Here is a 288,358-nt window from a genome sequence, read left to right as displayed (position 1 = left end):
ACCACTCAACGCCACAGCACTACTCAAAACCACAGCACAACTCAACGCCACAGCACCACTCAATGCCACAGCACCACTCAATGCCACAGCACCACTCAGCACCACTGAACAACGCAGCACCCCTCAACGCCACGGCACCCCTCAATGCCACAGCACCCCTCAATGCCACAGCACCCCTCAGCACCACTCAACGCCACAGCACCACTGAACGCCACAGCATCACTCAGCATCACTGAAAGCCACAGCATCACTAAGCACCACTGAACGCCACAGCATCATTCAGCACCACTGAACGCAACAGAATCACTCTGTGCAACCATTCAACAACAACCAGTTCAAATATGTTCTCTCAATGTTTCAAGCTTTATTACAAATGTCACAAAAAGGTGTTAATATTTCACTTCTGTTCTTGGATTTTCGTCACAATAAAATACACTGAACATAATCTTCACAAAAGTTATTTACAAAAGTTTAAGCTATTGCCATTATAAATTAAATTAACTTTCATTTAAGAATTAATTATTAAAAAAATTAAAAGCCATTGTTTTTTGTAATATCAATACATCTAAGACACGTAAATACAACACATATTGCATTACAAATGCTATAGGTGTCACTTTTGCGAAAGTTAACACTATTGGCATTGTAAATGACAAAGCTATTAATTTTGCTATTTTCAAAACCAACACATAAATACTAAATTTGTCATTTACAATACCAATAGCTCAAACTTTCCTAATGCGAGACCTATTGCATTGCAAATGCTTGTTTCCTCTGTCTCCAGATGGTATTCGCATAGAAAAGGTAGTATTATTATTCATGCAGTGGGATAGGGCTTAGGTGCTAAGCCAATATGATGTTCAGTAAGAATTGTGCTCTGATTTGCTGTAGAAGTACATTTTTCCTTCATTTCATGGTGATCCTGCGGCTATGTTAATTTAATATGCATAAATAATGTATTAAACACTTTTTACTTCTCACTTGGGTCTTTTTGACTTTGTATTTCTTTGTAGAACTCTATTTGCAGAATACCTTCATGGCATTGACTCTGTATACCTTCTTATAAAGTTATTGTAATAAAACCCTTTAACTGTTCCACTGATCTGGAACTCAGTTATTGAGTGGGCCTGTTTATTTAATTAAGTGTATTGCTGATTGTTATGTGTTGGGAGGTGCCTTAAAACAGGGGCACAATGCCTCATGAAATTGAGGATAAACACTGTATCAGATTTATCGACTTGTGGGCATTCTGTTGAGTTACATTTTTGGGGCGTCTAAATTCGGGGTCCCCTTAGTGCCCACAAATTTGTGGTAGAAGAGAATGGTTGCGAGTTAAAGAGCATCTACTTTCTGCTTTAGAGATTTTCCTTTCTTTTGTCTTAAATTGCAAGTCCTTACTTAAGTGCTTTTTCTAGGATAGATTTTCCTAGTGGAGTTTTCTGAGATCCTGACATGCAATGTTGCTCTTACTCCTCAATGATTTTGAGTGTAAGTATTAATAGGGATTAATGGGATATTAATGGGATGTTGATTCTGGGTTCAATTGGTGGTTTGGTTTCTGTGATTTTGATCTACTATTCTTAGTTGTGATTTGTGTCTGAAAAGTATTTGGGTTTATATTGGTTCATTTGGTTATTGGATTTGTCGAAATCCAAGATCTCGAGATATTGTTGTTTAACTTGTCAGCATAAAGGTGCGTGCTTGAGAGGCATCACATACACATGGATAAGGTATTCTGAATGAATGAGTTTTCCTTTTCAGGAATTTGCATGCCTAATTTGGGTTGTGGCTTCTGCTCCTTATTACATGGGAGTAGATACACTAGCCAGAAGTGGATTGCCGCTGGGCGGGAGTCTGCTTTAGTGTGAATTGAGATTACCAAGTGCCACAGAAGTGCTAGTCTTGTTTTTGTTAATTGAGTGATTTGTTTTACTTTAACTTGCTGATTTTCTCTTATTTCGGTTGAGCAGCCAAGCTTGTGAGGGTTTATTTAGTGTGTGTTCATATAGAAAGTCTGTGCAATTGTTTTCTCTTTCACTGAGAAGCTATGCTGTGATTGGTTAGTCAGCCGTGGAGACGCTCTGGGATTTCTGAGATGTCACCAAAGCATCATGCAGTCATTGGTTGGTTGCTGACAAAGCAGCTCTGTGATTGATTGACCTTTGACAAAGTCCCACTACGATTGGTCGTTGTTCGCTAACTTGTTTTGTCTGGGTTTTGGATTGTTTTGAGTGAAAATAATGGTTTTCTGAATTGAATAGGCATAAAGCTCCTAGCGTACCTGCTGCAGAAGGTGAGTAATGACCTGCTGAGGGAACACCTGAGTATGAAATGATGATGGACATTAGGTTTTTTACATGTATTTGGAATTCTGAATGTCATGAATATACCACATCTGACTAATATTAGCAGTTTTATTTAGAGGGTACCATTAACCCCTTCGCTGCGGGGGATAATTCCCCCGCTGTGCTGGGGGGCGGGGGCGCGCACAGCGCCCCCAGGCTCATGACGAGCTCAGCTCGTAATGAGGCACGGTGCTCATGACGAGCTCAGCTCGTCACAGCTGCACCCGTTCTCGTGGAACGCTCAGCACAGCAGGGGAATTATCTCCGCATGTGAGGGTTCCACGGCTCATGACGAGCTGAGCTCTCCTCAGGCAGACTATGAACGATAGAAAGCTGTCACCTAGACCTTCACAATTTTAAGCTTTGAATACATGGGACTGGATGGCTACAGAGAAGAGAAGGAAAAATAAAGACGCTGGGGAAGGGTTCTTTTAAACAGTGATTGTAAGGCAAATGCGATTGACGAGAGATATTTTGGAGTGAGGATATGATGGAGGGAGTAAGAGCTGCTGTAGTCAAAGAGACTATAGACAGAAGGAGAGCTGATGAGGGAGACAGAGAGAAGCAGAGACATGTACATGAGTCAGATGAGGAGGATAACTTTTTAGATGATCTTTTGAATTCTAGACCTCCTCCACACACTGATGGGATACAGAGACAGGCACAGAGTTCCATTGTACCTGATACAGGTGCAGTGGGATAGTGGTACGGGTGTACAATCACAGGGATTGACTGCTCTTACAGTTGCAGGTGCATCAGCGAGTGCCCCACTCGAGAATCAATGGCAGCTTTGCTGAGTACTACCAGAGATACTTCTGTTGTCTCTCTAGTTTCATATGCCATGCCTGCATCTGTCATTCTTTAGTCACCTAAAGAAAGAGAGATTTTAAAGTTGGTCTTTCAAAATTGAATTTGAGGAGTTTTGCAAACAACCATTGACACAAACACTGACATACTATGTGGATTAAATGAGATACCTGGTCGAAGAAGCATCAGGATATGCAAATGAAGCACTTTTGATGGTGTAGTGGCCTACCCTTGCTGACATTAAATAGGACCAACCCCTAGTTAGTTAATTAACTTTTAGAAAGTTGACATTTTCTTGTCCTAACCATTTGTTGCCCACAGCCTGTGTCCTGGGTTACATGACTGGGAACAGATGACAGTTGACCTTTGTGTATTCCTTCCAGATGGTGAGGCAAAGAGGGACCAAGAGGTGGCAGGCTGGATGGGCGGACCTATTGCCTTTCCCACTTACATTTAAAGTAGCTGCATCCTGCAATCTCACAAAGGAACTTGATACCAGCCTTTTCTCACCCTAGACCACTTGGAGCCAGGACAGGGTAAGTAAGGAATGTTCCAGAACCTGATTTGGGGGTATTCTAGAAGTTTCCCCCACTTTAAAGGCTGGCACCAGGTACAATTATTGGACCCTCAGACCAACTCTTCAGTATAATCCTGGACTTACAGAGAACATGCAGAATGACTGGATTGTAATTACCGCCCGATCAGTCTTATAGACTCCATGCAAAAACTCATCGCTCGCATGGTTCTGGGTAGGGTCCAAGGCTGGATCGAAATGGAGGACATTCTATCTCCAATGCAGGCGGGCTTCAGATCAGGAACCAGTACCATCGATCAGGTGTTCAGATTCTGCCTGATCTACTGGAAGGTGGTACAGCTTGGCGGCGGTACCATCTTCGCAGCGTTCATTGATCTGAAGTCCGCCTTCGATCGAGTCCCGAGGGACAAACTGTGGGCAGTATTGAGGAGTTTGGGAATGCCCGTAGAACTGCTTGATTTGATAATCAAATTGCATGAGGAGAACTTTGCGAGGGTAAGGTGGGGAGGACAGGGTCAAGTGACAGAACCTTTCCCAGTTACCCGTGGTGTCCGCCAGGGGTGTGTACTGGCACCCACCCTTTTCTTATTGTTCATCGACCAAGTGGTCAAATTCTTCGAATCGACCCCGACTGATGCCCCAATGCTGGCAGGACAGCGTTTCCCAATGCTCATCTTTGCTGATGACACTTTACTTCTCTCCAGAACTCGTGGCGGACTACAGCGGGCTTTGGACCGCTTTGAGGAGTTCTGTGCCATCAGCGGCCTCAAGGTGAACGTGGGAAAAACCAAATTTATGGTGTTAACAAAGAACTGCCCTGTCCAGAGTTCAGTTAGTATGGGAGGTGTCAATTTGGACCAAGTAGAGAATATGATATATCTGGGGGTGACACTAGATAGTTGTTTGAAATGGAAAGCCCAAGTTGGTGCTCAAAATCTCAAGCTTGCCCGACTGACCGGCTGCCTCCTTAGTGAGCAAAGGAAATCTATCACTAAGCGGGTCACCCCAGCACTCAAAATCTATGATGCAAAAATCAATCCCGCGATTTTATATGGTGCAGATTTGTGGGGCCATATGGATCTTACGGGTCTGTTTAAAATACAATGTAAATTTCTCCGAAATTTGGTGGGTTTGCCACAGTCGTCCCCCTCTATTCCCCTCTGCCTGGATTTGGGCTGTCCTCCGATTAATGAGATGGCCAGATTTAGACTGGTTGCCTTCTGGAGGCGCCTATGGACCTCCCCTGACCTTACCTTATTTGCAAATGGGGTAGCAGAAGTTAGGTCAATCATGGGATCGGGGAAAATCCCCTGGTTCCAAATGGTAAAATCCATCCTGATGGACATGGGTTTAGAGCAGCTCTGGTTATCCCCTGCCACCAGTACCTTTCCATCTAAACTGGCACTTAAAGAATTGTATTGGGCTACGCTCCGTCTGAATAGAATCAATGCCTCAAGCTCCACCAATCTCACGGGTAGGTTCCTTACTTTTAAACTGGACCCTTCTCGCGAAAAATATTGGGACATGGTTTCTAAATCCTTAGATAGGAAACTATATCACCAGTTCCGGGTGGGAACATTACCATTGAACACCTTTACGAAAAACTGGCCATCAAGCACCACGGACCATTGTAAATGGTGCCCAGGCCAAAAGGAAACTGTGGGTCATTTTCTGTTTGCTTGCCCCAGATATCAGGCACCAAGGGCCAAATGGTTAAAACCACTGTTCCAGCGCCTGCCCATTAGGAAATCTGAAGAGGCCATTCATGTATTAAAAACTAATACACTAGAAATTATCACAGTGTGTACGGTCAAATACCTGGGCTGGGCCTGGATACTCAGGGCAAAACAATAGATCAACCTTGGATTGCTATTAATGCCTTGATGGTCAGAGCATTCTTTTCGTAAAGTTTGTCTATCTGCTCCTGTTAATGATTTCTTCCTATTGTGATCTATATTGTCCCTTTTTTTTTCTTTTTCTTACAAATTATTGCTTGATATTTATTTGTAAACCCTTCTCCCTATAAGGAGAACTTGTTTTAGGACTGTCTTTAAACTGTTTAATGCTCATTTTATGGTCAATGAATATATATTTATCGTCAATTAATGTTTGTTATTATTTGTCTTTTATGATTATTTTAATCGAAATAAAGACTCTAAAACCTGAAACCTGACTGGATTGTACTTCAGCGGTCTGCTAATTGAGGCCTGCTTTGTACCTCAGAAAATTGCCCTGCTACTTGAAGCCTGCCTTGTACCCTCAGAGGACTACTTCTCTGCTTGAGACCTACCTTGGTGCTTGATCCCTGCACCCTGAGAGTGATTCCAAGGGCTAGTTGGCTGGTCTCCTGTGTGGGCTACAGGGACATAAGCTCCAGAGACTTTGAACCCTATCCCTGAGCTCTGCTTGGATTGAGTTCTGACCCCCCCCCCCCCCGCCCAAGTGGTGCCCAACTGGTTCTAGGCCCTCTGTAGTGGTCTAAAGGTGCTTCTCCAGCCAAAACCTGAAACTTGGGAACTAGAACATTTTTTACCATAAAATGGCTTGAGAACCGACAAGGTGCATCACCTGGTCTGCATGACTTTGCAGTAGCTCCTGCTATGTTCTTCTCCACAGAAGCAAAGCCTGTTTAGCGGATACGCTGGGAAAGGGTATCCGGCCTTGTAGAGCCCTCATTGGCTACCGTCTGCAGCTTTGTCCTGCTGGGGATTTTCAACTTCCAAAAAAGTGACATAGTCCGAACATAGAAATTGTCTCTCCAACTTCATCCAATGGCTCCCAGACAATGATGTCTCCTCCTCGGACACTGCCAGCTGCCTTGCCTTGCTGAACTTTACCTTCTCAGTAACGTTTCTTCAAAATTTCTTGCAAGTCTGATGGTAAGCCGAGACTGGGCCCAAGCCACCTCGTGTAACCGAACCACCCTACAACGCGGTTGACCACAACTTTTGACTCTCCCTTGGTTGAGACTATATGCCCGCAGTTGGTCTTTTGATCTTTTAGGTGCTGTTTTGCACTAAAAACTTAAAAATGTTATAACTCTGATTCTACTGATTGGATTTAATTTGTTTTGGTGTCATTTGATTTATTACATTTTACTCTATTTTTCCAAATTGATGTGGGATTTTTCTTCTGTGTTTTTTTCACTTTATTACTGTTTGTGTGTTGCAGTAATAATAAACACAGTGCCTCTAAGTTAAGTCCGGCCGCTTTTGTGACAAGCTACCAGAGGATTAAGCGCAGGTTAATTTAGCGTCTTTGGTGGTTCGCCCTGACAAGGTTTGTGGTTGTAGCTTGAGAAGGGTTTCCAGCCTCTCAACCGATAACTCAGTTTCTTACGGGAAAGGACAAGTTCTGTTTTTAGGAGGCATTTAACATGTGCCACTTGGAGGCGTACAATACCATTCTGGGTTGAAGTATTAGTTAGTATTATCCAGTTAGTAAGCCAGACTTAGCATAGGTCTTTAGTTAATGCTGATGGCATACGATCATCAGAAATGTGTGAGAGCTGCGTAACAAAATAATGTTGTTAATTTTCTAAAGCTGTTGCAAAAAAGCTTCAGGTTGTAAAATTTTAGTAGGACACTGAGATGTAAGATTTCTAAAGAGCTCATTTTTATTTTATTTTTTTAAAACTTTTATTTCTTTTATGCCCAATACACAGCGTCCGCCTATAACCCATCGGGCCGGCCGCTATGACAGTCAGCAATATAACAGTACACATCAGAGCTTCCATCTTGCATGTAGGTTAACCAATTCTCAGTGTATCTGTGCGCACAACGTAGAATCAAAAGAAGGGCGGAATAGGTTTCATTTTTAAATTTTGGTGAATGAACGTACAACAGACAAACTACACAAACACATGGCACAAGGCAATTGCAGGTACTCTAGAGGAGAGGGCAAGGAATCCAATTTTCATAGAATAATGAGGCATATGACTCGGGTTGAAGGGTGGCGAGCAGCTCAATAAATACAGATTATGACAGACAAACGTCCGGAACGTCAACTAAGGGGACAGTGAAACATCAATGGTGTAGTCCAGTGGGGGGGTGCAAATATTCCCACGGTAAGCATTCCATTGGGACCAAATCCTGCCCCATTTCTTAGGTCGGCCCGAGCCACATAGACCGTCTTTTCCCTGAACATACACCAGTCCATGTTCTCCTTTCAAGCAGTTATCGTGGGTGGTCTATGGGAACCCCAGAGTTGTGCAATATCCCTCTTGGCAACCATGTTACCAAGAGTCACCCAAAAAGTCTGGGCCGTAGCATAATACGTCAGTTCCCAAACATTAAGAAGGCATTGTCGGGCCTCAGGCAATAGAGAGACCCCGGTGACCCTTTCCATAATCGCATGAACTCTAGACCAGAAGGCAGACACCTCAGGACACTCCCAAATGATATGCAAGAAGGTACCACTCATACCGTAGCCGTGCTTGTATAATCCATCAAGGGAGTAACCCATTCCCACCAGACGCGTACCAGTCATATATACTCGATGGAGGATCTTCAACTGTACGAAACGGAGGCGAGCTGGTATGGCCACCTCCTTAGGGGAGGAGACGGCCATTTGCCAATCCTTGTCATCGAATTCCAAGCCGTCAGCGGTCCACGAAGCCCTGAGTCGCACAAGAAGATCAGCCCTGTTATTGATGAGTTTTTTGTAAATCAGGGATATAGTACTGTCCGGCACGTGGCCATCAAGAATACGATCCTCTAGCGGCGAGGACTGGGGAATCTCCGTCCCCGGGGGGAAAACGGAGGTCAAGGCATGCCGCACTTGAAGGTACCTGAAGTGCTCCCTGTCACCAAGCTCATATTCTACTTTAAGCGCCTCAAAAGTCTTAACACTACCTTTGGACCAGAGATCCTCCACCTTGCTAATACCAATCATATCCCATTTATCGAATCCTTTCGTTCTCCACAAATTGCCCAATCTATCAGAATCATACAACGGCGTCAAAAAGGGGGTGGGGTCGCACACCACTCACTCACCAGCGGGATCGCCCCTAAGGACTATGGTCAGTGTAGTTCTGTATTCCGCGATGTATCTTTCTTCGCCATCCCTGGACACGTGTTTCGGGGTATTTACCCCTCATCAGCAGGGAATAGGCCATCTTCTTATCTTCTGGGGTTGCCGGTGGCTGCCAAATATTGCCAGGTCTAGTACCACACAGGCGCGCGGGTGCGGGGTCCCAGGCTCGTCAGCCCGCTTAAATATTTCCAAAAGGGGGTGGGGTCGCACACCACTCACTCACCAGCGGGATCGCCCCTAAGGACTATGGTCAGTGTAGTTCTGTATTCCGCGATGTATCTTTCTTCGCCATCCCTGGACACGTGTTTCGGGGTATTTACCCCTCATCAGCAGGGAATAGGCCATCTTCTTATCTTCTGGGGTTGCCGGTGGCTGCCAAATATTGCCAGGTCTAATACCACACAGGCGCGCGGGTGCGGGGTCCCAGGCTCGTCAGCCCGCTTAAATATTTCCAAAAGGGGGTGGGGTCGCACACCACTCACTCACCAGCGGGATCGCCCCTAAGGACTATGGTCAGTGTAGTTCTGTATTCCGCGATGTATCTTTCTTCGCCATCCCTGGACACGTGTTTCGGGGTATTTACCCCTCATCAGCAGGGAATAGGCCATCTTCTTATCTTCTGGGGTTGCCGGTGGCTGCCAAATATTGCCAGGTCTGAGCTGACGAGCTCTTGGAGACGCACCTGCGCGCCGGAGAGGCATCAGGGCCTGTGAGGGTTACTTGGCGGCCTTCTCATCCACCCCAAACACTGCTCTGCTGACGAGGGAATTTGTCCCGAAACCCGGGCCATGTCTCGGGTCCAGAGAACTTGGGGATAATGAGTAACTACTCGCACCAACTGTGGTGAACTACTTTTTACTCGTCCATCTACATGTACTACATGTACCAGAGTGCTAAGGGGCGACCCGGAGGAGAGGCTAGTGGTGTGCGATCCATCTTGGTTGTACTTAAACGGCTCCCGTGAGCCCTGAGCTGACGAGCTCTTGGAGACGCACCTGCGCGCCGGAGAGGCATCAGGGCCTGTGACGGTTACTTGGCGGCCTTCTCATCCACCCCAAACACTGCTCTGCTGACGAGGGAATTTGTCCCGAAACCCGGGCCATGTCTCGGGTCCAGAGAACTTGGGGATAGTGAGTAACTACTCGCACCAACTGTGGTGAACTACTTTTTACTCATCCATCTACATGTACTACATGTACCAGAGTGCTAAGGGGCGACCCGGAGGAGAGGCTAGTGGTGTGCGATCCATCTTGGTTGTACTTAAACGGCTCCCGTGAGCCCTGAGCTGACGAGCTCTTGGAGACGCACCTGCGCGCCGGAGAGGCATCAGGGCCTGTGACGGTTACTTGGCGGCCTTCTCATCCACCCCAAACACTGCTCTGCTGACGAGGGAATTTGTCCCGAAACCCGGGCCATGTCTCGGGTCCAGAGAACTTGGGGATAATGAGTAACTACTCGCACCAACTGTGGTGAACTACTTTTTACTCGTCCATCTACATGTCCTACATGTACCAGAGTGCTAAGGGGCGACCCGGAGGAGAGGCTAGTGGTGTGCGATCCATCTTGGTTGGACATACAACGGCGTCACTCGTGTCAACCTGTCGCTCCATCCCATAGCAGCACTCGCGTCTCGCCACACTCGTACAGCACTTTTTGTAGGACCAGTCAGGGCGCGAAATGGCTCCTTAGAATACAGTGCCCTGTTAAAGTTCCCACCTGGCAGGAGAAGTTTGTCCATCGCAAAGGCGGGAGCAGGACCAGGGGCGTAGGTTACATGGTTAACCGCGCACAACTTCGTGGCCCAGTAGTAGCGCCTAATATCGGGGAGGGCAATTCTACCGTCATACCACGGCAAAGTGAGTTTGGGTAAGGAGATACGAGCACGCCGTCCCAAATCAATTGTCTCTGAAGGCTCTCAACCTCACGAAAATACCCGGAAGGTATGGGATAAAAAAAAATTTGAAGTGCATACAGGAACCTAGGAAGCGACATCATCTTAAAAAGAGTTGCACGCCCTAATGGGGATAGGGGCAAGCGACGCCATCGCGAGACATCAAGTTTAAGTCGCCGGAAAGGAGCATGCAGATTACGGTCATAACGGACGGTGGAATCCAAGAAGACATGAATCCCCAGGTACTGAAAACCAGTCTCGACCACCTGAATCGGGAATCTACGAGGCAACGGAGGGAGATCCCCAGCCAGAACATAAACACAGGATTTGGTCCAGTTAATAACGAGACCCGAGTTCTTCCCGAAGGAGGTGAGAACATCAAAAAGCACATTAAGAGACTTCCGGGGTGAGGTGAGATAAAGAAGAATGTCATCTGCATACAGCGAGACACGATCTTCAAAGTCTTAAGGCCCACTGGATGCCCCTGATCGAGGGCTCCCAGCGAAGCCACACGGCTAACGGCTCCAGTGCGAGGGCAAAAAGCAATGGAGACAGCGGACAACCCTGTCGGGTGCCACGCCCAAGTGCAAATGAACCAGATACCCTGCCATTCACCACCACCTGGGCTAGTAGTTGTTCGTAAAGGAGCTTGACCCAGGCAATAAAATTAGAGCTGAAACCAAACTTAAAGAGAGCTGCCCAGAGATTAGGCCATTCGATGGTATCAAAAGCCATGGTGGCATCAAGGGAGGCCAAAATGGCCGGTTCAGTCAGAGTTCCAGCTCTCGCGAGAACTCCATGAAGTCTCCTAAGGTTAAGGGCGGTGTTTCGATGCGAATGAAACCGGATTGATCCGGATGGATCAGGTTGCCGATCACCGTAAGCAGACGAGTAGCCAGAAATTTGGCCAGTATCTTGGGTTCAGCGTTAAGCAGTGAAATGGGTCGATAGGAAGCACATCGGTCACGAGGTTTACCTTCCTTGTGGATGACAACGATAGTGGCCAGGCGCTGATCAAGAGGAAGGAGGCCAGTTTCGAAGGCCTCGATAAACATATCTCGCAAATATGCCGCCATTTTGTCAGGCCGCAACTTGTAGAGCTCAATAGGCAATCCGCTGGGCCCCATAGCCTTCCCATATCGGAGGGCACGAATGGCACCAGCGACCTCATCCACTGTTATGGGCACATCCATAAAGGCCCTGTCCTCATCAGAGAGGCAGGGTAGCACAATATCACACAGGAGCAAACGGGAATCGCACTCATCTCTATCACTCACCGATCAATAGACCGTCTGAAAGTGGTCCACAAAGCAATCAACAATCCCAATTGGGTCAGACACACAATCCCCATTCAACTTTTCAATCACCGGAACAACTCGATTCGCTCTCTCAGACTTGTCCAACCACACAATAAGCTTACTCGCCTTATCACCCACATCATAGAGTCTGCCCAGCTGGTTTCGATTCATAACTTTGGCCGCGTCCGTCACCAGGGCTCTATAATCTGCCTGCTTCAAAGTTAGGGAATGTAAAATAGCAGGAGTATCATTACCACCCAATTCACTTTCAAGTACAGTTATTTCATCCTCGAGGCGCAATAATTCTTCCTGCTTAGTCTTCTTAGTAGCAGCAATCAACGACAATGCATAACCCCGTATAACAGTTTTGAAAGCCTCCCATAAGGAAACAGAAGAGGAAACAGACCCCACATTTTCATCAAAATAGCAATCAATGGCCTTGATAAGCTCAGAGCGCGTCTTGGGATTTCGCAAGTACCAAGGATTAGTAGGGGCGATTCTGCCCTCACTACCTATACCCCCCGTTACCCTGAGCAACAAGGGGGAATGATCAGAAATGCCCCTGGGGAGGTGACGGACCTCCCGCACAGAAGGAGAGTGGGCAGACGGCATTAGGAAATAATCGATTCTAGAAAGGCTGCCGTGGGCTCCAGAATGGAACGTATATTGCAAGTGCGAGGGGTGCAGCAGCCTCCAAACATCCACCAATCCAAAGGTTTCCAACAATTCAGAAAGCCATATCTGGGAATTCGGTAAAACTCTGGGGGGGTATCGATCAGAGTCACCAGAGACCACAGAATTAAAATCCCCTCCAAGAATAAGGAGACCATCGGGAAGCCCCAGCAAAATCCGACCGAGGTTGGCATAGGTAGTGGCCTGGAGACCCGGGGGGACGTACACATTAACTATTGAGAGCACCTTTCCCTCCCACCTCCCCGAAATAGCAGCATATCGACCCCTATCATCAAGTATGATATCATCTAGTTCAAGGGGCAGAGAGGATCTAAGCAGTATGCCCACTCCTCTGGAACCGGATATAAATCCAGCATGAGCAACCAGTCTCTAACCACGTCTATCCAGGGCCCGGCACGCATTCCCTATCAGATGGGTCTCTTGTAACAAAACAATGTCAGGGGACTGGCGTCGGAGAAACTGGGAAACAACGCCACATTTTATCTTATCCCCCAGACCATTAACGTTCCAGGACAGCAACTTCAACTCACCACCCCCCATCCCGGTAAAGGACCGCAACCCTCCCTCCTCGGAGCCCAACCACAGTAGGATAAAAGCAAAGCATACAGTGCCATGTAAAAAAAACAAATGCAATAACAAAAACAAACCCTTCCCCCACCCCCAACAACCTCCCGTTACAACACCCCCCACCCTGCACCCCTGCGTACGACTAAAAAGCCACCCCAATCTGCAGTGTGCCTGTCGCCCTCTCATAACTACACTACACAAAGAACCCCGGAGGAGGAAAAGAGTCTACCCACACCCGAACCATCCTCGGGCCCAACCCCACCAATAAAGAAGCAAGTGGCATAACTCAGCTGATAAATAATAACAAGAAACCAGGCGTCGAGAACCACAGTGTCACTCCTGGGCCGATGCAACCCCTCTGCTCCACCGGGGCTTCCGCTCAGATCGTCTCTTTTCGGCAACGAGTCAAGCCAGTCACTGGCGCAGTCTGGTCGATCAAAGAAAAATGTTCGTTCCTGATATTCGATGCGCAGTCGAGCTGGAAACAACATCGCATACTTGAGTCCCAAGTCCCGCAAGTGCCTTTTCACTCCCTGGAACCCCATCCTTTGTCGCTGGACTTGAGGAGTAAAATCCGGGTAGATGTTAACAGTACTATTGTCGAACTTCAATGGGCCATGACCACGAGAGGCCTGGAGGATAGCGTCCCTGTCCCGAAAATGGAAAAGCCTCACAATAATAGGCCTCGGGGAGGGCTCCCAGTTTAGTCTTCCCACCCGGGAAGCGATAAGCACGTTCAACCGCAAAGAATTTGCTGAGACCGGCGGGAGCAAGATGGTTGATGATCAGATCCTCCACAAGAAGGTCAACAGTGGTGTCGTCTTGGTTTTCGGGAACTCCCACCAAGCGAATGTTGTTCCGCCGGGCCCTATTTTCATATTCGTCCAGTCGTCTGGCCATCAGGTCATGTGATGATCGCAGGTTACCAATCTCCGACTGTGCGTCCGCCATATCAGTGACGAGACTGGAGGCCTTCAAATCCAAAGCCTTGACCCTCTGATTAGTCTTGGCCAGGTCCGCTCTAATAAGTGTGACATCAACAGCCACAGTATCAATCTTGGAGACAATAGCCTCATATTGTAGCCCCATATCAGCCTTCATCCCAGTGATGGCACTCATTAGGTCCTGGAGCGAAACCTCCGATGGCGCTGTAGAGTCCGTCTTGGGGTCCGCAAGAGTACGGCCGGCACCGCCGCGGGAACCCTTCGGTTGCGTGTAACGATCCATAACATTAGTCTGGATAGGACCCCCACGGGTCGGCGTCTTCGTCTTGTGCCTCTCGAACTCGGGTTTGGAAGCCATATTGGAAGCCGCGCCCCGAAGGGGCCCTCTGGACCTGGTGAAAATGGCCGATGCTATTGAGATACCAAAGCAGAATTTCAGGCCAATACTGTAGAATGCGAGACGAGGGATGAAGCAAGGTAGAGGGATATGGCAGGACAACACAGCGGGTCGAAGCTACACCAACTTGGGAGCCGAATCGCTCTTAGAACAGTCAATCGAGGGGTCGAGGAGAAATCGAAACTGAAAGCGACAATGCGGCCGGCTGGGAGGATGTCCCTAAGGCCGTTGTTGTTGACTTACTCCTCGGCCCACCAGAGCAGCAGAGTCCCCGGTCCCGATCGGGGGCAGGCCAGAAAGTTGAAGTTGATGTAAAAATCGGTTCCCGACATCCGATTTCGATTCTTGAAAGAATATTGAAGTCAGCAAGAGTAGATCTTCAAAAGCCCATAATAAAAAACAGGATATTTCAAGGATAGTTGCAGGAGGGCGGCGCGGGTCCCGGGAGCCCTCTGCTTACGTGACCATCTTGGATGCCCGCGTAGCTCCTCCCCCCCCCCAAGAGCTTATTTTTAATTCTGTGTATTTTATTTGAGAAGAGTGAGGCTAATTCATTGCAACTAGTTATTAGGTTCAGGCTGGGTTGCTATTTTGAAGCAAGCTGGTTCAGGAGTATTCTAATGATTTCAATTAGCGTTTTGTATCTACCTTTTACAGAATTGGTTTGAGAAGTAAGGCATATCTGGTTAGCAATAAAAAATGGACGTCGTATCTCTTTTTCTTTTAGTTTTAGTTTAAAACAGAGATAAGGGATTTATCTGTTCTCCGGATTCTTCCTACTCTTCTGAGAGAACATCTTTTATGACTGAGACAATGCAGGAACCATCTCTGTGACTTTGTGTTGCTAAGGCCCCATCTAATGGGAGGGGCATTGGCACTGATGATGTTTTTGCTGATGATATTGTAGGTCAGGAAGGGCAGATGTGTATGCACTCAAGTCATTGTGTGTCCATTTTTTTCTTTTAAATGTGTGAATGTGTATTCTGCTCACTGCATTGCTCTGTTATAAAAGTTTATCCATGGGTGTAATTTGGTCTTGTAAAAGTAAAAAAAAAGACCTGCCAAGATCCAAGATGCTCTTTGGAGGCAGGCACTACTTCTTCAGAAAGAGCTGGCAGACTCTCTAAGATTAGAATTCATTAATTATTTGAGCTCCTATTTCCTCATCCCTCTTTCAAAATTGCAGATGCTCTCCATGCTTCACAGTCATTCACAGCCATACATAGAATACATGAATATATTCACCATGCTCTTGCTAGGTGTGTCTCAGCAAAACATATTTGTAGTTTGTATCAGGCTCATGTTTGTTCAGGTGTTGTGCCTGGCAGTGTTATAAATACTTGCATATCGAGCACCAACCAGAAGTTTAACCCCACCAAACCAGAATTCCTACTATTCGCCAAAGGTAACAAGCAACATCTATTCCAAACCTGGCTCAATAATATATACCTAGGTGGATTTGAATGTCAACTTTTGCCTGATGCCAACTCACCCCGGACAATAATTTCAGCCTCACAACATACATCTACAACAAAATCATGACAGCCTAGCATCAGCTCTCTCTACTTAGGAAGGGATGGAAGGAAGGATGGATGGCTAAGTGAAAGGGTTGATGGAGAGAGAAAGGGAGAATGGATGGCTGAAAGGGTGAATAGGTGGAAGGATTGTTGCGTGTTTATCTAGGGTCCTGATCGATACTGTGACCTTATGCCCCTATTCGGCTATAAATCCATTTTATTCCCTATATTGGCATAACCGTTCAAGTGCGATATTCAGAAAGTCATCTCTGACCTCACACGAACAGAGCTACGTTCAAGGATATCTCTCTCTGCCACTTCCTTTGCGACCAATTAGTGCAATGACAGAGCAGAAGTCACTATCTGATATTCCTAGATTAACACTCCGAGTTCTTCAACAAGATAAAAACTCAGCAAACTGGGAAATCCCCCTTGCTTTGTTTTGATTAGTAATAGAACTCTAATGAGCAACTGATAGCTATCACTTCCTAGTGATATCTTTAATTGACGTCTTATGTCCAGCAAACTTGCGTCAAACCCGGCACCTGTCAGGTATAAATACTACCAACGTTGCCTTAAGCAAAGAGAGCTGTTGTGCACCCTGTTGTGCATACCGTTGCTGTTGCTGAGCACTGTAGCACTCTGTCGCTGCAGCCTGCTGTCCCTGTGGTGGTGAAGCTACTGATACCATTATTGCTGCTAAAGCGCGAACGATGGTGCAGTACGCTTAGGAGCCGAACAGACGTCCCTCTGCGAAGAGCCTAGCAGATCCAGCTGTCCGCGGACGCTGTCCCCCGCCTCCTCCTCTCGACGCGCTGAAGAAGAGCCGCTGCCTTTCTCGTGCAGAGAAATCCAGCTCCGGCGTTTCCGGTTTACCCTCGCGGGTGACAGGGATATCGAGCTTCCCCTGAAGGAGATACCAAACCTCCATCATTCTATTCAGAGGTATGGTGCTGACTAAACCCTTAAATGAGAATTCTTGAAACAAACCTTGGCAAAACCAACTTAACTTAAGCTACTTACTTACTCCCCTTCCACGTGTTAGGCTTAGGTCAGGCACACTGGGGTAGGCTTAGTTAGAAGCATCAGTTGAGTATTTTAGCCTAATGTATATATGACTGTATATATGTTTTATTACTTTTAACCATTGTATGGCTAAGAAACCATATCAATGATTTTACAGTATTATTTCGCAATACTTATCTTACTGTACGTACTTTTTATCATAACAAGCTTTGCAATTGTGGTAATACATTTCTCTTGTACGAGAAGAAAGACTGTGCAATAAATGTTAACCTTTATTGACAAACGCCCGTCTCTCTATTCTCTACATCTTGTGAAAGTAAACTGCACTAGACTGACTGAGTGAAATACATGTCTATTGTTTCACACGACCCTAGAGATTGACTCTTGATCTGAGGAGCAAAGTTGTCATGTTGCACGGTTGTTGGAAAACTGAATCCCTTCTTGTCTGTGCCAAGGAAGCTGATCACTTCCTATGCAGAGAAGAAAGTTTCCAGTGACCTCTGAGCTAGTTGGTAACACACCCAATTAAGTTTAACATAGTCAGTGGAGGCCTGGAATATAAGCAGTTCCACATCGATACTACTGTTTATGTTATTCCAATGCGCAGGGCCTAGTGGGAAACTAGGAACTACACTACATGGCGCCCAAACGTTTGTTAAGGCGATAAACTAACGCAAGACAGTTAGAGTAACTCAGTCGTGCATATTTCACACCCTTTTCTCCCGTAAATACTCCAATAGACCTCTGGAGTGGGTGAAAGGTTAAAATCCGCCCGACATTAGTAGGAAGAGATTCCTATGTAAAGCTCTGGTTTATTCAACGTTGAAGGATACAGTGTTCCAAAATATTGTGCACCTAATCTTTGTCTCCTTGGAGACCTACTCTGCAAACCTTGCATTTTAACAAATGTCGGTAGAAAATAACGGAACCTCTGGGGCCGCAGTAGATGCGACTCAGCAAGGTCCCGAACACACAGACCCGGATGCTATAATCATCCCGGTCCACTTAAGAAGATCTATAACTTTAAAACTTATAGAAAACGGACTGACACCTCAAGGTGGTACAGTAATTTTCGTGATAGAGGCTCACGAGTATCGGCAGACAGAGGTATTCTATTCATGGATAAACTTTCCAGCGGTAAACGCTAGAACAAAAGAGTTTCACTATTACAAAATAGAGAAACCTCCGGAAGAGTACGCTCCTTTCGAGGAGATTGAAATTCCACTTAAATTTCAAGAGCACCTGCTCTGGTTTAATGGCGCCCTAAAACACAATGATCACATAACTAGGCTCGGTCCACTAGGTAGACCAGGAGCCACGTGGCCGGTTCTAGCCAGCTACACACCACATCCTGACATTGTAAGAATGTCAAGAGAAGAGCTGTTAGTACAGCTAAACACATTAATAAAAATACATAGGCAATTAGTCCAATATGTAATGCGGACTGCAACAGTCCAGCCAGCTGTTAATACACCACAGCTGACCCCTCATCAGGGGAACACAAATAAAATTACACCACAGAACATACAGTCATGTCTTGGTAAAACACCCGTAAAACGGGAACCAATTCCTTTCTGGTTAGCACAGAAAATCACTCAAATAGAGGCAGTATTTCCTGATACTACCCCTATTGAGAAACACAGAATCTTGACCATCTGCCTTCCTATGGGAATCGCACCACACGTGGAGGACTGTGACACTTGGGGTACGGTCTTTGCTTCCATTTACACAAAAACACACGGTGTTCCGTCTATGGCGGTAATACCAGAAGTGCTAAAACAGATTCAAAATGAATTTGGTCCAGAGCCCGCTTTAAATCTAGGTATGAAATTACTGAAAGACTTCAAGCAGGTCTCGGCTATATTATTAGCCAACATAAAGGGAGAAGCAGCATCTGTGGCGATTCGCCAGAAGTTGAGGGAAACAGATATAAAAGATCCTGTTGAGCTTGCAAAAATCATAGAAAAATGCTATGAAGAATTAGGTAGAGACAGCTTGGGTGGGAAACCAGTAAAGCCCCAACTGCTCGAAAGTCCTGAAAAATTATTTATTAAAAATTATTCAAATACTCCTAAAAAGAGCTGGGATGGAAATAAACAATCCACTCCCAAGGAAAAAGTTTTCCAGTCCAGAGGAAGGTCTCCTCGACGGAGGGAAAGAACTCCGACTCGAGAACGCCAGTCTCCCCAGAGGGAGCCCTCTGAGAAAAGATATAACCTTAGAAATAGGGATAATCTGAAAAAACCTGATAGATATCAAAGTATTGATACACGTCCCTCTCGATCTTCTCCACAGAATTCGGAAAGAAGAGGACGGTCAGACCCAGGAGAGCACACCAAGTCCAAAGACAAGGAACCTGCTCAGAGTAAAAAATCTCAGTTTCAGAAAAAGAAGGTAGCCAGTATTAGAGTGATCAACCATGCCGAGAATACTGAGGACACAGTTGAAAAACGGGGAGTGGGCATTGACAATGTTGGACAGTGCAGCAGAAATCAGTATAGCACGGAAGATCTTGATGAGTCATCTGAAGACAGTGGACACGAATGAATACATTCAGGTTGAAACTGCCGACACCAGACTTAGCGAGCCCCATAAAATATACGAAATAACATTGCGTATGGAGGGTGATAAGACTAGGAAAATTAAGGGTCTATTTTGGGATAAGCTCTCAAAAGGCTATGATATTCTGTTAGCTGAAAAAGATTGGCCCCCAGAGTTTGTCAGGGAGTGCCCTCGTGGCGAAGAAGTGATTATGCCTGCCTTCTCGAATCACATTCCGATTCATAAAAAATATACATATGCAAGGAAATGGGCAGTAGCCCAGGCACCTGCATTGTATAAAAATCATGTAGGATGGGATGAGGACTCTCCTCCTCACAAAATCCAGTTAAAAAGTGAACCAACTGCCCAACGGCAGTATCCCATAAAGCAAGAAGCTAAAAAACAGGTCAGGGAGATCTTAGATCAACTTGAGTACCAGGGGGTGATTGAAACATGCACCTCTCAAATGAACAATCCTTTGTTTCCTGTCTCCAAGCCAGACAATTCATATCGTCTAGTTTTGGACTACAGACATCTTAATACATGTTGTAAAACTTTTGCAGTACAAAACTCGCATAGTGCAGCCCTAATGAATAATATAGTTAGGAAAAAATATAAAACGACATTAGACATATCTAATGGTTTCTTTTGTCAAAACATTGCTCCAGAAAGCAGATATTTGACCGCTTTCTCTGCATTTGGGTCGCAGAAAAAATTCTGTCGACTCCCACAGGGGTTCAAGAACAGCCCAGGACTATTCTCAGCTAGAGTAACAGAGTTACTACAAATCTATGATGATGAGGCATTATCTTACGTAGATGATATCTATCTCACAGACCACGACTTGGATACTCACTTGAAAAGAGTGAACACCATCATACTTGGGTTCGCAGCAGAGGATTACAAATTCAACTTTAAGAAGTCCCGAATTGCCCATCTGACAGTACTATTCTTAGGGTACGAATTATCAAGTGAAGGGAAAAGCCTAGCGGACAACTTCTTAGAGAAGTGCGCTGTACTCCAGGCTCCAAAAACGCTGAAGAATTTACAATCCATATTAGGTTTTCTGAATTTCGGAAGAACTTACATCCTAAATTACGCAGAGAGGGTTAAACCTCTCTACGAACGAATTAAACCTGATTTTAAACAAATCAATTGGACTCAAAAACACACAGAAATTTTGAGATCACTGCAAACAGACATGTTAGCAAAAACAAAATTAGATACACGTGACAACACACGTGAGCTTGTAATCCGAGTCATCCCAGGAAGATGCGGATTCACATACCTAACCTCTAATGAGGGAGAAAAGGTTCCAATAGCTTACAAATCACATTTGTACACAAAGGCTGAAATAAAATTCAGTTCAACGGAGAAAATTCTAACTGCGGTTCAGACTGCTGTAGCGAAAGAAAGGCCCCTAGCACAAGGTAAACGAATAATAATCGTAACACCTATACCGGCTTTAGAAGCGGTAACTAAAGCCTGCATTTCTAATGCTAAGGCTTTGCATCCGAGATGGATCCAGTGGGTTAATTCTCTTGCTGCAACAGACGTAGTTTACGAATTTGATCCTAACTTAAAGACACAGGAATTTTTACAATATGAATATGAATGTCCTCTGCCAATTGAAATCCTGCCTCTTGAAGAATACGGAAGTATTATATATACTGACGGATCAGCACAACCCGCAGTTGGGGGTAAGCAAGCTTACAGTGCTGCGTGCGCGATCGTTAAAGGTCGCTGGCACAAAGGTAAATTTAGACCAATGGTCACCAAAACACAATCTCTAGGAGATTGCTCGGCTCAACGAGCTGAATTAGTAGCATTCAAGATGGCGCTAGAAAATACCGATCGCGAATTCCCCACACTAATAGTGTGCGATTCTTTTTATTGCGTACAATCTTATAATGAATACTTGCAGAATTGGGTGGAAAATGGTTTCAAAGATGCAAAAGGTGGCACAATAAAGCATAAAATGCTTTGGGAACAGGTAGTTCTTTTACAGAAAGAACTACAAAAGACTCACGTGATACATACACTGAGTCATCAACGTGATGGCGTTCACGTTGCAGGGAATTCATTGGCTGATGAAGCCGCGAAGGCAGCTGTGCAAACGGCTTCCGTAGCTGCGATAACTCGGTCACAAACAAAAATAGACAGCGATATTCTACAAGCTGTCAGTGCGTCAGTAAAAAATGATAAGAAAACACTCCCAAAAGGCTTTCCTGAAAAGTACTTGTACTTAACGGATACAAATAATGTTCCTTTTGCTCGAATCCCTGGAGTGGGGGATAGAGTAATTCCAAACAGGGAACACAGATTAGGACTAATCAAAGCGGCACACGAAGGGATTGCTTCTGCACACGCTGGCGTTTCCGCAACAATATCACTATTAAAACAGAGATATTGGTGGCCTCGCTTGAGAATACAAACTAAAAAGTATGTATTAGAATGCGACATATGCCAAAGGATAAAAGTATCAACAGTAAAACGACCAGCGCAGACACCCCTTCTCATCTCGGATAAACCATTTGCATGCGTTTACCTGGACCACTGTGGTCCCCTACAAAGGGACGGCAACTATAGATATATCATGGTAGCAGTGGATTCCTGTACGAGGTTCATATGGATGTGGCCCCAGCGCTCGGCTGACGCTAGAACGGTTATAAAAGATTTGCGAGTCTTTATCGGCACATACGCAATTACCACGTTCCATTCTGACCAGGGTCCTGCTTTCAGCTCTCGAACCTATAAGGAGGCCATGGCCAGCATGGGAATTGGGTTGCGGTATTCTTGTCCGTCGCACCCCGAAGGGAACAGTGTGGTAGAAAGAAAAAACCGTGACATAAAGCAATCTATAACAGCGAAGGTATTAGGTTCAGGCGCTGGGTGGGTCAAACATTTAATAAGTGTCCAGACTAGTCTTAACAACATGCCAAGAAATTCTCTAAAAGGTTTCAGCCCATACGAACTATTGTTCGGAATTAGAATGCGAGTTCAGGACCTCGATAGTCAGATGTCAGTGGTACAAGAAGAAACAACGCACTTTGATGTAAAGGATCGTTTGGCTGTTTTACAGGAACTGAACGAAACAAGAAAATCCTTAAGCAACACAAAGATAAAGCAACAGCCACCTACCACTGACGAGGCACCACCAGCAACAGCCCCCGCAAGGCCTGTCTGGATTCCAAAGATTGGGGATCTAGTCAGAACAAAGATCGCGGTTAAGAAGGAATTTGGGCCTTCTTACAGAAAAGCAGTACCTGTCTTAGCAGTCACCGGAACAAGATCAGTTGTGCTACCGCCCCTTGCTGGTAAAAAGGAGAACAGAGTCGTGTCTATCGATCTGGTAAAACCACAAGCATGTGGCCTATAATCAACAGTAGGCCCAGTGGACTCCCAAGAAACAACAGAATACCCAAACTTGCGACAATCCAAGAGGTTCAAACTGAAAGACTAATCACATTCGATCAGCCTGCAGTGCACAATGAAGGACTATGCAATAATGCCATGGAACTCGTGCCTCTTGAAACACAGATTGAAACAGTTCGTCAAGAAACAACACCAGTCTACACTAATGTGGCATCAGAAAGTGCTACGGAAAGACAGATTGAAAGAACAATCCCATCAATTGACAGAACTGCCTCTGGTTATTTCATCAACTTCGACAACTTCTCTGAAGATTTAAATGACCCCGAAGTGATGCCAGAAATAAAAAAGTCTTCTAAAGAAAAAGCAACAGAACTCTTTCATCAACTGAAGGAAATCTACCTTGTTTCCCCTTGGCTAGAGTTCTGGTTCGGTCTAGGTGTATTTTTCCTCCTGCTTTGGCTCATCATGGTACTGTGTTTGGGAAAATTCATTGAAGGAAAATATATTACAATGGACACAGCAAGTCAGAACATCAACCTAGTCCTGAAACCACACAGATCATCCCACGTGAAGAAAAGAGAACTGTCAACAGTAAATGTCACAGCAATTCCAATACCTGGTGGGGTAGTATGGGAGAAAACAGACTATGAAATCTATGGTCCGGTCGAAATCCTGAAGTATCCTATTCAACTGAAGGTTTCCTTAAGTGACTTTGTGACACCAAGTACATTCTCTGATGATTGGGACTTTAACAGTATTAATGACATGATGTCTGATTTAGTAATGTCAGCTAGATTCACAGATCATGATTATTTACCAGGTTCATCTAGTTATGAGCAGTTATTATGTTACACCCACTATGGGGATCATTACTTGCATAAATCTGCACAGCCTAGAAATGTTTTTATGTATAATCAATGGGAACATTGTGCAACACCACCTAAAAGCAGTTCTAAAGCATTTTTTGAGAAATTCAAATACTTCTCAGGGTTTAACACCAGTGATGCAGAAACGTTTTATTATAAACTGTTAGAGAAAACAGGAAGGAAAACAATGCTGACAAATTCTAAATTGATATATTCAGAAGCATTTTATGACAAAATGATGACATTTGGTTTTGATTATTGGAAAAATAATATTGAAACGAAAACAATCTGGGGTACAAAAGATTGGCAGGTGCAAGGCGTTGAAGCACTATTTAGAACCTGCATGATACCAGAACAAATGTTGTTTTTAAATGACACAATACACCAAACATCTTGTCTTGGCCTAGCTAAGATCAAAGACCTTAAAACACCGTCTATACCAAAGCCAATACCTGAAAATGCAACTGCAGATATTGAGTTAGACGTAACACAAATTTTAAATTTGAACAGAACTCATCCTGATTGGAAAAAGTGGTTAATCTGGCCTACTGACACAAACAGCTGTCAAGATAGATTCCTGAATAAAACACAGGGGTTAAAAATGACCAGATTAGACTCGAGATATTCCCAGAGACAACATCCAGGGATTATAACAACATACAGTGTAGGGAAACTCTGCCTCGAATGGCTAACAACATCCACACTGGCTGAAATTAAGCAACACTTGTCTTTACTAAAAGATGGTGCTGATTTGCGCGATTTCATTCTTGGACCACGCAAACAGCGTCAAAAGCGTTTCATAGCGACCAGTAGTGGAAAGTCAAACAAATTGAAACTGCTGAAAAAATACGAGAAATTGATCGTATTAATTTGGAGAAATAACTTTCTGTAGTAGACAATGGGTTAATGACTCTGTCTTCCAGAATATATTCGTTGGACAATATTGTATCCTCTGCCTTTGATGTGATAGACAGAGATTTGCTAATTTTACAACATGGCCAGTCTCAATTACGTTCTATTATAGAATTAGGCTGGACGCTGCAAAATCTTCGTTCAGGCTATGTGCCTTGGCGTTTAATCAACACAACGTCATTATTTTCCAGTTTTAACCTTACTGATAAACAGATCAGTTTGGCACAGAAAGGAGCAGACTATACAATCCTGAGCATCGAAAAACTCGAGAGATTACCATTGACAATGTCAGAAAGTCCTGTCATTGAATGGATAATACACGGAATTATCACAATTCCGATAACAACTTTCCGATTTAAAAAGTGCCTTGAGTACATACCTGCTGGCCAGTATGAACAATTGGGTAAAGGATATGTAAAATCTGAGTGGAAATTACCATACACTCATTCTTGCTATAGTGACAGCGACAAAAATGTATTTCTTAGTGGTAATAACTGTAAACATTCACTAAGCGGTATACTTTTGTGTCAGGGTATTAATTTACACGGAGCTTGTGATGGAAATTCTAACAACCTTTCATGCCACCAGCTAGTCACACCTGCAACTCAGATAGAGCCCTTCTTTATGCAACTCGCAAACGGGAGTTACATTCTTAGAACGGATCACAGATGTTGTGGCCTCGTGCCAGGGAAAAGTTATCTAGTAGAAGTAACATCCATGGTCAAATGCTGTATGCAAGCATTGTTTCCGAGTGGGGCTGCAGACTCAGTGACTCCCATCTGGCCTCGTCTGAATCTCTATTCTATACGAATTGATACTTTAAGCAAAGTTAAATCTGTACTTTTACAGACAACAATGCCTATAACGTCATCAAAAGAGACGTATGATCTTCTAGTTGCAAGGACAGCTTCTGAAGTTCATGACCTTTTATCAACAAATTGCCCCGTGCATTTCGTACAAATGCTAAGCCAACTCCTTAACATGTCTAGTGCCACAAGCATCCCAGGCATATTCAAGACAGTCTTTACGGGACTGCTAACGCCCTTTCAAGCAATTTTGGGAATCGTTCCTAATTTTGTGCATTCTGTTTTTGGCGGCATACCATTATTTTTGGGACTTGTAGCAGGGATTTTATTTTTGACCCTCCTACTTCGTTATGGCAAGCCTCAGCTCAGACATAGCTCCCACGGGAATGGAAGAGACAATCCTAGCAATGCGCTACCGGGACAGGATAACTAACGTCCTCGGATTGGCCAGGCTGAGAGATCTAAACATGACCTGGTTCCTTTCATTCAGACCTGTATGGCAAAATTGCATTTTACCTGTGCTACGATGTATGCTTTGCGGCGATGAATGCGTGTTGGACATCTGTCTTTCACTTCCATCAGCAGTACCAATGGACGTCGATACTTTGCTCAGTCCAATAACGGCTCACGCATTGTGTTGTCCCCAGCGGCTACCAATCCTGATGACGGCATTTGTGGAGACTCCCGTGCTACAACCAAGTGGTAACAGTGGAGCGAGTGACAAAAGCAACATCATCCAGGTACAACGTTCAGTGAGCATTGCTGATCCTGCCTTCGATGACAGCAATCATTCTCACACCTGCCAAGTTACAGCGCTATCAAATTTGGTTGAACTGTCACCTGAATTTGTAGACCAATCCTTTGCGAGCCTGTCTGATATGATGTTCCCACCCATACAGAAACAATAACTTTGAGAAGCTTTCCGACACACAGCGTTCCCATGAAACTCTGAATTCGGCCTTCACTTCTAGTCAACAAAGACTGCTAGCAGCGTTGGAACTCTGTTTCCCCGTTCAAGCATTAATTCTCTTTGGATTGGATATTTTTCAAATATTGACCTTTTTTTGGCACGAACAAATCTTTGCTTGAGGTCAAATCTATTCTTAAAGAACAGAAGTTCATACTTCTATTTTTTACACACACCTAGAGACATAACAACTTACATTAGCCTCTAGCACACATTTTGCAAATGCATTTATATGTGATGATTTATCTCGCCCTTCTTCTGTCAGAGATACTTCATGTGTAATTTTTTATGCATAATCGTTCATTGATTTCACATGCCATAATTTTTGAATGATTTCTATGCTTCAAAAACGTACAGTACCTAAATTCCATGTATTACAAGTACGCCTATTTCGAATGCATTTATGTATTTTGGGGTGGGCAATGTTATACATGCATCCTATTGCTTTAGTTTTAGTAATTTGATGGACATGTAAACGTGGAGTGGGTGTTGCGTGTTTATCTAGGGTCCTGATCGATACTGTGACCTTATGCCCCTATTCGGCTATAAATCCATTTTATTCCCTATATTGGCATAACCGTTCAAGTGCGATATTCAGAAAGTCATCTCTGACCTCACACGAACAGAGCCACGTTCAAGGATATCTCTCTCTGCCACTTCCTTTGCGACCAATTAGTGCAATGACAGAGCAGAAGTCACTATCTGATATTCCTAGATTAACACTCCGAGTTCTTCAACAAGATAAAAACTCAGCAAACTGGGAAATCCCCCTTGCTTTGTTTTGATTAGTAATAGAACTCTAATGAGCAACTGATAGCTATCACTTCCTAGTGATATCTTTAATTGACGTCTTATGTCCAGCAAACTTGCGTCAAACCCGGCACCTGTCAGGTATAAATACTACCAACGTTGCCTTAAGCAAAGAGAGCTGTTGTGCACCCTGTTGTGCATACCGTTGCTGTTGCTGAGCACTGTAGCACTCTGTCGCTTCCGCCTGCTGTCCCTGTGGTGGTGAAGCTACTGATACCATTATCGCTGCTAAAGCGCGAACGATGGTGCAGTACGCTTAGGAGCCGAACAGACGTCCCTCTGCGAAGAGCCTAGCAGATCCAGCTGCCCGCGGACGCTGTCCCCCGCCTCCTCCTCTCGACGCGCTGAAGAAGAGCCGCTGCCTTTCTCGTGCAGAGAAATCCAGCTCCGGCGTTTCCGGTTTACCCTCGCGGGTGACAGGGATATCGAGCTTCCCCTGAAGGAGATACCAAACCTCCATCATTCTATTCAGAGGTATGGTGCTGACTAAACCCTTAAATGAGAATTCTTGAAACAAACCTTGGCAAAACCAACTTAACTTAAGCTACTTACTTACTCCCCTTCCACGTGTTAGGCTTAGGTCAGGCACACTGGGGTAGGCTTAGTTAGAAGCATCAGTTGAATATTTTAGCCTAATGTATATATGACTGTATATATGTTTTATTACTTTTAACCATTGTATGGCTAAGAAACCATATCAATGATTTTACAGTATTATTTCGCAATACTTATCTTACTGTACGTACTTTTTATCATAACAAGCTTTGCAATTGTGGTAATACATTTCTCTTGTACGAGAAGAAAGACTGTGCAATAAATGTTAACCTTTATTGACAAACGCCCGTCTCTCTATTCTCTACATCTTGTGAAAGTAAACTGCACTAGACTGACTGAGTGAAATACATGTCTATTGTTTCACACGACCCTAGAGATTGACTCTTGATCTGAGGAGCAAAGTTGTCATGTTGCACGGTTGTTGGAAAACTGAATCCCTTCTTGTCTGTGCCAAGGAAGCTGATCACTTCCTATGCAGAGAAGAAAGTTTCCAGTGACCTCTGAGCTAGTTGGTAACACACCCAATTAAGTTTAACATAGTCAGTGGAGGCCTGGAATATAAGCAGTTCCACGTCGGTACTACTGTTTATGTTATTCCAATGCGCAGGGCCTAGTGGGAAACTAGGAACTACACTACAGGATGAGTGACTGGGTGGATGGATAAGAAAGTGAAAGGATGGCTGGATGGGTGAGAGGGCAAATGGCTAGATGGATGAGTGAAGAGATGGATTGGGTGAAAGGGTGGATGGAGAGAAAAAGTGAGGATGGATGTGTGGATGACTGAAAGGGTGAATGTTTCTAAGGGTGAGTGACTGGGTGAATGGATGAGTAAGTGAAAGGGTGGCTGGATGGGTGAAAGGGTAAATGGATGGATGAGTGAATGGATGGATGGGTGGAAGAGTGGATAAATGGGTGGATAATGAGTGGATGAGTAAAAGGGTGGATGGAGGGATGGATGAGTTAAATGATGGATGGAAGAATACATGATGGATAGGTTTGCAAATGGTTGAATATGTTTGGATCTGGATTAGTGGCATCTTATGTTTGCCACTTTACATCTCACAATGACTATCCAAGCAGATCTTCCCGACCATTTCTCTCACCAAACATGCCTGCTCAGAACCATGAATTGTAAACAAAATATCAGACTGGACAACACAGTGCTGTAACCATATATATAGATTATTATCATATGAAATATCACAAAAAGACCTGCACAGTTGATCAAAGCTGCGTGCATACTGAAAAACCGTGAAGTACACGATTGGTTCAACCTGATATGAACTTATTTTGACTAGTGCTTAAATGGTTGTCTATTTACTTACTTACATAATAATGCGCAACCTCCTCTGATGGGTCTGTAAAACGTACCTTTTGTCCAGAATGTTTGTTCTGAATTTTAACCCTTTGTCCTGAATTTTTACACTCCCCATCCTGAATTTGCACCCATGCCAGTTGGTCACCCTAGTCCTGACACTCCCATACAGAACTACAGAGTGTTCACCCTGCCTTTTCTATTTGGTTACTCTTTTAACCAGATGCACCACACTGCCAAGCTCTAACTCAAGAGGGGCCATCTAATCCCCTTGGCATCCCACTCTCCACAGGGCTGACCAAAGTAGGCTGAGTAAAGCAGTACTCAAAGCTACATCGAGTGTGCCTCAATTGTCATCCCACCGAATCCAGAAAATACTGCACTAGACTCAGTGCAGTAGGTCTTCCTCAAAGGTTTACTTGACTTGCCACATCCAGCACCCAGAAATGCAATGTGTTGCTAGCCGATCCCATCCTCTGAAGCAAGAAGGAACCGGTAGGAACCATTTTGTTTACCATTTCTTTGCACAATTTACTGATCATTTGTGTGCCAGTTAATAATGTAACTTTATTTTAAAGGCCTCATCTAAAATGCAGACAAGGGGCATATTTCTCTATATGCCAAAAATATTAATTAGTAAGTTTTGGTTAGTTTTTGTTTGTAGTGTGTAGGTCTGACTGCACTCTGTTTTAGGTCCTAGGCCAGAATGTGGCAACATGTTTGTGTGTTGATTTCAGGACATGTCTAAGACTTTGTGTAAAGTGATTTCTCAAAAGAGAGCTGTTTAGCCTCATTCTATGCTAGGCCTTGTTCGAGGCCTAAGCAAAATTTGCAAACTTGGCACTTCTTTCTCTGTGCAGAAGAATTAACTTTTCTAGCATGTTCAGGTTAGAATTCCTTTTTGCAGATTTTATATCATTTTCATGGTTAATTGAGTAATCCTCAGTCTCCTCATGGCCCAGACTTGAAGGCAGCAACAGATGTGAATAAAACTGTGTTTTTTGTATATAGACATCACTTGCTGGCTGTGAAATAAATGTATGACTAGATTGTACAGATACATTTGTTCAGCATTTTTTACACCCCAGACTGCCTTTTCCTCATTTGTGAATTCTTACTTTTGTTATTACATGTTCTGTTCCCAGAAATTCCAGTCTTACCTTTTCTCCTTGACTTTGTACTAGATTTCTGATTTATGTGATGATTAGCTGGTTGGGAAAGAGTATCTAACGACCTTGTGCAGGGCGTTAAGACTGCATGTAAGTATTCAGTTATCAGACCTGCAGTGCTCCTAGTCTTTACCAATGTTACTTGCTCTGTAAGCTTTAAAAGGCTTAATTTACTAAATATTTCTCTACGAATTAGACCTCAAAGAGTAACCAAATAGTGTTTCATGAAAGGGCACGCCCCTTGAATGTGGGCCACGCCCCTTAACTGTAGGCCACGCCCCTTAAATGTATGCCAAGCCCCTTGAACGTGAGCCACTTTTTTCGTCAGTGCCCGGGCCAAATTGTGATCCCAATCCGACCCTGAGTGTAGATACAGGTTAGTACACGACTTATAACTCAAAGTGCACACAGTATTGTCAATATATCAAGGCCCAGTCAGAGGCGTAGCTAGGGGGGCAGTCCGCCCCAGGCAGCACTATTTTGGGGGCGGTGGCGCGAACCTGGTGGCACATGGCTGCGGCGTTTATGATATGGGGACACAGACACCTCCCCCACACGTGCGGCTGTGAATCTGTCCCTGAGTTTGGAGCCCTGTCTGCACACGTGACATGCAGTTATGTTAGTGAAAGCGCACCGGCTGCAGTGCACCACGCACCACCTAGCAAGTGGTGGTGGTGCGTTGCAAGGCGTACCCTGTATGTGGTACCCAGGGCCGTCTATCTTGTAGCGCGCGAAAGCACTACGAATGACGGCCCTGGGCATCATTTTTATCCAGCCCCTGCAAGTGCTGCTAAAATGCAGCAGTGACGCACGCCACCACCACGCGCTCTTTTTACAAAGTGGAGTCTCGGCAGAGGACTGCTGGGCAATTTGCAGAACCCCTCCGGTAGGGGCCCTGCCATCACTATGGAGTCTGTAGGAGAGGTAAGCACAGTATTATGTTATTTGTTTTCAATTTCTTGCAACAAGAGTTCAGACTGATAACAATTCCTTGCAGTCGTAAATCAATGCATTTTCTGTTTTAAGACAGACACACCTGCAAATGACTGGGTAAATGAAGCTCAAGCAGTTAAGAGACATTCACAGCTGAAGGCATGGCTCAGTTAGGATACCACCAGTTGCACGAGGAAGTAATCTCAGAAGTAGAGCTTTTATGCTTTATAGCACAATACATTAGAAAAATGTCGCACAAATGTCGCATACAAGAATTGAGGAAAAACAAACAACTTTGAATTAATTTGGCCTAAAGTAGATGTGCTGCAATACATAATCGTGTCCGTGTCACAGAATTTCCAGTACATTATTTTACCATCTTAATAAGCTGCAGCTTTATGCACCTCACACAAATTCAATGAAGTTAGTTCTTGCTGGGTTTGTTGGTGAGAGACACACTGTCAATGTTTAGGTCAGTGCTCTAGACATCATAATTCAACAGGCAGGTACACTGTGCCTTCTTTCACAGGGATACCATCAGTAATACTGAACACATTAAGTACATTTAAATAATTGTTATCTTCAAGAATGTGTTCACAAACAAACTCCATTCTAAGCAAAATGAGTTTTATTAGATCACCAACTATTAATTCTATTTTTCTATCTAGAAGCAAGTTATGCCTTGAGAGTGAAGCACTTTATATCGTTGTACTATGTCTTATTGAAAATACACCATTATAAATAAAAATACAGAAATAGAAATTGTTTTGCAAAATCATGAATTCAAATACGTATTGCAATGTGTGCACATGCATCCTCTAAAAGATAGCAGGGGCATATTATTCTATCTTTTTAGGAACATCAATTTTTCATCCTCGGGTGACAGGGCCTTGATCTGCATAAAACGTTTCCAACCATTCGGAATAACATTTGATCTTTGACACCAGAGGCGTAGCTGGTGGGGGTGGTCCACCCCAGGCAGCACTATTTTGGGGATGGTGGCGCGACCCTGGTGGCACATGGTGGAGGTGTTTATGATTTGGGTACACTGATACCTCCCCCATACGAGCGGCTGTGAATCTGTAGCTGAGGTTGGAGCACTATCTGCACATGTGATGTGCAGTTATGTTTGTGAAAGCGCATCGGCTGCAGTGCACGCATGCACCACCTAGCAAGTGGTGGTGGTGCGCTGCGCGGCGTACCGTGTATGTTGTTCCCAGGGCCGTCAATCTTATAGCTCGCGAAAGTGCTACAAATGACGTCTGTGGGCACCATTTTTATCCAGCCCCTGCGCAGTGCTTCTAAAATGCAGCAGTGACGCGCGCCACCACAATGTGCTCTTTTTAGGTCTTGGCCTGATCCAGCGCAAGCGCTTGTCTGGCCGAGACATTTAGTAGCTGCTTTTAAAAGTGCGGCGACCAGCTTGCTAGAACGCGCACTAGAGCGCGCGCCTATGTGCGTAATAGCAAGCTGGTGGCTGGCAAGGTGGCACTTGCGGTGACACGCGTTAGCTGCATTAGCCGCGCGCGCACACAACTCCCGTTTCTCCCCCTCCCCCTACTCGTTATAAAAGTGCTGTCTCAACTCATTGGGCCTTAAATCTCTGCAGAAGGAACTTTAACCTCCACATCAATCTTACTGGGACTGTAAACTGTATTCTCGATCTCTGCAGCAGAAACCTTAACCCAGTGGCGTGTATTACTAGAATACGAATGTGCAGTTTATGCATTCATATTCTCACTGTCTGCCTTCTCTATACAATCATCTCCGGCCCCTCACCTGCACCCCTCCCTACCCTGTCACTCTTCCCCTCAGTAACGCCAAGTCCTCTGACCTCATCTTGTTTGAAGAAGGCATCGGGTTCAAGGACTGGGGTTTAACATGTCCTCACCAGTGAGAGTCTGAACACATCCTGAGGAACCTTGACATCAAAGACACACAAATGAGTGTGTAGCTCTTGAACTGCCTCTGTGAGCAGGAGAAGAAGTCCTATGCCCAGAGCTTGCCGATACATATGATCTTTGCCGAAGCAGGCGCATTCATCTGCTGAGTTATCCTTTACTCTCCCCATGTCGAGCCCTAACATCTTTTCAGAGGGGTGAGTTGTTGGGTAAGCAGCTCCCTTGAAAGGGGGAGCAGGAGCCTGCAGGCACACATGATCTCTGCCACAGCAGCTCAATAACCTGCCGAATTATCCTTAATTCACCATGTTTCGAGCCCTAGCATTCTTCCAAGAGTGTGGGATGTACGGTCAGCAGTTCCTGTAAATGGGCAAATCTGTGGAGGCACGCTGACAATTCGGGCACATGCCTGTCCAGTCAGCAGTCCCTTGGGAAGAGCTCATCAGTGGCAGGTGAATGCAGAATATGAGCAGGGCGTGTGAGGAAATCCCAACGCAAAGCTGGCAGACAGAGCTCCGACAGTGCTCCTCAGTCCTGCCTGCAGCGGCACCGCGACGAATGTAGGACTAAATCGCAAGCTGCAGCATCACCCTAATGTAACACTGACTCATACACCGCTATAACTGTGCACCTCAGTGCTAACAAGCAGCAGCATCCGCCCTCCCCCAAATGCAACACAGAAACTCACACACAGCTCGACCTGCACACCTCAGTCCTGGCAAGCAACAGCATCCCCTCCTAATGTATCACTGACACTCACACATTGCTCCACCAGTGCACCTCAATCCTGGCAAGGAGCAGCACCCCTGCTAAGGTTACAATGAAACTCACACACCGCTCAACCTGTGGTAAATAAAAAAACTAATTATTTACGCCGTTCGGAATTTCTATAATTACCCAAGAGAATGGTAATGCATAAAATGAGGAGCAGAGTCCGTGGTCTTCGAGTTGAAAGGGTTTTATTCCAGAACTCGAGTTAAGGGAGAGCTCCTTCACCAAGCGTGTTCAGGAGTAGTCTGCTTTACTTGGAACATAACAGCACTTATATACAGTACGAGTACAATCAAAAAGAAGGAGTTCCCTTAGACTTGATTCAATCATTCATGATGTAATCATACGGAAGACATAGCATGCTTGTTCTCGTTTAAAGAATAACCTGAATAGCATTTACACATAGACAAACATATTGCATCAGGGTGATTGTGGTGACAAGTTACAGAGTTGCTAGTGTCTGAGGACAGAGAATCGAGGCATTGTTACAGGGTCATTTCTGTCGGAAAGGTAAAGAGGATGAGGCATTGTGCGTTCTTTACTTCTTACACAAGGGCGGTGATGTCTCACAATTGTATGTGTGTGCAGCTGGGAAGAAGGAGAATGGGCTGTAGTAAACTATTCTTCTTCGTGGCTGTCTCGTGTGCTTGATTAGGTTTTCCCTTGGTTGTTAACCCAACCCATGGCTGTCCTCGCAAACTGGGAGATCATTGACGAATGAGAGCTGCTCGTTCGGTGACAGACTTAGGGAGGGGGGGGTTTTCGAGTCAACCATCTGACTGACTCCGTTCTGGTCTAAAGGAAAATATCGAACGGGACGGAAACCCGTAGGATACATGGTAGCTGGTCATTATTCTTTGCATGTGCCAGTATTATGAGGAAAAGAGCAGGCAAGAGGGGGTATAACAGGATTTGCGCTTGAAGTAGGAGAATCGGCTTGCCTGGTCGATGTTTAGGGTGGATAGGGTGCATGATGGGACACCAGGCGAAAAAGGGAGTTTTTTAGTCAAATTCCACATTCCCTCCTTGTCCCATAGAAACCCTATTTACAGAAATTCTTAATCAATTTCTATATTCATCAGGTCGTATACTTGTTCCTGTAACATGATCATTTCATTTCTCTTTCCTCTGTTTCGTGGACGAGGAGAACACGAAGTGGCACACAGTCCACAAAGGGCGGGGCCACACTGGACACAGAGGCAACAGGTGAAGATAGTGGCAAAATCGAGGCCCAGGACTGTTAGTGCCTTCCACCCCCAGGTGGACAGGAGATCCCACAAACAGCCGATCAGGGACCATGTGCCAGTGTCCATATCCAATTTGTCAGATAGTACATGGAGGCGGGAAATAGCAGAATAAACTGATGGGGTGTTGTCTGGAATAAACACACAACAACTGGACCCTATTACCTTACACACACCACCACGGTCGGCTAACAGGACATCTAAAACTATACAGTGCTGCAGTGTCATGAGTCTATCTGCAGCTACTTCAGCTGTAATGTTATTTAAGGCGCCAGTTGTTTCATCTATGGCGGCCTGGACTACACGGGTTAGTTGCCGGATGTGGCGACTATTTGCCATAGGTCCCCAGAAAGGGAGGAAACCTTTAAAGAAGTCTCCAGCTTCTTGTCCTGCAGTATCTTCTGCATCTATGACCCCCCTTCGTTGTCTTCTAACTTGGGTCAGAGGGTCAATCAGGTGGTAATTGGCAGGGGCTGTGTAAGTCGGTGGTAAAAGGAATGCGATGTAGCACTTTCCAGACCAGCCTTGAGGCAACCAAGTGCGCGCATGGGGTCCACAAATGAAATAAGTGTTTGGGGCAGTTACTATGGTCGGAAAATCGGGAGCGGGCAGTGTGTATGTCCTATCACACTCGCTGTTCCCCATTACTTCCCCTTTTCCTTTCCCCCTTATGCAAAACCGGCCGTTTTGCGGTACTACCCAACCTCCTTGATCTGTCCGTCTTTGATCGACGGAAAACATTTCCCTGAAGGAAGCAATGTCATGGAACTGAGAGTAACTAATATTTTCGTGATCTTCAGCCCTCCCCCAGGTCACAGTGAGATCCACCATTTTGGAAAAAGCCTTTACTATTTTAGTCTTTACTTCGTTCCAATTACTCTCGTTTTCCAATTTGGTCGGGGGAATGTTTCTGACTATCATGGCTAAGGCATAGGCGGACCCTGAATAACCAAACGGGAGGGAGAAAAAGGGCATTCCCTTATGTACGGAATGTGGCATCAAGCCACAAACCCAACAGTTTGTCTTGTTGACTATGAGTTGGTGTTTATGGAGAGTGGAAATGAATGTATTATTTATAAATTCCTTTCTTCTGTCCTCGAGGTGTGGGGGAAGATCAACATGGGAATGCATAGTGGTATTCTTTACAAGTGTGGAAGGATGCGGAGGGAAAACTGTACATAAGATACATCCCAGACAGGCTGCTACACAGCAAACAAGTAACATTGTAAATAGAAAAACCGAGAACCTGCTATGCAGTAATTTTACATAATTAGTCTTTTTCCATTGGCACAATGCGTCATTTCTCCTCATAATGGAGAAGGTGACTATCCTACATAGATCTCGCTAGCGCTAGTAGCGCTTTTCAGCCTGCTGTACTGGTTTTAAAACTATTATCCCGTTTTTGTATTTTAGTTAATTTTGTTATTGTACCTTGTTTTTAATTGTAGCGACCTCCTGGCCCCATTTCTTGCACTTTAAAAAGCTCCCCCTGAGGACATCTCCACTGCCTTTGGCGGGTCCGGGATCACGGGGTACCGGGGATTAACTTGAGCGCCATCTTGGATCGGGCTGGGGCACTCTCGCGCATTCTCGCGAGATTTCGGCCTGCAGAGGTTATTTGAGGCAGCGAGTGACGGTAGGCTAGGCTGGAGAAGGTGACTATCCTACATAGATCTCGCTAGCGCTAGTAGCGCTTTTCAGCCTGCTGTACTGGTTTTAAAACTATTATCCCGTTTTTGTATTTTAGTTAATTTTGTTATTGTACCTTGTTTTTAATTGTAGCGACCTCCTGGCCCCATTTCTTGCACTTTAAAAAGCTCCCCCTGAGGACATCTCCACTGCCTTTGGCGGGTCCGGGATCACGGGGTACCGGGGATTAACTTGAGCGCCATCTTGGATCGGGCTGGGGCACTCTCGCGCATTCTCGCGAGATTTCGGCCTGCAGAGGCTATTTGAGCCTTTCATCGGTCGCGCAGCGGTGACGCGCAGCGGGAGCGCCATCATCGCGCCTGAGTCCAGCCAGAGTCCTGCCCGTCTGCGCTCATCCGGGCCAAGGACGTGCGGGCTGCGGCCGGATCCTGTGTTCGGTCATTATGAGTATTCGGTACTCTAGTCAGGATCTCCTCAGGATTAGACTTGGTCTGCCCCCTTGCCCACACTCACATAAGCATCCCTTGTGTGGTCCCCACTCCTGTCCATGTGGCCGGTGGGAACTATCAGTACCACTGTTAGCCCCCAGTCAGGTACTACTACATCGGAAGAAGGCTCCTCCTCCTCCCAGTACCTTCAAACTCTGGCACCATAATGTCAGGTCTCTGCCGAAGCACCATCGAGACATATACGAGCTGATCTCGCTAGAAGGCCCTGACGCCTTCTTCATGACGGAGACCTGGCTAGGTGATGAGGATGTGGCTATTATCAACTTGGCCCTTCCTCCGGGCTATGCAATCCACACTCTAAATCGTAAGGGAAGAGGAGGTGGTATAGCCGTGGCTTTTAAAAACTGCCACACTTGTACATGGAAGCCCATGGACTTGATTGGGGCTGAGTGCGCCCATTTTTCCATCTGCGTCGGGCAGACACAAACCTTATCAGGTCTTTTGATATATCGGCCCCCAGGGAGCGACTGTGCCTTTAGGAAAGCTCTTCCAGAGCTGGTTAGCTCTTTGTCTTTGTCCTCTTCCAATATAACCATCATCGGCGACCTCAACATACATTTTGATGCCACTGACATGCCAGCGGTTAGCAGTCTGCTGGATGATCTCGAAGCAGTGCAGTTATCTCAACTGGTCCGTCTTCCGACCCATGAGGGTGGTCATATCCTTGACCCAGTTTTCACCAACCTCCAACTGGTCGAGGTCTCTCCTCCTAGACCCATGGGATGGAGCGATCACCATCTCATTGAGCTCTGTGTTACTATGATAACACGATACACCGGGAAGCCTGCCAAAACATCTTTCAGGCGCCCCTGGAAAAAGCTCAAACTGGAGGACTTCCACCGCTTTTTGGCCACCTCTCCTCTGGTTCTTAAGGAGGACGTTGCAACTGGTTACAACATCTTTTGCGCCTGGATTGTCCAAGCGCTTGATGCACTCATTCCAGCTAAATGGAGCAGAAATCGCTCTTCTCAACCTAACCCCTGGTACACAGAGGCACTTAGACGGATTAAAACCACCTGCCGTCAAGCCGAAAGAGCGTGGAGGAAAAACTATGACAGAGATCTAAAGGTACACTACCTGGCGAGGGTTAAGCTATATCATAGAGCTGTCTGCCAGGCTCGGGCCGACTACTATGCTGGAGAGTTTCAGGCTAGTTCCAATCCATCCAAGCTGGTCTTTAAGGTCTTGAAGGAGCTCACTGCGAACAGACTTCCTAACACGGAAATTTGTTCCCTTGCGCACTGTGAATTGTTAGCTAACTTTTTTGTGGAGAAGGTAAATACCATCTACCGTTCTTTTCCCAAAGCTGATCCTGACAGTACGACTTTTACATTGCGTACATCACAGTGCCTGGCTATCCTTCCCACACCATCGGAATTGGAGTTTAATCTCCTAGCAGCCAAGGTTAAGTCTGGTTCGCCGGATGACCCTTTGAGACCGGCCCAGTTTTTGGACTCGGCATCTATCTGCCTCCCACCGATTCGAAAATTGGTGGATCAATCCCTCACCATCGGGTCAGTGCCACCTAGTTGGAAGGCGGCCTGTGTTATGCCCATCATAAAAAAGCCGGGACTGGATCCAGTGAAGCCGGAGAGTTATCGACCCATTTCCCTCCTTCCATGGGTGACAAAGATCACAGAGGCCCATGTGAACAACATCTTAACGAAATATCTGAACTCCGCTCACCTTTTGGATCCCACACAGAATGGTTTTAGATCTGGCCATAGTACAGAGACGGCACTCCTATATATGGTGGAACACCTCCGCTCTGTACTAGATGCAGGTCAAACGGTGGCACTGGTCTTATTAGACCTAAGTGCCGCCTTTGACACTGTATCCCACACCATTCTTATCCGCAGGCTTGGTGAGGCGGGCATATCTGGCAAGGCGTTGGATTGGTTCCAATCGTTTCTCTCGGAACGATCATTTCAGGTAGTAGTGCCACCCTTCAGATCAAAACCTCACGCCATTACTCAAGGAGTTCCGCAAGGTTCGGCGCTGAGCCCCACTCTTTTCAACTTATACGTCCAACCTTTGGCGGCGGTTGCGAAGAGTTGGGGTCTCACTTTGGTATCTTACGCCGATGATACCCAGCTGGCAGTGGCTCTCAATGGGGACTCTGACCAGCTGGCATCTAACTTTGTGGATGGTTTGAGGGCTGTTGCTGGCTGGCTTACCACCAATTGTCTTCAGCTCAACGCCCTCAAAACCGAGGTGATGGTGTTAGGGAGACATCCAGATCTGTGGGACGCGAGCTGGTGGCCAAACGAGCTGGGTCCCCCGCCTAAACCGGTCTCCGAACTTAAAAACCTTGGCGTGTGGCTGGATTCCAAACTTTCCTTCTCGTGGCATACTAAGAAGGTGGCATCTACATGCTTTGGCATCTTGCGTGGATTGAGGCCTATCCTCAAATTTTTTGATGCCCCCACTCGCCAGTTGGTGATTCAAGCCAGCATTGCATCAAGGCTTGATTACGCAAGTTCACTGTTCTTAGGTGCCAATCAGGCGGAGGTCCTGCGACTCCAACGGGTGCAGAACGCGGCTGCCAGAGCTCTGGTAGGCCTGCCACGGTTCTGTTCAGCTCACAGTACAATTTGTAAACTACATTGGCTGCCAGTAATCAGGCGTATAGAGTTTAAGACGCTATGCTTCGCATTCAAAATTCTTAAAACCGACACCCCTACTATCCTCCAGCATCTTCTGACCTTATACACGCCATCTCGCAGCCTTCGCTCCGCTAGTCAAAATCTAGCACTTGTTCCGAGATTTAAAAAAAGTAGACTAGGTGGTCGTTCTTTTTCTGTGTTGGCTGCCAAGCTTTGGAATGCGCTCCCTCTGCACATTCGAGCCTTGGAAGACCTCTTGGTTTTTAGGAAGGCGGTTAAAACGCATCTCTTCCCCCTATCTTATTAGTACTTTCTGACCTCCTTTATTCTGTTAGTTATGTTGCCTCTTCAGTTATAGCGCCGGGACGCCCCTTCGCTGAGGCAGCTGTGCGCTCAAAAAACTAAGTAACATAACAAGTAACATAACATAACATAATGTCTATGGATTTAATATCAAAATGTCTCTGGACACGAGATCAAAACGTCTCCCAGCAGCCACTTCACCAAGAGCTTGTTCCTGGGCTTAATTAGCCACCGGTGCATTACGATCAGGTGTAATGTCTTTAGTCTGTTTTTTATGAGATCGCAGCCGCGATCGGTATTCCTGTTGAGGAGTGTGTTCTGGAAGTGGTGAAATTATATCCGGGGCATTTATAGCCGTTGAACAGGGCACAGTGTCTGTAGGTGTAGGTCCAAAAAATTTCCGACAGTGGCTAGCGTGGAGCCATCCTTTGCATCCTTCTACTTTGACGGCCGTCCTTGTAGTCAGGAGGACCAGCTTGGGAGCTGTCCACCTCTTCTCCAGGGGGCTGGTACGATCGACGTTCCGCACTAGGATCCAGTCGCCGGGCCTGATTGTATGTTCTCCAGGCGTGGTGTGGTCTGGAAATACTGCTGTAACCTGTGAACGACAAGATTGGAGTGCAGACATCAAGGAAGCCAGGTAATCTGTCAACATATTAGAATCAATGTCAGTCAGTTTCCTAGGAGAAGGAACACCCCAGATGTTAGGAGGTCTCCCGAATGTTATTTCAAAAGGGGACAGTCCCGTCCGGGAATGTGCCACCATCCGCATGTAAAAGAGAGCGACCGGGAGGGCAGTGACCCAGTCTATCCCTTTTTCTGCACATACTTTGGCTAGTTTTGTTTTCAAGGTCTGGTTGTGCCGCTCGACCAGGCCGGCTGCTTGTGGGTGTCGGACACAATGAAATCTCCAGGAATATCCCAATAGTAGAGAAACAGCCTCCATTAGTTTGGAGGAGAAGGGCTGTCCATTGTCTGAATAGACGACCCTTGGTAACCCATACCTGGGGAAGATTTCTCTCACTAATTGCTTAGCGGTTGTCCGGGCACCATAGTCTGGGACGGGGTATGCTTCAGTCCATCGTGTCAGTGTACACACTACCACTAGTACATATTTGTACCCTCTGCACCTGTCCATCTGGATATAATCCATTTGGAGGACTTCGAAAGGATGATCAGGAGGCTGGAATCCACCCTGTTCTACTGGTACTCCTTTACCAGGATTAAATTGGCAACATATCATGCAAGTTTTTACTTTTTGTTTGGCTACAGCTCTTAGATGTTTGTTAAACCAGATATTCCGTAAACTGTCCAGCATACCTTTCTCGCCTAGGTGAGCGGGGCTATGGACCGTGTCAATTATGACTTGCACCATGGAATCAGGGAGAAACCATACTGTTCGGTCTTTGGTCATCCAACCCTGATCAGTCTGGACCCCTCCTTGTTCAGTCCATTTCTTTATTTCATCTGTGGTGGCATGTGTCGGTATGTCTAGTACATCTTTCAAGGGGTCCCTCACTATCATAGTGACAGTCTGTGTTGGTACCTGAGAGTCTTGGCATTTTAAATCCACATTTTACGGACTGTTGGTTCCTGCATCCTGATCCACGAGGACCTTGGGACACACGCGGACGCTGCCGGGGCCGGGACTGCGAGACCCAGGGTGCCTAGCGCTTTAACACCTCAGCGCACCTGGTGTCTCTTCCCGCCCCCAACTCTATTTAAACGCATTGGTGATCGCGCACGCGGGACGCGCGCGGGACATAGCCCGGGGCAAAGAGCGGGCCCTCTGTGGCCCTCTGAGGCCAGAAGAGGCCGGGCCAGAACCCCTGGTCGAATATTGGACCGTTCTGGACTATTGGAGTAAGTTTACGGGGGTGTAATTTCATCAGCTACTATGTCTATTGAAATCTTAACTCCGGAACTTGTTGGTCCTGATAAACCAGTGAGCTTGATCAATGGGAAATTAGACAATTATTTCAAGAAAACTGTTATGGACACCCCCACTACTCCTACCCTAGCGGAACGTCGGGCTGAGCGTCGACGCTCGGTAGAAAGCCTGAAAAATAGATTATTCACTGATTCACCTGTTCTGATCACTTCTACTATGGAGGGTACCTTAACTGAGAATGCTTGTACTTTTTCTCAGGATAGCGTTCCATTAATATTCAGAGAGGGTACGTCCACGATTGATACTGATCCCCAGGATATTGTCAATACCCCCATTAATCCTATTAATCCCAGAATCACAACTGAGGCATTGATAACCCCTACTCCTAGGCAAAGTAGACCGGCAAGGAATAGGGCAAAGAAAGTTACGCCTATTAAAATTTATGGCCCCCCACCTAATAAAAAAAGGCGGAAAAGGACCGACTTATCGAAGCGAAAAATTAATCATGCTGAATTTGGGATTAAAACCAATGCTAGCACAGGGGGAGAGCGGGTACTAGCATCAGATCAGGGAACCATAGCTAGATCACTTATACATTCAAGCTCCACGTCTAAAGTAGTGGAGGTCAGCTCTATATCTGATAATTCTTCCGCTGTTGTGACACCACAGGAATCCCCAAATCGTGTCCTAATCGATAGTATAGAGTCCATAATAAGGACCTACACTCTTGCTATCGTAGAAAGACTTAATAAAATGGACGATAGGCTCGGGAAGATAGAGCGCGATTTGGGTAGCAAGTTAGCAACCACTAAGGTACTATCTAACCCTGCTTTACAAACTTCCGTTATACCAACCCCTTCAAGTACTCCAGTTATAACCTCTACATCTGCCCCTGCTCAGACCATGGCCGTGTCACAAACATCACATACCCCTAGAGAAATTATACCTAAAGCTAATCCTGTATTGCCAAAAAGTAAACTCACACTGCCCCCTGCTGTAACGGCTAGTGGACCGACGAAGAGCATAGGTCAAGCCTCTGGGAATCAGAAGAGGGATGGGGGAGTGGGCGGCCTACACGGGGTAACTACAGCAAGGGCCCCCTTCCAGAACTTCCACCGGAAGCAGTGCCTTTCGTGGTGGTCCTTACCGGGGTGCCAGAGCTAGAGGCGAACAAACGTGAGGGTTTTGCCCAATTGAAGAATAAAATAATGCATTGGTTGAGTATGTATAGACCCATTGCAAATAACATCAATGGCGAAATCGTCCATGTTCGTCGTCTCCCCTGGTTGGGGGGAAGACCAAAGGATATTGAGGGCGACATAGTGGTCATAAATTTCAGAGACCAGAATGCTGTTCATTTTATACTTAACTGGTCTTCTGATCACGATAGTAACCATATCACCCATCCCCCTCTCACATACTTCTACCCACGTTCAGTGGTGTTCCCGCCCCACCACCAATTTCCGCCAGCCCCTCCCCCACCTTTACCCAGGCAAATGCATCCAAACCCATATTTTCCACCCGTCTACAATAACGGATTTCCATTAATTGGTCATTATCCTACAATAACAGCTGACCCGTATGGGTGGAACATTGTGGCCCCAAGGTATAATTCCTCCTCCCACAGGACAATGGACCATCTCAAACCTTTCACGCCCCTAGAGACCACCAATAGGTTTGACCTGGAGGATTGTGATTGAAGCCAACTGGCTACGGGGGAGGTGGGTGAGGGAACACGTGGAGATGAAGGTGGGTATGTGGACATGGGTATGGTGGAGAGAGGTTCTATTATGGACAACTTGTTTATGGGGTATAATTCTGCCCGTAATACCAGCTGCAATAAAGACAGTATTGGGCAGTTTCAATGTAACCTGGATCCCTTTACCTTGGCAGATGTCATTATAACCCCTATGGTCTCATCGACGAGTGGTAGTATCCTGCGGTTATCTGATGACCCCATGATCAGGAATGTATCCCCTCCCTACACGGGCCCTCCGTCCAACGAGGCTGTAAGATCAATAGTGAGAGGGTATAAGCTGGGGAGTTGGAACATTGCCGGATGGAATAATAAGGCGGATCGTTTAGGGTGGCTAGAATTTTTAACCCAATTCGATATCTTATGTCTCCAGGAGATCTGGGCGACTGAAGATGTCCGCCTTGATGGTTACGTTGCCTATAATTGTCCAGCCCAGCCCTCCAACATGGGTAGAGCTAGTGGAGGGTTGGCGATACTGCTGTCTGTGAGGCTGCCGGTGCAAGTGAAAACCCATCTGACTGTTGGCCTGCACTCGCAGTTGTTATGGTTGCAACATAGGAATGTCCTAGTAATAAATCATTATAACAATGTTTTTAACCATTCAAATACTGTTATGGTTGATGAACTTGATGTGGAGGTTGATAAGCTGTGTGGCCGTAATAGAGTGTCTTTTGAAATTCTGTGGGGAGGCGATTTTAACATTCATATGTGTCCCTTTGCCGGCATGAGGGTGTGCGGGTATGGTGGGGAGGATGGGGAAGATCAGGCCCACTTCCTACATTCGACCTATGGCGACTCTCTAAACACACTCATGCTTAAACTGGATCTATGTATTATGTTACCTGGTGTAGACAGAGAGGGCAACCCGGTACCAACCTTTATAGGTAGGAACTGTGCGACGGTTATTGATTACCTCATTGTCTCCACCAGTATTACTGCTATGTGTACCACCCCCGAAATAGTAGACTTAGCCCTTAGCGACCACAACTGCTTAACAATGTACCTATCCTTGTGGGGGGATAAGTTAAAGGCGTCGCATGGTACAGTGACAGACGTAATTCCACACAGATCAAACGGCCCCAGAATTAAATGGGGTAGGCACAATGAGGAACGCCTATTAAGTACCATAGTGTCAGCCTGTTTAGATGAGGTAGAGTGCTGTCTTGAACCTGATATAGGTAGTGCTGACATATTAGCTAGCTTTGACACCATTAATAAAAATATTGCCAAAATGTTAACCGGTACAAAACCTAAGGGCACCAGGACCACCTGTGGGTGGTTCAATAAGGAATGTACTAAATCCCTACAAAAATTAAAAGCCGCTCTCAATTGTAAACCTAGGGATAGGGAAGCAGTCAGTGCCCTGGGGAGGAACTATATAACTCACCTGAAGGCTAGAAAACAGGAATTAAGGGGAGAAGCCTGGAACAACCTGACTAAGGCCATGGATCTTAGGGATACTAAGCTATTCTGGTCCACGGTCAATAGTCCTTTTCTTCAGAAGGATGAATTCCCGGTATTGTCTGCCCAGGTCAGCGAGGATCAGTGGGTAGCTCATTTTTCTAGAATTTTTAACCCCGATAGACTAGATGTAGGGAGCGATAAGGATGCTGTGGCTGCCACCCCCCTACCCCTTAATATTACAGTCACCGAGGTGGACGTAGCCATTCGGTGTAGTAAGGGGGGGAAGGCACCGGGCCCCGATGGGGTACCCGTGGATCTTTATAAAGCTGAGGTATCCCTTTGGAGTCCACTGCTGACCAAGGTGTTTAATGCAGCAGCAATGACCTCGGCCCCACAGGTCTGGGGGGAGTCCATCATTATCCCTATCTACAAAAAAGGAGCGAGAGGAGAGGCAAAAAACTATTGCCCGATCTCATTCCTTACTGCCTCCCTTAAAATCATGAGTAGGGTGTTATTGAGCCGTTTGGAGGACTGGGTTGAAGAAAAGGGTGTCCTTGCAGACTCCTAGTTTGGATTCCGCAAGGGGTTAGGCACAATAGAACAGTGCATAAACCTGGACCTTATCATAGGCAAATATACACGTGCTAAGCAAGTCACGCTGTTCCTTTGCTTTGCGGACCTCTCCAGTGCCTTTGACTTGGTCGACCATGGTCTTTTGTGGACAACTCTACTGGATATGGGCGCCCCACGGGAAATCATTTATTTTCCGGCACAACTGTATAGGAAGTTATTGGCAAAGATGCGTTATGGGCAACTGGGTGAGTGTTCTCCTAATATCCCTGTAGGCTCTGGTATTAGGCAGGGATGTGTCCTTGCCCCCCTTCTTTTCTCCCTTTTAATCAACGCCATTGAGTCTGAACTACGTGCTGTCAGTGCTGATGCACCGACTGCCGACGGCATACCCATTCCGGTATTGCTTTATGCTGATGACACGGTCCTACTCTCGAGAACCCCTCTCGGGCTGCAGAAACTCATGGATAAATTTGTGGATTTTATCAATGGGAGAAAATTAAAAATTAACAATTCAAAAACTTTTATTATGGCCTGTGGCAAGAAAGTTAAAAACTTAAGACCTTTTACAGTTATGGATCAAATAATACAAGTGGTTTACACATTTTGCTACTTAGGTATCACTTTTAATAGTGGGGGGATATGGGCGTCTGAAATGACTAATGTAAGAGCTAAAATGGGCAAGTGTGCCTTTGGCATTTTTAAGTTTGCATCCAAGCTAGGCTCTAGGCGGATATCCGACATGTTGTATTTATATCGCCATAAATGTGTTGCCTTGGCCCTCTATGGTTCAGGGGTATGGGGCCACTGTAATCACAATATGCTTCAGGTGGAGGAAAACAAATTTGTTAAAAAGCTTCTTTGTTTACCACCCTCTGCCTCAACCAAACTGATCCACCAGGAGGTTGGTCTGGAACATCTCTCTGATCTGATAAGTCTTAGACCACTTTTAGTATGGAGATCTATTTGGGTCAAGGAGCAGACAGGGTTCACAAAAAAGATCATTCTAGATTGTCTCCACATGGACAAATGTTCCCGTATCCCCTGGCTCAATTATATTATCTGTGTATTTAAGGATGTCTTCAAATTACATGTTTGTGATAACCCACTTAGCGTTATAGACATCCCCAAGAAAGAACTTAAACATGTTTTTATGAGGGCTAGTATTCTAAAGCGTAATGCTGTCACTTCTCAGTATTCTACTCATGTTTTCTACGATAAGTATAACATGTTAGAACCGGGCTTCGCAGGATACCTTAAAATGGTTACCATTCGTTCTCACCAATATGTATTGACAAGACTGCGGATGGGGACCGTTCACTTGCTTGTTGCGTGTCCACATATTAAGACTCACACTATTGCCCCCTGCCCATGTGATGGGACTTCAAAGCAAAGCACGGAGCATTTTTTATTGTTATGCCCTTTTTATCTTCATCTCCGTAAAACTTATCTGAAACCACTTTTAAAAAAATATAATGTATCCACTATTGAATCTGCTATGAGGCTTTTATTTGGACTTGATTCGCAGGACATTTGTTTTTTTACTGCTGTATTTATTTTAAAGTCGGTACACTTGAGGAAAAATATGTCCTTTGCTACATGAGTATTTATAAATCAGATGTATTTTATATGTATTTTATCGTTTCATGTATGTATGTACTTTTATGATTATTGTCAACAAATGATCGAATAAAGTTTTTGAATTGAATTGAGTGGCTGCTTCCACTGTGGTTAACGGTATGAGTGGCTTGACTATGTGGGCATACTGAGGGATCCATTGTCTGCAATATGAAGTGAGACCAATGAATGCACGAACTTCTTTCTGTGACTTTGGCTGTGAAATTGTCGAAATCAGTTGGATTCGTTCTTGTGTCAGTTGCCTACACTCTTTGGACAACAAATGTCCTAAGTAAGCCACTTGCTGTGCGCAGAACTGCAATTTTGAGGGAGACACCTTGTGACCTTTGTCTGTCAGGAAATGTAGAACTGTGAGAGATGCTTTTTCACAGTCAGGTTCTGTCCTTGCTGTGATGAGGATGTCATCTACATACTGTATCAATGCTGTGTTGGTAGGCATATTGATACTGTCAAGTTGTCTTTTTAGTGCTTGGCTGTAGATGCTTGGACTTTCTGTATAGCCTTGGGGAGCTCTAGTGAACCTGAAACTTCGTCCCTTTAAACTGAATCCAAAAAGATATTGACTGTCGGGATGTATAGGAATGCTGAAAAACGCATTCTTCAAGTCGATGACTGTAAAAAATGCAGCTTCGGGATCTATGGCAGTCAATAGTGAAGAAATATCTGGGACCACTGGATATTGTGGGATCACACATTTGTTCAGTTCTCGGAGATCAACCACCAGTCGGTAGACCGGGGGTGCCTGAGGGTCAGTCCTTTTGAGGACTGGAAGAACTGGAGAATTGCAAACATTTGAATCCGTCTCTATCACCACTCCATGTTCTATGAGTTCTTGGATTATTTTTAGTAAGGCTTGTTCAGCCTCGGGTGGAATCTTATATTGTCGTATACGGGGTAGGACTACACCCTCCTTGAGCGTGACTTGATGTGGGGTGATGTCCATGTATCCGACATCAGTCGAGCTTTTTGCCCACAAATGTTGTGGGATGTCATTTAGTCTGGGGTCGAATTCTTTGACTGTGAAATGTCCTTTGAAATCTCGTAGGAACAATTTTACTCCTTCCGGTGAACAGCATATTACTGCTCCTAGTTCTTTGAGTGTCTTGATTCCTAGTAAATTCTCTGGGCACGTTTCTGTAAGGACCAGATCAGTAGTACGTGTAAGAGGACCCACTCCTAAAGAGACTTGTTCAGATACTTTGTTTATGATCGGTTTTCCTGAAAAGCCCAGAGATATATTATGTGAGCCAGAGAGAGGAACCTCTGGGACTTTCTTATGACTTATGGTAGTCCTACTCGCCCCCGTGTCTATGAGGAATTTTCTGTCTTGTCCCAGTAAGTGAGCTTGTACATATGGACCTTTCTGATCCACTGGAACTGGGATAAGGGGCAAGTCACTTTCTCTCTCAAGGCTGTCTCATGCGTATGGTTCAAACTCGGGGTAATCTGACTGTGCGTACTGGTACATCTGTGTGGCAGCAGCAGGTGTCTGAACCTGTGGCGGCGTAATGGTTTGAGGCTGTTGAGTGTTACCTGGTCTAGGAGTGTGAGGGCGTTCTTTCGTCTTTCCTGTCGCTATGTTATGTTTCAGGACTGGACATTCCCTCACAAAATGGCCCTGTTGCTTGCAGTAGTTGCAAGTACCTTTATTGGCCCCCACATTACCTTTGGGGCCCGTATTTACTGGTGCAGTCTTTGCAACCAGTACCTTCATTTTTGTGTCTTTTTCTCTTTTCTTTTCCTGTTCCTGTTCTTCCCTTATTCTGTTGTGGTGGTACTGTAACATTTGTAACATTTGTGAAGGACTATTTGCTTGCCAGGTACTCTTAATTTTCAACACTCTATTTCTGATGGGGGGAAGGCGTTGTCCACCAATTTGGACACAAAAAGATGAGGATATGCCTCGCTACTATGTGCGAGTCCACTATTTATAGAGAAATATTTCTCTAATCTGGTGTAGTAATCACCTGTATCCTCGTCTGGCTTTTGTTTACAGGCAGAAATGGCATCCCAATCTTCCTTTTTCATTGTCAATAACAGAGGCAAGACCTGTATGAGGAGACTGGGCAGCTCTTTTACGCGTTCACCTAGACCTTCACCTGGTTTTCTGTCTGTCTCTTCTTGTTCTAGGGCAGCCCACGTAATCTTTTTACCACCCACCTCCCAGTCCTTTTCCTTCAGTTTGTCAAATATGCCGGTAGGTAGAATTACCTTAAGGAGTATTATTATATCTAGATATGTAAAACTACCCATTTGGAGGATATCTTTCAACTCTCTATGGAATCCTCCGGGATCTTTTTCGTGAGAGGGCACCATCTTTTTCATTTCCAATATTTCTAACTTGGTTAGGGGAGTGTACACATGTATTCGTTGCAGTGTACCATCTGGCTGGGGTATGGGGTGGACTTCTCGTAAAGGATATTGACCTATACTGTAAGGCAAATGCTTCGTTATATCAGGGACCTTTTGGAGTTGACCCAGGGCTAGTCTTAATCTCTCTGATATCGTGGTCATTGGGCCACTACCGGGTTCGGGGTCGTAAGGACACTCAAGAGGTGGGACATCGTCTTTATCCTCAGCCCCTTTCCCGGACACTCCTAAATCAGAGGTAGAACCACCGGCTACTAGTTCAGGAGCACATGTAGACGGGCGTGTTCTAGGCATGTTTACATAAGCGGGGGTGGTTTGGACTGATAGGCAGGGAGGAAAATTTCGGGAGCAGTGGGAATTACTTTTACTGGGGACTTGGGGTGTTCTTCTACAATTTCTTCCGACAAAACGGGATAAATACCAGTAACAAGGGCACTTCTCTCTCTCTCTACCTGTTCGGCTAGGACTTTCTCACCTTCTTCCTGTAATTGCTTTTCTTTAGCCTGCTCCGACATTCTCTTACTTTTCTCGACTTTCCCTAGTTCTTTCTGGGCCCTCCTATGCGCTTCCTTACACCATAACTCAATGGCTTCTGTCTGTGAGGGCCTCGCCTTTCTTTTCCATAACTCTTCCTCCACTCTCATAATACATTCTATATCCCATGTACCTGTGGCAGGCCACCTATACACCATTTCTAATTTCGCGGTATAGTCTACACAAAGGTCTAAAAATAATATGGCACTCAATCCATGTTTGTTGTACATGAAATATCCAGGCGTATCTCTAGGCGGGACTTTAACTGGTTTCTCTAACAGATTCTTTTTGGTGCCTATTGTACGTAATTTGGAAAACAGAGGCATTCTTAAACTCAACAAATTACGGTTTTAAAAGACTTGGAATATACAAAAACAAAACAACCACTTTATACACTAGTGTATAGTGTAACCTTACCGGGTCTCACGAATGAGACTCGTCTTTACCGTTTTCCAAAAATGGAACCTGTCTTTATACTATCCCAGTGGTACTCACCAGGAAGCAAAACTTGAAGACCTGGTCATCGGACTCTTGACGCTTGCGCAGGAATTCGGGGCTCCAAAGACCTCGGACTCGGCGCTCTCACTGGTCGGGCTCTGGGTTGGGACGCTCCGCTATCTTCTTCACCGCCTCGTGTGGATGATCAGTCGCAGTCTGCCTCCTCCTCGTCTCGAAGGAGTTAGCGGGAACACCCCGCTGTTGTGCACTTGAAGTCCGTCGAAAGTGATTACCTTCCCAAAATTTCTGTACGTATTTAGAGCAATACCACTTTTTTTTGAACACGTTTGGTTTAATAAAATAGAAGCTATTTTAAATAAATTTATATGGGCACAAGGCAAAACCAGAAGAGCATACCGCCACCTAACACTTTCAAGAGAAAAGGGAGGATGGGGAGCACCGGATTTTCGCTTGTATTATTGGGCCACAGCGATCCAATATTTTCAAGGTTTAATTGGTGGAGGGGGCATAGAGACAGGAGAAACTCCGCAGGGATACACTAATGTCTATGTAGCCCTCATGGGAGAAGGGGCAGTAAATGGATTCCTAAATACAATTGACTTCAGCTACTATAAACATACTAGGTTTAAAACCTTGAAAGCCGCCTATAGTATCTGGAGGACGCTACAAAAGAAGTTGGGATTAGGAAGGCATAACAACTATACACGAATGTATACAAATAGCTCTCTACCTGTTGATATTTTTAGAGACTCTGTGATGAGGGTATGGGATAATAAAGGGATTAAGAAAGTTGGGAATCTTATGAACTCACAAGGAGAAATTTTACAGTTTCGAGAAATACAAAGTAAATTCAAAGTAGGTAGTAACAGCTTCTATAAATATTTACAGATTAGAAGTTACCTGGCAAACAAAAAAGGAGGATCGCTAGGTTTCGGGACCTGTCGCATAATGGATTACTTAGAGACCAGCCCTCAATGTACGATCCGCTTCTTATATGCAGAATTATGCTCATATAAAACTGATGACAGAGAGAAATATGCCAGGAAGTGGCTGGATAAATTAGAGGTACAGTTAGAAGATTTCCAACTATCCCTGGATATGGGGAGAACAATTTTATGTTCTGCTACCCTTCAGTCGCAACATTATAAAACTATATACTCGTTATACCATACTCCTGCGAGACTCGCACAATGGGGATGTAATGCAGGAATTACTTGCCCACGGTGCGACTCCGCAGAGGCAGATATTTTACATATGTTTTCACGGTGCCCACAACTGTTTTCCCTGAAGAAAGAGATTGAGAAATTCTCGGATGAGTCATTGGGATGCAAAATTAAGCTCACAGATGAGCTATTATTAATGGGGGTTTCGGGGAGTACCGAGATTGTATATCCTGAATTTATGTTTATGTTAGCCGCAGTTTTTCGAATATGTATAGCGATATCATGGCTTGATAGAGTCCCACCAACTTTCCAGATGTGGATAGCTCGGCTATTATCAACTTATAATTTAGAAAAAGCGATATATGACAGAAAGGGAAAAAAAAGTAGGGCTTTGGGAAAGAAGATCTGGTACCCAGTGACAAAGTGGAAGAAGGGAGGGATAAATGGGGTAGGGTTGTCTGAGGGTACTGAGCAGGTAACTTGAAACTCTGTTATTGGGACAAATTATAATTAATGCCATATGTTGTTAGGAATATTGTAATGTAGTGATCATGGTCGTCAAATTGTATACAATGTGCTGTAACATTTATTGGTTTATGGAAAATTGGCAAAAATTTTTAATAAAAAAAAAAAAAAAAAAAATGAAGTCCGTCGAAAGTATGGAAGGGACAAGGACCCGATTTACATCGCCGGCGCGTAGGGAAGAGGGAGCGTCCCTGTTCAGGCGCCAATTAATGTGGTAAATAAAAAAACTAATTATTTACGCTGTTCGGAATTTCTATAATTACCCAAGAGAATGGTAATGCATAAAATGAGGAGCAGAGTCCGTGGTCTTCGAGTTGAAAGGGTTTTATTCCAGAACTCGAGTTAAGGGAGAGCTTCTTCACCAAGCGGGTTCAGGAGTAGTCTGCTTTACTTGGAACATAACAGCACTTATATACAGTACGAGTACAATCAAAAAGAAGGAGTTCCCTTAGACTTGATTCAATCATTCATGATGTAATCATACGGAAGACATAGCATGCTTGTTCTCGTTTAAAGAATAACCTGAATAGCATTTACACATAGACAAACATATTGCATCGGGGTGATTGTGGTGACAAGTTACAGAGTTGCTAGTGTCTGAGGACAGAGAATCGAGGCATTGTTACAGGGTCATTTCTGTCGGAAAGGTAAAGAGGATGAGGCATTGTGCGTTCTTTACTTCTTACACAAGGGTGGTGATGTCTCACAATGGTATGTGTGTGCAGCTGGGAAGAAGGAGAATGGGCTGTAGTAAACTATTCTTCTTCGTGGCTGTCTCGTGTGCTTGATTAGGTTTTCCCTTGGTTGTTAACCCAACCCATGGCTGTCCTCGCAAACTGGGAGATCATTGACGAGTGAGAGCTGCTCGTTCGGTGACAGACTTAGGGAGGGGGGGTTTTCGAGTCAACCATCTGACTGACTCCGTTCTGGTCTAAAGGAAAATATCGAACAGGACGGAAACCCGTAGGATACATGGTAGCTGGTCATTATTCTTTGCATGTGCCAGTATTGTGAGGAAAAGAGCAGGCAAGAGGGGGTATAACAGGATTTGCACTTGAAGTAGGAGAATCGGCTTGCCTGGTCGATGTTTAGGGTGGATAGGGTGCATGATGGGACACCAGGCGAAAAAGGGATTTTTTTAGTCAAATTCATGTCCTCACTAGTGCGAGTCTGAACACATCCTGAGGAACCTTGACATCAAAGACACAAAAATGAGTGTGTAGCTCTTGAACTGCCTCTGTGAGCAGGAGAAGAAGTCCTATGCCCAGAGCTTGCAGATACATATGATCTCTGCCGAAGCAGGCGCATTCATCTGCTGAGTTATCCTTTACTCTCCCCATGTCGAGTCCTAACATCCTTTCAGAGGGGTGAGTTGTTGGGTAAGCAGCTCCCTTGAAAGGGGGAGCAAGAGCCTGCAGGCACACATGATCTCTGCCACAGCAGCTCATTAACCTGCCGAGTTATCCTTAATTCACCATGTTTCGAGCCCTAGCATTCTTCCAAGAGTGTGGGATGTAGGGTCAGCAGTTCCTGTGAATGGGCAAATCTGTGGAAGCACGCTGACAATTCGGGCACATGCCTGTCCAGTCAGCAGTCCCTTGGGAAGAGCTCATCAGTGGCAGGTGAATGCAGAATATGAGCAGGGCGTGTGAGGAAATCCCAACGCAAAGCTGGCAGACAGAGCTCCGACAGTGCTCCTCAGTCCTGCCTGCAGCGGCACCGCGGCGAATGTAGGACTAAATCGCAAGCCGCAGCATCACCCTAATGTAACACTGACTCATACACCGCTATAACTGTGCACCTTAGTGCTAACAAGCAGCAGCATCCGCCCTCTCCCAAATGCAACACAGAAACTCACACACAGCTCGACCGGCACACCTCAGTCCTGGCAAGCAACAGCATCCCCTCCTAATGTATCACTGACACTCACGAATTGCTCCACCAGTGCACCTCAATCCTGGCAAGGAGCAGCACCCCCTGCTAAGGTAACAATGAAACTCACACACCGCTCAACCAGCGCACCACTGCCTCGGCTGCTAAAACAGCAGTGAACGACACACAGCTCCACTAGTGCACCTCGGTCCTGACGGCTAATGCAGCAGAAAACTCCCCACACAGCTCCACCAGTACACCTCAGTCCTGACTGCTAATGCAGCAGAAAACTCCAAACACAGCTCCACCAGTGCACCTTAATCCTGACTGCTAATGCAGCAGAGAACTCCCCACACAGCTCCACCAGTGCACCTCATTCTGCTAATGCAACAGAGAACTCCCCACACAGCTCCACCAGTGCACCTCAGTCCTGGCAAGGAGCAGCACCCCCTGCTAAGGTTTGAATGAAACTCACACATCGCTCCACCAGTGCACCTCAGTCCTGGCTGCTAATGCAGCAGTGAACCCCCACACAGTTCCACCAGTACACCTCAATCCAGACTGATAATACATCAGTTAACTCCCTACACAGCTCCGCTAGTGCACCTCAGTTCTGCCTGCTAATGCAGCAAAGAACTCCCCACACAGCTCCACCAGGGCACCTCAGTCCTGGCAAGGAGCAGCACCCCCTGCTAAGGTAACAATGAAACTTACACACTGCTCCACCAGTGCACCACAGTCTCAGCTTCTAAAACAGCAGTGAACACCCACACATCTCCACCAGTGCACCTCAATCCATACTGATACTACAGCAGTGAACTCCCCACACAGCTCCACCAGTGCACCTCAGTCCTGACTGCTACTGCAGCAGAGAACTACCCACACAGGTGCACCAGTGCACCTCAGTCCTGGCAAGGAGCAGCACCCCTGCTAATGTAAGAATGAAACTCACACACCGCTCCACCAGTGCACCACAGTCTTAACTGCTAAAACATCAGTGAACCCCCACACAGCTCCACCAGTGCACCTCAATCCAGACTGATAATACAGCAGTGAACTCTCCACATAGGTCCACCAGTGCACCTCAGTCCTGACTGCTAATGCAGCAGAAAACTCCCCACACAGCTCCACCAGTGCACCTCAGTCTGCTAATGCAGGAGAGAACTCCCCACACAGCTCCACTAGTGCACCTCAGTCTTGGCAAGGAGCAGCACCCCCTGCTAAGGTTGCAATGAAACTCACACGCCGCTCCACCAGTGCACCTCAGTCCTGGCTGCTAATGCAGCAGTGAACCCCCACACAGTTCCACCAGTACACCTCAATCCAGACTGATAATACATCAGTTAACTCCCTACACAGCTCCACCAGTGCACCTCAGTCCTGCCTGCTAATGCAGCAAAGAACTCCCCACACAGCTCCACTAGGGCACCTCAGTCCTGGCAAGGAGCAGCACCCCCTGCTAAGGTAACAATGAAACTTACACACTGCTCCACCAGTGCACCACAGTCTCAGCTGCTAAAACAGCAGTGAACACCCACACAGCTCCACCACTGCACCTCAGTCCTGACTGCTACTGCAGCAGAGAACTACCCACACAGGTGCACCAGTGCACCTCAATCCTGACTGCTAATGCAGCAGAGAACTCTCCACACTGCTCCAGCAGTGCACCTCAGTCCTGGCTGCTAATGTAGCAGAAAACTCCCCAAACAGCTCCACCACTGCACCTCAGTCCTGGCAAGGAGCAGCACCCCCTGCTAATGTAAGAATGAAACTCACACACCGCTCCACCAGTGCACCACAGTCATAACTGCTAAAACATCAGTGAACCCCCACACAGCTCCACCAGTGCACCTCAATCCTGACTGCTAATGCAGCAGAAAACTCCCCACACAGCTCCACCAGTGCACCTCAGTCTGCTAATGCAGGAGAGAACTCCCCACACAGCTCCACTAGTGCACCTCAGTCTTGGCAAGGAGCAGCACCCCCTGCTAAGGTTGCAATGAAACTCACACGCCACTCCACCAGCGCACCACAGTCTCAGCCGCTAAAACAGAAGTGAACCACCACACAGCTCCACCAGTGCACATCAGTCCCAGCAAGGAGCAGCACCTCTTGTTAAGGTAACAATGAAACTCACACACCGTTCCACCAGCGCACCACAATCCTGACAAGCAGCAGCAGCCTCTTAAAGCAAAACAAACCATACAATACGATTCCACATAATTGCACTCCATGATACATAATCCCATTCCACATAATTTCAGTACACTCAATGCCACATGATTACTATCTACATAATTCCACTGCACACCATGCAGCATAATTCCACTACACATAGCTCCATTCAACACCACGCAGTTCCATGCCATGCATGCGCATTCACGTGCAGACGTCCTGTTGTATTTAGTGCATTTTGGAGCCAGCGCTAAAACCTTTACAGGTTTTAACATTAGCATTTTCTTATGTTACTTAATACGTGCGTGGAGATATCTTAACATCAGCATATTATCACATTAGCCTATTTTCACATCGGCATACCTTAATATTGTGTGTATTCACATCACCATATCTTCACATTATTAGTGTTTATCAGTGCCTACACATCCTAATATATATTTTGTACCGCTCTCCCCATCTATCCATCATGCCACATAATTCTACTACACAAATCCATTCCACACCACACATAGTTCTGCAACGAATAATTCCAATACAACCCACATAATTCCACCACAAACAGCCACTCCAAACCAAAACACATGGGTAAAAGACTTGCAATTGAAAACGGAGACCTATTGGCATTGCCAATGCTTGTTTAGGTTGAGCCTTGCGCAGCATGCAGGTGCTGCTCTGCGAAGCATGCTGTATCTGGTATGTGTGGTGGAAGAAACTCCCCTCTTTTCTATTGGCTTCTGTTAGTGCCCATGTTGAATGCCTGCTTTTGCTTGGTGGATAGGGTAAATTAGTCCCGCCTTTAGGCATTTTGGACCCCCCTTTTAGTTTGGCATTATTCTATTTTTAATATATGTTGGTTCCTGCACACTCTTTTTTTTTCTTTGTCCGCTCATCAGCATGCCTTCATGAATGCCGCATTTTATGTTTTGGACATATCACTTCCATCGCTGCCTGTTTGTTTGCGGCTTCCCTCCTCATGCTCAGAGCCCTCCCCTACCCACCAAGCACACACACAGCAGCGAGTTTCTCAAGGCAAAGCTACCTCTCACTGCAAATCTCCCCTCCCCCCGGCGTGCCCCTACTACTTTAATTTAATGTAATCCGTTCCCCTACTTGTTTATTTTAGAAATATGTCCTTGGATGGCAGAAATAGCCAAGTCCTAGAGATAAGAGTCAGCCGTTAGGGAACCGGCATGGAGGGCAGAGGAGGAAAAGGACTCTGTCTTTCCCTTCTAGCCCAGAGAAGACGAGTACAGTCAATGTTCACTTCTCCTGCTCTGCCGCTGCCCCATCTCTGTTGCTCTTCCTCTTAGGCCCTCTCTTTCTGTCTGTCTCGCTCCTCCTCACTTGTTGAAAACCGTGACTTTAGGAAAGGGCTCTTACTCGCTCTTCATCTCCTTTTCTTTATTTGTTCTCCTGTGAAAGAGACGAGACCTATTGGCTATGCCAATGCTTGTTACAAAGTGGAGTCTCGGCAGGGGACTGAGGGAGAAACTGCGTTTGGCATTTGAGACGTGAAATAGGTGAATAGCTTGCTCTGCCAAAACATGTTTCCGTTTTTGATACCTGTTAAGGTCACCCTTGCATTCTCATGCTCATAATTATTTGTGAGAAAAATGATCATGTGATCAATAGTAGAAACCTCTGTATAGTAAAGTATGAATATGGGACTTGCCTGCACTTGTCCGGGTTGCCTACAGGTGGACCCTTCATTCTGTGATTCAGAATATTACTTTTGTCAACAAGCCTTTTCAGACTCAGATTAGCATGTAAGGAAATGTCTTTGACACGTTAAAGGCGAACCTTGGTACAAGAGCATTCAAGTAAGGAGTCTACCCCATTCCACGATTAGTAATAAAGGGTCAGGACCTGAAAGCACCAGGTCAGGTGGTTCAGGGCCAGCATTGGACCCCACCCTGGAAGTGGAGTGCAGTAATCCCCCCTGCCGATGTACAGAAACCAGGCTCACTGAGGGAAGGCTTCTAGTTGCAGCTCTGTGCTTTGTGCTTTGTGCTCACTTGTACCACCTACAAAGTTTCCTTTAGAACTTTGTTCGACTTACCCATTTTGACACACCAAGTCCAAATTCGGCTAATGAAACAAACTTGAGATATGGAATCAGATTTTTTGCCACCTTCATTCAAAAATTATAGGCCCCACTAGACATCTTTATTGTTGGCAGAAATGTTAACGCTAAAAGACGCACCCAGCCATCCATGACCTAAGTCTCTTAACAGAGCATTAAAACTGGAATTAAACTATTTAATAGTTGCCCTTTAGGGGGATATACTAGCCAATTAGATGAAATTTAAATCCAAGGATTTCCAATGACCTGCAGAGACAAGATACTCATGGATCATCCTGAATTCATGTAGGTTTTGCTGCTGCATGACTCCTTCTCAATGGAACTGACAATCATGTTCATCAGGATTTTTTACCTGTAGTTCAATTCCACTTTAGGTACAAATCACCCACACCATTAGTGATTGCTCTAGCGCTGCAACTATAAAAGGAGAAACCAGCTAATCCTCATTTGGTTTAGTTTATGGAGCTGGTAATTAGGATGTTTAATAATTTCTTAATTAGACAGAGAGCTATATGTTAATGAAATATTTGTATTATTATGGACATCAGCAATTGTGAATCTTTTGATTTGTTTGTTAGAGATGTAAACAACTATTCAGCAGCTTTTCCTTTGATTAATATTTCATAGTTTAATTTGGAAGATCCAGATAAGCACCACATTGCGGAAATTGTTTGAAGTTGTCCCTTAAACTTGGAATAGGGATTTCAATTTCATAGGATTTAAACATATTGTTAACAAAGACTATTTGAAGAAATCACTGGAGACCCTGTTTAAAAGATCAGACAGAATATCAAATCTGCATCCAGGTAAAGGACATAAAGCAGACTTTTAAGGCAAACTTTCATCTTTTAGTTCATATACACTATTTTAAGTTTAATTCCTCAATCTGCTAGAAGACAGCAGGCAATACCTGTCCAGGACTAAATGAGTATGTGATTAACATACTGCGATGCAACAGGCGTTGGTCCGTGAAAGTACTTCAACCCCAAATCCTTTCCCCATTTCTTTTGCAAATGGGTCCCACATTAGGGCAAAAATGAAAGGGGAGCAGGCACAACCCAAAATGGCCCCTCTCCGTAGTGGCAAATTGGGAAGACATCAGAGACTGTTCGAGCACAATTCAGAAACTGCATTTAGTAGACCCTTTAGAATCAGTACAGTAGTACTACTCTCATACTACAAAATGCAATTCACAAACCTACGTGTGGAGACCCCTACCTCTACTACTACTCTGTTTTATGTGGTGAGATCTCCACCCAAGGAGGTATACGTTTAAGATGTAATAACATCTATTCAGACCAACACATTGCCACCGCATATAGGACTCTGGTCATATTTTTGGTTAAATATGCTAGAGGTTGCAAACAAGTCAACCTTGGCACCTCTGTACTTATATATTATTATTGCAAAAAGAACAATTGATGGACAGAATACAAAACCATGTCATACATTCACCCCAGTACAGAGATCTGGGCCTAAATCCTTTGTTATTCGGCTCCCTATGCCATTCCAGCTTGAACCCAGCCATATGCAAATCAGTCTTGATTTGCATATGACCAAGTCTAAACGGGGGTGGCATGGTGAGCAAAAGAATGATGGATTTAATCCAGATCCATGGACTGGGGGTGAATGTTTTGATTTGTTCTTCATTCCATCCACCAATTGTATGTCTCTGTACTGCCGGTGTATTCAACTGTGTAGCCTTGGCCCGTGTCATGTATGTGAATGTAACTTGCATGATCAAGGTAACTATTAGCGGTTATACCACGTGTCTCTTGGACTTCTTTCAAGTGCTTGCTGTTCTTTTAACCCAGAATCCCCCCACCCCCGCTACCTGCCATAGGCGGCTATCTGAGGGATAGCCTGGGCGCCAGAAGCTCTAGCTACCCCACTGGGCCCAGTCAAATACTTGCTTTCATAAGAAAAAAAGTATTTTATTCCTAACTCTACAAATGCAAAGAAAAAATGACATTCATTAACAACCCAATCCCCTTGAGTTAGGGGGCTCTAGCGTTTGTCAAGCAAATCATTGTCCCACCCTGTTCCTTGTAATGTGATCAGTGTTATTCCCCATTCACTTGTGCCTGCCTCTAGGTAATCCTTACTCCATCATACTCAAGAATTACCCTTTTTTTTTTCAAAAACAATTTTATTGATACAAAAATAAACAAAAACAAACAATGGGCATTTTAGAAGACATTCAAGGCATACAGTAATAGGGCAAATCAAAAAGACGAGTAAAATCAAATACAGCGATACATTTTAAAGAAAACAATACAGTTGTGGCAACAAATCAGCCCCTCCACCCCGCTCCTGGAACCCCTCATCTCCCCCCCCTCTACTCGAAGTCGCTATCACTATCTAACTACGGTGGTTCGCAAATGAGTCCTCTATACTCATTCCACGCTCCCCAAATATTGGCCCACTTCCGCAGACATTTCCGATTCAGATACACCGCTCTTTCCGCTACCATCGCAGAGTCCAGATCAGCACACCAGTCCCTGAGCGCCGGCACTGAGGGGGGACCCCCAAACTTTGGCTATATTACGTTTAGCATACATAATGGGGTGATTAAGATCGTTAGGCTCCCAAATGTTCAACAACAACAGGTGATGGACCGAATGAGGATCAATGTCACACATTCAACCCAGTCAAAAGATCTGGGTCCTAATCCATCGTTTTTTTGCACTCCACACCACCCTGGGTTAGACAATGGCGATATGCAAATCAGCTCTGACCCTGTGCCCCATGGGAACAGTCCAGTCCGAACTACAAAAGCCATGTCCTTCCCAGAACGGAATCAAGCATCCGAGGACCGGACCGGTTTCGAGGTAACACCTCTCATCAGCCCGGCTAGCTTGACTCCAGTGGTGTGGAGTGCCTGGGACCCACGTCTGGGCATCCCCAGTACACTTATAGTTCAACAAGCAGCAGCGTGGTTCCGGAACAAGCGAGGCCTTAACTACTTGTGATATGGTCCGCATAACCGTGGCCCAAAAACAGGCAATCAAGGGGCAGTCCCAAATAGTATGAAAAAAGGTTCCCTGCTCCCCGCATCCCCGCAAACAATACTGATGTGCAAATCTCCCTATCTTGTGAAGAGTGACCCTGGTATAATAAACTTGGTGTAAAATTTTCAGCTGTATCAACCGGAGCCGGGATGGCACAGCAACCTCCTGAGGAGAGGAAAATGTGGCCTGCCAGTCTGACTCGTCAAAATCACCTATCTCCGCAGTCCAGGCTGTCCTTAGCCTCAGAGTGGGGTCAGGCAGGTTATTGACAAGCTTACGGTAAACCAACGAGGTCGCCTTTTTGGGCATATGCTCCGTAAGCAGTCTATCTTCTAATGGGGTAGATTCAGGCAGCTCTTCACCAGATGGAATCACTGACCTGAGGGCATGGCTAACCTGCAAGTACCGGAATAGTTCCGTATGCACTAAATCGAAGTGGTCCACTAGTTGGTCAAATGTAAGGACGGCACTCTGCCTCCATAGGTCTCCAACCGTTGGGATGCCAATTAAGTCCCAGGCCTCAAATCCCCTACTGTTGCAGAGTCGGCCGAGTCGGCGCGATGACCAGAGTGGCGTCATCTGCATGATCTTATCTTTACATTTAAGGAGAGCCGAAGCCAAGTACCACAACCTCACCGTATGGGCCGTGGGGCCCAGTAAGGCCACTGCACTTTTTGGGTCATAGAGCGCGGCCAGCACCCCTCCCCCACCTAGGTCATACCTGTCCACTTTATACACCGGTTCAGTCTGTGGAGTGTGAAGCCAGTGGTTTATGGTCTTTAACTGGGCCGCCCAATAATATAATTGAATGTCCGGAAGTGCTATGCCTCCATCAAACCAGCCCCTAACTAACTTTTGCCGGGAAATGTGCGCTGGTTTGTCCCCCCCAAAGGAGACCCGAGACCAGTGCGTTTATAGACGTAAAATATTTTAGAGGCACAAGAAACGGAGTATTTTCAAGGATATACAATAGCCGCGGTAAAGTCATCATTTTGAATAACGCCGCTTTCCCCAGAAGGGTCAGTGGTAGGGTGTGCCAATGCTTCACATCCGTACGGAATCACTCCAGCTGAGGCGACAAATTATGGCAAAAAAAGGCCTCCTGGTTAGGCGTCACCCAGACCCCTAGATATTTAAAGGGCCCATCAGTGATCACCAATTGGCAATCAGCCGGAAGCAGCGGTGGGGGACCCTTAAGGACAAATAAGACCGACTTGGACCAATTGATAGTGTATCCTGAAGCCCTTCCAAAAATTTCACAGATGTTAAGGAGTACTATGATTGATCGCCTGGGCAGGGTCAAATAGAGAAGGATATCATCAGCATACAATGATATGCACTCTTCCCACGACTCGGTCCCGCTAAGTCCTTTAATCATTGGGTCTCACCGGATCCATGCCGCCAGAGTTTCCAGGATCAGTGCGAAGAGCAGGGGCGACAAAGGACATCCCTGACGCGTGCCACAACCAAGTTGAAAGTCCCTGGAGATATGGCCATTAGACACTACATGCGCGAGGGGTTTTGTATACAATAACTTCACCCAAGCACAAAACTTGGGCCGAAGCCCCGAAGTCGAAGAACCGCGAAGAGATAAGGCCATTCGACCATGTCGAAAAGAATTACCCTTTTGAGTCCTTTGAAATGAGTCATCGCATCTATGGTATTCCATGGTATTGAAGCACCGTCAGCAGTGAGTCCCCTGGTGCCCCACAGACCCAGTTCAAGTCTTACCCGCACCTGCAGCAGGGAAGCGTTCAGCGTTGCGGCAAGTGCCCTGACCGCAATCACTCAAGAGTTCTTATCCTGGTTGGAGGAGTCGGGCTGTGTGTGGTACACGCGACACTACTCAGCAGGGGCAAACTTTATTTCCTAGCGGCGCTGCCAGATTCAGAAATGCCCCCAGCCTGCGAAGACGTGGTAAGTCAATTTTCCTCAATCTGGGGCAGTCCTTCAGCTCCCGACTGGAGCGTAGCAAGGGTGTATTGTTATCTGCGGCATCCTCCACAGTTGTAGGAGTTCAGTCAGGGTCAGTTGTCTCGCTGTGTGGGCTCGACCCGCTGAAAGCAACCTCTGTCTTTCCAAGGACAAAAACCCACACTTCTTGGCAATGTCAAGATCCGCAGTCACTTCTGGCATATGGGGTTGTCGAGGTAACAAGTAATCAAGAGTGGTAATGGACACTTGTAACTACGTGAACGTAGGTTGGATTGAATCACCCTCATAAACGCTATGTTGTTTGTCCGGTGTATATCTGTTCTCCGCCCCGCATACGGGTTATGGCATAGTCATTGGGTGTCCAATTGTGATGTATGCCTACCTCAGCCTGAGGTGACCTCTGGTTTATATAGCAGTGTCCAGAGAAATGGAGAACCCCCGTGAAAAGTAGAAATAAGTAGAGGTGATTGATTAAAATACAAAAATTCACCTTATCAATCCCATCTCCTTCCTGAGATGTGTCCAGTCCCCTTCCTTGTAATCTATCACTGAATCAACAAGCCTTTGCAAAGCAATAGGCCTCGCATTAGTAAAGTTTGAGATATTGGTATTGTAAATGACATATTTTTTATTCATGTGTTGGTTTTGAAAATTGCTAAATGAATAGCTTTGTCATTTACAATGCCAATAGTTATAACTTTTGCAAATGTGACACCTACAGCATTTGTAATGCAATATGTGTTGTATTTACGTGACTTTGATGTATTGATATTACAAATAACAATGTTTTTTATTTTTTTTATATTTAATGCTTAAATAAAAGTCCACGCCATCTTAGGGGTCAGAAAGGGACGCTTGAGGCCAGTGCAGGTTAGCGCTCCAGCAGTCAGGTTGACTGGTCTGAGGCAAGCGTGAAGTGCATTTAAGGGCAGAACAGTGGTAAGGTCAGCCTTGACAAGGCAACCCATCGCTGCGTGTAACCTCTCTGCTCAAAGCGCTGTTATTTTTAAACTTCCTGTTTTTGTATTTGATTTGATATTATTTAATAGTAACCCCGTTTTTAAAACGTCTTTCCACATACTTGCACTTTAAATTGGGTCCTCACCGCGATTTAGCGGGTCTCCTGCGCGCTCCTCGTTACCCTCCACGCCATCTTAGGGGTCAGAAAGGGACGCTTGAGGCCAGTGCAGGTTAGCGCTCCAGCAGTCAGGTTGACTGGTCTGAGGCAAGCGCGAAGTGCATTTAAGGGCAGAACAGAGGTAAGGTCAGCCTTGACAAGGCAACCCATCGCTGCGTGTAACCGCTCTGCTCAAAGCGCTGGTATTTTTAAACTTCCCGTTTTTGTGTTTGATTTGATATTATTTAATAGTAACCTCGTTTTTAAAACGTCTTTCCACATACTTGCACTTTAAATTGGGTCCTCACCGCGATTTAGGGGGTCTCCTGCGCGCTCCTCGTTACCCTCCACGCCATCTTAGGGGTCAGAAAGGGACGCTTGAGGCCAGTGCAGGTTAGCGCTCCAGCAGTCAGGTTGACTAGCCTGAGCCCTATTTTAATACGAGGATGCAAGCGCACGGAGCATGCGCACGGCGTATGTGCCGCAGTAACGCCGGAGTTACGCCAGAGTCCAGCCCATCTGCGCCCGTCCGCGCTAAGGACGAGCTGGACGCCTAACGGTATCGTGAGTGGAGCCAGTCGATTCTGGTATCCTTATCAGGTATTGTTAGATTTGAAACCTGCTCGACTACCTTGCCATTACACGCTCCCTCCTGAGGCTGTACATTCGTCTTCCACCTGTGGATGCTTTAGGTCCCGCTGCTCTGTCGCTGTGTCTTCTCGCCGGCCTTCTAACGTAATTCCTTTGGCGGACCTTCCTCTAGACACAAGCAGAGAGCATGGTTATTTGATTAATGCTAGATCTCTAATCAAGAATAACGTTCCTTTTAAATACTTTGTCGTGGTAAACAAACCCTCCTGGGTCTTTATAACGGAAACATGGGCCAAAGACTCCTCGGGACTGATCTCGTCGAGCCAGTCCCAGAGGGTTACACCTTGGTTAGGTTAGACAGAATGGGTCGTATTGGTGGAGGGCTTGGTATCCTGCACAGGGACTCCCATTCGTGTCATACGACACCTCTATCAGCTCCACATGAAGTCATCCAGGCTCTGCATTTCTCCATTAATGCATACTACACCATTCCGTTCAAGGGCGTGCTTATATACAGACCTCCAGGGCCCAGAGTGGATTTCACTCAGCATATGCTTAGTATTTTGGAACCTTATTTTGGCTATGAGTCCGTTACAGTTCTGGGAGACATGAATTTCCATTTAGAAAATTCAGAGATAAAAGATACTCTCTGCCTCCTAGATACTCTATCTGCATGCGGCTTGCAGCAATTAGTTAAGGGTGCCACCCATCAGGCGGACCATACTTTAGATTGGGTTTTTACAAACGATAGGCGTTTGTCAGTCGAAGTACCTGTGCCGCTCTCCTGGTCAGATCATTTTGCCATCCCGCTGCTACTGGATACTACACCTATTAATAATATCCCGAAGGGTCCCAGCAAAATGGAACTCAGGCGGAATTTGAGGAAGGTCACCAATGATTTACTGGCTCCACTAATCTCCACTTTATCAATTTCGAGGGACAAGGACGTAGATTCTGCGGTACGGAGGTTTGAAGATGTCACCTCTGCAGCTGTAGATGAGCTTGCACCTCCTTCTTTGCGCTATAGTACTAGAAAAATGCCGTCGGCTCCTTGGTATGCTGAGTCCTTAAGGCTATTAAGACAAGCCTGTAGAAAGCAGGAACGTTGTTGGAGATCTAGTGGGAACATGCAGGACAGGGTGACTCATAAAATTCTTTTGAGGGAATACAGGGCGGAGGTTATAAGAACTAAGCAGGAATACTTCTCAAACCTCACTGGGGCTCTTACCTCACCGAAAGAGCTCTTTAACATCGTCGACTCTTTAATTACCTTGAAGACCCCTGATCCTGTTATCAATTCACAACAGCTGTGTGACAACATAGCAACATTTTTTCAGGACAAAATTTATGGTATTGTCTCGGCTCTCGAGCTCCAAAGGATTCCTGCATCTTCACCTACCCTTTCTACTTCTCAGATCCCTCCCCTCATGGGGCCGGCTGGACCAGCAAACTCGACCTTGCTGTCTAGCTTTCCCCTGCTTTCCTTACAGGAATTAGAAGTCCTGCTGACCAAGACCAAGTCCGGCTCACCTCTCGATCCCTGTCCTCTCCATCTTCTTAAACAATGCAAGGAAACTCTTCTGCCCCCGTTACTTCAGATTATGAATAAGGCCCTGAGTGAAGGCATCTTCCCCTCCCAATGGAAGAAAGCGGTGGTGAAGCCGCTCTTGAAGAAGCCGTCGTTGGACCCAGAAGTGCTGAAAATTTTGCGCCCCATCTCGCTGCTCCCAGCCCCGGCAAAGATGCTGGAAATCCACCTACACCAGCATCTTTCCTCCTTTCTGGAATCCTCTGGTCTTTTGGATCATTCGCAGCACGGTCTCCGAAAGGGTCATAGCACGGAATCCGCCCTGACTGTGGTGCTTGATAACATCCGCACCACGGTTGACAAGGGTGGAAGTACGTTACTGATCCTTCTGGATCTTACAGCTGCGTTTGACACCCTGTCTCCCCTCGTTTTAACATCTCGTTTGAGGGAAATAGGGGTGGAGGGGCACGCTTTACGCCTGTTGGCTTCTTTCCTGGACCAGAGGGAACAGAGAGTGAAGCTGGGAGAGTTCCTATCTCCATCCCGGCCGCTGAAGTGGGGGGTTCCACAGGGGTCGGCGCTAAGCCCGACCCTGTTCAATATCTATGTGACCCCCCTGGCCAGGCTCATTAGATCTTTTGGGATGGAGGCAGTGTCCTACACAGATGACACGCAGAGCTTGCTGTCCCTCGCCCAGCCTGTCAGCTCTTCTGCCTCCAAGTTCAGACTCTGTATGGAGGCAGTTGCCCTTTGGATGATTAACAATTCACTGCGGCTAAATGGCGAAAAGACGGAGATCCTCGTGTTTGGCGAGAAGGAAGACATCTGGTCGGCGGAATGGTGGCCCGAATCCTTGGGGACATGTCCGGCTCCAACTCGGGCAGCACGAAATCTGGGGGTTATGATTGACCCTTCCCTAGACATGGCCCTTCAAGTAAGGCGGACTATTTCCACCTGCTGGGGCATCATTTCAATCCTGCGTAAAATCAAGCACTACCTGTCTGTGCAAGCTCGGAAACAAACTGTCGTAGGTTTGATAACATCCCGGCTCGACTATTGCAATGCTTTATATGCCGGAGCCAATAAAGGTCTATTGCAAGGTCTTCAATCGGTGCAAAATGCAGTGGCGAAGTTTGTTCTGGACCTTCCGAAAAGGTCGTCAGCGACCGCCGCCAGGAAATCTTTGCATTGGCTTCCTATTGACGCCAGGATTTCATTTAAAGTGTTATGCCTGGTGTTTGGTGCCTTAAACAGGAAAGAGATTGGAGGTGTAAAAGATCTCCTGATTTCTTATTCTCCTGCTAGGAACCTTCGTTCCTCTGCGAAATTGCTCCTCACCGCTCCTCGAGTGCGAAGAGCTAAATGGGGAGGCAGAGCCTTCTCCAATCTGGCTCCAAGATGGTGGAACACTGTTCCCTTAGAGATCAGGACCTTACCTTCAATACAATCATTCAGAAAGGCTCTGAAAACATGGCTTTTTGGGAAAGCATACCCTTAGCTTTTGGTTTTGCCTTTTCTTTTCTGATTTCCTTTTGTAGGCGCCTTGATGCCTCTGGGCAAAGTTGCGCGTTTATAAGTTTAATTTCATTCATTCATTCATTCATTCATTCATTCATTCATTCATTCATTCATTCATTCATTTTCATTCATTGTAATTTATAATGTCAATAGCTTAAACTTTTGTAAATAACTTTTGTGAAGATTATGTTCAGTGTATTTTTTTATTTGTGACGAAAATCCAAGAACAGAAGTGAAATATTAACATCTTTTTGTGACATTTGTAATAAAGCTTGAAACATTAAGAGAACATATTTGAACCCGTTGTTGTTGAATGGTTGCACAGATTGATGCTGTGGTGTCGCTGAGTGATGTTGTGGTGGCGACGAGTGATGCTGTTGCATTCAGTCATGCTGTGGTAGCGCATAGTGATGTTGTGGTGCCCCTGAGTGATGGTGTGGTGGTGCTGAGTGATGCTGTGGTGATGCGATAGATAGATAGAGTGAGTGCGATAGATAGAGTGAGGACAATAGATAGATAGAGGGAGGGCGATAGATAAGAGTGAGGGCGATAGATAGATAGAGAGTGAGGGTGATAGATATATAGATAGATAGATAGATAGATAGATAGATAGATAGATAGATAGATAGATAGATAGAGGGCGATAGATAGAGTGATGGCGATAGATACAGATTCTGTCAGGATTGCACTCCGCAGGATCCGTATGCAGCAACAATACTCCACCTCCGGACCCTCCGAACACCCTGAAGTTTACACACAGGGTGTTCAGACGATACGGCGAGGGAAAAACCCCAAAAGGGGAAAAAACCCAAAAGAATAAAGGGAAGAAGGAAAGGGGCAGCAGGGAAAAAGAAGCTGTAAGAAAAATAAGCAATGGTTAATACAATTCTTAACCCTACACTCAGTAATTTCTCACTAGACAAACATCTCCTTAATTCACCTGTATAACCACATGTGTATACACCACACTGCTGTTCCTCTGCCTTCTTTGTTATCCTGCATGAACATAAGAACACGTGTAAGAACACCGGGGACATATACACTACCTGCCTAAAGTATTAGCACTCAATGGTAACATACCCTATGACCAGTCACTGGGAAGCTCTGAAGAAATAGGCAATCCGAAATGAGTATAAAAAGTGCAAGTAACTGAATGTAGCAAGCCAGTGTTTGTTGAATAACCAAATTAGTTCCCAACCAAAAAACAGATGAACTGAATCCTCTTTGCCATCATAGCGCGAAAGTATCCCTTATAATGGCAAGACAAGAAAGTACACCAAACACGGCATGGCGTAGTTTCTTCACTACTGCCATCCGCTTTGGTAAAGAAATCCAACAACCAAATAACTGATTTAAATCATCAAGAGTTCATGCCGGTAGTGCGGAGGTCCTCATCCCCCCCTGCACTCCGGCACTTGAATTCCAAGTCTGAGAAATCCTTTCTCACAAACACAGTAGAAAAGCCTTTCCCCAAAACCAAGTACTCCAGGGAACAAGTGCCCAGTTCTGATACCGCTACTCGCAGCCGCGAGAAGCTATCGCAATGTCAAATGAAAGAAATGAGCCAAAAAATAACATAGAACATACGCGCTAGCCAGCGCGATCTCAATACCGTGCAGAAAGTCCAATCCTCGGCGGAGGAAAGCACAGATTCCGATGCAGGAACTCCGAGGCACCGGAGAGCAGCCGCTCTCGCTAAACAAACAGGAATCACGAGCACCGAATACCTGGCTCCGCCCTCTGATATCCTGTTGCACCACCGGGAATCATGGGAAATGTAGTTTTTCCCCTAAGGCTGCTGGGAACTGTATTTTAGGTAGGCGCACGCTGTCCTAAACCCTGACAGATAGATTGAGGGCGATAGATAGATAGATAGATAGATAGATAGATAGATAGATAGATAGATAGATAGATAGATAGATAGATAGAGTGAGGGCGATAGATAGATAGATAGATAGAGTGAGGGCGATAGATAGAGTGATGGCGATAGATACAGATAGAGTAAGGGCAATAGATAGATAGATAAATAGATAGATAGATAGATAGATAGATAGATAGATAGATAGATAGATAGATAGATAGATAGATAGATAGAGTGAGGGCGATAGATAGATAGAGAGTGAGGGCGATAGATAGAGTGAGGGCGATAGATAGATAGATAGATAGAGTGATGGCGATAGATAGAGAGAGGGAGGGCGATAGATAGAGTGAGGGCGATAGATAGATAGATAGATAGATAGATAGATAGATAGATAGATAGATAGATAGATAGATAGATAGAGTGAGGGAGATAGATAGATAGATAGATAGATAGATAGATAGATAGATAGATAGATAGATAGATAGATAGATAGAGAGTGAGGGCGATAGATAGACAGATAGAGTGAGGGTGATAGATAGATAGATAGAGTGATGGCGATAGATACAGATAGAGTGAGGGCGATAGATCGATAGGCAGATAGATAGAGTGAGGGCGATGGATAGATAGAGGGCGATAGGTAGATAGAAAGATAGAGTGAGGGCGATAGATAGATAGATAGAGTGAGGGCGATAGATAGAGTGAGGGGATAGATAGATAGAGGCGATAGATAGATAGAGGCCTATTTTAAAATATGTTTTTGGTCTCACTGACAGAATAATGAGCGGGGTCTAATACTCAGTGAAACCCCTTCTTGTAACAGATGTTCTGCAAAACATTAGCACCCTTAGAATGGCGACAAGCGTGTTGGACCTGAGTGCATCAGCAGCCCTGATGTTTGCGAGGGGGGAGAGTGAAGCCCGCGTTGAGGGCACCCCCTGCCAGCAGTCGTAAGCAGTGACCAGTTACCCGCTGGGCATGAGGTGAGCCCTGGGTAGACTGATGTACAGCAGGCATGGCAAAAAAGCTAGGCACGCTGACCAGCAGGGCGAGGGAGAGCACTGGCCACAGGTGAGCACGTAGGGGATCGTCTCTGCAGTAGCTGACATGAGGGACACCGCCTGCGGCCTGGTGACAGTGGATGGTCCACAACGTTAGGCAGTCTGCGGTGGGCCCTCCAGCAGCAAGCAGCACAGGGAAATCTGCAGGTGATGGCCCCAATGTAAGAGAAGGAGGGGTGTGGAAGAAGAGCACCTTCCCAGCATGGTGCGTGAATACGGACCTGCATCTGTATTAAAGGAAGCCTCCACCAGCACCCTCAGCCTGCACATCAGGTTTCCCCATGTGAAGAGGGATTGGAAACTAGCCTGCCTCCCACGCTGCTTCCACAGTGCCAGAGGTACTCCCGAGTCGTGAGGGGCACACAGACACCAACTGAACCCCCCCCGTGCACCTGAAGGGCCTCTGTGGGCAACAACCCTGCACCCAACGAGGAAACAGCTCCTGCCGTCCTTAGGGTCACTGGAACGAGAGCAGAGCTGCTGTTCGGTGGGGGACATCCTGCAAAGCGAGCCTGCTGCCGACGGCTGCTTTCCCTGAATGTGGGAAGTGCAGGGCTGGTCTACGCGGTACAAGCACAATGGGAGGCCGATTGTGCTTGAAAGAGAGGCTGCTGCCGGGGCAGAGGCACAGTAGTAATCGACATGACAAAATGCGAAACGGAAGGGGCATAGTTGCCAACCTATCGTCGGCTATTCAAAACTAATTTTCGTTCCCACACCTAAAACCTTTTGGTTTGATTGCAAAAGTGACTCCCAGCAAGGGAGTGTAGGGCTAGCAACTGAAAAGTATTAATCTCACCCACACAAACAGGTATACCGAAGAAACAATATAAAAACTTCCTTACTAAGTTTGATCACTACCTGTCCAGAAATTCACCGGGCAGTCGGTTACTTAAAGAAATCCGGTGTCCATTTATACTTCTACACCGGACGTCTTCTGCCCCGCACTTTACGAGGAGCAACATCGGAGATTTGCACACCCAAACCGGAAGTTCGGGAACGTCACACCTCGTGGGGCGGGACTTCCGCCTTCTGCGGGAAGCCCGCGCCACGGAGTGGCTGGCTGTCTTGACGGGTTTTTTGGCTCTATTTCGGAGTGATGAAGACTTTAAACTTGCTCACATCTAGGATCTGTATATTCTTAACTTGTGTTGGCCCTTTTAAGCCCTTTTTCCAGACCTACAAGAGGATAGCTGCTTTATATGATGATAGATCCCTTATTCTTGACTCTAATCCATCTATTGCCTATTGGCTTTGACATAATTATGTGTCCTTTCATTATCCTGCCTATAGTAGAGGGTGGATCCTGTGGTCCTGACTTTATATTACACATTGGTATGGTTTGTGTAGGTACTCTGACAGAGCTAAGGGTTATTTCATCCTTCTCAGGCCTACAAGGCCCAGAACTAGAGAGACTCCATTTTGCTTTCTGTCTCTGCAGAGCTGAGATGCTTGAAGGCGAACGGTAATGTTTATAGTTAAGCCTGTTGTCTGCTAGGGAAAAACCAGCCAGGACTGGTTCTTATCGGAAGAATGTGTTTGTCTCTTGGGCCCAGACGTAACATGCAGATGGCCACTGCGGTTGCGCAGAGAGCCCTGGAGCTAGCACAGGAATTCGGTGGGAGGCAGCCCTCTGTTGGAAATTTCCATGAGGGGAGAGGAATCCATATTAGCGAATTGCAGGAGAGGAGGAGTGGTCAGTTTGGTTCTTGAAGAGTGGAGAGTAGGATGTTTGCTGGAGCTGCAGAGTACAGTTCAGTTCTATTGGTTTTCTGGAATGGAGAAAGAAGGCAGATGATTGCTGAAGCTGGAGAGAGCAGTCATATGAACAAAGCTGGAACTATCAGCTGGGGCTGCCAGTTTATCAGAATGCATTAAAGTAGATGGAGGAGTTGAGGCTGTCAGCTGAAGCAGTTGAGCCAGAGGCGTGAAGCTGTGGTGACGGAGGGAGAGACAGAGAGCCCTAATCCTACCAGAGAGAGGGAGAAACATTCCTTCTAATAGGTGAGGTAGTCTAAACTAGTCCGCTTTACACTTACATCTTAATCTTGTCTTTATTCCCTAGGCTATTGTATGTCTAATCCCTTTTCTTTCAGCGGTGTGTTACAGTTCCTGTTAGTTACAGAGACCCCGCAGATAACCTTGTCCCTGTTATATGTCTAATGCTTTTCTTTCAGCGGTGTGCAGTCTATTTATAGTTCCTGTTAGTTACAGAGACCCCGCAGATCTGTGTATGAATCCTTTTCTATTGTTATTGTAATAAAGATAACCCAGTTCTTAGTGAACCAGTGTGCATGTGTTGTTCTTATGATAGAAAGCGTTTAAATCAGGTAATAACTCTTGCATACAGTGTGTGTCTCTTGTTCTTAAAGCACAGGTAACCTTTCCTTCTAGTCAGGTGTTACAGCCAGAACAGATGCTGCCCCTGATCAGGTAAGTAGCCACTGAATAATTAGGGAGAGAGAGGAGCCCTTGGGCTAACGGAACATTCAGACACTAAGTGAATCGGCCATCCCATAATATTATTGTAGTAGCGAACCTTTAGTGAATAGTGAGAGAGACTTCCCAACATAGAGAGAGAGAGAGAGCTGAAGGTATTCATAGGAAAGTGATCGTCGTTGTGTAGCGGCGTTAGTGAGAGCACTGATTGTGGTCAGTGTGTATACCCACAAGATTGTGGCTTGAGAGAGCACCGGGGGGATACGGTGTGTAATGAGATCGCCTCTAGGGAAAGCGGCGTTAAAGAGAGCATCAGGTGGAAGCCTGATGTGTAGGTCCGCCGGATTGTGGACCGGATTGTGAGGAAGAGAGCACTAGGGCTGCAGCCTAGTGTGTAGACACGCCGGATTGCGTGTCGAGTGAGCACTGATGGTGATCAGTGTGTAATGGTAAATAATCAGAACTGCCCCAGGGTAGATTAGTCTGGACCCATGTGGTCGCGAGACTATGAGGTATGAGTGTGGTGTAGGGCATGGACGTCCTTAGTAATCAGTGAGTATTCCTAGTAATCCCTATAGATTTAGTGGTGTTTCTGATGATATGAGCTTGTATATTGCGAGTTCCCCATCCTCAGGTAGGTACCCAGGTGCCTGGATAGATGGGTCCTGAGGAGGGAGGTGGTTACGTTTTGGCCAGGTTGGTGTTGCTCTGGTGAGCTGGTTCTATCTGGTCTGAGAATCTGGTCATAACATCTGGCGTCACGAATTGTTTACGTTGCCTGTGTCCGCTGTATTCTTTTTCTAATGTTGGTTGGCACTCGGCACGAAAATTGGCCTATGGGCTTGAACAGTTGGAGTGTAAGGAGATTGCAGTACATCATGGCATTTGACTTATGCAGGGTGGAAGAAATGCTTTTCATCTTGGTGTTTGAACTGTCAGGCTTGAAGGGTGACATTACATGAGGGAGCCAATTCCATCTTTGTGATGATGCAATTGTACAAATGTGTGTGAAAAATGCTTTTAAATTGCCTATTGAATTGCTTGCTGCATTTGCTTATGCTGTGCAATGTGAAATATATTCAATGTAATATGACTTGTGGTGTTCCTTGTAAATAGCGCCATGTAAATGTGGCTTGTGAGGAGCATGTTCTCATTTTGACTTGCTGTGTTCCTTGTGAATTGCGCCTTGAATATATTCCTTGTGAAGAGCGTGTCATATTTTGGACTTGTTGAGTTTCTTGTAAATATGGCTTATAAATTGCGCCATGTAAATGTGGCTTTTGAGGGGCATGTTCTCATTTTGACTTGCTGTGTTCCTTGTGAATTGCGCCTTGAATATATTCCTTGTGTAGAGCATGTCATTTTTTGGACTTGTTGACTTTCTTGTAAATATGGCTTGTGAATAGCGCCATGTGGATATGACTTGTACAGAAGCATGCTATTGTTGCGTTAGGCAGGAGAGAGCTGGATCTCTTTCAAATGCTTGGAGGAAATTGTTTTTGTAGATGTGCGCGCGTGTTATTTGAAAATGTGGTGTGATAAGTTCTCGAATTTCCCCTGTACTGCAGACATTGGGGAATGATTGTGTTTGAGCTGCCAAAGGGTTAATATCTTGGATTGAGACGGCAGTATTTATTTTAACATGCTGTTTAACATGCATGATTATGTGAGCTGACACTAAAAGTCAGTGAGTGTTTAGATGTATGATGGTTTGATTTGACTTTTTCATTGGTTCCTGAGTCTGCCTATGTGCTTTGTCAGCTTGCTGACAGAATGGTAACATCTTGCATGGAGGGATAAGCAGTGTTCATTTAACATTCTATTTGAAATGCGTCCACGAATTTGTGTGGGTTTGCCTTGGAACACATGATTTAATGTGTTTGACTCGGGGGTCGGGAAGTTATAAAGCAACCAGTCGGATTGAGATAAGGGTTTGCACGGAGGGTGCTTTAATTGATGCTTTCGCGGTTGAGAACAAAATATAACAGACCCATCATAGAATGTGCTTTTAATTAGTGACATGCAACCGTGTGCTTTTACAAAAATAAAATGTGTTCTAGAAAATATACATTATTATTTTTCCAATGCAAGCTGCCCTTTAGAATAGCGTGTGAAAGTTAACCCACTCAGTTAGAAAAAATGGCTTTTTAAACAAAAAATGAATCTGGCCCTTTTTATAGGTAGAATAGGAAAGCTTGCACACTATATTATGAATTCTTGGTTATGCAATGTAAATTTACATGTTGCCCCTTGTTTAATTTGTAAAAATTGAATGTGTTTGCATGCAATGTTGGTCTAATATTTTTCCCTTTCAGCCAGTAGCAGTATTTTATATTAGAATTATTTTAAAATGCTAGCATGTGTGACTTAGTTACAAAAAATATGTCTTTATTAATTTGCTTTTTACCACGTTTAAATCTGCTTCAGTTAGTTAGAAAATAATGGTCAGTGCTTCTGCCCTGGGAAAGGCTGTAATGTTTTCAGTTTCGAGGCATCTGCTTTGACCTTGACTGATATGAGCCCTGCATCTGTTCGCGCTCTGAATTTTGAAAGGGTGGAGGCCGGGTAACTTCTGAGAGCTTAGAGAGCCAGCTTGTTATTCTTGGCTATACTACAATTTCTTTCCGCGGAGAAATGTTTATGTAAGGGGGCGGGGTCAAGTCGCTCTTCCTTGCTGTCGGCGCAGACAGCTTCTTGACTTCAGATAAGGGATCCTTGCACATGCAGAATAATTGGCAGACGCTTGGCCCTTGGAGTTAGATAAATACAGTAGGCCTAGTAAGCTTTCCTGACTAGAGATTAGAGATGCTTGGACAGAATGGTTGACAGTAGCCTTGCTCCTGCACTGAGATCAGCATTTGGCAGTGATTCAAAATTACATCGCACTGTAGCCCGGCTCCTGCTTATTTTGATTGGAGCGGATTCAAAACTCTGAGCGCGAACATCTTTCTGAAGGGAGGGGCTGTTTCTCAGATGAGTAAGGAGTAGCTAGGCCCCAGCCCTTCTGGCTGTGTATGACAAAATTGGATTTTGCCCAAACTAATTTAAAGAATATGATTTATATAGAATGTTTAAATTATTCCTTGGATTTAGAAGAATTCCTTTTATAAATTAGGAGGTTTCTTTCGAAAATAAAAAGCACTTGGGGTGCTTTTTAAATGGAAAATGTATTTTTGCTAGATTAATGATACTTGTTTTTTCGTTTCAGGTTGTTGGGATGTGGTGTTTGGTGTGTGCTCGGCCCACCCCCCTCCCACTACCTTTGTTATTTTACTTTATTGTTTTTATTTTTATGTTAGTTTGTTGTTTTTGGAATATGGAACCAGACCAGACCGGATGGTGGCGGATGAACGGCGGAAGCTGGTGACTAATGACCAGATCGGAGGAAGTGCTTCCTTGGCACAGGATACAGATTAAGAGGGAGGGTGGTGACCTACACTGAGGAATCAACAGACTGTCTTTCCACAGTTGACTGCCTTGACAGAATTTCGATGATCTGGATTTCCTTAACTTTTTTGACAAAGCCAAAAGTTATATCTTTTAAAAAGTGAACTGAATTTTTGAAAAAAAAATATATATTTTTGAACCCTAAATTACAGTATTGCACAAGTCATGTGCTATGATCCCTAATGATGACATACTGATCTAAAAGAACCCATTTTTCAATGTAATTCCTTGGCCTGCATTCTTGAGCCTTGCATTTTTCCCATGTTTCTATTTCAGATGGACATTATGCCACTTTTGCAGTTACCATATACAGGCCCCACTTAAAAAAAAAAGAGTCTCACAGTCCTGGTCATGGTTTTGATGTTTATGCAGTGCCACATGAATGAAATAGTTCATATATATTGTGCTTTTAGTATGCTATGCCATTTCGTTATTGATACACTTGTTTATCTTTCACCTATTTCATAGTTTTCCTGTTTTCTGCAAAACAGTCTTGCCAATGGAATAGAAAAAAATGATGGTGCACACATGTGTTCCACAGTGTGATACAGTGAGGAACTAGGTGCTAACTGTTTTATGATTTGTGACCTTTACCTATTGCCTTTGGCATGGTTCAAATTTATCTTTTAGACAATATATGCACCACACTTAGATAATTTTCTTTGACTTATTGCTTGATATGCATAGTGCTACACCAGCTATTTTGTAGGAATGGGGTTATCCTTATTTTCCTGTTATTACACTTTCACTTTGATTCATCAACTCTTAATTAGAACAGTGGGATAAGTTTCAAGGGTGGTCACCCTAAACTTTAAGTTGTCCTGGGAGGTGTGTCTTTTAGTCAGGTTATGTCCTACATCTATTAGTAATGTTTGCCCAGACCTTGAGGACCCTTTGTCATGTTTATTTGTCAGATTTCACCACATTCTTTCTTAGTTGACCGGAGTAGGTAGGCCTCATTTAGGCCCATTGTTATTTTTATTCCACACACATGGCCCTACACCAATAGATTTCATGAGTTATCATTAGAAGTTGAGGCACATTTAGTTCTTAAGTTGACCGAAGTAGGTAGGCCCCATTTAGGCCCCTTGTTATTTTCATTCCACAAACATGTCCCTACATCAATAGATTTCATCAGTTATCACTAGAAGTTGAGGCACATTTAGTTCAAGGGTGCTTTGGTTGGTTTCTGTTGTTATCAGATCAATCTTAGTTACATTTCAGCATTCAGGTCAAGGGTGCTTTGATTTGTTTTCAGTTGGTTGTTAGATTTGTATTCCCTACATTAAGTTTCAGGTGGAATTTCCTTCAGTTGTCATTTATTTTAGAGAGTCTTTTGGTTTTTGGTTTTGTTGATAGATTATGTTGATGTGTGTTTATTAGTTTGTTGTTGTTTATAGATGTTCGCAAGATAAAGTCTAGGGTGGAATGTCTTGACGGGTTTTTTGGCTCTATTTCGGAGTGATGAAGACTTTAAACTTGCTCACATCTAGGATCTGTATTCTTACCTTGTGTTGGCCCTTTTAAGCCCTTTTTCCAGACCTAGAAGAGGATAGCTGCTTTATATGATGATAGATCCCTTATTCTTGACTCTAATCCATCTATTGCCTATTGGCTTTGACATAATTATGTGTCCTTTCATTATCCTGCCTATAGTAGAGGGTGGATCCTGTGGTCCTGACTTTATATTACACATTGGTATGGTTTGTGTAGGTACTCTGACAGAGCTAAGGGTTATTTCATCCTTCTCAGGCCTACAAGGCCCAGAACTAGAGAGACTCCATTTTGCTTTCTGTCCCTGCAGAGCTGAGATGCTTGAAGGGGAACGGTAATGTTTATAGTTAAGCCTGTTGTCTGCTAGGGGAAAACCAGCCAGGACTGGTTCTTATCTGAAGAATGTGTTTGTCTCTTGGGCCCAGACGTAACATGCAGATGGCCACTGCGGTTGCGCAGAGAGCCCTGGAGCTAGCACAGGAATTCGGTGGGAGGCAGCCCTCTGTTGGAAATTTCCATGAGGGGAGAGGAATCCATATTAGCGAATTGCAGGAGAGGAGGAGTGGTCAGTTTGGTTCTTGAAGAGTGGAGAGTAGGATGTTTGCTGGAGCTGCAGAGTACAGTTCAGTTCTATTGGTTTTCTGGAATGGAGAAAGAAGGCAGATGATTGCTGAAGCTGGAGAGAGCAGTCATATGAACAAAGCTGGAACTATCAGCTGGGGCTGCCAGTTTATCAGAATGCATTAAAGCAGATGGAGGAGTTGAGGCTGTCAGCTGACGCAGTTGAGCCAGAGGCGTGAAGCTGTGGTGACGGAGGGAGAGACAGAGAGCCCTGATCCTACCAGAGAGAGGGAGAAACATTCCTTCTAATAGGTGAGGTAGTCTAAACTAGTCCGCTTTACACTTACATCTTAATCTTGTCTTTATTCCCTAGGCTATTGTATGTCTAATCCCTTTTCTTTCAGCGGTGTGTTACAGTTCCTGTTAGTTACAGAGACCCCGCAGATAACCTTGTCCCTGTTATATGTCTAATGCTTTTCTTTCAGCGGTGTGCAGTCTATTTATAGTTCCTGTTAGTTACAGAGACCCCGCAGATCTGTGTATGAATCCTTTTCTATTGTTATTGTAATAAAGATACCCCAGTTCTTAGTGAACCAGTGTGCATGTGTTGTTCTTATGATAGAGAGCGTTTAAATCAGGTAATAACTCTTGCATACAGTGTGTGTCTCTTGTTCTTAAATCACAGGTAACCTTTCCTTCTAGTCAGGTGTTACAGCCAGAACAGATGCTGCCCCTGATCAGGTAAGTAGCCACTGAATAATTAGGGAGAGAGAGGAGCCCTTGGGCTAACGGAACATTCAGACACTAAGTGATTCGGCCATCCCATAATATTATTGTAGTAGCGAACCTTTAGTGAATAGTGAGAGAGACTTCCCAACATAGAGAGAGAGAGAGAGCTGAAGGTATTCATAGGAAAGTGATCGTCGTTGTGTAGCGGCGTTAGTGAGAGCACTGATTGTGGTCAGTGTGTATACCCACAAGATTGTGGCTTGAGGGAGCACCAGGGGCATACGGTGTGTAATGAGATCGCCTCTAGGGAAAGCGGCGTTAAAGAGAGCATCAGGTGGAAGCCTGATGTGTAGGTCCGCCGGATTGTGGACCGGATTGTGAGGAAGAGAGCACTAGGGCTGCAGCCTAGTGTGTAGACACGCCGGATTGCGTGTCGAGTGAGCACTGATGGTGATCAGTGTATAATGGTAAATAATCAGAACTGCCCCAGGGTAGATTAGTCTGGACCCATGTGGTCGCGAGACTATGAGGTATGAGTGTGGTGTAGGGCATGGACGTCCTTAGTAATCAGTAAGTATTCCTAGTAATCCCTATAGATTTAGTGGTGTTTCTGATGATATGAGCTTGTATATTGCGAGTTCCCCATCCTCAGGTAGGTACCTAGGTGCATGGATAGATGGGTCCTGAGGAGGGAGGTGGTTACGTTTTGGCCAGGTTGGTGTTGCTCTGGTGAGCTGGTTCTACCTGGTCTGAGAATCTGGTCATAACACTGGCCCAGAGGAGCAGTGGTGACGCGGGCTCCCATGCCTGAGGGAGAGCCCCGCGTGTGCCAGGAGACGAACAGAAGGAGCAGAAGTGGTGGTTGAGGCTGCCGATGCAAGTGCGGGGCTCCCATGAGTGAGGGAAGCCCAGCGTGTGCCAGGTGATGCGGCGGAGTGACGGAGCCTGTAGCAGCACAGCGACGAAAGAGCCTGGTGAGTGGGATGGGGGGGTGTGTGTGTGCGCGCGCGTGTGTGTCTGTGTATGTGTGTGTGCATGCGTGTGAGTCTGTGTGTGCATGTGCGATTGATTGCAGGAGGCTGACTTGCTCTGGAAGTGGGACAGGAGATGTGCACGGCGTGTTGGTGAACGTGCGCTCACACATGCTGAAATCGCCGACGGCCCTGCGCATGCCTATCCCTTGTCCCAGATTCCCAGCAAGTGGATAACAATAGAGGCTTCGCTGGATGCAGCGCTTCGCGCTGCTTACACCAGCTCACCCTAAAAAGCACCCTTTAGAAGTGTAAAAGGGTAGTCTTTTCCTCCCTTTCTTAAGTGTGTGTCCCATGCAGCTCACGGGGAAGCAGCAATACGCAAATCTGTCTGGATGAATTCCTCTACTACTCATGTCGTCACAAGGCAGGCCTGGTCTTGTCAAAATGACCTTGGGGCCTTCCATGTAATGTACCATTGCAGGCACACTTAAACTCAGTGTGCTTTCACAGCACATATACTGTCCAGCTGTGTTACCTCCAGGCATTGTGTCACTACAGACACACATACATTCAGAACACACATTCAATCTGTGCACATTGTTCAGTACTGTAGCTTTTCTGAATTGCACTGTGGTGTGCTATTTGTAAACACACACACAACAAACAGACACACTCGCCATGTACGCGCTGCACAACACTTCATCCTTCATGTATTGTACTTCTCGGAAGCACACACAAACCCAGCACATGCTTTCAGTGTGTATACACTACCCTAAATCTCTCATGTAATGTATTCCTCACAGGCCTACCTACAATCAGTACATGCACTAACTTCTCCTGCACTGCATAGTACCGCTCTACCCTTGTACTGTAACCTTCCCAGGCACACAGATCCAGTCCCTAGTCACTACCCCTGCACTGCGCAGCACTCCACATACAACTGATGTAGGCCAAGAGTCATTTAAGCACACAGCAGTGGAACTTAAAAAATGGTAAGTAACCCTGTAGGTTTCACTCCTAATGACACAGGTTAACAAGCATAGGCAAAGCGAATAGGTCACTCCTACGCAAGACCTATTGGCTTTGTCAATATGTTTTGTTGAGTCATGTAGTACAGTCATAGCTGAAAGTAAAAAAAAAGCGCTATGATTTTTTTTAATTTTGAACCATGCTGCACAGCAGCATGGCAAAAAAGAAACAGCCAAATAGCTGTATTTTATGGCTTAGTCAATGTTTGTAAGCCATCTTGTTAGGCATGTCTGGTGGTTTAGTGGACTAATGCATCCACAGTAGGGGCCTGTGTTAGACCTCCTGGTCACAGGTTCAAATCTTGAAAGGTCCACTCAGAGTTTTCATCCTTCTGAGTCGATAAAATGATTACCAGTGCGTTGGGTAAAAATAAACACCTGTTGTTCAGCACCAAAATACCCTTCTGGGTAAATGTACGTTATGTTATGTTGTGCAGCAGCATGGCTGCTGTGCAGTGTCATTGAAAGTAAAGTTTGTTTCAATAGTGGACGAATTAAAGAACATTGCCAAGAAACAGTTATACAGTCATGATCAAATGGTATATGTACATTGTGGCCCAAATGTTTCCCACAGAAAACTGGAGAGAACTTCAAAAAGTCCATATGCAGGTTTGCAATTTTGTAAATTATGATCTGACAGAAGAGCCCCATCATCCACATCATTGATGGTGAGAAAAGGTTCAATGGCACGTCTTTTTTTATTATTTATTGCATATAGTTAATTAAAACAGTTACAAATTGTGTTAAAAAACTTTGATTTGTCAAAAACAATGAGTAATTAAAATAATTGGGAAAAGCCCTTTTTACAAAATCCAACGTCATTCAGCAATACTCTATGTATAAGTTAGTTCTCTGTTTAGTCCATCTTTTTACATATGTCTTAAACCGTGTGCTAAAATCATAGGAAGTATTGTGACGTCACAATGCGGTGCTGTCGCTCGTTTTTGGTTGTGATCCACTTTGTGAAGACGGTGTGCAAAAAGTGCCAATGTGCGCGGATCCTCTATAGCGTTGCTCGAATCATATATTTTTCAGAGGTGATAAGTGTGCCTAAGTCATCGAATATTCAACTGAAATTATGTGAAAAGCGCAAATTAAACCTGAATGTTACAACCTCCAGTTATTGGTCATCCGTTACAGGGTTTGAAGGTTTTGTGCAAAAAGCTGGTATAGTTAATAGACGTATACGAGTGACAGGTAAACTTGTTGTTACTTGACGTTATGCTACTGCGATGTACCTGTGAGCACTATGTATATGGTTTTAATAAAAGTTGGGTGACTTTCTGCAGAAATCTGGCTGCTCTGCATGACATTTGCAATGAGTGGCTGTTTAGTAGTAGCATTAAGGCCAGTCGACAAGATCTTACTTGGGAGGAGCGGAGAACGTGAAGTAGGTAATGCCTTTTCAAATGGTTCACAGCTGGGCAGATGCACACTAGGTGTAAAAGAGTTTCTTCCGCCTGTCCACAAAGTCTGCAAAGCATGACTGGACATGATTGTTTCCACGTGGGAACCTGGTCTTTTGATGTAAATGCTCCCAGTCTGACCAAGAGTAGCTGGTTTTGGATTGATGGAGTTTTATGCTGGACAAGATATGGCTGGGGCGATTGAGTCTGATATGTCGATACAACCATCCAGCCAGTGGCACATTATGATCTACTGTATCAAAGCAAATACATTTTCAATAATAAATGTGGCACAATCCGTAAAAGTGTGTAAAATGCCAGGCACTTCCTCGCCGCACATTGATGAACCGTGGGACCAAATAACAGGTTAAGTTTAAATTAATACTATGCAACCCACCCACCAGAAACCACGGTTCATGTAGCTTGTGATTGCCGAGTGTGTGAAAAAGAGAATACTGTGCATGTTTTAAGGAAGAGAAAAGTCAATTTGATTTCAAACAAGATGCTCTGAAAAAAGCACAACCAAAGCAGCTACTGTGCAAAAGCTAAGATGACAATCCAACTGAATTAAAGCATATCCCAAGAAAATAAGTGGTTAAACTAAAGAAAAGACAAATGTGCCAGCTGATCAATAAACCTTGAGAATCACTATGCCACACAAATGACGGCTTTGTCAAGTATCATAACTGTGCCAGCAGCCCTGTGCACATGAGATAACTGGGGCGCGTTGGCACCACAGATATGCTTCCAGTTACACTCACCCATGCGCTTTCTCAAATTTAACAACAGCAAAAAGAGAAGTCCAGAGAGCACACCTGCTAGCAATTTCAGTTTGCACTACCAAGCATCAAATGAGCAGCTGTTTGCTCTCAGACTCTGTGTCACAGAAGAAATGAGAAAGGACAACGGGAAGCAGATGGATGAGGAAAAATACCTGATTCAAATACCAACATCATGTTGTTAAAAGAAAAAAAATATGTTCATGCACCCACCTTGTTCGATGGATGCACATCCAACATTTCAAATAAAACATCACACTTACAGCTACTCTAAATACAATCCTAATATCATACCGTATAATAAATGAGAGAGGATGTGGTGTAATGACCAGAGTTGAAAACTTTGGAACTGGGGAACCAGGTTTGAGTCCCAGCATTGACTCAACATCCTGTGATTCTGGGAAAATCTCTTAATCTCCCTGTGCCTAAAAAGAGGAATGTGACCTTGAGTAATATAACTGGTGCTAATGTAGAGCGTTCCAATACCTTCATTGTCGAGTTGATGCTATACAAGCTTGAAAACAAAAAGAAACTAAAAAAGACAGGGACAAGAGGAGGAGGAGTAATACGGAAAGGGGTAAGGGAAAAAGCAATATGGGTGTGGGTTGCTCTGAAGCCCTAAAGCACATGCACTCTCACACACAAACAAAAATAAAAAGAGTACAATCTAAAAAAAGCACTAGCAAACTTTAAAGGCAAGACTTATTGACATGCAGTTACAAAGACTGCTTTAATAGTTGGTGCCATTTAAAAAAGTGACATCCAACAAAGTGAAAGGTTGAACAAAAAATCGATCAGAAAAAATTGTTGATCTGAAAAACATAGAAAAACAAACACTGCAGTCACATCGACTGACTTAATAATCTGTGCCTTTGAAAAAAGTCACATACATCAAAGTGAAAGTTTGAAGAAAAAAAATGCCGATCTGAAAAAATGCTAATCAGGAAAAAAAATGGACCAAAAAATCAATATGTAGATAAAATAAAAATAGCGATCTGAAATAAATCTTGTAAAAAAAAATAATCTCGGAAGCGCTGTGCAAATAGCACAAGAACACAAATTAAACTAAGGTAATTTGTACTGTGTCCATGTGCCGGAAAAATAAAAGGAAGTAATGACAGGAATATGGTAGCCAATTAGGAGGCAGCTATAAAGAGTGACTATCAAGCCTGCAAATAGTAAGTGATGGCAGGCTCCAAGCCTCTTACTGCATACAATACCCCTTGCAGCAACAACGCATGGGAGCTGTAGGTGAGACCTTAAAAGGACCTGGTCACTCCTACCAATCACTACATGGTCTGCTATCACCAGCGCACTCCTGCTGCTTAACTCTTGGTGAAGGCGGTAGCCTTTCATCACTATGAGGATATCGATTTTGGGAACCCTCCCAGTCCAACAAGACCACAATCTGTGAGACAGGACCAGTGCTTTTAATGGGCCGGTACTCACCGGTACCGAGTACCGGCACTTCTTATTTTTAGCACTCTGAGTACCGGCACTTCTCTACTGTCGAGGAGAGTACCGGTACTCTTAAACGGTAGGCGCATTCGCTGCTTGTGCTGGTGACCTGTCTCTGACAGCCAAGGCACTTCTGTAGCCGTGACTGGTGAGCTGAGCCCCCGCTGAACTATTCAGCGGGGCTCATTTGCATAATGTCCGGTGTTCACCATCCTGCTGTGTTGCAAACGCAGGATCGAGGCAGCCCGGTGACAGCGCTATTCAGAAAGCAAAGGAAGGTGACGAGGTTAAAATGACTTTAATCCTTTTGCGTGAGTGGCTTATGTTTGTCTGTTTGCCAGTGCTTTTTGTGTGAGGAAAAAAGCGAGAGAAAGGGAGAGATTCGATACACTGTTGGGAGGTATATTAAAGGAAATGTGTGGAATGTTTGGGCCCATTACCTGTCCCCAAGGATCAAGTTAAGAACCTGGGCCTGTGGCTGGATTCCAGAATGTCTTATGATTACCATACTCGGCGTGTCGCAGGGACATGCTTTGGAATCCTCCGCAGTCTAAGAAAGACAATTGACCTTCTCCCAGCGTCTGCCAGAGGGGCCCTGGTCCATGCCTTGGTTACCTCCAGGCTGGACTATGGAAATGTCCTCTACCTGGGAGCTAACGCAAGCTGTACCTTAAGACTACAGCGTAACCAGAACGCAGCCGCGTGATTGGTGCTACAGCTTCCCAGGAGAGCCTCCTCAAAAAGAGCCTTGGAGACACTGCATTGGCTCCCTGTCAGGGAACGCATAGAATTCAAAGCACTTTGTATCAGTCACAGGATTGCCCATGGAAAGGGGCCCGGTTTTTTGCGCAATTTGCTTCTTCCTTACAAGCCTACCCGTCTCCTGCGTTCCATGGGTCCCATGGGCGCAGGCCTGTTCTTGGTCCCTAGAATTAACAGGGCAAGAATGGGAGGACGCTCACAGAAGCTTTGTGCGGAGCCCTCTGAGGTGTTGTTCCGGAAAGAGCTGAAAACTCTCCTGTACCCAAAGTCCTAATGTACCGGCGCATGTCTTGCACCACCTTTCTTAGCTGCTGCTCAGTCCTTGATAGCGCGGGGACACACCGGCAGGTGTAACCAGGCGCTTTAAAAACTCAGACTTATTATTCTTATTATTATTTGGAATGGGTGTATGTGTGTGTGTGTATATTGTGTTGTGTCAAGCAACAGCAAATAACAGTATGGAAGCTGTAAATATTATATAACAAGGAAATGTTAAAACATCACCACGTTTGACTGTCGTTATTGTGTAATGAATTAACCTGTTTCATTTATAGAAACGCATTTTACAAGTGTTTTGGTATGTGCTGCAACTAGTATTAAAGTCAATAGGTACCAGCATGTCTTGTTCTTAGCCCCGCTCCTAGCCCCGCCCACTCACACCATTTAAATCAGTACCTGCACTATTTTTTCCCATTTAAAGCACTGGACAGGACTATCTCATGGCACACATGCATGTACTGTGTTGGACTATGATAACAGACCTGTATTACAAGTGTCAACGTGATCACTTGACCCTCCCTGTGATAGAGCGCGCAGTTCACCCGGGTCACCAATTTCTTACATGCACTGGGCCCCGGCATGCATTTGATTTCAATCAGTGATTCTCGTGAACCGGGGTGAGATCCTGGCACGCTACTATGAGTAATCAATGGTTCAGAATTACCTCTGCTTACCATGCACCTGACTTACCACAGGCACAAACTTTCGATGGACCTAGAGCTAAAAGGGAAAATAGTAGACAGGACCTTAAAACATTTCTTTACGTCCATATATTTTATCCACTTTTCTGTAAAATGACCACAGACACCTGATGAAGTTTGACACTTTATATGAAAATTCAAAAAGAAGATGCCAAGACAATAAGCGATATGCAGAACACTATGTCAAACATTAATATCAACACCAATAGGTAACTTTGCACGAAGAAAATCACGACCATTAAGATATATGGGAAAACTAGAGGTGGGGTTTGGCATAGAACTAATCACTGCAATTTTATACTAAGACAAGAGTTGTGGAGGGACCTAAAACATGTACTTATCCTTATCACTTAAGACTATTCTTACTATGTTCACTGCAAACCACTAAAGGAAAGGGAAAAATGGGAACAAGCTATTATTTATGACAAAGTCAATGAGCTCCTAAAGGAAGGGGGGGAGAGAAGGAACCCAACTAAATCAGACACATATACTGGATGTTTCAACGGCAATAGAGCAATATCACAGGTAGAATGCTTTAATAGATTATACAAAGAGAGATGGGAGAGAGAGAGAGAAAACAGGCTACAGAGAATACGCAAACCCACAAACGATATTTACCTAATTCAGATTTGAGACCAACCCTGGCCACGGGTCAGTTGGGAAGACGGGGGCAAGGACCCTCAGAAAAGGCACTCCAGAATGCGAACAGGTACAACCCACAGACAGATCAGGACAGGATACCCCTCAGGTTCGGGTCAAAGGACTGGGCCTCCCAGGGAAACGACCAACACCCGCAGCTTCGGACAGCAACGCCTGCGTTACCCCTTTCTGCAAGTAATCCGCCAGAAACCCCGATTGGATTTTCGAATCTCCCAGCAAAGTGCTTCGCCAGCACTTAGAAATTTCCACCCCTTAGGAGCTTGTGGAAAGTATGGACAAAGTGCTCCGCAGCACTTTCAGATTGAGCACCTATTGAGATCGTAGGGTCAGTGACAGGTCTGCTACTCGGACAAGTCGGACAATTTTCATAAGCTAAACTAGGGCAATTATACAGTTCTGGGGTCCCTCAGACCACCCACTAATGTTGCAAGTGACAGTTTCCCATATTTTGATTGGTCAGGAGAGGTGGTGCGATCATTACCACCTCCTAAAATTCAGCTTTCCCAGATTTAATATTCAGGTTTGCATACCCGCCCCCCGGGTTCACGTTCCCATCCATAGAGTACAACAGAAAGTATGAGCGCATAAGACAGTTGCAACAAAGTCTGTTAAATTCAAGGTGATTGTCCACATTGTGTGCTGGGTTCTCAGGCGCATTTTGCTTCAGGAGCCAGCTGGCTTGGTTTAGCTTCTGCGCAGTCGAGTTTCTCCCAGGTCACATGGCAAACCCCAGAGGAGTGTCAAAGATGGCGTAGCTTAAGAACTCCCAGCCCCAAAAGACGCGGTACATGAAAAGTAAGCGAAAACAAATTAATATCACATCCAGAATGATCACACTGTATACCATGAAAAATCTTATCCAACCCTTACTTTATAATGACTATAGCATTAAGGTTTAGTGCGAAAGGATAGATAGGCTAAAGCAGCAGCAAACAGCAGAGAGCGTGGTGAGAGTCAAGCGGCCATATTAGCAACAATGCGCATGTGCACAGAACTCCCTCCAGAATGCGAGTGCGTCACATCACATGGGTATGACCGACGCATGCGCAGACTGAATTTCAGCGAAGCAGCCATTTTCCTTAGTGCAAGCTTCGTTAATATGTAAAAGACATACAGGCAAGCATCCGGGGACACCCGCGTGTTTGGAAAAACGTGTAATAAACGACAACAATGATTTTTAGTAATGTTATACATTTGGCGAGGTTCTTGTACGGGGCAAGGCGCTTCACGTGCAAATCCTTGCTCCATCAATCCCCTCTTTGATGATATTTACTATCATCACTACATAATGGAAACAGATGCCAACTTTTTCTCACTCATCCACATCACTCATTTCAATTTCAATAAATTTATTGTTCAGTTTTCTTTCAGCTTCTCTATGAGAGTGGTGATTTTTCGCCTTTTTATAGATTGTATTCTTTACCTCTTCTAATTCCAGTTCATCAATATTTCTTTTCACCCCTCTCTGATTTACTGTGTATTTCCTTTTGCACTTCTGACATTTGCAGCAGATAAAAATAATCAATATAATTATACCTATCACAACTATTGGCATCAATATTTTCCACAACAGGTTTCTACCTAGGTTAGCAAACCAACTACCTATAGAGGAGAGACCTCCAGTCAGTCTTGTCCAGGCACTGTCAACCTCCAATGGTTTGAGTTCCTTTTCCAAATTAGTTATGTTCTTCACATATTGTTTTAATTCGATACTTTTATCTGGAATGTAAGTGCAACAATGTTGCGCCTTCAGCATTCTACAGACTCCGCCCTCTTTTGCTAATAGGGTGTCAAGGGCAAGACGGTTTTGTAAAACCATTGATCTGATCGCAACCATTTCAGTATTGACCAGCAGGAATCCAGCAGCAGTGTCCGTTGATAACCGGTCCACTACTGTAGACAATTTGCAGATTCTATGGGTGTTCAGAACTACCCCCATTCCAGGTATCAGTGCACTGAAAATATCACCTATAACTTCACCTACACTTTCGCGCTTACTACGCACTAAGCCATTAGTTTCTTCATCGCTTCCAGCTGCATTATTCACATGGTATATTTTCGGGAAAACAATGCCAAAGTAGCAGCTTCCATACCAGTGATCCGGCAATTTGAAATAAGCCTTGTTCCCACATATATAATATATTCCGGGAAACACAGGTTCTGACCCATTTTTGAAACCCCAACCTCCAATTACCTTGTAATTATGTTCACACTCGCTGGAACCGATGAATTCATTGTTATAGTACTCTGTCTTTTCCCTATGGATACAAAGTTTCCCCTTTCGTTCAAAATCCAGCAACAAGGCAGGATTAGCTTCGCCTTGCGAGGTGTTATCCATGTGTTCAGCCCACCTAGGGACTCTATCTTTCTCGTCATTTGCTTTCTTTTGAAACTTTTCTCTCCTTCTGTCTGCCATCTTTATGAACATCTTTTCCTGCTCTTGCAGAGAGCAGGTCAGATTAGATTCTCTTGCTTCATTTAAATCTATATTACCTATAGTCAGAAAATATTCTCCCATATAACGGGTCACGTCACTTGTAGTATGTACACGGTTCAAGTGTTTTCTAACAGGAAGTTCAGAAAAAACTACGTCATCATTTGAATAATAGTATTGCAAGGTGCTTCTATAGAACAAGCTAGCTAAAATACTACAGGAAATTCCATAGGTTAACGGTAGGTGATGATATGTCACACCTTCAGCTACTGAGGTAGGTAGCTTCATGCAGACATAACAGTCTTCTATTTCCATAGCTTCTACGTAATGCACTAACAAGTTAGCAAAGACATTTAGATGTGTCCTGTTTCTCATTTTGTGAAAATGTAGTCCATCCTCATCTGATGCTTCTAAGCTAGGTCGTGTGTGTGTCAAGCCTACTAGTTTGTCGCGTCTTTCTAAGCTTCGTGGTGTTTCTGCAGTCGGGTCAGCCCCTACGTCTACTGCCTCAGGTTCAGTAGGGGAAAGGTTAGGATTCTTACTTATCATAAACGGTAAGAAGATTGTTAGTCCTATCCATATTACTATTAGCACAGCTACGCTACATAAGCATACTTTACAGCAAGTTTTTAGACACCCACATCTGGATCTCCCAGAGACACTCGGATCAGACATTTTAGCTTACAGGTGGCTTTCGCTGCCCCTCTTCGTTTCTTTGCACCAAAGGCTCACTTCTGGGCTTTATCAAGGAGGGTCTTCGTCAGAGCTCCGATCAGCAATGGACTCGTCTTCACTGTTGCCACTGTGGTGTGGTTCGTCTATTTCTTCCAACACAAAATAAGTCCACTCAGGGCTTCGATACCATTTGCTCTGTTTCTTTATTCTATCGCTCTTTCTCAGCGATTTTCCTTGGGCTGTCCTTCTTTCACTTTGAGCCCTTTTTCGGTCTTTGTCGTTTTCTGCGGCTGTCTTTAGTCTGAGCCTCAGTCTTTTTACGTATCGAGGTGCACTTCTGCCTCCTTTCCTCCCAGTAGTTGAGGAAACTTGCCCTTCTTCGTGCACTCTTTTTACTTTTTGTTGTGGCACTTCTGTTTCCCTACCTGACTGGCTAGTTCCAGGTCTTTCATCTATCTCTTCTGCCTGGTCCCTAGTCTGACCCTGCTCAGATTCAAACCGCACTTTCTTTTTCTGTTTAGTTGGTTTTATTTCTGGTGTCTGAGCACATTGATCTATTTCTATCTGTTCCTGTTCATGCGCTTCGATCTCTTCGTTTTCTTCTGCATGAACGTCAGCTCTAATTACTATTTGTCCCTTTCCAGACTCCGGAGTTCCAGGAGGAGTCTCGATGCCTTGATCTGACCCTACTTGGCCTACGTCCTGATCAGGTGTGACGTGATTCTCGGAGACCTGATCTGCTTCGTCTATTTCTAGCTCACCTGGACTATCCCACTCACTGTCTAAGTAGGAATACTTCCTGGTTCGTATTGGATCATGAACCGGGTCGTCGGCGGGATACCATTCAACGTCTCGACTGGTGCTCGGCAGTTCGATGTCAGCTAGTTCTGGACTCTCCTCATCGGAAGCCTCATCAGCTGAGCTGCCTTCAGCTACAGTCGCGTCTTCTCCAGCTACCCGCTTCGTGTGGCTGGCGTGGATCCACTTCGGTACACCAGCACACTTTACAGCAGTGGTAGTGACGAGGATCACTTGTCGTGGCTTTCCCCACCTGGGTTTCAGGCAACTGCTCCGGGTGTGTTTCTTTAACGCCACCCAATCTCCTGGTCGCAAGTTGTGTGCTGGAGTCTTTGGCCACTCGTCTTCTGTCTCTCCAATCTGCTGAGAGAGAGAACGCACTTGGTCACCCAGCTGCTTGCAGTATTCTAGCACCATATCATCAGAAATGCTTAGCAGTTTGTGTCCGGGTACCCATGCCTGCCGCATCACTCTTCCCATCAACACTTCATGGGGACTCAGGCCAGTCTTTCGGTTCGGGATACTTCTCAAACTCATCAGCACAAGGGGTAAAGCCTCTATCCAGTTCATTTTTGTGGAATCACACATTTTTCCCAACCTGGACTTCAGGGTGCCGTTTATTTGTTCCACTACTCCAGAAGCCTCTGGATGGTAGGCACAATGTAGTCTTTTCTTCATTTTGAATGCTTTACAGAGTTCTTCTAGCACATCGTTGGCAAAATGCCCACCTTGGTCCGTTTCGATAGTCTCTGGGATTCCATACCTAGGTATCAACTCCCTGAGCAACAGCTTAGCTGTAGTTAGGGCATCAATTTTCTTTGCTGGGTAAGCCTCCACCCACCTGGAGAACAGACAAACTATGACTAGGATATATCTATATCCCTTGCAATTTGGCATGGTTACAAAGTCTGCCTGCATTCTTACAAAGGGACCTACTGCCTTCCCAATTGTACTCTGTTTTACTACAGTCTTTTTTCCTGCATTAAATTGCTGACACACTAGGCACCTCTGGCAAAACCTTTCCGCCTGGTTCCTGAACTTTGAGTTACAGAACACCTGTTCAAACACCCGACACATAGCGTCTCTTCCCATATGTGTTGGTTCATGTATCATTCTGACCATGGGGTCTACCAAGCTATCAGGCAGTACAGGCACCCCAGCCGGATTTACCACCACACCATCCTCTCTCAACTTGCATTCATTTGCTGCCCACCTGCCTTTCTCTTGCCTGTCTGTTGCCTGTTGCAACTCCTTTAGTTCTTCCCACGTTGACACATTCTCAAACAACATAAGTTGGCAGCTGTTTCCACTCCACAATGCAATTTGGAGAGACATTTGATGTCGGGCACAAAACTGTGCCATTTGGTCAGCGTATCTATTACCGGCGGTCACATCATCATTTCCTGATCTGTGAGCCGCACACTTGACCACAGCCAATTCTTTGGGCAATTGGATAGCTTCCAGTAAGTTATGCACCACTTTTCCATTTCTGATAGGGGTGCCGGAGGAAGTCATGAATTCTCTTTGCAACCACAACTGGCCGAAGTCATGAACAACCCCGTAACAATACTGGCTGTCGGTGTATACAGTCATTCTTTTGTTCTTTCCCCTCTTACAGGCTCTGGTTAACGCGATGAGCTCCACAGCATAGGCAGCACTCAGGCCCCCATTCTCATGTCTTAAACATGAGCCATCCACGAACATTGTCTCATCCCCATCAAGTAATGCTATTTCACGAATGTCTGGACGGGGCTTTGTACTGAACTCAGTCAGATCAATGCAATTATGGTCCCCTTCTTCTTCTGATTCTACATCCAGGGGGACAGGTAACAGTGTCGCTGGGTTTAGGACATTGCACCGGGAGATGGTGACGTTTTCAGCACCAATCAGGATTCTTTCATACTTAGTCAGCCGACTAGGTGTGAGGTACTGGGTCTTAGTTCTAGTTAGCAGGATTACAACAGAATGAGGAACATATACAGTGACGTGATGTCCCATGACAATGTTCTCACTCTGTTCCAGACTGACACAAGTAGCAGCAACTGCCTTCAGACACCCCGGTAATCCAGCAGCCACCGGATCTAGGGTGGCCGAAAAATAGGCCACTGGGCGTCTAACTAATCCGTGCTCCTGAGTCAGAACTGAAAGAGCACAATTTTCTCTGGTGTCACAGAATAGTTCAAAAGATTTAGAGTAGTCCGGCATACCTAATGCAGGAGCGGTACATAGGCAATTTCTCAATGTTACCCACGCATTCATGCTTTCACTGTCCCAGCTGACGGGGTCTTCTACTCCCTTCTTGGTCATGTTTATCAGGGGCCTGGCCAGTGCAGCAAATCCTACAATCCATTGTCTACAGTAACCCACAACTCCTAGAAACATTCTCACTTCTTTCTGAGTTTTGGGCAGTTCCATTGCTCTAATTATTTTGATTCTTTCAGTAGTTACTTTCCTGATTCCTTTTTCTATCTGGTGCCCCAGATACTTCACTGAGTTTTTACAAAACTGCAATTTGTCAGGCGACACTTTATGTCCTCCCTTTCCTAGGTGATTCAGCAAGGCAATGGTGTCAGTGACACAGTCAGTTTGGGTTTTAGATGCCACTAACAGGTCATCTATGTACTGCACCAGAACAGACTCTCTTGGTAGCACTAGGGATTCAAGGCACTTTTTCAATATCTGGTTGAAAATCGATGGACTCTCGGTGTACCCCTGAGGGACACGATTCCAGACATAGATATGGCTGTCGAATTCAAAACTGAAAAGGAATTTGCTTTCTGGATGCAATGGGATGGAAAAGAATGCGTGGCACAGATCAATGACAGTGAACCATTCTGCATTCCAGGGAATCTGATAGAGAATTACTGCAGGGTTGGGTACAATAGGACAGCAAGGTACAACAATTTGGTTTACCTTGCGCAGATCCTGCACTACCCTGTACTTCCCACTAGGCTTTTTGATCCCAATGATAGGCGAGTTACAGGGGCTGCTCATCACTTCTTCTATGATTTCGGCTTCGAGCAGCCGGGTAATTTCAGTCGCCACTCCTGCTTTCACTTCTGCACTCATCTTATACTGTCTGGTTTTGGGGTATATAGCATTCGTTTTTATTGCTATTTTAACTGGGTCCACATTTGCCATCAGGCCTACATCTTTTCCTGTGAAATCCCACACTTCTGGTACTACTCTTAACTGAAGCTCTTCAGGCAAATCTTCAATTGTCAAAGTCTTAATATCAGCATCTTGTCTAACTAACATCAGTTTGTATAGGCCATCTTCATCGGGGGTCTGAATTTCGACACCATTTGGTGTGCAGTAGATGGTACAACGCATCTTGCACAACAAATCACGTCCTAGCAGGTTTACGGGACTGGAATCACAGACCACAAATCTGTGCATTTCCTTGAAATTTCCTATAGAAATTTCCATTGGTTCGGTTACTGGAGTACTTATTATTTGATTTGAGACTCCCACTACTTGGATTGCTTCTCCCGAGAGGGGTAGGTTAGGAACATCCACTGTTCTTACAGTAGATCTGGTAGCACCAGTGTCCAACAGAAAGGTGACATCTTTTCCTTCAACCTTTCCTTCAATGTATGGTCCAGTCTGGTCTACCGGTAAGGAGGCGCCAAGCACACACTCCTCATCCTCCCCTCTCAGGCCCCGTCAATCTTGATCTTCACAAAGGAAGGTATCATTTAACAAATACTGTGGAATGACTGCGTTTCTTTCATTCTCGACTTCCCATACTTCCGCCCTTTCATTCTGCTGACCCTGATTCTTAAAATTCTGTCTAGGAGCGCGAGGCACTGGGGGTAGCTTTACCTGTTGCTGGTTCTTTCTCGTCCCCTCTTTCGGCACCTGTGGATTTAAACCATTTACAGGGGCATTACCGGCCTGCAGGTGTGGACACTCGTCTCTCCAATGCCCTATCTGGCCGCACCCATGGCACGGGAATTTCTTCATGGCTTCTTCTCTACTCATTTTAGTGCGGGGCTTCCCTCCTCCCCCAGCAGTGGCATTCTGAGCATTATTATCAGAAGTCAATCTACTTAACTGCTTTTCCTGCTGTTCGGCTAATTTCACCTGTGCCCACATTACCTTCTCCTTGAGGGCCTTCCTTTTGTTTTCGATTTCATCTTCACAATATTTTGCATATTTCAGGACAGCATCTATTGGTTCTCCCTGCCAACTGATTTTATTGTCTCTAATCCATTGGGAAATTTCAGGCCTTAATCCTAGCACAAACCTGTAACTGAAATGTGTCATGTCTTTCAGGTCCACATTGTCGATACCGCTGTATGTTTTAAACACTTGCAGTAGCCTTTCATAATAGGAGTGAACAGTTTCATCACGTTCTTGGGTGGTTCTATCTATTCGGGTCCAATCTGTTTCCTTTGCGGGAACCTTTTTCTTAAGGTACTGTATGACCTGGTCATATTTCCTCATTACATCAGGTGAGGGAGCTCCGGTTTTCTCATCTCTGGGATATTCATCATTAGGCCAATCAATTTCTATTTTACATTCGGTCCATAGATCTACAGGGACCACAATGTCGAAAAACCCATCCAGGTCTTTCAGCAGACATTTCTGAACTTTTATGAAGCGTTCTACCTGCCTGTACCAGTCAACTGGCTTCTCCCGTAATTTCGGGAAGTCATTGGTAAAGGACACAATATCCTGTCGGGACCAAGGGACATGAACATATTTTCCTCCCGGGACCTCCCTCATGGGGCACAATTTTTCGGCTGGTGTTACTTCCTTTAATAAGAATTCCGAAGTCACTGATCCAGCCCTGCTGCTTTCCTTTTTCTTTGCCCACCGGGTTCTCCACTTCCCCACCTCGCCCCACTTCTGCAGGAGTTTCAACAATTCTTTTACTTGGATCTGTTTTCCCATTACATTCAGGCTTTCTAAATCTTTGTCTGAAAAATCCACTCTGTAAGGTTTCTGAAGGATTTTGGAGCGACTAACATCTATTCCCATTTCTTCTGCTGTATCCATTATCTTTTCATGGAGCGACCTAGCGTTCCGGGTCAGATATTTACTGATAAACAGCAACTCTTCTTCGTTATACGAGCTTAGGCGCTCAACTCCTACGTTTCCAGCCATCATTTCTTCTATTTCTATTCTTAATTTATATATTTCCAATGCTTTAGGTTGGGGAGTGGCCTCCTTCTCTAGCTCCTTTGTCCATCTGTCCAATTCTTCAGGGGAAACTAAAGTGGCACTCCTAATTCCCGTTGCACTTTCAATTCCCACCTCCTTTGGTCTGGGCTGACTTCTGGTCCCTATTACACTGGCCCTTGATTCCCTTATGGGCAGATCCATCAAACTCCCAGATTCACACTCACTCTCTTGATCTTCATCTATGAATATCTCTTTTTTCGAGGTCAGAATGCTAGAAGTAGGCAGCATCGAGGGGAGAACAGGAGGCTGGGGACCGGTCATGTCATTTCTATACAGAGGAATAGCTGGACCAATGGTTACTGGAATAGTCAAGGAATCAGGATGGGGCTGCATTTGGGTAATGGTTCGAATTAACTCATCTCGCTGTTTAGTCAGGACCTCTCTCTCTTTTTCTCCTAATACCTTTCCAGTAGATTTGTCATGCAATACCTGGGGTACTAAGGACGGATAAATATTCGGAGCGGTCGGAGTGACCAGTCGCGGAGGATCTTCTCCGAACGGCTGATAATTCGGGACTGTGGGTTTGGGTCTGCAAAACCCGTCCCTTTCACTGGTTTTACTGTCTGTCCCGGTTCCATCTGTATCACTATCCCTCCTACATCTGGGATACTTTGCAAAGGGATTTCGAGAGGGCACAGGTTCTGAGTCTGCATCATAGGGAGGTGGATTTTTCATTAGCAAATCTTCCAAGTGGTCATCATCCAAGTCCCCCATAGGAGCTAGGTGATGGGTCTTTTCTTTGCATTTTCCTTTCCTTTCCTCAACCACCCCCATCATCGGGAACAGCCCTTCAGTTATCATAGACTGCCTCCACTGTTTCATTTTCTGCTCTTTAGTTGGCGTTGGAAGCTTAGGATACCATTTACTCACTCCCTTATCCATCCTTGGTTTATCTCGCTCTGCAGCCTCAATCTCCCATTCCTCCAGAGCTTCGTACTGGGTCAACCTAGGTCTAGGGTGCAATTCATTCATGCGGGTCCTTAAGTTAAACAGGATCCGACCATTAAAAGTACCTTCAACAGGGAATGCTAGAACTCCGTCATCTACTGTATATTTTGCCCAATTTTCTAACCAGACACAAGTGTGATACCCTTTTTCAAACATCATGAAAGAAGCAGGGGTATTCGGCGGGGGAATGAGCACACCTTCCCTCGTTCTAATGGGCTTGTCGGCTTTGAAAAAATTCTTTATTTTGTCAGAAAAAGACAATTTCCTCTTTATTCCGTACATCATGTGTGGTCTACCTCGCATAAGCTGATCCTTATAAAATCCTAGGTACTTTGGATTCGGTATAAAATCTGGATACCACATATAATCTTCGGGACTCTCTTCGAACTCGGCTTGATTAATTTTGTTTACCTTTGTGCTTCCAATGCTAGCGCGACTTTTATTTCGCACTACCCAATCAGGTCAGAGAATACAAAAATTCTTAGCCAATGGGTGCGCGGCCTTTTCGCGAGACAGAGTCTCACTCTGCGGCACTCACCCCTCCTTCACAAATTCAGCTTCACTACACGCCCGCTGTCTTGACCAATACCAGCGCGGCACGGAGTGACGTCAGAGCAGCTCTCCGACTGACTCCCTCCTTTACAAGGTAACGGAAACTTTTAACTCTTCCTAAAGTGCTACTGCAAAACTTAGTTACTAACACACAACGTCTGCCACTATGTCTGAGTGTTCTAAAAAGATAGAAAAACTTCCTCTCACTGCAAGTAAACCACTTCTGTCTACTTCTCATTCACTCTGGGTAGACTTCTTTGCCTAACCTCACACTCGAGTAATATAGAACCCGTTATTCTTCCGACTCATCCACTGTCGTCAGGGATATGTACTGAGCCGGGATTTCACCAGTGAACTATTTTACTTACCAGACAAGCCTCGGAGACCCTACTACTCCTTCCGTATGCGACCCTTACTAGGTGATATCGCAATGAAAGTTTTATACCGGACTCGTAGCTATCAATTATTCGGATATAACAAAAGATCCTAATTAGTGCTTCCAGTTATTCATTTAACCCTGCACTAATGATTCAGACCCTAGTGACTTCAACAGCTAACCGGATTCTGCTCACCGTTAGCTAAAATACTTCCCCGGGGATTCGGACTACACTGAACATCCACAAACAATTCTGGGTTAATTCAACATTTATAGCAGCAATGAAAAATCATATACATTTACATATAAAATTTTAAAACATTTCAAAAAAATTTCAACCAATATAATAAAAGTCAGCAGCACATTATATTTTCACGGTTTGTTTCTTAACTTTCCCTGTCTACCTAATCTAACTAGTCCAAACCATCCTCTGGCTGCCAGAAAATTACTGATAGAGCGCGCAGTTCACCCGGGTCACCAATTTCTTACATGCACTGGGCCCCGGCATGCATTTGATTTCAATCAGTGATTCTCGTGAACCGGGTGAGATCCTGGCACGCTACTATGAGTAATCAATGGTTCAGAATTACCTCTGCTTACCATGCACCTGACTTACCACAGGCACAAACTTTCGATGGACCTAGAGCTAAAAGGGAAAATAGTAGACAGGACCTTAAAACATTTCTTTACGTCCATATATTTTATCCACTTTTCTGTAAAATGACCACAGACACCTGATGAAGTTTGACACTTTATATGAAAATTCAAAAAGAAGATGCCAAGACAATAAGCGATATGCAGAACACTATGTCAAACATTAATATCAACACCAATAGGTAACTTTGCACGAAGAAAATCACGACCATTAAGATATATGGGAAAACTAGAGGTGGGGTTTGGCATAGAACTAATCACTGCAATTTTATACTAAGACAAGAGTTGTGGAGGGACCTAAAACATGTACTTATCCTTATCACTTAAGACTATTCTTACTATGTTCACTGCAAACCACTAAAGGAAAGGGAAAAATGGGAACAAGCTATTATTTATGACAAAGTCAATGAGCTCCTAAAGGAAGGGGGGGAGAGAAGGAACCCAACTAAATCAGACACATATACTGGATGTTTCAACGGCAATAGAGCAATATCACAGGTAGAATGCTTTAATAGATTATACAAAGAGAGATGGGAGAGAGAGAGAGAAAACAGGCTACAGAGAATACGCAAACCCACAAACGATATTTACCTAATTCAGATTTGAGACCAACCCTGGCCACGGGTCAGTTGGGAAGACGGGGGCAAGGACCCTCAGAAAAGGCACTCCAGAATGCGAACAGGTACAACCCACAGACAGATCAGGACAGGATACCCCTCAGGTTCGGGTCAAAGGACTGGGCCTCCCAGGGAAACGACCAACACCCGCAGCTTCGGACAGCAACGCCTGCGTTACCCCTTTCTGCAAGTAATCCGCCAGAAACCCCGATTGGATTTTCGAATCTCCCAGCAAAGTGCTTCGCCAGCACTTAGAAATTTCCACCCCTTAGGAGCTTGTGGAAAGTATGGACAAAGTGCTCCGCAGCACTTTCAGATTGAGCACCTATTGAGATCGTAGGGTCAGTGACAGGTCTGCTACTCGGACAAGTCGGACAATTTTCATAAGCTAAACTAGGGCAATTATACAGTTCTGGGGTCCCTCAGACCACCCACTAATGTTGCAAGTGACAGTTTCCCATATTTTGATTGGTCAGGAGAGGTGGTGCGATCATTACCACCTCCTAAAATTCAGCTTTCCCAGATTTAATATTCAGGTTTGCATACCCGCCCCCCGGGTTCACGTTCCCATCCATAGAGTACAACAGAAAGTATGAGCGCATAAGACAGTTGCAACAAAGTCTGTTAAATTCAAGGTGATTGTCCACATTGTGTGCTGGGTTCTCAGGCGCATTTTGCTTCAGGAGCCAGCTGGCTTGGTTTAGCTTCTGCGCAGTCGAGTTTCTCCCAGGTCACATGGCAAACCCCAGAGGAGTGTCAAAGATGGCGTAGCTTAAGAACTCCCAGCCCCAAAAGACGCGGTACATGAAAAGTAAGCGAAAACAAATTAATATCACATCCAGAATGATCACACTGTATACCATGAAAAATCTTATCCAACCCTTACTTTATAATGACTATAGCATTAAGGTTTAGTGCGAAAGGATAGATAGGCTAAAGCAGCAGCAAACAGCAGAGAGCGTGGTGAGAGTCAAGCGGCCATATTAGCAACAATGCGCATGTGCACAGAACTCCCTCCAGAATGCGAGTGCGTCACATCACATGGGTATGACCGACGCATGCGCAGACTGAATTTCAGCGAAGCAGCCATTTTCCTTAGTGCAAGCTTCGTTAATATGTAAAAGACATACAGGCAAGCATCCGGGGACACCCGCGTGTTTGGAAAAACGTGTAATAAACGACAACAATGATTTTTAGTAATGTTATACATTTGGCGAGGTTCTTGTACGGGGCAAGGCGCTTCACGTGCAAATCCTTGCTCCATCACCTGCACAGCACTTTCAAACCTATGGTTTGCTATTTTTAATAACACTGTTTTTTAATCTTTAAACCTTTATGCCCAATTTTTGGAGTGATATTTATCAAAACCTTATCCCACCTAGCACCCCCCCCCCGTTTAAACAGTGTCCAAAAACAATATCAGGAGTAAATAAGCTACCTAACTACAAAGTGAGTGCACAGTACAACCCACCATTTCTGACTATGATACCAAGCATCAGGATTACAGACAACAGTACAGTTGGCTGGGCACTCAGGGCAGTGATACATGTCATTCACCATGCAGAGGACTTTTCCGTCCCAACAGTGAGTTTGACATGGGCTCTGTCAAAACCCAGACCCAAAAAGTTGAATCATCAGAAATCACACAAAAGTAAAAATATAATACAACTGGATCATTACACCCGTTGTATAAAATAATAGAAATGGTAGACATAGCACGTTTTTAGGGGTTCCGGGTGTCAAAATGTTTCGAACTAAATAATGCAACCTTAAACTGTCGTAGATCCCTCAGGGCCAAGAGGCCGTCAAGCGGGTGAACTGAAAGAGGATAAACTGCCACTCATCCCGCCCTCCCCGCTCAGCCAGTCTCCTCCTCCACAGACGATGGTGACTCGGGTGATGATGAGGAGAAGGAGGGGCAGGAGCCGGGGCGATCATGGTGGTTGCCGGCCAGCTGTCCCACCGTGGCAGCTGTACGTCCCTTGCCGGATGCAGCAGCAGCCCCCACGGGAGACGTCGACCCTAGCCCGCTCTGGAGCGGGGGTCTGACCTCCAGGAAGTGCAGGTGGGCGAGACCCGGAGGCGGCGCAGCAGCCCGGCGGCTCCGCATCCTCAATGTATCCCTTCTGCCTCGGCCGTTTCTACGTCGCCGCCCGGCCGAGGCTGAGCCCCCAAGGCCTGCTCCACGGCCGCTGCAGCATCGGCCCCGAGCTCCGCCTCTACCGCAGAGCCCCGAGCCAGCAACCCGGCCGCCGAGAGAACATGAAAGCGGGGCAGGAGGACGGCAGCTCCATGATCAACCTGTCTGTGCAGCAAGTGCTGAGCCTCTGGGCCCACGGCACCGTGCTGAGGAGCCTGACCGGTAAGTGCTGGAAGGGTTAACGCGGCCAGTGGGCACAGAGCACCGTTGGGCCACGGAGAAAACATTCTGGTGTGGGAAGGCGTAACTGCGCCATTCCAGATATAAATAATGTGGTCCAAACACCCTTAGAAACAAGGCACATGGCAATATGCGGCGTGCAGTAACTAAGGAGAGACATGGAAAGACCATAGAAGAGACAGGCTTACAAGGTGCACCACACAGGTCTTGAAATTGTATAGTGCCCATACTCTCCCATTAAAAGCATTGCACGCACCCATACTGAGAAATGTCAATAATCTCCATTTTAAATTAAAGCAATTGCAGGGGCACATTACTTAACAGTCCCTGACAATTTAAACCACCAGCACCTGGTTTAAAAAAAAAAAGTAACATAATAGGCACACTGTGAGCGCTAGACTCGCGAGCGTTCTATTGACCGTGAGCATAACCGAACTGGACAATGTACTAACTTTTTGCAAAATAGAATTTGGCATAGTTTGCTCAATACAGACCACATAGAAGAACCATGGGGTGAGACGTGACAAAGCAAAACCGAGCTTAGAGTCGTTTTGTGAAACAGACAAAGGGGAAGTCTACATAGTGCAAACCCATTGTATAATATCAATGGTAGTGACCACGTATGAGAAGATATGAGCATGCTAGAAACAGATCGCATAACAGACAGAGGATGATATAGACCGTTGGCATGATGGAGGCCTGGGTCATCATTATGCCGTTGGGTGTGATAGAGAAATTTGGTGCAATAGAAATTGGAAAAAGTACAGACAGTGGGCATTATATCAACATGTGGGATAGTATGGTTCTGTAGCGTTTACTGGGCCCAAAACAACGGATGGGAATTTCAATAATGAATGTTCATACCACTCTCTTGGTCCACCCATGTACCTTGTTGTGTGCTGAAAGGGGGCGGATATAAAGAGTTTCAACAGTCATCCAATGAGGACCAGGAATTGGACAACTGAACTATAAATTTGATGTCAAGCTCTTGTAAATTACTCTCAGGATAATACTGTAAAGGATAATCACTGCAAGCCCAAATCTCCAAAAGAAATGTAGGCAATTAAAATCATACACACCCAGGGTTCAGTTAAGGCTATACAGAATAATAAGATTAGAATTTTGTGCGCTGAGATCTCTCTAATATGATCTCCTCCAGTCATTAGTAAACCCAAATGCAGAATATACACTTATTCATGACAGGTGAATCCAATTTACTAAATTTAGTTTTATCAAAATAGAAAGGTAAGTGCATCAATAGATTGCATTAGGTAATAAGACAAATTAACAAATGTCAAATAAGTACCAAAGGGCTTAAAAATTCAGAAAGGGACATGGATTTGCCAGTTCGAGTCAGCGAAGAAAGAGACCGCTAAGCGCATATAGCATATGCGTCAGTTCAGGAAAGAAGCCAGATGAGACCACCAGGAAAGGTCTGCAAATCTCCTTCAGTAGTTCGTAGTCAGCATGCAGAATAGCAATCAACCGTCACCATTGCAATCACAATCCGCTAACTGCTCCAAATCTGTTAAATCGGGCAATATTATATTCTTAGCGTTTTCGGGGGTGACACCTCGTGGAAGCACCTTATTTGATCAGACCACTCAGCCCATTGGTCCGTTTGTATTCAGTGTATGTAGGCAACATAAATAAGACCCAAAATGCTGAAAAATAGGTGGGACAATTAACCGCATCGCTGCTGCGGCGATTTTTGCGCTGTGCGGCTGTTTTCCGCGTTACATGACGAGCTCAGCTGGTCATCAGCACACGCCACCCGTGGCTGATGACGAGCTGAGCTCGTCATCAGCAGCGAAGGGGTTAAGCAATCCTTTAGCATTCCAGTATGCGAAATGTTTAGAACAATGCTTCTTTAGCTAGAGCATTTGAGTGGATTCAAGAGTACAGTTTCCCAGGCAGATGTCCTGAAATGGTAACAAAGATGTAGCAAATCTTGCAAACAGTACATGAAATGTCAGAAAGAAAAACGCTATTGCTCATGATTTGCTATCCTCAGGAATTCTCTCACAAACTGGGAGGCAGAAACTTCATGTGTGCTTTCAGGCCCATATTAATTTAGGCTAATATAACACAGAATACGTAGAATTATAAGCATACATTCACAAGAGAATATGAAGAGGTCATGATTTTAGTATAACTTCAGATGCATTTAGGACCATTTAATATATTTACAAATAATGCGTGTCATTATGGGGTATGTTTAAATTCTGCAAGTACCAACTTGTAAAACATTTCATACTATACATTTAAGATTTCGTTTCAAACAAATAAGATTGATATATGTGTTAAGTACATTTTCTATAAGTTTCACAGAATGATCATAAAATAGACATGTATTGCACCTACTTTTCTTTTGTCATATACGGAGCTGACGGTTACTCTTACAAATGAAATTTAGAAATGATTGGAGGTAAAGTTTATGACGTGAGCTTTCACCATTTGCACGTTTTTCTAACACAAGTTAATAATATATAATACTTTGTCAATTTATAAATCACAATCTATATTAGTCATTACATTATATCTCCTAGTCTAAATCTTTTACTGCATGCTTTTACGATGCAGTACTTTAAGAATTCTCTTTTCTGATCTTTTTGTGAACTTGTAGTCGGTGCACGTTTATTATTTTCCTCACAGAAAGTGTTGTATTCGGTTTCTCTTGTCATTAAATGTAAAGGTGATTTCCTCTCTAACAATGGTATGGGTATTTATATAGCACTTACTACACCTGATATGCCTGAACTGCATCATACCAATTTTAGAGATTAAGGAAGTATAAATGTTGTAGCTAGTTATGGGGTTTTATTTCTGGTGCTTGGCATTTGAAAATATTTGCTCATGCAGATTAGTGCAAGACTGTGGAGGTTCCCTATGTGATACTTGTTTCACACTGTTAGTAAGAATGGTCATGTATATGGATAGTAGATTGTCATGCCATTTGTGTACAGTTTTTTCACTCCCATAGACATTTGTTATGTAGAGTAATGCAGGAACCATTTAATCGGATGAGTAAGAACATGTAAAGTTGTAGAATAGAGTTGTTTGAATGGACAGCAAAAAATTAGATATAGGGAGGGAAAAATGCATGATGTTTTGAAGTTCCAGCTTATTCTAGCAAAGGTGTTCTCGCAAACATTTTCCCAGAGGCCACAAAGTTTGGTCTGTGATGTGACTGAGAGCGCATTGATGCTAGTAGAGTGGCAGTCGGGATTGGGGGCAAAAGGGGGTTTGTGGCAAGGTGGGTGTAGGAGAAGCAACTCCTATATATGCAAAGATTCTGAAGATTAAATTGTGAAACCAAAAGCTTGAGATTAATCCCAGCTTCCCCACTTAAAACAATTGCCTAGGATCACACAATTTGGTTATTTCACTTACCTCCTTTTTCTTCATTATCACATATTTTACTTCAGGATGTGTTTCAAAACTTTCTGTGTTAGTTTTAATAAACTATAATGTTAATTTATAATAGAAACCCAGGAGACCCAAAGAGTTCACGTAACAACTGACTTGCCTCTTCGTTCACTATTGGCATTGTTGTCGAGGTGGGGGGGAAGCGAGCATATTTCTGAATTCATGTTCGAATGTTATCACTTTTGCCAAAATACTTCTCTGTGCCCTGTTATAACCTGATGTACTAAGGTGAAATGCTTCTGCATGTTAATGAAATACACTTTTTGAATTTTGAAAATACTTTATCCTACTTTTACACTTTTGCTGTAAGATGTCTTTAAGAATGAAGGTGTTTCTAAAGTTTAGCGGTGCAGGACACCCTAGATACTTCCTTTCTATAACTTCATTTAACCTTTAAACACATTCTTGCCCGCTATTTAACATTTTTTGAAAAATATTAGTGCTGAGTCAAGTAAACAGCAGCCCAGTGCAGCTGTTTGGCAGAGGTGCGCATGTAAAGGTCAGGGGATCCACATGTGGCCCCAGGGCCGTACTTTGCTTTGAGTATCAGTGTTCTAGCAGGACCACATTTACCACTGATTGACAGGTTGTAAAATTATGCAGCCAGTAAGACTTTTTTATTGGAATCAAATTTGTGTGCACTCCATTTGTTATTAATTCGTGCATATAGTTTTGTGCTTAGAGGTTTTTCAATTGTTTGAACCTTGGTTGGGTTTGTGTTTGAGAATGAGGTTCTAGTAGTCTTTTCCGTCTTGTCCATTTGATGTTAGAGTGTTGTCATTGGACTCAGTTGTGGGTGTCGTTGTAGGAACCTAGGTTTTTGTTGTAGTACTCCTCCCTTTTTTGCCATGTATCTGGTGCAATTCTTACTGAAAGTGTGCTGGGTTCCTGCCAACAAGATCCCCAGTCCAGTGTTCTTTCCCTAAACTGTACGATTGTTCTACAATTTGCAAACCCTTTAGGATCCAATGTAAGACCCTAGTGATTGGTACCCCTGTTCCCTTGAGCATTGGACCTGAAGAGGGTCCCTAAGGGCTGCAGCACAAATTGTGCCACCCTAAGGGACCGCTCACCAAGCTCATGCAAACTGCAATTGCAGCCTGCGTGTCTTAGTGCAGAGAAAACTGAAGCGTAGACATGGCACATATCCTTGTGTTCCATGCCTGCGAGCACTACATGTGGTATAGGTAGGTCACCCCTATGGCAGGTCTTTACAGCCCTAAGGCAGGGTGCATTATACACATGTGAGAGCATATCTGCCAGAGTAGATAGTGGATATGCCCCGGTGATATCTAAGTTTACCTGTAGATATTACCAGTGCACAGGGAATCCATAATGAATACATGGTCTGGACACTTGTCATTACGAGTTCTCCAGCTACATCATTGCTTCACTGTACCAAACACCTGCGTCTTAATAAACCCACACTGATGCCAGTGCTGGATTAATTAAGAAATACACACAGAGGGCACCTTAGAGGTGCCCCCTGAAAACCTACTGACTACTAGTGTGTTGACTGACTGGTCTCGACCATAGGCATGTTTCTGACCTCATGAGGTTGAGAGCCTTTGTTCTCGGAGACTAGACCAAAGCTTGCTTTGGGCAGAGGGGTTCATACCTCCTCCAAGCAGGATGGACATTCCAGGGTGGGAAGCTTTAAAGGCACGGCTGCCTTTGATATGTGACCCTATGCATCTCCAGGTAGTGGAGGCGCCCACCCACTGTCCTGCCCCCACTTTTTAGCTGCAAAACAGGGTGGAAAATTAGTTAGATTAGGAGGTGTGCCCACATTCAGCTAGCACCACCCCTGGGGCGGGCCAGCTGATGTAGACCCCACTTTTCATAATCCTCCATCTTGTGTTGGTGAGAATTGGCCTATTTGGGTCAGGGTTAAGAAAGTGATCATATAGGGGGCGTAGTCGCCCTACAGGTAAGCTGCCTCTTGGCCACCACCCAGTACTCTTCATAATGCCCCTAAATTGAGTATTTAGGTGGCAACACTCGACCCTGAACTTTAGATTCGACGGACCTAAAGACGAAGAGGACAAAGATGAGCTGCTAAACCCGAGAAGTGAGTGCCTGCCGCTGAGTTTTGGCACAAACCCCTGCCTTCTGCTTTAAGAATCGACCATCGGTAATAGCGGGCGCAACTTACCTGAAATTGTTCTGAAGGGTCCAAAGGTCGTGAATGTACTTATTTTATATGACTATCTGGCTGTACTGTATGTGAACCTTTGAAGAGCACACCTGTAATGAGTTTTATTCAAAATGAATAAATAAAGTTAATAAAAATAAAAAAAACTTGACAATCGAGGTGAACTGTCTCGTCCTGCTGCTGTGTGGCCTCTAAGATCACCAGAGGACTAATAGCTTGGAGTAGAGAAGCTACTCCCCTGCAAACCGCAGGCATCGAAACCGCAGAGTCTGAGTCCACCGGTTCGAAGCTCCTTGGCCTGACTGCTGCAGCAACTGACCAGGAAGAGGCACTTCTGCTCTGGAAGGTCAGATCTGTCTCCCCACTGACTGGAATAATCAGGACAGACCAGAGCCCTGCAGTTGATTGTCCGGGCTGCTGCTTGAGCTCACCCAACCCACCCTTGTCCGGGCTGCTGCTTGAGACCACCCAACCCGCCCTTGTACGGGCTGCTACTTGACAATTGTACCGGCTGCTGCTTGAGTGTCCGACCAGCTGCTGGAGCCCACCCATCCGCCCTTGTCCGGGCTGCTGCTTGAATGCAATTGTCCGGGCTGCTGTTGGAACCCACCCATCCACTCACGTCCAAGCTGCTGCTTGACTGTCAGGGTTGCTGCTTGAAATTGTCCGGGCTGCTACTTGACCCCACCCACCTGGCCTTGTCCGGGATGCTGCTTGAAATTCAGTGTGTTGCTTAACCCCCCTCACCCTTGTCCTGGCTCTGCCTTGACAGTTGTTCAGGCTGCTGCTTGAGAATTGTCCAGGCTGCTGCTTGAATGTCTGGGCTGCTGCTTGAACCCACCCACCAGCCCTTGTCCGGGCTGCTGCTTGAACCCCGTACAACAGCCCTTGTCCGGGCTGCACCTTGAATTGTCCAGGCTGCTGCTTGAATTGTCCAGGCTGCTTACGATCCGGGCTACTGCTTGACCCCACCCACCTGCCCTTGTCCGGGCTGCTGCTTGAAAGCAGGGGTGCTGCTTGACCCCACTAACCCGCCTTTGTACTGGCTGCTGCTTGACAAATGTTCAGGATGCTGCTTTAGAATTGTCCAGTCTGCTAAATGAGGCATCCCACCCACCCTCGTCTGGGCTGCTGCTTGAGGCAACCCACCTGCCCTTGTCCGGGCTGCAGCTTGAGACCACCCATCCGCCCTTGTCTGGGCTGCTGCTTGAGAATGCCCGGGCTCTGCTTGAGCCCGCCGACCCGCCATTGTCCGTGCTGCTGCTTGACCCCACCCGCCCTTATCCAGGCTGCTGCTTGACCCCACCCACCCTGGTCCAGGCTGCTGCTTGACATTGGCCCTGCTGCTGCTTGACTGCACTGTGCTGATGCTTGACCCACACCACCCGCCCTTGTCTGTGCTGATGCTTGAATCCATCCTCCTGTCCTTGACGGGGCTAATGCTTGACACCACCCTCCCAGCCTTTTCCGGGTTGACCCCCCACACCCCGGCCTTGTCCAAGCTGATGCTTGACACAACTCTCCCGCCCTTGTCCTGGCTACTGCTTGACCCCACCCTCCTGCCCGTGTCGTGTCCGGGTTGTGCTCTGCCCCAGACATCCGCCTCTGTCCCGCCTGCTGCTTGGCCCCACACAGGGCCTTCTCTGGGCTGCTGCTTGACACTACCCACCCGCCGTTGTCCGAGCAGCTGTTTGGCCCCACCCACCCGCCCTTGTCCGGGCAGCTGCTTGGCCCCACCCACCCGCCCTTGTCCGGGCAGCTGCTTGGCCCCAACCATCCGCCCCTAGTCCAGACAGCTGCTTGGTATGTCCAGGCAGCTGCTTGGCCCCACCCACCCGCCCTAGTCCAGGCAGCTTCTTGGCCCCACCCACCCGCCCTAGTCCAGGCAGCTTCTTGGCCCCACCCACCCGCCCTAGTCCAGGCAGCTGCTTGGCCCCACCCACCCACCCGCCCTAGTCCAGGCAGCTGCTTGGCACCAACCACCTGCCCTAGTCCAGGCAGCGGCTTGGCCCCACCCACCTGCTCTAGTCCAGGCAGAGCTTGATGACCCATTGTCTAGGCTGCTGTATGATGGCCCATCCACCTGCCCTTGTCCGGCTGCTGCTTGATGCAGATTGTCCTGGCTCCTGCTTGATGCACCACCCACCTGCCCTCTCCGGGCTGCTGCTTGACCCCCACCCACCCGTTCTTGTCCGGGCTGCTGCTTGATGTGTCACCCATCTGCCCTTGTCTGTGCTGCTCGACACCCCTCCAATCGCCCTTGTCTGTGCAGTAGCTTGATATTTGTCCGTGCTGCTGTTAGACCCCACCCATGCGCCCTAATCCAGGCTGCTGCTTGACCCCACCCACCCAGGTCGAGGCTGCTGCTTCACATTGTCCCTGCTGCTGCTTGACTGCAGCCACCCACCCATGTCCGTGTTGCTGCTTGACCTCACCCACCCCCTCTAGTCTGTGCTGCTGCTTGACCCCAGCATCCCGTCCTTGCCGAGGCTAATGCTTGACACCACCCTCCCGCCCTTGTCCGGACTGACACCCCTGCCCTTGTCAAAGCTGCTGCTTGACCCCACCCTCTCGCCCTTGTCCGGGCTACTGCTTGACCCCACCTTCCTGCCAGTGTCCGGGCTGCTGCTTGGCTCAACACACCGCCCTTGTCTGGACTGCTGCTTGGGCCTGCCCTTGTCCGGGCAGCTGCTTGGCCCCACCTACCCGCCCTTGTCCGGGCAGCTGCTTGGCCCCACCCACCCGTCCTTATTCGGGCAGCTGCTTGGTCCCACCCTCCCGCCCTTATCCGGGCAGCTGCTTGGTAGTCCAGGCAGCTACTTGGCAGAGTCCAACCCGCCCTAGTCCAGGCAGCTGCTTGGCCCCACCCACCTGCCCTACAGCTGCTTGGCCCCACCCACTGAGTCCTAGCAGCTGCTTGGCCCCACCCGCCGCCCTAGTCCTGGCAGCTGCTTGGCCCCACCCACCCGAGTCCTGGCAGCTGCTTGGCCCCACCCACCCGCCCTGTAGCTGCTTGGCCTCACCCACCCGAGTGCTGGCAGCTGCTTATGACCCATTGTCCAGGCTGCTGCTTGATGGCCCACCCACCTGCCCTTGTTCGGTTGCTGCTCGATGCAGATTGTCCAGGCTCCTGCTTGAGGCACCACCCACCCGCCCTTGTCTGGGCTGCTGCTTGACCCTCACCCACCCGCCCTTGCCTGTGCTGGTGTTTGACCCCACCCACCCGCCCTTGTCTGTGTTGCTGATTGACCCCTCCCACCCACCTTTGTCTGTGCTGCTGCTTGGCCCCACCGTCCGCCCTGGTCTGTGCTGCTGCTTGACATGTCCGGGCAGCTGCTTGGCTCCACCCACCCAACCTAGTCTAGCCAGCTGCTTGGCCCCACCCACCCGCCCTAGTTCAGGCAGCTGCTTGATGACCCATTGTCTGGTGGGCTGATGCTTGATGGCCCACCAACCTGCCCTTATCCGGCTGCTGCTTGATGCAGATTGTCCAGGCTCCTGCTTGATGCACCACCCACCCGCCCTTGTCTGTGCTGGTGCTTGATCCCACCCAGCAGCCCTTGTCTGTGCTGGTGCTTGACCCCACCCACCCGCCCTTGTCTGTGCTGGTGCTTGACCCCACCCACCCACCCTTGTCTGTGCTGCTGCTTGACCCCACCCACCCGCTCTTGTCTGTGCTGCTGCTTGGCATTTCTGTGCTGCTGCTTGACACCACCCACCCGCCCTTGTTCATGCTGCTGCTTGACCGCACAAACCCGCCCTTGTCAATGCTGCTGCTGGACCACACCCACCTGCCCTTGTCCGTGCTTCTGCTTGACCTTGTCCGTGCTGCTGCTGGACCCATTTCATCCCCAAATTCTCCAGGCTGATGCTTGAAAACCCTTGCACCCGGCTGCCCTTGTCAGGACTGATGCTTGAAACCTAATTGTCTGGGCTGATACTTGAAAATTGTCCCAGCTGCTGCCTGAAACTCCCCCACCCGCCCTTGTCCGGGCTGCTGCTTGAAACACCCCCATCCACCTTCGTCCAGGTTGCAGCTTCACACCACCCTTATTCATCTGGACTGCTGCTTGGCCCTATCCTCCTTCTGGGCTGCTGCTTGGTCCCACCCTCCCTCTCTTGTCAATGTTGCTCCATGACCCCATCGTTCGTGTTGGTGCTTTGACCCATGTCTGTTTTGGTGCTTGACTCCGTAGTCCGTGTTGGTGCTTGACCCTATTGTCTGTGTTTGTTCTTTACCCCTCCCTCCCTCCTTCTTTGTGTTGCTTGCCCCACCCAGCCACTCACCATAACAAAATTAAGGGCTATGATGCGAACCTCCTCTGGACGCATCATATTGGGTTTTTTCACCCAACACCTTCCGTTGTCCATGTTGCCTCTCTCCCGCCATCTGTGTTGCCTCCCATCCGACTTCCCACCTGCCAGCAGTTAAAAAAACAAACCGTTCTATGACCCAGTCATCACATACCGCATCACAGCGCTTATTTTTATTATCTTTGAGCCATGCTGCATGGTAGCTGTACTGTTGTACAACATAGCTAAACCCTGGCATAACCAATCAATCTTGTCTCGTAGGGAAGACCTAGTGGCTGTGCCAATGCCCTCTCTCACCTTTGTTGTTTGGCCCCATCCACCCTCCGTCACCTGTGTTGCTGGCTCCGCTTTCTCTGTTGTTTGTCAGTTATTTGTCCCTCCCAACCACTATGACGTGGACAATGCTGGTCGTGGCATAGCACTTATCCCCTTCAAACACCCTCTCTCATTTAAAAAAATATATATATTATTTTTTTTGTTTGAGCTTTCAGCCATACTACACGGCAGCCATGTTGGTGTACAACATGGCTAAAAAACATTGAAAAAGCCAATAGCTCTCGCCTCCTAGGCAAGACCTATTGACTTTGCCAAGGCTTGTTGTAAATCTGCTGTCTGCAAAGATCATTGCTTAGCTACCATATGTTGCGGTGAATTTTGAATGGAATTTAAAGTTTGTGATATTTATTATTAAATGCAGAGAACAAAACTGCATGATTAGTTTGCCAGCAACCAATGTTCAATTGTCGTACACAGTTACTGTCAGAGGTGATATCTGTGAGTTAGCCAACTTAGGCCCTATTGCGAGTTTAGGTGCTACTTATCCCTCCTGATAAATAACGACCAGATAGTATGTTACTTATCAGCGCTTTAAATAACACATGTTACAAGTTGGTAGGGAATAACATGCTGATTTTGGTGTTTAACGCACCAAAGTCCGTATGATACGGTATTTACCAGCTGCTTCCCCCCATTAGATTTATGGTTTGACCTGCCGAAATTTAACGGAGGTTGAGGTAATTAATGCATCCGATTACTACACTTAGGAAATCGTAATTCCAGTCTATTCTAATACAGGTGTTTACGCACGTTTTACTCGCGTTTTACGCATAGTTCACACTCCTGATCAGGCCCCTAGTGTTTGAGGTTGCTTTCTGTTTCTCAGGTTAATTTCTCAGACTACATTTTAGTTATGAGCTCACCTTCCTTTCCTTGACCCTCTCATTTTTGAGCTTTCGATTTCTGTTTCTTAAACAAATTAGCATGGTGATCAACTCACCTGTCTGTCTGCCTAAGAAGCATACTATTCTTTTGGTATTTGTCCAGGTGTAGCACCTGTGATTCTTTTGCATAAGTTTGTCGTTGTGTATGTGAGTCTCATTTCTCTATACATGTCTATTGTTATTTATATATGGACCTTTAATAAGAACATGTTTCCTCTCTTCTGTAATACATTTTTACCGGCGTCTGGTTACCTTACAATCCCCTGTGTTAATCGCGAAATGCGTTTGGCAGCGAGATGATAGTCATTCTACCCTAGCTGCCACTGGCTTGGCTCAGGCTCCTAAGTGACATGTCTTGCTATGACTGTCGGAAGATGGTTGCCTTCTTTGCCATAGGCACAGCACTACGCTGCTGGCAATGCTAAGAACAACAACTATATAGGGAATTTTGAAAAGAAATAATTTGGAATAAAGTTAGGGGATTGCATGAGGCGACTCAATTTTTTAAAAGTTTATTTAGAATCAGCGAGGGAATTCAGAAAATAGAATATTTAATCACGGAACGTAGAAGTGGGGGGAGTGGGATACTGTTTAACAATGGAACAACAGCGTTGGAAAAACTACGACAATTTTGATAGGATATTGAGAACTTTATGCATTTGGGAAAAAAAGGTGGTGTGGCCGCAGAAGAAAGGTAGGAGAATGAGCATATTCGCAAGAAGGGATTTCTTACCTTCAGTTAGAGTTGCAAATCAGTAGTGCTGTTGGTGTCCTGTGAACTTCTAAAAGGTACTCGCAATGTGCCCTTGGTGTTGGATGAGTGAGGGCAAGAGCCATGTGAGAATTTCGAGCTTTGAATGCGAATCCATTTGTATTGTCAGGGGGCCTCCTGAAAACGTGGCATATAGCAAAGAATAAGTTATCTTGAAGCTTTGACTACTACTGTCACAGCCCTCTTTCCTAAGATCTTGGGTGTAAAAAAAATAAACATTTTGGGAGATGTACTTTCATAATCTATCCAAAGATCTTTGTCTACTTGGGGCTCCTGGGTTACTGCATCTCAACTCACCTAGTATTGTTTGAATTAAGTGAAGTAAATGTTTGCCGTGTTAGGTATGAAAATTTAGTTGTGTTTCACACTGATTTGGTTCTGTTTATTATGCTGATCCAGATAGGTGGACATAAAAACGCCTCAAATGTATTCGCTGCATACACAAAATTTTCAACCACCTCCGTAATAAAGTAAATTGGTCCAGAAAAATATCAAAAGCCTTAACACCCCCCACACAATTACCAAGTCAATCAAAGTTGAATCAATAATGTGTATGAAGCTGTCTCATGCAGGTTTGACAAAGGGCCTGATTTTAGATTTTTGCGGATGGATTACTCAGTTTATGGGATTTTATATTTTGGCGGGTGGGATAATCCTCACCGTTGTGATGGAGTATGGGATTTATGTAATCCTCACCGTTGTGATGGAGTATGGGATTTATCACCTTGGGCGCTCATGACTTGATCAGCTCGTTATGAGGCACAGTGGCGCTGTGCTCATGAGGAGTTGAGCTCGTCAAGACTGTCACGGACGGCCCACGCGGGGATAATTCCCCTGCTGTGCTGGGCGTTCTGTTAAATGGGCTTGTTCATGGCGAGCTCAGCTCATCATGAGCACAGCGCCACTGTGCTGCATGACGAGCCGAGCTCGTCACGAGCACCGCGGCGCCACGAATGGCCCCCATCACACCGTGGGGGAATTAGCCCCGCAGGGAAGGGGTTAAATTTCAGCTGACAAGATATCTGTCACCATTGTGGCAGAGTATGGGGTTTATATTTTGGCTGACAGGATATCTCTCACCGTTGTGGCAAAGTATGGGATTTATATTTTGGCTGAACTGGTGTGACTGAGTTACCACCTGCCGAAATCTAACTCAGGCCTTTGGAGACAAGCATTCCAACCAATCCATACTGTGCTCGAATTTCCATCTGCTGCCTCTTTTCATCTAATTTCCGTCAGCTTTCCATAGCTTTTAGCAGTTCATCTGTTTTTGTAGCGTTTTTCCCTATTCCCGGTCCTATAGGGCCGAAAACTCCCTCCAGATACCTGTTTTCTGGAAACGTAGCAGCAATATTCAAGACCAGCATTTGAAACATGAAACATTTGGACCTGCTCTGCCTTTTTTGGAGGATCGTATACTGGAGGACTGTAGTTGATTTGTGCAATGCATTGCATTGGCTGTGGCGTGTCATGTTCAGTAAATTTCTGTGCAGTTTGAGTACGGTCTGAGGTATGTGTAGACCTTTGAATGGACCCATTAGAGTGCCTTCCTCCAGCCGTTGTTTTGGTCAGAAAGGTCTTGCCTGGGACGGGAAGTGAAGCTCAGTCGCATTCTCAACATCCCTACTTATATCCCAGGTAGAAGGCGGGTGAGGGAATAACAGGGTTTACATTTTACTACTACCTGCCCTCTTAAATCCTTGTTAATCCCTCCACAAACCTCGATGTATGCGCAAAACAGAGTTTACGTCAAAATTGGTATTGTGTTGGCTGCACAGGTCGGCACAGCCTGTGGTATTTGCACGATTTTCACTAGGTATAACCATCTTGCGCAGTCACATGGGCAATCTGCACACATTAAACGTTTGTACTCTTTGTGACAGCCCATACACGTCCTATTAGCGCTTTACCACGTACTATTATCCCCCATTCAGAGGTCCAAAACTTGAATTAGAGAACTAATTGCTCATTAGAAAAAATACCGGACCTTGCTAAATTGACATTTAGCAGGAGTACAGTTTCCAATATACGTTGCACACAGTTCAGAGTTCACAGGCAGGCTGAAAAGAAGTGTTAGATAACCAGTGGTCGAAGTGCAGAAAAAAAGTATGGGAACTCTGATGCTTCGTGAAAGGAGGGGCGGGGCAAGGGGTGGGGTGAGTGCATGTGGGCGTGGCTAAAAACCTAAAATATTCTCTACGTTTTTTCAGTCTTTCACCTTCTGGTAACTACATATAAAATAAAACACAGCTTACATGACAATTAATATGATAATAAGTGGGAAATAACTATCTTACAGAAACCTCTATTAGTTAATGCACTTCACCAAATCCTGGTTGATGCAATGGAGAATAGTGACTTGTGTATGTTTAGTGCTACAGGGTCCCAATCTGTGACAGAAAGCACTGCGAACATGCAAGACATTATTTCAAACGTGCAATACGCACAGTATAAGATATAGGCTGCTACAGAATGTGCATAAAGGTTTAAGATAGCAAGTGTTTCCAATATATAGATATTTTGCAGGGTGTACATAGTGCATTTTTGTTATTTTTTTTATAACTCTCTATTAAAAGTACACAATTCACAGCTTAGAATGCAACTCCCTTACCATGCACCTCAAAAAGAATAAATGTGTGTCAGGAAGCAATTTTTCATGGTTACTGTCTTTCAAGAAAACACACTTCACATCTTAGCAGGGAGCTCCCTTACAGTACAGCTCAAAATGAATAAATGTGTATCACCAGGAAGTTTCAAGGGATTACCTCAGTTAAAGCCAATACCAACTTCCAGGCGCCTTTTACATTTACAGATTCAGCATTTGGCACATTATCTGAAAGAAGTGTAAATCAGGAACCCAGCCAAGAAGACTTGTTTTTTCTGTCTTCCCCTCCCTCGATTTCACAGCTCAGGAGGCTACATGAATGACACTTTAGCTGAAGTTTTTCAGCTCCTGGAATTACCCGTCCAAGGTCAGCTGAGTTTTGACAAGAAGTAAGGGAACTGTTCTCCTAAAATTGGAAAAGTAAGGGCACTCCGTGCCCCTCAGACCCCCACTTCGACCACTGTATATAACCTTGGCATTAGCTTTGGCCAGGGTTTTAAGTGGGATGAAAAAACTGGGGGGTCTCTCAAAGAGGCGTGGCCAGTGTAATTAGGGGCGTGGCTTTTAAAACACGCTAAAAATCTGTTTTAGGATAGTGTTCCGCCCGACTTGCATTTTGCTGTTTCTGTCATTGCATCCAGATATGTGATACAAGTAACATCATACCTACAATAAGTAAGGACTATTGGCTTTGTCAATGGTTATTAGTTGCATAGATAAATAAGCTGCAACTACGGCTTGTTACATATATTATTGAAAAAGCTTACTATTAAAGCCCTGGTGACCCTACCACAATGTTGCTGCTCGTGAGTTACAGAAAGAAAAGGGAAATCCAGAAAGAAAATGACTCTTTAAAGGATTTCCCTTCCCCCCCACAACGCTCACCTGGCATGACGTCTCCACTAGTGAGAAGTGAGCAGTGTCGGCAGCGCACATCGAAGTGCTTGCTGTCTTGAAATGGGTCTATCGTGTTGTTTTGCACTGTGGCACTTTTTTTCCAGACAGCAGCAGCAAACTGCTGTAACTGCAGTCAGGAAAAAACACAGACCGCCTGTGCCAGGGCTCAAAACAGAGCCCTATAGAGACCCGTTTCGAGGCCCCCTTTAAAAAAACTGCCGGTGCTCAGACCCCTTGAGACCCGGCCCACTTAAAGCCCTGGCTTGGGCTGCGGCTCCCCCTCAGAAGCCGCCTTTACTGTTAATGAGCTCCGGTGTGTAATCGCACCCCACGCTATCCGCTGTCCTGTCTAGGCCCCATTGAGTCAAAACTGCACGCAGTAGTTGGCTGCCGAGCTGTGGCAAACCAATTCTGTGCACTTACGTCAGCCAGGCGATCAGTTAATTAATTAGGGTAACTAACTATATGACATCATGTCAACCTCTTTTCAGTCCTAGGCTTGCATTTACCACATCGCTGCATTGTGAGCGTGGTAGTCTCGGTTTAATCCAGTTTAGTCCATTGGGTTTTCACACCTGAAAAAATGTTTTTGTTTTTTAAATCCAAAGTCCAGTAGTGGTAAATATATCTTCCTATGGCTTTTAGTCGCATGGCTGCCCTTATACCGAGAAAATGCAAGCAGCTATCATCCCTGCATTTCATCTGTTGTTAGCTCTGCATTTCAGCTGTTGTTACAATAAAATAAGTGACACTACTGACATGGAAACTCCCCGAGTAAAAATAATTACAGTTATCTTGCCTATGTGGAACTGTAACCTTCAACACTGCGTTATTTTTTATGTCTTGAATTAGCCAATAACTTTTTATTTTACTAAAATGATATACATTGTAATATACTTACTCATAGGAGCTTTGAGTCAACTCACTTCATCCATTGTTTTTTGTTCTGTCATTAACATTTTTCTTCCGCCCCCTACAGCATACAACAAGGGTCCATAGGCTAGCCCACTTGGGCCATTGAATAACTTGAATGTGAGTGACAGCGATCTGCTCTTTCACTAGGAGCACAAACCCACACAAACCAGTTCCTTTTTTACTGCCAGGGACCATTATGGCAACACATGCTTTTTGAGACCAAAAACTATTTTTAATATTAGCTAATTCTTTTTTATATTTGATTGGAACTGGCAGCTTTACCTGCAATGAAGTTTTACAAACCCACCGACAAAACAAGACTTGACAAAGCCAAAAAGGCTAGCAGCTACCACAGACCTTTTGGCTTTGCCAATCCTTGTTTTATTTTACTCCTACTTTCCAACTGACACTTGTAAGGCATCTGACTACTTTTTAGCCGAGGGAAGCATAGTTCCTGCTGCTATCGTTTATTTGATATATAATTTCCCACCACTCCTGACCGTTATTTGAGTTCTGGCGTTGGCCACGGAAAAACATAATGTGTTTTTGTAAAGTGCACGTTCACCCAAGTCTTAGGTCTCTTGGTACTAATATAACAGAGGTTGATTTCTACCCAACCCAGTGGTACTTATTTCACCAACTTCAGAAGTATGAAAGGCTGAGTGGACCCACCCGGATTTAAATCTGTGACCAAGAGGTCAAATTTAGACCCCGGGAGTTTATGCATTAATCCACTCAACCACCGACCTGGTCTGAAGGCATCTCTTGTTTGCGTGTTGCAAGGGGGTCAACTGAATCCCAAGAAGTGATTTTCTGGCTGTGTGCATTTCCACTCGAATCACTGCTCGTTCTAAAGATTATTTTTCTTAATTTCTACTTTTCAATGTTGCGTCTTGATACCATTTTCCATCCAAATATCTGATTCTACTACGATGACTTGGCAATATAATTAATCGTGCCCACTTAATACCCTTTTCCTACCAGTCAAAAAAGCGGCCATTTTCACTTGCTGTCTTTTTTGCTTATGCTATCGGGCATCAAAGGATATTGGCTTCTGGAATTATTCATTTTGCATACATGTCAAACTATTACAGTCAGTAACAATTTTTTTTTGAACGATCTGTACAACTAATCCAAAATATGCTCCCAATGATATTCGCTTTATTGACTATTTCCGCTGCACTTAATTGCAGCAAGCAACATGTAAAATATGTTGACGAATGACTTATAGTGCAATGCCATTGGGCTCAAGGGGCTTCAGCTCCCACCCCCCCGCTCCCCTCCGTTGTGGGTCAGCCCGGCTGAGACAGCTTCCCGGGCACACACACGCACGGCCACACCCAGTACTTCACTGGTCTTTAAAAGACCATTTGCTTGTTAATGAGGCTTTGTTGTCTTTCACCCCTTCTTAGAGCCCCTGCATCTCTACTCTGCCTATGGCTGGAAGAATTAGCCCCCCCCCCCACCCCCGAGAGGCTACCTATAGTTGCTCCCCTGGTGCAAAGCATAGATGTAGAGCACATAGATAGAGTAATACCTGTTACTAATAGAGATGCATATTTTATCATTAGAAACCAACTGTCATATGTTCCAAAAAGCAAATACTTCATTTAGCAGGAATAAGCATAACTTAACTTTTTACCACTTCTAGGTTTGGGTGTCCTAGCAACTTATTTTTCGTTTCACATACTGCCAGTAACCTACGTGAATTTTTGCATAATTTTTCAGGAAAGTAATTTATGTGGAAGGTACATCAGTGTATGCAAAAAAATCCCCAGTTCAGTATTGCTTGGTTAATATCCTAGGCCCGTGTTTTTTTACTTTTTCCATCACATCCTCTTTGATTTCTAAATGACTGAACAGTGGTGTTGACGTCCCTTTCTTTGATGGGACAGTGGTAGACTTCCGGGCCATAGCTTCATGTTCGCTTCACCAGAACCGTTGTAAAATGTATGTAGTTGAACACATTTTTCCTTATGTTGTCACAATAACTAGCAAGTAAATTGTGGCCCAGGGCGGTGAGGAACCGGGTTCGAGTTTCGGCAACAACTCTCAACATCTTGTGATTTTGGGCAAATCACTTAATCTCACCCTGCCTAGCAAAAATGAATGTGTCCTAATGTAATGCAACTGTTGCTCATGTAAAGCGCTCTTGTACCTGACAAGTTCACGCTATATAAAACTCCCCAAAAAATAATAATTATATATTAAACCCCTTAATTATTTTCTAAGCACAGATAACCCCCTTATTTCAGCATGCATCGGTTATCGGTAGAGGTAGCGTGCATCTCTGTGCATTGCTCCTCAAGTCTGAAAAGTTGTAATTCTTCTTGTGTACCATGGGCTGGAAGTGGTGCAAGTACTGCAGTTAGTAGAATTGAATTTGCTATCAGGAACACTTCCTTTACACAAACAATTGCATTACATTGCTTGCTCAAACCTTTGAAATTCACTGAAAAAAACATAGGTTTGAGGCCCTATATATAGTTAGGAATTAGCATTTAAAAAACCTATGAAATTCACTGAAAAAAAATAGGTTTCACGCCAGTTATAGTTAGGAATTTGCATTTAAAAAACCTATTAAATTCACTGAAAAAACCATAGGTTTGACACCAGTTATAGTTAGCTGAAAGGAGGTCTGTCACTCTGTCACAAGGATGGTATCATCAGTGATGTCACTGACCATGTCATGAGTGATGTAATATGTGACGTCATCAGCAGTGCATTGCAGGCACGCAAGTTATAGTGAGTCCAACTAACTATACCGTGGGAATTTCAATGGTTTTATGTCAGTAAAATTTCCAGCTAACTAGAACTGGTGTCAAACCTATGGTTTTTTCAGTGAATTTAATAGGTTTTTTAAATGCAAATTCCTAACTAGAACTGGTGTGAAACCTATGGTTTTTTCAGTGTATATATATATACTAGCAGCCCGCCCCAGCGTTGCCTGGGGCAGAAGGCGGCTGAGGGCAGCATTTCAGGCTTGCATGCACTCCCGCCCCGGGCCCCCGCCCGCGACAACATTTCCACTCCTCCCCACGCTTCACTCAGCCGCACACGTCCCGCCTTGCGTGCACTCCTGCCCCGGCCCCCGCCCGCCACGACATTTCCACTCCTCCCCGCGCTTCACTCAGCCGCACACGTTCCGCCTCCTCCCAGCGCTCCTGCGCTTCACCTGCCTCAGCCCGACTTCACCGCTCCTGGTTCCGCCTCCTCCCATCAGCCCGACTTCACCGCTCCTCGTTCGCCTCCTCCCATCAGCCCGACTTCACCGCTCCTCATTCCGCCTCCTCCCATCAGCCCGACTTCACCGCTCCTCATTCCGCCTCCTCCCATCGCTTCTCTGAGCCGCACACGTTCCGCTCCTCCCCGCGCTTCATGTATCTCAGCCCGACTTCACCGCTGCTGTCCACCGCTTCTCCCCGCGCTAGATGATGTCAGAACGCACGTCCACGTTGTTAGTGCACACGGCCGGCACTACTTCTTAGGGACTACTTTTTTTTATTGTTTATTTTTTAAATAACGTTTATTTATATATTTTTTATAGCCTATGTCCATCTACAGGACCCCCCCTTTCAAACGCTGTATTGGGTGTTGCGATTGGGGGTGTACTTTTCGAGTTTACCTGGCTCAAAGGACACAGTTCTCTCGTTATAATAGTAGTATAGATATAAATTTTCCTCGTGTTTGTGGCTCAATGGCGCCGGAGCCTTGGCGCTTCTAATGCGGTGCAGACCTCCACGGCGGAACTAAGCGGAATTGCTTTCTTCGACGCAGGAGAAGCTGCCAGTTAATGGAGGTATTATATTGGCAGCAGTACAGAGCAGTGTGCGCGACACCCCACTTGGGTTATTATTGGACTTCATTTGTTTTCGGACTTCATGCAAAACTCACTGGAGGTAAACTAAGCACTACGGAGACCATGAGGCTGTGCGAGCGGCCACGCCCACAAGGGAAGTGACTCTTAAGTATCAGGTGCTATAATGTTGCAGTTGTTTTCCGCATGTCCACGAAGCCTATGACAAAGGGCAGGGGTCCGAAGCGCGTCTGATTGGACTTTGGTTTCCGGCATCCTGCCTGATTCTGCTACAACCTTCATTTAAATTGTGGTGGCAAGATTACCTTCTGCGGGCTCTTTCTTTTGAAGCAACTCTTTTTGTGTAATATATATATCGTTAGTCTTGGTGTTATGGAAGCAAGGAGGCTGACTCAAAATCATTTATTATCCTGTTTTTCTGGTTTCTAGTTGTTTAAACTGCGTCTGTTCTATATCTGTTTTTACCCTGAAGCCATTGTCCATTTACTGCAGAAACGAATGAAAGAAATCACATGAATAGGTTGCATAACATTAAATTAGTATGCAGCAAACTTTAAAGTAGACTTCGCCTCCACCCATCTACCTCAGCAGGGTGAATTTAGTTGGGACTTGCCTGCTAGAGGCTTGAGGCTTTCTCAACAGTGTTTTTTCTATGTTCAAAAGTTTTTTTTTATTTTTTTTTTTACTTTTTCATCAGCATGTAATCACTTTGTCTGCTAACAGCTGTAGAGACAAGGATCCCTTTTCAGTTCTTAAAGAAGGTAAATATAAATATTCATTTTGGGTTGCTTCCTCGTTTTAGTACTTTCTAGTTTCTTTATTATTTTTTCAAGTTTGCTGGTGTTCAGATTGGTAAACCTTTCCGTGTGTATGTATGTGAAGCCTGGCAGTGAAATACGACCAAATCACCGTCAATCCGATTTATAGACCTAATAATGTGCAGATTACAAAAAAAGTACGTTTTGCTGGCACATTTGGTGTCTCTTGCAAGAGACTTCCTTTTTAACACGAAACCGCGTTTCAGTTTCTTGAAAGGGTGACATGAAGAGTTAAACGTGCATGTTTCAAGTAAAACGCCCCAAAAATTGTGACTGAGACAGTGTCATCGGAAGTAAAAAGTAACAGCATCATGGTTGCTTGTCGTAATTTCTTGAATTTATTTTAACAAGCGAAGGACAAAATTTCCGCAGTTGCACGGATTGCGCAGGTGTAAAGTTCGCCCCGCCCCCCCAGCGCGACATTGTTCAGTTCACATTCCCAAACTGATTCTGACCTGCACATGCCTCTAGCTATAGACCTCATCTATGGGCTGGATAATAAACCTTCTAAGGATTGGCAGCCTGTACACAGGACAGGATAAACGTCTAACAAAAATGAACGTTTTGGAAAATTAGCTGATTCTAAAATAATAGTGTATGCCTTTTATTTTTTGCCATTTACTGCCTTCATCATGATCGCAGTTGAGCATGGTTAGTGCTTTTTAACCTAAATGCTTCCATTTGAATATGATTTCTCTTTGGCTGAACCGGACACAACCAGTTCCAATCCACCCACATTATTCGACACCAAACCACATAATACAATTCAACAACACAATTACACAACACACCATATACATCCAATACACACCACACAATTGCACATTGTGCCACAAACATCAACAGCACACTGCATAATTATACTCCACTACATACGACTCCACAACACAAAATACTATTCCACATAATTGCACTCCACAACACACACTCTCACTCCACATAATTTCAGTAAATTCAATACCACAGAATTACTATCCACATAATTCCATAGTACACCACGCCACATAATTCCATAACACAATCATTCCACACCACACAATTGCACGCCACACAATTACACAACTAACTAATCCAATCCATATAATTTCACTATGCCACATACATAAACTTCATAACACATACAAGCACTCCATAACACATAGGTAGAATACATTGCCATTTACAATGCTAACGGCTCTAACTCAAGAAATGCAAGACAAGTGCATTTCTAACGTTGGTTTTATCAGGGCTCTTGGCACTCGATTTTCAGGTGAGTTACTGTGATTATGATTGGCCCCTTGTATCCCAGCTGGCATTCCTAGGATATTATGAAAAGCGTCCCCCCAGGGGAGACGTCCCCTCAGTGCACAGCTTCTTATCTCCAGATAAAGTGGATTGATCCCATTTCAAAACACTTCTGACAGTCTGATCAGTCAATTGAATGTTATTTTTTCTCTTTCTCATACATTTATTTGCTGGACAAGTAATTCTATTGTTCCATGAACAACGATAGGGAAGGTCTCTCCTTTTATCAGCTCCAATCAGTCATAGTCTGCACCCTGGTGATAGATCACCTTTGTGAACAATAGGCGTTTCATAGTCTTGTGTTGGCAGCGACCGGTTAGTGCTGTGGCTTCCAAGATCTTCTGAAGACTTTCCGTTCCAAACTTCCAGGGAACAGTCCAGGAACCTGCCTGATTGGAGGTGTCCGGTAATGTCCTCCCCTTTTTTTGCCTAATGTACAGCATCTCGCCCTCACTGAAGAAGCTCCAAGGATATAGGTTCAGTGAGCCTCCTTCCCAACTTTGAGCTTTTAGGTATGGGCACATCGGCATGGACAAGCCCATTTTGTAATTCACCCAAGTAAGGGGCCGGGAGCAGGAGAGACTGACTCTGCTAGCTTCACAAGCGCTGGGAGCTTATTGGTGTGTTTCCTTACACCACTGTGAAGGCCAGAGCGCAGGACATCATTAGTGCCAGGAGCATGGATTCGCTGCTCCCAGTGGAGAACAGGGGCCATATTAATGATAGGCCCCGGGAGCACAACAAGCCTGTGGCCATTTATGTTGCGCCCTGGGGGAACTGTAGTATTAGAGAAAGGGCTGTAGATGTTTGAGCGCCCCTTCTGCAATACTGGTGGCACCAACATTCATAGAGCGCTGGTGCTATTTCAAGATGGGATTCCCTCATTTGCATGGGACGTGTCCCCATGCAAAGTGTCCCTATGCAAATGAGGGAAACTTTTTGCCTCTGTAATAGGGCACACTGACCCTGTTTGCGACTGGCGCACAAATCTGAAGGTCTGCAGGGGTGCAAACACGGACAGTGTGCCCTATTTGTAAGACAGCCCCAGCAGGACTCCTCAGAAACTGCCTCCAGGCAGAGGAGACATTATGAATCTGATCTGTTGCTGTCTTGGTTTTGCCACATGGAGATTGGTTGGTGGTTAGTTTGGTAGACTTTCACAGAATCCCAGCTCTGAGTGTTGTAGCAATTTACCATGGTTTTGCTTTCTCAATCACTTGGTATTCATTTTGTGTCTGCTGTTTAATCGGTTAACATAATGACGTATGTGGAGTGTTTGGTTAAGAGGTAATATAGTACAGAGATGTATGGGATTAAAAAGTACATTCTGCATTTTTTTATCAGAATAATTGAAAAGGTCCTAGTATTGCACATGTCGGTGTGTGCAAGTCGAACCCATTGCTTTGATCAAGAATTGGTTGAACTAGAAACACTTGTGAAGGGCAAAGCATGGTCTCTATTTCCAACAAACAGCACAGATTATTAAAGCCATCCTCGGCCCCATCATTGTCTGTGTAGTTCCTCACTTTCTGCTCTTTGTGGTTATCCATCTATGTTTCTCGAGCCAGAAAATGAGAGAATATACTACTTCTGCTAATAAGCCTAGTCTACTTATTTGTTATCAATGTGGAAGTTTTTTTTCTTCCGGTTTCAAGTTGAAGTCAGGATTTGTAAGTGCGCTCTTCCCCTCTTCGGGTCTTTAAAACACTTTCGCCTTCAGTTGCTTTTCTTCATTTGAGCATTCTCAAAACTAAACTGCTGTTGAATTAGCCATCATGCATCCTTCTTGAAAATAAACATACTTGAACCCAACAGTTTCTACCTGTCATTTGACCATCTGTCAGTAGCATCTTCTGCTAAATAAGTCTTAAACTCTAGTTAACCAATCATTTTGGGCTCCTCAGAGACCTTTGGCTTCCCGAATGATTTTTAAGTGGTCTTTGGCCCACACAGCGATAATGGATTGCTTCAACGTGAGGAAAAAGCATGACCAGCATCTAAAGATTCTACTCTGTTAAGCAGACCGGGGTTGATGGGCGGAAATCTCTGCCCACAATAAACACGAGAAACAAATATAAATTTACAAACATGAGAACAGAACCCGCACTAAATAATTTTTTTTCATATGAGGTCTGACATACACGGATTACTGGATTGCCCCTTGCCTGCAATGAATATGAGAAATGAGACTACAATCACTAAAGTAGACCTGATAAACCAAAATAACACTTATTGATCTCCATATTATCATTGGGTTGCAGTAGGGTAATGGGAAGAGCTGTGTTCCATATTTACAATTTTGAACTAAAGCCTTGATAAAATTAGCAAAAGAGTGAAACACGTGTGTATATATAGTAAAAAGAGCATCTATGTTTAGATAGATGTGGAAATAAAAACCTTTCGTTCCCTATTACCCCTAATGGCTCTAAGTAATTGCAGTAACTGACTTGTTTCCCCCTCGTGGAACACAAGACTGGTGCTGAGCATGACCGTGTGTATAGCTGAATTTATTTTTGGTGCATTGCATGCACAACGGTTGAGCATGTGCAGCCTCCAAAGTCCAATTCAGCAATCAATTAATCAGCCAAGGGATGTATAGAGTACACTACACACCTATGAGGGTCTCAAGGCGCTGAGAGGGGGCGGCAGGTCTCTCCGTGGTCATCCGAAGAGCCAGGTGACCTCTGGTTACCACCAAGGATTGACAGCTGTAAAGATGCCTCTTAGCACGTCAGTCAAGGCTCCAAATACATCCCCCCAATGTCACATACACAGCAGATCTTTGAATGGTTTCTAGTCTGCTGGAATTTGGGATGAATGGCCAGTACAGCTCATACGGCTTTCATGTCAGGCAAGACAGGATGAGCATACAGTGCCTTGAAGCGTTCCTGCAATCCTAGAGTATAGTAAAACAGGAGTTCTCCAGGAAATGAATCCCCAGAGCAGTCATTAGTGATTTATTCACAAAGGAGCTTTGGTCATAATATCCCTTTCCTGATGATGAATCTAATTTAGCATGCTATCTTCAGACCAGAGTCCGGAATTTCAATTTGCATGCTACATGCCATTCTTAAGTCACTTAACATATTTGTATATAAAGGGGACGCAGTGTATGAATATTGCACCCTCAAATAATGACTTGCATCTTGCACCCTCAAAAAATGACTTCAAAGTGCCCATGTATAGCTCTAAGATGGCCGTTTTAAATGGCTAACATTGACTACCAATTTACTCACGTTACCACAACTGTATATGCAAAACCTTGTAGGCAATCCATAATGACTCGAACGTGATTCTCCACGTCACTGGAATCCAACAGAGTGTGATGTGCAGGAGAGAGGAAGGTATGATGCAGGAGAAGGTGTTGTGGTCATACTGCTACAATCGGCAAGCATTAATATATGGAACCTGGGAGGGCCACTAGAAAGCAAAACTCAAGTGAACCCAAACATATACTAGGTTGATAATTAATATATTTATTTAGCATGTTTACTTTTTTCATTTCGTTACTTGGTAATGGATTGTGCATTCATGCAATCCGCAGTAAGGAAATTAAAGGTCATTGTATGTTGCAAAGATACCAGTCTGTATAAATATCCGATTTTAGAAAACGAATTGAAAATGCATGCATATTTGCTGTTTGCTTGTTTTCTTGGTATCATCAAATCAATTATTTATTCATGGAAAATAGATAATCCAATTCAAAGTCAATTTACTTACGCCACAAAGACCAATTATACACTCTGAGGAAAAAAGATAAATCGCAAAGACAACTCCTAAGCAGACAGATCCTGTAAAAAGACAATATAATGGCCTTTATATTTAATGTTTACTAAAAACACTTCTTTGAGCTGAAGGATTAAAAAATGAAGCATCTGCTGGGTTCAGGATCGGGATTCAACATCAATACAAAAGGCTGGAACATCACGGTTCGCAGCCTACTTAATCAGGAATGAGTGGAAGCTGCGTTTCTATGGGTTAGCACCAGGAAATACACTTCATGGTCCTGAGATGATACCAGAAATCTATGAATGTCTTATAAAAGTGCTGGTTCGCACCATCTCAGAGAGTCGGGACATTCCCATTACAAGTACTGCAACCATGCTGAAAAAAGCAGGTACCCTTCTTTTAAAACTAAAGAAGTGCAGGTACTCGGCAACTGTCAGTGCAGGTCCATTCACAGCACTGATCTACAGGGAATAAGATAGTTAAATTTGATGAAATAGCTCCCAAATAATTTGCCCTGCTTAGTTTCTGCAAGATCAGAGCTGCTACATAGTTCATATGTGTAAAACTCATCTTTCCAGTGATGGGAGTGTAGGTCTGGTATGACCGTCTCGGTACTGCTAGCTTTAAGCACCGAAAAGTTATGATATACTTCATCTGTCAGTAACTGCAAGGTAGGCCAAATGGAGGTGGTAGTATATCCAGTTTGAAAATGTCCTGTGCTTATAGTTCCCTTTCTTCCTTGTACAAAATGATGTATTGTAGTAACAGGAGTCTCATCCTTCTTAAATATGTAAACCCTAAATTTGTTAGGTACTTTTTATCATGCTTTTTCTTCCTGAATCAACCCGCAGTACATATCTTACTTTAATCATTTCATTTTTTATATATATATGAAATGCCAACATTTTCTTCTGCAATGGCTCTCAAAACTGTTTCCAGTGTAGAGGGATTTGAACAATTTTAAAATGTCAGATCGAAAGTTATCGTAATATGCAGCGTAACCTATTCTTCAAGCCCACCTGACTGCTTTCGTTTAATTGTTTTCCCTCTTATCAAAACTGTGGTTGATTTGTTTGAACTTGTTTGGTGTATGTACATTAGAAGATATACATCTTATTACTTTTGTACAAGTGGGCGTATCATGGAAATGGGTTTGTACAGATGGTAGTGCGGAAAGAGTCCAAATTTAATTCTCTGTATCGTTTCAACCAGTGACTGATAAGAATGGGGTACAACTCCGCGCCAAAATCTTCTTCTAGGCGACAGATCTTTGTCACTATTTTTGATTGATGGCTAAATCAAAGCAAGTCAATAATCATCAAAACAATTTGGCAGTTTCTTAAGCTCAGTCAATAAGGAAAGTTTTAAATTGGTTTAAAAACCTTTATTCTCCTTAAGAGATTAGTAATCTTCTGGTTCTTTTTATTCAGTTAGTAAGTCCAATAAGTTTGTTTACAACAATGTATCAAGAAGAATACGGTAGATGATCAATAATAAAACAAAATAACAAGTATGTTCAATAAAGGAATTAGACCCTCTTCTAAATAAAGGATCAGTTTAGAAAGTTATTAAAACTCATAGTAGAAAAGAGTGAAATCAATGGAGCATAAGATTTAGCAGTCAAACTTCTAATGAAGAGCAGTTCTCAGCCGAGTCCCAAATATCCATAGAGTAAGTTCAGTCTCAATAGCCATCTGTACCAAATGCCTTAACTTGGAAATATGGGGAGGTAGATGCAGCTGTATCTACAGCCATCAAATGCTTGGAATAAGAACATTGAGAATCCAGAAGCATCACCTCCAAAGTGGCAGGTATCAGCAACAGCTGTCAGCTATAGTAATCAGCAAGAAGCATCTAACATAAAGCATATCCCTCTTTAACTAGAACAGGCATGGATATAAATAACAAGCATATGTATTATTACAAAGTTGTAGGTCAGATCACGTTCATTCAATGAAAATACCTCTTTCGATGGTGAGCAGTCCTCATTCTTCCTTTCCCATGGAAAACACATAAAGTTTACACTCTACTATCAAACATGTACAATACATCACTAAACATTTGTGCTTTTGGCATCTTTAACCATGGTTCCCAGGGAAGCTTAATGAACAGTTTATTCTATAGTTTGTTCAATGTTTCAATGCATTACAATGAGCTATACTAAGGACTGAAACATTTACTTGCAGATTTCTAGTTAGGTAATGTTTTTCATGTGCCATGTAAGGGAGAGTTATAGTTAAAATATACAATGTCTATTCGGTATTATAGAACATGAGATAGATTGGAAGTTCAAGCCTAGTGCAAATAAGAACCTGCTGCTTAAAGAGAATAATAAATGTTATAAATTCTGAACATTCTGCAGTTATGATGAATATTTTAAGCAAGTTACATTGAGGACAAGCTATCAAGTACATTCATGTATGGTTCAGCATTTTCTAAACCCTCTATCTGTTAAAGGAAAAGCTAACCGTGTCCAACCAGTAAGTGTGGCTCCTGGGTGCGTTGTGCACATTTTCCTATGTGCGGTTTCTGAAATATGTTGTCACGTGAATGTCTAGGACAAATTATCAGATTGATTAATTAGTATTTGATTTGAAATTTCGACTTTTATACAGTGGAAAGTCAGCATTGTGATGTATTGGGGATTTACATTTAATTAGAAGGTGCATTTAACATCTTTCCATGTTGCATTGTTTTGTGGTTTTATTTTTATAAAATACAATGGAACAACTACAGAAAACAATTTGGGCCTATTTCACAAATATATTTGTGCATTTAAGCATCATTATGGTGTTCCAAAAGCATCATTTATGAGAGTAGTCTATTTCTCATTCATAGACTAAAAAAAATGTTATATTTTACCCCTTGTAAATTGATTTACATACACTTAACATTAAGCCAGTGTGTGGTATTTGAGGAGTAATTTTAAGTGAAAAAGAAATCTCACATGAAGAGGTTGTGGGTGTCCAATAAAGATAGATATTCACACCACTTTCACAAGTAGTTCCCACCTTGGAAACAGTTACAGATGTCCTCCTATCATGGGCAAGAGTAAATCTTTTTTCAAGGTGGCAATGTGTCTCGAATACCCTCAAATTTATGGTGGTGTTGGAAGTGGTTTCACCACAAGCAAAAAAAATCCCAATGGAGAAACAAAGAGAAGAAAAAGTTAAAAGGTGCAAAGACTTGAATATTTCAGCCTATAAGTGCTCCTGACAATCTGCAAAATTTGTTTTCAGGAGTGCTCCTGGAATTTATTGAGAATTCAAAGAAATTCTGGCATTTGTTCCAATCCTTGGAGCAACCCAGTAAGAACATGCCCCTGACTTTACAAGTAGGCCCTTTGCAAATCAAACACTACACCGTTCTACCCAGTAGTACAAGGTACTTGTCATGCTTTGAGCTTGATAAAGCCACACAATTCTGGTATAGTGATGAGTAAAAAGAGTGATAAGTCCAATGTTTTATAAACACCCATTTATTTTGCATACTTGTTTTTTCTCGCTTGCATTGGATAGTAGAACACAAGGAGGCTGTTTATCAGAGGTAGATATATTCATTTTACACATTCAGAGTTAATAAATGTTTGAACATCCTTCTGGGTGAAAAGAATAAACAAACACAATTAAGTTGCCTTGCTACCAATCCAACCAGTACTTTGGCAAGCCCAAACACAGGTGGTGCTTGTGCAAATCCTACCTATTTAAGTGACTGTCAGTATTCAGCCTTCATAGGCAATGACAGTTCCCAGCTCCACATACGCACACTACACTCCACATGTGGTTTGAACATTTTTAGGCACCTGGGTGCTGGTCTGTCCTGCAAATTATGTTTCTTAATGTAAATATGCTGGGTCCCATGCCACATGGTGAGACTGGCACAGGAAACAAAGTGCATCTTTGGAATAATTGGGAAATATGGCACTCTTAGGGGCTGCACTGGTTATTCTAGTAGAGTGAAGGGAATCTCCAGCAAAATAGCCACATGTGATTATCTGGCTTTACTAATGTATGCACTGTTACCCAGATAACTTCAGCTAGTGTGTCGTTTTTTATGGTGAATCATTTTATTACATTTTTAAAACATATAAAAAGAAAAAGTAACATTGAGATAAGTAGAACATTACTAAATATGTACTACATCAGTTTAGTAATCTTCACTTTAATCTTCACTGGGTGACCTATTGGACCCCACGCTATCCCTTTGTTCAGCCTATTTTATAGACGTCAATCTCTGCCAATTTTGCACTTCCCTTTCTTACGACAAGTGAGCTACACTCGACCTGACTATAGAAAAGTCCTAGCAGTTGAATGATCATTCCACTCTCTCCTCATCATTTCAGTTAACTCAGTCATAACTGCTACCAACCCCAACCCACAAGACCGTAAACGTGGTTGAGGGACTTTAGAAACTTAGAAAAAGATTGACTACTCCTAGTATTTGAACTTGAATTTCAAGACTTCCCCTTCTCTTTTTTTTAAACTCTTTATTCGTGAGTGTATCAGTTATTACATTTTACAGTTATTCAGCAGTCATTTCACATTTTCTCACTTTAACTTCGGGCTAATATACATGTAACTTTCCCTCCTTTATATATCAATTCAGTCTATCTCGGAGTTATTATAACAAGAATTACATTGCAATTTATGATAGTGTCGCCTCTTAACAAACTCCCTCCCACCCAACCCCCCCTACCCTCCGCGTCTCCTAGCTTCTCCATCAGTGAGGCACTGTAAACCTTGGCCTGACAACCGTATTCTGTCTAGTATTGCATTTTTGAGTGGCTGCCTAACCTGTGCTTCGGGCGGTTATATCCCCACTTTGTTTTCCTCTCTCGTCCTATCTTGTATTGCTGGTCATGGGACAATCTCTTGTGAGGTCTCTAGATCTTCTTCCTCTATCTCTACCGGCATCCGCTCCCAGTCCTGAGCAATCGGATGCTTCCGGAGCCCTCTCTCCTCCTCTCTACGCAGGACCATACCTTCTGCCCTGCCCCATTTTAGCAAATCTGACCGCCATACCTCTACACTTGGGGGTCTGGCTGATTTCCACCTCATAGTTATGACTCTGGTTGCTAGGTAGAGTGCTAAGTCTAAGAATTTCAGCTGCGCTTTATGGGTCTTGGTCCTTTTCCTATGCCCTACCAGGCAAGGCAGTGCTCCCTCCGGGATCTGCAGAGTTGTGATAGTGTGCAGTGTATGCCGGACTGTCCCCCAATATCTTCGTATCCTCGGGCATGCCCACAGCATATGAAGAAGGTCGGCCTCATCCCCCTGACACCGGGGACATCTATGGGAGGAGGCAGGGAACGTTCTATGGAGTCTCTGTGGGGTGAGATATGCTCTATGTAGTATCATAGCCAGATTGAATTTGAATTTGACGTTTCTGGACACCCTCCTATGATGTCCCAGGATAATCTCCGTCCGTCATAGCCTCCCCCGTGTCTAGTGTCCAGATGTCCCTGAGCGTGGTAAGAGGCAGAACAGCGTGTTCCCTAATGCCCACATAGAGCCATTTAACTAAGTGTCCCCCTGTCCCCATATAATGGAGCAGATGTACTAGTTCGGGTTGTGCTGGTTTGCTACGCTGTGGGGCCCATGTACAGCGCACGTAATGTGTCACTGTGGCATGCAGGAAGTACAGTCTCATTGGGGCTCCCGTTGACTGCGCAAAGGAGGCGTGGTCCAGTAAGGTGTCGTCTCCAAACAGGTCTCCCACTCTATCCACTCCCGCCTCCGCCCAGGGCTGTATCCTGCGTTGTCAGGCGTCCTTGCGGTGTTGGGATCCCTAACAGAGGAATGTTATCTGCATAGGGTGTGGTCCGTGCTGTGTATGCCAATGCCTTCCTCCAGCATATTAAGGCAGTATGCAGTAGGGGATGGCAGTCTCGAGGGATTCTGGTTCTGGGTAACAGAAGGGAATGCAATTCTCCCCGTGCTAGTTGGTCCTGAGTGAAATCAATCTCATGTAAGTTCTTACCCGCCACCCATTGTGATAGCCATTGCAGTTGGCTTGCGTAGTAGTAGCTTCGTAGGTCTGGTACACCTAGGCCGCCCTGTCTAGTGCTCTGTTGCAGTTCCTTGAGGCTTATTCGCAGTCTCCTTGGGCCCCATATGAGAGTGATTAGGATCGTGTGCAGTGTGGTAAATATGTGCTGTGGGAGCAGGACCAGTAGGTTTACAAAGTAGTACAGTATGCGGGGGAGCATGACCATTTTGGAAACTGCTATCCGACCCATGACAGATAGCGGCAGGGACGTCCAGAAGTTTACACTACCTCGGAGGCCATTAATGGCTCTCCTCAGGTTACCCTCAATCTGATCTTCCTGTCGTCTATATACGTTGATGCCCAGGTATTTAAATGTAGACGGCTCTATGTGAATCCTACAGTCGCCAAATTGTACGTGAGGGGGTCGTTGCCCTTCGCGGAAGTAATAACCTAGGGATTTCGTCGGGTTAATGGCCAGGCCAGATACGGTCTCAAAGTGGGCAAATATAGTTGCCAGGGATGAGTGGTTCCCGTTCAGATCCCGTAGATACACTAAAATATCGTCGGCGTATATTGATATCAAATTATGTGTTCCCCCTATGGGAGATACCCACCTCGTCCACTCTGGTCCAGAGCGCTATCGCTAGGGGCTCGAGTGTCAGTACAAACCGTAGAGGCGAGAGTTGGCAGCCTTGCCGAATTCCTCTGTAAATGTCATAACTGTCGGATATATACCTGCCTGTGCGCGCTCTAGCCGTCGGATTTGTGTATAATAGACGGATCCATTTGATTAGTGAGTCCGGGAAGCCAAAACGTCTTATGACCTCGAACATAAAATCCCACGTGAGGGAGTCGAACGCCTGTCGGAGATCCAGGGCAATGCAACCGGCCTGGGGAAGGTCCGCTGGCGTGGCTGACCTAAGGGCGTGGAGCCTCCTCGTATTCTGGGAAGTGCTCCTCTCCGGGAGGAAACCACATTGGTCTGGGTGTATTAGAGCAGGGAGACGGGACTGTAGGCGCGTCGCGATAGCTTTGCTAAGTATTTTATACTCTGTGGAGAGCATTGAGAGGGGCCTGTAGTTACTCAAGTCAAGGGTATCCCTGCCGGGTTTTGGTATGGAGATCACTGAGGCCTGCATTGTCGTGGCAGGCAGGTGACCCACTTCGTAAGCTGTCTTCTACATTTTCTCTAAAATGGGTACTAGCGTTGCAGAGTAGGTCTGGTAAAATTCTACAGGCAGGCCGTCCATGCCAGGGGTCTTGCCCTGGTTAAGGGAGCCAATAGCTATTTTAATTTCTTGCTGCGTAATGGGACCGTCCATCTCTGTCTGTTCCTCTCGGGTCAGGGTTGGGATCGGGAGGTCTCTCAGAAATTTCATCATTTCATCCCTGCCGCCCCCTGGGGGAGGGGCGCGGTCACCTCTCTGCCCTCCCCGTCCCTAACTTTCGTAATCACTGGGGTTTCAGGGTTGTCTCGGACTAGGCGAGCTAGTAAGGCTCCAGATCTGTCTGCCTCCGCCTGCTGGCGTCTCAGATATTCCTTGTGATCAATGACTCTCAGTGTCTCTAGTAGTTCTGCGTGTTCTATGTTGCACCCCTGTAAGTCTCCTTTGCGCCCGGGGTCCACGCCTGCCGCCGTCTCTAGATCTTTCAGGCGGTCTTCGATCTCACAGTTTCCTGTGAATTTCCTGTCTGGCCCCTACCATCCGTCCAATAGCGGCTCCCCTTATCACAACTTTCATGGCGTCCCATACGAGAACGCAGTGTCCCAGTTTTCCCTGAAATAATTATTTAAAGTGTCTGACAGGTGTTCGTGAAATGGGCCATCTTCCAACAGCAATGGGTTAAGTCTCCAGGTGGGCACCGGTGGGGGCACCTTCCCCCAGTGTAGGTCGAGTGTCAGCGGTCTGTAGTCAGAGAATGTTTTTGCCAGGTAGCCTGAGGATATACATTTGGCCAGTAGGTAATTGATACACAAGATTCTATCTAAGCGGGTATGTAGGGCATGCACTAGGGAGTGGTAAGAATATTCCCTGTGTGTTGGGTGCAGGGTGCGCCATACGTCCGTCAATCCCCATCCCTGGAGCCAGGTTCGGAAGTAGTCGGCCATCTTGTGTATTCCTGTCGTCTGGAGGGGGGGATGTGACCTGTCCAGGTTGACATCCAGGACCATATTCCAATCTCCCCCCAGAATCCAGGGGATATCTGTCCAGTCAGCTAAGGCCCGGCCCACACTTGCTAGGAATTTGTCCTGGTCAAAGTTCGGGGCGTAGATGCTGCCCAGGACCAGCAGTGTACCGTCCAGTGTGCCTTTCACCAAGATATAACGCCCTTGGTCGTCTACCCTCCTCTCAAGTTCTACAAATGGGGTGCCGTGGCGTACCCATATAGTGGCCCCCCTGGAAAAGGCGGAGTACGTTGTAGAGAATATAGTACCCCTCCGCTTTTTCCGTAATGAATGTGCCTCAGCCTGCGTTAGGTGCGATTCTTGGAGAAATACTATATGGGCGTGTTGGCGAAGTAAGAAGGCATGTATTCTATGTCGTTTTTGTACTGCTCCTAGTCCCCGTACATTCCAGGTAGCCAGCCTATATTTCCCCTTTGTGTCAGCCATACTGGAGTACAGATGTCTTACCGTCCAATGCTGTATGATGTGGTGTTTGTATTGTCAGTGCTAGCCAGGAGACGTTCCCCCCCCCCCCCCCCCCCCCCCCCCAAAATTCGAACTCTGTAGGCGCAGCCTAGGAACATTGCCGTGCCGAACCAAAAAATACAAAACATAGCTAAACAATTTGCGGTGCATGTGCCTACGGGGGGTCGACTAAGCATATGCCGTGTCTACTGAGTCTTACAGCTCTGCGCTGCCGGCTCTACGGTGCCGCCAGGGAAGTCATTTCTAAGAGTGTCTACTGTTGGTACCCTCCGAGGGGGGTGTTTTCCCGCCTCTGTGTCTCTATGTGTCACACCTTTCTGCAGGGGTGTGGGTTGTGAGGTCTACCACTCGCAACTTCCAAGTAGGGAACAAAAAATAATTATGCCGGACCTCAACACACAAACGGCGCACCAAAGGCCGGTGCCCTCTTCTCAGGTTCTCTCCTCCCCTCCTCCTCCCCCCGCCCTCCCCCGGGCCAAGCTTTCCAATCAATACAATTTAGAAAGGATATTAGTAGGTCCTAGCGCCTCAGGCCCCTTCCGTTTATGCAGTTACTCCTGGGCAGCGTCCAAAAGTTCATCTGCTGCTCGTGGCGTTAGTCGGGAACAGCACCATACTGTGTTCTGAGTCCGAGTGTATAGTACTGTCTTCAGTGTCTGTATTGATGATCTCCTGCTCTTCCCGAAAGGAGCCCACCATTGCGACTGCTTCTTTCTGACCTTCTTTCTGTTGGGATTTAGTGGGTTTCCGTTGTTTCGGTCTCGTAGTTTGCGTATTAGAGGTACCTCCTGTATGATCCGCGCTGTCCTTGGATCCGCTAGCCGACGACCTCTGGGTTGATCTAGGATTCTCCTCGATGTCCATCACCTCCAGCCACTCCTCCACGTCAGAGGTGCTCTCAAAAAAGTGAGTCTTATTGTCATGTATCACCTTGAGGTGGGCTGGAAACAGTAGGGCATAGCGGAGGTTTGCGTTTTGGAGCCTCTTTTTTATTTCGAAGTAGGAGGACCGTTGCTTTTGCACTAGATTAGTGTAGTCCGGGTAAAGCGATATGAGCCTGTTTTCATATTCAATGAGGGACTTCTCCCTGGCCTTTTGCAGCAGTATGTCCCTGTCCCGGTAGTTGAGGATTTTGACAATCATTGGTCGTGGTGGTTGTCCCGGTTTCGGCCGTCCAGTGGGGATCCGGTGAGCTCTCTCCACACAGAATAACGGCGACAGAGCTTCCGAGGTCACGTTGTTCCGTAACCATTGCTCCATGAATTCCGTTGCATGGGGCCCCTCACTCCGTTCCGGAAGCCCTATGACGCGGATGTTGTTGCGTCGATTGCGGCCTTCTGCATCCTCCACGCGTTCCATTAGGGTCTTCACTTGCTGTTGTATTTGTTGGATGGTGGTGGTATTTTCGGTCACCGCCGGGGTGAGGTCCGTCAGTGTTATCCCCTTTTCCTTGACTCTGTCCGCCAATTTGTCATGGTCAGCCTTTAATAGCGAGAGGTTCGTGGTAAGGGTTCCCATCTGTGTTTCTATTGCGGTTCTGGAGTATCTGATTTCTTACAGAATCAGATCTAGTTTGTCCATTTGCTGATCTCCAGGTAGGGCTGAGTTTACCAGCGTTTGCGTGGAACCCTCTGGGCCAGATTCTAGGGTGTGTCCCGCCGATGTTCCGTCTTTGCCATCTAGTGTCTTTGCCCCTTTCCGGACCATGATGCCTTCACTCCGGGTATGAGCCGTGTCCAAGAGCGGGCCCGACGTGGGGCGTCCTCTACCCCCAGCGTCTGCTCCTCCCGGGCCCTCGCCTCAGTGTGTTCTGCCAGACGCCACCGTTGAGTAGGCGTCTCACCGTGTAAAGTCTGTCCAGTTCCTCTCCCTGCGGGCCGCCGTCATTAGTCAGTGCCTTTCTCGTCACATGACCCCGAGTGCCCATTCACAGTGCTTGTTCGATCTTCTCTCTCTCCTTCCTGCACTGCAACCGGGTGGTGGGTTAGGCCTGTGGTATCAGGCTTCAGTGTCCGCCTCCCGCGTGTCAGGGTCCTTCACACAGGCTTGTGTCGCCTTTCCTCGGTCCGCGGCAGTTCCCGCTCGGTGGGGGGGGGAAGGAGGAAGAAGCAAACTCTCCCCCTCCGCCGCACCTCCGCACCCCGTGTCTCACCCCTTCAATGCCGCACCAGGTCGGTACTCGAGGCTGCAGAGTCAGCGCGGCAGCTCGGCTGCTTTCAGGCAAGTACCGCCCCGGCCGCACCGGGCCCGCAGTCTGCGCCGCGAGGCACCGAAGGACGTCTACAGCTCTTCCCGGCCCCTCTGTCCGTGTCCGGATGATTTCCGCCGTACCTGTCGGCGTCTTCAGTTCCGGGAAGGGACACGTCCCGGGCAGCTCCTCTGCGGCGGCTCCAGTCAGTATCAGTGGGCGGCGTCTAGCAGTCCGGGTGTGCCCGCCACTTTAGGTCCCGGCTCTCAACGTAGAAGTAGGCCTCAGGCTCCTCTTTTCCAGTCGTTCGGCAGCTCCAGCTCCCAGGACCTCCAAAGTTTCGCCGAGTCGTCGGGGGGCTTTACGGAGCCAGCGCCTCACCTCTGAGGCGGTATTCTGCCCCCCAGGAGCTTCTAGCAGGATTTCTTCTTCCCGGCGGCACCGAGCTCTAGCAGACTCCGTCCGCCATCATGGCCTGCTAGCCACGCCCCCCCAGACTTCCCCTTCTCTTAAGATACCAATGACCTTGTCTGTCAGTACTCAAAATAAATCACTATGATGGCAGATAGACCAGCACCTAAAGTCAAGAGAACAGAAAAAAACAAATCCTCAGAGGGCTGATTATCAAAAGGATTCAATAAAGAAAGGAAAGCACTTCACCATACTGAAAGAAGATAGATGGCAGCAAAACCCATCACCTACGACTCTGCCAACATTGAGATGAGTGCGAAGAATCTATAAGCCAGACACAGTTGCAGCCAAATCCAAATTCATCTGAAAAAAAGCTAGACTGAGCAAGGAAGCCACCCAGAGGAGATGGTAAACACTACCACAAATCAATTCAACTCAACAATAACCCTCAAAGAAAAATAAGATTACTCCAACCTTTTCAGGGAATGTATTGAAAAGCTAGAACACCCCAAGGAGAGCTCAGCCAAATCAATCTCATACTAACCCCCCCAAAAAAAGAAACTTTGGAGTACCTTCCAAGAAATGGGCATTCAAACCTTATAAACATCAACAAAACCACTGTCAACTCACTCCTGGGAACCCATTCCCTTATCCTTTCAGAAAGAAATGAAAGACTCAATAACTCCATTTTGTTGGCTGAACATCATCAACTTGTTTCGTGCCCAAGGAATTATCCCGGACTCACTCAATGTTGGTAAATTCTCTCTGATATATTAAAAAAAGTTTCTGACCATGAAGAATAAACCCCTTCTTCCCTATAAGAAACGTACGCTTTTTAGCGAAGGTGTTCTAAAGCTGTTTTGAATCACAGCTTAAACCCTTAAACACATCATAATGGAAAATGAGCTACTCGACTAAAGTAAATCTGGTTTCCAAGCTGGGTGCAGCACAAATAAAGCCACGCTGAAAATGTTCGCCATCTTCCAAATCTTGGATGAAGAAGGATCTAGCTTCTAATTCGATTTGATGTGTCAGCAGCCACTGATACAGTAAATTATAACTGCCTTCTGACCAACCTCGAGGACAGGATGGGGCTCAACAATACAGTTGTCAAATGGTGCACATAATTTCTGGGCAATCGGACCCTGCAAATCAAGTTCAGCAGCTGCTTCTCAGACAAATCAACCCTGCAACATGCAGTTACTAAAGGCTGAATACTGTATCATTATTTTCAACATTTGTTTGGAAACTTTATCGTACATTCTGATCCTATTTAACTTCAACCAGGTCTTTTATGCAGATGATATACACTTGGACTTAAAAATTGCCTCTCCCAGAGATATATGAAACCTATCAGAAACTTTTTTTTTTTTTTTTTTTTTTTTTTTTAAAACGTTTATTTACGAATGCACAATACACAGCGTCTGCCTACAACCCCGCAGGGCCGGCCGCTATGACATAAACAGGCTGAGTGAAAAGTAGATTCTGAGACAGTACGTTGCTGAAGCAATCCATCAAGTCCACATTGTCAGTGAGAGCATAATATCATACAAGTAGGATAAAAGAGGTTTAATTTTATGTTTTTGTCGAAAGAACACCAACACACAAACACATGGTATCATAGTGGCAAGGGTTGCTGGGGGTGGGGGGGGGAAAGTGATGTAGGAGAAGGGAGGCTGGCGAGGGGGGGGGCGATACGTGCGGGAAAACAGAGCATGCAGTGGAAATAGCGAAGGAACGTAAATCATGGAGAGGAGGGGAAAGGGACCTCATAGTCAAGCGGAGGGGCACAGATATCTCCGCGGTAAGTATTCCACCGAGCCCAAACTCTGGACCACTTCCCTGGACGCCCTCGTGCCTCATACACAGTCTTCTCTCGGAACATGGACCAGTCCATGTTCTCTTTCCAGGTGCTTAGCAATGGTAATCTAGGGGAGCCCCAGAGCTGCGCGATATCTCTCTTTGCTACAATGTTGCCCAGTGTAACCCAAAGTGTCTGGGCAACATTACAATCAGACACTTCCCACACATTCAACAGACAACGGCGTGCTTCGGGAAGTAATGGGATCCCCGTGACACGACTCATAACATCATGCACTCTGGACCAGTACGCTGCAATCATCGGGCATTCCCACAGAATATGAAGGAAGGTACCATCCATCCCACACCCACGCCTGCATCGTCCATCCGAAACCAAACCCATCCGCACCCGACGCACCCCAGACAGATACACACGGTGGAGGATCTTCAACTGGACGAACCGGAGCCGTGCCGGGATAGCCACCTCCTTAGGGGAGGACACAGCTGACTGCCAGTCCTCGTCGTCTAATTCGAGTCCGTCAGCAGTCCAGGCAGCCCGGACCTTCTCAAGCTGGTCAGCCCTGTTGTTAATAAGCTTCTTGTAGATTAAGGAGATGGTACTATCCGGGACGTGGCCGTCCAGGACTCGATCTTCCAGGGGGGAGGACTGCGGTATATCGGAACCAGGTGGAAAGACGGAGGACAAGGCGTGTCTCACCTGCATGTACCGGAAGTGCTCTCTATCATCGAGCCGGTATTCCAGTTTCAAGGACTCAAAGGACTTAACCGCGCCCCGTGCCCACAGGTCCTCCACCGTGCTGATCCCAATCATGTCCCATTTCTCAAACCCTTTCGTCTTCCACAGGTTGCCTAACCGTTCCGAATCATACAGTGGCGTCTTACGTGTCAGCCTACCACCCCAGCCCGTGGCCACGGTAGCATCTCTCCATGCCCGCACTGCGCATTTCGTCGGGCCCGTAAGGAGTCGAAAGGGTGCCTTTGAATACAGGGCCCTATTAAAATTGCCACCAGGTAACAGTAGTTTATCCAAGGCGAAGGCGGGAGCGGGCTCCGGAGCATAGGTCGCATGGTTGATGGCACTCAGATGTGAGGCCCAGTAGTACCGTCTAATATCCGGCAAAGCAATACCCCCGTCATACCAGGAGAGCGTAAGTTTGGATAAGGAAATGCGAGCACGGCCATCCCAAATAAGTTGTCGCTGTAGACTCTCGACTTCACGGAAATAGCGAGCCGGAACTGGGTCGAAGAAATTTTGCAGGGCGTAGAGAAATCGGGGGAGCGACATCATTTTAAAGAGTGCCGCCCGGCCCAATGGAGATAGAGGCAAATCGCGCCAACGTCGAACATCTTGCTTCAGTCTACGGAGGGGAGCGTACAAATTCCGCTCATAGCGGACAGAGGAGGTCATGGATACATAGATCCCCAAATACTTAAAACCGTCGGCAGCCACCAGAATGGGAAACCTGCGGGGGAGAGGCGGCAACGTACCAGCTATGACGTAGACACAGGACTTGGTCCAGTTAATGACAAGTCCCGAGTTCTTACCGAAGGACGTGAGAACGTCGAAAAGAACGTTGAGCGACTTCTGAGGGGAAGTGAGATAAAGGAGGATATCATCCGCGTACAAGGAGACACGATCCTCGAGGTCTGGGGACCATCGGATCCCTTTGATAGAAGGTTCCCACCTGAGCCATGCGGCAAGGGGTTCGAGCGCCAATGCGAATAGGAGCGGGGAGAGCGGACAGCCCTGACGCGTGCCACGGCCTAAGGGGAAGGGGTCCGAACACCTACCATTCACCGCGACCTGAGCAAGTGGCCGTTCGTAAAGAAGCTTGACCCATGCGATGAAATTAGGGCCAAAGCCGAATTTAGCGAGGACCGCCCATAGGTAGGGCCATTCGATAGTGTCAAATGCCATTGTGGCGTCCAGGGAAGCGACCACTGCCGGCTCGTCAATGATTGGAGCTCTCGCGAGAACGCTGTGGAGTCTACGCAGATTGAGGGCAGTGTTCCTATGGGGGATAAAACCGGATTGATCCGGATGAATCAGGTCGCAAACAACCTTAATCAACCTATTGGCCAGTACCTTAGCAAGGATTTTGGGTTCCGCGTTGAGGAGGGAAATGGGGCGGTACGAGGAGTAGTGGTCACGAGGTTTGCCGTCCTTATAAATGACGACTATGGTAGCGAGGCGCTGCTCAAGGGGGAGGCATCCAGCCTCAACCGCCTCGAGAAGCATGAGACGCAGGTGGGCGGCCATCTTGTCGGGACAAAGTTTGTAGAGTTCAATGGGGAGTCCATTAGGGCCCATCGCCTTTCCCGAGCGAAGGGATCGGATTGCGAGGGCAATCTCATCAACAGTAAAAGGGGCCTCCAGTGCAAGGCAGTCCTCATCCGGCACAGTGGGCAGGGCGATGTCGCGAAGCAGCAGCCTGGAATCGGCCTCATCACGATCGCTAACAGGCGCGTAAACCGTTCGAAAGTGGTCCACAAAGCATTCAACAATTTCATCCGGATCAGTAACACTCACACCAGATTCACGAACTATGGAAGGAACAACACGATTCGCACGTTCAGTCTTATCCAGCCACGCAAGAAGCTTGCTAGCCTTGTCACCCACGTCATACAGTCGGCCTAGTTGATTCGCCCGCATCAATTTAGCAGCATCTGTGACACAGGCTTTATAGTCTGCCTGCTTCAATTCCAAAGTGTGTAACAGTGCAGGCGTGTCATTCCCACCCAGCTCACTTTCAAGCGCTGTAATTTCGGTTTCAAGAGCCACAACAGCCTCCCTCTTGACCCTACGCTCTGCGGCAATGAATGATAGGGCGGAACCCCTAATAACCGTCTTGAAGGCCTCCCAAAGAACAGTGGGGGAAGTGACCGAGCCCACATTCTCAGAAAAGTAGCAATCTATTGCCTTAACCAAATCCGAGCGGAGCCGGGGGTTTCGAAAATGCCAGGGCGGAATCGGGGGGACCCTGTTGCCAAGGAGACCGCCCACAGAAATCGTAATCAACAAGGGGGAGTGGTCAGAGATACCCCGGGGAAGATGTCTTATCTCCCGAACAGTGGACAGAGTGGAGGCTAACATAAGAAAATAGTCAATACGGGAGAGGCTACCATGTGCACCAGAGTGAAAGGTGTATTGCTGGAGTGTGGGGTGTAGTGAGCGCCAGACATCCACCAAGCCAAAAGTATCAGCCATCTCACTGAGCCACAACTGGGATTGCAACAATACCCTAGGGGGAAACCGATCACATTCACCGGACATCACAGAATTAAAGTCCCCACCCATGATCAACAAGCCGTCCGGGAGCCCAAGGAGAGTTCTGCCAAGATCAGCATAGGTGGTAGCCTGCAGTCCCGGGGGAATATAGACCACAACAAACACGATCTGTTTACCCTCCCACCTCCCAGAAACAGCGGCATACCGCCCACGGTCATCAAGGATAACCTCGTCAATGGCAAGAGCAAGGGAAGACTTCACCATGATACCCACACCACGAGAACCTGAAGTGAAACCAGCGTGTGCAACCAGGCGATAACCCCGGCGGTCTAAGGCCTTGCAAGCATTTCCAATCAAGTGGGTCTCCTGAAGGAATACAACATCAGGGGTGTGGCGCCTCAAGAATTGCAATACAATGCCCCGCTTAATCCTATCACCCAACCCGTTTACGTTCCAAGAAAGAACCCGCATTTCACCCCCCCCCATTGTGACCAAGACATTCCACCCCCACCCACCAGCAGAGCCCACAGTTGAAAGTCATTGCAAAATGTGAAATACCATGAAAACCAAGACAGAACATACTAAACGAAACACAACCAAGTCCCCAGAAACCAACCCCAAAACCAAAACCCGTCACAACACCCCCCTCCCTGCACCCCTGCTGACTAAAAAGCCACCCCCAACTGCAGTGTGCCTGTCGCCCCATATTTCTACACAAAGAACCCCCCGAGGAGGAAGGGAGAAATCACCCGTTCCCGCACCGTCACGGGCAATAACACAAAGCACAAAGTTAATTTACACAGTACGTTGCATAGTCTCAATCAGAACCTCTGGGGCCCCAGTTACTCCTGGGCCGTTGCACCACCTTCCGCTCCACCAGGGCCTCCGCATCCAAAGTCATCTGCCGGCAACGAGTCCAACCAGTCAGCTGCACGTTCAGGTTGATCGAAAAAGTAGGCTCGTTCTCAGAATTCGACCCGTAGCCGGGCCGGAAACAGCATGGCGTATTTCAGTCCCCGATCTCTCAAGCGACGCTTCACTCCAAGGAAACCCGATCTTTGTCGCTGCACTTGGGGCGTGAAATCGGGATATATGGAAACAGAGTTATTGTCATATTTCAAAGGGCCGTGCTTACGGGCGGCCTGGAGGATAGCGTCTCTGTCCCGGTAGTGAAAAAGCCTCGCAATAATAGGCCTCGGTTGGTTCCCTGGCTTCACCTGCCCTCCCGGAAAACGATAGGCGCGCTCCACGGCAAAGAACTTGCTGAGTCCCGCCGGGGCCAGTTGAGCGACAATAAGTTCCTCGACCAACAGGTCGGTCGATACAGCACCATCACATTCCGGCACTCCGACCAGGCGTATGTTATTCCGCCTGGCCCTGTTGTCATAGTCCTCCATCCGCTTGAGCAGTAGATCGTGCGAGGCACGCAGATTACCAATCTCAGATTGCGCCTCAGCCATGTCCGTCACCAGACTCGATGCTTTAAGATCCAGAGCCTTCACCCGCTCATTCGTTTTGGCTAAGTCGGCACGAATAAGAGTTACATCCACAGCCACTGTGTCTATTTTGGACACTACGGCTTCGAATTGCTGACTCATATCGGCCTTAAGTCCAGTGATGGCAGCCAAAAGATCTTGGAGCGATACCTCCGACGAAGATGGCATGTCTGTTTGAGGTCCTTCAGCACCAACGCTTGTGACCCCGGGGGAGCCTCGCGGCAGGGTGTAGCGTTCGATCATGTTGGACTGGACCGATCCCCCCCGGGTCGCAGCCTTCCGACGTTTTTCGGCCTCCGCTTTGGTTGCCATCTCACGGTCGATGTTGGCCGGATAGCCAGGAGAAGGAGCGAGAAGGAGGAAAAGTCTCGAAACTCCGACGTGCCAGTGAAATGGGAGTATCGCAACCTCCGTGCCAGTCCTACAGAGGGAAGTGGAGGCTATGAGGGCAACAGGCGAAGGGAGAGTAGGAGGAGACGAGAACAAAGAGATGGAAACCGAAAGTGAAAGCAGTACACCTCCGGTGGGCCAGATGCCAGTCAGCCGTTGTTGTTCAACTTCAGGTCGGCCACAGTGGGTAGCCGAGTCCCCGGTCGCGCCCGTGGGCAGGCCAAAGAATTGCAGATGTCAGAAAAGTGGTCCCCAGGGTCCGTTTTCGACCAAAAAACGATCGTTAGCATCAGTGAAGATAGCGCTGCAATAGCCCGTCAAAATGACCAGGATAGGTGAAGGATAAATAAAGAAGGACGGCGCGGGTCTCGGGAGCTCTCTGCTCACGCGACCATCTTGGATGCCCGCGTAGCTCCTCCCCTATCAGAAACTTTGAATATAATCCACACATGGATGGACCAATGCACAACACTTAAAACGTAACCCAGTAAAAAAAAGCATGAATGCCCGATCATTGAAAACCGCTTAACTGAAAGATATATTGCTTCTGTACACCACTCTAGACATTGTGGATTCAGTAAAATTGCTGGGGTTCTACCTTGAAAAAACAACTGAACTTACACATCATTAACACAGTAAAGTGAGCTCAACTCAAACTTCTATGGGGATTTAAACAACACATCCTAGAATAATATTTTAAACAAATCACATTGTCCGTAGTCCCTCTGGGCATAGTTATTAATAGTGTAGCAGGTGCAGGGACACCAGGACCTAGGTGCTTTAAGGGCCCTCTGGACCTTAACTATGGCTATATTGTGCTTCTAAACTGTTGCTAGAAGGGCCCAATATCCTTGATTTCAAGAGGGCCTGCAGCTCCCTTACCACCGTGGCGCGTGCAGGTAAGAGCAGTGGTGGGGGTGGGGCTGGGTTGGGGGAGGGGTGGATTCGACCGACGACCACGAGGGTAAATTAAATAAATAATACATGTTCCCCCGTCGTCGTTTGTCGAAATCCCCCTCCCCACCGAGCCCCACTGCCCTTACCTGAATGGACCATGCTGTCCCTTACTTTGCCAGTACCTGGTCCCCGGTACACTGTACTGCAGTAACTCATTCCGAGTTGGAATTGCTCAAATCCAATGGGCCCCCATCAAAGCAACTCTGCATCCTGCCGTGACATTGGTCTTGACACCAGGAAATGAGGACACACCTCACTGAATTGGCTTCCAGCCACCGCAAGAACAGTTTGGAACTGGCTTGCATCACAAGCAGAGCAAGTGCACTAGGGCAGGGCGCTCCTACCTGCAGGGAAACTACACCTCTCAGGAGAGCAAAACCGTCAAAGGAGCAGAGATACCCTCCTCCTTAACTCAGAGATAAAAAAAATCGAAATCGACGAAACAATACTTCTGAGAAAATGTCCGAGGCTGTGGAATCCCATTTTCCCTGATAAATATATAAGTAAACTAAAATCCCTGGTGTTTGAACGCCACCAATCACAGTGAAGCATCAACCCCCCCCCCCCGCCCTCCCCAAAAAGGGGAAGCTAACTTTTATGAACTTCGAGGTAGATTGCTTATCACAATTCCCCCATTCTTAAATCCAGTGCATGTACGAAATATTTTCACTTATCTTCGAATTTATTCTGTTCATCTTCTTTAAGTCGTAAAGTACACTGAAGCCCGGAGTCTTGTCTGCATTATAGAAACTTACATGAATCTATAAGTAATGGAGAAAAATGAAACATCAAGTTTCAATATGAGGTAATATGAATAAATGAATAATACACTAAATATATGATCTGATAGTAAAATTAGGACATGCAGTTTGTGCCAGCAGCCATGAGAGTAAAACATTCAGCGATGTAAATAATAAGGTGCAAATTAACACAGAGGAGCATAGAGGTGAAATGGAGAAGAAAAAGGAAGAAATCGGAGCATTAGTATAGGATCAGAAATAAAAAGAAACATTAACCTTATGTAGAACTAAACTTAACATTTTGACAGTAGATGCATGTTTCTTTTGGTGTTTTACGATGTTCCTTACATTGTTTTTTCCAGCTTGCTGTTTTCTGATGAAAGGGAAGTGAGACAGTTTCCCTTGCACAATGGAAACACAAAAGAACATTCGGCATTGTAGCCGGTTCGGCTGTGCGTTTTGTGTGTTGCCCCTCTGTATATTCAGGCCATTGTGCCCTTGCTGAACACTTCCACAATTGTTGTCGTTGTTGGGGCATTCCGTGAGAAGAAGTTTCTAGAACAGATGCTTCGCGTCCCGCTCCGGTTTCCTAGGTTTCTGCTCTCGGTGAAACATGCCAACATAGCGCGTTGCCAACGATTCCCTGATTGTTTCCAATGCTTCTTTTCATTTTGAAGATATTCACCTCACTCGAGCACAGGCAAGCACTGGAGTTAGTTCAGAATCTAATTTTACTCCTTCTGGTTCTATTTGTGAATGTCCAAGATTTTTGAGTGGAAAATAAACCCAGAAAAGGGCGAATATTTGAGCACCAAGGCTAACTGGGAAAAGAGCGAGAAATGTTTTTATTCACGTTTTGGGACTGTTCTATGTTATTCAGTTGGGGGTGTTTATAATGCTTTACTTTATCTGTAGATTTCATTGTGGGTTTACTCATATGTTGTAACAATTATATTCACTACTACCCCAGTGGCTGTCATAAAAGTGTGTGTGTGTGTGTGTGTGTGTGTGTGATATATAGAATGTTTTCAATGACAGTAAATATGGTCCAATAACACGTATTTAGAACAACTGTACTAATAAACAACTGTACTAATAAACACACATTTGCACACGTATTACTACATTACAAAGCTAAACTTTGGGTTTATTAAAACAGTAAAAAAAAATTTTAAAACCTTTATTTTTCAGCAAAGATTAACAAAATATTCCCCCCCAAAAATGGCATCGGTAGAAAGAAAATACATGTGTACAGAGTTCATTGCCCCAATACGGCTCCAGCAGGTGCAGGCATCATAACAATTATAAGAATAAAATCTTCGGGATGCAAAGTAAATCATAAACCTGACAGTATGGAACATTGTGCGTAGCCAGCAGGGCATTACCCTAACACCATCCCTCCTTCCCCGCCCCCAGCATCCTCTCCCTCAGACCCCGACTCCCTAGAGGAGAACAATTCAGCACTAGTTGCATCCGAATCGCTGCAGGCTGACCCTACAACGCACATCATACACCAGGCAAGAAAGTCCTCCTGCAGCCTCTCATCCTTGCGTGTACGCTGCATGTGCGTCTCCTCAGCCAATGTCCATTCCCCAACATCCCGAAGCCATAGTGACATGGCAGGGGCCCTCTGTCCCATCCAAGTGATAGCCACTCATCGCCTTGCCAACACCAGGAGTAGCTGCAACATTTTGTAGGCGAAGTTCCTCTTTTTGGGTTTGGGGACCAGGGCCAGTAAACAATGAAGCGGGGTCAGGGCAATATGAAGGCTTGTGACCTTACGGATGTGGTCCACCACCGCCTTCCAGAAGTCCCCGACCAGCGGGCACTCCCAGGCCAGATGGAGAAATCCGGCTCTGACGTACCGCATCTAGGACAGGCATCCGTCTTATCTGCGGCGATGCGGTGCAAAGCAACTGGAGTCATGTAAGTGCGGTGCACAAAATTAAAATGAATCAGTTTGAATCGTGCATTACACGACACCTTCCGAGTAAGGGTTCCTATTCGTTTGCGTTGTCCCGGGTCCAGGGCAACCCCCAGATCCGCTTCCCATGCCGCCCAAGACGGGGAGATCGGAGGGGCCGAGTCACACCTCATAGCCGTATATAACAGCGTAATCAGCAGTCGTCCCCCGCCACAGGACAGAAGGATAGTCAGAGTGTGGGACACCTGGGGTGCCTCCGGATACTGTGGCCAGGCCGCCCTCGCTATTTCCTGAAGGCCTCTATAATGGAGATACTGTCCCCCAGTGAGTCCAAAGGCCTCCGTAGCCAAAACAGTACATTAAACGCACATCATAACATCGAAGCTGCCCTTCTTTTTAGTCATGGCCTCTCCCTACATTCAAGAAGGGTGATAAATAGGGGGCGTGGCTTGGACGGCGGTGGAGATGGCCGCCTGAACCTGTCTCGCGTCGCTCAGGATAGCGACTTCGAGGTATCCAGGAGTCTTAAACATCCAACCTTGCAGCTCGAGGTATCGACTAGAGCTCAGCACACCCAGGGTCCAGTTTTTCGAGCGAAGAATGCAGTGAGCACGAGTTTGAGACCGAGACTGTCCGAGTCTTTGCACCGCGACTGAGCCTGAAAATGGCGCCGACCAGTACAGAGCCCTTGCCCTAGCTCTGATGCCCGCCTGCTGGCCACCTACTAACGCAGCTTGTTCGCGGACGACCCTCCTTCAATCCCGGGTGTTCATCTATAGCACGCTATTTAAAGTTTAAGCCCGAAGGTGACTCACCTGCATCGAGGACGACCCTGAAAATGGCGCCGATCAGCACGGAGCCCTGACCCTGCTCGCCCGACTGCTGGCCACCGCCTAACACAGCTACGACCGCTGGCGTTGGTGATCCACCATCAACCCAGGAGGTGAGCGCTGTTCGTTTGTAGTGCGTTGTTTAAACTTGGCTCCGAAGGAGGATTCACCTGCCCTCCGACGATTGATGTCTCCTGCCTGACCCTATAATGGCAGACACACGGCCGTGACTCGTGTTGCCGAAGCACCCCAGTGTGAGAGCCGACCCTCAAGCTCCTCTCCAGCTATCGAGTGCATGAGTGCTGAGTGCTTGACTCCCCCACTGATGCCTACAAACACATTGTTGAACCTGCCTCTCATGCTTCTCCCACAATATTGCCTCCACTCTGCCTGACTTACAATGGCGACCTTGTCAGGAAAGAAAGAGCATGCCCAGCGCGGACTGTAGTTGAATGTCGGCCAAAGCAGGGGGTCTTGCTCTAAAACCAGCGACCTCATAGCGCACAGTGTTTATCCTCCACAGCCTCACTTATAAATTGCTGTTAAACTTTGGCAAATCGGGCTGAGTCAATCCTGACCCTGTCATATCTGCAAAGGTCTGCCACAACCTGCTAAACCTGCCTTATGCCATATGTTTGCTCATCCTCCCAAAAGGTGCCGATAGAAACCTACTACTTCATTCCTGCCAATGCCAGATAGTACCTACACCTCACTGGGCCATGATAACGAGGCCCGGAACCGGTCCGTCAAGGGGATAGCCAGAATCTGACCAGTGACCACCAACTGCCACCCTTATTCACAAGTTCTTACACCATAGCAGTTTTTGGCTGGCGCCAAGGCTCACACTGCTGAGGACATCCTTCCACGGCAAATCTTGGAGCTGCGACCTATCCTCAGCAGCCCTGCCCTGTACATGTTGTAGTCACCCTGCCGACCACACCAAAACAGACTTTGCAGACAATAGCGAGTTTATCAACATAGCTTGTGCCTGGAAAGGTGCTTTTCATCTTCAATCCACTCAAATCACTGGTTGGCTGCATCTACTTTGATCGTGCCCTTTCTTGTCATACCTCTCGACTCCCCATCTGAAGGTCCACGCCGGCACAGGTTAGTATAGCTCAAACAGTCCCTTTAACTCAGCTTCTGCCATTCATCAGTGGCGATCATGACCTCTCCAGCCTCACATCAGTGCCATCATTCCTCTCTACACCTCGCCTTCGGACATGGACACACACAGGAAGTTGCATTCCCCCACAAGGTAGCCACTTTTGCATCTAGCACCTTGGGGTCGCCTCGATGTTGCTTCTCTCAACACCCCCGGGGCCTGAAGATCCTACAAGATGGCGGAGAGAGATTATAAAAATAACAAGAAAGTAAGACCAGAGCCAGCCATATCTGAATCACCTATCAAAGCCAAAGCAGACCTAACAAGCACTCTGGACATGATCCTTAAGAAGCTGGCGGAGGTCCACGACTTGGCCAAATCCACAAAAGGCAACACCGATACCATGCAATTGGAACTCGCAGCGATCAGAGCGGATATGAACTCCATGAACAAAGCATCAGGGAGGTGGAACAACGGATAAGCGACGTAGAAGATAAAACAGCCCAGTCGGAGAAAATCATACAACACCTTCAGAGCACTACTAAAGACCTAAAACGACAAAACGCTGAGTTAGAGGATCGTAATAGAAGGGGCAATATTCGTATCTTTGGCGTGCCGGAAGAATCCGAAAAAGATGCAGGTCTGGCAAGATTTAAGATTATCGACCACGGTAAACCTCGCATCTTCTCAGACCCCCATGACCTGGCATGCTACCTGAAGGACTCCCCTCCACAATTCATGGACTCCTCAAGCGGAGCTTCCAACAAACGGAAAACGGAAACACAAGAGTCTGCTAATCGCGGAGTGTGCTTGGCTTGATCTGGGGAGACATAGCCTAGTTCAGGGGTCTCCAACCGGTCGATCGTGAGCTACCGGTAGCTCGCCATCAGCCTACCAGTAGCTTGCGGTCCGATGCCCACTTTAGTACCCTATCACGGTCATTGTCTTTTTTAGGCCTTTTTGGCCTTTTGTCTGTTCTTCTTTTTATTTTTTTATTTTTTTTTTGATCACAGAATGCCATACATACAGAGCTAAACGCCTACAACCCATCCTGGGCCGGCTTCACGTTAACGTAAATAACACATGTCCTGCAAAATGAATAATTAGTAATAGAAAAAGTAAAAGCATACATGGCGTCGCTTTAGCAGGTCTCGCTTCTGGCGTACGTAGCTCTGCTCTGTGCACAGACTTGGAAAAGCAATACTTTTTTATTTTAACTTTTTCGCCCCCCCAACCTCCCCCCCCGAACACCCACTCCGCCCCCCAACTACCCCAGTGGTACTCCTAGTGTCTGTTATTGTGTGCTAGTGCGTGTATCGCGCCCCACGCTCTACCCGCCCAAATCCTCGGGACGGAGGGGGGGGGGGCACGTCCGTACTGTTGCCACCCGAAGTCAGGCATCTGTAGTGTTGTGTCCCCTCAGCTACAACGCTATTCTAGTTGGAAGTCCCCTTCGGGTGTATCTGCGTGTCCCTCCCCCTCTGGTACTGCGGGTTCTTCATCAGTGTCTTGGGCGTTCAAGTAAGTTTGATATAAGGCCCAGAAGTTTTTGGGCCTGCTCCTAGGAGGGAGTAGTTCGCCATACAGTTCAGATTGTGTGTTGCAATACATCATGTCGTTGGACCATCTCTTCAGCGTGGGGAGCGGGCCCTTCATCCAACACATTGCCACCACTCTCTTTGCTAGGAGCATGCCCATGTCCAACAGTTTCCTCACTGCCACCGGTACTGTCCTCGTGTATCCGAGTAGTGCTAGGGCAGGGTCAATGGTCAGCTCCACTATTGTGCTCATTTCGGCAAAGACTCTGTGCCAGAAACGCTGCACACCCGGGCACGCCCAGTCCACATGTAAGAAGTCTGCCACAGGAGCGTGGCATCTCTTGCATTCCGGGGTGTCGCGGAGCCCATACCTATGCAGCCTCTCCGGCGTATAGTACACACGCTGAAGGTATTTAAAGTGGACCAGGTGATGTCGTCCGTTTAAGGAAATTTTTCTGGTGGCCGCACAGCAGTATGCCCACTTGTTGTCCTGGATCTGCATACCGAGGTCGGCCTGCCAGGCCAAACGCGCTTTGGTGTAGTGTGACGCAGTGTGTTCATGTCCTATTTTGTAGAGTTTGGTAATAAGCTTCTGAGGTGGCTCCGTAGTAATGACATATGCCAGCTCCGGAACTTCTGGTGGCTCCTGCAGGTCAGGTCCCAGTAATTCCTGGAAGGGGCTTCGCACTCTGTGGAATTGGAAGCGCTGGAGCAGCGAAGGATGTGCTCCCCCCCTTGTGAGCTGCTCCCACATCTTGACTGTCCCGTGCTCAAATAGATCTCCCATTTTGTGGGCACCGAGGTCTCGGAGAGCCTTGCAGACCCCCGCTTCCGCCAACGTTGGTAGCCATAGCGCCCATGGAATAGGCAGGTTCTGCGCATATAGCAGTTCTTTGGCCTGTTTCCGCAGCAGTGAGTGCCATGCGTGATTGGTGGTAAGCAGGGAGTCTAACGTCCCCACCCTGCGGTCCATGGGGCCACATACAGTCGCAGGAAGGGGTACCGGGTCCGCGAACAGTCTTTCCAGTATCACGTGTGGAATGTCCGGACTGCCGTGGATCCACGTGTGTAGATGGGCAGCTTGCGCGACCCTATAGTACCGTTCCAAATTTGGCGCTGCTAGTCCCCCCTGTTCATACGGTAACATGAGGGTCTCCCATTTCACTCTAGGTTGTTTTCCCCCCCAGGCTAGACAAATGAGGAGTTTAGTCAAGGTGGCGAAAAAGGACTTAGACAACACGACAGGGATGTTGTTGAATAGGAACAGGAACCGGGGGAGAACCACCATTTTGATTATGGCTATGCGCCCCATCAGGGACAATGGCAGCCTGCACCAAACCTCAACATCGTCGGACAGCCTGCTATACGCTACGCCATAATTCTCCCTAATCATGACGTCCGGGTCAGTGTGAAGCATGATTCCCAAGAAGCGTATTGGGTCCGTCGACCACTGGAGCGGGTAGTCCATGTCAAAAGGCGTGGTAACAGGGGTGAGGGGGAACGCCACTGATTTGGGCCAGTTCACTCGTAGCCCAGATAAGGCTCCGAATCGGACCACTTCCCTCAAGACGGAGGAGAGGTTGTTAGCCGGGTCCCGCACATACAGTAAGGTGTCGTCCGCGTAAGTGGATATCCCTATCTTGTAAGTAGGGTAATTAATAGCCTCATAGGAGTGGTACTCTCTGATTGCACAGGCCAGTGGCTCCGCCACCAGGGCATAGAGTAGTGGGGAGAGCGGACAGCCCTGCCTTGTGCCCCTGCTAATCTCAAACGGTTCGGAGACGGTGTCGCCCAAGCGGATTCGGGCCGTAGGCCTAAAGCGCCCCCAGAAGCTGTAGGAAGAGATCGCCCAGTCCTAGTTTCTTAAGGACCCTGCTAAGGAACGGCCACTCCAGAGTCAAACGCCTTCTCCATATCGAGAAATACCGCGATGGCCTTGGAGTCCTGCCGGGTGTGCTGAATGGCCCCCATCACCGTGCATATATTATATGTGAGGTTACGTGACGGCATAAAGCCGGCCTGTTCCGGCGCTACCAGTTCTGGGGCGACCATAGCCAGACGGGCTGCCAACACCTTTGCATACAGCTTAGCATCCACATTCAGGAGAGACAGTGGGCGGTAAGAACTCGCTTGGGTGTGTGGCTTACCCGGTTTTAGTATTGTTACAATGATGGCCTCTCTCATGGAGGGCGGCATGGTACCTTCTTCGCAAATGTCATCGAATAGCGACGATAGTTGCGGTAGTAGTTTATCTTTAAATGCTTTATAAAAACCCACTGTCAGGCCGTCTGCCCCGGGTGCACTGTCAGATCTCATACTATTGAGCGCGTCCGATATCTCCTCCTGTTGTATTGGGGATCTAAGGAAGTCTCTCTGCCAGTCCTCAAGGAACGGCATTTTAATGCAGCTTAAGTAGTGATCGATTTGGTCTTCTACCCCAGAGATTTTGGTGGTGTACAAGTCCCTGTAAAAGTCCCTGAACTCTGTGAGTATCTTCCCCTCCTCCGTGAGTATGTCACCTGCGCCCGTTTGCAACTCAGTGACCTTTGGTCATCTCCTGGCCCCTTTCATGAGTTTGGCTAGAAGGGAGCCAGGTCACTCCCCCTCCCCGTACACTCTTGCTGTTGCGTACTTGCCCAGGTGACGGACCTCTCTGTCTGCCTCTTCGTGAAATTCCTTCAAAAGCTCCTGCAGGTTCCCAGCTCCCTCTGTTAGTATGCCCACCACTTGTTGTCTCTCTCTATTTCAGCAATTTGCCCCTCTAAGTGTGTCAGTCGTTGTCTAATGGTTTTTAGAACACCGGAGTGCTTGGACATAGCTACCCCCGAATGAAAACCTTGAATGCCTCCCACACCGTGCGAAAGCTGTCAACTGATCCAATATTCGTTTCAAAGTAATTGTCAATTTCCTCACCTAGGTCACCCCTGAATGTCTCGTCTAGCAATGAATACGGGGGGAAACGCCACGGGAATGGTGGGATCCTTAGTTTGGGGGAGCTGAGTGTCAATAGTAGCGGGGAGTGGTCGGACAGCGTGCGAGGTAGCACCTCGCAGCCACGGACCATCTCTAGTAGTGCATGTGTGGTCATCCGATAGTCTATCCTGGTGTGGATATCGTGGTAAGCGGAGTAGTGGGTGTAACCTCCCTTGTCTATGTGCCTCTCCCTCCAGACGTCCACCAACCCCAGTCGCACCATCTCTGCTTGCATTTGCAATGCCGCTACCGCAGGACGTCTAGGCGGACCCGCTGATCTGTCCAGTTCAGTATCAAATATCAAGTTGAAGTCTCCCCTCCATAACATCTTGGTAGTATTCATTTCTACACAACGTCCTGCCACTGCAGCATAGAAATCAGGCGAGTCATAGTTAGGGCCGTACACATTCATTACCACAAAGTCGTGTCCCTTACCCACACATCTGCTCAAGACAAATCTTCCCTCCGGGTCAGCACACAGTGAGGTGAGGTGAAGCCCTGTTCTCGGGTTGACCCATGTGAGGACCCACCTTGCATGTGTGGTGAAGCCCGCGTGTGAAATGTTGCCTTGGAGCCCCTTGTAAGAGAGCATCCGACTGCTGTTGGGAAGGTGTGTCTCTTGCAGCAGAGCCAAGTCTATATGGTGTCTTTGTAGATATTGTAGGACCCTGCGCAATTTGCGATAATCGTTAAGGTCCCTGACGTTCCATGTCAGTGCTCTGAGGGACTCCGTGTGTACAGTAGAGTTCCTCGAACGTGTATTAGCCATAGTCAATGCATTGCGTCACATCATGGACACCCAAACATGTGGCAACAGTATACCACCCACCAGCAAAGTAATTGATCGGAGTACCACCGTGTCCGCCCTACCCAAGCCCCCGTTCCTGAACTCCCTCGTCCCCCCCCCCCCCTCCCACAGCCAACCGACCCCAACCTGGTCTGACCGAGCTCCCTGTTTCTCCCCCCCCCCTTCCCCACCCCCTCCAAACTACAACTCATTGAAATCCCCAACCTAGACCCACTGTGGGTCGTGTCTGCTGACAGCGCTAGGGCAGAGGTAGCCTATGAAGTCTCGCTACTGGCCGTCCCCTGCGGCCACCAATAGGCAGCTACCTGTAATTGCCCCTACGCCGTCACCCCCCATGCAAATGGTGACAGTGGCCATTGATCGCCTAAGCAGCAAAGCGGCAGTGGCCCTCCCCGCCCCCCGCCCGAAGAGTATACCCCAGCAAATCGGGTCTCTCTTAGTTGTCTATGTTCAAATGTCTAGCCAGGGCACCCTCCAGCATGTTCAGCCCCTCTTGTACAAGTCTCACCCCAGGTTAATGTGACAGGACCCACCGACTGGGCGTAAACGAGGTGCCAGAAGAGTCACCCGCTCCTCCAGGGGCTCGCCACGGTAATAGTCTCACCAGAGCATCGGTCCAGCCTGTAGATTCCTACTCCGGATCAGTCCTGCTCCTCCAGGTCGTTGTTGCCTCCCGTCGCCGTCGACTGGGGCCCCGGACTCCCACGTCGCAGCCTGGCCCACACCTTCAGGGATTTTTGTAGCTCCTTAGGGTCCGTGAAAAAGTGAGAATGGCCTTTCCTGTTGATGCGGAGTCGTGCCGGGTACAGCATGGCGTAGTCCAAGCCAAGTTCACGTAGCTGCTGTTTGTACGGGGCAAAGCGCCGTCTCTCCTCCTGGACTTTGGCGGTGAAATCTGGGTATAGCGAAATATCCATCACCTCGTACTGTAGTTTCCTTTTTTAGCGGGCCGTTTTCAGGACCGCATCCCTGTCCCTGTAATTGAGTAATTTCGCTATAATTGGTCTGGGGTTGGCGCCCGGGGGGGGGACGCGGACCAAGAGTTCGGTGAGCACGTTCAACGATGAACATTGGCGAGAAGGTGCTCTCCCCCAAAAGTGTCACCAGGAGTTTTTCGACAAACAGTTCCATTTTACCCGTTTGGGTCGTCTCCGCCACTCCTGTAATGCGTATGTTGGAGCGCCAAGAGCGGGCCTCCAAATCTTCGGATTTGTCCTGGATGACCTGCAGTAATCTGCTGAATTGCTTTCGGTCCCCGTCCCACTCCGTTTGCGCCTCCTCGGCCTCAGTCAGACGGCGCTCCGCCATATCTAGTCTCTCTGCGTGCTTGTCCACCCTCTCGGACATGCGGTCCATCCGATAGGACAGCGCGTCGATTTTAGTGCCGATGGCCGACATTCCATCCTGGAGGCCCTTTTCCATCGTGGTTAGCATCTCCTTGATTTCTGCGCAGAGAGAGGCCCCCAGCTCTCCTCCAGTGGGCGTCGAGAGCGGTGCTTTAGGTTCTGGCTCCTTCTGCCGCCGTTGGTCGAAGGACAGCTTCGGCTGCGTTCTGTCCCCCTTTCCCATAACTGCCGATGTGGGGGCCTTAGTCGTTCCAGTCCGGCGTGCCCCCGTGATCTTCCTCAGGATGCGCAGTCCGCCGATCTGTGCAGTATGTCCACGAGTGGTCCGCCTGGTGGTGCGGCTCTCCCCAAGTGTCCGAGCCGTTGGCGGTGCAGGCCCGCGAGCTCCCGAGCGCGGTGGGTCAACTAGTCGCCCAGTCGGCCGCTCCTCTTGGCGTTATAGAACCGGTCGGATGCAAGGCCCCGATGCGGGGACTCCCCGCAGGCAGTCTCTCGTGTGAGTCACCGTGTGCTGTCTCGCCTGAAATGCTTGAAATGCACCCGGGGAGACTCCGGGTCTAAGTCGCGTCTGGCGCGGAATGGCCGCACCGCCACGTGGCCTCCTCAGCGTCTCCGCGTGGTCGTCGCCACTCCAAGCCTTCCACGCGGTCCAGACCAGCGCCGACCTCCCTTCGGCCTCTCCTGTGTCCGGGGGCAGTAGCGGGGTGATCAAGTCTTGGGTTCCGGAGAGCTCCGGGTGCCGGGCCCCTCTCCAGCCGCACGTTGGATGACGCAGTGCGGATCTCCAGGTAGGAAAGTCTGTTGCTTTTGGGCCCAGCCACACGTCCGCGGCGGGAGTCCACCAAGCTCGGATAACAGGCACGCTCCTCGCTGAAATTCTCACCAGGGCTGTGTCGAGGTATGGGGGGAAGATTCCCACTATTTTCGTCTCGAAGGCCACGTCTTAAGCAGGATTATTTAAGGATTTTGTTGGGTGATTGCGAGGAGCTCCGCTCTTACGCGTCCGCCATCGACGCCGGCTAGCTCCGCCCCCCTCGCATTTTGTCTGTTCTTGTTGGTGTTTCTTCTGGTATCACACTGCTGCTATTGGCTATAAGTTAGCAGGGGCGGGGAGAAGTGGGTGATGTCGACCTGGCAGAAGCAGGGTTAGTTTGCAGCTCTACAGGGACCTACAATGCACAATTTGTACATTGCTGCGGCCTTGGGGCTGGCTGCGTGATTCCAGCAATCAAATGGAGACTCACTCAGCCCTGATGCGGCCTCCTTAATACCACGTGGTCTGTCACAGCATGAGAATCACCGAGCAGTGCCTTTATGAATCAGAGGGTCGGTGCTCTGCTTTTATTTCTGGCAAGGCGCGTCTGACCAACCCCCATGACCACGCAGGGTGTCTGGACAATGTCGATAATAACTTAAATATGTCATTCCTGGTGCCAGCCGCTGCTAGGCTCAAGTAGCACCTTTTAACCATTTAGGAGGCAGAGTAGGCCATGCTCTTTGGTGTCGGAAGTACTAGGCATCAGAAAATGTGTGTTTTATTTCTGGTGCCACCCTACCCCAAGCACTAGCAGACAATGAATGCCGCCCAGTGAAAACAGGAGGAGCACTGACCTGAGACTTCCTGCTGGGGGTGGAGGGCGCATAGGGCACACTGTCGCCCCAGATTGTATAGAGAGGGCCCTCTTCTGACAGGCCTGCATGTTGGAGAGGCTGGGGCACACACCTGTTGTCTAATCACGCTGTTCCCACCATCGCTGATCTGTCTTTAAAAAGACTGCTGCCGTTTAAAAGACTCCTCTGCAGCCTCTGTGGACCAGCATTGCAGGCAGCATGCAGTCTGTGCACTCTGCTGAGCCCCAGGCCCAGTCAAGAGAGAAGTCTGCCTTTTTGCCTAGCATTACGCCAGCAGCAGAGCACAAGCATTGACTGAGGCCACAGAGCGACGAGTGATGCCTGCAGCCTGCATTGTCCTTGACATGATACCACTCCACCTGCAGGAGCATGCCCCCTTCAGAGAGAGCGCCTCTGCCCCTGTTGTACGTGCGATGCCAGCAGTTTAGCACCGCAACCACCAGCAGTAAAACCACGTTATGGTAAGTTACTCTATATTAAATAATCATCTGGGTGCACTATGTGGAGAGCCAAATAGATAAGTAATATGCTTAGTTTATATAACCAGTCTTAAGTAGTTTAAAATACCTTGGTGCAGCCTACATGTGTAATCGTTTTTGATTTATGCTTGGCCTGAGGTTGCTGTGTAGTATTGCATAGAGAGGCGTCTGTATCTGTATAACTTAAACAGAGAGTGAAGTATGCATCTCACCCTTAATTTATCCTATATTTTAAAAAAAAGAAAATAAAGTGACGCCTTCTACTAATGTTCACAAGACCATGCATTTGGTGTGGATACTTTTTAAGTCTATGACCAAACTGCTTTATTTTGACACTAAATAAACAAGCATTTACAATGCAATGGTTTTGCCTTTGTTAATGTTAGAGCTATTGGCATTGCTCGACATTATTATTATTATTTTTTTTTTAAAAAACATAAATAAATGGCATTGTCATTTACAGTGCAACTAGCTTTATCTCTCGCAAATGACACATACAAACACCCACAGAGAGCCCCCCACACACACACACCCACACAGAGCCCCCCACACACACACACCCACACAGAGCCCCCCACACACACAGCCACACAAAGCCCCCCACACACACAGCCACACAAAGCCCCCCACACTCACCCACACAGAGCCCTCCACACACACCCACACAGAGCCCCCCACACACCCACACAGAGCCCCCCACACACTGCGAGCCCCCCCACACACTGCGAGCTCCACACACTGCGAGCCCCCCCACACACTGCGACCCCCATTTCAATAGATGTGTGATGCTTACCTGGTACTAAATTAGTCCCTGCATGGCTGAAAGGTTGAAATGGTGTAGGAGGCAAGGGGACAAATGTGAGCATGGAGAGAACGGAGTATACGTTTGAGATTAGTGACTGGGTGAAAATAAAATCAGGAAGGACACAGGGTGGTCTTTCCAAATTAGATGGTCTATTTCAGGTAGAAAAATTTCAGTAGGTTCTTTGTGTTCTTGAGGGGGGATAGGTCCAACCGGCACCATAATCGGACGTTTATTGTTTATACCCATTCACAACAGGCAACTAGGCAGGATGGTCGTCTCAGAGCCCAATCAGCAGTGAAGCAACAAGGTCCCTAAACCTCCGTAAAAGCATGTGTAACACTGAGGGGCCCTCCTCACCACACACAGGGCTTGATAGAACTTAATTAGTTCCATACTGACAATTATTGCCAGACCAAAAATGTGTTTAAAACAGTAACATACACACATGATATCTAGGAGAGCTCACCGTGTAGCACTGCAGACCCCAATAGTCATTTTTTTCACAAGTTGACCCTGCACACCAAAAACAATTAGTGAACACAATATTAATGCTCAGTATGCATTTGTTCATAAGAGAAAAGAAATTCAAATGTTCTCCCAAGAAAGTCCAAAGTCAATTTTCTTCTTTATTCTTTGCTTTTATTCAAAATTTGTAGATAAAAACAATAGCCAACGCGTTTCGTCCGAAACCGGACTTCTTCAGGGCTTGACTCAAATATATCTTTACGCACAGCTTCCCGTCCGTCTTGAGAATTGTATTTTCAGTAAGGTGCATATATCTGGTATCGGCGTCTCGTAATGGCTATTGTTTTTATCTACAAATTTTGAATAAAAGGAAAGAATAAAGAAGAAAATTGACTTTGGACTTTCTTGGGAGCACATTTGAATTTCTTTTCTCTTATGAACAAATGCATACTGAGCATTAATATTGTGTTCACTAATTGTTTTTGGTGTGCAGGGTCAACTTGTGAAATTTGATGTATAAAACAAATAGAATTTTGTTTTATGTTTTTGGGATCTAGGGGACTGTCCCCCAGACCACTTGCACCCACACTATATAAACACTAGGAACTTGGCTACCGGTGCGGCCATAGTAGCCTCAATCCCCGTTTTTTCAGTTTGAATCCCACCCAATAGTCATTTTTGCCTGCACACCCTAAAAACGACCACATACAACATGTATACACTTTACGCGTTTAATAGCAGTTGACTAGGAAGTTCAGAAAGCTTTTTACAAGCGAGTAGTCCGCCTGCTCACGGTTTTTCTGGGTTTTCCGCTGCTCGAGTTCGCAGTTTTAACATGAAAAGCAAAAGGAAAAACACAAACAGACTCGATGGGCTACTCAACATATCTAATAATATACCACCGGATATTTGCGTGTCTAAAGTTAAAGAATGGGTTTTGGCAACTTCCAAGTGAGCGAGGAGTGATGAAAGTTTGGGTGAATTATAGAAATAATTCTGAGAGTACTGTCACTTATCCACACCATAAGCGTCATCTTCAGACTATTCAAGCTATTAAGCACCAATTCTGAAGAGCAACCAATCTGCTGCTAGCTGAATAGCCAGAACTGTATGGAGGTGTCAGACAACGTTAACGGGCATTGGCAATGTAGGGCGAAGGATCAATCAGGTAGGCGAACCACTTTGGTAAACATTGCGAAAGGTCGACATGCAGATGGGACAGCTACCCTTCGAGAGAGCAAGGTTGACGACGGGGAAACCCTCCTTGGGAGAGGGCATGTGTGAAGATGACTGTGGTGTTCAAACCAGAAATAGAAACAGATATACACTATCACAATGACGTGTAGTGAAAACCCCGTCGTGGAATTAAATTTTTTTTAAAATTAAATTTATACTTTATTGCACCTTCGATGTAAGCACACAGCACTCATCGCCTACAACCCGGAGGCCGGCGGCAACAATTGATAGCACCTAGGACAATGGGCAGTAGTCTCATACACAGCCGTAGTGCCAGCATCCCGGAGGCCTGGCGGCGCACCCATAGGAAAGAAAAACCATTCTGCAGGAATAGCTTCTGACAATTATCAAGAATAAAACAGTTGATGCTAGTATCGACACCCATGACCATAGATTGGTGTGCAAAAATAATGCAGTTAGCTCGTTTGTGCCAAACAAAGTCTCAGAATCACGGAAACAAAATACCCTGAAAGAGGGAGGAAGAAGAGTGCAACAAGCCCACAACTAAAACCCCCCCCCCCCACCCCTCAACCAAGCCAGCCTACCCGTACCCGTGTCCTCCCACCCACCTGCAATAACTACTGATTCTACAGATGAACATTGCACCTATGGCTAAGGACCCGAGGGCCCAATGATGTGATGCGGTTGTCGAAAGGGACCACGAAGACCACTCTCCCTGTACAACCATCCCGGGGAATCACGCGCCCAACTTCTCAACTAGAAGTAGCAAGGAACCAGACAACCACCACCGGGAAGAGGACAGTCAACCATGTAACATGCCAACCTCCGCCGCCTCCACCCCATCCTCCTGCAGCTCATCCAACTCCTCCCCTTCAGGGTCCGACTCACCGCCCCCCTTGGCGCACTGATATTCCCTATATAATCCCCAGAAATTCTTAGGGCGACTCTTTGGGGGAAGCAGTTCATTATACACCTCAGACTGTGTACAGCAATACAGCAAATCCGCCACCCAGCGCTTTTTAGTGGGAACCGGCCCCCTCATCCAGCACAACGCAACCAGGCGCTTGGCCGTCAGCAGAGCAATATCGGCCAAGCGTCGCACCGCCACTGGCAACGGTTTGGAAAAACCCAGCGGCGCTAGGGCCGGGCACGGCAGAACCTCTGTTCCCAACACCGTACTAACTTCCGAGAATACCTCCCGCCAAAACATATGAATACTAGGGCAGGTCCAGGACATGTGCAAGAAATCAGCCGTGGGAAAGTGGCATCGCTCACACTCCGCCGACTCCCGCAATCCATACCTGTGCAATCTTTCCGGTGTGTAGTAGACCCGCTGTAAATACTTAAAATGTATCGGACGATGTCTACTATTAAGTGAGATCTTTCTAGTATTCGTACAGCAGTATTGCCACATCTCATCCGAGATCGTCAACTGGAGATCAGACTGCCAAGCCAATCTAGCTGTGGAGAGCGGGTACTGCCGGTGCCGGTCCCCCAGTTTCTTAAGGTTTGTTACCAACTTACTGGACGATGGGTTCTTAATAACATATGTGAGCTCCAGTACTTCCTGCGGCTCTGCCATTTCCGGGCCCAGCAACACCTGCAACGCCCTACGGACCCGATGATATTGAAAGCTGTGTAGCAGAGTCATCCCAGAGTGGGATTGGAGGACCTGTTGCGATGTTTTCACCGTGCCATTCAAAAAGAAATCCCCCACCTTTTCCATGCCCAAGTCCTGTAACGCCTTCAGGACTCCCCTCTCTGTCAGCGGGGCCAACCACACCGCCCATTCCACTCGCATAAGAGGAGAGTACAACAGCTCGCTATCTCTGGAGCGGACTAGCTCATGCCAAGCATGGTTCGTGGCTGCGATAGAGTCCAAGTTACCAACCCTGCGATCAACAGGACAGCATATCGTGGCCGGGAGTGGGGTGGGGTCCGCGAAGAGACGCTCCAGCTTCACGTGTGGGATGCCAGGGTCCCCATGGATCCAAGTATGAAGATGAGCCCCCTGTGCTATCCTGTAGTACCGTTCTAGATCAGGAGCCCCCAGGCCCCCTCGTTCATAGGGGAGCATTAAAGTTTGCCATCGAACCCTCGGCTGTTTGCCCCCCCACGCTAGCCTGATAAGCGTCTGCGTAAGCTGACGGAAAAAGGCCTTCGAGAGCACGACAGGTATGTTAGCAAAGAGAGAGAGGAACCTGGGAAGAACCACCATCTTCATAATTGCTATCCTGCCCATCAGAGACAGTGGGAGCCTGCACCACACCTCCACATCATCCACAAGTTTAGAGTACGCAACGCCATAGTTCTCGCGTACCAGGATCTCAGGATCAGTGTGAATACGGATCCCTAAATAACGAATAGAGTCCGTGGTCCATTGCAACGGGTATTCCGAGTCAAATGGGAGGGTCACCGGGGTCAGAGGGAGCGCCACAGACTTGTTCCAATTGACCCGAAGGCCCGAAAGGGCTCCGAACCTCACTACTTCCCTCAAGACAGACAGATTCACCTCCGGCTCTCAGACATATAACAGAGTATCGTCGGCGTACGTCGATATGCCAATCTGGTAGGTAGGGAAGTTGATCCCCTCGAACCCGTGGTATTCCCTAATAGCGCAGGCTAGAGGTTCCGCCACTAAAGCATACAGAAGCGGGGAAAGGGGGCAGCCCTGTCGAGTGCCCCTGCTGATCTCAATTGGGGCAGTGACCGAGTTCCCTATCTTTAGCTGCGCAGTCGGCTTGTAGTACAGGGCCCCTAGCATCTGAAGGAAAGGTTCACCGAGCCCATACTTACGCAAGACCCTGAGCATAAATGGCCACTCCACTGAATCAAAGGCCTTTTCCATGTCCAGGAAAATAGCCACAGCCTTGTTCTCCTGCCGGACATGCTGAATGGTGCCTAGCACCCTCCGAATATTGTAAGTCAAGTTCCGAGCGGGGACAAACCCTGCCTGTTCCGGGGCAACCAGGTCTGGGACAAGTAGAGCCAACCGTGCCGTTAGAACTTTTGCATATAATTTGGCGTCTACGTTAATCAGTGAGAGCGGCCTATACGAGCCACACTCGTTGGGGGGTTTTCCCGGCTTCGGGATGGTGATGAGAAGCGCCTCCCTCATAGATTTCGACATACTACCCTGTTGACAAATGTCGTCAAAGAGGAGCATCAAGTAGGGTACCAATTTGTCTTGAAAAGCCTTATAGAAGGCCACCGTAAGGCCATCCGACCCCGGAGCGCTGCCTGACCTCATCCCCTCCAGCGCCTCCGTAATCTCCTCTTTCTGGAATGGCGCCATCAGGAATTCTCGTTGCCAATTGGCTAAAAAGGGCATCTGGATGTAACTCAAATAGTCATCTATCTCCTCCTCTAGGTGGCCTGATCTCGATGTATACAGTGCGGTATAATAAGCGTGGAATTCCGCCAGTATATCCTGTTCCCCGGTCACCACCTCACCACTAGCTGTCAATAACTCCTCAACCACCAGGGGCGGTCTGCTATTTCGCATCAATTTAGCCAGCAGGGAGCCAGGGCGGTCTCGTTCCCCATACGTGCCTGCTGTGGCGTACTTTCCCATATGTTGTATCTCCCTATCCGCCTCATCATGGAATTCCAATAGCAGGGACTTAAGCCTCTCAGTTATGTTCGTATCCCCCTCACCCCCCGCTTGTCGTTCCAGATCAGACAGTTGAGTTTCCAGGTATTTCAATCGCTGCCTGATAGCCTTAAGCACCCCTGAATGCTTGGCCATCGTCATCCCACGTATGTACACTTTGAAAGCATCCCAGAGCACCTGGACACTTTCCACAGACCCCACATTAGTCGAGAAGTAAGTGTCTATATCCTCAGCTAGTTCCCCTCTGAAGGCCTCATCTAGCAGTGAATACGGGGGGAACCTCCAGGTGAACGGGGGTATCCTTCTAGCCGGGGCCTCTAATAGCAAAAGCAGCGGTGAGTGGTCAGATAACGTACGGGGCAATACTTCACACCCCCTCACGGAATTAAGGAGGGAGTGGGAGACAAACCAATAATCAATCCTCGTGTGTACATTATGATAGGCTGAGTAATGAGTGAACCCACCCTTCCCCTGGTGCCTATGACGCCACACATCCAGGTGATCAAGTTTCACCAGCTCCGCCTGCATAAGTAACGCCGAGGCCGCCGGGGACTTGGGAGCACCCGCCGACCTATCCAGCTCCGGGTTCAACACGAAATTGAAATCTCCCCCCCACAGCAACCTGGAACCTTCATACTGTCTACAGAGGTCCGCCAGTGAGGTGTAAAAAGCGGGTGTGTCGTAATTGGGGCCATACACATTCACAACCAACAAGTCGTGGCCTTTCCCCACACAGCGAGTAACAGCATACCGACCCTCCGGGTCCACAACAACCTTCTGCAACGTCAACTGAGATTTGGGATTAACCCACATAAGCACACCCCTCGCATGTGTAGTGAACCCTGCAGCAACACAAGCACTCCCCAGACCCCTGGTCAGCAACATAGGACTAGTCAGAGGCAGGTGCGTTTCTTGGAGCAGGGCAAGATCCACCCGGTGCCGCTGCAAATAAGCTAGTACCTTCCTGAGTTTTCGGAAATCATTCAGCCCCCTCACATTCCAAGATAGTAGTCTGAGAGAGTTGGGGCCACTCTCCGGCCCTAGAGTCTCAACATCCACCATTGCAGGGCAGGGAACAAATCAGCGTCGCACAGGTGACACAGTAGACACAATCCGGTAGTAGGCCGCACTAAACCCTCCCCCCAACAAACCCCAAAAGACATACTGAACATGATCATCAAAACAAGAATAGAGCAACCACCCACCCACCCACAGCCGACCAACCCCAACCCGGTCAGACAGGACCCACCACCCCCCACCATCCCCCTACCCCAAGGAAAAAAAACACTACAGACCCAAGAGGCCCTCCGGAGAGCCAAAAAAAAGGCCGAAAGCGCAGGGGCAGAGGTTCCCAGCTAGACAACAGTACAATTGGGACAAGGACTTCAAACCTCAGTGGCTCCAACACCCCGCCCCCCAATACCATTCAGCACCCTCACCAGCTCAGGAAACACACTATCAAAGAACTAGTCTCCCGAGCGCGGGAGAGCCTTCCCCCAAGCTACCAGCGAAGAGTAAAACATGCAGCTGCTATACCCCCAATGCAGTCCACCAGTAGCAAGGTCGCACCCCACAGTTTCGATTAATTAGATGCACAGCACCTGCAGCAGAGTCAATCACACAGAAGGGCCTAGTCGACCCAGCGAAGAGTCTACACATTCAGTTACCCCTGGCCGTCCATAGTAGCAGCCTCATCCGAGTCCTCACGTTGGCTCCTTGGGCTGTTGCGTTGTTCCTTGGCCCACTCCTTCAGAGATTTTTTCAAGTCCGCAGGGTCAGTGAAAAAGTGTGAGTGTCCCTGCTTGTTGATTCGGAGTCTCGCAGGGTACAACATGGCGTAGTCCAGACCCAGGTCTCTCATCTGTTTCTTATACGGGGCGAAGCGCTTCCTCTCTTCCTGCACTCTCGCCGTAAAGTCCGGATAGAGGGAGATGTTCATGCCCTCGAATTGCAAATTTCCTTTCTCCCTCGCCAGCCGGAGCGCCAGATCTCTGTCCCTATAGTTCAAGAGCTTCGCAATAATCGGCCGCGGTGGGAGTCCTGGTTGCGGTTTCGGCCCCAGAGTGCGATGAGCCCTCTCGACGATGAACATAGGGGAGAAGACCTCTTCCCCCAACAGTGTCCGGAGCAGCTTCTCCACGAACAACTCCATTTTGCCAGTGTTGGTAGATTCCGCCACCCCAGTGATGCGAACGTTGGAGCGCCTTGAGCGTGCCTCCAAGTCCTCCGTCTTGTCTTGAATGACCTGGAGGAGGCATCCGAACTGCTTGCGGTCTTTATCCCATTCCGTTTGGGCTTCCTCCGCTTCCGTTAGCCGCCGTTCTGCCATATCCAGCCGTTCAGCTTGCTTATCCACCCTCTCAGACATGCGGTCCATCCTAAATGTCAGTGCGTCGATTTTAGTGCCAATCGCTGCCATGCTGTCCTGTAGGCCCTTTTCCATGGCGCCCAGCATTTCACGGATGTCTGCACACAATGTGCTGTCGGATGCCGTTGGCCGCAGCGAGGCATCCGGGGCAGGCCCCTCAGCACCTTTCGCTTTCCGCTGATCAAACTACAGTTTGGGTTGATTCTTGTCGCCTTTCCCCATAGCGTTCCTGGTTGTCATTCAGCAAGGCGCTCAACCGCCAGTAATATATCGCCAGCGAGTGTTAGTGGGGTAGAGAGGAGACACTGGGGGAGCAAGCTCCGAAGGACGAGATGTTGCGCAGCAAGAAATGCGTCCAAGATGGCGGCTTATCGTCCCGCAGTACGAGTAGGCCTAAAAGCCAGAGAGGGACACCACCAAGCACTCCTACAGAACCGGACCACACCAATGTCGAGCAGTTGGACCACCACACTCCAAAACACTTCCAAATCCGCAGCTCCACAGCGGTCCTAGAGTCGTGGAAGGCTCGGGCAACGGCCGATGGAACCCTCCCCAGGGAGATGGCGGTCCGCCCGTTGTTTCCTTCAGCGTCCACTGGTGCCTCAAAGCACCAGCACTTTTGCTCCCATCGGGTGCACAAACGAGGGTCAGGCCAGCACGGCTGCTCTCGGGAACACGGCTTGATATCGCGTAGCAGGGCCAGCTGTGTAGTCGCAGAAGAGGCAGACCGGCACCACTCTAGTATCGCGGGCCGCACGCAGCATGACGCAGCTCGGGCGGCTTCTCAGGACAGACCGTGGACTACGGCCTGGTCCTCCACTCCGCCCTCCTCCAAACAGCAAAGCAACACCACACCGGATTTCGACCGGGGAAAAGCCCTCCACCAGGTCGGGCGTAGATAGAGAGTCCACCACTGATTTCAGAGCCAGCTAGGCGTCGAAAGGATAGTTTTGTCGAATTTTAAAGGGGCTCAGGCGAGGAGCTCAGCGCTCACACGTCTTTCATGGACGCCGGCAAGCTCCGCCCCCCTCGTGGAATTAAAATTACGTTGCACAGAAAAAGAAAGAAACATTACGTACCCAAACACGTTTCAACAACCAACATTATACAAACAAGCATTTACAATGCAACGGAGGGGGGGCGGAAAGGCACGGAGAGCGGGAGGGGGCGGGAACGGCCACACACGGACATAAGGCAACAAAAAAACAAAGCACTCACCTGGATTTCTTCCGGCGGCCGTGGTCGGCATGGAAGAGGAGCGGGAGAGGGGGGGGGGCGGGAAAGGCGCCCACGCGAGCAGGAAGGCGGGTGCCTGGTCAATGCCGGACCAGATTCGGGGGCGTTCCCGAGGGCTTTTGGCTGACGTAGCGTGACGTCGCCAAAAGCGAAAAATTCTCGGGAACGCCCCCGAATCTGGTCCGGGATTGACGGACAGAGCCCTCTCCCAATGGCTAGCCTCCATTTATGGAGCTAGCCAATGGGAGGAGGGGGCGGATATCCGACCCCACAGAGAAAAACATAAGGTTTTCCTAGCGCATACGTACTTCGTACGCATTTGCTAGGCAAAACCTAAAAAGATGCTTTTCTCTTTAAAGGGTGAGCATACAAGTAAAGTTATTTGAAGTTATTTTTCGAGGCCTGCTTTGTTTTAAGGTCAGACACTGTGTTTCATGACCTTCCATTTGAGAAGTTTTTTTTTTTTTAAACATTTTTTATTCTTTTCCAGTGTAACAAACATACACGTTGACATGCAATACGACATTAGTGCTATGAAACTTTAGATATACAGTTGTACATAATCGCAGTCCAAAATTACATTTTCCGTTGCGGTATCCCACTGTGCACCTCCCTATGGTCAGTAACTGGTCTGTATCAGTCCCATTCCCCCGCCTCCTCTTCGTCAGAGCTGGCATTATCGTCTTCTGGCAACGGGTCACATATGTCCCCTCTATACACATTCCAAAAAGTCGAGACTTTGTTCCATTTACGAGGGCAAGCCCTAGTCACATACACTGCTCGTTCTGTCAACATTAATAAATCCATGTTAATGCTCCATTGCGCCAATGTGGGTAACTCCGAAGCGCCCCATTTTTGTACTATACCCCTCTTTGCCACCATAATAGCCAATATTCCCCATATTTGACCTGGATAGGTCATTCGGATCCCAAATATTAAAAATACATTTACGTGGCTCTGGTATCAGTGAGACCTTCAGCACTTGTGAAACAGTGCGTATCACCTGTCGCCAGTAGTTAGTTATGAATGGGCAGTCCCAGAGGGTATGGAGTAACGTACCTTCTTCACCACAGCCCCGAAGACAATAGGGATGTGGAGCTCTTTGCAGCCTGTGTAGTGTAGTCCTAGTGTAGTAAATGCGGTGTAAGATTTTTAGCTGTATTAGTCTGAACCTAGCCGAAATGCCCACTTCTCGTGGGGATGCCAGCGCTTCATTCCATTCCGTATCATCTATGTCGCCCAGTTCTTCCACCCACCTTTCGTGCAATTTTAGTGTAGGGTCTACTAAGTTATTTATTATTTTTTTGTAGGTAAGTGAAGTGGCACTGCGCTGCATGTAGTCAGTGAGCAACCTATCCTCTAGCGGAGAGGATTCCGGGACTTCGGTGTCTACCGGGATGGCCTGGAGTAATGCGTGCCTGATTTGCACTTACCTGTAGGTTTCGTTTGGTTCTAGATCGTATTGTTGCTGGAGCAGGGCGAACAGGATTACTGTCCTCTTGTCCCATAAGTCTCCCACCGTGGATATTCCAATATTATCCCATTGTGTAAACCCCTTACTCCTCCTCAACCGCCACAATGCCTTGGTGTCCCAGAGAGGGGTGAGCTTAGTGATGGTTCCCCTCCAACCCAATTTCGTCTGTGCTGTGTGCCATATTGTGGCCGTATGCTTTGCCGGTCCGAGCAATTTCGCTGCCTGGCTTCTGTTATAAAGCACTGAGAGCATGCGGTCTGTGCCCAGTTGCGTCCTGTCAGCTCTGTAGGCTGGGTCATCCCGAGGCGCATGAATCCACTGGTTGACAATTTTGAGCTGGGCAGCCCAATAGTACAGTTGCAGGTTGGGCAATGCAATTCCCCCCTCATACCAACTTCTGTTCAGTTTGATATGGGCAATGCGTGCCGGTCGGTTACTCCATAGTAGATTAGATACCAACGCTGTTACCTGCTGAAAGTACCGTGGAGCGACCGGGTAGGGGGTGTTCTCAATGGCGTGGAGAAACCGTGGAAGAGCCATCATCTTGTAGAGCGCTGCTCTACAAAGGAACGTTAATGGTAATAACGCCCAGTGCCTGACATCATTGCGCAGCCGGTCCAGGGGTTGTTTCAATGTTTTTTCAAAGAATTCCGTCTGATCGCCGGTGATATATATGTACTAAGATATTTGAAGGAGACCGTGGCTAGTATAAGCGAGCAATCCACCGTGAGCGAGGGCGCTGTCCCCCTCAGAACGTACAGTACGGATTTTGACCAATTCAGGGTGTACCCCGACGTTTTCCCGTAGGCATCACAGAGTGTGAGGAGTGCTGGTATACTATTTTCCGGATCTGTCAAATACACCAACATGTCGGCGTAAAGTGACACACGATCCTCCCATCCTTCCTTCCAGCTAAGTTCTTTCAATAACGGCGTGGTTCTAATCGGTGTCGCTAGTGGTTCCAAGACGAGAGCAAATAATAAGGGTGGGAGGGGACATCCCTGCCGGGTCCCCCGGGTCAATTGGATTGTGTGTGAGATATGGCCGTTGGCTGCGATGTGAGCCACCGGGTTGGCGTATAGAAGGCGTATCCATGCTATGAACTTGGGGCCAAATCCCATGTGGGACAGGACCGCGAAGAGGTGCCCCCATTCCGCCATATCAAACGCCATTCTGGCATCTAGCGAAAGGATCCAGTAATAACGGGGCTCGCGCCAAAACTCCATGGACACGTCTGAGATTGAAAGCGGTGCTCCTATTCGGCATAAAACCCGATTGTTCAGGGTGTATCAGTAGGGGGAGATGAGCAGTTATTCTAGTGGCTAAAAGCTTCGCAAGCATTTTCGCTTCTGCATTGAGAAGCGAAATTGGGCGATAAGATGCGCAGTCTATCAGCGGCTTACCAGGCTTCGGAATCGCCACTATCGTCGCTGTCCGCTGATCCAGCTGGAGTTCTGCTTTCGTTAGACTCTCCATGTACATTGCTAGCAGTGGTGGGCTAAGTGTGTCAGACATGAGTTTGTACCACTCTATGGGGATCCCACTGGGGCCCAAGGCTTTCCTGGATTGTATTGCGCGTATCACCAGTTGTATTTCATCGATACTGAAGCCTGCTTCTGCTCTTGGACCGCTGCCTGTGTAAGTGTCTGTGTTGCGATGTGACTGAGGGAGTCCATGGCTGCACCCTCCGTAACTTCTCTGTCAGGGGTATATACCCTCTCGAAGTGATCTGCCAGCGTGTCTACAATCTCTTTGGGGTGTGTCTGGATTTGGCCCTCACTAGTGTGCAATTGCTGTATGCCTCTATTGCACCCCCCCTTTCTATCCAACCAGGCTAACATTTTCCCGGCCTTGTCTCCCACATCGTATACTTTGTGGGTTGTTGCCGAGATATTGCCTAGTACCTGCTGTCTGAGATGTTCCCTATGCTGCTGCTGGTGTAACTGCAAGGTGTGTGCTGATTCCGCAGTGGGATCCGCCATATGGGCTATATTCGCTGCGTGCAAGGACAATTCCAACTCTGAGAGTTCCCTTCGTTGTGACTTTTTGTGCCCCGCAATGGACGCCATTGCTTGCCCTCGGAGGACCGTTTTGTACGCTTCCCAAAGAATCGAGGGAGAGGTCACCGATGTTTCATTTTCGGTAAAGTAAAATTTAGTCATTTTTTTTAGATCTTTCTTTATCGTGGGGATCTTCAGAAAGTTAGGATATATGGGGTATATTCTCTTACGTGTCTTCTCTTGGCTGGAGAGAGTCAGTATTATCGTGAGTGGTTGGATATTCCCCTGGCCAGTATCTCTATGGTGTCTACAGCGTGCATACCATTCCCAAGTAGTAAGAAATAGTCTATTCTAGATAAGCTGTTGTGTACAGCTGAGTGGTAAGTGTATTGCTGCGTGGTGGGGTGTGTGTGTCGCCAGATATCTGCCAGGCCCAAGGCCTCTAAGAAGCCCTGGAAATTGGAAGGACCAGGTGCGTGAGCCTGTACCGGGAATTTATCCAACCCTGGGTCCACCACCGAGTTAAAGTCTGCCCCAATGATCGTGTCTCCCGCCGGGAGATTCAGTAGAAACTCTCCCAATACCGGCAGGGCTACTGTTTGAAGCGCCGGTGGTATGTAAACTGATACTACGTTTAGGAGTTGGCCCTCTCACTGCCCATGTATTGCTGCGAAACGTCCTTGATCATCTACTTTGTGTAGCAGAAAAATGATCACAGGAGGTTTTTTGAGCAGAATACCTGTCCCCCGTGAGCCAGAGGTGAACTCCGAGTGTGCTATCATTTTGTAGCCTCGTCGGTCCATTGCCTGACATGCCCTCCCCGTGATATGTGTCTCTTGCAATAAAACTAATGTTGGGGCTTGCCGCTTGAGAGCCTGCAGCACTAGCCCCCTCTTAATTTTGTCCCCCAATCCTCGTACGTTCCATGTCATTATCCTTGGGGGTGGAACCGTGGTCCGTTGCGTCATGCCACTACAGGCGGCAAATTGCGAGTGTTGTGCCATCGTGAGGTGAGTGGAATATGCCCAGCCATGCCTTCGCCATCAGTGCGATACCACTGCGGTCCTGCCGATTGGTGTGTGTGAATGCCTCGTCGTGTCCTGCTGCAACGTGTAAAACTCGAAAAACAACAACAGTCGAACCCCCCTCCCTGCCTCCCTGCTCCATGGACATAAAACCGCCCGCCTCCCCAACTTAGCAGAGTGCTTACTCCCATCCCAAGCCATTGTACTTGCTTGCGGGGGTAAGGAGTTCTGTGATGGCAGCGGCCCCATCTGCCCTCTTTAGCTTCTCCCTGTGTAGAGTCCAAGGGCAGCATGCCCCTCACAGGATATGACCGTCAGTATGTCCGTGGCAGCCGGGCCCTCAGGATTCCGACTGCTGCTCGTCCTCTCCCATCTGTGTCACCGGCGGGTTATCCAGATTTCCTCTGTCCGTCATTTGTGATCCTGCGAGGATGTCGCTCCCCTGCTTTCGTTGGCCTCTTCTAGTGCGGCGAGGCGCTCCCACCTGTCGCCAACCCTCCAGCCAATCATGTGCTGCCTCGGTGTGTCAAACAACCATGTTTTGTGGTTATCAATTACTATGAGTCTCGCCGGGAATAACATCGAGTACGGCAGTTCTTTTGCTCGCAAGGCTTTCTTGACCTCTGTGAAGGTTTTCCGACGACGGGCCACTTCGGCTGTGTAGTCCGGAAAGAAGGCAATCGTGGAGTTCTGTATTTTGATTGGCTGCGAAGTCCGAGCTGCTTGAAGTATGACATCCCTGTCCCTGAGGTTGAACAGTCTTGCCAACACCGGCAGCGGCGCAGCACCCGGCTTTGGTGCACCGCCGGGTACCCTGTGTGCTCTCTCTACTGAGAAGAAATGGGACAGCCCTTTGGGTTGCAGTTGGTCTTGATTAGCTCTTCGACATACAGGTCCATCGCCCGCTTGCCCTCCGATTCCGGCACTCCTAGGATGCGCACGTTGTTTCGTCTCGAGCGTCCTTCCTGATCGTCCAATTTCTCCTGAAGCTATTTATTTGCGGCTTCCATGCGTTCCATTGCCAGCTGTAGCTCTGAGGGGTCTTCTACCAGGGCCTTCGTGACCACCTCTACTTGTGTCACCCGCTCTGTCATTTTATGAAAGTCTGCTCGCAACAGACTAACATCAGTGGAGATCGATCCGACCGTCATCTGTACATTGGACAGCATCTTCATTATGTCCTCCCACGTCACTTTTTTGGCTCTTTCACCCTCCGGGCCTTTCCCTGTGGAGGGGCGTCCCTATGTCTGCGACGTACCAGTCTTCTCGTAGACGTACTTGTCTAGTTTCGCCTGCGTCGCGGCGTTCCTCGGTCCCCTGCCCGCCATGGTTGTCGTCGTCTGTGTCGCAGGGTATGGGTACTCCTCCACCAGTTCACGTCTTGTTCTAGGGAGCTTCTATCCTGTATCGTTGCGGATAGCACAGTGTAAGGGGGGACCGTCCACGAGTGGCTTATGAAAGTATTTTGCGCGGTACCTCCGTTTTTCTGGTCTCCCGTGATGTCAACGTCTTGTTGCTGCTAGGGGTTATTGATGTGGATTCGCCGTAGGTAGGCGCTGTTTGTTTATCTCCTTTAGATCACTAGATATTGCAAGCCCACTGCACCTGGGTTGATTTACAGACCGCCTATTCCACTGGGTTTCAGTCACGTAAGTGCTGCCTCATGACACTATCATCCTCAAGATAATGGTGGCTAAGTGTGATTATAGTGATCCTTACCGCAAACTGCAGCTCTCGATCAGAACAATGAGGCACACCACCGGCGGTGCTCCTGAGTCCGTCTGTGGGCCTCCCCACGCTGCCTTTCGAGCCGGTATGTCAACCGGACGCCTCACGTCCCCACTTGCGCCCTGATAGTTGGATGCGGTGCAGTTCGTCCGGTGCTGACTGTCATACAGGTACTGCCACGATCTCGTAGAGCCCACACCTCCTCCGGACCTCCTGCGCGTGTTCAGGCCGTGGCCACGCAGCGCCCGGTCACCGGCTATCGTTTTTCCTTGGGGGGGGGGGGGGGGGGGGTGAAGCAGGCGTGCGAAGCAGGCGTGCGTGTCGATGTTCCCACCATGCGAGTGCCTCCGCTGCGTATCCCCCCCGCAAATAAGTCCACTCCGGGGCGGGATTTATGTCACTGCTGCGTGGTTCAGGTCCAGTGAAGCTCGTGCCCCTAGCTCCGCTTCTTCGCAGGTCGTGCCGCTCCAAGGATCGCTATCGCCATCAGCACCAGCGCTGACTTACAGTCGCCTCACCCGGTCTCCCTCCACTTCCGCCCGGGCAATTTGGCACCCGAGCCCGGCGCTGCTAGCGTGCGGACAGGCCCCCTCCGGACACCTTCAGTTTCGCCCTGCTCCCGGGATCGGACGTGCACCGGTGTTACTCCGGACGGTGCCGCTTGGTTTCCCACCGCGGGATCTATCGCCAGAGGTAAGTTTGGGTCGGATCAGTGGTCTGATTTCTGTACGGAGCCGCTTTGCCCACCAAGCTCCTTCGCTACACAGCCACCATGTTTGGCTGCTAGCCACGCCCCCCATTTAAGAAGTTTTATATCTGTTTCAGAACTTCATGTCTCAGAGGCGGGCAATTTGTGATATTTGTTTCCATGGATATTATGCTTAAATGTCATACATAAGCAACCTGAAAACTCGACAGCTGTGAAGTTGTGTTCGAGGCATGTGGGCTGCTGAATTCATATCTGTGCATAGATTGCCGCCTAGTGTTGGGTCCGGATGATCGCACATTGTTGTCCTGGAAGAGTCTTCGAAGTATCACGAGATAGGTGGCTCCTCCCCTGGACTACAGTGCGCATGGGCATCGACTCCATCCTCAGATTGTTTTTTTCCGCCATTGGGTTCGGATGTATATTGGTTCCCTCTAGTCGGAATCGATAAAAAAACTTTCTTAAGGCCAAAAGGTCTTTAGTTTTCTTCGTCGGTATAGTCTTGTGTTCGGTGCCTAATTCTTCCAGCTCGGTTCCGAGCCGGATTCCATACACCCGCGTGCTTTCGGCGCGGAGGGCCCAGTCGACGCCACAGACCATATCGACTATTCATCATGGACCGAAGTCCGTTCAAGAGATGTCCCGTCTGCAACTCAAAGTATCCCCACATCGACGTCCACCCGGTGTGCAACAAGTGTCTGTCGCCGGACCATGAAGAAGCCAGTTGCATGGCTTGTTCCCGTTTCAGGTCCAAGAAGACGCTTAAGCATCGACGCGCTGCGCACCAGGAGGCCCAGCACACTGCACCGGCGCCTGTGGACATTTTCGATGCCGGGGATGTCGAGGAGGAAGCTGACCGGGAAATCGGTGACAACCTGTCGAATCCCGCGTTGGAGGTCGAATACAACTACGACGCGGACGCTGAAATGTTCGAAGCTGAAGAAGTCATCGACGAGGTAGGGGACGACGACGGGGCCTTTGGGGCCATGGAAGATAGCTCGAGCGATGAGCTACCTCACACTGACACTGGGGCCGTACCGCTTCATAAGGCTCAGGTCGAGGGATCGCCACTAGGCCTTACCCAAGTTCTTACAATGGGATCTACGGCCCCGCCTTCGGGCTCGGCCACGGACATTACTATTGAGCCGCACCCTGCAAAATCGAAACCGAAAGTGAAACCAACGGTCTCAACACAAGCAACAGCACTGGTGCCCCCCTCGAAACCGAAAGTGCGCATTACTTTGGTCGGATCCAAGGCCTCGGAGCCAAAGAAGCAGAAGGGTGTTGTTGATCCGAAGGCACAAGTCAAGGGCGTCGAGACGAAGTCTGCCACGCCGAAGACAAAGTCAAGGTGGTCGAGCCGAGTAAATTGGCGCCGAAGACGGTCGACACCAACAAAGGACTCGGTGATCCGAAAGTTCTCGAGACTCCGCGTCAACAAGACAAGGGCAGAAGCGGCGCAGCCTGCGAGTCCACGCCTGGTGCTGGCTCAAAGGATCCCGTCGGATCGACACAACCGTCCGCCGCTTTCACCAAGCAAGTGACGGACTCCCTACAGCGCATCAAGGAGAAGGCCTCGGCTGTCAGCCCAAGAGATCCTCCACCTTCGAAGCCGGTCGAGAAACCTCACAAAGCGTTGACGCCCATTCACTTCATGTTGCCGCCGAAGGTGGTGCCGAAGGCTTTCACCCCTAGAATGGTCGCCAGCGTGCCCGAGAAGGTGTCCTCGGTGCCGAAGTTGACGACGGTGGTTCCCACTTTGAAACATCGGCAATCTTCATTAGAAGAACAACAAGAACACTTTATTGATGCCGAAACGGGCAGACTTTCCCTCCACAAGTGGAAAATTGCCCCGGAACAGCCGATGGAGTCCTACAAAATTCCTTTAAAGAAAAAGAAGGACTCTACTTCGACTCCTGTCCTTGTGGAACCACTTTCTCCACATGCCCATAATGTCTCACCCACTTACTCTGACGGGGACGCTGGGGAGGGCGATTATGAGGATGAGTACAGCTATCCTGTCTACACAGACCATGATGATACCAATGAACCCTGGGCTGCTGGTGCTGACCCAGGTGATCCTCATTCTGCTCCAGACACTCAACTTTATTCTGTGAAGACATCACCTACAGAGGATTCAGCAGCGTTCAATGCCCTCATTGAACGGGCGGCTAAAAACCATGACGTCCAGCTCCATGCTGACCCCATTAACGTGGATTTTCTTTTTGATACCTTTTCAGTCTCGGAGAGAACTGTCAAGACTCTGCCTATGTTAAAGGGTGTCCTAAAACATGCCGGGGAAATCTTTAAGGAGCCTACCAGAGCCAGGGTGATAAACCCTAGGATTGAGAAGAAGTATAAACCAGCGCCTACTGATCCTACTTACATCAAAGGACAGTTGCCTTTTGACTCTCTTGTTGTTTCAAATGCCCGGAAGAGGGCTAATTCTCAGACAACGGGTGATGCTCCTCCCCCAGACAAAGAATCTAAGGTGTTTGAGGCATCAGGGAAAAGGGTGGCGGCCCAAGCGGCCAATATTTGGCGCATTTCCAATACACAAGCGCTTCTACCGAAGTATGACAGGGCACACTATGACACACTGGAGACCCTGTTGCAGCACCTGCCAGACGAATACAAGGAGGCAGCTGAGATGCTTATTCAAGAGGGGAAGCTAATATCCAATGCTTCAATTAAATGTGCACTAAACGCGGCTGACACCGCAGCCAGGGCTGTCAACACTAGTGTCATATTGAGACGACATGCCTGGCTCAGAATCTCTGGGTTTAAGCCAGAGATACAGACCACCATTCTTAATCAAACAGTAAATCCAGATCATCTGTTTGGCCCAGCGGTGGACACCACCTTGGAAAAGATTAAGAAGGACACTGAAACTGCTAAGTCCATGGGGGCCTTACAGTCCCAGCAATTCAGGGGTGGGTCTTTTTGTCGCTCAAGCACTAGAGGCGTTTCCAGAGGCCAGCTCTCCCAAACCACGCAGTACTACAAAGGCAACACGCAGTCCACATACACCAAACAAAGTCGAGGTGGATATCGTGGTAACAGCGCCAAGGGCAGGGGTCGTGGAAACAACCACTCCAGATCCTCTGCCACCAACAAACAGTGACTCCTTGTCACTGCCCCCACGACCACGCAACACCGGTCGGGGGGAGACTTAAGCAGTTCCTGCCTGTGAGAAGTTGGCCTGATATGATGTTTCCAATTCTGGAACCACCTTGTATCAGTCCAAACAATCCCTTATGGTGTCTGGTTGTAAGTCAACCTTATTAGACAAGCTATCTTAAGGGTAGCATAGACTAAGCAGCCTTAAAGGCTTAACTCAAGAGGTTGTGTTAAGCGAGCTGTTTTACCAATGACAATATCCTGTAATATCAAATGAAAGGACACCACACAAGTATATATTATAAAAAATATATGTGTTTATTTCTAAATTAATCCCCAGTACTCTTTATGAGCAAAGGGGCACAAGCGTTAAATCAAAAGCACAGTATAACATACAAAGTTGCACAATTATGGATGAGGGCGGGTGGCCACTCAAACCATATATTAAAAAAGTGGTATAAGTGATACCAATCGAACAGTGGTTCGGCCTAGGGCCTAGGGAATCGCTGGGAGCAGTCGGGACAAGCAATGCTGAAGTCGGGAAAAGCCCGCGAGATTCGGGTGCAGCACTTAAAGTGCGGCTTGCACCAATGCAATGTCAATGGTGCGTAAAAGTTACACAAATAGAGTTTAAGGACACTTCCGCTGAACCTAGAGGAACCAAACTTTAGACACAGACCCTAGAGGTGTGTACCAGTGTGGGAACACCGGCGTTGCAATGTTACCTCACCCACAGGAAGCGGGTGCATAGGGTCGAAGTGGCGGCGGGTTTTGACACTTAGGCTCTTGGTGCTTAGATCTGAAGATGCTGCAGGCGATGGGAAGGAGAAGTGTCCTGTGTGATCCAAGGGTGGATCAGAGTAGAAAAGTACCTGAAAGCAGAGGGGACAGAGTCTGAGTCACTCAGCAGTGACCAGGGTGGAACCAGGACGGAACCAGGCAATGTCGGGCGCAATCAGGTGGTTGTCGAAGAGCTTCTCTCCGCTATCACGTGGGCTCTGGGGCATCTGCGACGTCCAGGAGCGGGTCACGATCTGTCCCACGGAGGCTCTCACCGTCGGTGAAGTCGGCTTCAAGATTGGAGCAAACAACACTTGGCAAGAGCAATCCACGCAGGACCGAGGGATTGCTTCTCACTCGGACCAGGAGGGTCAGAGCGGGTGCTCCTTTTCAGAGGAGCTGGTGCAAGTCTGGAGCAACCAGAATCACAAGTCGGTTTTAGGTTTTTGTCGGCACAGGGGCCACAAGCCAGCTGGCAAGTGACCGGGCCAACGCGTCGAGCCAAGGCAAGCAGAAGGGCCCCACGTAGCACTCGTCGAGTGTAGAGGGGTGAGCTTCGGTGGAAGAGTGGCTCAGGGTTGGGGCTTCTCAAACCCCGGTGCACAGCTTTGAGGGTTACTCGTGGGCTGCACGGTCAGCGTCTCGTGGTCTTTTCAAGATGGCGTGCCCCACGCTTCCGGTCGCCTCCACGGGTCTCAGCTCTGCAGGGACTGTGGATCGGGCTGTAAGAAGGCAGGCAAGCTTGATCTCGTCGATCTCTGTCGCTCGAGTTCCGGCGGGATCTGCAACAAAGCAGACGTCGAGGTGCTGGATGGTGCCTGTTTGCACAGGGTGGTCACTCCTTGACTACAAGGGAGATTCTTCAGTCTTCTACGTTGAGTAGGATGTCGAAGGGTCCAGAGTTTCGTTTCAAATGTTTCGTCAGGATAATCTGAGTGCTTTGGCACTGCTCCCGTTCTTATACCAATCTAGGGGGCTGGATTACCTGCTAGGTCCCATCCTATGGGTGGGACCCAGGAAGGGGGTGGATACACCCCTTTCCCTTTGATCCAGGCCGCACTGGGACTGGGGCTGGTGTGCCCCAGAACCGGTTTGGCCGGATTATGCAAGGGGCAGCCTTGTGCTCCCCAGGCAGTGTCTGGTTTCTTTCAAACCTCCCTGCTACAATCCACTATCTCCTGTCTGGGGTGGTGTAACACCGCCCTGCGACAGGAAACCCTTTGTCCAGGCCTCCTCTGCTGAGTTTCGGTCGGCAGCAGGAGGTCAGACTTGTGTCTGGGGCAGAAGCATCCATTTTGTGGATCTGAGGCTCTTTTAAAAATCAACCGCGTTTCAGTAAAGTAACATGTCTTCTCCCTCTAGAGGGGTGGAATGCTATCCCCGTCGACAGAACTGTCGAGGGGATAGTATTCCAAATCGTATGACACCTTACACAACATGTTTTGATAAAGCCAAACCAAAGTTGCTATATAACCGCGAGGATTATAAGGCACTTAAGAGTATATGGTATGGAATTATCCCGGATCAGCTTAGGGAGTTGTTCCCGACAGCTGCAGACAGGCTCAGCTCATGCCAGAGCTCCATCTCACATTAAACCACGCACTCTGCCTCCAGGATTGATAAGGCCTTCCATAGGAGTGGCTCACAGGTTTATATGTGTCCAGATATAGGTTTAGATATAGGTATACTATATCTAAGCAAGGGGTGACTACACCCACTTGCCCCAGCTGAGTGATCAGCCAGTTGTGTCAATTTAAGAACCAGCCAGGGGTGGCAAAAGCTATGCTTCAGTCCCTGGTAGGCCTTGGTGGCACCTATGCCCTGAGCACCTATAGTGCATGGTACAGGGGCTGAGAAGGAGTCCATTTCCAATTGTGTTATATACCTATAGCACATGTATTATGAATTTAGAGAGAGAACAGCAGGCTTGGGGTCTGATAAGCAGGCCCACAGCCTCAGTAAGTCGAAAACCAGTGAAGCAAAAAGCAAGAATTGGGGTGACCATAGGATAGCAGACCCTACTCTCCTACACTGCCGGTCTGGAAAACCATCACCACAGACAGGTGGGTCACACAGCTCATACAGTACGGTTATTGTCTGGAGTTAACATCCACTCCACCCAACTTGCCCCCAAGACACCGTCCTATGTCCAACGAGCACTTGCACTTATTGCAGCAGGAGGTCATCGTCATGCTGCAAAAAGGGGCAATCGAGCTCGTGCCTCTGGAGGAAAGAGGCACAGGAGTTTACTCACTGTACTTCTTGATACCAAAGAAGGACGGGTCCCTCAGACCCATACTGGACCTCAGACCCCTCAATCAGTACATTCTATCGGAACACTTTCATATGTTGACCCTGCAGCAAGTACTCACGTTGCTCAGTCAAGGGGATTTCCTCGCAACTTTAGACCTAAAGGATGCGTATTTTCACATTCCGCTGCACCCGTCACACAGAAAATACCTCCGGTTCACCATCCAAAACCAACATTACCAGTTCAAGGTTTTGCCTTTCGGAGTCACCACGGCACCCAGGGTGTTTACAAAGTGCCTGGCGACAGTGGCAGCGCACCTGAGGAGACAAAACATTCATGTCTACCCTTATCTGGACGACTGGCTCATCCAGGCAAAGTCAGCCCAGCAGTGTGCCGCCTACATGTCCCACACCATTCACCTTCTTCACGATCTGGGATTCTCACTGAATTACCCAAAGTCCCACCTGCAACCCGCCCACAAACGGCAGTATCTGGGTGCGACGATAAACACTCTTGCAGCCACAGCACAACCAAATTCAGTGAGGGTCAACAGCATTCAATCGCTGATGCAACGATTCAAACCCCAACACTCGCTTCCAGCGCGAGTGCTCATGCAGTTGATAGGCATGATGGCCTTCTGCAACTCCACAGTCCCGCACGCAAGACTACATATGCATCCGCTTCAGGAGTGCTTAGCCCGTCAGTGAACTCAGGCTCACGGACAGTTGAAAGACCTAGTGTTGGTGAGCGGTCGGGCATACAACTCTCTGCATTGGTGGAATCCACAAAACCTTTACAAGGAACAACCGTTCCAAGAGCATGTGCCACAGATCATCCTGACGACAGACGCTTCTCTCCAGGGATGGGGAGCTCATGTACTCCATTACACTGTGCAGGGACTACGGACACAACAGCAACGGAAGATGCACATCAATGTTCTGGAACTGATGGCAATCTTCATGGCACTAAAGGCCTTCAAAGTACATCTGTGCAACAAGGTCGTGTTGATCCGGAAGGACAACATGACGGCCATGTACTACGTTCAGAAGCAGGGAGGAACACACTCTCCACAGCTGTTTCATCTGGCTCAGAGCATGTGGAAGTGGGCCATTCAGAGAAACAACTTCCTCATGGCAGAACACCTCCCAGGCAAGGACAATCAGATGGCGGACCTGCTCAGCAGGTACAGCCACCAAATGCACGAGTGGGAGGTACATCCATCAGTACTCCACCCGTACTTCCAAAGTGGGGTCATCCAGAGATAGACCTGTTCGCCACAAAGGAGAACGCACAATGCCAAAGCTTCGCCGCCAGGTTTCCACATCCACAGTCGCAAGGCAATGCGATATGGATGAACTGATCAGGCAGACTTGCGTTCGCTTTTCCCCCAGCACCTCTAATACCGATTTTGGCACGCAAGCTCAAGCAGCACTCAATGACTCTCATCCTGGTTGCTCCAACGTGGGCTCGCCAACCATGGTACACCACGTTTCTGGAACTGTCCGTGGTACCGCATCAGAGGCTACGCCTCACACCCAGCTTTTTGACGCAGAGCCATGGCGACATTCAGCATCCAGATCCGCAACAGCTCAACCTGGCGATCTGGCTCCTGAGGTCTTAGAGTTTGGCTACCTCAACTCACCTCCTGACTGTATGGACATCATCCGGGAGGCAAGGAAGCCCACCACTAGAGCATGCTATGCGGCAAAGTGGAAGCGGTTTGTCATTTATTGTGCAGACCACAACATTAACCCGCTAGATGCATCTATTCAGAACATCATTTGTTATCTTTTACATCTCTACAAATGTAACCCGCCTATGCTTCCATTCGCATACATTTATCCGCAATGGCTGCTTATCTCCAAAACAGGCAGCACCTCTCACTCTTCAGGGTGCCTGCCATTAAAGCCTTTCTGGAAGGACTCAAACGAGTCATTCCTCCGCGGACTCCACCAGCTCCTGAGTGGAACCTCAATGTGGTCCTCACCCGGCTGATGGGTCCCCCTTTTGAACCACTGCATTCCTGCGAGATTCAATTCTTGACATGGAAAGTGGCTTTCCTTATAGCGATTACGTCGCTGCGACGAGTTAGTGAACTCCAGGCACTAATTATCCAAGAGCCATTTATTCAAATTCATTCTAACCGGGTGGTGCTTCGCACTAACCCTAAATTCCTTCCTAAGGTAGTGTCTCAATTCCATATTAACCAGACTATTGAACTACCTGTGTTCTTCCAAAATCCTGAGTCATTGGCAGAGAGAATGCTCCACACGCTTGACGTCAAAAGGGCCCTGATGTATTACATTAACAGGACCAACGATTTTAGAAAAACTAAACAACTCTTTGTTGCCTTTGCGCCACAACACAAAGGTAACCCCATTTCCAAAGCTGGTATAGCCAGGTGGATCGTTAAATGTATTCAGATCTGCTATCTGAAAGCCAAGCGTACTCTCACCATTCCCCCACGGGCCCACTCCACCAGAAAGTTGGGGGCCTCCATGGCTTTCCTTGGAAATATTCCTTTGGAAGACATATGTAGAGCAGCCACATGGTCTACCACACACACATTTACAAAACATTATTGTGTTGATGTGCACTCTAAACAGCAGGCAGCTGTAGGGCAGGCTGTTCTAAAAACACTTTTCCAAACTGCTGCAGCTCGCACGGGCGGCCGCCGTTAATGGAGGGACTGCTATGCATTCTATGCACCGATATGAATTCAGCAGCCCACATGCCTCGAACCGAATATGCTACTTACCAGTATGCATCTGTTCTTGGCATGTAGGGCTGCTGACATTCATATCGCCCGCCCTCCTCCCCGGCGCCTGTAGCAGCTGCAGAAATCACATATACTTCTAGCATGGTCATCATTCACTTAGTTTCACTCCATCTTGGCCACAATGGCTAAAAACAATCTGAGGATGGAGTCGATGCCCATGCGCACTGTAGTCCAGGGGAGGAGCCACCTATCTCGTGATACTTCGAAGACTCTTCCAGGACAACAATGTGCGATCATCCGGACCCAACACTAGGCGGCGATCTATGCACAGATATGAATGTCAGCAGCCCTACATGCCAAGAACAGATGCATACTGGTAAGTAGCATAATTGTTCTGGCCACAAACCGGTCCCAGGAACATCATTTTACATTTCTTTTCATTAAAATGTAATGAAATGATATGAGCGAGGTATAATAACTTCCTGGCTTCAGTTTTTGCCTAGGGACAACTTGCAAGAGGTACCTGAAAAACACTGCTTTAATTTAATGAAATAATGAGAGAAATTTAAAATCAAGTTTTAATTTTATGGCACAATGAGCATAAGGCTCAACACCTCACTTTTTAAAAAAATGTATCCTATTTTAAAAAAAGTACCTAACCCCTGCAGTGGCTATATTTTTCTGAGCCAAATGAACAAGGAAAGCTGAAACAAGCTTAGGTGTATGACCCCTTCCGTGCACTAGCACAGGTTTTAAAATATTGCAAATGAAGACACAAAAGCCACACAAAAATTGTATCCTTTAAAAAAGGACACCGTCCCTTGTGTTATGACAATGCTATATTAATGTACTAAGAGGCAAGTCAAGTGTAACAGCTTTATATTCTCTTGGGTGAGTATTTTGCAAAGTGCACACCCTGACCTGAAGCATTTCAATTTACAGTTATGTGTGATAGTAAAGAAAAAGAAGGCACGATGTAATAAAATAGTTGTAATGCAGCATTTATATTTAGAGCATATTACCCCTTTGTGGAGCACTGAGGTACTTGCATACATGGTCAGCAAGCTATGCCATGTAGGGTGTGTGGTTGGTATGGTGTTGTCATTGTCTTGTGATCCTGTGTGGCAGCGTTTCCGTGTCATACGTGATGATCACCAAGGTGCCTTTACTGTGTTATGGGACGGAGCAGTATAGTGGATGACCAGGTATGAGAGACAGACATTCAATTAATGGCTTTCAACATGTGCTGGTAGCTTTACACAGCTCTGTGCTGGTAGCTTTACACAGCTCTGCAAGTCCCTATAATTTTATGATTGTTGTGTGCTTAATTGGTGACTGCAGAGGCCAGGATGACATAATCTGTTGAAGAGGGAGGCTAGAATAGGATTTTTGGTTTCATGTTGTGCATTGCATATACTAAATGGGTAGCTCTTTCTCTGTAGTGGCCCTTTAGTCAATGAAGCTGGGCGTATGGGGGGGTCTAGGAACAATTTGCGAGTTGCTCGGCCTTTAGTAGCTCACGTCGATTTCCACTGATCAGAAATAGCTCTCACTACAGAAAAGGTTGGAGACCCCTGGCCTAGTTCAATCCATCTCAGTGAGTTGATCAAGATCTCCAATCAATGCAAATGGTTTATCTGAGCCTGTCCATAGTTATCGTCATTTATGTACACCGAGAAGCAGGTTCAATTATTCGGTTCACTCTCCTTGAGGATCCTTCTTTTGGATCTGTCTAATTGTACATTTATGTCCAGCCTTTATCTATTTTATATTGTTTCAGACTGTTAGCCATGTTGCAGGCTTCCATAGATGCTATACATCGTTGCTATATTTGAGTACTCACCGCGTCAAGAGTATTTATTGCACCACGTTTGTTCCTTCTGACGGCACCATCTTCAACCCCAGAAATTCAAATTATTCCCTATTGCCATGCAGCTCTAAGCTAGTTAGCTCCTCTGCAGACCTGTTGGGTCTATATGTTACTATCACCAAATGTCAGTTCTGGTTCACAGCTTAAGGTCGTATGGTTGTAATGTCACGTAGCCATGGGTCTTGAACCTCGCAATGACTTTCGCACAGGGACTTTTTTCTGATTATGTTAGACCCACACGGTTGCACAGTTTATTTTAAGAGCTCCTAACATGTTGATTCTCCTGTTGATCTTCACCCTTCTATAAGTCCTGTGTCGACCATGGACGGCACTGCTGTCGCAGCTCCTAGGTTCGATTTTTCTAAGGGAGGGTGGGGAGGGGTGGGAGGTGGGTGGGGAGGAAGGGATCTAGGAGTATTGGGGGAGGGAGGAGGGAGGAGCGGGGGCATGGGGTAAATGTAACTCTGTTTGTTTCAGTTTTGTTTCTTTTATTTCCTTTGTATTATACAGCACAGTCATCAAAAGTTGTGTCGCACAGGTTGCACGTAACTAGCCCACTCGTCGATCACACTACTGGTTACCACAGGCTTACGGGCCTCAAAACTCCTCTCATGTGTCCCAGCTTTGTCCACTCACTCCCCTGCCTTGTAACGTATGGGCCCACGTCCGTTCAACTCCAATCGCAGAGTGCCAGCACCTTCCTTGCGATGATCACTGACTAAATGACTCAAAATAAATCACTGGTAGAAAGCCTTAACATAGTTTCTTTAAGCGTCAAGGGTCTTAATCACCCAGTTAAACGTAAAAAAAATCCTTGACTATATAGCGAAATCCAAAGGCGATGTCATCCTGCTACAGGAGACAAAATTGTCAAAAGAGGATGCAGAGTTCATTAAACAACATTGGATTTCGCACACTGTAACAGGGGGAGACAGTCGCCCCGTCACTTACCGATCCCTGGACATCAGATCGGGGATGCAAACAATGATTCACACCTCTTGTCTCCGCAGTCTCCCAAGCAGCCGCAGGAGTGGTGGCGGCCCGACATGCCGTGGCCGGAGTCCGAGGATGAAGAGGAGTGTGGTTCCTTTAACTGGACTGCGGCAGGAGAATGGGCGGGGCCTGTCACCACGTCAAAAGCCGAGGTGAATCAGGACCAGGTGTGCTTGTACACCGGAGGAAGTGAGAAAGAAGGAGACTGGACGTGTGGCGTACGGAGAGAGGAAGAAGAAGTCTGGGAAGGAGCGGATAGACCCGAGGAGCGGACCGAAATACCATCAACGGGAAGCCGGACCGGAGGAGAGAAGCCCTCGGTACAACGAGAGCCTGGAGGCCAACAACATCACGAACTGCCCAGCCGCACGCTAGGAGGAGGCGTGTGGCTCCGCGAGGTACGTGGTCGTATAGCGGGTTGGGTGAGAGGCAAGGGAGGGTCTGTGACGTGACCGCGGACCTGGGTTGACCGGCTGGTGTAACTATTCCCACACTTCCCTGCCCTTTACTTGCACTAGTAGTCGTGTTATCACCGTTGGTGGCTCCCTCACTCCCTTCCCTTGCAGTATTTGTTCGGAACGGTTGTTCTGATACTTGTCCTCTCATTTTGTCTCCCCCCCCTCGAGCGTGCTGTGGGCGTCACGGAGTCACAGAAAACGAAACACCGAAGAAACCCTACCAGGTCTCCCCAGGCAGAGGACGATTCGGGAAGAAGACGACCAACGGACAGAAGTAGATCCCCAAGAAGAGTATCCTCTCGCCCTACTTGCACCGATTTCCTGTTATCTAAAATAAAGCAACCGTTAACAAAGACTCGTATCTTGACCCTTCCTACCACTACCGTTACACACACCCTTTGCTCCTCCGTGGTTCACAAAAAGAGGGGAGTGATTACCCTAATCTCGAAAAAGTCAAACATTTCTATCACCTCACACACTCACGACGATGACGGCAGACTGCTTGTGGCTCACCTCAGGAGAGACGATGACCCCATTCATGTAGTAAACATTTATGGGCCTAACTCTAATACCCCGGATTTCTGGGAATCCGTCACATCTGCAGTAAAAACCATCCTCCAAGATGAACTCTTAATTGTTGGTGGGGACTTCAATCTCCCCCTAGATCCCCCTCTAGATCGCCAATCCAAATGCACATACCACCCGTCACGTTCCCATGATATTCTTAACCGTCTCTGCTCCAAATACAATCTACGCGACTCATGGCGCCTACAACACCCAGACGGACAATATTACACATTTTAGTCGGCCCCTCACAACTCCTATTCGATAATAGACTACATTTTAATCTCTAGCCTTTTCACACACCTCATAGAGGAGACTGACATAGCTTCCAAACTGGTCTCGTATCACTCTTGCATCTATACCAAACTAGCAGGCTCACACTCGATCCTCCTCCCGAAACGCTGGCGCTTTAATGATGACATCCTGTCCGACTCTGAAAATAAGACTAAGATAAAGAACGCCATCCGGGAGTTCTTCACCTTGAACATCTTGTCAGACTCCGACATTTCGGTCGTTTGGGATGCATTTAAGGCCACAATTAGGGGTGTTATCATTGGCATCCGAGCACAAATGAATAAAAAAATTAACCTTGATCTGGAAACCCTCAAGAGAGATATTAAGACACTAGAGATCTCCCACGCAGCAGAAATTGGAAACAACTCCATCTTAGACCGCTTCACTAAATTGAAGTACAAATATAATGCAATTCTAAGCAGCGGTATGGATAGACTAATTTAAGGCACTAGAAATATGTGAGGGCAATAAGGCTGTGAAATTTCTTGCGTCTTACCTCAAACATAAAAAACAACAAATCCATATTGCTTCCATTAAAGACCAGGCCAACAACACCCACACCAAGCACAAGAACATCTTGCACACCTTCCATGCTTTCTATGAGAACCTTTACAAAAACAAATTGGCGTTCGACTCCAATGCATGCACCAAATACTTGAAATCGTTAGACCTCCATAGACTCTCCGATGAGGACAGCTCCAAGTTGTGCTCCCCGTTCACAGTGCAGGATATCTCCACTTCCATCAAAACCCTTAAAAGCAACAAGGCCCCTGGCCCTGATGGCTTCTCAGCCAGTTTCTATAAAGAGATTGTGGGAACTGTCAGCCCGGTCCTCTTGAACCTCTTCCACTCCTTTATGACTAAGGGTGCTGTCACTAAATCAATGAGCGAGGCCACCATAATCGTCATCCCGAAAGAAGGGAAAGACCCTCTTCTAACAAAAAATTATCGTCCAATATCCCTCATAAATTTTGATTGTAAAATCTTCGCTAAAATCTTAGCCAACAGGTTGAATACAATCCTCCCCAAATTAATTAGCAATTCGCTGGTGGGTTTCCTCAAACACCGGCTATCCAATGATAATATGAGGCTACTTTGCCATGTCTTAGAGAAAGCTAAAATACCTTGGATAAAATTAAAACGCAACTGGATGGGTGGCCCCCCCGCTTCATTACCGGGTGGGGAAGAATCGAGATCATCAAAATGATGATCTCCTCTCTGGTCAATTATCTAATCACCATGCTGCCCCTAACGCTATCCCCGGAATTTCATCACAAATTAGACGCCGCCCTCACAAATTTTCTTTGGAAAGGGAAAAAATCACGAATTAGTTTAAAGAAACTTCGCCTAGACAAGTCTGCAGGAGGAGTCAACCTGGCGGACTTCAAAAGATACCAAACTGCTTTTCTTGCCAAAAAGGGCTCCTACTGGTTATCACCACTAGAGGGCTACTCCCCCCGTGTGGCTTGAGATAGAGAAGGCCCTCCTTGAGAATGTCGACCCAGCGTCTGCCCTGTTCACAAAACTAAATTCAATCACCTGCTCGAGACCTATTTTTCTAAATACAAGAATAGTACTTCTTAAAGTGGATAAACTACTTGCTGCCTCCATCCGACGTTCACGCTGGGAATTAAAATGGCATAACCCCACTATGCTCTACAAGGGCAAACCATTATATAATCACCTCTGGGTAGGGATATAGACTTGAATCTTGCCATGTAGTCTGCCCTCTCATGTGAAGCTTCAGTCAGAAATGTGCACATTTATCTTGTTTTAACGTTTTGAGCAGAGGTATGTACAAGTGTATTATGATTTCATTAGGTGTATTTTCTTTCAGGTGCATCATAGATCTACCCTTGGGCCTAACTGGATATTATAAACAGGAGGCCTCTGTACGATCTACAAAGCAAAGTCAGTGAGGCCAATAGTCCTACCTTTGTCTGTTTCCTGAAGTCAAGGAATACACAGTTCCCTGTTCGTAAACTGAAGAGAAAATGCCCCAGTTGATGGTTGAGAATGAAATGACACAGTATTATATTAAATTGTATGACGCATCTTGAACACTCGCTGTATTACGAAAAAAAATTGGTGAACGATTGCCAAAATAACTCCAACGTTTCCCTGTGTTACATCAATGATTTTCTGTTATATTGTTGATTCTCATGTAAAGTGCTATGATACCTCCGGGTCTAGCCAGCGCTATATAAAACTCTTTAAATAAATAAATAAATAAAAAGGCATTTTTTTCCCCACACCAATTATATTAAGGGACATACCCCCTCTCGTTCAAAGATCTTCAAGCCAAATATAATCTTAACTCACTTGAGTTCTATAACTTCCTACACATAAAAACTGCGATCACCAAGGCGAATCTCTCTACTAAACCTCCCTCCCTTCCGGCCTACGTCGCCAGATTAAACAGGCTAGGCCACTAGGTGTCATCGATCTACAAACTCCTACGCCCACAGCAGTCCAATCTCACTGTTCATGTCAAACAGTTTTGGACATCACGCTCCTCCTTCTCTATCTCAGACATGGAATGGGCCAAAGCCTGAGATTCCTGCATGCATCACAAAATCAGCCCCACACTATCCCAAACTAAATTCTGGCTTCTTCATAAAGCCTTTTGGACGCCGGCACGTCTTTTCGCCCACAACATCAGGTCTGACGCTTTCTGCTGTAACTGTAACTGTGCAGAGGGTGACCTTGACCATCTTCTCCTCCAATGTGAGTGTGTTGCCCCCTTCTGGGATAAAGTCTTTGAATTTACTGATAAAGTCTTTTCTTTCTCCCCACCCAGGGAACTACCTTACCTAGTCTTTGGGTTCCTCAAAGCCAAGTCCCGCAACGACAATGACAGGACCTTACTTGACCTTCCTCTCACGGATGCTGTAAAGGTGGTCCTCAATAATTGGAACGATACCCGGAAGGCCAATTATGCCTGCTGGTTAAACTGGGTACTTAATCTCCGCGGACCCGACAATACGGCTCTTATACAATCCCCTTGGCGCCCCCGCATAGGTGTTTGTGGATTACCCTTGACAACTACTTTAGTGCCCACAAGCCCCCATGAACCAATCCCTCGCTCCCTTGACCAACTATTCGCCACCTTGACCCCACATCCCTACATTTCTTCCTTGGCTGAGCACAATGCAGCTCACTTTCTTTCATGACAACAAACTGTGGACCAATCGTGGGATACTACGGCTGACTCCGCCATGCTATGTGCTGTCTTATGTATGTTCTTTTTTCCTTTATTTTAGTATCTTGTGTTGTTTCAATTAGGGGTATGTTTACCCACTGGTACTTAACATCTTCCATTTCAGCTCTCATCCAATTATTGCACTTCAAATGTATGTCTTAGAACCAATTGTTAACTACTGTATGTACCGCATTTGTACGACTCAACATAAATTTTTTGTTGTTCTCTTTTATGCCTGAAACTAACAATAAAAATTTTTGAAATCAAAGAAGGGTGATAAATAGACTCCACTCCACGCATGTGTATCAGCCGCGGTCCGTGCAGATAACAGCCGTGGAGCAGTTGGGCCGCATGGGGAGGAGTTCGAGTGAGGATGCCGAGGGGAAATTAAATACTTATTTAATTTCCCCTCTGCCTCGTTGCTCGAAATCCTCCCCATGCGGCCCAACCGCCCCACCGCTGTTACCTGCACGGATCGCGGCTTGATACAGATGCGTGGAGTGTAGTCAATTTATCACCTTTCTTAAATGTAGGGAGTGGCCATGACCAGGGCCGGACTGGGAACCAAAACCAGCCCTGACAAAGTGCTCGGCTGGCCCTCCTCCCCCGGAGGTTCGGGGTGCGGCCGAGCTCTTTGCCAGTGCATGTTTTCGGCTGATTTTATTACAGGGCCGATTTTGCAGCTACGCTGCAAAAACGGCCCTGTAACAAAATGGCCTCCAGGGGTCCAAAACTGGCCCCCACCCGTGCGACGCACCGGGGGGATTGCCCGGTACCCGCTACGGCCAGTCCAGGCCTGGCCATGACTCAAAAGATGTGAATCTTCGATGGGTCATGCTGCCCTTCCCCAACTGTGATAATAAATATAATCTTGGACTCTGCATAGGTCTTCGGATGGTTCATACAATGCTCTTTTTCCCCCCCCAAGTGCGCTAGATATAAACACAGGGCTTTAAGTGGGCTGGGTCTCACCGGGTCTGAGCACTGGAAGTTTTTTAAAGGGGGCCTGGAAACGGGTATCTATCGGGCTCTGTTTTGTGCCCTGGCACAGGCGGTCTGTTTTTTATCCAGACTATAGTGACGGCAGGCACGTCTATGTGCGCATGCTCACACTGCCCACTTCTTACTAGTGGGGAAGTTACAGTATGACGTCATGCCAGGTGAGCGTTCTAGGGGAAGGGAAATCCTTTAAAGAGGGTCATTTTCTCTCTGGATTTCCCTTCTCTTTTTGAGACTCAGAAGCAGCAACATTGTTGCAGTGTCACCAGGGCTTTAAGTGGACGCTTTTTCAATATTATATACAAGCCATAGTTGCTGCTTATTTATCTTATGCAACTAACAATAGTCCTGACTTCTTGTAGGTATGAAGTTACTTGTTGTATCATATATCTGGATGCAATGACAGAAACAGCAAAATACAAGTTGGGAGGCACACTATGCTAAGCACAGACTTTTATCTTTTGTGTTTTAAGCCACGCCCTAATTACATTGGCCATGCCCATTTAAGAGACCCCCCCAGTTTTTTCATCCCACTTAAAGCCCTGTATAAACACAATAATTTCAGTGGAACCAGAGTAAAATCTTATGCCAAAGACACATAATGAGACCAGTGAAGATCCTAGAGCAGGGTCTCCAACCTTAACAATAACAAGAGCTACTTATGTTCAATGAAAATCATCCTGAGCTGCTGATATTGTGACAGTATCAGGAAAGTTTACATTAGTTGCCACCATTTGCAAGATTATCAGCACTGACCACCTCAGTGCATTAGCTACCGTTGCCAGCAGTAATGCATTAAACGCTTTGTTAAAGTGTAATGCCTCTATATCAGGGGTCTCCAACTGGTCGATCGCGAGCTACCGGTAGCTCACTGGACCCCTGTGAGTAGCTCGCGCCGTGAATCTACGTTTTGTAGCCTGTCATGCTCATTTATTTCTTTTAGGCCTTTTTTCACAGCCGCCGCCTGCCCTCACAAAACCCAAAAGCTCAGATTGGCCTATCAGAGCTTAGCTGGGGCGGGGCAGGCCAAAGATGATGACGCTGTTGCAGAACTCAGGCTCCACACCCCCTGCCTGGCACCGCGCTCTTCATCCTGCACGACATGTGACGGCACAAAGCAGCAGGTGGGCCGGAGCGGCGCAGCATGTCCTGGTAAAGCAGTGGTGCTAGCAGCTAGCAGTATTGAACTGCTATGAACCCGCACCACCTGCTTTTTTTCTGCTGGCACATTATATTGGAGCTGCGCATCAATCGGTAAGCACTGGCCTGGCCTTTAACCTCATAATGCTCTGTTCTCCGGCATGGAGCTGCAATGTGCGCCGTCTGTAAACATACTTCAGCCGCTCTTATGCCACAGGTGATTGAAGGACTGGGTCTTGTCTTTAATATATAAAAAGTCTGCGCCCGCCCGCCTTGCTCGATCTGCTCCTGAACTATCAATGCTAAATATATTATCACTAAGCTAAATACATTTCTGGGGATTTAAGCGCGAAAGAGGCCAAATGGAGGCCTTCAGCAACACTGCACGATAGCTTAGGAAGCAGCCAAAATCACGGCTAACAGACACAATTGTTCATTTATTTTCTTCCCGCTTTCCAGCTCTGGGTTTTACATCCAGATAAGCAGGGTTTTGTAAAGTGTCAGTTTCCTTTACTGAAGGCACAACATAAATAAAGCTCTCCCCATCTGCACTCCTAAGTCAAATGTAAATTGTTCCACTCTTTTAGAACATCTTTGAATTTCTGAACTAGTTTCAACTCTTTCGTACCCTCTTTAGACAAGTCATTGACAGAGCACAGGCAAGCTCGTTCAAATTATAAATGTGTTTAAATTTATTATTCAGGGATAGTGATGCGTGTTTTCACTATTAAATACAGCAGCAGCACACTACCATTACTGCAAATAATCCTCAGTTTGGAGTTTAACTGCCTCTTGAGAACATAGTTTTTCTGTTAAGAGTGCTCCGGCACCAATATAACCCTGAAAATAGCTAGTCTTACTCTTCATTCAATAAAAGCAGTTCAATAATAACACACTTACATGAAGAATAAGGTCCCAAAGTTGTTTTACAATGCATTGTTTTACATATGCATTCTGAGCCTCTGGCCTGCCTAGCTGCATTGGTAAGGTGGATTTTACTTTCACATTAAATGCTTTCTCAACAAAAAATAACCGAGTGTACCTCTGCTAATCATTACAATAAAGTAGTGTTTCAGACTCTTTTACTCCATATAAATAGCATTTATCTCAGAAGTTATCTTGTTTGCGAAGAAAGCTAGGGGAGTGTACCCACCTGTCTAAACAGAATAGCCACATATAGATCTGGAAACCTTCCTATTGGCTCCGGACCCAGAGCATCTGTGAGTGTTGTAATTGTATTTTTAATTTTTTTTTCACAAACTCAGTTAAACTTCCACTTGATTGGGCCATGTATTATGTTGAAAAACATGTATTCTGCATAAAGAAAAATCAATTTTCATTCCTCACATAGTATGAATAAAACCCCTAATCATAATAAATCAAACTAGTTAAAAATTATTTAAATCTGAAAAATGATGGTACATTTCAAAACTGTAATAAAAAAAGAGTATGTGGTGATGTGGAAATAATTGATGTTGTTCATAATAAAAGTAGTCTCTTTTTTGAAAACAAGTGACTGAACATCTAAGCTAGACTTCAATAATTCACATTTGGTAAGAAATATATGTTCAGGTTTAACTGTTGCATTGTGTGAAGTGTGAACAATTCGGTTTAAGGATCACAAAATCAGGTCATAGGCTTGTATCCTGCAGTATTTCATTACACTTTTCAGGAATGCTACCAAGCAAGACAAGCTTTTGCTTCAGGTAGCACAACCTGCAGCTGTCTGTAGCTTTAAAAGAGGGAGTGTTGCCCCTTTTTTTTCAAACCACAGTAAGGGCTCTGAAGAAATTAGGCTTAATGTGAATGACACTGGGCGTGGGGGGGGGTCTATCGAACAAATGCGCGAGTTGCTTAGCCTTCAGTGGCTCACAATGATTTTCACTGCTCAGAAGTAGCTCTCACTACAGAAAAGGTTGGAGACCCCTGCTCTATATGGATCATAGAAGCTATGCCCCTCGCACCAAGTTAATAATATATGTAAAAGGTCTTCACAGCACAGCATGAGATATTACTCAAATCTCAGCTTTAAATATATTTTAGAAATGCAATCATTCTTTCAAAAACAGCTTGAGGGTTTCGAAAATATACACATTTTCCTCTTGAATACACACTTCTCAGTTTTGATATACATACATTAATGCGGCCAAGGAAAAGCTTCCAATTTAGTATGCTGGGCTGCACTTGGGAGAGCTACTTACATGTGCCTGAGAGCTACTAGTGGCTCACAAGCTACTCGTTGGAGAAGCCTGTCCTAGGAACATAATGATCCGGAATATTCAGCAGAAGACTTAGTTCTACTGTAATGATGACATGGGATTTGACCTTTGCATTGTATCAATAATGTATTAATTAATCTGTGTTTATTACTATAATCCACATAACGTTCTGTGTCATGCCACTGAATATAAATGTGACCCAATAATACACTTAATTTGGAACAAGCATTCGTATTACAGTAAAAAGTCAATTTGCATCCTATAGCTATAATAGACCTGGAACTTCTGGCTCGGATTCTTCATACCCTTCACTTTTAGTGCTTCACTGTATTGGCCTGTGGAATTCTATGATGATCCGGTTCTACTTAAACACTTATGTTTATAACTGCTATGCAGATGTGCATAGAGAAATGCCATTGTTGAGGTAGCGGTCATTCGCACCGCGTTCACTCGCGCCGCCCGCAATGCACTGCTGAGCTGATGACGTCACATACTACATCATTCATGACATGGTCAGTGATATAACTGATAACATCTTAAACGACATCACTAATGACATCATCCAGTGACTGTGTGTTTCTGCAAAGTTTAAATATGTATGTATATATATATATATATATATATATATATATATATATATATATATATATATATATATATATATATATATATATATATATATATACACACACCAAGGTGTGTTGAAGAATGAGTGGCTGTTCCTCTTGTGAGTCTTGGCCCTGCACAATAGTAGTTATAAATAGCATAAGCACACTCACACATTTGTATCCAAACTAATTATGGGCCCACATTTATGTTCACTTTCATGACGTAAACATACACTTAGGGCGTGCAAGTGGAACTATATGCAAGAGGTGTGATATTAAACTTACATTCACGCTTCTATTACAACAGCTCGAAGGCCAAATTCCAGGTTGTCATAGTGCTGCTCTACTAACTTGACAAAACACTACTTAATGCCAAAGGAAACGAATAAGGGTGCTACTCTGGAGCCCTTGTTATTCTGATTTTAGCTCAATGAATGCATTTGTCACCTTGTGGTCTGATCATAATTCTTTGCTTTAACTATGACGCATCTAAAAAACAGCATGGCATTAGCCATATGTATTAAGAAACAACAAGGTAGGTAACCTCAAATATTGACTTATTTATGTAGATTGGAATCCTCTTAACCATGGGCTGTAAGGAATGCTCTCAAGCATTGATTGTGGTTCCAGGGTCAAATGAATACCAGGCACAATAGGTCCTCCTTTTTCTAAAACTCCGTTAGATGTGGTTGGACTTTTTGTTAGGTCTGTAGGTCACTCGAGAGACTGAGACATTCTGTTCTGTAATCTGCTCTATTCTGTATAATAATAGCTCCGCCTTTATTAGCTGGTTTTATCATGTGTGTAAAGCAATCAGCCTCATTTTCTTCTCTGCTTATATAGAATGGTGTGCATACGAAATATAGAAGTGAGAATATCAAGGGTACTAAATATCAAGGACAAAACATTGAAAAAAAATATTGACTTAAGTAAGTTTAGATTTTCTATAGCTAACTCCACATATGTGTACCTACGCAGTACATATATATTCAAGGTCCTTAGATGTGGAGTTAAGAATAGTAACTCTGTACATTCCGAAGTTTCATCATGGAGTGTTTGCTGGGTTATGGGAAGATCGAGGTTGTGGCTCACAGTCATTCAATCCAAACTACGCCAGCCTGATACGTCCTCATAGAAACTAGGCTGCTCTAAGTGGAAAGAAGTAATATTTAGCTTATGTCACAAGGCAGAACCACATGATTGGAACCCACTATGGGCTAAGGTTGGCTTTAAAATATCGCAGACTCCATCAACAGATACCACTAGACATAGCTGGATGGGAGTTAAAGTTTGTTAACATGCTGGGCAAGGATGGGCAAGATAAAAACAAATCAATCAATATTGATCAATAAGCTTTATTCAATCATAAATGCACAACAGCATAAAAACAAAACATACAGACCTAAGATAAAATATGTTCACACGATAAATATCAGACATTTAAAACGTAAAATACTGCCTATGACGCAAGCAATTTTAAGAGACTCTAACAATGTCTAACAATGTGTTAGCGTCTCTAAGGTTGAGACGCTAACACAGATATCAAGGGAGCTAACTTAGCATCTGTAAATATAATAATGCAGGGTTTCATCTAGACATCAAAGCACTGCAGAGTACTGGAATTAATTAGTACAGACTGCCCTTAATATAACATAGCGAGGGGATCCATATCTCAGGTTAGGCAGCCGGTTATTCAACATAGCCTCAGGGTTACACCATATAGAACAGCAGAACCTTAAAAGGGCAAAATAATTAAATCTTCAACATAGCGTAGCCCAGCTCCTCATGAAATGCATAGGTTGGGAACCTTATAGCAAGACCCAGTACACCTATGCGCCCTCTGTTTTCTTCACGCTGTAGGCAACTAACCACAGTAAATCCCACACGCCGCAACCATAGGTTACATCGGTAAGCATTTTCTTTTATATACTTCAATAAGTGAAGCAATTGGCTTCTTTCTGAATTTGGATGTCAGATAAATAAAATGTCAAGAGTTTGAAAACCTCATCCTCCTCTGGGCCAAGCAAGGCATCCAAGAGCACTGAGAATCAAAAGTAATTCCAAGGTAGTCAAAGTTGTCTTTATTTGTTCATATTGCAATTGGGTTCTACCCATTTAGTGTGCCCAGATTCTGTTCCTTTTTAGGTTTCGCTGGAGAAAGGAGCCGTTAGGCTCCTCCTCCAGAGAAATCTATTGAGTACAGTAAGCACTATGGAACACGCCCCCCCGTCCCATTGGCTAGCTCCATAAATGGAGCCTAGCCATTGGACGAGGGGCCTGTCCATCAATGCTGGACCAGACACGGGGGCGTTCCCGAGATTCTTTGGCTTTTGCCGACGTCACGCGACGCCGGGAACGCCCCCGAGTCTGGTCCGGCCGTGCTTGCTGCTGTCCTGCCTTGTGTCCCTCCTCTCGCCGTCCCCACGTTTCCCGCCTCCCTCCCGACGTCCGTGTCCTTTCCCGCCCCCCTCGTCCTCTCCCGCCCGCCCCCCGAGAGCGGAGGAGGGAAGCCCGACTCGCCCAGCATACAGGTTTAATGTGGGCGTAGGATCCCGTCCGTATGTGGCAGTGATACAGTGGGACTCCAGTCCGGGTTTTCCATGTCTCATCGGTCGTCTGATTTCCTGCAACGCTGAAGGAGAGCGCACAGGCAGGCATTCAAACCCGAGCGAGGGAAGAAGGGAGTCTAGAGACCTTCTCACGCCACCCACCTCCCGAAGTGGCATACCTGCAAGAGCAAGCATGGGGGAGACGGCCCGTAGGCTGTATGTGTAGGAGCTCTCAAGTCTCTCCTCTTCCGCCGACACAAAATGGCGGCAACCCGCTTCGATAACTGCAGTGACAAAAAATACATCGATTTTGCTCCGGTAAGGGTGGACGGTGTTGTGGCAGGTAGCGGTGGAAGGCTTCGTGGGAAACGTTGCACAGAGTTATTTCCTATGCTGCACGCCACCCGGGTGGGAGGGGATCCTGGGCAGGCGGAGGGGCGGGACGAGGAGCCTCGGCAGGTGGAGGGGCCGGCAGGGAGGGAGCGAAGAGGCAGCGCTGTCCGGGCATGCTGCGGAGCACCGAGGAGCTCCCCTGCACTAACCAAGCGGCCACTGCCCTGCCATATGTAGGACCTTCGAGAGACCCCATACTTCCTGGGATTGAAGAGCCGACGGTAGCCTGGTCTATTGTGAGACCAGCAAGAAGCTCCCTACTGCTAACGGTTGGAGGTGCCGAGAGTCAGACTGCCTACTATGGTAGCAGCAGACCCACCTGCCCCTCTGCTGCCCGTGGAGCCCGGGGCTGCACTTCGGGGAGGCTCCGTAGCCGCTTCAGTGGAGCTGGGCTGCGCTATACTCCGGCAGCATGTCTGTGCCATGCTGAGTGGGACAGGTAAGGAGAGACCGTGCTGGTGCTGTGTTTGTGGAGGGAAGCCCGACTCGCCCAGCATACAGGTTTAATGTGGGCGTAGGATCCCGTCCGTATGTGGCAGTGATACAGTGGGACTCCAGTCCGGGTTTTCCATGTCTCATCGGTCGTCTGATTTCCTGCAACGCTGAAGGAGAGCGCACAGGCAGGCATTCAAACCCGAGCGAGGGAAGAAGGGAGTCTAGAGACCTTCTCACGCCACCCACCTCCCGAAGTGGCATACCTGCAAGAGCAAGCATGGGGGAGACGGCCCGTAGGCTGTATGTGTAGGAGCTCTCAAGTCTCTCCTCTTCCGCCGACACAAAATGGCGGCAACCCGCTTCGATAACTGCAGTGACAAAAAATACATCGATTTTGCTCCGGTAAGGGTGGACGGTGTTGTGGCAGGTAGCGGTGGAAGGCTTCGTGGGAAACGTTGCACAGAGTTATTTCCTATGCTGCACGCCACCCGGGTGGGAGGGGATCCTGGGCAGGCGGAGGGGCGGGACGAGGAGCCTCGGCAGGTGGAGGGGCCGGCAGGGAGGGAGCGAAGAGGCAGCGCTGTCCGGGCATGCTGCGGAGCACCGAGGAGCTCCCCTGCACTAACCAAGCGGCCACTGCCCTGCCATATGTAGGACCTTCGAGAGACCCCATACTTCCTGGGATTGAAGAGCCGACGGTAGCCTGGTCTATTGTGAGACCAGCAAGAAGCTCCCTATTGCTAACGGTTGGAGGTGCCGAGAGTCAGACTGCCTACTATGGTAGCAGCAGACCCACCTGCCCCTCTGCTGCCCGTGGAGCCCGGGGCTGCACTTCGCGGAGGCTCCGTAGCCGCTTCAGTGGAGCTGGGCTGCGCTATACTCCGGCAGCATGTCTGTGCCATGCTGAGTGGGACAGGTAAGGAGAGACCGTGCTGGTGCTGTGTTTGTAAACAACACGCGTGGGAAGCTTGGAGTGGCTGTGCAGGCGCTGTTCGCATTGCCTGATGCTAGAGCCCGGTGTGCCATATAAATCTCGTTTGCAGTGTCTGTGTAGGGGTTGGCAAACAGCGCGGATAAGCCTAGATTTGGGTAGCCCAGACTCGGCTGGAAAGTTGGTAGCCTCGTCCACAGACGAATGGCCCCGCGCTAGGAGGCGCCGCAGGTGCAGCACCTGCAGCTCTGCATGGATATTCCAAGAGGCAGCAGCCAGGGTCCCCACCCACAGGCGCCTGCCTGTGCAGGGAAGGTGAAGCCATCTCACGCCTGTTCCCAAATGCATCGGCTCCCAGTGCCTGTTTAATCAAAGGTCGTCGAAATGCCACAATACCCCCACTCTTTTGTCACTGTTTGTCCAAAGGTTGTCTCCATTACATTGTAGACTGTGTGTGCCTTAAAGCAGCGCCATCTTCTGTAGTGCTCTGCCACCCAGAAATGCGTGTGTACAGCTTTGTAGAATGCATCTGCTATCCATAAGCAGCTGCTGGCCACGAGGGCCACAGGCTCGGATCCCTTGCATTGTCGCCCTCTTTTAGCCTCGGGAACCAAGCTTGCAGAACAATGTGTAAAATCATGCGGAGAGCCGAGAATTCACAGGTACAACTGGCGGTTTATTGTTGTTTTTGAACTGCATTTGCGCTGGGAAGCTGTCTACCCGGATCATAGTTGAGCCTTTTGGAGCCCCTGGTCGTTTTAGTCATCCACGCTGATGCAGTGGGGTTGCTTTCAAAAAGCTTGTTTCAAGATCACTCATGCTTTGTCGTGTGGCTCTGTGTGTGTGTGTGTGGTTCTGTGTGTGTGTGTGGCTCTGTGTGTGTGTGGCTCTGTGTGTGTGGCTCTGTGTGTGCGTGTGGCTCTGTGTGTGTTTGTGGCTGTGTGTGTGTGGCTGTGTGTGTGTGTGTGGCTCTGTGTGTGTGTGGTGAGGAATTAGCATTTTAAAAATACTTAGAAATTCACAGAAAAAAGCAAAAGTTACAGGGACGTTATAGTTAGCAAATGGTATGTAATAAAATGTAGACATTTTCTGAAAAACACAAAGCTAACTGGGACGTTATAGTTAGGCTTAGGTTTCACTTGTACGACACCAGTGAACCCGCAGCAGCTATAGTTAACTATAGCTCACATCCCAGCAATACGCTGACCGTGTGCTGTTCCCGCCCCCCCTCGCTGTCCTGTGCCCCGACCCCCCCCGCTGTCCGTTCCTCCCGTGTGTCCGTTCCGCCCCCTCCCCGTGTGTCCGTTCCGCCCCCTCCCCGTGTGTCCGTTCCGCCCCCTCCCCTTTCACTTCCTGCGCAGTCCTACCCCACCCCCCTCCCCCCAGTACTCGCACAACACGCCTATGTGCTAGGTGCACATTCTTTTGGGGGGGCACACTGTCGACGCACACACATTGTCCGCAGCTCTGCCCTCGCCCTCCTCCTTTCATCTCCCCAGCCCCTCCGGGTACCCCACCCCCCACATCACGCACGCATTCAGACAGCACATCACCCCTTCTTTCCCCTCTCCCTCCAGGTACTGCTTCCCATGAATGTAAACATTCAGGTGGTGTGACACCCCCTCCCTTACACCCCCTCGGGGCACACCTCGCTATCCATGCACGCACCCAGACACTGTGTCGCCCCTTGTCTCTTACACTCCCTCTGCCTCCTCTCCCTCAGGACACACTTCCCCCCCCTATCCATGCACACATTCAGACGCTGTATTTCCCCCCCTCCCCAGCATGCCCCCCCTCCCCAGCATGCCCCCTCTCCCCAGCATGCCCCCTCTCCCCAGCATGCCCCCTCTCCCCAGCATGCCCCCTCTCCCCAGCATGCCCCTCTCCCCAGCATGCCCCTCTCCCCAGCATGCCTCTCTCCCCAGCATGCTCCTCTCCCCAGCATGCCCCTCTCCCCAGCATGCCCCTCTCCCCAGCATGCATGCCTCCCGTCCCCAGCATGCATGCCTCCCGTCCCCAGCATGCATGCCTCCCGTCCCCAGCATGCATGCCTCCCCTCCCCAGCATGCCTCCCCTCCCCAGCATGCCTCCCCCAGGACTTCTTTCCCTACAGGAACACTTCCTGCCTCAGTGTCCTCTCTGCAGGACACGTCTCCACCCTACATACAAACAGCACCATCTGGGTGGAGGGCGGGATGCACGTGCGCATGAAAGAAAAGTAAGGGGGGTATTCTGCAGGAACTAATCCATGCAGTTGTGCAGGCAGTGCAAGCCGCCACAAAGTGATGCAACCAAGGCATTGTTTTCAGAAGGCAGTCCTTCGAGGCAGGAGAGATGCAGGAATCACTGCATGCAGTTGTGCAGGTAATGCAAGCCGCCATAAAGTGATGCAAACAGTGTTTCGTTTTAAATTGAGGCCCTGCGAGGAAGTAGAGGTGCAGGAACCAATCCATGCAGTTGTGCAGGCAGTGCAAACATCCACAAAGTGATGCATGCAACCAGTGTGTTGTTTTAAAAGGCGGGCCCTGTGTGGGAGGAGAGGTGCAGCTGTGGTAGAAAAGGCCTATGGACCTGAGACAGGAGTGCATCCCGTGACACGATACAGCTGTGCACGTGGGCGCTGCACACAGCTGGGCTAGAATGCTGTAAACAGACTTGGGCATACAGCAATGAGAGGGAGCTAGTGACTTTCTGTTCCTGTAGAGGCGCTTTAGGTGTAAATACTGCAGTGTTGTGTTTGGTATAGGATTTAAGATGCAATATTATTTTTTTTGGTTTAAATCTTGTACAGATATTGTATTGTTTGCTAAGAGCTGATTTTCGATAATAATGTTTGAATAAACACAACCTGTGTGATGAATCCAAATTAGAGATATTCAGTATTGTCAGTGACTCAGCTGAGTTGGAGGGTGCGGGATCCAAATTGGGTGTCTCCCTGGCCCAAGCAATACAGAGTGTTACTGATTCTTACTCAACTAGCTGGCTAACAGACATGTTATCCCCAAACATCAGCTGATCAATTTTTGAAAATAGCCATATGTTGCTATCAAATACACATTTTCTTTTTGAAAAGAGCAAACAAAATGACAAAAGCTTATTAAGAAAAAATAAAATAAAATGAAACCTGTTTTGTCACAAATATCTTTTCATTTTTCGTAAATACACATTTGACAATCAAACTTCAATTTGTCATTTTCATCACATACTCACAGCCATCACTGCCACACATGAATGCCATGTATCACTATCTCATGCCATGGAGGTCTACAATATGCCAAGAATCATCATCTTGGATCAACATTAGACCAAGGGTGGGAATCCTGATGCCATGTGTGCCAACAACAAGAAGCAAGTAATTGCCACGGTTATACCTTGGCCACCACTATACTAGGTTGAGCAATATCATTCAGTGGTGGAAACCAATATTTCAAAAATTGACATCAATATGTCAGAGGTGGCATTTGCCAGCCGTTGCCATCATGAAATTGATTCTCACATTATGCAAAGCATTTCCACCTGTATGCCATGGCCACCAATACCAAAGGTGGGAACCATCAATACGCTAAGAATTCCAATCAATATGCCCGGTACAACATTTTGCCAGGAGTGGGAACCATCTTTTATATTGAAGCACACAATATGCAAATAATGAGTGCTAGGAAGTGAGAGTGACTAAGCAGTGCTAGGGAGTGCAGAGTGACTAGGGAGTGCTAGGGAGAGCTAGGGAGTGCAGAGTGACTAGGGAGTGCAGAGTGCTAGGGTGTGCTAGGGAGTGCAGAGTGACTGCAGAGTTCTAGGGAATGCAGAGTGACTGCAGAATGCTAGGGAGTGCTAGGGAGTGCAGAGTGACTGCAGAGTGCTAGGGAGTGCAGAGTGACTGCAGAGTGACTAGGGAGTGCAGAGTGACTGCAGAGTGACTAGGGAGTGCAGAGTGACTAGGGAGTGCAGAGTGACTAGGGAGTGCAGAGTGACTAGGGAGTGCTATGGAGTGTTAGGGACTGCTGAGTGACTGCCGAGGCTAATGGCAATGTAAATGACAATGCCATTTATTTATCTGTTTTCAAAACCAACACATAAATACAAATTTTGTTATTTACAATGCCAATAGCTCTAACTTTTCCAAAGGCGAAACCATTGCATTGTAAATGCTTGTTGTTCACCCATGTTTTTTACTGTGGGTGAGTCTCACTACTTATGTCTCACCCACAGTAATCACATGGTAAATGGACTGTACATGTTTACCATCTGTGTCCGCTTTTTGAGATAAATATGCTTTGACGCACCCAGAGTAAGGTGTACTTGGTTGGTTACATGTGGTCATGTGTGCTGACTCGTGCTATACCTCGTTCAGATGTGAGGCAGATAGGCTTCAAATCCAGGAGTTGGAGCAAAGCTTATATTGGACATCGCTCATGTTTGCAATTCTCCAACTAATTTTGGTGCCCCCTAATACAAATTCCGTGGGTTTGACCACAGGTCTCTCAAAGGTGAAGGTTAGTGGGTTATGGTGCCAAAATATATTCTGGCAAACTGTCCCATCCGTGATTTGATAAAATAAATTCCTGGAAGCAAATATATAATAAATTAGAAGTGGCTGCAGAGAGACAAGAGGAGGCAACCAACTTTTATGCGTTGCAAAGAACAGACTTGAGCAAATAATAGTACTGCTGGGTACCTATGTGGTTACTAGCAAATGTAGGACCTGCAGAGGGGCAAGGATCAAAATGTTGTTCCACTGGGGTGGCTATCAGGTTATCAAGTTTGGTGTTAAAATCACTTTCCAATTACTACATTTAAATCCGAATCTTGGTTAGCAAAATTAAAGTCAATTTCACCAATAAAATAAACAAGCATTTGCAATGCAATAGGTCTCGCATTTTCAAAACTTTGACCTATTGGTATTGTACAGAACAATGCCTTTTATTATTGCAGATTTTTTAAACACCTAAATAAAAGGCATTGTAATTTACAATGCCAATAGCTCAAAATCTCCCAAATGCTTGTTTAAATTAGCTGTCCATTTTAGCCATTTTAAATCAAGAAAGAACTCCAAACATGAAACAGTTCAGTCCCTGGTAACATGCACACACACATTACCCTGCCCGTGCACGCCGAATGCTACCGCCAAGACGGGCCATACATTATTTTAAATTATTTTGGTTCAAGCTGTGTTCTGATTGGCCGGCCAGTCTGTCACGTCACTAGTACAGCAGAGAAAACACAAGGGGAACCTCCGGTTTTATAACGATGTAGACCACAAACACGTGTGCCCACAAATAGAAATCATGGGTGTTACAGACAGTTGGACAACTTATTGGGGCTTATTTAGAGCGAATGAAGGCCGGCCTTGTCTGAAAACCGCAGATGCTCAACACACTGAGCTATCTTACTGTTGTAAAAACAATGGGATGCATTTTAAAGTATGTTTATGTCTGTAATAAGATGACCGTTCTTTAATCAGTGTGCAAGCCTGTACGTCGGTCATTCCTGGATATGAAAAGCCAGCCGTACAGTTAGTACAGTCCAGGCTCTGACGAGCAGCACAACATTTTTAGGTCTCGTGTGGTGTACTGCTCTCATGCGCAGTCGAGCTTGCAAGATTTTATGTCTCAGAGTGCGTTTCAATAACGAGGGTTAAGCCACGCCCCTCTTCTCCATTGGCTGGCCTCCTAAACGGTGGCCAGCCATTGGAGAAGAGGTCGCCATGCCGTATTAATTTCTCTTTAAGCCCCGTCCTTTTCAGACTGGCTGACTTGACTTCCTACTGGCGTAAAAGCTTTCTTATCTTCTTTATGGGGCCAACAGATGGCCCTTAACACTTTGGCTGCTAGAGGTTTTCCCCCCGGTGCTGCATTCCCAGATTTACCATTGTTCAAGACTTGCTCAGCTCGTCATAAGCACAGCTCCACTGTGCCTCATGACGAGCTGAGCTCGTCATGAGCATGGAAGGGGTTAAAGAAGATAAGAAAGCTTTTACGCCAGCAGGAAGTCAGGCTCTTAAAGAGATAGCAGCACGTCTTTCCAACAGGACTTGTTTTGGGGGGAGCGCATATGCCATCGTTCAATTTAATTCGGTATTGTGAGGATTAAGAAACATAGGCTCGTACTCAGCGCTAACCTTTCAGGGGCTATTGGCACCCTGCTGTGACCATCTGGAAAATTATGGATTTATTTCGCCGGTATGTTGATTGGCTATTAGGGCGCCGGCACGGGCCGGGGGTTTTGCAGTGTGCAGTAATCCACCAGTGTTTATTGACTTCAAAGGGCATCACCCGTCGGAACCGTGCCCTCTGTAAACAGATGCAGCCGCCTCTCGGGTACAGCCTACTGCCCGCTCCCAGGGAATGCTAAACTTTTGGCGCGCAAGACTTTTCAAGAGGTTTATTGTAGATGGAAAATATGCATATATTACAAATTTTGGAGTGGAGACGTCTACCCAGGTCTGCTCACTTTTCCATGGTGTACCTAGTACCATGGCAGCAATAGGTACGCGTGCAATTCATTGCATATATGATGGTGACTGTGTAAAACTACAAATCCCATAATGCAGTTTGTTCTTGGCTAAAACTTTATCTGTGGTTTCTAATATATGCTTCTTCACCCAGCGCACTGGGGCCACGGGATAGTGGCCCTCTTGGACTTTATCCGTGTGGGTCCGTGCTCTCCACCAAGGAGTGCCTTTATATTCCTCTCCGACGCTTAGAAGCCTTGTTGATCACACACATGCGGAGTTAAGCGCACACGTGTGTAGGACACTGCATGTAGGTAGCAGATCGTGGACAAAGGCCCTTCCCCGTGTTGACTAAACACAAAGGATACGACCGTTTTGTTACATATAAATGCCACTTTTCTAAAGCAATGTTTTTAAGGTGCAAATGTTGTAACTTCACAGGTCCTAAAGCGAGACCACTGAATTATACATGGGAGGATGCGGCTTGAAGAGTGAAGGGCCTGACTAGCAAAATTTAAACGTTTTGGGAACAAGGAGGGGTGGGCCCTTAGCAGCAGGATGGGTGGCATCCTGATCTGGCCTTGCCACCCTACCGCCTCGAGGCAAGCCTGGCCCGCCCCTATTCTCGTTCGAGGACCTCCTTCCCCGAATTACAGCGCATCTTCTCACACCACAACATCAAAGTTCACAGGGAGTACTACAGACGAGCATGTGAAAAGGCCCAGTGCACTGCAGCTAGCCACACATGCTTTGCTGCACTGCTGACCATTAAATGCAGTGCTCTAGGACACTAGTGGACGTCCCGTGCTACCACAATGCACCCAAGCAGTAATCCGGTCTCCCAGGACAGAGCACCGAACAGTGCATTGTCACCTCCCCTCTACCCTCAGCAGCCAGGGTCGTATGGCGCAACCCATGCACTAGTAAGAATGCAGGCAAACTCATTCTGCACTATTGTGCTGCTTGTGCACAATGAAATGGAGCAATTCTTTATATCCATCTGGCTCAATATTAACTAAAACTACAACTCACAGAATGCAGTGGTGAAAAAGCATAGTACAGGAACGGAAAAGTGGTGTTCTGGAGACATTTTGTCAGTATATGTCTAAGGACTGGACACTCAAGGGGAATTGGTGGAGGGAGGTCTAGTGCTGGTTTTTAAAGTTTACATTCTGGTACAAGACTTCTTCTTAGGACTTTTTGAGTGAACAGTTCTACAAGAGGATGCTATCGGCTCCCAACCACTTGGCGGCTCTTAAGTTTCACACATCGAGGATTTAATAGCCCACCTAGTCCAGATTTAATCTCTTCATTCTGGGACTTGTAGTTGCCTTTGGACCATTCTAGAACCAGGTCTAGAGGATAAAAAAAAAATGTATGGGCATTTTATACATAGTCATACAATATTACCCCTTTGGGTCCTGTTCATTGGGTGGTGTTTATCTCCCCAGTAGGCATCACGTCACTAAAGGGGCTGCTTGCAACGCGTGTCTTTGGTTGCAATTTTACCGTGGGCCTCTGCTAAAGTTTGATTCGTAACACATGACGCAGTTTTAGCAAACTGGAAGGCGTCCCACCCACAGCCATCGCGGTGGCAAGTGCCAGCCTGCTGCGCCCCCGCCTGGCCCTCGCATCCCTCACGCTACGGGAAGGAAGGTTCTCGAAGGCCTGGCACGCTGCTGCTACAAGAGATGGGTGCTCCTGTTGCAGAATGCGCCCACCCTCCCAATGCATGCCCGGTGGGACCCCCACCCCCCAAGGCAGCCAGAGTTTCACCAGGACACGGTCTGAAAAAGATGACCAATCTACAGAGGGGCACGCGGGGTCTTATTGGGGCCACGACCGCTGGGGTCAAATACAATGCCCCTGAGTGGCAGCCCGTACTAAGTCCAGCTGCTTTCTTTGTTGCAAAAGTGCTCAGCACATGCCCCTGAGCTCCCAACACTGCCCAGCATTCTCCGCAGTCCGTGGAACAGGGCATATCCGCTCTAATCCCTACCTGAACACAGGACCTCCCTGATCACCGACCTCAATATCACACCCAAGGAATGATTATGCCATGCTGATCCGGCTGACTATCACACGGTCACCTATGCCTCCCGTAACTGTCAAGCCCCCCTGGCACCGCGTAACATGCCAGTCAGCGTTAATCGCCATCAATCAGCCATGCCTCCATCGCCACAGTATCATTGTTGATGCTCCTGCATGCCAGTGCTGTTCTGGGTCACTTGATTTATATGTTGCCAAGGGAACCCCAAAATATCAACACAAACTCCTCCAACATGTGCTACTGACGTAGAGCCACCTGTCTGCTGTGTTGCCAATTGTACCCCACAAGTGCACTCTGAGCTCCTCAAGCCTGCCCAGCATCCGCTGGCAGCCCTTGGAACCAGTGCTACACCCGGTCTGGGCCATGTATCCTCAAAGTTGCCATTGGTACCGCAAAGGTCAACTCTGCGCTCCTCAAGCGTATGCTAGTGCCGTACTGGGCGACTTGTCAAACTAACCGCATTTGCTCTATCACAATTAGTAACCAGGCCGCCCTGGCCCCAGGTTCCATCTCACTGCCCTGTATTGACAGCCCCCAACCTGGTTCCAGCTGTATTTTACAACCCCCATCCTGGCTCCAGCTGTAATTTGACAGCCCCCAACCTGGGTCCAGCTGTAATTTGACAGCCCCCAACCTGGGACCAGCTGTATTTGACAGCCCACAACCTGGGTCCAACTGTATTTGACAGCCCCCAACCTGGGTCCAGCTGTCTGCTCTCTTGCCCCAACTCACCAAATCGCCTATGATCCCCCATTGTGTTTTGCTGTATCATAACCAGACCTCCGTGGCCACAGGATAGATCTCAATGTCCTCATATGCCAGTACTAAAACGTGTCCAGCTATCTGCTCTTGCGCTCCCATGTACCCAACACCCACCTGATCCCAATCATGGCGGCTGTATCACCATGTAAACAAACCTCGCTGGGCACTGAATCCATCGTAATGGCTCTGATGTCAAAGTTACCCGTAAGACCCACCTGAACGCCTCAAGATATCCAGGCTTCCAACAAAGACTGGCCACCCCACAATGATCACTTTTCCCCAGTGGCATGTTACCTCAAAATGCCCCGTCGTCCATGACATTCCAGTTGGAAAAAATGTAGCCGCACCAGACCCACTTCCTCCAGTGCACCTTCCAAGCGAGCCACCCCCTGCTTAATAATCTTGGATGAAAAACCACTATTGACCCTTACATTCTGGAGAATCCCCCAAGCGTGAGCCGTTTCCCTTGGCCATGAACGTAATTTTGGGGTACTATACCTCCACAATCCAAAGTATTAAAAGATCCAAATTACTAGGTGTATTAGAAGCAGTTCCCATACGCCTGCCTGTTTTGATATGCCCCTGCCGCCGTCTGCCATAACATTGGTAATAGAAAGTGTACCCCCGGGGCCTGTAGACCTGCCTAACTTCCTACAAAATACCTGGTGCCCTTCCGGTATGAAGGCTCCTGCCAGCACCACCAGTACCAGCTTTTCTCTTTAATTGCCAGCTTACGCCTTCTAAACCCAGCCACGGGCCCTTCCCGTAGTGTAAACCTTTGTTCCCCAGCGCAGCACTTGCCTTCCCTCGTACCGTAACACCACCTTGAACTCTCATGCCAGAGCTCATTCCTCAATTACACCCGACACCCAAATTATGCTGCTTCCCTTTTACCTGGTGCCAGAACCGGTGTCCATGCTGGAGCCCGCCCTTTGTCCCCTTTTGTTCATCTCCTGTCGGGCTCCCCACAGCTCTTCTGATGCAACTGACCTTTCTGTCCGTTTGCCCGATGAAAGATCCCGGAAAATGTCATGAACAAATGGTGAGATCCCCCTGTGCCTCCAAATTATTGTCTGATAACTGCTCCCTCATAGACCAGATTGTGATATTCCATGTGTCCGCCCTCATACGCGGCAGCATTTCCCGCATACCCTCCTGCTCAACTGCACAACCTCATCATACTCTGACAGTGTTGACAGAAACCGGAATCCTATCTTTTGAACTTGTGACCCAAAACAGCACACCACTTACCATTTGTGCCATAGCTCCCTCCAAAAGCGCTCCACCTTTATCAATATACCCTTGCGCCCACATCTAAAACCGTACTGTAACCTTCCAGCCAAACTATATCCTAAAAGTGCGTTTTTGTGTCAATTTCCGCCAGGGGGAGTATTGTCGCTGAAACCGTACAGGGCCTATGTGAGGCAGTACCATACCCTAAAAGCTGCTTTCTGAGTCGCTTGCTGCCAGGGGGAATACTATCCCCCTTTGCCTGGTGCATTGCCGAAGCCGCACAGGGCCTAAGTGGGGCAGTGATCTTGTGGTCCAGGTGCACCGCTGAAGCCGCACGGGGCCTACGTGGGGCAGTGATCTTGTGTTCCAGGTGCACCGCCGAAGCGGTACGGGGCCTACGTGTGGCAGTGATCTTGTGGTCCCCCGATGCTCCAGCCTGGCCACACTGGGCCCAGCCTTCTCTTCACCACGGGGTAATGGAGCCGTACAGTGCTCTCCCATGTCGGGAAAGCTGAAAAAACAATCCCGCCGTAAATATATGGTCCGGTGTGCTGATCCCTGCCTGTATCCTAATCTGCTATCCGAAAGGACCCGGGGCCAGCCCCCAGCTGACTAACCCTACCGAAGTGGGAGAGGGAAAGCTGCTCCACTCTGAGAAAAAGATAATGAGCTGACCCCTTCACAAGTAATGCTCAGAATAAGGAGATAAGCGTGACCTGCCGACCCATCATTGTGGCCGCACTCTGCCAGCCAAGAAGTTAAAGAAAAAAAAGGGGGGGGGGGTCAGAGAAACAGTCAGCCCCCCCAACCGAAAAGCCCCCGCCTCCGCTTGCTGTAGCTCATTAAGGTTTCATCGCAAAAAGAAAGGGGGGGGGGTCAAGTGTTAAACGCCCAATGGGCTCTAGCCCCCCCACTCTATCGTGTGTGTTCATCCCTGGCCGAGGAGCCGCCTGGGACCATGGACAGCTGCCCACAAATACCGCCCAGGTCCTAAGAAGACCATACTTGTAATGAGGCATTGGTGCTTTTCAGCCCCTCTAAAAAATCCCTGACTAAAAACTCTGAAGAATGATGGCAGAATAACCCCCCCCGCCCCCCTCCCCCCCAACCCCCCAATTTTGGGAGCCCTGCACCAAATTTTTGCTAGAGATGTGCCTCTCAAGAACCAAACTCAGGATGCACCCCTTCTACCCCCGGACGGGAAATCATCTCTCCACCCCCATACCCAGAGACCGAAAACACAGACATATTCTCCAAATGAGGGGCCTACGCCAACATGCCCCCATCAGGTTCGCCTTCCAGACAAGGGAGCCACCTGAGTCTCACCTGCGGTCGCGAGTTAACCCGCAAGCTGTCGCAGCGCCCAAGCTTGCCTTCATATGGAGCTCTCCCGCGTCACAGGCAAGCTGCCACAGCGAGGAGCCTCTCTTCCCTGTGGAGTTCCCGTCTTCACTGACACCCGGCAAATTCCATGCCGCTCTAAGGGATCCTAAATCTAGCAGCCAAGCAAGGCCAACAAGAGAGAGCTGGTATATGAAAGGGGGAGTAAAAAGGAAAGGACCTTCACTTAATTAAATTAGAAAATGAAAAAATTCCTCACAGCCTATGCCCAGCCACCGGGAATACTATAAAATGGTGGCTGGGAACACAAAATGGAGACCTAAATATCCCTTGGGCTATAAAATAGCCCAAAAAGCCCAACAACCCAAATGGGGCGGAGCAGAGGACAACGCCGCTCCCATTCCCCAAACATCCCGGGGGGAAGACATCCCTACGCTCGGCTGCCCCCCAAGACCCCCTTCTGTGATTCTGAGCAAACCATCTAACTTTCTCGTGCTAAATAAAGACTTAGCTGATTATCCTGTAAAGCGCCCCTGGGTAAATTCACGCATTAAGGACCATCCTATGCGAGAAAAGGGCATCATTTCTAAAAATACTCTCTTGACATGGATGCAACTGTCCTATTTCACTCACAATAAAGTGTCACTCATAAGCCTTGAAATGTTACACATAAACGGACTACACACATGGGACTGCCACACATAAGCAAACTGAAACCTTGGCAGCTATGTAAATGGAGGCGGAAATCCGAAATAAATTGTCACAGGTGAAGTAGGAGGGGTCACAGAAGAGGTGAAAAGCAGAAGTGAGATGCAACAGATGGAGTGGATAGCAGAGACAAGGAGTAATAGCTTTAGGGCATAGACCACAGACAGAGGCAGGGGAAGGATGTAAAGCAAATAAACAAGGGACGGAGATGCAGCAGGTGGGAGCAGAAATTAGGGTTACGAGGAAAGGGGGTTTTGCAGAGTGTCCTAGAAAGTAGAAAAGAGGCCCATTTACTACTAGTTTGATGCAATAGAAAGCATTTGTAATGTGGTAGCAAAGGCAATGGGTCGCAGAGGCAGGGATGGCGTAACAAGGCAGAATTAAGACGGAGGTGCTACCGACTCGACTCAACACAGTTGAAACCATTTGTAACTTACCAGCTGGGATTTCCAGGAGCACTTCTTCCACAAATTGCAAAAAGACTGCAGTTTATGAAATAAGTGGGAAGGACGGGCATATATAAACTGAATGAATAAAGCGCGTCGAACAGTTAAACACATTTTCATTTGAAGTAACAGGTCACGTTATGTTTTTGTATGGCGGCTAAAAATACGCAATCTAATATTTTGTTTCCTATCTGCTTCCTTTACAGAGATGTGGTACTGGGTGTTCCTGTGGGCGCTGTTCTCTTCCCTTTTTGTCCATGGAGCAGCAGGCGTGTTGATGTTTGTGATGCTACAGCGGCATAAACACGGCAGATTAATATCTGTCATTTTGGTCAGTGTTGGATTTCTGGCATCAGTGACTGGCGCAATGATCACAAGTACGTGTTTTGTTATATATTTTAACTGTGTATGTATATGATAATTGTACACCACAACCTGGCCACAAATCAGCTGTGAGCTCTACATGGTGAAAGACCGTTATAAAGTTGGCTAGTAATAAGAAAGGAAACTGGGTTGTGGACGATTAATGCATTGGGATGTAGTGTTCTTTAATGAGATGACGTCTTCACCTCTTTCCCAAATTGGAGTGGGGGACAGAGGGGTCTTAATGGATACGTGGATGTTGGTCCGGATCCTGGGTGTATAGATGTTGTCTTGTTTTTCGTTTTTTTCAACTTCTTAGTCTGTATTCTGACCGTGTCCTGGCTGCAGATGCGCCAAGAACCATCAGATAATGTAGTTCTATTAAGTTTCATTTTTCGGACATATTGTTATTTTTTTAGGTCTCGCTGAAGCAATGCGTAAGCATTGTTCGGCGAGATTCTAGTAAGCGGTCTGAAAAGTCTACCTAGCTGCGGATTAGACACAGTTCATGTGAGACAGTCGCCTGCACAACGCCAGCCACATCCCACACCACCATTTGTCTGTGCCTCGGCATCAGACTTCAAAAGCTGCCGCCCCCCCCCCCCCAATCAGACTTCAAAGGCTGCCGCTCCCCCGCATCAGACTTGAAAGAAATGCACTCCCCCGCTATCTTGAATGTGGATGCCTGGGCACTCCTTTTTACATCTCGCACCCCTGCCTAGATTTTTTGACTGTTTTATTTTTGATGCCCTACCCACACAGTTGCCTGCATTGCTCTCCTGGCAGATCACTCCCAGTAGTTTCCCTCAGCCTGCATTTTCTTCCAACCTTAAACAACCTCCATTGCTCCACCGTTCGTTACCTTGCGTTCTTTTTTTTATTTGCGTTCTTTCTTTTTGGAGGTCCCGGCAGCTGCCATTTGCTGCCATGCTGCTCTCTTTATGGAGTCGCTTTTGTGCGATTCTCTCCGCTATGCTCTGAGTGGCTCTTTCTCGCCTGTTTGCTTTCCCGCCGTACTTCGTTTTGCTCTCGTCCATGTGCTTCTCCCTTCAACCCATGTTGTTCTTTGCTTTGTGCATGTGTCTCCTCCTCCTGCCCTCCCTGTTGCTCTTCCTTCTCGTCTTTCTTTCCCTTCTTTCCCTCAACGGTCAACCCGTTTGCTCCCTACCCCTACAAGCAATGCAAGTTTCTAGGCTTTTTTAGGAGTGTCCTGCAGTACATTGCTTCCTGCCCTTCCATTTTACTTACAAAACTGCTTTCACATTTCCACTCCATTTTCGGATTGGTAAATAAAATAAAATGGTGCATTCGTGTGCCTAAACAATTATTCACCTGTACTTACAAAATGAACATGGCCCCATCATCTCGTCTTTTGTCCCTTTGTTCATGCAGTACAGTAGCAGCATTTTTGCCCATGCCTCAAAGCATGTACAAAAGGCACTGACAGAGCCAATATGTCTCAAAGGTGAGACCTCTTGACTTTGCCAATGTGTCAGCACCGCTGTGTCTCGTTAATGAATGGGCATGCTTAGTGACATATGCACATGTATACTTCATCAGGGTGGGCCGCTGTAGTATCATGACGCATCCATGTGTGTGTCAAGAGGCATATGTGTGTGCAAGTCATAGCTCTTTGTTTTATTTCTTTTTTTAAAAAACATTGCTTCTTGTTTAGACTTAACAGAAGGGGCAAAAGAAATGGCAGAGCCAATATACTCAAAGTATACATTGGGGGTCAATAGAATCATTTTGTAACACGCCTGTCATTGAATACTCACTCTAATTGTTTGCAGTTTTTCACCAAAGTATTTCTGTAAATGAACATGTTCCAGAGCAATAAATGGTACAATGTTGGAAACTTGGAAACTAAATGTGCTGCAATGCATTTCTCAAAGTAGGCTGTCATCGCTGTAAATGAAAACGTTTAACTGGCATAAGCAAATTCTGCCTGGTTAACTGCAGTTTTTGAAATCTTGGCGAGTTTAACTAAAGTTTTTGAAATATTGACGACCCACCTTGCAGCCAGAAATCATGCAACCTATACAAGGGACACACCCTCACACCCTCTCACCCTCACACCCACTCACCATCACACCCTCACCCCCCTCGCACCCCCTCACACCCCCTCACCCACCCCCTCACACCCCCTCATCCACCCCCTCACACACCCCCTCACACACCCTCTAACCCTCACACCCCACACCCTAATAACCCTCACCCCCCACACCCTCATAACCCTCATCCCCTCATAACCCTCACCCTCACACACCCTCACACCCCCACACCCTCACCCTGTCACCCTCACCCCTGTCACCCTCACCCCTGTCACCCTCACACCCTCACCTTCACCCCCCTCACCCTCACACCCCCTCACCCTCACACCCCCTCACCCTCACACACCCTCACACCTCATCACCCTCACTCCTTCTCACCCTCACACACCCTCACCTCGCACCCCCTCACCCACCCTCACCCTCACACACCCTCACACAGCCTTACCCTCACACCCGCTCACCCTCACACAACCTACACCTCACACAACCTCACCCCCTCACCCACCCTCACTCACCCTCGCCCTCACACTTCTCACCCTCACACTTCTCACCCTCACACTTCTCACCCTCACAACCCTCTCACCCTCACAACCCTCTCACCCTCACAACCCTCTCACCCTCACAACCCTCTCACCCTCACAACCCTCACACCCTCACAACCCTCTCACCCTCTCCCCCCTCACTCACCCTCACCAGCATAGCATAACAAAACATAGCATAACAAAGCACAAAAAACAAAGCATAGGATAGCAAAACACAACATAGTAAAACAAAACATAGCATAGCAAAACACAACACAACATAGCATAGCATAAAAAACACAATACATAGCATAACAAAACAAAGCGTAGCATACCATAACAAAGCCTAGCAAAACAAAACATAGCATAGCATACATAACCAAACACAACAAAACATAGCCGAACAAAACATAGCATAAGATAACAAAACATAGCAAAGCATAACAAAACACAACAAAACATAGCATACATTACCAAACATAGCATAGTAAAAAATAGCATAACATATCCAAACACAACACAACATAGCATAGCATAGTATAACAAAACCCAACATAGCATAGCATAACAAAACAAAGCTTAGCATAGCATAACAAAACATAGCATAGCATAGCATAACAAAACCTAGCATAACAAAGCACAGCATAGCATAACAAAAAAAAGCATAGGGTAGCAAAGCATAGCATAGCAAAACAAAACATATCAAAACATAGCATAGCAAAACACAACACAACATAGCATAGCATAACATAACAAAGCCTAGCAAAACAAAACATTGCATAGTATAACAAAACATAGCATAGCATAACCAAACACAACAAAACATAGCAGAACAAAAACTTAGTATAACCTAACAAAACATAGCAAAGCATAACAAAACACAACAAAACATAGCATTCATAACCTAGCACAGCAAAGAATTGTAAAAAATAGCATAATATAACCAAACACAACACAACACAACATAGCATAGTATAACAAAACACAACATAGCATAGCATAACAAAACAAAGCTTAGGATAGCATATCAAAACATAGCATAACAAAACATAGCATAACAAAGCATTGCATAGCATAACAAAACATAGCATAACAAAACATAGAATAGCAAAACATAGCATAACAAAACATAGCATAGAAAAACAAAGCATAGCATAATAACACAACAAAACATAGCAAAACAAAACATAGGATAGCATAACAAAGCATAGCATAGCAAAACACAACAAAACATAGCAAAACACAACAAAACATAGCATAACAAAACATAGCATAGCATAGCATAACAAAACATAGCATAGCAAAACATAGCATAGCATACCAAACACAACAAAACATAGCATAGCATAACAAAACATAGCATAGCAAAACAAAGCATAGCTTAACAAAACACAACAAAGCATAGCATAGCATAGCATAACAAAACATAGCATAGCAAAACATAGCATAGCATACCAAACACAACAAAACATAGCATAACAAAACATAGCATAGCAAAACAAAGCATAGCAAAATAAAACACAACAAAACATAGCATAGCATTTACAAAACATAGCATAACAAAGCATAGCATAGCATACCAAACACAACAAAGCATAGCATAGCATAACAAAACATAGCATAGCAAAACAAATCATCGCATAATAAAGGGCAACATCACTTACAACGCATTTTTTACAACGCACTACCATTACATCGCAACCATTACAACGCATACCATTACAACGCATTGCGCTGGGGGGCGCTCTAGGATAGGGAATATATTTAATTTACTATCCAACACCTTCCCTGCTATCCACGGGGACTGGAGTTGGAATAGTAAATTAAATAATTCACTATCCAGCGCCTAAAAGCATTATGCGTTGTAATGGACTGCGTGGTAAAAACCGCGTTGTAAATGCATGCGATGTAAAAGCATGCGTTGTAGTGACACCAATCCCATAATAAAACACAACAAAACATAGCATAGCATAACAAAACATAGCATAGCATAACAAAACACAGCATAGCGTAGCATAACAAATCAAAGCATAAGATAGCAAAACATAGCATAGCAAAATAAAACAGGATAGCAAAACAAAACCTACCATAGCATACAGCATCCCTCACCACCACCACAGCATCTCTCAGGGGCACCACAACATCACTATGCGCTACCACAGCATCACTGAACGCCACAACATCACTCGTTCGCCATCATAACATCACTCAGCGCCACCACAGCATCAATCTGTGCAACCATTCAACAAAAACTGGTTCAAATATGTTCTCTCAATGTTTCAAGCTTTATTACAAATGTAACAAAAAGATGTTAATATTTCACTTCTGTTCTTGGATGTTCGTCACAATAAAATACACTGAACATAATCTCCACAAAAGTTATTTACAAAAGTTTAAGCTATTGCCATTATAAATTACAATAACTTTTATTTAAGTATTAATTATTAAAAAAATTAAAAGCCATTGTTATTTGTAATATGAATACATGTAAGTCACGTAAATACGACACATATTGCATTACAAATGCTATAGGTGTCACATTTGCGAAAGTTATAACTATTGGCATTGTAAATGACAAAGCTATTCATTTTGCTATTTTCAAAAACAAAAAATAAATAAAAAATGTGTCATTTACAATACCAATAGCTCAAACTTTCCTAATGCGAGACCTATTGCATTGCAAATGCTTGTTAAAAATGTCATTAACGTCAGCCGCGGCCCGTTCAGGTAAGAGCGGTGGGGCCGGGTGGGGGAGATTTCGACAGACGACGACGAGGGAAAATTATTTTTTTTATTTAATTTTCCCTCGTGGTTGTCTGTCAAATATCCCCCCCCCCTCCCCCAAAAAAATAGCCCCACTGCTCTTATCTGCACGGGCTACGGCTGATTGACGTTAAAAAGCATTCTTTTAAAAGCTGTTGTTTTTATGCACTTAAAGCTGTACTGTCCCTATGAGAAGGGTCTTCGAGCTTCCGGGGTCAACTGAAGTACGCACCTACGGAACCAGACATGTCCTTACAGGGTTAGAGAGATGGTCACAAAAATATCACCAGCCAGTACTGGGACAGATGCGGCTCTGGCTTTTGCTGCTTCTACTTCTGAATTCTTGCCTTGACTTTCTATAGCATTGCTATGGTAGCATCCTGCACTACAACAACTGGCGATAAGGTAGCCTTAGACTCTACCACTTTTGTGACAGCTCAGCTTTGTGGATCACTGCAACCCCGGTGCAAACAGCACAGCTAAACAAGTCCCCGTCTTTTCCCTTCAACAGTCATATCAAATTAAGAATTTGCTGCAGGTTTACATAGGACATACCACCAAATGTTCCTCTGTGTATCTCCAGCACCACATTTCACAGTCCGCTTGCTTTCCAGAGGGAAATATATGAACGACTTCTTAAACAACTTTATAAAGGCAAAAGAAATTGAAAGATGATGCCACAAATATATGAATGTTGCTTCACAAAGTTGGGTAGAGGGCATAAAATCTTCCTGTCGCAACCAAGCATATTAACACATGTTGATTTAGCAAATGCTGTGACTGGTCCATGTCTTTTTGGCTCCTCTGATAAACACAGAGAAAGAATGATTACTAATATGGTGGACCTGCAAGGATCCATTGACCCTTTAACGATCATCTGTAGAAAACTGTTAGCAGTTGTGCAGTGTCAATGCCAAAGAGAAAGGATTGACCGAGATAATTCTATCCTGATTAGTCCTCAAAATGAATTAGCTCAGCCTGAGAGAAGAGTAAATGTCTTTAAAGAACAAGTGGAAACAGGCTAGATCCCTATAATCCTCTATAGTCAACAAACTATAATTGGAAGAAGTCTTTCTAGTGGGAACGGTGAATGAAGAATCCATTTACAAAGAGAAACAAAAGATCATGATGCATAATACTACACAAGAATGTCAGACACATGTCCACCTGTGGAAATTATGGTGGCAACATAACATACTAAAAATACTGCCTTGTCCAAAGTGAAGGTTCTTGGCAAGCATTAAACAAAATATCTTGTAAAGGTGTGATGATTCAGTGATGAATACTTGCTGTCAGGAAGATCAGCGTATCAGGAGATCCTTTGGAGTACCTCTCGAATAAGTTAGCGGATGAAGTATAAGTAATCTCCCTGATGATTTGTGATGCACCAAACAAACACACAAGCCACAATGCTGGGCAGCGATGCAATGAATAGTGGAAATTGCCTCTGTTGGACTTGGAACTTTTTGCAGGGTCCTCCCTGAACTTTTTGCCTTCCTCCTCTATTTGTTTTGACCGTAGACCTTCTTAGGTCTTCTGATACGGTAATCCAACTAGAGTGCTCTTTTTAAGAGCAAGGGCCCTCACACTCTCTGAGGGGTGTCATGCTTCATCATCGGGCAGCTCCTCGTTGGGCAGCGCTGCAATGCCTAGTGGATCCCTCGAGAGGGCTCTTTGCCGAAATTCTTTTACTTTTTTGGCAATGTGGGGTGTGAGGTTCAGTGATTAGATGTGACTAGAAGTGAAAAAAAGTTGTTTTAAAAATAAATAAGGGGATTCAAAAGCTATTTAATTATTTGGTCCCTTTGTAATGGTTAAAAACATGGATTGAACATATAATAGAGGTAATGGTCTATTTTAGCTACAATAAGTGTAAGTCAAGGGTCAACATGTTTCATGCCTGATACTATCCAGGTGGGTTATGGCATTTCGTCAGGACCACAAATCCCTTTTTCTACTCAAACAGGGATGTTCAGGTAAAGTATGTGCAAACCATGCCCTGTATACATTACATACATATGCAGTATATCACCTGGGGAGAGGGTACAAATTCATGGCTTTTTTCACACAATGTCTAGACATAAGCCGGTGCACTCCTTTGGTGATTTTAAACCAAATACATACACTTTTAAGTCACTCAAACACTTGGTAACAAAGCCTGATTGCAGTTTCTGTAGTCTCTCAGCATGGGGCAAAAACAAGCATGAGGTCTATTTCACTGCATCTTGGTTCTAAAATTGCACAAATGTTTTTATACCTTTCATGATACCGTACTGTACGTGCAATCCAAGTGTGCTTCACTCATTCATTCTTCCTTATTTACACCACATAGATTGATACTAAGGTATACATGATTCATGTAGACCCTTTTACTGTATAATCTCAATTCATCTCTTTAAGTACACACCCTTGTCTAGTCCTGAAGAAGCCTTCAACCTCTAGACCGAAAAGTGTCGACTACAAATCTCAGTAGCCCTCCTTACAAGATCTAAAAAAAAGCTACAATTACATTGAAGATTACTGTCCTAATCTACCAGAGACATTTGATATATAACTCCATGAGCTGGTTTTTTTTTCATTGTGGGCGGTCTATCCGATCACGGCACCAAAACCACAAATAACTGGCATGACCATCACCTTTGTAACATATTGCATTTAGCAAGGATTGTACACTATTTTTAAAAAATATTAGGCTATTGTTAAATTGTTTTAATTTGCATGAAAATCTTTATGTACCCTTTTGAGACTTTTTGCTTAAACTCATAATAAAAGAAAAAAAACGTTGTTAAATCTTTGTTCCTTACCTTACTCTGCATAACAAGATGTCTTGTTGTTCAATATAAACAATATTGTTGTGTGTGAAAGTGGTCAAGAAACTTATTGAAATCCCCCCTACCAATAACAAATAAAAAGTTATTTTAATATAATCCTTTTATTTATTTATCCTGCTAGACAATTTTTTCTCTGTATAAGGTTGATGTGCAGCCTAGGCTCTAGAGGGTAATATGGTCTCAACTCTATTTTCCTTCTTCTAAATTGAATTTGAGCGTGTGCAGTCCAGATGGATACAGAATGTTGCTACAAACACTGTGTGTATAGAGGTATGAAGCCTGCTGTCAGTTTTTTCTCTTCTGCTCTACTTTGTTTTCAGTCTGATGGTATTCTGGTTGTAGGTGTGCTGGAAGCCAAGGGTGATTATTACCTTTTCAGCCAGATAGGCAGCGGTGCCTTTGCTGATGATGCAGCTACTGGTGATAGTCGAGCAGGTTGGTAAGCAGAGCCAGTGTTTTTAATAATTAGAAATAATTGCTTAATTTTGGATGTGTTAAGGTTAGTATAACTAGGCCACAGTAGACATGACAAAGTCATAGCCAGCTTGAATTGACTTATTCAGAAAGAAATGTTTTCTTTCAGAAAGAGCCTTTCCACGTGCCTTTCTCTGTGTGCTTTTCCCTTTTAGAAAAGTACGCGAAATGGAAACTCTCTTGACGGTGTCTGTGCGTTGATCAAATACAATTGTATTAATGTGCCTTCCTTGGAAGGAAGACGTGCCCGGGATGTTCCTGTATGTTATTATATTCAAATCCCTTTACCGTATTTTAAGTTACAAAATACTCGAGTTAATATACAACTAAGTAGGTGTTTCCTAGATGTAATGTATTTGATGTATTTAGTGTATTCAAACAGTTGCTGGTTAACTCGCATACATCTATGTTGACCCAGCCCTAATATGTCATTTCACACCATGTTGAGTGTTTTGATTTTCTGCCTAAAACCCTATAAAATATGTTGTTTTTGGGAAATATCAGTCTTTTGGCTTGCTTATTAGGGAGCAGATTCGATACTTGGTTATCTTCTCACCTTATCTGACCCTTCAAATTGTGCAGATTGTGCTCTAGTCTGTTTATTTGATTTATGCTTAGACTTTCCCTAATTTTCTATTGAGGCAGACTCTATATGGGTCCTCTTTCTGAACTATACTTTGGTTCTGCTAACAGACTCTATGTGGGTCCTCTTTCTGAACTATACTTTGGTTCTGCTAACTACTTGCTTCAGAACTAGATCTCATGTTGATCATCTCGTATTTGCATTTTTTGATTCATTATTGACGCTGATTTGCATTGAATAGCTAATTAGTTTTGACTTGTATAATAATCTAAATTGTTAATAAGCTCATGAGGTTTAACCTGGAATCTTGCCTTGTGATTTATTTGTTGGCTAGGTCTTAGTCTTAAAAAGACTCGCAAGGTCTTACAAAGACTCAGAGGGTTAATGTGAAGGATTGGGACTGTCTAAATATTTAATAAGAGCAACGTCAGACATCTGTTGGAGTGATGTGGTTGTATTTCTTAGGGTGCTTGTTGAGGGGTGATGTGATGTGTGGGATGCCATTAAGGGTGGTACAGACTGGAGTATGGGTGGCGGTGGCACATGACGTTGCCACCATCTAGATGCATGAGTGCAAAGGGCTTGAGTGGCTTTCTTTGATGAACTGTATCACTTTCTATTGTATAGATGGGTAGTATCAGGCTGTCGTGGTTTTCTTGGCAACTTGTTCCTTGATGGCGAGGTTGGTGTCAAATATGAAACAAAGTATACATTTGGGCTTTGAACCTGTCCAGTTTCATGTTAACAAGGCAGGTATGGAGTAGTATCCTTTTCAGTTACGCATACAGAACCACTTACATTTTGATGCTGCCATTCTACAATGACTTAAAGAGAAGAGGATAACTGTTTCCTAAGACAAAATATTTTTGGCTGCATCTTCCCTGTGACAGGAGTTATGGCCGATCTCCTGGAAGTGCAGTTTATGAAATCAACATGAGCACTCCAAATTGTGAATTTTTAAACACTCTATACAAAATATATATTTTTTTATTAATTTTCCAAACAACAAAACATCCAGCAATTTAGTTCGCATAAAAATGGGTCGATATACATGGTGACAATAGCTCTTCAATAAACTGTGTTGGATCCCTTTGCCCTTGCACTGGAATTTTTTACATTTTCCACATTGTTAATCTATTTCTCAGTTCTCCTCCTTCTTAGAACTATCAACGTTCACATACAAGGCCGTACTCTGCCCACAATCAGAGCAAGTCACTGTTGGCTGACATATAATCGCATCATTAGGATACAAGCCAGTCCCTACCCCCTATTGTTCAATATCTCAAGGCACTCCTTTCTGTACTTCTAGCTGAGTGTCTCCATCCGAGTTTGTCTCAGGATCGTGTAATAATGCAACTAAGGCCTCCCACACCCTCGCAGTTTCTAGCGCTGTTTCATTATTAGATCTCTTTCACTTGTTGCCCATTTAAGTAATTCTGCCCTCCATCATGTAAAGTTAGGCCCTTGCTTGGGTTTCCAATGCATTGTGAGATCCCTCTTAGCCAGCAACAAACCTAAGTCCAAGAACTTGTTTGTGACTTTCGTTTTAGTTGTATGTGGGAACCAGTGTAGTAGGCACACACCCATGTCCGGTTCGATCTGTCGGTCTGTGACCTCACGGAGCAGGTCAACCACCTCCCCCCAAAACGTTCAGTTGCGGACAACTCCACATCATGTGGTGAAACGCCACTCCTTCTAGATTGCACCGCGGGCGTTGAGCTGTATCCACTTTAAAATACCTATTGATCTTAGCTGGAGTTAAATACGCTCTATGTAATATATAGAAGTGAACCAATTGTAATCTGGCATTGTGCGCGCTCTTCCATGCTTTCTCGATTAGTAGGGTCCACGTTGTCTCAGGAATCTCCTTACCAAGGTCTACCTCCCATTTCCGTTGTAATTGGCTCAATGGTTTTGTTCCCTCAGTCCTCATTTGTCTATATAGGCACATGATGGCTTTGAAGGTCCCCGCTGCCATCACAACGTATTGGCAAGCCATAGATGTTTGCGGTTCCAACAGCCCACCTCTCCAATGCCGTTGAATTGCTGATACTAGGGCGAAGTGCAATAAGAAATCTCCCCTGGGAAGGTCGGATCTATCCTGCAGGGCCTGGAAGGGTAAGAGAACGGCATCCTCATACAGGTCTCCCAATACGTGTACCCCCAACTCCTCCCATGCGGCCAGAGCAGTCCAGTCCCCCTTCCCCCCCATGTGGAAGTGCAGTACACATACCAAGGGGTATCTCTGGAGCATATGGGCGGGCAATCTCGCTTCTGCGCTGGGTCCAGTTCAAACAATCGCAGCGTCCACTCCTCATGGGATAACTTCCCAAGGTACAGTCACTGTTGAAGTATAATAAAGGACAATATATGAAGTTGAATCCACCGACACTCCTGGTTATCCGGGCCCCTGAACTCCCTGGCCACTGCTTGGGTGAGCCATTGCAGTTGTGCTGCCAAGTAGTATAGCTCAAAGTCTGGGACTGCCCATCGGTCATCGATTTATCCACAGGGAACAGGCAGGTCTTCGCCCAGTTCACCCGCAGGCCAGAGGCCGAGCCAAATATATGCAGTAGAGACGTCACCCCATCTAGAGCTTCCTTCTTATTGGCAAGGAACATGAGTAAATCGTCTCCATAAAGCGATATATACTGCATATCTCTGCGTAATTCTAGACCAATGTAGTGTCTTCCCCGACCTAACCTGTGCAGCCAGTGGTTCGATGGCCAATGCAAATAGAAGGGGAGAGAGCGGACACCCCAGCCACGTGCCCCAGCCCAATTAAGCAGGAAGATGAAGCCGTTGCTCCCGTCCGCACTCGTGCTGTGGCAGATCTATAGAGGATCTCTGTCCATCTCACAAAAGCCTCCCCCAGACCCAGTACCCGTTGAACCTGAAACAAATATGGCCACTCCAGACTGTCGAAAGCCTTTTCAATATCTACCAAAAGGACAGTCGCGGAAGGTACAGCTCTGTGATCTTCCCCCAAGTTGCGGAGTACACGGGGCACATTAGCGAAGGTATTCCGGGTGGGGATGAATCCCGCTTGATCATAATGGACCAGCTGCACCATGTAGAGGAGAAGTTGAGTCGCAAGGATCCTATTTAAGATTTTATAGTCCGTGGTTAACATTGAGAGTGGGCGATAAGCCGCTCTATCCGAGGGGTCTCTCCCGGTTTTAGTAAGGGGATAATAATAGCTTCCCTGGTAGAAGTCGGCAACATACCTGTTTTCCGTGCCTCCTGGAACACTGCCAGCAGCCGTGGTGCTAAACAGTCAACATATACTAAATAAAACTCTATGGGCAACCCATCTATTCCTGGTGTTTTGTTGCTTGCCATGTGCTTGATTGCGCCCCGTATTTCTCCTATTGTAACCTCCTGCCCTAATAGGTCTGCCTGTTCCTCATCGAGCCATGGCAATACCAAGTCTGACAAGATTTCCCCTCTGAAGTCCCCGGCATCGCTCAATTTGCTTCGGTATAATTCAGTATAATATTCCAAAAACAACCCATTAATTCTTTGTTGGGTGTATATCGACCCTCCTGTCGGAGCTGTCAGTCCCAATATAGGCGATCCCCGGGGATTCGGGTTAGCTAGCCATGCCAGTAGGGTGCCTGCCTTATCCCCCTCCGCATGTACCCTTGCCAGATAGGACCTATGGTCAAAGCAGCATAATCGGTCCACCTGTGCGGCTACCGCCACTTTAGCTTCCAAAACTTCCCCTTGTGCACCCGGATTCTCTGGGTGATTCAGCTCGGCTGTTCGCAAACGTTGCTCTGCTGTCTCGACATCATTCACAAGTGTCTTCCGCACCCCCACCACTTTAGCGATACATAGGCCCCGTATTACTATTTTAAAGGCATCCCACTCAAGTGCCAATGTTGTTGCTGTGCCCTCGTTCTCGCTAAAATACTGGGTGATGCCTGTCCTAATTTCCTCATGGAAGACAGGGTCCTCCAGGGCTTCTGGTCGTAACCTCCAGGTAGGTACAACTGGTCTCTCCCGGGTCTAGTGTATATTTACCAGTAATGGATTGTGGTCAGAAAGTGTTCTCGTGAGGTATTCACTGTGACTCACTTTAGCATGGATGTCAGGGGTACACAGTATCGCATCGAGCTGCACATGCAGTTCATGCAGAGCGGAAAAATAGGAATAATCCCTCTCTTCTAAATGATGCGTGCACCACATATCTACCAACCCCCATTCCTCCTTCCATGCACACCTAGCATTGGAGAGTCTATGTATAGGGGCTTCGGGCAGCGGGGTGGGATCTATCCATCGTGGTATCCGCTATGGAGTTGAAGTCCCCTCCCTTCAAAACTGTCCCAGTCAGGTAGGGTGCTAATCTCCCAGACAGACGACTAAGAAAAAGAATCTGATCCACGTTAGGGGCATATATGCTATACAGTGTTACATCCGTGCCATTAAGGTGATCCACTACCGCCACAAACCTCCCTTCCGGATCCACCACATGGTTTGTCGGTTGGAATGGGACCCCTGTTGTAACACATATTAGTGCTCCCCTTGCAAAAGCTGAATATGTTGTGTAAAAAAGTTGCTCTCTCCATCTATGCTTCAGCGCCAGCCCCTGAGTTTGATTAAGAAGAGTTTCCAGGAGGAAGGCTATATGAACTCCCCTACGTACCAGATAAGCATGCACCTTATGGCGTCTAACCATAGTGTGTAGCACCAGCACATTCCAGGTTATACATTTCAGATCAAGTAATGTCCACCTGTTGAGATACAACTCTCACAGGTAACCGCTCGCAACATCCGAACACACCAGTGGTTCTAACTACCCCAAAACAAAGCAGTGAATACCCCCAACGACCCCACCCTAGAACAGGCTCTACAAATCTAGTACCAATCCAAACTAACACTCTAAAAAACACACAAAGATAGGGGGGCGGCCTGGAGCCGTAGAGGTCTGACCTGTTTTATCTCCTCCATCCTGCACCATACCCCCCAATAATGCCTAAGCCCCAACAGCTCTGGGGACTGTATGGGATAGGGAACCACATATTTCAAACACCCATCCAACCCTGATGACCCCTCCAATGGCCACCCATTAGGCACTCACAATAAGGTGGAAAATCGGCCGATGATAAAACAATCCCCCGCCCTTGAGTGTTCTTGTAACCTGAGTCTGCTATATTAGGCATCTACAATTTCGTCTGCAGTCCCAGGTGTCACTTGAGGCAATCGGACACTTCCCATTTCTGACTCCTCAGCGTCAGACTCCATGGTGCCCTTTTCCGATTCTGTCGCCATCAGCGACGCTGCTCTTTTCTCCTGAGAGATTGTCTTGACCGCCAATAACGCAGCCGATTTTTCCTTCTCTGTTTGGGTCTCTGACGGTTTTGAGCAATAGTACGCGTCTTCGGATGTGTTGCGACCGGGGCGGGCGCTGCCCCTCTGCTAGTGTACTCATGCTGCGCCCCGCTTCGCCAGTGCCCACTTTGTAAGATTCCAGCCAGTTCCAGGCATAGTCAGGGCTGTCGTAAAATATGTTTTACCGTCCACTGCCACCCTTAGACGTGCTGGAAACATCAAGGGATACTGGAGACCTTCGTCCCGGAGCGCTTTCTTCACCTCTAAGAACGAGGCACGGCGGTGCTGTACATCAAAGGTGTACTCCGGGAATAGTATTAAGGCATGAAGGTGACCCCCCTTATTAGTTTAGGCCTAAGAGGAGGGGGAAGGAAATAATTACAATGAAACCTCTTATCTGGCCCATATTGCTTTTCAAATGGTAACGACTCTACACAAAGCGTTTATATTGCAGCATAGACACTATGACCAGAAATCAATCTTATATTGAGGTTTATTTATCAAAAAATATATTTATAGATTTGCTTTTTTATATATTTATACACATTTATATTTTTTCACATTTTCTTTGTTATTTCTCGTAAGCATAATGATACAGAAAAACACAGCTTTCTTTGTTTTATCATAATGGACAAAAACATAGTTACATTTTTCAAAACAATGTTTTATGTGTTCCGATAACCCCCAAGCTTATCTCCATCATTCTTTGATTCTCACCTATCATTCTGCTCATTCATACCCACTAACATACCACACAATCTAAATCACAATAAAAACACATCTGATTTAACCAAGCCTACTCTTAATTTCTCTTTGTTCTTTTTCATAAAGTTCCAAAAGTCAAAAACATCAAGTAAGTTCCTCAATTTGGTATTGACTATTTCTTCTTTTTGGTTTAATCCTTGAGTAGGGCTTTTCAGATGCGTATCTCTGGCCTCCGGGAATAGTGTCATGTTGCAGTTGTCCACTTTGTAGGGGCCCGAAGAGGGAGCCTTGTGCAGCAGGATGTCCCTTTCTATATAATGTAGTAGTCTCGCCACCCCTGGTCTTGGCGGTCTGCCAGGCGCTGGCGGTCTAGCTGGCACTTTATGCACTCTTTCCAGAGTGTTGAAGGAGGTAAGGCCCTCAGGGGCAACCTTAGTTCTTAGCCAGTTCTCCACCATCCGCCATCTGCGCTTCTAACGCCTTGTGGGTGGGTTGTAGGGTCCCTAAGGTTGCTTCTGTCTGCTTCACCCGGTCAGCAAGCTTTGCATGATCTGCACAGAGAAGACCCAGCCCCTGCGCCTCATGCTCAATGTCCTGGTGTAGAACGTCTCTAGTATCAGTGATAGCTTTAAGGATTTGGTCTACTTATTGCTGCATCAGCCCCTCCTGGTGTGACGCTACCACTTCTTGTCTTTCTTGCGCACTTGACTCTGTCTCCAATTCCAGGTGTGTTCCCCCTTGCTTCCCCAGTGGCTTCCCCATTACTGGTTGCGTTGGATGTCCCAGCCCCAATGTCGCCTCTCCTACGATCCCTCCCTCTACACGTAGTTATCTCAGGCGCCAGGCCAGAGCCACTACCAGTGAGGGCTCTCCTCGGGCCTCTGCCGCTCTTGTCACTCCTCCTAGCCCTCTGGCAACCAGGGATGCCTCTCTCCTGCTCCTAGCCGTTTGCAGCTCCCCCTACCAGTTTCATCCACAGGCTTCTTCCAGCACTTGGAGTCAGGCCTCAAAGCTTCTGCTCCTGCCTATTCAGTTTGCTCTCCCCCGGAAGGGACTGCATATAGGGGTTGTAGCTGTTACCCAGGGCTCGCAGGCAACTGTTTCTATCCACTCCAAGTTCACTTATGGCCTCCAGCATATCACTGCTCCGTCTTCTCCTCCATGGTGTAACTGCTAGTGGTATACCCCAGCAGCTGGTGTCCCAATAACTATGGCCACCACTCAACTCACGCGGTAGTAATTCTCCGCCTCTATACCTCCGATGTAGCAATGTAGTAGGATCCCAGCCACTCCATTGATCACTGCAATGGGGTCCCCACGGGAAGGAGTAGCCGCAGGGCCCCTCGCCAACCTAGGCAGGGCACAACAATCTCGTGAGGAATGGAAAAGGGTATCAATCAAGCCCACATGCAATAACGAAGGAGGAGAGCAGGAAGTGGGTCCCAGTCGTCGTGAGTGACTGGTTTCCACCCCCGTCCCCTCACCTTAATGCCTGGCGGCCGCTGTGACAATCCTCGTGGACAGCAGGTTGCAGGCCAGCGCTCTCAGCAGGAGGTTCCAAAGAACCAAGTAAAACCAGCCAGCCTCAGTATATGGAAAGTAGTGCGGACCCAGGTAGGCAGTCACTGGCAACAGAGCAAGGGCAGGCATCTGCCCTCAGGCGCCACAGCACACAGAAGCCCAATCAGGTCATTGGCAATTCCTCAGCTCTACACATAAACAGCAAGGGAGAGGGGTGGGGGGGCCACTGGGCTGAACGGGGAAGGCAATGGGTAAGACGTACCAATGTTGGCAGCACCAAGAGTCTGCCTGTAAGTGTAAGGCATTGGCAAATGGCGGCTGGCACAGGGATTAAAAAGGTGTGTCCCCAACCTCACGACAATCCGTCTTCGGGTATGCAGGCCTAGACGCACACAGAATTTCGCTCACGGGACAATCGGAGTCCAAAATTAAGCACACAGTGAAGCAAAAAGTTGTTCCGCCACTGCATCGTAGCGCGGTCTCAGGTATCGCGTAAATGCAGTCTGGACAAGGCCTCCAAGCCTCGCCTCATAGGAAGCCACGGGCTCCCGGTATCTTCATGCCTCAGCTTCTGGTGACAATCCGCCTCCAGGGCAGCCAAAAGCAGGGCGTCTACGGTAGTGAGAGGCTTCCGGCCACCGCACCACAGCCCGACCGCAGGTATCATTCAGCCACGATCCAGGCGAGGACCAAGGCACCGCCCCATGAGAAGCCCGGACTCCCGGCAGCGCCAGGCCACAGCATCCGGTGGCAGGCTTGCTAAGCAAATCTCTGCAATTACAGGGTCTACGAAAGCCGCTCTTGAAGGTAGACACACCCGATCGTACGTGCTACACTTCAGGGGAGGTTTTCAGAGTGATTTCCCCCAGGGTTAGGCAAGAAAATCAGCATAACGCTGGTCCCGGCCGGTAGCTCCTCTAGGGTGCAGCCGCGATGCTCCGCGGTTGGGCATGCCCCCGTTCAGAAGTAACCATGAGGAGCAGGGGTGTTGGGTATAAGCTTGAAGCAGCACAACACATTTGCAAAGGTTCGAAAGCTCAGTCACCTGAAGCACACATTATGGCTCCACAAGCAAACTAAGAAAGAGCTGTGCTTATGCTGCCAAACTCATGCTGTTGTGTGAATGTCATTAATCTCTGCTAATGTTGCCATTGTATTCCTGCAAGAATACTATTGATCTTGCACATGTCGTGCTCTGCTATTTAAGAATGCATTTTTGCCTAATTTTCACAGGACTGACATAGTTTGAAGATTGCCGCGTGTCCCATAAGGGACAGCAGCAACCGTCTCCAGCACTCTGTGCCTCCCTGGTATTCCTGTAAAACTTTGTCCAGATTTCTATCTAGCAACCTCACATTATTGGGGATTACCTCAATCCCTTGGTATTGAAATTCAGCCCTCTCCACCTGAAGGCCCCAGTGGATCCTAGAGTCTCCCACTCGCCTAGGGCGAATAACTTTGACTTTTCCCAGTTTATCCTGTATCCTGAGTATTTACAAAAAGACCGACCGACCGAGCCATTGGAATAGCTATCTCTGGGTAAGAATGTATAGTAAGATATTGTCTGCCTATAACAAGATTTTTCCGGTTGTCCCATTACATCGGCAAATTCAGTTATGTGTGCTCGCAATCATATACAGCATGTCAGCGGTTTGATGCAGAGGGTGAAAAGGAGAGGCGTCAAGGGACACCAATGCCTAGTGCCGTGCTCCAAACGGAACCCTGCCGACACCAACGTGTTAAGCAGCAGTGGGAACCTTGTACAGCAGCACCGCCCATTTTCACCTTGTCAAGCCAGTTATCCAGTCTCCTCAAGTTTTGTCTTGTCTCTCTTCGAGGCATGAAGCCGGTTTGGTCTTTGTTTATTAAAGTTGGGATTACCCTCGCCAAGCAATTCTCCAGTATTTTGGCCAGCAATCTAACCTGTGTTGAGGAGGGCAATGTGCCTATAGAAGCAAAAGACATTCCTCGGCTTGCCCAGTTTTGGTAGTACTCCTCAGTGATCACTGCACTCTACCCACAGGAAGGACTTCCCCCTCTGACCTGCAAGGCCTCCACCATGGATGGTTTGGCTCTCCTTTTAGCCATTCCACTCCTTGGGGGGTTGCTCCCCACACTCTGGGAACAAAACCAGCTGGGACTGCAAAGGGGGCCAGGCAAAGTCCACAGTGTGTGTCAGTAGGGGTGCAGGATCCCCATGCCGATTTTCCAGCAGACTTGTTTCAAGCAGGCCAGCCTCCAAGCAAGAGCTCCTGGGCCCCCCTCCTGTGCTCCTAGCATTGCGACGATTCAGGGATACCTGGAAGATCAGCCAACTCACCCTTGTTGCTGCAAGTGAACCTGGGACCAAGGGATCTGCTGTGGCCCTTGCCCTTTCACTCTGTGTGGCCGAGCGACCAAGCGGTTTTCTGTGGTTACATGCAATCTTCTGAAGCTTCGCCTGACCAGGAGGGGGGGGGGTCCCATTTATCTCTCCTACTGTGCCAGGTCACCCCCTTTGACTCTGGGCCTGCTGTTGAGGTTCATGACAGCAGGATTATGCAGGATGTTGGAGAAGGCAACCGGAGCAAGATCATTGCATGTCCTCCATTTTGGCTGACTTGGCCAAGCCATTCTGGTTTCTCTCTCTAAAGCATACTCGCACTTCTTCCTTGATGTGCCATGGAACTAGAACCATTGGTCCCTCAAAATTACAAACACATTGGATGAAGGAAGAGACTTCTTGGATAAGAGCCAACTCACTCCATTTCAACTCAGATAAGACTGAAGCCCTTTAGTGTGCGGTGGGGAAGTCCCTCCCCATTTCCTGACAATTTTTGGCCTTCTTCAGATGCTTCTACTTTGGTCCCGGCTAAAGTAGTGCGTAATTTGGGAGTTATGATGGATGCCAATCTAACCTTGGAAATACACGTAAATAAATTGGCGGAGGGTTGTTTTTCCCTGATCACAGCCTTGAGGAAGATCCTCCCGCTACTGCCAAAGACAGCCAGAGCGCTGGTCGTTGGAAGTATTATCCTCAGCAGGCTGCATTATTGTAACGCCCCACTATTGGAGGCCGCAAAATTTTTAGTCTGCTGTCTTCAAAGAGTCCAAACCTTGGCGGCCAAACTAGCACTGATGAAACCACATCGTTCATCAGGCTCCTTGGCCCTCGCAGAACTTCACGGATTACCCATAATTTAGAGAGTCCAGTTTAAGTCTCTCTGCTTGGTCTTCATGGCCCTTCATGGTTTTGGACCCAAACCTCTTCTGGAGACCTTCGCATGGTACACACCATCAAGGTGTCTTCACTCCTCCACAGCCTGCTTGGAGAGAGCTCCTAAAATTCGCAAAGCTAAGTCAGGAGGCAGGGCGTTTAGCTTGGCCGCTGCCAAACTCTGGAATAACCTCCCTCTGGAAATCAGACAGTCTCGGGATCTTCTGCAGTTCAGGAAAAAGGTCAAAACATGGCTGTTTCCTAGAGCCTTACTGTGCGGAGGGATTTCCGGTAAATCCATTTTGGCACCTTCCACTGATCGATGACTCGCGTACCATAGCGCCAAGATACCCGCTGGGTGATAGTTGTGCTCTATAAATACTGCATACAAATACACCCTTTTGTTTTCTACTTGCATCCCTTTGAGTGAAAGGTGAAATTACTTACCTTATTGAAAGATACAGTACTGAGGAGTCTTCCCCTAAGTCCTTTTATTCCAGGTACAAACCAAGGGTACCTACTAATCTAAGTGCAGTACGAGAGCCAGCTGCAGGAGACAAGGCTAATTGTTTGTCCTCGGTAATCTGTTCTTTACAATGAAATTTGACAGGGAGTTTTTACTAACTGAGTGTCGTTTTGCCCTTGTCAGACCTAAAGTGAGGTGGTGATGCCACCTTGTGGCTAGGATCAACAGATGTTCTTGCAGGGATTCTGCTCAGAAACAGGACTCTGCCTGGGACCATAGAACATCAGCATGTATGGACTGAGTCACCATACCACATCAGTACCTATGGGTCCAAATCAGACTAGCTAATAGTGCCTCATTTGCCCTCCTTACCTTAACAGAAAGACAAGTGATTTGGTGCCCCAGAGCACAACACCCTAGACCCTCTCCGGGATCGAGGTAGCAGGTCACCATCTTTTATTTTCTCACTCATATATGTCCACAATGAACAAAAAGACACAAAGAAAGCTTACAACATTTATAGAAACTATTGTGCTATATTATGCAGCAACTGCACTGCAATTAGAAAACATATGCAGATCAACAATGTGATTAGCATACTTCGGAGACCATGTACAATAAAACGTCTTGTCATATTAGCTGATAGATTTACCTAGGCCTACCTTCACTATGGAAACAATGATATATTGTAGATCTCCGGGATTAGTGGCGAACCCCATACCTGGAACACATAGATAGCTGTTCTACATCTCAGCTGTCGCGCCTCTGTCCTGTCAGGACCTTTGCTCTACGAGTATATCTTAACTCTGTGTGTTTTCAAAACGACAAGTCTCGGTAGTCTGATAAACCTATTTGTTCAAAACAGCAGCTCGATTTCTCTGTTATGTCTGGGTGCTAGTGTGCGACCACAGAGATAAGAAGCTATGTTGTTTGACCTTGCATGAGATTTTCCAACTGAATCCCAGCAGAACAACAAAATATGAAAACATGTGCAGCCTATTTGTACAGTAACAATTTGGCACAAAAACAAGCGTGATATTTTGTTACTTGTATAGAGCATAAGCGGCCTACTATGTGCGCAATTAGGCTAACATGGAGAAAATGACAATGCACTCCATAGGGAACACCCGACAATGTAGGGTTAGATCTTGGTATTTAACATCAGTTGTTTTTTCCTTCAGAGGCCGAAACCACCACTCATGTCAACATTGGAATACTGGGATTTTAGCTGTGCTTATTATGGTGTTATTAATTCCTATAATTACCTTTCAAGTACTTTTTATTAAGTCCCGGAAGAAATATAATTTAAATAAAGAGTTGATATACTTGGAAGAGAGAGGACATTGTAATAGATCCCTGGCCTGATATTGTAGTAAGGGATTTTACATTAGCAGGTGACTTGGCCACTTGCAGGGGCGCCAAGTGAACATTCTTTATCCGACAACGATGAGCTACACAAATGGCTTAAGGCGGAGAAACAAATTAATACATTGCTCAGTGATTGATCTATTGCTACACATGAGTATTCTTTGCCACTGACTGCTTACTTCATCATCTTTTTTAAACATTGTTATTGGGATTCCGGATTTAGCAAACAGCGCAAATATGCCGGACAGAAACTTTTCAGCAGCACACTAAACTGATCACAGCTTTGGTAAAGTTAAAAAAAAATTCTATTTCTAAAACATCTATCATCAGATGCAGGCTATTAAAGGAACTGTAAATACCGTGGCTGCCTGTGCCATATTTCTACATTATTACATGATTGTTTTCTGTGGAGATCACCTGTGGCATAGCAAATACTTACCCTAATTCATCATCAACATCTGACATTATTTGCTTCACAATGACGTGTACTTTCTATGCCAAAAATAGATTACGACAAAACCTATTTGAACACGTTTGCCCATCTCTCTGCTTTGCGTATATATGGTGCAAAATGTCCCTGCTCACTTGGGCTCCTGCAAAGTGGTTAGGACTAGATAGCAGCATGCAAGGTTAAGGGCCTTGGAGTAACACTTTGAAGTTTGCATTTCTGCAGCTCAAAAGGCCACGATTTTCCGGGAAACGTGCTGCCTGTAAAATGCCTCAGAGCTTAATCTATTTTTGAGAAAAAAGTTTCAAATTCCACCTTCTCTATAATATCTATGTACCTCAAGCTAAAAGGTGCAATAATGAATTCAGTTAACAGAGCTGCAAGACTGTTATTCATTGATTCATTCGACATCAAGTCAGTCACGTTACAGCTAAAAAATATATATGAATTTCAGTTTTTACAAAAGTATTTTTGTTAAGACTTAACATTTCTGCCAAGCCTAGGAAGCAAAGTTGAAAAAATATGCAAGTGTTCCTAAGTACCTGAATAAAAGAGCAACCCTTGTGGGTGAGACCCGTTGCCCTACGGTGCCATATGGAGAATTGCTCATTTTGCTGCATGGTGTGTATGTGTGGTTCAAAATAGAACAAGCATTTGCAATGCAATAGGTCTCGCATTAGAAAAGTTTGAGCTATTGGAATTGTAAATGACACATTTTTTTGTTAGGTTTTGTTTTTGAAAATAGCGAAATTAATAGCTTTGTCATTTACAATGCCAATAGTTATAATTTTTGCAAATGTGACACATATTGCACTTGTAATGCAATATGTGTTGTATTTACGTGACTTACATGTATTGATATTACAAATAACAATGGCTTTTCATTTTTTTTTTTACATAATTAATACTTAAATAAAAGGTATTATAATTTATAATGGCAATAGCTTAAACTTTTGTAAATAACTTGTGAAGATTATGTTCTGTGTCTTTTATTGTTACAAAACTCCTAGAACAGAAGTGAAATATTAACATGTTTTTGTTACATTTGTAATAAAGCTTGAAACATTGAGAGAACATATTTGAAGTAGTTGTTGAATGGTTGCACAGATTGATGTTGGGGTGGCGATTGAGTGATGCGGGGTGAGGATGTGAGAGGGTTTTTGAGGGTGAGAGGGGGTGTGAGAGTGGGTGAGTGAGGGTGCGTGAGGGTGGGTGAGGGTGGGTGAGGGTGAGAGGGGGTGAGGGTGTGTGTGTGAGGGTGAGTGTGAGGGTGAAGGGGTGTGTGTGGGGGTGAAGGGGTGTGTGAGGGTGAGGGGGGGGTGTGAGGGTGAGGGTGTGTGTGAGGGTGAGGGGGTGTGTGAGGGTGAGTGAAGGGGGTGAGTGAGGGTGTGTGGCCGAGTAGGTGTGAGGGTGTGTGAGGATGAGTGAGGCTTTGATTGTGTGAGGGTGAGTGTGTGATGGTGTGAGGGTGAGTGAGGGTTTGATGGTGTGAGGGTGCGAGGATGTGAGAGGGTGGGGTGATGTGAGGGTGTGTGAGGGTTGTGAGGGGGGTGTGAGGGTGAGTGAGGGTGTGAGGGTGAGTGAGGGTGTGAGGGTGACTAGGAGAAGCTGGCAGTGTAGTTCTCCGGTTCCACACTTAGTGTCACAACAGAGATCTTGATGTTACTGCAAAAGCCTACTGCCTCCAACACAACACAGCTGAGTGTTTCAGATTTAAAAACAGACAGGGATGGGCATGTAGTGCAGGTAGTGTGCACCAGTACTTATTTTTGAGGTCCAAGAATTATATTTCGTCATCTGACTTTGGTGTAGAGCACAACAGAGAAATGCTAAAAAGGAAGAAAGGATAAGAAAACTGGTACTAAAACAGCAGGGGTAAGAAAAAGAACCTGGAAAGTGAGGTATAAGACAGGAAGAGTAAAGTGGTGTAAGAAAGGTTGATGAGGTGGAATCAAAACAAGGCAGCCTCAGTATTCAACAATCCCAGCATTCAGTAGAATCTGTGGTTAACTCCCGAGAAAACTGAGCTCCGGCACTTTTATGCATATATTATTTTACAAATTAAGCGCCGGAATAGAGGTTTAGCTAGACTCTTTTCATTGTGTAAGTGTTACATCATTCTCCGGCTCAACAGCCACATCTCTACTGGTGAAGAAAAGAGAGCAAAAGAGCTTCCAACCACACCCACACACAGAAGGTGCTGACTGGTTGTGCAAGTCTGCTTGTACATAGCTGTGCTCAGTCACTGAGTTCAAATACACTCCCTTGAATAGAACCAGACAGCAGGGAATCTGAAGAACCAGGGATGGATCTATAACTTTTACACATATCGAAGTCCTATGTGCTGACGCGAGCCCAGGGTGACGTGTCTACAGACAGGAAAGGGTTAAAAAGCAAACTCACCACCGCAGCCTGGCTTCAACAGGAAGCCAGGCAACCTTTGTTGGGACGGGGGCGGGGCCGGACACGCGACCAGAGCTTCCCAGGAGGCAGGCTGCAGTGGCTGGCGCATGGCTCCGGTGAAGAGAGAGGAGAGCCCTGCGTGCAGCCGGCGTCCGCCCGGGAAGCCAAGGAGCGGAGTGCCGGTGTCCCTGTGCCCGTTGACGTCGGAAGAGTCCTGCGGAGTAGAAGTCCTGGTGAGTGGGGCTGCAGCGTGTGTATGTGTGTTTGTGTGTGTGTGTGTGTGCGCGCGCGCCTGTGTGTGCGTGCGTGCATGCAGAGGGGTGGGGGCTGGATGTGTCCCGGTGAGTGGGGCTCCGTGCTTGCGTGTCTGTGTGTATGCAGGGGGGTGGGTGGGGGGCGGCAGCGTGTGTGTGTGTGCGCGCGCGCCTGTGTGTGTATGCGTGCATGCAGAGGGGTGGGGGCTGGCTGTGTGTGAGCAGGGGCTGAGTTACTCTGCGCAAGCGCGGCTCAGACGCGCGCTCCCGCGGTCAAAACTGAGACTGCAAAAGCGCGCGTCTGAGTCGTGTCCACTCTCCTGAATACGGGCAACATTAGGTCTGTAGCAGACACTCTCAATGCTCACGCATTGAGAGTACGTCTGCTCGACCTAAAAACGAGTGGGTAGTGTAGCATGAATCATTCAAATAAACACATTCTGCACATTTTGGCAGATTTAACTTCTTCACAATGTATTGCAAGTCCTCCATTTGAAAACATGGGCTTAATTTGAATGCTTTCATTAGGGTATGTGTATAATCTATTTAACGTGCTATTTTACTCTTGTGGACTGGGACATAATGATGACCCTGAGCTCCGAAGTACTACATGCATGTACGCACACATCTCCATGAACCTTTTGTGCTTGCCAGTCTCTCATCAATGTAATCAGAGCCAACTCGGTAGGGTTTGCTTGCGCGGCGCGTAACACTAGACATGGTACTATGACTTTAATGTTAACACTTGGCAAGCCCTGTCTCTAGTAAGGGTGGGTGGAGCAGGCGTAGTGCCTCTACGCGGAGTTCAATGGAGTTAGAAAAAATCTCTGTGGAACTCCGCTCCTTCCCAAACTAATTGTAATGTAAAAAAAAAGGCACTTACCTGCCTTGGCTGCCTCCTCCTCGCCATGACCGCTCTCTTTCCTCGCTCTCCTTCTTTGGTAACACCGACGTTGTACGTCGTGCGGGAAAAAAATAAATATATTTATTTATATATATATATATACACATACACGTGTCACTGTATACTCACATATCTATATAGGTGTGTGTGTGTGTATATATGTGTGTGTATGTCACGTGTATGTAAAAAAATATATATATAGCTTTTCCTTGCTGTAAAACTTTGCGTTGTAATGTACCTGAAAATGGCCCGCATGGTACTTAGCTTTGTTGAAAAGGCTGCGTGTAAGGGTACCACTTGGTAAAGGTAACATAGACATTAAAAGGTGCACAACCTCCAGGAATACATTCCTACACATTTGCAATACTTCTTTAATTAGCGATTATTCCTCCTAGTGATACCCAGACTTCAGAATTGTTTAGACCTGATCTCTGCAATGTTTCATATCTTAAATCCATTTGAAAATCAATATAATTTGATTAAAGAAAATAGATATTCTCGAACCGCCAATATTTACACATTGCTAAGATTTTTCCAGGAAATCTGTTAAATATGTGTGGTGCCTGAGGTTTCCTTCATTTAGTGTACTACTTGTTAATGGCAAATTTCAACATAGCAGTTGCCCTCAGATAATGTCCAATTCAGGTCGATTGTACAGATGTCTTATGAATTTAATTACTACTGTTCTTGCAAACTATAATTGAGAATTTAATACCTTGAGTGAGTTATTCATCTGAATTATTTAATTAGAATACTTTACTCTTTTTAACTTTCCAATGTTTGTGATTGTAGGTGCAGCAGTTGCAGGAATATACAGAGTGGCAGGAAAAAACATGGCTCCCTTAGAGGCGCTGGTGTTTGGAGTTGGACAGACAGTGTTGACAATCATCATCTCATTTTCTAGGATCCTTGCCACGCTCTAGGTATTCTTTGTGGACTGCTTTTTACTCACTTGGTGGGTTTGCTCTGATCCACTGTGAAGCAGATTTTTAATGGCCTGTGGACATGGACTTGTGCAAACGAGAAGAGCCCAGCTGCGGGATGCACCCGCGTGCAATGTTTACACACTACGCCTTGCAGAGAAAGAATGCCCTCCTGATACTGGTCTGCACCTCATCTGTCCAAAGAAGCATTCATGGTGTAATCCTTCCCGCTGGAGATGCAAGATGGAGTACCCTGAAAGAGCTGCTGATTCAATTAATATCTACTGTTACGATACAAAGGGCCTGATTAAGAGGATGGCGTATGGTACTCCATCACATACGTGACAGATATCATGTCCTCCTTGGTTACAAGTGTATTAAGACCTGGTTCTCAATCGTCTGTGTGAATTTACAAGAACATTATCGAGTCAGTATTGTGTGCCAAACTTGATGGGTATTCTTTTCTTTTTACTTTTTTTAATTTAACCTACTGCTGTATTATGTAAGCGCCATGACAAGACATGCAGGTACCTAAGGTGAATTAGTGAGTTGAATTTACTTGTTTTATTCTGTAGTAGTGTTGAATAAATTTACTATGGAGGCAGGAGTGGAGAGTGAACCAACGCTCGGCATTTCACAGAAGGTACGCCACCAGAATTCTAACAATGGAAAAGAAATGCAGGGAAACCAGACCTGTAGGTTCTGGATTTAGTTAATGAATGTCTTTTTTGTGATCAACACTGGTGCGTTAGATACATTATTTGTAAGGTTTCAAGCTAACCAAAGCAGGGATTTGTACGCCAAGAGAAAATATATGGAGGTTTCCCAGCTGTCTGCACTGCGTTGCATATATGATGAAATAGGTGTATTTTTTTTTTATTTTGGTAGTCCTCAAAGCTGAAGAAGTCTACTTGAAGCATTGAAACGTATGTGATTCTATCTCAGTATTTTGAAAAGCAGTGATTGAACATGAATTACATTAGTTAATTCAACAGCTTGCAAAAATGAGACATACTCTTACTCTATTCTTACTGTAAAACATAGATGAGGAGAATTACTTTGTTATTGTCAAATAAGATGGTGCATTAAACACGACTCTAGTTTTTGTAACAGTTTATAGGACCTTGCTTTTTGCATGCACCTTTTTTTCACAAAACCCTAACTTTCTAAACACATTTCTGAGAAAATCTGAATTGAAAAACCTTTCCAGATCGATAGTTCCTAAATGAATTTGTACACATTATTTTAACGTGATGAAAATGAGGTGCCGTATACTTATTGGCTACTATATTAGAGACATTTTGGAAAGTCTTACTATACAGAGATTAAACATGTATGGAAATTGTTACATATATGTTTCCCTTCAAGTTTATAAGCGCCCCTTCTTATTTGATGCAACATCAGATTTATTCCTTGCCCATGAATATTTAGTTGATAATTTGTTTCCCACAGCTATAATAATTGCTAAATTAATAACACTGTACTGTGCATAAACTTTAGCAACTTCCTGCAATTGCTAATGTTTCCTGTAGATTTTGGGAAGTGTCTTAAGCAAAGCACAAACAACCCAACCATACCAATTGTTACGCACAATTCATGGCCAGTTTAGAAGATCACACCCTTCCATGACCATATAACGAGCATGCTTTAAATATTCATGATCATAGAATGCATGAGTATTTGCTAAAACAGTTTATGGTTCTTTTGGTGCCAAGAGACCCAACGTCTTAGAAACCTTTGCAGTTAAGCGATGATGTGTTATCCTATTCACACCTCTTGGGATATGCAGTAGCTTTGCAGACAACACCATAGGGGTATTATATGCCCTCTGCTCATCCTCTAGGCGACATAAAACAAGAAAGGTGCTATTAGAACACCGCACTCCTTCTTGACAGAATCGTTCCATTTAGTACCAGGAGAGATAGAAAAGAAACTTTCAAACTATTGTTCTGAGCGATCTGTGATTTTTGCAGCTAGCTCATCAAGAACGAACAACTGCAATTACAATTCTTTTTGATATATTGTGTAATATGAATCTTGCTTGAAAATAAGATATATTCTCTTCTGTTGGATAGTCTTTTCCATTACTCTGGACATCAGCTGTCAAGTCCACCTAACTCATGATCTTAATTCATATTATTGGTAAGGGGTAACATTTCCTCAAAAATGATCTCAATTATTGCAAGTTCCCAGGTTTAGCTCTGTGTGTGTATTAAAAATCTGTACTAATGAACCAACTCCTTTGAATCTCCCCAATGGTAATTGAGTATTATCTGGTTTAGAAGGGTTTTATGCTAAGGAGGGTAGTCATGTATTTACTCGCAGCTGTAGTTGCCTAATAATCGTTCTCTTCATGAAATCCATTGGAGCCTGCAAAGCTAGTTCTTTTTTAAATTATATTTTTCATTCCCTTTTTGTATTCCAAAAGGTAAACCAGTTTTGAGGCTTTTAAGATGTTGTAAAAGTCAGATTTTCTGTGGCACCATTACACTTTAGAAAAAAGAAAACCTTTATTGAAAATTACTTTGAATGCCTTTTTTTCGGTGTTTCTGTGCAAGTGAAATGCTCGCTAAAAGAATCAAGCTATCCTCACCCATGACTTCCCTCTCAGTAATGATCAGACAGTGCAGCAAAGAGAATGCTCTTTTACAGAGTATGGCCTGTGAACCTCTCTTTCCCCACAGCTGCTTCTGACATAATCGGCGTCTTTCTCCAGCCAAGAGGACGGCACTGAAGGTGTAGGAGAATAGTCTGTGAGAAACATGACGTCATGAAGTCTGGGGCCTCAAAGTGGAAAAGGGATCAAAGGCTCTTAGGTTGAGGTCTGAAGGAGTTTCATTTTTGTGGTACTTCCCATGTAAGAGTATCTACATTACAAAACAGTTTTTAAAGGGATCTCATTCTGTATTAGGGTATAAATATATCCATTTGATAAAGGTGTTAATTTCTTTCGCATTCTGGTATTCCAGGCAAGCAAAATGTTGAACATAGGCATCCCCCAAGCCTTGTCAGTTGTTTCCCAAATGGTATTCGTAAAATTTCAGAATAATAACGCAAGATCTGTGCCACTTTACACGAAGAATTTCAAAGTTTCCAGCAACTACCACTGGTAGCTTTCAGACTTTGGATCATTATACCAAGATTTTTTTTAAATGTGTTTACATACATGAATGTCATCACTGAATCAAGCCATTTGTCATGACACATTTTTATGCTGTCCTCAGATGCATCCCCATGATGTTGACACATATTTACATCCTTAAACCTTTTACACTGGTATGGTTGTAGCACCCAAATTTCTATGACTATAGCTAAAATAGTAAATGAACTTTGGCAAAGTCAAGGTAATGGCAGTCATGGATTTAACCATGTTGACGCAAAGTTTTATTAGTGTCACAGTATGGCGATGTCACTGTTGATGGATGCAGTAATACATATTATCCCTCAATGCAACAAATGCCATACTCTTTATTTAAATGGGTTGGATGTCTTAAAAGGGGCACATGAGTTTATCTACCTTTTTATTCATGATTTATTTTGCACTCAATTTCATGTGGCTGCTTAGTCTTTTCCACTGGACTCATTTTTAAGATCGATTTGTCTACATTCTGCTGACTGAAACGCATACCTCAGCGCACACTCCATTTGATGTAGTATATCTTTGCCTGTGTAAACTCTCATGCATACCTCTACCACAAACCTCTCTACACAACCAAGCAACAATTCTCAACTAGCAAATGGAAATCCCGTTACAATGCAAAAAGGGCATCTGAATTCAGAAGGCACTTTGGTGCCATACCAATGGTGGTAAATACAACACAAATGCTGATAGCGTAAAATAAGGTGGCTTCCCTACCAATCCACTGAATTTGAACATTGGTGCATGGTTATTGGTGTGCAAGCCATTATGATGTATCCTACGAATAGTATGCATGCCAAATTCCTAATAGATTTCAACCCAGAACAGGTTGTTTGTCAGTTAATACCAAGGTCATGTCTCAGAGAATGGAATGAAGGGCAACATTTATTTGTCACTGGGTAGAAAATGTCTTTAAAGTCGGTGGCGGCTGGTGACATTTCAAAGTGGGGGGGGGCGTAAAAGTTGGGGATGACTTTTACCTAACAAGGGAGCGACCCCGACTGACATACGGGCAGTAAATTGGCGTACCTAATAAACCTAAGCCGTACCTCATGATTTTCTTTTTTTCAGTTTTTTATACAGTGCGAACTCAGCCTAGGGGCATTGTAGTGCTGTACAAGAGCACCAGTTACATTACACAAAGTCAGATTCGTTTTTCAAGACACAGGGAGGGATATATTATATTTGCCTTCCACCCCTGATTGTTGCTGGCTTCGGTTTCATCCAATGACTCATCAAAAGGGGTCACCCCATTATAAAAACGACGACAAGGCTACCCTGCACCGACAACAGAGCGACCACTGATCTGCATGGAAGGCCTTGAAGTGTTTTGACTCAAAAATTCCCCAGGTCCAATGTTTTTATTCAAAAAGCATTAAAAAAATAACACAACATTCTTGTGCAACAGGCGCCAAGCACTGCATAGTTGCATCCACCTTATACAGGTGCAACTGTGTAGTGCACCACACAGTTCACCACAACATCAAACTATACACTGCCACCACAAGAAGACATATCAAATGCGTTTGTGAAGAACTCTCCCGTTCAATACCAGGCCACCAACGCCTCATCAATTCAACAGCATTTTTTTAGATCTGGCATAGGCACTGCTTTAGCGCTTATTTCCATACACATTCATATGCGCCCTGTCTTGCTGCCGATGGCTTCCGTTCGTGCATGAAAGATCTTGCCGAATGGATGGCCAACAATTGCTTGAAGCTGAACGGCAGCAAGACAGAGGTGGTGGTGGTGGGGAGAGCCCAGTCTGCCTGGTCGCCGGCATGGTGGCCTTCCTGCCTTGGACCGACCCCTACCCCCTGCCTAGAGGCACGCAATTTGGGGGTGTGGTTTGACGTGAGTCTCACATTTGGCCCCCAGATTAATCGGGTGGTGGGAGTCTGTTTCGGGATTCTGAAGAAGCTGAGAAAGGTCCTGGACTTACTCCCGCTTGAAGCCCGTCAAACCCTGGTCCATGCCCTGGTGACAGCTAGGTCGGACTATGGGAACCTGCTGTATCTGGGGGCTCCAGAAAAAAGCATGGCCCGCCTGCAAGTGCTGCAGAATGCGGCAGCGCGTCTGATTCTCAGATTGCCTAAAAGGGCGCCTTCTAAGGCGGCCCTCCAGCAGCTACACTGGCTCCCTGTGAGGAGAAGAGTGGAGTATAAAGCCCTCTGCACCTGTCATCGCATCTTGAATGGCAGGGCACCCGACCCTCTGACTAATCTGATCGAGGTGTACAAACCAACACGTGCGCTTAGATCCACAGGGGGCGGCCTACTGAGGACTCCAAGAATTAAGAAGGCCCGCATGGGAGGCAGGTCCTTCAGATACCTGGCGGCAACTAACTGGAACAAACTGCCAGCGGACTTGCGTCTGGAACCAGAGGAGGCAAGATTCCGAGCAAAACTAAAAACATTTCTTTATACTAAATAATGCCCCGCGCAGTCTCTTGTGTCCCCTGTCATCTGCCTATTTCCCACTTTCAGCGCGTGGACACGCCGGTGTGCGTAATCGCAGCGCTCTACAAATGTCCCAATAATAATAACAAAAATGCATATACATAAGGTGTGGAAAGGCCACTGAATTAGGGGGATTTTGAAACTAAAAACAGAGACATTCCACAAACAAACGTAGGACCACAGGCTTGTATCAAGCCAGGGGCTCAGAAGGACAAATGAAAGCACTCGCTATCATAAAAAACGCAGACAAGAAGGCACTGAGAGGAAATAAATGTGAGTTTTAGATACAGAATCCTCTGTAATAATAATTTTTGCTTTCTGCTACAGGCTTCTAGTTAATTCTGCACTGCAACAACTGAAATCTTCCATCCCTCTGTTTTCAGTCAACCCTCCCTAAAATTTGTGACCGGTGCAACATTTACTGAAATTTGCTGGGACAGAAGGAGCAGGTCCTTGAGCCAGCTCCCCCCACTACATTCAAACAGGTCTCCCTGACACTGCCTCTTTGTGCCTTGCGTTCCCTCTTCCCTGCTTGCCGCTCCCAACCCTTTAGTGTGACCAGCTCAGGATAGCCCTTCTCACATCTTCTCGTAACCAATCCAATTCGATGAACTCCTCCCTTTTCAAACACTTCAGTAATTTACCACAATTCCACAAGGAAAATGGAAGCACTGCACACAACCTATTATCTCCGGGGGGTGTTGGAAATGGGGTCGCGACGACCTGAGGGGATGAGGTGGGCGGCGGGAGGGGTTTGGAAACAAATATGTATAAAAAAGTAAAGCAAACTTACCATCCGACGGTCCGGAGACTCCGTCCCGGCTCTCGCCGTCCTGGTTTTCAAGTCCTGCAGCACGTCATCAGGAAGGCGGCGCAGCAGGCAGCCTCACTCCCCTCCACCGCAGCCAGTGCTGTGATTGGTTCGGCCGGCTGCCCTACCCGTGTCATTTCTCTCTGTACGCAGGGACATCTACTAGATCCTATTTTTTCCAACATTAATGACCTCACTACCTCAGAGCCCATCCCAATGCCCTGGACCGATCACTTTCTAGTGCCAATACATTGGCAGCTACCCCCCACCCCTCGCCCCACCGCAAAACCTAGCATACCCACGCGATCCTGGTCCAAACTGGATGTAGAGAAGTGGAAACACCAGCTTGAATGCTCCCTTCCTAAACTTGGTACGAACCCAATTCTTGCCGACGCAGAGTTCGCAAAATGGGTAGGAGACACGCTGGCCAAAGTACTCCCAAAAAAAATTCCAGTAACCCTCGGGGCAAACCCTCCTCCCCTTGGTTCACTAGTGAAATGCGGCTTCTAAAAAAAGCCTGTAAAAAATCAGAAACAGACTGGAGGAGAAACTTCGACGAGAAAAAAATTGAATATAAAAAAACCCTCCTCAAATACAAAAAAGCACTTAAAACTGCTCAAACTAACTACTTTGAGGAGAAAATAAGATCCTCCACTAACTCTTCGCGGGAGACATTCCTAATAGCGAAAAAACTTCTTAAAGTACCTGAGCCCCCTCCCTTGATCGAACCTTCAACCGCTCGCTGCAATGAACTCGCAGAATTTTTCAATCAAAAAATCAACAAAATCATCACCTCCCTTCCTTCGCTCACTCCGGACACCCTCCCCATCGTCCCTACTGCTGCAGCAACTGTGGACCAACTATCAGATTTCACCCCCCTAACGACCGACACCATCCTTCCAATACTGAACTCTATCAAAAGTGGTTCCCCCACAGACCCGGCACCTCTCCACATCCTAAAATTAGTCACATCCACCATTCTCCCCCACCTGGTTAATCTAATCAACAGCTCACTCACCGGCGGCACTGTCCCCCCAAGTTGGAAAAAAGCAATGGTGAAGGCACTGATTAAAAACACCGCACTTGGATCCTCTAGAACTGGGCAACTACAGACCGATCTCCTTGCTTCCAGGTATTAGTAAAATAGCGGAGAAATACGTCAATTACAGCCTCTCCTCCCACCTTGAAACTAAAGGTCTGCTTGAACCCTCCCAAACAGGATTTAGACCAGGCCAGAGTACTGAAACTGCTATTTTGGCGGTAGTCGAGGAAGCAAGGAAAATCATGGACACAGGAGGATCAGTGGCAGTGATCCTCCTGGACCTAAGCGCTGCCTTCGACACCGTCAACCACTCTACTCTGGTCCACAGGCTCGCGGACCTTGGAATTGCAGGAAAGGTCCTGACCTGGCTCAAATCCTTCCTAGAGAACAGGTCTTTCCGGGTGGCAGACGGAAAATTCACGTCCAAGCCTACGGCCGTCGGATGTGGGGTCCCTCAGGGCTCCTCCCTGAGCCCGACCCTTTTTAATGTTTACATTTACCCCCTTGAGAAAGTCGTCGCCCCTTATGGGGTCAAACTCCTAACATACGCCGACGACACTCAACTCGTGGTATCCCTCAGCCAGCAAGATCACTCTCTTCCCAACCTTCAAACCTGCCTCACCGAAATAACCAAGTGGATGAACCTGTCCCACCTCAAACTGAACAATGACAAAACGGAAATAATGATTCTAGGAAATAAATCTCTCTACAACCCCTCCTCCCTATGGCCACCCATTATGGGACCTCCCCCCGCCCCGAAACATGAAATTAAAAGCCTGGGCATATGGCTAGATGAAGGCCTCAACTTTTCTGCTCAAGCAGGGAAAACAGCGGGAACTTGCCATGGCCTCCTAAGATCAGCCAGAAAGGTCCTACCTCTTCTCCCTGCACACTCCAGCAAACTCCTAGTTCATGGCCTGGTGTTGTCCCGCCTGGACTACGGCAACGCATTGTACCTGGGGGCCCCCAAAAAAGTACTGTCTAAACTTCAGACAGTACAAAACGCGGCAGCGCGCATTCTCACAGGAACCAACCACCGCTGCTCAGCCAAACCAGCTCTTGCTGCTCTAAATTGGCTCCCCGTACACGAACGAATAAAGTTCAAGGCTCTTTGTACCACCTACAAAATTCTCCACGGCAAGGCCCCTCCAATACTACAACACTTAATTACACCCCATACTACCTCAAGAACTCTCCGCTCCTCTAACTGTAACCTTGCCTCCATACCCAGAATCAAAAAAGCACGTTCAGGTGGGCGACTGTTCTCATACAATTCATCCAAACTCTGGAACACTCTTCCCCCTAACATCAGAGCCCAACCCAACCTGCTCTCATTCCGTAGAGCGCTCAAAACATGGCTATTCCCTACAGTAGGTTCTTGTCACTTAGCGCTGGGACGCTCCCGGGCAGCCATGCGCTCTAGAAATCTGTTAAATAAATAAATAAATAAAATACGCTGCAGCATACAGGGAGAGTGGGTGGTGTTACTCGAGGGCAGGGGGGAGCGGCTTGCCTACTGCTGTTAATACTGTCTGTTTGGGCAGCCTCTCAGGCTGCCCAAACAGACAGTATTAACAACAGTGGGCAAGCCGCTCCCCCCTGCCCTCGAGTAACACCACCCACTTTAAACCAGGAACTTCTGCTTTCTCGCCGTGCGTGAAGGCAGAAACAAATGGTAGTTATTACGGCAATAACTACCATTTGTTTCTGCCTTCTCGCACGGCGAGAAAGCAGGGGGGCGGCGCCCAAACGCCCCTATGGAGGAGCCGCCACTGTTTAAAGTTAGGAACTATAAACCTATCCTGAATTATCACTGTCTCAAGGGTTTTGATATCTGGTGAACAGTGACTTTCCTCTAGTAAATCTTCTAGGTGTCCCTTTTCGTATGTATTTAAAAGTGGGGTATGATGAAAACAGCGGGTAAAATAGGAAAGAGTAAGAAATGATTCTACAGATTCATAATTTATACTATGGATCCTCCAGATCCTTCTTTCCTTCTAGATCTATCCATTGCTCACTTTGTCATTATTGGAGCCGTCACTGTAGATTTTGTCACTGGTAGTTGCCATGTTTTCCTCATGCCTCAAGCATCACTGCTTGTCAAGACTGACAGATCTGCATGTAAATAAACAGCCGTCAGTGAAGGAAGATTTTCCTTCCTAGGTTAGTTTGCATGTTGTCAGCCATCATGACATGGCGATATTGGAAAGCCAGTTTTACAGCTGCTATTGTTATGCATGTAATGTATCTTTCCAGGAGACTTACATTTGTTGAATTGTTCTTGGAAACCGATTTCAGACTATGGCAATCCTTTTTCACATAAGATAGAGAGGACTCCTTAAACTCAGAATATCGATTAAGACCTGGCCTCTAGTTCACTAAGTTACATCACGTCGAAGTGGGTGGTCCATTTTTTAGCTGAGTGAAAGAGCCAGAGTTTAGCTAAATTACAAACAGATAGCCAATTACTTTGCTTTGCTATTGGTTGTTAGGTTGTGTTCACATTCTTGCTTTTCTTGGGCATACTGCTCCTCAATGCCGATGGCTCGGGTGGGGCAGACATTGCATCCATGCAACACCCAAAAGTAGACCAGCTAACTGCTGGTAAACATTTATGCTGGGTGTTGTTTGGCCCTATAATATTATTGGAGATCAACTAGCGGACCTCACTTGCATGAGTTTGGTCCACAGGCAATTGAGGCACGCCTGGCATACTAGTGTTTCGTACTTGTAGGGATCCAGTTATTAGAAGAGAAGTTGGGTCATTGTCTAGCTTTCTGTAATGTACAGCCTTGTGGTAACTATGCCTGCTTCCAAGTTGTATGTTCTGTCTATGTATGTAAAATGAAATCTGGTGTGTACAGAAGGCCTCATGTATCTTAGTGTTGGGTTTCCTGAACATCAAATGCAGTACTCTAAGCTTTAGGATCTGTGTGTAGACGTTTTCCATCCTATTGTTGTACATGAGTCCTGAGGTCACATTTGCAGTACGTTTTTAAATTGTTGAAACTTGACAGACTAGAGTGACATCATTCTAAACCAATGCCATAACAGTGTGCAATGCCATCAAAAATATATTTGGGACATGTGAGTTGCATAGATTTTGGAAAATCTAAAGCCAATATTGTGCAAAAACACATTCTTTAAAATCAGCAGCACTATATATTATAGAATTTACGAAATCTTAATCTTTCTTTCTTAGTTTAGAGAAAAAAAGATAAGTGTTTTCTTTTGTTCTCCAATACGGAAGAGATGATGTAATGATAATAGGCCATAGAAAGAGATGTATGGCACCCAGGGGCTTCTGTGTGAGGCTCAGAAAAGTGTAAACTTGCAAGTTTCAGGTAGATCATGTTCTTCTTTGACTTAGGGAATTATTGAAAATATATAAGCCTTCTGCTCCCTGGATCTCTCTACCTCTATGTCTCCGGCAATCACCTTCACTGCCTCAATTCAGGAAGGGCCTCAAAACCTGGCTCTTCGACTGAACTGCAGTACGCCCACCCCGCCACCCCCCACCTTGAGACCCTTATGTATTGGTAGCCGTGCTCTATAAGAAGCCTGATTGATTGATTTTAACATGAAGATGCTATAAACCCGCTGTGTGCATGTGCAGAGGCACATTTGATGCACCCCTCGCACATTGGCCATATGTCTTCTTAACCGCTAAAAAGGGTTTTGTGTTTTGTACAAGGGCCATATTATATAAATGCAGTATTTGGATTAAACTTGGTAGTGTTACTATGGCTATTCCATTCTGATTTGGGTGGGGCTCTTCGGAAGGGTCATCTACATAGTGTCCAAAACATCCCTTCAGAGTGTTTCACTTGATTGTTGTTTTGTTTTTTGTAAGAGAGATGCACACTGCTGGGCTTGCTCAGTATAGAATTACATAATATATAATTCAAGAAAGGAATTTATAATTCAGCCCAAGCAGCTAGACACCTCTACCATTTCTGCACTGGTTTGTCTCGGTTAACATACCATTGCCTACTCTCAATTAAAGGCATTTTATGCCTAGGGCATGTGTATTTAAGTCTTTAATTGCTCACTTGGCTACTTTTAATTGTGATTTCTTTTTAATAATAATCATTATTAGTTAGAATTCTGAATAGGTTCAGCTTGAGTGGATTGGTAGACATAGTTTAATTATAAAGCTTTAGTTGGTGAAGCCTATAATAAAAGCTGAAAAATCTAAGGTCAGTCGTTCATTAGATGTGCTAGCTTCCATGCAAAAATAATTGTTAGTTGGGTGAGCAGAAACTAAGGTATAGCAGCAACAATTCTGGTAGAACTGTTCTTTATGGTAATTATTAGGATTAGACTTTGCTTTGTGATGTTAAACAGTTGTGTTTAACATACTTGTTAAAATAATATGTATCTTAATTTATTTTGCTGGTGCTATAATACTGGCATATCCACCAATTGAACTACAGCATCGCTCACTTATATACAATGACAGTGCACACGATATGGCTTCATTCACAAATGTTTTTCTCACCTGAATTGGCAGTGTAAATTCTCAAATCCTGATTGGCAGATGATAATAAGTACTATACATCTCAGTGTTCTGTTTACAGGTAGGGAAAGAGTGTTTTTGAGGAATTGGTACTATGCTAAATACATTTTGCGTATTGTTTTAACCACTAAAACACGTAAAGCTAATTGCTTAATTAGAAGAAGTAAGTAACTTGCCAGTGTGAAATTGCGAAGGATGGACCCCCACGGTGAATGGGGGTTAGTAGAAAATATTTTTCTTGGGATGAAAAGTTAGCAAAACAATGCATATGTCCCTATCTGTCAGGTATACTGCAACATACTGCCTGCTATGTGAGCAAAATCCGGCAGTATGCATTTAGAATGAGGATTGTGCATGGAAATCTACAAATTGCAGAGGTTTTTTATATATTCAAGGAATGTTTGTTATCCCCTGAAGAACCAGAAATCTACAACCATAGGAGCAATCTAGTATGCATAGTTTTTTTTCCTTTCCGAAACGCGTTAGTTAATGAGCTGGTCAATTTGAATGAAGCATCCTCCTGGAAAAGTGGGGCTATTATTTGGCCCTGTGAATTTGGAGCTGGAAAATAAAATTGGTTAACACAATACACAACACAAAACTTTAGACATCAATACTATGCAATGACATTTTTAAATTGATCCTCAGCGTTTCTTCTCTTTTGCCAAGTATATTTGATATGTTAGTTTAATGTGTGTATTAAATTCAGACATTGTATTTGGTCTCAGGGGTTAGTAATACATTGCTGTAGTATCTTTAAACGAGCAGTGCTACTTACAGTGAAATGAATTTCAGGGTGTATGATACATCTGTTTATATAAAGGGTAGCATGTGGTAAGATAGCCTGCAAAGACATATTTTCCAAGAACATATGCTCAACCACATTCTCAACCTTTCTTGAATATCTCGCTAGAGAAATTTTGATTTGTTGCTGCACTATGAGTATGGGCAGCATAGGCTGGAGTTTTATATCTTTATTAAATGAAATGAAAAGTATGTATAAGTAGCACCTCTAATTCAAGTTATAGTACTAATACTACAAGAAGACTTCTATAGAATATAGTAATACAATTATTTAACAGTATGAATCAATGTCTGCAATGTGAGAAATTCCACTTCTTTGAATAGCTGCTCCAAAAAAACATTTATTTTTCACATGATATCAATCACAGTCTCAGCCAACCTATATTTTGCGAAACGGTCGCTTTTGCAGGGCCCGCTATTTCCACATCATCTTACCAGTAACTGTCCATTATTTCTTAATTATTTCTTTGAAGTTTTCAAAAGGCAGATCTCCTTCTCATGCTAGTTTCTGAACAATAGATCCGCTCCTATGAAATGACCATCACCCGTGAGAAGGGAACCCGAAATTGAGAACAAAGTCATAGCCAGTGAAGATAGCTGTAACTTTGTTCTCGATTTTTGGTTTTCTTATCATGGGTGATGATCATTTCTTAGGAGCGGATCTATTGTTCAGAAACTAGCTTCAGAAGGAGCTATGCTTCTTTAAAGAAATAATGGATTCTTACTGTTAAAATGATCTGGAAATTTTTGGCCTTCACCAAGCGACGGTGCCTCAAAACACGCGTTGGCTGAGACTGTGATTGATAGCGTATGAAAAATAAGAGTTTTAGAGCACCTATTTGGAGAGGTGGAATTTCTCTCATTCTGTGCATTATTTCATGTTTACATCCATCTACACTTGGTGGGAGGGTATGGGGGTGTTGGAGGTGCCAGTGATCTGAGATTAGAACATCTGGAATTAGTCCTGAGACTCAATTTTCAAATTTTCTGTCTATTACTGAACAATGCTTATTTAAACCTCCAGGAGCAAACTGTAAAGTGATACAGGCTCAATTTGTAATACCCACTACAATGGCAAACAGATAACTAATATTTGCCACAAACGGTTTGCAGGGGATGGGAACAAAAACTTTAAAAATCACTAACTATTAAACTGTGATAATAGGAAGATAATACTTGAGATGTCATAAATCTGTGAGGTTTTTTCATGCAAGGTTGACTAGATCTACTTGCAGGCTCAAAATTGCACATTTCCCTATGTGTGCAAAACTGCTCAAGTTCATAAGTTACGTTTCATTTTGAAGTTTTTTGAGTGTTTTCTGAACCTTTATATTAACACAGACGTTCTGAACATAATGCAAAATACGTTTTATAGTAGTACCATATCACTCCTTCTACTTTCCTTTGCAAATACTCTTCCCATTAATTACCGTGTCAAGATTGTCTGAGTGAAGTAAAGATTCTAGATGGAGAATTTTGTACTACTAATTTCCAATTGGACCCAAGTGATTGCTTCTTAACCAGAACATTTTTCACAATGGTGTCCATTTTAATCTGGACATATACAATTGTTTAATTCAAGGAAGACCAGAAAGCCCATTCATTCCAACTGTGTCAATAAAACATATACACTACCCACTCTAGTGTTTCAACACATGTTTCTTTTACTATGCTTCAGTTTTGTAATACTATTGATTGGTGTTTGCTTTGATGGCAATCGACGTGAGCACATTTTTAATTGTTGTTTTTTAACTGTGACTCACTGTAGAATGAGCCTTGGATTAAATCTTGTTAGCTAAAGATTAACATTTTGCCTTCATTGTAGGAATGTAGAAATATGTCTGTCAGAGGAATATGCCTTGTTTTATTTATGTCTTGAGTGCGGTTTACGTGCATACATAGCAGGAATTTCCTGCCACTGATATACAGATGTTACTTGTTACTGACCCAGTAGTGTTAATTGTACCTACCTTGGAATGAGAAAAATCTGAGTGGACCTCTGCCTTTCAAGCCCGTGATATTTAGGGAAACAAACCCTGATCCCTGCAGTGGGGCAATACCCCAATAAGACATAGTTTATTAAACTAGTGCACTTAATTACTTCATGGATTGTTTTCTAAGTACTGTATGTCATATAATCAATGATGGGTCACAAAGAAGGGTTGATAGCATTGTAGTCTTGTTAAATGTTTATATGTCACAACACTAAAAATGTTTTTACCACATCCGGAGGTGCATTCAAACTCAGATTAAAAGTGTTGTTTGTCGTTATGACTTGCATTAGCAGAGTGAAAGGGTCCACTTCTAGTTCTTCTTCTGATGATTTGCACTATTTTAGAGGTTTTAGACCCTCTTAGAGGTTTTGTATCAAACCCCTTGGGGTTTAAATCAATAGCCTGATAATTAAGCAATTTTGTCCATACAGAAGTAAAGACTGCCAAGTAAGCAACATTAGAGTAATGACCTGGTTCACGAAGTATGTCTTCTGGTGTCTTGGTCTTGCACTCTGGTGTTGAACTCTTAGATTTACATTCTTGCTGCCCTAAATACTGAGATTCTTAAGTTTGATTCTGTAATTTAGTTATTGAAATTATTGAGTTATTTGAATGTGGTTGGAGATTTGTGAGTGAAATATCTAGTTTGGACTCAGAGAAACCAATTCTCTAATATTAGTTATGGAGCAAATTACGAGTTTGCTGGAGACTTCTACCCGAACATCTTTTGCCATATTCACAGACTATGCCCTAGATCGTCCATGATTTGCTTATGTGCAAATTAACTATAAATATTTCAGTAAGTGCTTATTCACAATGTTTTATCTCTTTATTTTGTTTTCAGACATATTTATCAATTTGACAGGAGGTGAATTCCCCTGTTGTGTTTTTTGTTTTTATTGAACAGTTCTTGTTTCCTTTGATACCTTTTGTGAACATTTGTAGACAACATGAGGGTCATTCTTAGGAGAGTACGATTTGGTGTGCAAGGTATAAAGATGTGTTTTGTTACACATGTTTAGTAAAAGGCTTAAACAAGAATTATTAGGTTCCTGAGAAACATTCTGTCAGTCGAGTATTAAGAGATTGATAACTGCAAATAGATTTTAATGCTTCTTCTGTGAAGCAGAACTTTAAGCACTTTGCGTGCTAGGCACATCTTTAGATTTGTTGTAATTTAGTGCTATCTGCTACTTTGGATTGCAAGACAGTGCAACTCCAATTCACGTTGGATTAATACTTCAGATTAGGCAGCAGTTATAAGTGGTCTTATTCATGTTTTTGCCATGTTATTTTGTGACGGTTCATATTATATCTTTAAAAGCCCCTCTCTGAGAAGAGGGCTTTACATTTATCAGTTAAGCTATTTCAGCCAGACGAGTTACCATTGGCTCAGGAAGGGTGGCACATTCGTGAAAAAATAGGTAAAATATCAGATATTTGTAATTCAACATAGAATTTAGAAATCTATTTAGAACTCACTTACTAGTTCTTTCAAACCACAGGATTTCCAAGTTTCTACTGTGATCCTCTTCTTTATGCCCTACCATGACAATTCATTTTAAGATGCATGACCATGGTAAATACTTGGTGCACTTGCCAACAAATACATTTTATCCCCAAACCCTAAATCTAGCTTTAATTGGTTTTTATTTGCTATCCATAACTTGAGTGAATATACATTATTTGTTTGTTATTTTTCTGTTCCAAGTACATATTCAGACTAAGAAGCATTAATAAAACATTTTACCCAATTCTTACGGAAGGTAGAAAACATAAGTTGGACAGTATTCAATAGGCAATTAGAATTCCTTAAAGCACATGGACAGGGATAAGCAACAATTTTCCTTTTCAAATTGAGTAAATATGTCGAAATCACGGGAATGCATTAGTAAATCACAGTGGGTAATTTAAAATGGCAGATAAGGAAGACTTTTTACCTTACTTGTCACACTTTAGTGTTTTCTTTTGAATTTGGGCTTTAAGAGGTCAACCTTAATGCACACATGTTCACTTTGAAATATCAACATACGGTATCTCAAAGCATGGAATAAAAAGATCATCAAACTTAAAGCATGGAGAACAAAAGCAGTAGTCTGACCACAATAGCATAGCATGGAAGTGTTACATATATAACTTATTTATTTATTTATTTTTCTTTCTGTTTACAATTACAAGAAGCGGAAATATGATTTCGAGAGAGAATTACAAATCTTTCTTAATGTTTCTGGATATAGAAATGGATAAAGATTGAAAACATTGTTTTAACAAAATAAAGTTGACTGTATATGTAAACATAAGGCAGTTGGCATATATTTCATTCACATAGCTTCCAATGTGAAAACTGATAAATGTACATACAAAAACACAGTTTGAATCATCTCTGTATTTAGTGGCAACCAAGCAGGTAGCAAAATATGAAAGTATGTCCTAATGAGCGAATAAAGTTTGTCATTTTTGGCCTCGTATTGGAAGTGGGCAATTGTGTAGGTGCAACCTTTTTTACATTGGTTTCATCTTTGAAAACAAGGATTTCTAGTTCTCTAATTTTCTTGTTTTAACTTTCCAGGTAGAAGAAATGTTTGCACTCTGATGATTTCAATGCTAGAAAAATATTTAGGTCATGGTTTGGGTTTTGTGTGTGAAGTGCGACTCTGCACACAATTTACCAATGTTAAATCAAATGCTAATACAGATGACTTGTAGAAACACTCTGTTTGAGATAGCACTTTGCTTTGTGACTAAAAACAGTATTAATTGTGTGTACTTTCTTAGTTTGAACTGTATTGTGGTGATATTTGCTTTATTGCATGTGATAAATCGAATGTTTCCCACGGCTAACTGGGTGGACTCACTGTCCTTTCATGTAACACTCTGTAAATATTGTAATATGTTTATTTTTAATTTTATAAAAGTTACTTTTTTATTTCCTTATTCATGTACAAAAGCTCTAGTTTGTGAATACGATGATCTTCTTGGACAATAAAGTAAATTTTGCAGTGAGGCATCTTTTTTCTTAGCAGTCCTGCCTAGTTTATTTTTGCTTGAATAAAATCCACTAGACTTTTTCCAACTGTATACTCTGCGAATTATAAAAACTGAGGTATTTCTGCTGGTTTTATAGTCTGGCGGATTTACTCTGTTTTTGTGGTTCTGTTTAAGAACATGTAATACAACAGAAGGTGAAGTCAAGGTGACCAAAGTAATGTGCACACATTGGTTTTTTTTATCAATGTTTCTGAAAGCAGAAATAAGCTTACTTGATATGAAGCACATTATACAGCTGCTGCACTGATCTTTTTTACCTGAAATGTGTAAACCTCCATTTGTAATTTTCCACATTATCTCAGCTATTCCCTAAAAATAGACTATCATACCCCAATGTTTAAACTCTACCCCCGTAAGCTCAATAAGGCTTCTCAGAAGGGGATATCCTATCCTCTTCCATTATTCCCTAAAGGCTTTCTAGTGTTCTTCCGTCAGATAGCCTAAACGCTATCAGTCTAGGAGGATTTGTGACCTTTCCATCTATTCTAGCCAAGCTGGTAACCAGTGGCTGCCATACGACTAGGAAGTTTCCCTTGCTGTCGGATACATCAACAGTCTTTCTGTCTGGCAGTGTGTTAAAAAGTTTCAGATTCTAGATATGTGCCGGCTGTGGCTGTCTTTGCAGACGCTTATGAGTATATATATACTAGCATTAACTTTTATCTAATTTTTACCTTGAAGGTTTCTCAGTTGGACCAAAACTTTAACATGCATTAAACTCCTGGGCAAAAACATTCTTACAGCACTTGCTTGAGGAAAAAAAATATACTGTTGTCTTCAAAATTAATCTCTTTCAATGGGGACAGTGGTAGTGTTCTAGATTGAAAAAATACATATGTTGCAGATATACATTGTTGCTATCCATTTTGAGACTCGTTCTCAGAGTATACTGGTGCTTTAGAAGATAAATTACAGTAAGAAGTAAAACAGGTATACTTGATGCAGATAAGATTCAAATGTTAACAGCATACAAAACCTATTTTCAGATACACTTAGGCATACAATAGGATAATGCAGATTTTATTGGTAGAACTGTGCATAGAAACTGCTTGCTTTTTATCCATCTGTCAAGAAGCTTTGATCGACCATTGTAAGAACCCCACCACCCTTTGAACGCCATGTGATCGCTGATTCAATGTTCATCTGTTCTGTAAGTAGCCTGTCTTTCGTGAGTGAGCTGGAAACTATCTGCATTTATGTGAAACTGTAGTAATTGATGTAATAAGGAAATACAAACCTGAGAAAACAACATTTAAGGAACCCAATTGGAAAAGAAAATATTGGTAGGAAATAGATTTAAATGGAAATTTTAAGGGAATTATTAAAACCACTATCCAGGCCGAACTGGGAATCCAAAGCACTCCTGTCAGATTTTGTCAGACCAGTCCCATATGGTGTGTAGCAAAAACAGCAAGCAAGCCTAACCAGGGCGGTTTGGGGGAATTTTCCCAAAGGAAAATTTGGGTACAAATGGGAAATATGGTGTTTTCTGGAACAATGTTATCATTCAATTGTGTAATCTTTTAAAACATTGTTAATGATAACCATACAGTTCACCAGGATACTAATTCATACCTATAGACATTCTTACAGAGAACACAATAAATAAGATTTCAAGCATGAAAGATGAATTTGAATATAACATAATTGCACTCATTCACTGTTAAGCGCAGCCAAAAAGCTGAAACACAACAAAATACCATTTCATGGGATGTTAACTCCTAAACACCAATAAGCAGCATGGCAGGGCCGGCTTTAGCACTGATAGCACCCGGTGCAACAATATATTTGCCCCCTCCTAACCACTATGACATTCTCCTCCACAGATTCCTTTCCTATCTTACTGTACCAGTGTCCCTCATCTCTCCATAGCCCGTATCACATGTATTTCATTTGTTTAATAATGCCTCTCCTAACACTGTAGGGTGTCTGAGCACTTTACATCAGACACATATACAGAGACCGTGAATCACACAATGTGTAGATCATTGTATAGCAAAGGTTACATAAGATAAAGGTGACTACAAGCTGTAGGATCGAAATGTCATTGATACTGGTAGGCATTTTTAAGAGGGCTTGGTCTGGAGAAGCACGAACTCAGGAATCAAAACTTAACATAGTGTTTAGAGTGGGGTTTTCTAATAATTATTTATTTCTACCCAAACAATCCCTTTTTCACAACATTAGGACAAAGAAAGACTGGGGGAAAACAAAACGTTCTAACCTGTATCATGCAGTTTGCATGCAACTCTTTGATGGCAGTTCAATACTCACAGTGCCATAATATGATTGTAACTTATGTACTGCAAGTAACAAAAGGAGGTATGTGACAAAAGCAGTAACCCGCTGACCTATCCACATAAAATACAGTTTGTTAATAGGCATGGCACACGTTTTTTTTTACAGCAGTCATGTTAACTCTGTGCTTTACGTTTGTTGAGTCAAAGCTGCCATTAGTGAGGTTCCGTGAATTCTGAACCTGGGTCATAAAGGTCGTGGTTCCGTTACGATTTTGGTAACAGCGAACCGTAAACAGTGAGTTCAGCAAGCATGAGTGTTTTCGTCATATTACACCGATGGATTCACTGTGTATTTGACGATTCCGTTCTGAAACCCTTGGGTTCCATTTTGTGCATGGCAGCCATTTTATGTGGTTGCCCTCACATAGGCTTATGACTGTGGCTGAACAAGTCTCTGGGACACAGTTCAAGTTCTAGTTAGGGCATTTGTATAGCGCACTACTCACCCAGAGGGTCTCAAGGCGCTAGGGAAGGGGTTCATTATTTGTCGAATAGCCAGGTTTTAAGTTCTTTTCTGAAGGAGATGTGGTTCTGAGTAAGGCGGAGGTGGGTGGGGAGTGAGTTCCAGGTCTTGGCAGCCAGGAAGGAGAAGGATCTGCAACCCATGGTCGATCTTCGGATGCGCGGGACTGCGGCGAGGGCTTGATTGGACGATCTTAGTTGGCGGGTGGGTTTGTAGAAGGACAGTCGAGTGTTGAGGCATTCGGGTCCTAGATTGTAGAGGGCCTTGTGTGCGTGGGTGAGAAGGCGGAAAGTAATTCTTTTGTTGACGGGAAGCCAGTGGAGGTCTTTTAGATGTCCGGTGATGTGATCTTGGCGAGGGATGTCTAATATGAGTCTCGCTGACGCGTTTTGGATGCGCTGGAGTTTTTTCTGTAATTTTGCTGTGATTCCGGCATATAGTGTGTTACCATAATCCAGTCGACTCGTGACCAGTGCGTGGGTGACAGTCTTTCTTGTCTCGAGGGGGATCCAGCGGAAGATCTTTTTGAGAATGCGAAGTACGTTGAAGCAGGAGGACGAGACTGCGTTGACTTGTCTGGACATTGAGAGAGAGGAGTCTAGTATTAAGCCAAGGTTACGTGCATGGTCTGTGGGTGTGGGTGCTGTGCCCAGAGCGGAAGGCCACCAAGAGTCGTCCCAAGCTGAGGGGGAAGATCCTAGGATGAGCACCTCCGTTTTGTCTGAGTTGAGTTTTTGGCGGCTATGTTTCATCCATTCGGCTACTTCTTTCATGCCTTCGTGAAGATTGGTTTTGGCGGTGTTGGGGTCTTTGGTGAGGGAAAGGATTAACTGGGTGTCGTCGGCGTAAGTGATGATGTTGAGGTTGTGTTGACGCGCGATGGAGGCGAGAGGACTCATGTAGACGTTGAAGAGGGTGGGGCTGAGTGAGGATCCTTGAGATACGCCGCAGATGACTTCGGTGGCCTCCGAGTAGAATGGGGGAAGTTGGAATCTTTGTGTTCTCCCAGCGAGGAATGAGATGATCCAGTCCAAGGCTTTTCCTTGTATGCCGATGTTGCTGAGGGGATGTATAAGGGTGCTGTGGCAGACTGTGTCGAAAGCGGCGGATTGGTCGAGTAGGATGAGGGCCACTGTTTCTCCGTTGTCCAGGAGTGATCGGATGTCGTCGGTCGCTGCAATGAGGGCGGTTTTGGTGCTGTGTTTGGCTCGAAACCCGGATTGAGATGGATCAAGGGAGTTGTTGGATTCAATGAAGGCGGCGAGCTGGCTGTTGACGGCTTTCTCGATGACTTTGGCCGGGAATGGGAGGAGGGATATGGGTCGGTAGTTTTTAAGTTCAGAGGGGTCTGCTGTGGGTTTCTTCAGAAGGGCGCGGAGTTCGGCGTGTTTCCAGCTTTCAGGAAAGGTGGCAGAGTTGAGCGAGCAGTTGATGACATCACGGAGATGGGGTGCGATGATGGAGTCAGCTTTGTTGAAGATGTGGTGGGGCAGGGGTCGGTAGGCGAGCCAGAGTGGATTGAGTTCATGAGGCGAATGGTCTCTTCAGTGGTGATTGGGTTCCAGGCGCTGAGGTTGTTAGTTGGCGGAGTAGGATCTGAGGGGGGTGGGGAGGGTTGATCGCTGGGAGTATTCTCAAAGCTGTTGTGGATGTCGGCAATTTTGTTGTAGAAGGAGGATAGCGCGTCGCAGAGGTCTTGGGAGGGAGTGATGTCGTTAGATGCTGCGGTGGGGTTGGTGAATTCTTTGACGATGTTGAAGAGTTCCTTGCTGTTATGGGTGTTGTTGTCGAGACGATCCTTGAATGCTGACTTCTTGGCGGATCGAATCAGTTGGTGGTGTTTGCGGGTGGCTGTCTTGAGGGAAGCCATGTTGTCGGAGGTTGGGTTTTTTCTCCATATCTTCTCCAGGGTGCGGCATAGCTTCTTGGATATTTTAAGTTCGTCATTGAACCTTAGCTTGAGTTTGTGCTGACTCCTGTTTGTGCTGAGTGAACTGACCCTGTTGCCTGAAGTGGACCTTGCCAAACCAGTTCTTGGCGTTTAGCTGATCAAGATTAAGGATCAGAGCACAGGACATCGTAAAGTTTTACTGCACACAAACATGCCTTATCCTACTCCTATCTGTTTCTGTTCCTTCTTTATGGTCTATTTATGATGTGGGTTGTTGTCCTTCTATTATGGGTTTGTCCGGCCTTGTCTAAAGAAGAATGTTGGGTTTGTTTAATAATTTATTATGGGCTGGACAACTGAAATGTGGGTTTGTCATCATGCAATACTTTGATCATGTATACATGGGATTGGTCAACTGTAAATAAGGAATGTTTGCCTGAAGCACAATTTTTGGCATAAAAAGGGATGACCTGCTTTGTAAAGTTGAGCAGTCTCCTGAGAACATACACTGTGTTGTACTTCTAGGACCTCTGTTACTGGCTGCAGCTAATAAATTTGATCTTTGACGTCACCAAGAAGTATCCTGTGTCTCTGTTTGCCAAGACAGGAGAATCCGAAGACTTTGGGCGTGCCCCTGGCGCCGCTGGGTTTAAATCCCGGTTCTTCAGTTGGCGCTTCCAACGTGGGGCGACTTCCGCGGTACCGGACCAAGCCTGAAGATAGTTAGGAGCTTCGTGTGAAAATTCTGGAGGAAGGCCTACCACTTCATCGACCCCTTTATGTCGTCGTGGTCCGAAAGTCTTTGCTGCGAAGCTCCCCGCTTTCCGACTGCTACGAAGGACTGCTGCCCTGACTGTCGCCCTGTCTTGGAGCCCTTTGATGATTTGTAGAGCGAGACGATAGACGGGTCTGGAGTTCTGGACTTTTTGGTTCCGTCCAGAGGTGTCAGGGATAACACCCGAAGACCCCGGAGTTCTACCTGTCTCGGTGCACAAATAAACAGAAACACGGGCTTCTCGATGGTGGCGTCAAAGACCAAAGGTTTATTACTGCAGGGACACAGAAGTCACAGAAACTACACATGGGCAGTATCTAGGAGCCTGTTCGATTTGTACAAGAAAGGTTGCTCCTTATATACAAAATATTGGCCTTCAGGCGAATTCTTCACATGTTGGTACATTCCCACACCTTTGTGTCCTAAACAATAAATATTTGGCGTTGCACACAAGAATCGTCGATAATATCTGATGTCAAACATTACGAAGAGGGGTTCCCACTGTTCCATCACAATCCTATGTCAACATTTCATTCAAGAGCCGGACCGCCTCATCGTAAATTTCGTTACCTCCCCCTAATAAAGATTCAGAAAGAAAGGAACGGAGCCAGGTGCGGAAGATAGAAAAGCAGGATAAGAGATGTTTGTGGGTCGTAAATGGGCAAGGCTACCAACTTCGGCCGCCTAATCATGATCAGGCCAACGAACACGAGAACCAGTATAGCAGGACTGGCCTCGGGCAGAGGAGGCAGCCTTTGTCGAGTCATGCAGCCACAGCGTGTTCTGTTCTAAGGTGCACGTGTCACTAGAGAGGTGAATCTCCGGCTAAGTCTACGTGTCCTTAATCGAAATGAAGTAATCAGAGGTCATTGCGTATGTGAGGGCAAGAAACACAAAATGGCTGCCATGATCTAAGATGGATGCCATGGGTAGATCGGAAATGTGTTTGTAACAGGAGTACTCTTGCTCGTAGCACAGCGAAAACACCAGGATATGCTAAATGGATCATTTGCGGTTCACTGATACCAAAATTATGTATTTACGACAATGTTGAAAACACGGGTTCAAATCGTCACGGAACCTCAGACCCTCCTTTTGCCCTTAAATAGGCAATTACTCAGTCTATGTCAGAATCTAGTTCTATGCTCATCAGGTCAATGACATGCTGTTGTATCATCATCCTTTCTCGCGCCTTTTCTCCAAACGCAGGTGGTTTTCTAAAGCAGGTTGCAGCACAAAGACTACACAGAGCGGGACCACACTGGATAATCAGGCAACACGAGAACAGGAATACTAGGATGACACCAATGACCATCAAAACCTTCCATCCCCACACTGATATCAGAGTCCAAAACCACTCCATGAAGGACCAGTTTCCCTTGTCTACATGAATAGAGTCGGAAATCTTGTGTAGCTTAGAGATCGCCTCATAGACTGTTGGAGCGTTATTGGGAATAAAGACACAGCAGCTCGATTGGATCATTCTGCATACCCCACCTCGATCTGCAAGTATTACGTCTAGAACCATACGGTTCTGCAACGTCATGAGTCTATCCGCCTGAAGCTCAGCTGTCAGGTTGCTAAGGGCACCAGCAGTTTCGGTAATAGTAGATTCAACTACCCGTGTTAGTTGACGTATGTTTCTACTATTGGCCATAGGCCCCCAGAACGGAAGGAAACCTTTGAAGAAGTCTCCAGCTTCCTGACCAGCGGTATCTTCCTTACTGAAAACACCTCTTGCTACTCTGGTCTTGTGATAATCAGACGAAGCAGTGTATGTCGGAGGCAACAATCGAGCAATATAACATGAACCTGAAAAGTCAGCAGGCAACCATGTATACGCTCTGTCTTGACAGATGAAGTAGGTACCCCTAGCAGTAAGAAAAGCAGGGGAAGAGTTAGACGGAAACACGTAAGTCTCAACGCACTCACTCCTCCCTAGCTGAGCTCTCGGATTTCTCCCATTTCCTTGCAAACAGACCTGACCTTGGTGAGGCACGACCCAGATTGGAGTTGAGCTTTTACGCTTGCTTTCTCCCAAACTAAGGCGGTACTCTGAAGAGTTCCAACTCAAATATACTCGTAATTCATCTCTAGGGTAAGATGGAGTATTATTGACATCCTTGATCATGTCAATAATTCCCTGGACTAAAGCTTTGTTGACAGAGTTATATTTAGTGGAACGTGGTGGACGTGGAGGATAGGTTTCAAGGGCATAAGCAAAAATGGTCTGAAGGGCCTGAAATGATCCATTATAGCTAAAAGGCAACACCAGATAGGGAATGCCTTTATCCATAGTGTGGGGTATCAAGCCACACACCCAGCAGTCTGTAGTGTTAACTACCAGTTGGTGTTGGTGCAAGAGCTGTACAAAAGTGTTATTAATGAATTCTGAGCGTCGAGCTTGCTCATGTTCAGGAAACGAGTGAAAAGAGTGCATAGAAGAAACAGTAGAAGTAGCAGGATCAAGGGGAAGCACTGTAGTTACTGGCATAAAAATCAAATTCACACCAAAGACGATTCCACCCACCAACGTTATCAAAACAATTAAAAATGTAATAGCACATTGCATCAGAAAACATTTGCTGTGGAGAATTCTGTAAAGTCTGTTTCTGTGAACATAAATCACATTTTCTCGTTGCAGCGCAGGAAGCTCCATCTTCTACAATCCGCTCGCGACCACTGATGATGTGTACGTAGATGAAAATGCCTCTATCAGCCCTGGGAGTTCCCAGAACTAACAGAAAGATCGACCTTGTGTCTGACCCCCGCAGATTCAACTAGGCACACAGCCACGACCCTACGGCTACCCAGACGGCAAGGCAATTTTAAACAATAGAAACAATAGCAAACTTCCTGGCTGAAGGCAAAAGTGTTCAAATATTACAATAGGCAGTTTCCTGCTTTATTTGTCCATATTGCGAGACCGTAAATTGTATCTCAGTTTTGCAGGAGCTGTTTGATCTGGAAACAGCGTATTTTCAGCAGACGTTGCAATGTTCAAGTTCGCAGACGGCAGAGTTTCTTCTGATGCAGAGGACAAATGTTCAGAATTCAAAGGAGTAGTTTCAGGATGAGAGTCAGAGTTCGATGTGTCAGTTATCAGCTCGGCATCGCTGAAAGGGATAAACTTGGGTGTTCGCTCGAACTCAGAGGCACCAATTCCCTTCTTAACCCAGTTGTCATAAGGAAGTGGCAGGGGCACACGTTTGACGTGTGTCGTGTGTATCCAGTGTTTGCGGCCGGCCACACGAATAGCAGTTCTCGTCGCTAGCAGCACTTGATAGGGGCCGACAAATCTGGGCTGAAGGTTCTTCGTCCTGGCAAAGTTCCGTACCACGACGTGGTCGCCAGGTTTCAGCTGATGACCTGGACTCTCCGGTGGCTTTGGCAATTCATCGAAAACCTGTTGGTGAATAAGACTCAATTTAGCAGTCAAGTCGTAAAGGTAATCAATCAACATTGGATATTCCAGAGAACAAAATTCTTTTGGCCTAGGCACTCCCCAAACGTTAGCGGGACGACCGAAAACTATCTCGTAGGGACTAAGCCCAACTCTAGAATGTACAGTCGCTCTCGTTGATAACAAAGCCAAGGGTAGTGCATCTGGCCAGGATAACCCCGTGGATGCCTGTATTTTAGCGAGTTTTAGTTTGAGGGTGCCATTGTAACCCTCAACTAAACCAGCAGACTGGGGATGATTTGCACTGTGGAATTTTTGCTTGATCCCTAAACCGGCACACACACTCTGCATAACTTTCCCTACAAACTCACTTCCGTTATCTGACCATACAATCCGTGGCATTCCGTACCTAGGGAAGTATTCCTTAAGAAGGATTTTGGCAGTTGATAGGGCAGTGTTGTCCTTTAGTGGATATGCTTCGATCCATCTGGAGAAAGCACAGACTACCACCAGGACGTATTTTAGGTTATTGCAACGATCCATGTGAATGAAATCTAACTGAATCACTTCAAAGGGACAAGAGGGAGGAGCGAAGTGACCAGCAGGTGTTGGGACTCCTTTGCCAGGATTATGCATCAGGCATACCATACAATTTTTCACCACTCTCTCTGCACACTTACTAATCCCATCATTCTTCCAAACTGGAGCCAACATCTTGCAAATTCCTTTAGAACTAATGTGTGCTACTCCATGTGCCATTGTTACCACTGCAAGCACGTACGCATCAGGCAACATCCAACGCTGTTGCTCCGACAAATCAATCCAACATCCACTCGAGTCTAGTTTACCCGTACTCTCTTTCCATGCACGCTTTTCCTCCTCAGTCGCTTCTTTCTGAATTTCTTTCACACTTTCCACTGTGTCCTCACACATTCCAGACTCGGAAATCCATCTTGCAGATGTTGCAACATACATCCTACTCATCATATTTCTAGCTGTCTGTTTAGCGGTTTCATCAGCAAAAGCATTCCCACGACCAACATCATCCGTGATTGCTTTATGAGCACTGCATTTTACAATCGCAACTTCAGTCGGCAAGGTTAGAGATTCCAACAAGTCGTTAACTAGCTGACCATGTTGAATCTTAGTCCCATGGGACGTAATGAAACCTCTTTCTTTCCACAAACGGCCAAAACTATGGGCCACGCCGAACGCGTACTGACTATCTGTGAACACATTCACTCTCTTTCCCTTTGCTAAAACACACGCTCTAGTTAGAGCAATTAATTCTGCAGCTTGGGCAGAATTCTGACTCACTCTTGCAGTCTCCACAATCGTACTCAAAGTCGTTACTGCGTAAGCAGCAGTCACATCACCATTCTCCAATTTAAAACATGACCCATCGACCTACAACGTGCCATCTGGTTCTGACAACGGAGTGTCTTTTAAATCAATTCGTCCTTTAGTCTCTTCCTCGGTTCTGAAACAACAATCATGGGGTTCAGAATCACTCGACTCTTGATTAGTCGGCAACAATGTTGCTGGATTCAATACATTGCATCTTTTGATTTGAATATGACTAGCTAGCAATGTCAGCTCATAACCTGATAATCTAGCGCTGGTAAGGTGTTGCGTCTTGGTTCGATTCATGAGTGTATCCACAGCATGAGGAACCATGACCACTAGCATGTTGTTCATCACCAAACCAGCAGATTGTCGAATGGAAGCCGCAGCTGCCGCTGTAGCTCTCAAACAACTAGGTAATGCTCTAGCTACCGGGTCTAACGTTGATGAAAAATACGCGCAGGGGCGTTGTTTATCACCAAATCTCTGTGTCAGAACACTCAACGCGCAACCTTCTCTCTCATGAACATAGAGCGTAAATGGTTTACTGTAATCGGGTGTACCCAATACAGGAGCTGAACATAATGCATTTCGTAACTCAGAAAAACTCTCCTGACATTCAGCAGACCATGGCACCGGACTCGGAACACCTTTCCCAGTCAAAGCTACCAATGGTTTTGCTAAAAGAGAAAAATTTGGGATCCACTGCCTACAGTACGAGGTAATACCTAAAAAGGCACGTACTTCTCTCTGTGTGCGGGGAACACTCATCTGCGTAATTGCTTTTATTCTTTCTGGGGTCAACTTCCTTCCCTCCTTTGACAAGAGATGACCTAGGTAGGTCACTTCTTGGCAGCAGTATTGCATTTTTGAAGGTGACACCTTATGATTCAAATTAGACAAATGATGCAATAACGAAATTGTAGCTGCTTTGCAAGTTTCCTTGTCATCGGCAGCCACCAGAAGATCGTCTACATACTGCCCTAGTGCAGAACCAGGAGGAAGTACAAAGGAATCTAACTGACTTTTTAATGCCTGACTGTAAATGGACGGACTCTCACAATAGCCTTGTGGAGCACGTTTAAACCTGAAGCTTCGACCTCCTAGAGAGAAGCCGAAAATATCTCTGCTTTCTTCGGCTATCGGAATGCTGAAAAAGGCATTCTTCAAGTCGATAACTGAAAACCATGTGGCTGTAGCAGGAATCAACGTTAACAATGCAGTAATGTCTGGAACCACAGGAAACTGCGGAACCACAATCTTATTAACCTCTCTGAGATCTATAACAAACCTATACACTGGAGGCTTCGAGGGATCAGTACGTTTCAAAATCGGTAATACAGGACTGTTACAGACATTTCCTCTAGTTTCTTCAACCACACCTTTCTTAATCAAGTCTTGCACAATCAACAAAAGTGCATGTTCACCTTCACTAGAAATCTTGTATTGAGGAATTCGTGGAAATTTAACATTAGCTTTCAAAGTGACTACATATGGTGGTATTTCCAAAAGGCCTACATCGTTAGGACCAGTCGCCCAAAGAGTATCAGGGAGTGAACGCAGCTCTGGCGGGAGTGCATCCATTGACAAGTACATCGGAGAGGTGATTCTTTTACCCAATGTAAGCTGTACTCCTGACTGAGAACAGTACAATGTCGCATATAGGCGTTTTAACAAGTCTAAACCAAGCCGATTTTCATTACAACCTGTCGTCAAAATCAAGGGTGCTTTCAATTGACACGGTCCAACAGAAATAGATAAAGGACCAGATACGGGATTGTAAACAGGGGCGCCTGAAAAACCTACAGAAACATTTGTTAAGCCGGACAAAGGTGCGCCAGGGAGTTTCGCATGCATGATAAAACTTTTTGCGGCACCAGTATCCAACAGAAACGGTTCGACTACACCTGATGTTGCTACTGCGACATAAGGCCCACTCTGATCCACTGGAACTGATACTACTCCCTCTCTCTGTCCATGGCTGTCCTAGTACTCAGTTTGCTGAAATCCCTCATCTACTTCACAATAGTCCTCAACATGATACTGTTGGGATCTATTTTGTTGGGCAGACTGTCCGTTTCGTTGATCAAAGTGATTAGAAGGGCGATCATTCGTTTGTGGAGGCATAGCACCTCTTCCTAGACCTCTAGAATTTTGCATAGAACCACCACGACCTCTTTGAGCTGCTGCAGCATTATTTTGCGCTAAGATCGGACAGTCATTTTTGTAGTGACCCTCTTTCTTACAGTACGCACACTGGTTCCACTGATATTGGGGCCTCGGTGAACTATAATCTGTTCTCTGATATGACCCTTGCTGCGTATTAGTCTGATTCATGCGAGGCGGATATGCCTGTTGCAAAAGAACTTTAGTTTTTAAATCTTTCGTTTTCTTATCTGATTTCTCCTTCTCCTCTTTATCCCTATTTTCATAATACTGTGCAGTTGCAAGTATTTGCGCAGTTGTAGAGACAGCCCACGCACTCTCGGAATCTTTCAATTTATTGCAGAGCTCTGGTAGCAGATTGTGTACAAATTTATCGACAAATAATCTCTGTCCTCCCTCCGTGCTCATATCCTGACCACTGTGATCCACAAAAGTCTCTTCGAACCTCGTGAAGAAGTCGGAGACACTTTCGTCTTTCTTCTGCCTGCATGCGGACAACTTGTCCCAATTAACACGCAATGCTGGCATCAGAGTCTTCATTAAGTCAATTATCCTACCTGGAAGATTAGCAATTAGAGGTTCGGGTTTGGAACCACCTATTTGCTGACCATCCGCCGCTATGATAGCTGCCCAATCACCACTTAGGGCAACTGGATGATTTTCTTTACGAATTTTAGCCCAAATTGGTTGCGGAACTACATTCCCAAATAACATGTCAATGTCCGCTAAATTCATTACACAAGCCTCAACTGTCTGTGCTAATTCTTTATAGTATCCAGCAGGATTCTTACGCGGATCTGGCAAGGCCTGTTTCACTGCTAACACTTCAGCTCGCTTCCACGGAATGTGTATCCACACTCTCTGGAATTGCGCCGGAGCGGCTGCAATACCATTCACTGCATCAGCTTGCACAGCTTCACGCCAAATTGGAGGAACCTCCCTCATTGGATATTGGCGATTCAGCTTCGTACTTTGTTTTTCCAAATCTCTCGGTGAACGAAGAGATGGATCATTCCTATAGCTTAAAATCAGTTCCATCGCTTCTTTTATATTTTGACCTACTATCATACCTGCAGCAAACTCTTTCTGAACATTAATTAATTCTTCTAAGTTCGATTCAGAATCATCTTCTTCTAACTCATCACGCAACAGGGAGCACATCTCGTCGAAAACATATCGTTGCGTTGGTTCATTCCACTGCATAAAAGTATCTAGTACATCTCTCGTACTATATCTCCTACTCTTCGAAATCCATCTAAGAGCCGTGGAATCTAAGATTCCCCGTTCCTCAGTACTTGGAAGCTGACTACGTCTCTGTACAGACTCCGAGGCAGGAGTTTTAATTAAAGTTTTATAGAAGGGAGATAGAATATTAGAGACAGAATCAGTGATTCTTCGACGAACAGAAAGCGGAGTCATAATACTAGCAGATGTAGAGAACACAGTAGCAGTAGGAACAGATAGACCAGGAACAGTAGGAGTATCAGATAAGGTAGCTTGTGAAGCAGTAGGTGTAAGCGATACAGGTATAGGCAAAGATGCCGGCAACCCAGGAAGAGGGGGTGCCGAAGGAACATTCACATTAACCACAGGTGGTACAGGAGCTTGATTCTGAGGGGCAGGAGCAGGAATACCAGGTTGTCCAGCAACCGGCAATTGAACATTCGGTACAGGCGGAGCCGTAGCACCCTGTGCATACGGTGGGGGTGACCGTAACAAGTAAGACAACAGAGGATCGCTCTCGGGGTCCTCTACTATCTTAGTTGTACTCGATGGCAAGGCAGGATAGCACTTGTCGATCGCTAAATTACGCTCTCTAATAGCCACCTCTATTGCCTTCTCAGACTCGTTGACTTGCAGCTGCTTAGCAGCCTGTTCTAAAGTCAACTCTTGCTCTTTCTGTTCTTTCTTTAACCTTTTAATTTCTCTCTGTTTAGATTCTTTTCGCCAGTAACGGAAAGAATCAAACATTGCCGGCCGGGCTTTCTTCTTAAACAATTTCGCTTCTAAATTGTCAAGGATTTCGGGTTCAAAACTACCATGCAGTGGCCAACTAAGGACACCGTCTTTTTCTGTATAGCGGACCCACACCTCATTATAAGATATAGGACCCACACCAAACTTACAATAAAGATCATATAGAGGAGTCCCAATCGGAGGAACCAGACATGAGTCCTCCAGCCGGGAATCACTGTTGCAACCAAAACACGACAACATACAATTTTTCCGACTTACCATTTTGCAATCCGGAACACAGAACGAACAAAAACACAAACAGGAATGTGCACTCGAACCAAGAACTTAGGCCTACCAAAAGCGAACAAATGTATCGATACCCAAACTAAACCAATAGATTATCGTAACCAGAACAACCAGTGATAATCTTACGAAACCAAACCAAACCAAGAACCGAAAAAGGATTTTAACAACCCTTACGAAGTAACCAACTAGCAACCACTAAATACTTAACTGAGGCACTGAAGACGTCACCAAGGAGAAACCCGTCTCGTCTCGCCGTACTAAGGACTGCACCTCGGGTCCAAGACAGGGCGACGGTCAAGGCAACGGACCACTGCAGCCGTCCTGAACGGGAACCCTCGTGGAAGAGAACGTCGGGCCACTTTTGCAATATGCCGGGATCGATGAAGTGGGGCGCCTCCCTCAGGAATCTTCACACGAAGCTTCTCGAACTCTTCAGGCTTTTGGACCGGTACCGAATGACGTCGCCCCATGTTGGGTGCCAATTGGAGTTCTGGACTTTTTGGTTCCGTCCAGAGGTGTCAGGGATAACACCCGAAGACCCCGGAGTTCTACCTGTCTCGGTGCACAAATAAACAGAAACACGGGCTTCTCGATGGTGGCGTCAAAGACCAAAGGTTTATTACTGCAGGGACACAGAAGTCACAGAAACTACACATGGGCAGTATCTAGGAGCCTGTTCGATTTGTACAAGAAAGGTTGCTCCTTATATACAAAATATTGGCCTTCAGGCGAATTCTTCACATGTTGGTACATTCCCACACCTTTGTGTCCTAAACAATAAATATTTGGCGTTGCACACAAGAATCGTCGATAATATCTGATGTCAAACATTACGAAGAGGGGTTCCCACTGTTCCATCACAATCCTATGTAAACATTTCATTCAAGAGCCGGACCGCCTCATCGTAAATTTCGTTACCTCCCCCTAATAAAGATTCAGAAAGAAAGGAACGGAGCCAGGTGCGGAAGATAGAAAAGCAGGATAAGAGATGTTTGTGGGTCGTAAATGGGCAAGGCTACCAACTTCGGCCGCCTAATCATGATCAGGCCAACAAACACGAGAACCAGTATAGCAGGACTGGCCTCGGGCAGAGGAGGCAGCCTTTGTCGAGTCATGCAGCCACAGCGTGTTCTGTTCTAAGGTGCACGTGTCACTAGAGAGGTGAATCTCCGGCTAAGTCTACGTGTCCTTAATCGAAATGAAGTAATCAGAGGTCATTGCGTATGTGAGGGCAAGAAACACAAAATGGCTGCCATGATCTAAGATGGATGCCATGGGTAGATCGGAAATGTGTTTGTAACAGGAGTACTCTTGCTCGTAGCACAGCGAAAACACCAGGATATGCTAAATGGATCATTTGCGGTTCACTGATACCAAAATTATGTATTTACGACAATGTTGAAAACACGGGTTCAAATCGTCACGGAACCTCAGGTCTTCTGGCGACGTCATCGATACCTCAGTTAAGTATGAGTGGAGCGTCTCCCAGTCCTTAGTTTTGTTTTGGGTATCCCCTTGGGATCTTTGATTTGGGACTTGCAAGCTCCAAAGCCGAGGGACTCGTGTATTCACGAGACTATCGTGTTCGATATTCCCTTGAAGTTTGAAGCTAGACTAGTGAGCGAAGATGCCTGGTCTTAGCAGACTTGGAAAGATATTTTGTTGTGGTTGTAATAGGGATTCCCGATTGGAGGACTCGTGTCCGGTGCCTCCGATTGGAACTCCGACCTATGAGCTCTATTTAAAACATGGCGTGGGCCCCATCACGTATAATGAAGTATGGATTAGGTATACTAGGAAGGATGGTGTCCTAAAATGGCCCCAATATGGTAGTTATGACACAGAGATTTTAGATAATTTGGAAGTTAGACTCTTCAAGAAGAAAGCCCGGCCGGCAATGTTTGACTCTTTCCGCCTCTGGCGAAAGGAAGCCAAACAGAAAGAAATTAAATTGGCAAAGATAAATAAAAGAGAGAAGGGTATTTCGATAATGCAAGCTGCTGTACAGTTTAGAGATAACGAAGAAGAACAAGCAAGTGAGCAGTTGCAAAGGCAACGTAAACTGGCGATTGATAAATGTTATCCAGCTTTGCCGCCTCCTCTGCAAGATGCAGCGAAGGACCTTGAGAAAGATTCTTTGATGTCACATCTATTGAGTTCGCCACCAACTTATGTGCAGAGTTCTACAGCACCTTCGCAACCTTTAGTTGCGCAACCTCCGGTTGCTTTGCCTCCTGTTATTGTACCACCGCCAGCTCCTCTTCAGTTGGCTCCTACTTCTTTGGTGCAGCCTTCTCCAGGGCCACCGATTTTTCTACCTGCTTCGTCTCTCAACTCCTATGCCTGTATTGTCTACTCCTTCTGCTACTACTCCTATGCATACCTTGTCTCATCCTGTTTTTCCTCCTGTTCTTTCGTCACCTCTTCTTTCTGTTCAACAGAGAATGACCGATACTGTTACTGGTCTCTTTTCGGGTCATTGGGTATGACCCCTGTTGCAGAGCGTAAACAATTGCGTAGCCAATTGCCTGGTCCTGATGAGCGGACAGTATTGGATCATTTAGCACGTAAATGAGTTACTTATCCTTTGAGGTATAATTTTGAGTCGGTGATGGATGTCTTCCGTCAATGGGAAGCACTGACACAGAGATATGTTTTCGGGACAATGTGTACTTTCCTTCGTGAAGAATGGGAAGATGGTGATTTGGGACAGGCTCCGCCTGAGTTGTTCCGTGTGCAGTCTGAGTTTGCGAAGGGAACTATAGTGGGTGTTGACGTTGAGAGAGCAGTTGCGACATTGTTGTAGTTTAGGAGTGAGTCTCCTTCTCAGTCGTTGTTTGAGCCTGATCCTTCTGTTAGGAGAAAAGTGCAGCAATATCCAATGAGAGAGGTTCCCCCAGTTTGGATACCAGGAGATGTAGCTGCTAATCCACCTATTCTGCCTCATTTTCAGCGTGTTTGGGTACATTGTCCATGGAAGAGAGCTGAAGTTTTGGCTCTTAAGCAAACTCTACCTGATCCCCGAAAGAATCCTGCAGGGCATTATAAAGAGTTGTCACAGACAGCTGATGCATGCATTATGAATTTGGCCGATATACATATGTTGTTTGGTAATGTAGTTCCTCAACCCATATGGGCAAAGATTCGTCACGAGAATCATGCGGCAGAGTTAGGTGATACGTGGGTCAATATTGTTGCTACAGATGGTCGACAGGTAGGTGGAGCTAAACCTAAACCATTAGTTGCGGAATTACCTGGTAGAATTATTAATTATATGAAAACTTTGATGCCTGCTATGCGTGTCAACTGGGACAAATTGTCTGCATGTAAGCAGAAGAAAGACGAAAGTGTGACTGATTTCTTCACTAGGTTTGAAGAAACGTTTATCGACCATAGTGGTCAGGACATGAGTACGGAAGGTGGTCAACGGTTGTTCGTAGATAAGTTTGTGCATAATTTGCTTCCCGAGTTGTGTATGAAGTTGAAGGATTCTGAGAGTTCATGGACTGTTTCTTCGTCGGCACAGATATTGGCTACTGCGCAGTACTATGAGAATAGGGATAAGGATGAGAAAGAGAGACGAAAAGAAGACTAAAGATTTGAAGACGAAGGTTCTTTTGCAGCAAGCGTATCCGCCTTGTAATAATCAGCGTGATTATCAGCAACCTCAGTAGTATCAGAGAAACTCGCAAAGGTACGAGTCTTCTCAACAGCGTTTTCCTGTAGGCCCTAATCAGTGTGCGTATTGTAAAGAAGAGGGTCACTTCAAGAATAGTTGTCCGGTTCTGTTACAGTGCACGAATGGTGCTTCTGGTGTGAGAGGTTGAGGTGTTCAGCAAGCTCCGCGAGGTAGAGGACGTGGTGTGTCTCAGAATGCGCGTCCCTTGCCTCCACAGAATTCGAGGAATAGTTTTGATCAGCAGAATGGTGTGTTTGGTAGGACGGCTCAGTACTATGCGGACGATTATTACGTCGAAGGTGAGAATATGGATGGCAATGATTGCTAGGACAGCCATAGCCAAAGAGAGGGAGTTGTTTCAGTTCCAGTAGATCAGAGTGGACCTTATGTTGAAGTGATTACATCAGGTGTGTCAGAGCCTTTTCTGTTGGATACTGGTGCTGCGAAGAGTTCTATTATGCACGCTAAACTCCCTGGCGCACCTTTGTCTGGCTTAACGAATGTTTCAGTAGGTTTTTCTGGCGCCCGGTTAGTAATCCGATTTCTAGTCCTTTGTCTCTTTCTGTTGAACCTTGTGATTTTGAAGCACCCCTTATTTTGACGACAGGTTGTGGTGAGAACTTGTTGGGATTAGATTTGTTGAAAAGATTGTATGCAACGCTATATTGTTCTCCTTCAGGAGTACAGCTTACATTGGGAAAGAGAGTGATCTCTCCGAGGTATTTGTCTAAAGATCGACTTCCAGCTGAATTGTCTTCTCTCCCGGATTCTCTTTGGGCTACTGGTCCTAATGATGTGGGTTTTTTGGAGATCCCGCCATATGTTGTGATGCTGAAAGCGAATGCTAAATTGCCTCGTATTCCCCAATATAGGATTTCTAGTGATGGTGAAAGAGCGCTTCTAGCGATCATTTATGATCTGATTGAGAAGGGTGTGATTGAAGAAACAAGAGGTAATGTGTGCAATAGTCCGGTTTTGCCTGGTCTGAAACGTACTGATTGTTCACAGCCGCCTGTATATAGGTTTGTGATTGATCTTCGCGAGGTGAATAAAATTGTAGTTCCGCAATTCTCTGTTGTACCGGATATCACTGCTTTACTGACTTTGATTCCAGCTTCTGCTACTTGGTTTTCGGTGATTGACTTGAAGAATGCTATCTTCAGCATCCCGATTGCCGAGGAGAGTAGGGATATTTTTGGCTTCTCTTTAGGAGGCCGAAGTTTCCGGTTTAAGCGCGCTTCTCAAGGCTATTGTGGGAGTCCATCCATCTATAGTCAGGCTTTGGAAACACAGCTTGATACGGTTGTCTTACTTGATGGTGCTGCCCTTATTCAGTATGTCGACGATTTGTTAGTTGCTGCTGACAATGAAGAGATTTGTAAAGAGGCTACTTTGTCGTTGTTGCGTCATTTGTCTGATTTCCATCATAAGGTGTCTCTTTCGAAGTTGCAATATAGTCTACAAGAAGTGACCTACTTAGGTCACCTCTTATCGAAGGAGGGAGGAAGATTGACCCCAGAAAGAATTCAAGCTATTGTGAAAATGAGTGTGCCTACGACACAGAGAGAAGTACATGCTTTCCTGGGTATTACGTCGTATTGTAGACAGTGGATTCCGAATTTTTCACTTCTTGCGAAACCTTTGATAGCTCTTACTGTTAAGGATACTCCGAACCCTATTCCTTGGACTGACGAATGTCAGAAGAGTTTTTCAGAATTGCGTGATGCGTTGTGTTCGGCTCCTGTGTTGGGTACTCCCGACGACAGTAAGCCTTTTACACTCTATGTCCACGAGAGAGGGGGCTGTGCATTGTCAGTTTTGACTCAACAGTTTGGCGATAAGCAACGTCCATGTGCGTATTTTTCATCGACTTTGGATCCGGTAGCTAGAGCGTTGCCGAGTTGTTTGAGAGCTGCAGCGGCTGTCTCTATTCGACAGTCTGCTGGTTTGGTAATGGACAATACGTTGATTGTAATGGTTCCACATGCAGTGGATACCTTATTGAATCGAACAAAGACACAGCACTTAACTAGTGCTCGGTTGTCAGGTTACGAGTTGACACTTTTAGCGAGTCATGTGCATATAAAGAGATGCAACACGTTGAATCCAGCTACGTTGTTGCCGATTTCAGTTGAGACAGATGTTTCTGAATAGCATGATTGCTTCCTTAGGACAGAGGAAGAAACGAAAGGGAGAATAGACCTTAGGTATAATCCTCTTGCAGAGTGTGATTGTACCTTATGGGTTGATGGTTCGTGCTTCAAGCTTCCGAATGGTGATACGACTGCGGCATATGCTGTTCCGACTTTCCATACGATTGTTGAAGCTGCATGTATCCCACATAATTCAGCTCAAGCAGCAGAGTTGATTGCATTGACAAAAGCGTGTGTGTTGTTGAAAGGGAAACAAGTGAATGTGTATACCGACAGCCAGTATGCGTTTGGTGTGGCTCATAGTTTTGGACGATTGTGGGTTCCTGACTTTGCATGGGACTAAGATTCAGCATGGTCAGTTGGTGAATGAGCTCCTTGAGTCACTTACTGTGCCGTTGCAAGTTGCGATTGTGAAATGCAGTGCGCATAAGAAAGTTACTGATGATGTAGGCTGTGGTAATGCGTTTGCAGATGAAGTCGCGAAAGAAACTGCGAGAGATGTGATGAGTCGAATGTATGTTGCGGGTCCGGCGAGATGGGTTCCGGATAGAAGTATGTGTGAAGATACGATAGAGAGTGTGAAGTCTATTCAAGCTGAATCTACAGAGAAAGAGTTGAGTGAATGGAGAGAAAGTAAGGGTAAACTGGATTCGAATGGTTGTTGGGTTGAGTTGTCAGAGCATCAGCAATGGTTGTTACCTGATGCGGTTGTACTTCCAGTGGTTACAATGGCGCATGGAATGGCTCATATCAGTGTGAAAGGGATTTGTAAGTTGTTGGCTCCAGTATGGCAAAATTCTGGAATTCCTAAGTGTGCAGAGAATTTGGTGAAGATTTGTATGGTTTGTCTGATGTACAATCCTGGCAAGGGAACTCCTACTCCAGCTGGTCATTTTGCGCCTCCGACGTATCCGTTCGAGGCTTTGCAGCTAGATTTCATCCACACGGAGAGGTGCAACAACTTAAAGTATGTGCTCGTGGTTGTTTGTGCCTTTTCGCGATGGGTAGAAGCATATCCCCTGAAAGATAATACTGCCTTGTCCACAGCTAAAGCCCTTGTCAAGGAATTTTTCCCTAGGTATGGATTGCCGAGAATGGTCTGGAGTGACAATGGAAGTGAATGTGTGGGTCAAGTGATGAAGAGAGTGTGTGATTGTTTAGGAATCCGCCCGAAAATCCACGCTGCAAACCACCCCCAATCAGCTGGCCTAGTTAAGTGCTATAATGGCACCCTTAAGCTAAAACTGGCCAAGATTCAGGCGAGCTTGGGTCTGCAATGGCCTGATGCTTTGCCGTTAGCACTTCTGTCAACAAGGATGACTGTACATTCGCGAATGGGACTTAGTCCCTATGAGATAGTTTTTGGTCGCCCCGCAAATATATGGGGAGTGCCGCGGCCGACCAAATTTAGCGAGATAGAGCACCCTGTATTGCTTGATTACCTTTACGAATTGACGGCTAAATTGCGTGTTTTGCACCAACAGGTTCATGATACACTGCCACAAGCATCTGAAGATCCAGGACATGCTATCGAACCTGGATCGTGGGTCTTTGTGAAAAATTTCCAGCGGACCAAGAACGAGCAGCCCCGCTGGAACGGACCCTACTTGGTGCTTTTGTCCACACGTTCAGCAGTGCGAGTGCGTGGTAAAAAGAACTGGATCCACTGCGTACATTGTAAGAGAGCCCCTTTGCCTCTGCCGTACGACCAGTGGGTCTAGAATGGTATTGCAGACTCTGAAAGTGACACCGTGCCTCGTTTTCTGCCTTTTAGCGATGCAAGTTTGATTGGGACAAACTCTGAATGAGAAAGCGACGATCTTCTGCAAGAAGCTGTGCCTCCGTCAGTTCGTTTGGACATTTCTGAACCTGAACTTTTGTTTCGTGATCAGACATTGCCTGGCAAAGGCCGTTATAATTTGCGACCAAGAGTCGTGGGACGAATAAAATAAGATTCTTCCTTTGCTATTTTTGAAACTGAATTCTCTCCTCTGAGAAACAGTTTTGACCGATTTTTGTTTTTTGAACCGCCATCCGGGTTCAGCTGTAAGGTCGCGGTGCAAAGACTTTGGAGTGCAAGCCGAAGACATTAGGTCGACGGTTCTGGTTGGTCTAAGGGCGTTCCCTGGACTGACGGACGCATCCCTTAGCACGGAACACCCAACCACCGCGAACAGCATGATTAGAGGATGGAGTTTTTCGAGATGGAGAGACCTGTTGAAAGAATGAGCTTTAAGAGAAAAATGTGTACAGTGATGAGCAGAAAATGGTTTTTAATATTATGTTTGTTGATGTTGTTTAGTTTAATGATGTTTCTGATGGGATATATTATATTCTCTTTTCAAGTGACGTTTGCACCCACTATACAACCCATACCTTCTTCCACTGTTTCCTCGCCTTCTTTTCACCCTCTGCCTGAACATGAGTCCCTTAGAAGATTGGAATTCGTTAATAACTCCTTTGTTCAGCTTCTGCACCAACATCAGCTAGTAGTGAACACGACTAATTGTTGGGTGTGCGGCCTTATGCCCCATACTACTGATAAAGGTATTCCTTATCTATTCCTGCCATTCAGCTACAATGGTTAGGTGTGGGCATACAAAACGATGTTCATCTATGCTCGTGAAGTCTACCCCCTACGTTCTGTGAAAGATAATCCAAAGAATAGTGCTCTAGTTAAGGGAATAGTAGATATGATTAGAGGAATAGATTCTTATGAGACTATCCCGAGAGATGAGACGCTAGCGTATATTGGATGGAACGTTACTGGATATGGAGTTAGTCTGAGTGGGAACCAGCGAGCGAAAAGATCCTCTCCGATTTGGATTGTACCCCATCAGGGTCATTACTGTCTGCAAGGTAATGGCAAGAATCCGAGAGCTCAGTTAGGTTAGAGTGTTTGCGCTGAGACGTATGTTTTTGCGTCCCAGACTTCCCCGTCATTTCTAGCAGCTAAGGGTACCTATTTTGTCCGTTATGATAGAGCGTATACATGGTTGCCCCCTGATTTCTTGGGCACATGTTTTGTCTCGTTCCTGTTGCCTCCTAAGTATACAGCTGCGGCAGATTACCACAAGACGAGAGTTGTTAGAGGTGTCTTCAGTAAGGAAGATACTGCAGGACAAGGATTGGGAGATTTTCTGAAGGGTTTTCTGCTGTTTTGGGGACCTATGGTTAACAGCAGGAACATACGACAATTGACGAGAGTGGTTGAGTCCACCATAGTTGAAACTGCCGGTGCCCTTAGTAACTTGACTGCTGAGCTCCAGTCGGATCGCCTTATGACTCTTCAGAACAGAGTTGCGTTAGATGTCATACTTGCAGATAGAGGAGGGGTATGTAAATTGATTCAATCGATCTGCTGCGTTTTCATTCCAGACAACGCTCCAACAGTGTACCAAGCCATTTCCAAGCTACATAAGATCTCCGAGTCTGTGCATGTGGACGAAGGAGATTGGTCGTTGATGGGATGGTTTGGGGGATTGTTATCCACTTGGGGATAGAAGATTCTGATGATCATTGGGATGGTTCTAGCTATCCTTTTCCTGTTCTGTCTTTGCGTACAGTGTGCTCCTGCTATATGTGGCCTTTGTGCTACTTCGTGTTTGAGGAGACCTGTCCAGAGAGAGTTACTAAGTACTAGGATGATGCTACAGCAACATCTTGATGATCTGATGAATATAGACCTGGATTCAGATTGACGTGAGTTTAGGTTATTGCCTATGTAAGGGCAAAAGGAGGGTCTGAGGTTCCGTGAATTCTGAACCTGGGTCGTAAAGGTCGTGGTTCCGTTACGATTTTGGTAACAGCGAACCGTAAACAGTGAGCTCAGCAAGCATGAGTGTTTTCGTCATATTACACCGATGGATTCACTGTGTATTTGACGATTCCGTTCTGAAACCCTTGGGTTCCATTTTGTGCATGGCAGCCATTTTATGTGGTTGCCCTCACATAGGCTTATGACTGTGGCTGAACAAGTCTCTGGGACACATGCACCTTAGCTTGAGTTTGTGCTGACTCCTGTTTGACCTGAGTGAACTGAACCTGTTGCCTGAAGCTGACCTTGCCAAACCAGTTCTTGCCCTTTAGCTGATCAAGATTAAGGATCAGAGCACAGGACATCGTAAAGTTTTACTGCACACAAACATGCCTTATCATTCTCCTATCTGTTTCTGTTCCTTCTTTATGGTCTATTTATGATGTGGGTTGTGGTCCTTCTATTATGGGTTTGTTTAATAATTCATTATGGGCTGGACAACTGAAATGTGAGTTTGTCATCATGCAATACTTTGATCATGTATACATGGGATTGGTCAACTGTAAATAAGAAATGTTTGCCTGAAGCACAATTTTTGGCATAAAAAGGGACGACCTGCTTTGTAAAGTTGAGCAGTCTCCTGAGAACATACACTGTGTTGTACTTCTAGGACCTCTGTTACTGGCTGCAGCTAATAAGTTTGATCTTTGACGTCACCAAGAAGTATCCCGTGTCTCTGTTTGCCAAGACAGGAGAATCTGAAGACTTTGGGCGTGCCCCTGGCGCCGCTGGGTTTAAATCCCGGTTCTTCATTAGACAAAACTGACCCCTCTATAGCAGGAACATTAATCACCAGGAGTTTTTATTGTTGCCTGAAAACTGCTGAATATTAAAGTAAGTTTTAAGTGTGCTTTTAAATCCATAGCAATTTGCAAAACACAGGGCCCCTCAGCTTAGCAATAAACCAGCCACAGGAGCAAAACTGGCCCCCAGGAATAAAACAACCACCACCCTTCCGGCCTTTCGAGAAGACACCTGATGGCTGGCACAGCCTGTCCGTGCTAGAACACCATTATTATTATTTTTTTTTTTTTAAATATATTTTTATTGCAGGAATCAGTACAACAATACAGTAACGACCAGCATCATATTATAGCCAACTTTTACCAGATATAGCCCACCGACCCCCTTCCATAGCATTGCTATACAGCCAAGCAGCCCATATCCCTGGGGTTGGGCGGCGAATGTAGCTGGGGTCAGTAGGATGCGGGAGCTGGTCCGGATAACACACTGTCCATCCTCTGCTTTTCTAAACGAACCCCAACCCCCAAAAAGATACCCCCCCTCAAACTTCCAGTCATTGTGAAACTCCCTCCTCCCCCCCCCCCCCCACCATCAGCGCCAGGGAGCTTATCACTTTAGTATCCACTGCTTGACCCACGGGGAAGGTAATAGTGCTGTTAATGCTAGTGTCTAACGGGACTCAGGTCTAGTTGCTTCTTCGCTTTCGGAGTCGCTGGGGGCACAATAATCCCTGAGGGCCTGCACCAGCGTTTCCCATTCCAACGCGGCCTCCTGCGCCTTCTCATTGCTTTGCCTCCAAGCCAACTGATATCGCAGCGCGCTCTCCCCCGCCGCCCATTTCAAAAGTTCACCGTGCCATCTGCTGCCCGCAGGACCAGCACGTGCCTTCCAGTTCCTGGTCACCTCTCGCTTAGCAAGTAGGAGCCCCAGGTCGATAAATTTACTGGTGATTTTATTCCGGGGGGTATGGGGGAACCAGTGCAATAGCCCTACCGCCGCATCGAACGATAAGTGCCTCCCCGTCACCTCTTCCAAAGTCGCCGCCACCTCCTGCCAGTAGGACGTCAATCCTGGACAGGCCCATAGCATGTGTAGGAGGTCCGCCTCCTGAGCCGGGCACCTAGGGCATTCCGCCGAAGCCGTGGCAAAATAACGCCTGATCTTAACCGGGGTCAGGTACGCCCTATGGAGAACATAATAGTGGACCAGTTGGAAACGGGCGCTACGTGTGCCCTTCCATGCTCGCCTCACCAGCTGGGACCAGGTCGTCTCCGGGATCTCCCTACCGATGTCCTCTTCCCAGCGGGACTTCAGTGTGGCGAGAGGGACCAACCCCTCGGTAATCAGCCTGCCGTAAAGGCAAGTGACCGCCTTCACTGTGCCCGCCGACATCATTACATACTGGCACACCTGGGACAATTGAGGTTCCTCTAGTCCGTTTTGCCAGTGCGCCTGGATCACTCGCACAATGGCCGAGTGCAGCAAAAAGTCGCCCCGGGAGATCCCAAAGCGGTCAATGAGATCCTGAAAGGACAGGAGCACTCCGTCCTCATATAGGTCCCCGACGAGCTGTAAACCCGAATCCTCCCAGTCCGCCAGTCGCGACCAGTCTCCTCCGTGGGGGAGGGCCGTCAGCATCCCCAATGGAATTTCAGGTGCATATGGGGTCCGCAGGTGACCTCTGTTATGAGCCCGATTCCAACAGAGTCGGATAGTCCACTCCTCCATCGACAGGTCCCGAAGGACCAAACGCTGTCGCAGCGCGATAAAGGAGAGGACGTGCCTGGCTATACCCGTCCCTCTATCGTCTTCCGGGCCTCTGAACTCCCTGGCTATCTCCTGGGTGTATGTCTGGAGCTGCGCCGCTAGGTAATACTTCTCGAAGTCCGGCACAGCGAGCCCCCCCTCGTCCTTCGGCCTCATCAGGGTATTGAGGGCCACCCGCCGCCGGCCCGTGCCCCAAAGGAACCCGACCACCATAGAACGCAAGCGGCGAAACGTAGCCGGCGGGACCCAGATCGGCAAAGTCCGAAAGTAATACAATAATCGGGGGAGCGCCACCATTTTGAGCAGGGCGATGCGTCCTGCCACGGAGAGCGGCAGCGTGGCCCAAAAGTCCATGCTGCCTCGGAGTGCTCGTATGCAACG

General features: G+C 46.2%; 1 protein-coding gene across 1 annotated transcript; it reads left to right on the top strand.

Moving 5' to 3' along the window:
- Nucleotides 1-102,208: 102,208 nt before the first annotated feature.
- TMEM170B (transmembrane protein 170B) lies at nucleotides 102,209-245,904 on the top strand. Its single transcript, XM_086965179.1, has 3 exons — nucleotides 102,209-102,672; nucleotides 216,493-216,663; nucleotides 243,267-245,904. Exons 1-3 carry the CDS (start codon nucleotides 102,426-102,428, stop codon nucleotides 243,395-243,397), a joined length of 549 nt encoding a protein of 182 aa, XP_086821305.1. The 5' UTR covers nucleotides 102,209-102,425; the 3' UTR covers nucleotides 243,398-245,904.
- Nucleotides 245,905-288,358: the final 42,454 nt, after the last annotated feature.

Source organism: Lissotriton vulgaris, chromosome 4_1, assembly GCF_964263255.1.
Source record: "Lissotriton vulgaris chromosome 4_1, aLisVul1.2, whole genome shotgun sequence".
Taxonomy (NCBI): Eukaryota; Metazoa; Chordata; class Amphibia; order Caudata; family Salamandridae; genus Lissotriton; species Lissotriton vulgaris.
The sequence above is the reverse complement of the archived record's forward strand: the minus strand, read 5'-3'. Positions and strand labels throughout refer to the sequence as shown.

Bases quoted from the DNA above. Each gene is read 5' to 3' on its own strand.
- TMEM170B (XM_086965179.1), top strand. From the start codon at position 102,426: ATGTATCCCTTCTGCCTCGGCCGTTTCTACGTCGCCGCCCGGCCGAGG. The intron at 102,673-216,492 runs GTAAGTGCTGGA...CTTCCTTTACAG, and splicing joins CGTGCTGAGGAGCCTGACCG to AGATGTGGTACTGGGTGTTC. The intron at 216,664-243,266 runs GTACGTGTTTTG...TTGTGATTGTAG, and splicing joins GACTGGCGCAATGATCACAA to GTGCAGCAGTTGCAGGAATA.